The sequence below is a fragment of the Arachis ipaensis genome, chromosome B9 (genome assembly GCF_059453495.1).
Source record: "Arachis ipaensis isolate K30076 ecotype BB chromosome B9, ASM5945349v1, whole genome shotgun sequence".
Lineage (NCBI taxonomy): Eukaryota > Viridiplantae > Streptophyta > Magnoliopsida > Fabales > Fabaceae > Arachis > Arachis ipaensis.
This window is the reverse complement of record NC_142444.1, coordinates 3,897,733-4,163,855: the sequence shown is the minus strand read 5'-3', so window position 1 is coordinate 4,163,855 and position 266,123 is coordinate 3,897,733. Positions and strand designations below refer to the sequence as shown.

Below are 266,123 nucleotides of genomic sequence, written 5' to 3'. Positions count from 1 at the left end.
ACATTTTACTTGATCACAGTCAACTCTTTTGTCTATCAAAACCTTCTATTGATCAACATTTTTCATACGTAACCATCTACCAACTATCAATAAAAGCACCATTTGTTACACGTATAAAACCTCAAAAGAACCAGAATTCAAAAGCTAGCTATTGAAACAGAAGAGTCTAAAACTTTTATCCTAAGTTGCCTCTCTATTGTGGGGCTGGATATGGAAAAGTTAAATGAGAGCAATTTCTATAATTATTGAAAGGTACACATTTACCCTTAAGTTTAGATTGATCAATAGTAGGTGAGATTGGAGTTTATGTTCAAGAGAAAATATTGTTTGTTCTTCTTTTTTGTTTATTCTTAGTTTCTTACTGAGGTACCAGTGGTCATGTTGACAAAAGATATTCAACATTAAGCAATGCCACATAACCATATAAATACTTGGAGAATATATACATTTATTAAATATTATTCGTTATTCATGAAGATTAAAACAACAATTTTTCATAGGCATATCACATAACTAAAAGTTTTTTTTTTTTTTTTTTGGTGTCCTCATAACTGAAGAGCTTAAAAGAAAGAAAAAGGTAAGAGTTTAAACAAGATTATTAAAAATAAGTCACTGTGTAGATTAAGACTCAAATAACAAAATTCTTATATGCCTTAATTATCCGGATAATAGTTAATTTTTCTAATATAAGTTAAATTCCTTGTATAAATTTTATAGTTTTCTTATAAAAAAAAGTGGGTGGATAATTTGGAGCTCAAAATTCCAATAGGGAAACACACTACCGATTTCAAAACCTAATTCTCATTTCTTAAATAGATAGAGTTTTGTTTCTTTTAAATACAGACATTAATTCACTATGTGTTTCCAAAAAAAAAAATAGTGAGATTAATTGTTAAATTGTTGAATTTTGAATTTTATTTTATTCAACTCTTTTTTTGAAAGGCACACTCATGTCACGGCCTTGGACACACTCCAACGCTACCGTGCCGGCACTCGGACTTACTCAACCTCTTGAGCTAAGACCAAGTCAGCCTAACCCTCAATACTTAGCAAGAAAGCTAAGAATATAAGAGAACACAAGAGAAAGGAAGCTTTGGTGAAAGAACACTTTATTGCTCAAGTGTGGTTACAAATGATTCACACACACCCAAACTCTAACTCTCATCCCTATTTATAGCCATCCACCTCCTCAATGGATGGTTAGGATTAAATCTAATCAACGGTCCAGATTAATCATCCAGAACCTTCTTTACAAATATCTATCCTACCACAACTCTCTAAATGTTTCTAGATTATTCCATATCACTCTTTATACTTCTATATACATCTACACTCTTCTAGAATACTCTATGACCTTCCAGAGTCTTCTAGAACCTTCTAGGGTATTCCGGGACCTTCTAGGATATTCTAGAACGTTCCGGAACCATCTAGAGTATTCTCAAACACTCCAGAAAACTATTCAAACACTGTTAAATCTAACCTTCTAAAATTTTCTGTGACATTCTCCCCCACCTAATGCGCAGACGTCCTCGTCGCGTTCTGTTCATGATAGCGCTCTAGGTGTTCTTGGAATTGCCACAGATCTTCGCGAGTTTCCCAGCTAGCTTCAGTTATCGGGAGCCCTTTCCACTTGATCAAGTATTGGATACTTGGTGGTACTCCTCTTCGTCGCACGACGCGATTAGCTAGGATCTCTTCAATTTCTTTGTCAAAGGATCTAATCACCACAGGCGGAGCACGACTCGAGTTACCTCTACTCGGTTCGTCTTGGTCCTCATGATATGGTTTAAGCATACTCACATGGAAGACCGGGTGGATCTTCATAGAGGGAGGGAGTTGTACTTTGTAAGCAACCTCCCCAACACGTCCAATGATCTCAAATGGTCCTTCGTATTTGCGGATTAAACCCTTATGAACCTTGCGAAAGGCTTTGAATTGTTGTGGCAGAAGTTTAATCATTACCTTATCTCCCACTTGATAGCTTGCATGCCTCCTCTTCTTATCTGCCCATTTCTTCATCCTCTTTGCAGCTTTGTCGAGGTAAGAACGAGTGACATCTGCTTGTTCTTCCCATGACTTAATCATATGATAAGCTCCAGGGCTCTTTCCTGAGTAAGAGGAAGAAAGAGAGTGAGGTGTAAGCGGCTGTTGTCCAGTCACAATCTCAAATGGGCTCTTCCCTGTAGACTCGCTCCTTTGCAGATTGTATGAGAATTGAGCAATGTCTAGGAGTTTTGTCCAATCCTTCTGATTAGCGCTTACAAAATGCCTTAAGTAACACTCAAGTAAGGCATTCACTCTCTCAGTCTGCCCATCGGTTTGAGGATGGAAGCTTGTTGAGAAATGAAGCTCCGACCCAAGGAGTTTGAACAGCTCTGTCCATAGTCGTCCTGTGAAGCGTGGATCTCGATCACTAATGATGCTCTTAGGCAATCCCCAGTACTTCACCACATTCTTGAAGAATAGTCGTGCTGCTTCCTCTGCAGTGCAGTCAGTAGGGGCAGGTATAAAGGTAGCATACTTCGAAAATCGATCCACTACTACGAGAATAGATCCAAACCCCTCGGACTTCGGTAAGGCAGAGATGAAATCTAGAGAGACACTTTCCCACGGTCGCTCTGATGGAGGCAGAGGTTCCAACAACCCACTTGGTGTCTTGTTTTCAATCTTATCTTGTTGGCACACAAGACAAGTCTTCACATAGCTCTCCACTTCAGCTCTCATTTGAGGCCAATAATAAGAAGATTCAATGAGTGCTAAGGTCCTTCGCTGACCTTGGTGACCAGCCCACTTGGTGTCGTGGCATTCTCTTACCAACTTCCTTCTCAGATTGTCCCATTTAGGAACGTATAGTCTTCTCCCTTTTGTGTAGAGAAGGTCGTTTTCTAACCAAAATCTTTTGGTCTTACCTTCTCTAGCCAACTCCACCAACTTCTTGGCTAATGGATCGTGATGCAACCCTTCCTTGATGATATGCATAATATCTCCTTCCACCATAGAAATGGCCGCTAACTCAGCCTTGCGACTCAGCGCATCTGCTACGACATTAGTCTTGCCTGACTTGTATTCGAATTCGAAATCAAACTCAGCCAAGAAGTCTTGCCACCTAGCTTGTTTGGGGCTTAACTTCTTTTGAGTTTGGAAGTAGCTTGTAGCCACATTGTCTGTCTTGACGATGAAGTGTGAACCAAGCAAGTAGTGACGCCAAGTTCTCAGACAATGCACCACCGCGGTCATCTCCTTCTCTTGGACAGTGTATCGCCTCTCTGTATCATTCAACTTGCGACTCTCAAAGGCAATAGGATGTCCTTCTTGCATCAGAACTCCTCCAATAGCGTAGTCAGAAGCATCAGTGTGGACTTCAAATACCTTTGAGTAGTCGGGTAGTGCTAGTACTGGTCCTTCTGTGATAGCAGCCTTCAACTCATCAAAGGCCTTTTGACACTCCTTTGACCATTCCCAAGAGTGATTCTTCTTGAGAAGATCAGTTAATGGTGCAGCCTTAGCGGAGTATCCCTTGATAAACCTCCGATAGTAATTAGCCAACCCAAGGAATGACCTCAATTCAGATACCTTGTTTGGCGGCTCCCATTCTTTGATAGCCTTCACCTTTCCTTGATCCATGCAGAGAGTTCCACCCTTAATGATGTGTCCCAAGAAGTGGACTTCGTCCCTTGCAAAGGAACACTTTTCCTTCTTCACATATAGGTTATTCTCTCGCAAGATCTTGAACACGGTTCGTAAGTGTTCTACATGTTCCTCCAAAGTATTGCTATAGACAACAATGTCATCCAAGTAGACCACTACAAACCGATCAAGGTAAGGTCGAAAGATCTCATTCATCAAGGTACAGAAGGTCGCAGGAGCGTTGGTCAAGCCAAAAGGCATCACCAACCACTCATACGATCCATACCTCGTGACACACGTGGTCTTAGGCTCATCACCATCGGCAATTCTCACTTGGTGATATCCTGACCTCAAATCTAGCTTTGAGAACCACTTGGCTCTACCAAGTTGATCAAACAAATCGGCTATCAAAGGAATAGGGTATTTGTTCTTGATGGTTACCTTGTTAAGTGCTCGATAGTCGATGCATAGCCTCAATGAACCATCATGCTTCTTTTGGAATAAGACTGGTGCGCCATAAGGTGCCTTCGATGGACGGATGAACCCAGCATCTAGCAAATCCTTGAGTTGCTTCTTCAACTCCTCGAGTTCTGGCGGTGCCATTCTATACGGTGTTGAGGCGGGCAGCTTTGCTCCTAACTCCAATTCAATCTTGTGGTCCACCTTCCTCCTAGGTGGTAGTTGTTTTGGCAACTCGGGAGGCATCACATCCTTATTTTCTTCAAGGACTTCCTTGATTTTGGGAGGAGCGTCTTCTCTTTCAAGTGTTGACTCCTCTTGTAGTAGAGCCAAATATGTAATCTCTCCCTTCTTGAACCCTTTCTTGAGTTGCATAGCGGAGAGTATCGGTGGTCCTCCAACTTTAGAGACTATAGGGACCATGCATGGAGACCCTTTCTCCATGACGCATACTACGTCGTAGTATGACATAGGTATTATATTTGCCTTCCTTTGCAAATCGAGCCCGATGACTATTTTAAAATCGTCCATGGGTGCTACTGAGAAATCCACAAGGCCCTTCCAAGAACCAAGAGTCATCTCAACCCCTTTTGCTACTCCCTTAAGGGGTTCACCCTTGGTATTCACGGGTTTGAACCAACCATTTTTTTCGGTGATCTTCAACCCAAGCCTCCTTGCTTCATCAGGCGTGATGAAGTTGTGTGTAGCACCAGTGTCGATCATAGCCATGACAGGTTTTTCATTGATAAAGGTTTTGACATACATCAAGCCTTTCTTTTCTATAGTGCTTGCCTCTTTGCTCTTCACAGCATTTATGTGTTGGATAGATCCAACACACTCAGTTACTTGAGTTTGAGCTTCTCGTTCCTCGGCGATAGATGCCAAAGTCCCTAGCTTGGGACAATCCTTCATTTGGTGTGGTCCCTTACACACGAAGCATCCTCCTTTGGGCATGAAAGCCTTTTTCTTTTCTTCATACTCTTTTTTTGAAGAGTATTTTCCTTCCTTCTTGGTTGAGAAACTCTTTCCCTTGTCTCCCCCACCTTTAGTAGAACTAGGCTTGGAGGATGACTTGGGTTTAGAGTCTCCCCTATGATACTCAATGAGTGATTCGGCCACCACGATGGCCTCATCGACATCCTTAACATTCCTTCTTTGTAGTTCTTGCTTTGCCCAAGGTTGGAGTCCATCAATGAAGAAGAACAATGCATCATCTGATGCTAAGTTGGGGATTTGAAGCGTGAGAGTAGTGAACTCCTTTACGTAGTCGCTAATCGTACTCTTGTGCTTCAACTCCCTCAACTTCTTCCTTGCTTCATAAACCACATTCTCAGGGAAGAATTGTCTTTTCAATTCCCTTTTGAATTCTTCCCATGTGGCTATGTTGCAAGTGTCCTTTTCCATATCTACGCACTTTCTCCTCCACCACAAAGTAGCATTATCAGAAAGGTAGAGAGCTGCAGTGCGTACCTTTATTGCTTCTTCGACCACCCCTTGGCCTTCGAAGTACCTCTCCATTTGCCATAGGAAGTTCTCCACCTCGCGAGCGTCCCTTACGCCCTTGAACTCCTTTGGCTTGGGGAGATCAATCCTTGTCGTCTCCCTTATAATGGTTGGTCGAGATTTTGCCTCCTCGAACCAAACTCGAACTTCCTCAAATAGCTTCAAGGAATTCTCAAGCTTCTCTTCGATTTGGAGCATGCTTTCTTTGAAAGCATCTAGTTCTCCTAACACGTGAGCCTCGAGGGTCTCCTTATCATGTTCTATCCTTTGGAACCGCTCATCCATAGAGGATAGAACCTTCTCCAACACAGAAACTCTCTCTTCTAAGAAGTTAGAGTCCTTACCTCTAGGCTCACTTGAAGAACGGACCTTCTTGCCTCCCCATTGAGAAGGAATAGCATTCCTTCCCCTTTGAGACTCAACATGCTCCATGGTGATACTAGAAGCCATACCCACAAGCGACTTGTGCTCCCTCTCGAACCTTGCTCGGATACCAAATTGTCACGACCTTGGACACACTCCAACGCTACCGTGCCGGCACTCGGACTTACTCAACCTCTTGAGCTAAGACCAAGTCAGCCTAACCCTCAATACTTAGCAAGAAAGCTAAGAATATAAGAGAACACAAGAGAAAGGAAGCTTTGGTGAAAGAACACTTTATTGCTCAAGTGTGGTTACAAATGATTCACACACACCCAAACTCTAACTCTCATCCCTATTTATAGCCATCCACCTCCTCAATGGATGGTTAGGATTAAATCTAATCAACGGTCCAGATTAATCATCCAGAACCTTCTTTACAAATATCTATCCTACCACAACTCTCTAAATGTTTCTAGATTATTCCATATCACTCTTTATACTTCTATATACATCTACACTCTTCTAGAATACTCTATGACCTTCCAGAGTCTTCTAGAACCTTCTAGGGTATTCCGGGACCTTCTAGGACATTCTAGAACGTTCCGGAACCATCTAGAGTATTCTCAAACACTCCAGAAAACTATTCAAACACTGTTAAATCTAACCTTCTAAAATTTTCTGTGACACTCAGCCCACGGAATAAATAGTGCTGAGCCTTCGGAGGTGAAAAGTTTGTGTCCCTCGGTAGTCACTCTCCCTTGAAGTTATGACGAACAAGAAGCCTTTGAGAGTCATCAGAAATGGCAGGAAACGGCTGCTGTCTTCAGCGGTAACGTCATCGCGGCCACTGCCAGTCCTTCCAGATGAACTCATCAGAGAAATCTTGCTGAGGCTTCCGGCGAGGTCGCTTCTTCGGTTACAGAGTGTGTGCAGTTCATGGAGAACCCTAATTTCCAGCTCCCAATTCGCCAACGATCATGTTCGACGTTCAATTGCCGCGGATCCATGTATGAGCGGGCTACGAGCTTTTTATCACTATCCTCAGCTCTTCCCCTACAAAAAGATTGGAAGATTTCTATGTACGATCCTTGTTGGAGAATCCTTCCAAGCCTACGGAAGCGGTTCAATTCGAGGGAAAAAGTAGATACAGAATTACTGGCTCTTGCAATGGATTGCTGTGGTTGCATGAGGCTTCCGGCGACATGAGAAACCATGCCTATACTGGATTGGCATCCTAATCGCTGGGAATTGGGGCTTCTTAATAGCTAGCGGCTTCGGCTATGATCATGTGAATGACAAGTACAAGCTTGTTGAGATTCTACATGAGATAACGAAATGTGCAATCAGAATTTATACATTTTGTCGGAACCCTTGCAAGAGTGCCATTCAAGATATTCCAATTGGCAGCATAAAGGGTGATGGTAGAGGGGTATTTGTGCCTGGCACCGCCACTCTTAACTGGATTCGTTCTCATAGCACTATAGATTTCTTGGTTCTTTCCCTTAACTTGGTGAACGAGATTTTTACTGAGTTTTCCATGCCCCTCAATAATCAGTATAATAAAACCATCTTCCCACAGTTATGTTTGTTGAGGAACTGCCTTGCATGTTTTAATCATGAGAAAATTCATTGGTCTGTATGGGTAATGAAGGAGTATGGAGTGTCTCAATCTTGGACTAAATTCGTCATCATCCCCTGTCACCCGCGTCTTTCTTCGCGTCTATCTGGTGATCATTTACGCCCATTGTATATCTGGAAAAATGTTATTATGGCAGTTACATCGTCTTCAAAGATAGTTCTTTATAACTTTGATAATGGCAGCTTTAAATTTCCTGTATTGGAACCTACTTCTGCGTCTCCCTCAGTTGGATTGTATGTCCATATTTATCACGAAAGCTTAGTTTCACCATCATATCGTGGCCTTCAAGTAGCTCATCTCAAATCAGGTTGATCAAACCTTAGTGTATAAGCTCTCTTCTAAATGGTTTGTTTCTAGCCAACTCCTTATAGTTTTTGTTTTTTTTTTTTTGGTCATTAATTTAATTTTTTTTATTTAATAGTTTAATAACATATTTTTAGTTTACACTTTTAAATGTTAATAATTAATTAATGATTAAAAATAATAAATTTTAATTACCGTTTTACATTTTTCTTTTTAAATTAGTGATTTATTTATCTAGTTTTTAAAAAACTATACTTTCGGTGATGATTATTTTCTATTTCATATTTCGTATTCACAATTTCACATCCTCATGCTGGACTTGTAGGAATGACCATCATTTATTAGTATTTCTTCGTATTTACATTATAATTTAAGTGAATTCTATGGTGCTTATAATTTAGTGTTTAGTTTTTGTTTAATTTATTTTTATGATAAATTTTAAATATTTAATAATTATTTTTTATATTTTTAAAATTAAATATTAAATTTTAACTATTTTTAATAAGTTAGACAAAAACTTTTAAATATTATAGCAATCACCTCTAATTTAACTCTGACCAAATAAAAATAAAGATGATGTAAATTGTCAGAAATTATTTTACATATGGAGAAATGAATGGTACTTTATTTAAATATGGATGTTTGAGGTATTTTACAGAATTATGGATCTGTCAGAAAAGAGTTCTAACACGCAGGTAATCTGTTGTTGACGTGTCTACCAAAGACACAAACGCAACATGTCAATGCCAACTCAGCACGTATGCTGCGTGTAAACCTAGTCCAGTCACGTGTCCAATATCTGTGTAGCACGCAAGCTGCATGTTGGTCTCGACCGTCCACGTGTCAGCATCCTGCATAGAACGCAAGCTGCGTATTTCTCTCGGCCGTCCACGTGTCGCACATGCATCAGCATGCTACATGCGTGTTGCCACGTGTCGCGTCGCAAGAGGGAGGCCCCGCACCGGGAACAACAGCCATTAATGTGGGATATTGGGGGTTGGCAGCGGATATATAAAATGGTAGTGGGACTGTGATAGTTTTCATTATTTTTTTTTTAGAGTGACAAAGGAGTGGTTGGGTTTGGGATTTAGAAATGTTTTGAATTTGTTTTAAAGTTGAGTGAGATTAATATATTTATAATGGTACGTGATTATCCGTCTCTTGAAGATCATGTTATCAATTATTTGGGGCATCCTAATTATGTAAATTTATTATTTTTTATTAATTTATTAGTATTTACTTGATTAATATTAGTTTAATAGTTTGTATGATTATGATGTAGTTTTGTTTTCATATTTTTTGATAGAATATATAACTGATTAAATAATAAAATATTAAATCTTGTTCTGTCCTATTTTCTGATATTCATGAGATAAAATAAAATTGTCTCATAAAATTTTCACTGCTAAATTCAAACAGACTCAGACTGCAAGATTATTTTAAAAGGGTATGTTCAGTAACTTAAAAGAAAGCCATAGATTCAACCCCTCTTTTCTAAACCTTCTACAACCTTCGATTGATTGTAAATTCTTCAAACACTTAGAAACTTTATAAGTTCTAACAATATATGAGCATAAAATAAAGTCAATAGATTTTACTTTTTTCTTGTATGCATCTAAATATGAAGACTATCACTTCAAATATGATCAGAACTCCTACCCTAATTAGAGTTCTCTTCAAAAATTAAGCTAATAACTCGTATCAAAGTTTACTAGTTTGGCTCTCCCAATGAATCAACTCTTTAGTAATATTGTTGTTTTTATTCTTTTTTTTTTACCTACACTATCACCGTAGTCAACCCATTCTTTTTTTCTGCAACCTTTACATCCAATTCAACCTCTTCCTGTCATCATATTTTATATTAGAAATTTTAAAGAAAAATGAAATTAGATTTATGGAGAATACATGAATCAATTTAACTCAAATGAGTCAAATCCATTAATAAAAAACTAAAGATATTGAAACATGTAAAATAAAGAGAAAAACATATTTGAAAAATGATTTAGTTGTTGAGTAATACGATAGGTGAAATCAAGAGATATGATCAAACGAATTATAAGAGAGTAACAGAGTTTAGATCTATTAAAAATATATAAATATTCATGTTACCTCTTTCTATTCATGTAAATTTTTAAAAATGATTTAATGACATGATATTAGAATTTTGTGTCCAAAAAGTATAGAATTTTATCTTTGGTGAATTATAAATAAAAAAAATAGCATAAAACAAAAAGATAAAAACATGATGACATAAGTTATTTGTTATTCATGAATATTAAAGTGACATCTTTTCATGAATATATCACATAATTGAAGATTTAAAAGAAATAAAGAAAAATGGTAAGAATTTATACCAGATTATTAATAATAAGTCATTTTATAGATTAAGTCACAAACAAAACTCTTATGATGCATTTGAAAGAGAGATAAAGAGATAAAATTGAGAGCCTAAATTAAATTTGTGTATTATGTTTGATTTAAGATAAATATAAAAGTTGAAAGATAGATTTAGAATTTAAAAAGTTAAATGAGAGTATTTTTTTAAAAAAAATATTATAAAAATTTTAGTCTCAATTTCTAAAAATTTCTGTTTTTTTTTTGTGTCCCTATTTTTTAAAAATACTAAAATTTTTATTCCGACACTAAAATTTTAGTTTAAATTTTTAATCACCAAATATAATACCCAACTTAGTCTTCGAATGTCAGTCTCATTTGTCCCAAAAACCAAACTCAGTCTTATATACCTTAGTTACCTGGATAATCCTTTATTTTTTTAATTTGTTTTTAAGTAAAATATATTAATTTGTTTTTAATATGCATGTCAATAAACTATTAGGGAAAATAATTAAAGAGCAACAAAAGTAATGGTAAAAAAAATGCCCGGAGAAAAGATTATTACTATAAGTACTAAGAACATTGAGTGTAAAAAAAAGGCACTAAATTTGATCTACTAAAAGCTTTAATAATATAAGAAAAAACTTAATTATATTTTCTAAGAACATTCTGATATTCAAAACTCAAAAGCTGCTCCTTCAATAAGACACACAACACCTCATGAGCAATGCCAATAAAATTCTTTATGTGTAGAAAAGAATCATGTTTTTCACCCTAGTATTCACCTTTGATCTATTGAAAGGTTTAATAATAAAAAAAAGTATTGGGGAAGTGGGGAACAACATTCAATTAGCGAAGTTTTAACAACTATAATTAATATTTTTTATTTTTTTTAAAAAATAAAATCTAAATAATTAACATTAAAAAATTATAATATTAAAAATATATGTTTCTTAAGTTCATTGTCGATTTTTATAATCGTGGTATTAAAAAAATAATCATATTATGTCTACATTAAAAATAAAAATCATTCATTGTATAAATAATGTATTTATATTTAATATCTAATTTTAATGTGTAAATAATATTTTTATTTTTAAATAGATAGACTTTTGTTTCTTTGATTAATTCACTTTGAGCTTATTTGAATGACACCAAATTTATAAAAAAAAAAGGTTTTATCAATAAAAAGTATTTTTTAGTGAGTTTATAAAATTTTAATAATAAAAATAAAAATACTAAAAAAATAAAAAATATTTTTTTAAAAACTAAAATTTACATTTTTTTTATTTTTTTACTTAAGAAACAAATATTTTTAAAAGAATAAATAGTCAAATTAGTTTTTAAAAGATCACTCATTCTTCATTTCTTCAAATCGGTTTTCAAAGGTTTTTTTAAATCAAATTCCTTCTGTAAAGATTTTAAATTAGTCATGTTAGTCTTTCCGTCACTTTCATTGCTAACGACGTTAGAGTTTGTTGATGTGGTACGTTAAATAACATCACAATACACACCTAGTAGTCCTAATTGAGTATTAACATGATTAGTTTATGAAATTAAATCACATCAAACTCAAATTGAGTGATTCCAATACCTCAAAATTTTTTCTCAATTAGATTTTAATTTAATCTAATTTTATAAATTTATTATCTTAATAGTCAATTAAGATTTTTAGGTGTGTTATGATGTCACTTAAGGTGTCATATTAGCAAATTTTGACACCATTAATAAAGAAAGTGACCTAAAGAGTAACATGACTAAATTAAAATTTTTAAAGAACAAATTTAATTAAAAAAATCCGTCAAAAATCAATTTGAAAAATGTGTGATCTTTCAATGACTAATTTAACCATTTACTTATTTTTAAAATTATAATAAATAAAAAATATTATAGGAATCGGAAATAGTCAAATAGATACTATACTATATATAGTGCAGTGCCGAGCCTTTGCAGTCCGCAAGTTTCAAGTTTGTGAAGTTAAACCTGTTTGCCGCTGTGGCTGCGGCTAACCTCCGTTCAAGTTGTTATGGAGCAGCCTCATGATTATGACGAGAGGAAGCCTTTAAGAGTCACCAGCAACACCCCGAAACTGCTTGTCGTTCCGGATGAAATCCTCACAGAAATCTTGACGAGGCTTCCGGCAAGGTTACTTCTTCGTTTAAGGAGTGTGTGCCGTTCATGGAGAACTCTAATTTCCAGCTCCCAATTCGCCAACTACCATGTTCAACGTTCAATCGCCGCGGATCCAAGTTTGAGTGGGCCACGAGTTGCTTTTCATCATAGTTTTAAATTCAAATGCATCAAATTCGGAGATTTCTCCTTACGATCCTTGGTCGAGAACCCTTCCGAACCTACAGAAGTCGTTCTCTTCGAGGAGAGACCACATTGCCACGGAATTAATAGCTCTTGCAATGGATTGCTGTGCATGCATGGGGGTGCTGACAGCCTCAACAACAGTGTCATGTTGTGGAATCCCTATACTGGATTGACATCCCAATCGCTGAAAATTTGGGGTTTCATATGGAATTCCGGTTTCGGCTATGATCCTGTGAATGACAAGTACAAACTTGTTGCGGTTGTAAAGCAGATACAGGAGCGGAAACCCCAAACCAGAATTTATACATTTTGTCGGAACTCTTCTTCCATGAGAACAATTCAAGATATGCCGGGTGGCGTAGTTGGTGATAGAAAGGGGGTATTTGTGCCTGGCACCGCCACTCTTAATTGGGTTTGTCAGCATATGGAGTACTTGGTTATTTCCTTTGACTTGGTGAAGGAGACTTTTAGCGAGTTTTCTCTGTCTCTCAAGGATCCGGACAATAAAACCTTCGACTTCCCACAGTTATGTGTGCTGAGGAACTGCCTTGCAGCTTGTGTCAGCCATGATGAGAAGACTCATTGGTCTGTGTGGCTGATGGAAGAGTATGGAGTGCCTCAATCTTGGACTAAATTGGCCAGCATCTCCTGCCACCCGAGTCTATCTGGTCATCATTTACGCCCATTGTATATCTGGGAAAATTATGTTCTTATGGCGGCTGCAGCATATTCAAAGCTAGTTCTGTATAACTTAGATCATGACGGCTTTGAATTTCCTGTATTGGAACATACTCCTCCGTCTAACAAACTGGGATTGTACTTCTGTATTTATCACGAAAGCTTAGTTTCACCACCATATCGTAGCCTTCCAAGTACATCATCCCAGATCCAGTTAATCAAACCCTAACGGACAAGCTGTCTTCTGGATGGTTTGATTCTAGTAAACTCCTATGCCTTCTTTATGACTTTTGACTTTGAGAATTTATCTGTTCTTATTGCTTTTCTAATTTAGTGATTATTTATCTAGTTTTTTACAAAATTATACTACCTGTTATGATTATTGCCAATTTCATATTCACATGCCCAGACTGGGTTTGTAGGATTAACCATCATTTACTAGTGTTCCTTTGCACTTACAGTAAATTTATGCTTGTGATGAAGATCTGATCTTAGATTCAAACCTATTATTTTAGGGTAAAATTAAGGGGAGAGAATGTAATATGTAATTTAATGCGTACCATTTCCTTTTAATTTTGTTGTTTTTGGATCCAAAACTGGATGCTTTACCCGTTGAGCCAGATGAAATATACTGATAATTGGTACATGAATGATCCATACCATAGTATTGGCATCTTCAAATTATGGATTCATGGTCATAAATGATTCTTTTATGACTAAACAAAATCGAAATTAATATATTTTTATTTTTTTATTTTTTATTTCTTGTGATAAATAAATGATTACCAGCTTTCAGTGATCAACATACTAGGTAGTGGGAGAAAATGATGTATTGATACATTTGTTTTCTCTCTTGGTGGTCAAAGAAATAATATGAACTTCTGAGTTCTGAGGTACCAACCTGGTGATATAAGTTATCTGTTCTTGCTGAGTATTAAAGAATTGGAGCTTAAAACAAATGGAAGAGTTGAAACGAGATTTTAACAAACAAAACGATAAGCCATGTCACAAAGAAAAAGAGCTTTTATATTCTTAATTATCTAGATATCCCTTGTAGTTCTAGACCCTATTTTATGACGAACAGTCGCATTTGTCATGTTTTTTGCCAACTCTCACTTTTTTTTATATTAGCCCTCTAGCACTCCTCGGGAATAATTATTTACAAACTTTCATCGATTAACAAACTTAACCAACTCGTCTTGTCAAAGAATAATATGAACTTCTAAGGAATTAACCTGATGACATAAGTTATTTATTGTTCATGAATATTAAAGCGATATATTTTTTATGAATATATCACATAGTTGAATATTTAAAAGAAAAGGGGAAAATGGTAAGAATTTAAAGAGAGGCTTGTTAACTGCATCCAATGGTGAGGTGAGTGAGATTGATGTCACTGATATTGGAACAGTTGAAAGAAAGAAAGTGTTGCAAATGTTGGTAGGTACTGCTGAAAAGGATAATGAGAAGTTTCTGTTGAAGCTGAGGGAAAGAATTGATAGGTATATATAATATCCATTGTTAAAGCTTGTCTTCTCTTTTATTTTCTTCAACAGTTTTAAATTGCAAAACTTTCCTTTGAATATTTTCTAGAGTTGGAATCAATATTCCAACAATTGAAGCCAGGTTTGAGCATCTAAATGTTGAGGCAGAAGCTCATGTTGGCAGCAGAGCCTTACCCACGTTTTTTAACTTCATTGTTAATATAGTTGAGGTAAACCACGTGTGATTTCTAAATCTCTCTTTCCTTTGATGCTTCAATCAAGATTGTTGTTGGTTTTAGTTTGTGTAGGATTTGTACTTATTCTGAAATTTTTAATCTTCCAGAGTTATTTGAATTATCTTCATATCCTTTCAAGCCAAAAGAAGCAAGTGACCATTCTTAAATATACTAGTGGAATTGTAAGACCTTGTAGGTAAGAAGATAGGATTAGTTGGAATCCTGAAGCTCAAACTTTATTCATCTTCCTATTCACCACTACATTTTGTTTTCATTTTCAGGATGACATTGCTTTTAGGCCCTCCAAGTTCTGGAAAAACCACACTTCTTTTGGCTCTGGCAGGAAAGCTTGGTCTGGATCTTAAGGTTAAAGTGCTTCTTTCATGTTTTTCTTCATGTATGCATCAATCAGATAATCTAACCAAACCATGATTATTGCTCACCTTATATCCATTTTTTGCTGAAAAATATGTTGCAGGTTAGTGGCAGAGTTACCTATAATGGCCATGAAATGAATGAGTTTGTACCTCAAAGAACTGCAATATACATCAGCCAGAATGATGTTCATATTGGAGAAATGACTGTGAGGGAAACCTTGGCTTTCTCAGCAAGGTGTCAAGGGGTTGGTTCAAGATTCGGTTAGTCGAATTTTACCTTAATTGCCATGCCAAATATTTTCAAAATGCTGTATGGATATAAAAAATCAACCACTATATATATATATATATATATATATATAATATATATTTTTGTTAATGTTTTTGGGGGAACTTAGACCATGGTCATTTTTATTATTACCTTAGATTTCATGTTGAAGCATATTTCTAGGGACCATGCCAAATATTTCGTTGGTATTGCCATAGCCATATTTAAGTCATCATTATATTGTATTCCGATTTGTCCATGATTATTTTTGAACAAGCTAAGCGTTCTTATCAAGATCAGATCCTAGGCAACTCCGATGGCTATTAGCTATGCACGCACTTCTTTATTTTGTGATCATTCAAGATATGATATGTTGAAAACCTCACTGATGATAATGACTTTGGTTATGATGTTGGATTAATATTTTACCTCACTGATAATCCATTCCCCTGTTCTCTAGTTGTTTCTCCTTCTTGTCCATCAATCTGAAAGCACAAATTTCTCTCCTGAAAGCGCAGAAAGTTACTCTCTCTCTCTCTCTCTCTCTCTCTCTCTCTCTCTCTCTCTCTCTCTCTCTCTCTCTATATATATATATATATATATATATATATATATATATTAAGATTTTCTTCTCTCTGTTTTACATTAAAACAGTTTTTGACTAATGAAATTTCTTAGGATCCTCTATTCGCTGTATGCCTGATTGCGAATCAAAATAATTTAACTAACAAAGTAAGCAATAAGTTCTTCTTTTTCTGGCTAGGTTTATATTCCCAGGCTCCCTTCGTTCTTTGTCTCAATGTTTCGGCAATAATAATTAGAACTAGATATTTAGCATTAGAAGAGGGATATAGAGCTAGCGTTAATTTTTTTTATTGCCTTTACATTATTATTGAGGAACCTTCAACATGGGATAGTAGTAGTTTAATTACTTTGATAGTAGTTGTTATTGTCTATTCGTAATATATATATCAAAAGCTAATTAAAAAAGCAATGATGGCTGTGAAAGATTTGGAGAATATATTATTAAGATTTCATTCCTATGAAAATATGTTGAGGTATCTGATTTGTTTGATAAACTGAATTTGGCAGATTACAAAAATTTAGGCTAGAGTGGTTATCCTTGTTTGTCTATATTCTTAGCAACGGGAGCCAGATTGAGTCAAGACCAACTTTGGAACAGGTAATAATTATTAGCATTTTAAGATTTGTGCTACTTGTTGATGAAAATTGTAAGGGAAAGTTAGGGAAGTTAGCAAAATTGTAAGGGAATATGAGTGAAATCTCTGAACCTTTTAAGAAGCTACAACTTGAAAGCCATTTAATAAGTTTGACATAACACTAAATGCTACTACTTGGACTTCAACTCAGAAAGAGCACATATAATGGTGAATTGGTGATTCTAACACTTTCTGAGTCCACTTTCTTTACTTTTACTACTATCTTTCATCCATTTTGTGCATTTGATTTTTCTTATTCTGACTCTGATTTATTTTTGTTCAAGTTGGTTTTTTTTACGGCAAATGAAGTAATTGTTTGAATGATTTAGTTTACTTTCTTTGAAAAATAAAAATAAATTACTTGTTTTTAGCATTTTATTCTATGGCCGCCAAGGCTTTTTTTTTTTGGCAGGAACATTTTTCTTGTTCAGAAAAATAAGGTCCTAAACAAATACTTGTATCATAAGGGAAATATGTTGATTATTGTTCATTAGAAAAACTATCTCATTACTCTGCTGATACAGTTTAAAGTATAAACTTGTGGATGTTATTAGTATGTGCTAAGTTATTGCCTAAGAGTGAGTTTATTTCAGGCTTTTGATAGTTCTTTGTAGTTGTAAATGACTTGAAATTGATATGTTAAAATTAATTAGTCTAGGTTATTTTTTATTTTTTGATGTCATTATTCTGATTCTTCTTGTTTGTTGGTGTTGTGATATTAATTTTGATTTTGTGGAACGGATTTGATACTGTTTTGAGTCTTTGATAATTGGTTACTAAGTTTTTGTAGAGGTTGAAGGTTATTAATTCAAGTTCTTTTTACACAAGAAAAAAGCAGGTTCATTTCTTTTCTTTTCTTTGCTTTATATGAACTTTGGTTGTTGCTTCGGTACCAAGGTTGTCTTGCCATGTAATGTACTCTCTTGCTGCTAACCTTCATTCCTTGAGTCATGGAAATTGATGAATTATTGCTGCTATATAGGCCATGTAATTGCAGTGCCAGTGAGGGAGAACCATCAAGCAGTGTTGCAAAGGCAAGCATTTCCTTTTGCTTTGTAACTTGGATCCTTGAGATTCTATTGTCCCTGGATACCTTTTTTGGGTGGCTGGATAGTGGCAGTGAAGTAATTGCAAGGACTTAAAAGTTCTGGATCTAAATAAACCATTGCTAATTGCAAGGACTTAAAAGCTCTGGATCTAAATAAACCATTGCACCTCACTTCGATGCTTATATCATTTAAGAGAGATAAGCCTAATCTGCCATTCGTCTCTTGTATTCCTTGTGTAGTTTAGCCTCCCGAAATTCTAAACTTGAATAGGTTAATATTAATAGTGGAATATTTTGATCATTTGAAGACGGTAATAACACTAGTTTATAATTTTGTGGAGATAGAGTACAATAATAAATAATAATATTTTATAGCTTATAAAAAAATTTTATAAGTAAAAATAAGGGCAAATCACTATATTAAACTAAGAGAAGAAAAAATTTACACAAATAAGTCAAATGAAAAACTGCTTCATGAATCTACCAATAGCCATTTTTATATAGTTCGAATCTACTCAATTCGACTCCATTTACATATAATTCGAATTATACACACATGCACACACACTAATTCGAATTAACCTGATTCGAATTACACATACAGTAATTCGAATTAGGGTGATTCGAATTACACCCTGATTTATTAAAAAATTTAATAATTTATTAAAAAAATAATTAAAAAATTAAAAAATATATATTTTATTTCATGTATTAAAAAAAAACTAACAAAATATTTAATTACGAGACTTCTTTAAAATATTAATGAGTTATCAATTCAAATTCCATACAATACACTTTTGTCCATTTTTAATAGTTCATAAATATTTTTTAATAAATTTTTTTAATGAATTTATTTAAATTATACTACAAAAAATATTTTATTCTATGCAAAACAATTTTAAAAAAAATGGCTTAAAAAATGTTAGGAGTACTATAAAAATTTGTAATGTTCTAATGACTTAGGTAAATACATGCATGTACTAAATAAAGTACTCTACATAGTCAATAATAATTTAGAAATTAAAGAAAATATTTTATTCCATACAAAACAATTAAAAAATATATTTTATTTATTTTTCCACACATATTTCCTGTCATTATATTGCCATTAGAATCCTCATATATTTCTAATTTCTCAACCTAACCTTCACAAATTCTAACACAATCTTCATATAATTTTACTTGAGATATGTATCTATTTTTTGTGATTTGTATAAGTGAGTCAATATATATAAATGGGTAATAGACGTATCAGTACAAGTTTTATTATTGACTAATGATAACTCTATTTATATTAATATAGAGAGTAAATCAAATAAATATTTAAATTATTGGTCTCTAAAATTTGAAAAAAAATATTATTCTTCGTTATAAATATGTTTATTATAATTTTTTTTAATTTTTAAAAGTTGTTTTACCAAAACACAATTATAGTACTTGTACTTATTAAAAGCTATTTTTAATGTGATTATACAATACTCTTCTGCCCATTCTTAATAGCTCATGAATATTTTTTAATAAATTTATTTAAATTATACCACAAAAAAATATTTTATTGTATGCAAAATAATTTAAAAAAATATTTTTTAAGCTATTTTTTTAAAATTATTTTGCATAGAATAAAATATTTTTTTAGTATAATTTAAATAAATTCATTAAAAAAATTTATTAGAATTTGTTTTTTGTAGTATAATTTAAATAAATTCATTAAAAAAAATTATTAGAATTTATTACGAAAAGGGAGTAATAATGAGATTTTTGTTTGGCTGATTTGCGTAATATCAAGGGAGTAATAATGAGATTTTTGTGTAATAATGAGATTTTTGTTATCAAGGGAGTAATAATGAGATTTTTGTTTGGCTGATTTGCGTAATATCAATCTCCCCTTGGCATATATGTGATTTTTTACCCTAAAAACTTACTAACAAAAACAATAACAAAAGTAACAAGAATTATATGTAGCATTTACCTCATAAAAACTTACTAACAAAAACAATAACAAAAGTAATAAGAATTAAACTTAATTGTGGATCAATTTCCTAACAAAGGAAAAGACCCTCTAAAAATTGGCGTATGCCACTTTATGCAACGTGCACACGGTATTCTTTAGTAAAAGGCGAAAGAATAGTTCGCTCTGTGCACAATGCGTGGCTGCGTGCTCTAAGATGGATGTATTTAGTGGATTTTATATTGGTCCTCTTATCCAAAACATAGGTAATATCTCCGATGTAGGACTTCAAATGACAAAGATATTCATTTGTTCATGGTTGTACACGTTATTTGTGACATAAAATGTCTCACTCTGACTTTCTACAATAATTAGAAGTTGAACTTCAATGCTTCTCTCATAACATCAACATTGTGCACCGTTTTGAAACTAAAACACTATGTTCAAGATTTAGAGAACTGGCCAATCATCTGAAAATTTTTTTGCTTTGAAATTTAACATATTGTATATCAATAGGCTGCAATTGTACGTGAAATGAAGACAAAATCACAACTTTCCTGTGTAAAGTGAAGTTCTGTTGTATCTAATTAGTGCAAAATGTAAACCAACTGAATGAAACAGGAATTTAATTGAGAAGGGGCTCCAAGTACAACTGTACAAGCACATATCTTACATACATAAGATGTTCGTTTATGACTGTGTGTGCACTTATTTATCTGTGCAATATCATAAGAATTTAGCTAATATCATATTAAGAGTATAATAACAAAGAATTTGAAATTTTTAATAGTATAATAATAAAAAAAATTAAATTTTTAATGTAGTCAATTTGGTATTTTTAACTTGGTTAACAAAACCTATATCATAAATCACTGTATTACTCAATTTAATTACTTTAAAATAATTTTTTTATAACAAAAAAAATCCCTATTAGCAGAGGTGAAATAATAGGCCAAAAGAGATTATTCAAGCAATAACAAAATCAAAGAATGAAAAAGTATTTTGACTAGTTTAGTTCTGCTAAAAAGTAAACTAATTAGGGAATTGAATTTAGATATTGAAAAAACAGACAAACTGTAACACATAAAACAAGAATTTTACTTACATGGAGAGGCTCTTTAAAAAATTGGGATAGACTACTCTAAGCAATGTGTGTACGGTATTCTTAGTAAATGACGAAAGAATAATTCGCTCTGTGCCCACTGTGTAGCGTGATTTGTGATTCAAGCCTATCCTAACTCTTATATGAGCAGTCATGTCAAAACCAAAGCTAAACTCTTTGGTGTGGCACCTTAACAGACAAAGATATTTAAGGTGTGTTTGGAAAATGTGTTAAAAAAAAGGGCAAAAAACGTATATGTGCCAAGTTGGGTTGAAAATTACCAATTCTGATACATCAATCCACCAAAGGATAAATTAATGTAATTCGAATCAATACATTTTGAATTAGATATCAATGTAATTCGAATTGATATAATTCGAATTATTCCCAAGTAACGTGCCTAAGTAATTCGAATCAATATGCATCGATTTAAGTTAGAGTAGTTCGAATTTAGTCAATTCGAATTACTAGCATCAGCTGCATAAAGAGGAAGTTCGAATCAAGTAGTTTCGAATTACTATTGTTTTCTAAGCAAGAGTAATTCGAATTGATATGATTCGAATTATATATATATATAGTGCGAATGAACTTGATTCGAATTACTAAGAAGGAAAGCTCTATATATACGATGTGTACGTGAGTTGCTCTCAATAGAGGGGTAAGATGGCTAGTGAGGATAGTTTTCTAGTGCTGGTTCACCACAGAGGATCGATTAAGAGAAAAACTCGATCTGGTGTGAAGTTCACCGATAAGGATCCTCTCTGTATTATCGTGAGGTCAACGACGAGCTATGATGACCTTGTTAGCTCTGTACTGCTGAAACTTGGTCTGGAGGGTCTGAAAATGGTTAAGAAGTTTTTCTATCGCATTCCAACGACGGTCCTCCAAGATACCGTGAAGTATGACTGTTTCACGATCGGAAGTGATGAGGACTTGCAGGTCATGTATCATTGTCGCCGGCAGTTTCCCGAGGTGAGGACACCAGAGCTGTTGGCAAAGTTGGTTGATGTGGTATCCAGCTCGGGGGGTTCGAACCGGAACACGAACACTTTAGCCACGGTGGCTAGTTCTAGCTCGAGACCTGCCATTGCTTCTTCCTCCGTCCCTGTGTACGAGCCACCGACCCAGCCTGTCGCCTCCCCTTCGTTCGCTGTTGATCTCAGTGGCAATATCGGCGACGAGGTTGGTACAGGGGAACATCTTCCGACCTCAGTACATTGTGCTACACCAGCTGGTGTTGGAGACGGATTGTTTGATGATCCAGATGACGATGATGTTGAGCCGGATCTGATTGCTGACGATAGTGGCGATGATCTCGCAGCGAGTGACTCGAGAGGGGCTGCAGGTGGATCTAGTTCTGGCACACAGCAGTACCCATCCCATTTTTCATCATTGGACCTGGATGCCATGGGGCAGAACGGGCTTCCTGGGCAGGCTGCTGGCTTTGGCGCTAGAGATGTGGATGGGTCTGCTGGTATGACAGAGTTCCAGGTTGGTCAACAGTTTCAGGATAAAGATGAGGCCCTGTTGAGTGTGAAGACTTACAGCATCCGCCGAGGGGTACAGTACATGGTGGTTGAGTCTGACTATCGCCGGTATGTGGAAAAGTGTTCTGAGTTTGGGAATGGGTGCACATGGTTGATTCGGTTGAGTCTTCGGCAGCGCAAGGGCATCTGGGAAGTGAAACGGTACAACGGACCGCATACGTGTCTCGCCACCTCTATCTCCAGCGACCATAGGAGTTTGGATTATCATGTGATAGCGACATTCATTATGCCAATGGTGAGGGCTGATGCATCCGTCAACATCAAGGTGCTCATAAATGCCACGGCCGCAAATTTTGGATTCAGGCCGACGTACAGGAGGGTCTGGATGGCGAAGCAGAAGGCTGTTGCCATCATCTATGGTGACTGGGATGAGTCGTACAACAAGCCCCCTAGGTGGGTGTTAGGAGACCATGCCTGGTTCAGTAGCAGTCCTTCGGACATGCCCAGTTCGAGTTGGGGGCCAGTTGGACGAGTCTCATGCTTATTTTCATAGGTTGTTCTGGACGTTCCCACCTTGTATTGAGACATTCCGTCATTGCAAGCCGTTGGTGAGTATTGACGGCACCCATATATATGGTAAGTATGGCAGAACGTTGCTAGTCGCAATTGCACAGGACGGGAACTCCAACATACTCCCTGTGGCATTTGCACTAGTTGAGGGTGAGAATGCTGATTCGTGGTCCTTCTTTCTCTCTCACCTCCGTCAGCACGTCACACCGTAGCCAGGTCTTCTAGTTATTTCGGACAGCCATAACGGCATCAAGGCCGCGCTTGAGGCTCCTGATGGGGGATGGCTACCTCCAGCTGCATACCGGGCATTCTGCATTCGACACGTAGCAGCAAATTTCGCCCTCACCTTCAAGGGCAAAGACGCTCAGAGGCTTCTTGTGAATGCCGCATATGCGAAGACCGAAGTGGAGTTTGATTACTGGTTTGACATTCTGCGGTCTGAGAATCCGGCCATGTGTGACTGGGCGAACAGGATTGAGTATTCGTTGTGGACACAGTATTGTGATAAGGGGCGCAGATTCGGGCACATGACAACCAATATCTCTGAGTGTGTGAACTCAATCCTTAAGGGTGTGAGGAACCTCCCTGTGTGCTCGCTGGTGAAGGCCACATACGGCAGGTTGGTTGAACTATTTGTCCGCAAGGGGAGGGAGGCCGAGGCCCAGCTAGGTATCGGACAACAATTCAGTCAATACCTGGTAAAGTGTATCGCGGCCAATCTGAAGACGGCTAGGTGCTTCACGGTGACTGTATATGACAGGGATAACTCGGAGTACACCGTGGCAGAGACGACTCCGACTGGTTCGTTCTCACTGGGTAGCTACAGGGTCTCACTAGCTTCGCAGACATGTGATTGTGGCTACTTCTAGGCACTTCATTTTCCATGTCCGCACGCATTGGCATGCTGTGCCTACTCACGTGTTACTTGGCAGCCATACGTCCACCAGGTTTATCGACTTAGTTCGATTTTCAGTGTATATCGGATGTGATTCACACCTCCCATCCCGGAGGGTTTCTGGCCACCTTATGACGGGCCAACCGTTATACCGGACCCGAATATGAGGCGTGCAAGGGAGGGTCGTCCGCGGTCCACTCGGATACGGACCAATATGGATGAGGCAGATCCGAACCAGCCCAAGAGATGTGGCCTCTGTAGGCAACCCGGACACACTCGCCGGAGTTGGCCACAAGCCGGAGGAACCAGTCATGCAGGGTGAAATGAATAGTTATGTCTGGATTTGTGTTCTATTTTGTATTAGTTTGACCATCTGTACTTGTTTTCTAGAAAAAAGATGTACTTTGTTTGCTAAATAGTAAGTTTTCAGTGTTGAAATATCCGTCTCGTAGAAGACATGTATGTTAAATGTGTTAACTATTATGGAAATAAAATACATAAGATCAGGAAATAACATATACCAAATTAAAATACAAATTAAAATACATAAGATCAGGAAATAAAATACATAACATCTGATGGACTAACAAATTAAAATACAACACCGATAACAAAACGATATAACATACAACAAAGATCAGGAAATAACATATACCACGATACACAAATCATCTAAAGAGGTGCGACCCCGTGCCACAACGGCGTGGAACTCGTGTCCGGTGACCTCGCCGGATAAGGGGCTCCTCATCCTCGATCTCGTCCTCCTCGTCCTCCGGGGGTGGCTGGGCAGGCACCCTAGACTGGACATGTATGGGTCTGAACGAGGATGGTCTGGCGACTGAATGTGACGCACCAGTATGTGCGGATGCTGGGGTCCCACCCAAGGCGAAAGGCTGAACTGGGCCCACAGAGGGAGGCTCATTCAGATCGACATCTAACGCTGTCTGTGTCCCCGACGTCTGTCCCCGTCGACGGGATGCCTCATCCTCCTGCATGATGGTGGTGATATCATCTAGGAAATGTGATCCACCAAAATCCACGTCAATCCCATCACCGGCAAGAAACTTTGAAAACATGGATCCGGGAATCACCCATGGCGTATTCTCCTGATGTGGCTGGTCATCAGTCGGAACACCAACGAAGTAATCTCCGAGAGGACCCTCTCCCAGCCCGGTGTCAGCATGGCTCGATGGATCTCCCATATCGGATCCATACCACTATCCACCTAGTCCACCATGAGAGGGCCTAACACCACCCACTGCAGCCCCCCCTCCATCGGCATGATCACCACGATCAGGCATATCCTGCCCAGGAGCAGCCCCCCTCCTCCTGCCTCCACGCCCTCGTCGTCGACCACCGCCCCTCCCGGCTTCCTCACCCTCCTCCATAGCCTGGTCCAGCCATCTCCACTCACGATGGCTACGACGTGTCCCGACTCGAGCTCTCCTCTCAACCCGATGCTTGTCAGGAACGTCGTCAACTCGGTCCATATCTGGAACTCGGCCGGCACCCCTCTGCGTCGCCTCAACCGGAATAGGAATACCTCTCGGATCCCCCAAGTACATCTCAGGTGACAAGAACCTCTTTCCATGCTGATGCCACCAAACCAATAACTCATGTGAAGGTCCCGGGTCAGCAACAACATCGAACCGCAACACGTGCTCCGCACGTGTCTCCCAATAAAAGTGCCAGTGCTGTAAATGGGACGGGAACCAACGGTCACCACCTCTCCCGTCCTTTGACATCAAGAAGTCGATGTTCAGGGCGGGATGCAGGGGAGGCTGTACGCCGCCGAACTGCGGCCACACTCTATCAACCTGATGCCACTCAACCACCGCAAAATATATCAGGGACGTCACACACCGCCATAACATCGTATGCCTAGGCTCCAAGACCTCCGGATGAACCACCTGGAGGACATCGGGTGTGCTATAGGGCATCCATATAAACTGAAAAAAGCAAATCAAATCCATTTGACGAATTCGTTAAACCGTATAAACTGAAAGAAGCATTAACTATACATATGAGATTAGCGTACTTACATCCCGAGCCTGTAACAAGTCGATCTTCAATCGAGCCATCTGCACCCGAGGTCCCTTCTCGCTAATCTCAGGATTGTAACCTGACCACCTGCATAAGAAATTAAAGATGCTACTGCATTAAATGAGTGATTCTAAAAGGCATAAAATTGCATGAGAAATTGACAATAAATAAAATAAAGAAAAATAGTTCAATACGATAGTGGTACCTCGAGGCAAGGGGCCAGCTAAAGGCATCATACCCAGCAGGCCTAAAACCAGAAAAACGCCAAAAGATCAAAGACTGAAGTAACTGTAACGGCCCAGCTAACTTCACTACATGTCTGTTGGCCACTCGGCACATGCACCGGTACAACCATGCTAGTGCCGCCGACCCCCAGCTATAGCCACCCATCTCCTCAAGCCTAGCCACAAACAATAACCATTTGATGTGAATACGATTGCCGGACTTGTCGGAAAACAGCTGGGTGCCCAACAACATCATGATATAGGCACGGGCAAAGCGCCTGACCGTCTCCTCATCTGCCCCCTCGGGGCACTCTGCAAAAGTCTCCTGGAACCAGGTACAGTTCACTGCGAACTTTTGTATTTGGTTCGCGGGAGGTAACACACCAAGCAACTCATGGAACCACTGCCAAGCTGGCCTGCCACCCTCTATGTATACGTGAAAGTCTGTCAGGCAACCACTGACGTAATGTCCGTCTACTAGCAATCCCAACTGGTACGCGACGTCCTGAAGTGTGATGGTGCACTCGCCGAACGGCATGTGAAACGTGTGCGTCTCCGGACGCCACCGCTCTACGAATGCACTGACAAGGGGCTCGTCCAATCGGAACCATATGTCGTTCAGTCTCGCAAGATGGTATAGTCCGGCCATCTGCAAGTACGGAACGTACCTCTCATCAAGTCGCATCCCCTGCTGCCGCCGCATGCTCGATATGCAACGCCGGGGCTGCGCATTACATGGATCGCATAATTAGAACGATTTACAATACCACTAACGGATAAAATTCACGACGCTAACAAGTAACAAATTAGAAAAATACCACTAAATTCCACATGCAAAAGCAAACTCTACTAAACTGCTAGCAAAACCCTAAGCAAATCCGCATACTCAAACCGCATCCAAAAAATTAGAAAAATAAACCACATGCAAATCCACTTACGAAAACTACGGGCAAAACCAATCATCAAACCACTCATTAAACCACGGACAAATCCACTTACAAAAATCATGGGCAAATCCACTTACATAAACCGCATGCACTACAACTAACCCAAACCACTGACATAAACCGCCAATAAAACCGCATTTAAAACCGCTATCATAAACCACTTGAAATACCGCTTTCATAAACCACTAACATATACAAATATAATAAACCACCATCATAAACCACTAACCTCGTCGTTGATCACCCCGGCTATATGAGCGACTCCATCCAGTCGATACAGCCTTCCCGGATCGTCCCCCATCGCCTAAGTTTGCCGCTCCAAACTTTCTCGGGCCGGTTTTGGGTCGTTTTCTCTGGGATTTTGTGGGGTATGAGATTGAAAAACTGATTTGAATGAACTAGGTTCGAACTCCTTATATAGGGCATTCACTTGTAATTCGAATCAACTAGTCTCGAATTACCTTTTGTTGCGAAATGCGAGTAATTCGAATCAACTCGTTTCGAATTACAACTTGTTGCGATTTGTACGTAATTCGAATCAATTCGATTCGAACTTCCTAAAAATAACGTCTACCTACTAATTCGAATTGATTTAATTCGAACCATGCATCCTTAATTCGATGCTTATTGATTCGAACTACATTCGAATAATGGTTGGTTATAATTCGAAATATATCAATTCGAATTATGTGGGATTGTAATTCGAATTGTATTGATTCGAATTACATTATTTTGTCCTTTGGTGGATTGATGTATCAGAATTTCGTTTGGCTGATTTGGGTAAATTTCACCTGCCCTTGGCGCATTTTAGTGTTTTGCCCTAAAAATAATGTATCAAAAGAGAAAAAATATTACAGAATGAAAAAGTAATTGGTGAAAAAAATAAGATTCGATTCTAGAATATATGATTTTTTTACCGTGAATATGTATGAAATACAAAAATAGTTAAAATAAAAAAAATAAGATTGTATTTTTTAATAAATTGAAGTAATATTCACGATTATATAATTGATGGTGTGCATATAACTATTAAATAATAAATTGTAAGAAAATATTAATAGAAGTATTAAATTTGATATTAAAATAAAAATAGAAATAATAAATAAAATTTTGAGATTTAAAATAAAAATATTTAAGATTAAGAAAAAAATGAAGAGAAAATTTTGATAAACAACTATTCAAATGGTAACATACTAACATGACAATAAATTGAATCAAATGACGTATATTTAAATTAATTGAATTAAATAATTGATATAACAAATTAATTATAATTGTTTGTCTCAATAAAATAAGTTAAATAAATAAAAATATCATATGAATATCTCATATAAAAATTATAATATTTTTAAAAATTATTAATCAAAATACATAAGACGAAAAATATTAATACAAATTAAACAAAATCAATTTATTTAAATAAATAATTAATATAATTAATTAATTATAATTAATGTAATTAAAAAATATTAAATTATTTAATATTTATCTCAATCAAATTAAATAAAGAATTAATTATAATATTTTTAAAAATTATTAACAAAAAAATATAAAATAAAAAAATTAATATAAATTAAAATAAAATTAATTCATTTATTTCAATTAAATTAAATAATTAATATAATTAATTAGTTATAATTAATGTAGTCAAATAAAATATTAAATAATTTAATATTTGTTTTAATTAAATTAAATAAATAATTAATTATAATATTTTTAAGAATTATTAATCAAAATAAATAAGACGATAAGATTAATGTAAATTAAAATCAAATTAATTCATTTATTTCAATTAAATCAAATAATTAATATAATTAATTAGTTATACGTAATATAGTCGAATTAAATATTAAATCATTTAATATTTATTTTAATTAAATCAATCAATTAATTAATTAATATATTTAAATGAATCAAATAAAACAAATAAAAAAATATATTCATAAATATGTTACGTGGGTCGTGGGCTATGTTATTCAAAAATGAAATAATCAGTATTAAGTACCATTTTAAATTATAAGGATTAGTAAAACAATCCACCCATCTATATAATCCCGTTATTCTCCTCATCCGCGAGAGTGCCGTCGTCCCATCGGCGCAGCCCTCCTCCCCCACCACCGCCGCAAACTCGAGCAGTAACACTCTCCCTTCAAGTTGTTATGGAGCAGCCTCATGATTATGACGAGATGAATAGGAATCCTTTGAGAGTCACCATAAACGCCCCGAAACGGCTGCTGTCTTCGACGGTAACGCCATCGCAGCCGCCGTCAGTCCTTCCGGATGAACTCCTCACGGAAATCTTGCTGAGACTTCCGGCAAAGTTACTTCTCCGTTTACGGGGTGTGTGCCGTTCATGGAGAACCCTAATTTCCACCTCCAATTTTGCGAAAGAACATGTTCAACGTTCAATCGCCGCGGATCCAAGTTTGAGTGGGCCACGAGTTGCTTATCATCATAGTTGGAAATACAAACACAACACATTCGGAGATTTCTCCTTACGATCCTTGTTTGAGAATCCTTCCAAATCTACAGAAGTCGTTCTCTTCGAGGAGAGACGTAGTCACAGAATTCTTGGATCTTGCAATGGATTGCTGTGCTTGCATGAGGGTGTTGACACCCTCAACAACCATGTCAAGTTGTGGAATCCCTGTACTGGATTAACATCCCAATCGCTGAAAATTTGGGGTTTCATGTGGATTTCCGGCTTCGGCCACGATCATGTGAATGACGAGTACAAACTTGTTACCACTGTATATCAGAAACAGACAAAACCTCATACATCTGCCACCATAATTTATACATTTTGCCGGAACCATTCCATGAGAAAAATTCAAGATATCCCGTTTCGTAGCATATATGGTGATGGTAAAGGCGTATTTGTGCCTGGCACTGCCACTCTTAACTGGATTCGTCAGCATGGCGCTCGGGATTTCATGGTTCTTTCCCTTGACTTGGTGAATGAGACTTTTAGTGAGTTTTCTCTGCCCCCTAAGGATCCAGATAATAAAACCTTCTTCTTCTGTGCTGAGGAACTGCCTTGCAGTTTGTTTTAAGCATGAGAAAACTCATTGGTCTGTGTGGCTAATGGAGGAGTATGGAGTGCCTCAATCTTGGACTAAATTGGTTACCATCCCCTGCCACCAGCGTCTAGCTGGTGATCATTTATGCCCATTGTATATCTGGGGAAATAATGTTCTTGTGACGGTTGCATCATCTAAAGAAAGAGTTCTGTATAACTTGGATAATGAAAGCTTTGAATTTCCTGTATTGAAACCTACTACTGCTACTTTGTCTCTCTCAAAGGGATTGGAGTTCCATATTTATCATGAAAGCTTAGTTTCACCGTCGTTTGGTGGCCTTCGAGGTAGCTCATCCCGAATCCGGTTGATCAAAGACTAGTGTAGAAGCTCTCTTCTAAATGGTCTGATTGTTTTCAACTCCTTATGCATTCCTTTTGAGTTTTGAGAGTTCATCTGTTCTTGCTTTTCTAGTTTAGTGATTTATTTATCTAGTTTTTTACAAAACTATACTACCTGTTATGACTATTGCCCATTTAATATTTACATGCCCAGGCTGAATTTGTAGGAATGACCATCATTTACTAGTGTCCCTTTGCACTTAAAAGTATAATTTATGCATGATGAAGCTTTGATCTTAGATACAAACCTATTATTTTAGGGTAAAATTAAGGGGAGACAATGGAATATGTAATTTAATGCCTACCATTTCCTTTTAATTTTGTTGTTTTTGGATCCAAAACTGGATGCTTTACCAGTTGAACCAGAGGAAATATGCTGATAATTGGTGTATGAATGATCCGTACCATAGTATTAGGATCTTCAAATTATGGATTCAAGGTCATGAATTATTCTTTTATGACTAAACAAAAATCAAAATTAATACATTTTTATTTTTTATTTTTTATTTCTTGTGATAAATAAATGATTACCAGCTTTCAGTGATCAACATACTAGGTACTTGCCTACTAGGTAGTGGGAAAAATGATGTATGGATACATTTTTTTCTCTCTTGGTCAAAGAAATAATATGATATGAACTTCTGAGTTACCAACTTGGTGACAAAAGTCATCTGTTATTGATGAATGATGAGTAATTGAGTATTAAAGAATTGGAGCTTAAAACAAATGGAAGAGTTTAAACGAGGTTTTAACAGGCAAAACGATAAGCCATGTCACAAAGAAAAAAAGTAGTTGTAGACCCTATTAAAATCAAAATTAAATCCACTTCTGCTATTGATACATTTTTTTTCGTCTTAGGTCAAAGAAATGATATAAACTTGAGGTACCAACCTGGTGACATAAGTTATCTGTTATGAGTATTAAAGAATTGGAGCTTAAAAGAAATGGAAGAGTTTAAACGAGATTTTAACAAACAAAACCATAAACCATGTCACGGAGAAAAAAACTTTCATATTCTTAATTATCTTGATATCCCTTGTAGTTGTTCCATGCAAATTGAAATTCAAACTCTCAATACTTACTTAAAAAGATGAGTGAATTGACTGTTGACTAACTCCACTTGATTCTATTTATTGACCAACCCTCGTGTTTGTCATGTTTTTGCCCAACTCTCACTTTTTTTTCTTTTTTGGACCAATATTAGTCCTCTAGAATTTCTAGTATATATATATATTAGCACTCCTCGTAAATAATTATTGAGAAAGTCTAGAGGGCCAGCAGTTTTATTAAAAGTTGGTCAGCAATTAACCATCAAATGAGTAATCCTATACCATTGGATGTCATCTCCCACCATTAAAAACATATATGATGGCTAATTGATGGCTACGTATCACAAATTATGCTGCCTCTAGCACTCCTCATAATTATTTATAATTTTCAGCTACTATTGGGAGATGACAAAAACAATGCGGGGAGAAAAGATAATTATTAATTACTATATTTTTTTGGTGACTAATTATTAATTACTATAAGTACTAAGAACGTGGGATGTGAAAAAAGAAATAGCCACTAAATTTGATTTTGATCTACTAAAAAATTTAGGATTTATTTAAGTGAGTTTTTTAAAATATTTTTTAAGTTTTTTTTATGAAGGATTTTTTTATAAAAATAAAAATAATTTTATATTTAGATATCTCATAAAAAAATCTTTTATCTATTAATTATATTTAGATACAATAATATAAAAGTATTTTTTTATTTATTATGTGTAAATTTTTTTTTAAAAAAATCTTTTAAAAAAATATAAATTATAATATTTTAAAAAAGATTATTTTTTATTTTTTTAGTATTTTTACTTTTATTACTAAGGACTTATTTGGACGTCATTTTTAGAAAAAAAAAATTTTAATATCTTTTTTAAAAGATATTTTACAAAAAATAAAAGTGATTTATATTTGGATATCTCATATAAAAAAATCTTTTTATCCATCAAATATATTTGGATAAAATAAGATAAAAATATTTTTTTATTCATTTATTATGTAAAAAATATCTTTTTAAAAGAAAAAAGATCTTTAAAAAAATATAAATTGTAGCTTTTTAAAAAGATAATTTTTTTTATTTTTAGTACTTTTATTTTCATTATTAAAGATTTACTAAACACACTAAAAAATAAAAAAAAATCTTTTTTATTGAAAAAAGATTTTTTATCGATTTAATAACGTACAAACAAACACTAAAAATTTATTAAACATACTAAAAAGTAAAAAAATAAGATCTTTTTATATCAACTTAACAACATCCAATAAACATTTAATAATACAAATTAAGTTCATTGTATAAATTTTAAAGTCGTCTTAAAAAAAAGTGGATGCATAATTTGGAATTCAAAATTCATATAGAGCACAAACAACCAATTTTAAAATTTGATTCTCAAATAGATAGATTTTTGTTTCAGATATTAAAAAGATAATAAGATATATTTTTGAATCTCTATTTTATTTCATTCTTTTTTTCAAAACTCAAAACACAGGCGTTGGCGTTATATCGCGGGAAAGGAACTGGAAGAAATAAATAGCGCCGAGCTGCCAAGTTCGTGAGGCAACGTTTTCGCCATCGCCGCCATCGCCATTCTCCACCAACCTCCGCCGAAATCCAAATAGCGTTAATCTCCCCTTCAAGCAGTTATGACGCAGCCTAGGGATTATGAGAAGAGGAACAGGAAGCGTTTAAGAGTCACCAGAAACGGCCTGAAACGGCTGCTGCCTTCAACGGGAACCTCATTGGGGCCGCTTTCAGTCCTTCCGGATGAACTCATCAGAGAAATATTGCTGAGGCTTCCGGCGAGGTCGCTGCTTAGGTTTCAGAGTGTGTGCAGTTCATGGAGAACTTTAATTTCCAGCTCCCAATTCGCCAACGACCATGTTCGTTTAATCGCCGCTGATCCAAGTCTTAGCCATCCACGAGTTGTTTATCATGGTTGTTGGTTCTACAGATACAAAAAATTCGGAGATTTCTCCACACGGTGCTTGTTCGAGAACCCTTCCCAACCTACTGAAGTTGTTCGCTTCGCGGGAAAAAGTAGCCACGAAATTATTGGCTCTTGCAACGGATTGTTGTGCTTGCAAGACATTACTGTCATGGATAACTTAATCATGCTATGGAATCCCTGTACTGGATTGACATCCCAACCGCTGGAAATTCGGGGTATCATAGGAGTTTGCGGCTTTGGATATGATCATGTGAATGACGAGTACAAGTTTGTTGCGGTTTTAGAACAGGAACCGCTTAGAATTGAAACCAGAATTTATACATTTTGTCCAAACCCTTCTAGGAGAATCATTCAAGATACAGCGTTTAAAAGGATAATTGGTAATGGTAAAGGGGTATTTGTGCCTGGCACCGCCACTCTTAATTGGATTCATTGGCATGGCTTGGTTCTTTCCCTTGACTTGGTGAAGGAGACTTGTAGTGAGTTTTCTCTGCCTCTCAACCTCAAGGCTCCGGAAAATAAATCCTTCGTCTTTCCACACTTATGTATGCTGAAGAACTGCCTTGCATTTTGTTGCAGCCATGAGAAAACTCAGTGGTCTGTGTGGCTGCTGAAGGAATATGGAATGCCTCAATCTTGGACTAGATTAGCCACCATCCACTGTCACCACTCACTGCTTACTGGTGCTGAGTTACACCCATTATATATCCGGAGAAATACTCTTCTTATGGCGGTGGCATCAACTTCAAAGATAGTTTTGTATAACTTGGATGATGGCAGTTTAGAATTTCCTCTACTGAAACCTACTCCTGCAGATGTCCCAATGGGATTGTGGTTCTATATTTATCATGAGAGCTTAGTTTCACCATCATATCGTTGTCTTCGAAGTAGCTCATCCCAAATCTGGTTGATCAAACCTTAGTGTACAATCTCTCTTCTAAATGCTTTCATTCTTGTCAACTGATTCTTGTGATTATTCAAATGACATAACTCTGCCAAACTATGCCCTTTCTCAGATTTCACAATGTATACACTTAATGTTCTCAATTCACACAGTTTGTGAATGTCTAGACATAGTGAATCACAACCACCAAGGATAAGATGCCGGAGATTTTGTAAGCGAGTCAAGTTTTTCGGCAGACTATAAAGCTTCCCACAATTCATTAGTTTCAAGATTTCCAATTTATGCAAACTGTAAATAGAATCAGGAATGGTCTTAATATCTAGAACACAAAGCCCAAGATATCTCAAGTGGCTGAGTGAAGGAAATTTGGAAAATCTGTAACACAAAACTCGAAGAGAACTGTTTCTTGGAAGCCAATCATAGTTGTTTTGAAAATAACCATCCCATTTCAACTGATATAATGTCCTCAAGGAGTCAATTTTCTCACATGCTCCCTTTTCTATTGGTGTTTCAGTTTGGCCACCACACTCAAAACCTATATGATGTGTGTTTCTTGGCAAGTCAATCAGGTTTGATTTCTCTAGAAACATACATTCTTGCTCAGCAATTCATTGAGCAAGATCATGGACTAGACCATGCATTTTGAAATAAATTTTACCTGACTCATCATTGATCTTGACATCTTGAAAGAATGATTTATTATATAATTCATTCCAAATCATGTTACCAACCTCTTCTATGTCCAAGTTTGCCCGAGAAGAAATAAAGTCACTAGCCATCCAAAGATGAATCAAATCTTGCTTTAGGATTTCTGTATCTTTGGGAAATATGGCACAGAAAGCAAAACACTGCTTCAATGTTGGCTTTGCTTTGACGAGTGGAGATGGCTTTGGTAAACAAATGAATTGTGGAGATTACATGTGCTTACGCGTTATGTCTTAATCAGTCATAACTCTTGACTCCTCAGTCAATGATGCAAAAACAGTGCCATCTTCAATGGAATATCCAAACTGATTTCAGCCACAGAATAATCCTTTTGGTATTTGGTTTGTAATTCTCGTAGATATTACTTTTAAATCAAAATTTCCTTGAAAAAATTGGCAAGAAGCTATGGTGCTAAAACCATTACATTATTGAACACCGGAGACATGCAATTGAAAAATCCTTATGAGCTTTTGTTTGATTTGTATTTGCAAATTATATTAATATTTGAATTATGTATGAAGTGCAAATTAGATGAGTGAATTATAAGTAACAAATTTTAAGAGCAAATCAATATAATTATATTCACAAATAAATAGATTGAATGACTCATTGAAAATTGTATTTTTGAAGGACTTTGAACCTAGGTAAGAAAAACAAGCGCTCTGTTTTTGTTAGCTCGTATATTAGTAAACATGAAAAAATTCTTAAGTTCTGAACTCTTCAAATTTTTGGAGAAAAGCCAACCAAATTCAAATAATTTATTATGTGATCAGTTTTAGAACATAATATTAGAATTGGCAAAACAAAATGTAATCACAACTAGTAAAGTAACCAACATGACTTTATTAAAATTGAAGTTAATCATTAAGCAGATAACTTAATTGAAATCGCTTATCCTCATTTCATTCTTCCTAATAAAAATTAGAAATTGAGCACAAGCACCACTTTTGCATTGAGCTGCTGGTCCACTTAGATTGAAAAATTGTATTTGCTGCATTTGTGTTCTATTGGCTATTAATGAAAGACCTTATAAACCACTTGTAATTCAAAATTTCCATTCTAAAAAGCTAATTATCACGAGAAAACATTCACCAAATTTTTTTCTTAGTAATGGTTATTATCTTTCTTTCTTTCTAGAATCTTGTTGATTGATTCAAAATGTTAGGGACGTAATACATGCACAAATCAAAGAAGGATTTAGAACAGTGACACAGATTGAAACTATTAGCCATATTTGTCAAAGACATGTGAATTTTCAAGTTAAAAATTCTTATGAAAAATTTGTAGTAGCATCAGAACTCGTTCAGCAGATTGGCCAATAAAAACCTTAATAATAAATACAAACATTTCTTAAAAACCTCAAACTAAATCTAGTAATCTACTATTAAATATTAATAGAAAAACAAATTCCATCATATTAATAAGTTTAAGACTCGCTATTAGTCAAAAGGGAGAATAATAATATTTTTCTGGGAATAAATGTACACCCAATTTACTTGAAAAATATTTTCTTTTAACTTTATAGAACTTTTGACATCATAACAAGTTAGTATTAAAATACACTGTAAGCAATAATTAACAGTTTTCGCTTATTGAAATTAGTATATTAATAGGCACAAATATACTTTTTATTTATTAAATATGTTTAATAATAATAGAGTAAATAATCAAATTTATTTCTAAAAAATTATCCGTTCTTCAAATAGTCTTTGAAATATTTTTTTAATCAAATACATCTTTCAAAGATTTTAAGTTAATTATATTAGTCATTTCATTACTCCTGCTGCTTACAGCATCTAAATTTACTGATGTAGAGTGACATTTCTCTAACTACAACACATACTTTACAATCCTAATTGGCTGCTAACACGATAAGTATTGACTATTATGAAAAAGAAGTAAAAATGAAACAATTCCATATTTTAATAATTTTCATTTTCTGCTATTGTGAAATTAAAACATCTTTTACTAGTTGAACTAATTTAGAGGAGTCTGAATGGCCACATATGGCACACTCATCTTGATAAAACTAATACAAGTGTCCCTTTGCACTTACTATTACTGTATAATTTATGCTTTCTGTTATTTCAAAATGACGTATTGATGCATTTTTTTCTCACGTGTTAAAAAAAATAATATGAACTTCTGATATACCAATCTGGTGTCATTTGTTATTGATGAATATTAACACAAGAATTTCCATGGACAAACTGGAGCTTAAAAGAAATAAAGAAACAAATAAATAGAGAGTTTAAACGAGATTATTAACAATAAGTCATATCACCGAGAAAAAAAATTGTATGCCTTAATTATCTGGACACCGCTTGTAGCCATTGTCCTTGTAATCTTTGGATTTGGATCTTCTAAATTTTGAATTTCTCTCTCATCCTTAAATAGTTTCTCTCTCATATTTTCTCTTGATCTCACCTATAAAATAAATGACGAGAGATTACACTTTACCCTCTAAGTGAAAATTTAAAATTTAGAGGAGCTAAATTCATAATCCTTTATATATATTTCTTTGAAATAACACTATTTTTGAACATAAGAATTTAGAAACTCAAACCAACAATGTTTTTTGTAATTTACAAATTAAGCATCGATAATGTGAATGCCAATTTGACATTTACTTCAATAATAAGTCCCCCACTAATAATGTAAACATAATCAAATGTAATTTTAATTGGCATGAATTCTTTGATCTAATAATGTAAACATAATCATTTTTTCCCCTCAATCACGACCAAAGTCATATGACAACCAATTAAACTCAATATCAAGTAAAGAACTTGGAACACTTGTTCATAAAATAAAGAACTATAGCACTGCCAACTACAGTAATGACACATGAAATCGAGTCACAGTTTTTGCATTTCGCTCATTTAATTTCAAAAAATCTTCAAAAGCAACATTAGTTTCGTACCTCACATTGCATATCCCTCTGTTTGTGGCAAAAATTACTATTGGAGAGAGCGAGCTCTCTAAAGCACGATTCAAATAGGAAAAGCATTCCATATCTAGCATGTGCACCTGCTCAGAATTATTAAGAAAAAGATTAACTACAAGCAATAGAAATGAGAGATTAAGAAAGTAATATATCCAACAACTAAGTCACCTCATCAATAAATAGAACTCCAGGGACAAGCTCTGCTACACCTTCATCAATATATCGGTTGACAACCTATCACAAATAGAATAATAACAGTAAACATACAAGTTAACCTCTTGGCATTGAGGCTTTTTGCTTACATTCATAGATATTTTAGTTAGTAGTCACCAATTTCCATTTATGGTTGAAAATAATTGAAAAAATTGCTAATGAAAATATTCCTTTTCATTTTTCATGAAAAATAGCTACATTTATAAGATTGAAATTGCAAGAAGAAAAAGCTTACCTTTATGAACATTCATATAAATAAAAAAGGAAAAAAAAATATAAGCGCAGATGACATGATTTGACAATACATTGTTAATTTCTTATTTCAGTTTGTCAGTGATTTCTGTTTTCCTAGACTTCAATATCTTGCCCATAAGAGACAGAATATCTTACCCACCTTTAAAAAAACTAAAATTTACATTTTTTCTGAAAATATTTTTTATTTAAAAAATATATTTTTAATATTATAAATAAATAAAACATATTTTTATATTATCTTATCTAAATATAATTAGTAAATAATAATATTTTTATATACAATATCCAACATAAAAGGTGAAAACTCAGGTGAAGTCGACTTCACGTGAAGTTGATATTTGAGAGCCGTTAGATGAAAATTTAGTCAAATCAATCAAATTATCTAACGGTTCTCAAGTATCAACTTTACGAAAATCGAGTGCACCTGAGTTTCTACCAACATAAAATTACTCTATTTTAAAAAAAATTCATAAGAACTCACTCAAGTGTCACGGCCTTGGACACACTCCAACGCTACCGTGCCGGCACTCGGACTTACTCAACCTCTTGAGCTAAGACCAAGTCAGCCTAACCCTCAATACTTAGCAAGAAAGCTAAGAACACAAGATAACACAAGAGAAAGGAAGCTTTGGTGGAAAGAACACTTTATTACTCAAGTGTTGGTTACAAATGATTCACACACCCAAACTCTAACTCTCATCCCTATTTATAGCCATCCACCTCCTCAATGGATGGTTAGGATTAAATCTAATCAACGGTCCAGATTAATCATCCAGAACCTTCTTTACAAATATCTATCCTACCACAACTCTCTAAATGTTTCTAGATTATTCCATATCACTCTTTATACTTCTATATACATCTACACTCTTCTAGAATACTCTATGACCTTCCAGAGTCTTCTAGAACCTTCTAGGGTATTCCGGGACCTTCTAAGACATTCTAGAACGTTCCGGAACCATCTAGAGTATTCTCAAACACTCCAGAAAACTATTCAAACACTGTTAAATCTAACCTTCTAAAATTTTCCGTGACATTCTCCCCCACCTAATGCGCAGACGTCCTCGTCGCGTTCTGTTCATGATAGCGCTCTAGGTGTTCTTGAAATTGCCACAGATTTTCGCGAGTTTCCCAGCTAGCTTCAGTTATCGGGAGCCCTTTCCACTTGATCAAGTATTGGATACTTGGTGGTACTCCTCTTCGTCGCACGACGCGATTAGCTAGGATCTCTTCGATTTCTTTGTCAAAAGATCTAATCACCACAGGCGGAGCACGACTCGAGTTACCTCTACTCGGTTCGTCTTGGTCCGCATGATATGGTTTAAGCATACTCACATGGAAGACCGGGTGGATCTTCATAGAGGGAGGGAGTTGTACTTTATAAGCAACCTCCCCAACACGTCCAATGATCTCAAATGGTCCTTCGTATTTGCGGATTAAACCCTTATGAACCTTGCGAAAGGCTTTGAATTGTTGTGGAAGAAGTTTGATCATTACCTTGTCTCCCACTTGATAGCTTGCATGCCTCCTCTTCTTATCTGCCCATTTCTTCATCCTCTTGGCAGCTTTGTCGAGGTAAGAACGAGTGACATCTGCTTGTTCTTCCCATGACTTAATCATATGATAAGCTCCAGGGCTCTTTCCTGAGTAAGAGGAAGAAAGAGAGTGAGGTGTAAGCGGCTGTTGTCCAGTCACAATCTCGAACGGACTCTTCCCTGTAGACTCACTCCTTTGCAAATTGTATGAGAACTGAGCAATGTCGAGGAGTTTTGTCCAATCCTTCTGATTAGCGCTCACAAAATGCCTTAAGTAACACTCGAGTAAGGCATTCACTCTCTCAGTCTGCCCATCGGTTTGAGGATGGAAGCTTGTTGAGAAATGAAGCTCCGACCCAAGGAGTTTGAACAGCTCTGTCCATAGTCGTCCTGTGAAGCGTGGATCTCGATCACTAATGATGCTTTTAGGCAATCCCCAGTACTTCACCACATTCTTGAAGAATAGTCGTGCTGCTTCCTCTGCAGTGCAGTCAGTAGGGGCAGATATAAAGGTAGCATACTTCGAAAATCGATCCACTACCACGAGAATAGATCCAAACCCCTCGGACTTCGGTAAGGCAGAGATGAAATCTAGAGAGACACTTTCCCACGGTCGCTCTGATGGAGGCAGAGGTTCCAACAACCCACTTGGTGTCTTGTTTTCAATCTTATCTTGTTGGCACACAAGACAAGTCTTCACATAGCTCTCCACTTCAGCTCTCATTTGAGGCCAATAATAAGAAGATTCAATGAGTGCTAAGGTCCTTCGCTGACCTTGGTGACCAGCCCACTTGGTGTCGTGGCATTCCCTCACTAATTTTCTTCTTAGATTTTCCCATTTAGGGACGTATAGTCTTCTCCCTTTAGTGTAGAGAAGGTCGTTTTCTAACCAAAATCTTTTGGTCTTACCTTCTCTAGCCAACTCCACCAACTTCTTGGCTAATGGATCGTGATGCAACCCTTCCTTGATGATATGCATAATATCTCCTTCCACCATAGAAATGGCCGACATCCTGTATGGTTTTGAGATAGGCGGTTTCGCTCCTAACTCCAATTCAATGTTGTCATCCATCTTTCTTCTAGGTGGTAACTGCTTTGGCAACTCGGGAGGCATCACATCCTTATTTTCTTCAATGACTTCCTTGATTTTGGGAGGAACGTCTTCTCTTTTGGATATTGACTCCTCTTGTAATAGAGCCAAATATGTAGTCTCTCCCTTCTTGAAACCTTTCTTGAGTTGCATGGTCGAGAGCATTGGAATTCCTCCAGCCTTTGAGATTGTAGGGACCATGCATGGAGACCCTTTCTCCATGACGCATACTATATTGTAGTATGGCATAGGTATTATATTTGCCTTCCTTTGCAAATCGAGCCCGATGACTATTTTAAAATCGTCCATGGGTGCTACTGAGAAATCCACAAGGCCCTTCCAAGAACCAAGAGTCATCTCAACCCTTTTTGCTACTCCCTTAAGGGGTTCACCCTTGGTATTCACGGGTTTGAACCAACCATTCTTTTCGGTGATCTTCAACCCAAGCCTCCTTGCTTCATCAGGCGTGATGAAGTTGTGTGTAGCACCAGTGTCGATCATAGCCATGACAGGTTTTTCATTGATAAAGGCTTTGACATATATCAAGCCTTTCTTTTCTGCAGTACTTGCCTCTTTGGTCTTCACAGCATTTATGTGTTGGATAGATCCAACACACTCAGTTACTTGAGTTTGAGCTTCTCGTTCCTCAGCAATAGATGCCAAAGTCCCTAGCTTGGGACAATCCTTCATTTGGTGCGGCCCCTTGCACACGAAGCATCCTCCTTTGGGCACGAAAGCCTTCTTTTTTTCTTCGTACTCTTTCTTTGAAGAGTATTTTCCTTCTTTCTTGGTTGAGAAGCTCTTCCCCTTGTCTCCCCCACCTTTAGCAGAACTAGACTTGGAGGAAGACTTAGGTTTAGAGTCTCCCCTATGATACTCAGTGAGTGATTCGGCCACCACGATGGCCTCATCGACATCCTTAACATTCCTTCTTTGTAGTTCTTGCTTTGCCCAAGGTTGGAGTCCATCAATGAAGAAGAACAATGCATCCTCTGATGCTAAGTTGGGGATTTGAAGCGTGAGAGTAGTAAACTCCTTTACGTAGTCGCTAATCGTACTCTTGTGCTTCAACTCCCTCAACTTCTTCCTTGCTTCATAAACCACATTCTCAGGGAAGAATTGTCTTTTCAATTCCCTTTTGAAATCTTCCCATGTGGCTATGTTGCAAGTGCCCTTTTCCATATCTACGCACTTTCTCCTCCACCACAAAGTAGCATTATCAGAAAGGTAGAGAGCTGCAGTGCGTACCTTTATTGCTTCTTCGACCACCCCTTGGCCTTCGAAGTACCTCTCCATTTGCCATAGGAAGTTCTCCACCTCGCGAGCGTCCCTTACGCCCTTGAACTCCTTTGGCTTGGGGAGATCAATCTTTGTCGTCTCCCTTATAATGGTTGGTCGAGATTTCGCCTCCTCGAACCAAACTCGAACTTCCTCAAATAGCTTTAAGGAATTCTCAAGCTTCTCTTCAATTTGGAGCATGCTTTCTTTGAAAGCATCTAGTTCTCCTAATACGTGAGCCTCGAGGGTCTCCTTGTCATGTTCTATCCTTTGGAAGCGCTCATCCATAGAGGATAGAACATTTTCCAACATAGAAACTCTTTCTTCTAAGAAGTTAGAGTCCTTACCTCTAGGCTCACTTGAAGAACGGACCTTCTTGCCTCCCCATTGAGAAAGAATAGTATCCCTTCCCCTTTGAGACTCAACATGCTCCATGGTGATACTAGAAGCCATTCCCACAAGCGACTTGTGCTCCCTCTCGAACCTTGCTCTGATACCAAAATTGTCACGGCCTTGGACACACTCCAACGCTACCGTGCCGGCACTCGGACTTACTCAACCTCTTGAGCTAAGACCAAGTCAGCCTAACCCTCAATACTTAGCAAGAAAGCTAAGAACACAAGATAACACAAGAGAAAGGAAGCTTTGGTGGAAAGAACACTTTATTACTCAAGTGTTGGTTACAAATGATTCACACACCCAAACTCTAACTCTCATCCCTATTTATAGCCATCCACCTCCTCAATGGATGGTTAGGATTAAATCTAATCAACGGTCCAGATTAATCATCCAGAACCTTCTTTACAAATATCTATCCTACCACAACTCTCTAAATGTTTCTAGATTATTCCATATCACTCTTTATACTTCTATATACATCTACACTCTTCTAGAATACTCTATGACCTTCCAGAGTCTTCTAGAACCTTCTAGGGTATTCCGGGACCTTCTAAGACATTCTAGAACGTTCCGGAACCATCTAGAGTATTCTCAAACACTCCAGAAAACTATTCAAACACTGTTAAATCTAACCTTCTAAAATTTTCCGTGACACAAGTCTTTCTACAAAAAAAAAAAAAATAGCGGGATTAATTTTTGAATTTTGTTTGGTTATTTAACTCTTTTTAAAGGCACACGTAGTCACGTACTCACGTAGCACGCGAAAAGAAATAGGAATCGGAAATAGTCAAGTTAGTTCCAAGTTTGTGAAGCTAAACCTTTTCGCCGTCGTGGCCGCCGCTAACCTCCCTTTAAGTTGTTATGGAGCAGCCACATGATTATTACGAGAGGAAGAGGATGCCTTTAACAGTCACCATACACGCCTCAAAACGGCTGCTGTCTTCGACGGTAACGCAATCGCAGCCGCTGCCGTTACTTCCGGATGAACTCATCAGAGAAATCTTGCTGAGGCTTCCGGCGAGATCGCTGCTTCGGTTACGGAAAGTATGTAGTTCATGGAAAACCCTAATTTCCATCCCTCAATTCGCCAAAGACCATCTTCAACATTCAACCGCTGCGGATCCAAGTTTGAGTGGGCCACGAGTTGCTTATCATCATAGTTGCCACTACGAATTCGGAGATTTCTCCTTACGCTCCTTGGTCGAGAACCCTTCCAAACCTACCGAAATCGTTCTTTTGGAGGAGAGACTTAACCACGTAGTTATTGGCTCTTGCAATGGATTGCTGTGCTTTTATGATGTTGTTGGCATCAACATCTTTGTCAGGTTGTGGAATCCCTGTACTGGATTATTGACAACCCCATCGGTGGAACGTGGGGATTTCTTAACGGTTTTCGGCTTCGGCTATGATCATGTGAACGACAAGTACAAGCTTTTTGCGATTGTAAATCACATGGGGTATCATACAACCAAAATTCATACATTTTGCCGCAACCCTTCCAAGAGAGCCATTCAAGGTATCCCATTTAGCAGCATAAAGGGTGATCGTAAAGGGGTATTTGTGCCTGGCACCGCTACCCTTAACTGGATCCTGGATTGCTTGGTTTTTTCCCTTGACTTGGTGAAGGAGACTTTTAGTGAGTTTTCCCTTCCCGTCAGTGATCCGAATGATAAAACCTTCAACTTCCCAGGGTTATGTGAGCTGAGGAACTGCCTTGCATATTGTTTTAATCATGAGAAAACTCATTGGTTTGTGTGGATCATGAAGGAGTATGGAGTGCCTAAATCTTGGACTAAATTGGCCATCATCCCCTGCCTTCCGCGTCTAACTGATTATCATTTACGGCCATTGTATATCTGGGGAAACAATATTCTTGTGGCGGTTGCATCAAGTTTAAGGATAGTTCTGTATAATTTGGATAATGGTAGCTTTGAATTTCCTGTATTGAAACCTACTCCTTCAATAGGATTGTTCGTCTTTGTTTATCAAGAAAGCTTAGTTTCACCACCATATCCTGGCCTTCCAAGTAGCTCTTTCAGTTAATCAAACCCTAACGGACAAGCTGTCTTCTGAATAATGGTTTGATTCTAGTCAACTCCTATGCCTTCTTTATGAGTTTTGACTTTTGAGAATTTATCTCTTCTTATTGCTTTGCTAATTTAGTGATTATTTATCTAGTTTTTTACAAAATTATACTACCTGTTATGATTATTGCCAATTTCATATTCACATGCCCAGGCTGGATTTGTAGGATTAACCATCATTTACTAGTGTTCCTTTGCGCTTACAGTAAATTTATGCTTGTGATGAAGATCTGACCTTAGATTCAAATCTATTATTTTAGGGTAAAATTAAGGGGAAGAGAATGTAATATGTAATTTAATGCGTACCATTTCCTTTTAATTTTGTTGTTTTTGGATCCAAAACTGGATGCTTTACCCGTTGAACCAGATGAAATATGCTGATAATTGGTGTATAAATGATTCATACCATAGTATTGGCATCTTCAAATTATGGATTCATGGTCATAGATGATTCTTTTATGACTAAACAAAATCAAAATTGATACATTTTTATTGTTTATTTCTTGTGATAAATAAATGATTACCAGCTTTCAGTGATCAACATACTAGGCAGTGGGAAAAATGATATATTGATATATTTATTTTCTCTCTTGGTGGTCAAAGAAATAATATGAACTTCTGAGGTTCCAACCTGGTGATATAAGTTATCTGTTATTGATGAGTATTAAAAAATTAGAGCTTAAAACAAATGGAAGAGTTGATACGAGATTTTAACAAACAAAACGAAAAGCCATGTCACAAGGAAAAAGAGCTTTTATGTTCTTAATTATCTAGATATCCCTTGTAGTTCTAGACCCTATTTTATGACTAACAGTCGCATTTGTCATGTTTTTTGCCAACACTCATTTTTTTATATTAGCCCTCTAACATTGCTGGGGAATAATTATTTAGAAACTTTCATCGACTAACAAACTTAACCAACTCGTCTTGTCAAAGAATAATATGAACTTCTAAGAAATTAACCTGATGACTTAAGTTATTTATTATTCATGAATATTAAAGCGATATATTTTTATTAATATATCACATAGTTTGTTTTCCCCGCCTAATCATAGAGATATGTATTGTCATTTCAAAATCCTGCAGTTATGTGTGCTGAGGAACTTCTTTGCAATTTGTTGTGAACATAGAACTCATTGCTCTGTGTGGTTGATGAAGGAGTATGGAGTGTTTGAATCTTGGACTAAATTGGCCATGATCCCACAGTACCTTGGCATACACATTATTCCTCTGTATCTTTGGGAAAATGATGTTCTTCATGGGACTGCTGCTCCCTATTCAAGAATAATTAGGAATAACTTAAACTATGGTAACTTTAAGTTCCCTGTCATTGATAGCCACAGGGATGACATGATGAAAGTTTCTCCTTTGTCTAAGCTCTCCATCGCGGCGAAGCGATTCCATATTTATCATGAAAGCTTGGTTTCACCATCACACTGTGGTCTTGTAAGTAGCACATCTGAAATGTGTTGGATCAAAGTCATCAAAAACCCATGTCTACAATTTCTTCCAAGTGAATTCCTCTATTGGTAAAGGCTTTCCCGGGCTATTTAGTTTCTAGCTATTGTAGTTGAATGATTTATTTAGTTTTTTCAAACTTGGTGTAGGGCTGCAAAACTATACTTTCTGTCCATGATTATTTTTGAACAAGCTAAGCATTCTTATCAAGATCAGATCCTAGGCAACTCCGATGGCTATTAGCTATGCACGCACTTCTTTATTTTGTGATCATTCAAGATATGATATGTTGAAAACCTCACTGATGATAATGACTTTGGTTATGATGTTGGATTAATAATTTACCTCACTGATAATCCATTCCCCTGTTCGCTAGTTGTTTCTCCTTCTTGTCCATCAAACTGAAAGCACAAATTTCTCTCCTGAAAGCGCAGAAGGTTACTCTCTCTCTCTATATTAAGATTTTCTTCTCTCTGTTTTTCATCAAACAGTTTTTGACTAATGAAATTTCTTAGGATCCTCTATTCGATGTATGCCTGATTGCGAATCAAAATAATTTAACTAACAAAGTAAGCAATAAGTTCTTCTTTTTCTAGCTAGGTTTATATTCCCAGCCTCCGTTCATTCTTTGTCTCAATGTTTCAGCAATAATAATTAGAAGTAGATATTTAGCATTAGAAGAGGGATATAGAACTAGTGTTAATTTAATTTATTGACTTTACATAATTATTGAGGAACCTTCAACATAATTATTGAGGCTACTATCTTTCATCCATTTTGTTCATTTGATTTTTCTTATTCTAATTCTGACTCTGATTTTATTTTTGTTCAAGTTGGTTTTTTGATGGCAAATGAAGTAAGTGTTTGAATGATTTAGTTTACTTGCTTTGAAAAATAAAAATAAATTACTTGTTTTTAGCATTTTATTCTATGGCCTCCAAGTCTCTTTTTTTTGGCAGGAACATTTTTATTGTTGTTCAGAAAAATAAGGTCCTAAACAAATACTTGTATCATAAGGGAAATATGTTGATCATTGTTCATTAGAAAAACTATCTCATTACTCTGCTGATACAGTTTAAAGTATAAAACTTGTTGATGTTATTAGTATGTGCGAAGTTATTGCCTAAGAGTGAGTTCATTTTAGGCTTTTGATAGTTCTTTGTGGTTGTAATGGACCTGAAAATGATGTGTCCCTGGATATCTTATTGGGTGGCTGGAGCATAACCCTTTATTTATTGAATTGAACAGGCAATAGGCTTGATAGAGGCAGGGAAGGAATTGCAAGGACTTAAAAGCTCTGGATAAACCATTGCACTTCACTTCGATGCTTATATCATTTAAGAGAGATGAAGCCCTGTTCAAATACTTGGTCTCTGGTATTCCTTGTGTAGCCTCCCAAAATTCTAAACTCGAATAGGTTAATATTAATAGTGAATATTTTGATCATTTGAAGACTGTAATAACACTAGTTTGTAATTTTGTAGAGATAGAGTATAATAATAAATAATAATTTTTTATAGCTTATAAAAAATTTTCAAAAGTAAAAATAATGCATCATAGGAAAAAAAAATATTACAGAATGAAAGAATGAAAGAGTAATCAGTGAGTATGCTGTGAAATATAGAAATAGTTAAAATAAAAAAAAGAATAAGATTGTGTTTTTTAATAAATTAAAGTAATATTCACCACTATATAATTGATGGTGTGTATATAATTATTAAATAATAAATTGCAAGCAAATATTAATAAAGTATTATATTTGATATTAAAATAAAATATAAATAATAAATAAAAATTTGAGATTTAAAATAAAAATATTTAAGATCAAGGAAAGAAATGAAGAGAAATTTTTGGTAAACAACGACTGACGTTAACATGACAATAAATTGAATCAAATAACGTATATTTAAATTAATTGAATTAAAATATATATTATTTAATTATAATAAGAGTTATGCTTAATTGCTTATGCATGTTAAATTGCCTTTTATTTTTTTTTATAATAGCCTTATTAACTAAATATATGTATATATAAAATATATTTATTAGCCATTCATATGCATGTCAATGATTCAGTAGGGGAAACTTAGGTGGGGTGTGAAAAAAAAAATAGCCACTAATTTTGATCTACTAAAAAATTTAGGATTTATTTGAGTTTTTTAAAAAAAAAATTTAATTAATTTTTTATGAAAAAAATAATTTTATATTTAGATATCTTATAAAAAAATCTTTTATCTATTAATTTATTTAGGTATAATAATATAAAAATATTTTTGTTTATTTATTATGTGTAAATTTTTTTTAAAAATTTTTTTAAAAAAGATGTAAATTATAATTTTTTTAAAAAGATTTTTTTATTTTTTTAATATTTTTATTTGTATTATTAAAGATTTGTTTGGACGTCATTTTTAAAAAATATTTTTTTTAAAGTCTTTTACAAAAAGTAAAAGAGATTTATATTTAGATATCTCGTATAAAAAAATTTTATTATTTATCAATTATGTTTGAATAAAATAAGATAAAAATATTTTTTTGTTTATTTATTATGTAAAAAATATCTATTTAAAAAAATCTTTAAAAAAAATATAAATTATAGCTTTTTAAAAAGATGACTTTTTGTTTATTTTTAGTGTTTTTATTTTTACTATTAAAAATTTACTAAACACACTAAAAAAAACAGAAATAATCTTCTAAAAAAAGATTTTTTTTATCAATTTAATGACGTCCAAACAAACACTAAAATTTTATTAAACACATTAAAAAAAAAGATCTTTTTATATCAACTTAACATTTAATAAACACTTAATAATACGGGGTTGGAAAAGTTAAGTTCATTGTATAAATTTTAAAATCGTCTTATAAAAAAGTGGATGCATAAATTGGACTTCAAAATTCATATAGAGCATAAACAACCAATTTTAAGATTTGATTCTTAAATAGATAGATTTTTTTTTTCTTTTAAATACAGAGGTTAAAGAGATAGTGAGATATATTTTTGAATCTCTGTTTTCAAAACTCAATACGCACGCGTTGGCGTTATATCGCGGGAAAGGAACCGGAAGAAATAAATAGCACCGAGCTTTCGTGAGGCAACGTTTTTGCGCCATCGCCATTCGCCCCCAACCTCCGCCGATATCCAAATAGCGTTAATCTCCCCTTCAAGTAGTTATGACGCAGCCTACTTATTATGAGAAGAGGAACAGGAAGCGTTTGAGAGTCACCAGAAACCGCCTGAAACGGCTGCTGCCTTCAACGGGAACCTCATTGGGGCCGCTTTCAGTCCTTCCTGATGAACTCATCAGAGAAATATTGCTGAGGCTTCCGGCGAGGTCGCTGCTTAGGTTTCAGAGTGTGTGCAATTCATGGAGAACCTTAATTTCCAGCTCCCAGTTTGCCAAGGACCATGTTCGTTCAATCGCGGCTGATCCAAGTTTTAGCCATCCACGAGTTGTTTATCATGGTTTTTGGTTCTACAGATACAAAAGATTCGGAGATTTCTCGGTACAATCCTTGTTCGAGAACCCTTCCCAACCTACTGAAGTCGTTCGCTTCGCGGGAAAAAGTAGCCACGAAATTATTGGCTCTTGCAACGGATTGTTGTGCTTGCAAGACAATGTCATGGGTAACTGTATCATGCTGTGGAATCCCTGTATTGGATTGACATCCCAACCGCTGGAAATTCGGGGTTTCATAGGAGTTTGTGGCTTCGGATATGATCATGTGAATGACGAGTATAAGTTTGTTGCGGTTGTTGATCAGAAACATAAACAAGAACCGCTTAGATTTGAAACCAGAATTTATACATTTTGTCCAAACTCTTCAAAGAGAATCATTCAAGATACCGCGTTTAAAAGGATAATTGGTGATGGTAAAGGGGTATTTGTGCCTGGCACCGCCACTCTTAATTGGATTCATTGGCATGGCTTGGTTCTTTCCCTTGACTTGGTGAAGGAGACTTGTAGTGAGTTTTCTCTGCCCCTCAACCTCAAGGCTCCGGAAAATAAATCCTTCGTCTTTCCACACTTATGTATGCTGAAGAACTGCCTTGCATTTTGTTGCAGCCATGAGAAAACTCATTGGTCTGTGTGGCTGCTGAAGGAATATGGAATGCCTCAATCTTGGACTAGATTAGCCACCATCCACTGCCACCACTCACTGCTTACTGGTGCTGCGTTACACCCATTATATATCCGGGGAAATACTCTTCTTATGGCAGTGGCATCAACTTCAAAGATAGTTTTGTATAACTTGGATGATGGCCGCTTAGAATTTCCTCTACTGAAACCTACTCCTGCAGATGTCCCAATGGGATTGTGGTTCTATATTTATCATGAAAGCTTAGTTTCACCATCATATCGTTGCCTTCGAAGTAGCTCGTCCCAAATTTGGTTTATCAAACCCTAGTGTACAATCTCTCTTCTAAATGCTTTGATTCTTGCCAACTAATTCTTGTGATTATTCTTTCTGTTATTTCAAATTCATATGCCCAGGCTAGATTTGTAGGAATATAATGTATTGCACTTACTGTTACTGTATAATTATGTTTTTCTGTATTGTGTATGGTATTCTTTTCGGCTATGTGAGGTGGTTTCTGAGTTCTCTTTGTCATCTCATTTATTTTTTTACTATTTATTTGCTATAGTTTAGCAATGTTTGTGTATCTGATTTTAATTTTTTTGTATTATTTTCAGATACAAAAGGAGCTGAGCAACTTCCGGTGAAGTAGGGACGGCTAAGCAAAGATGGGGAATTCTGAAATAACAATGTTGTTACAGAAGATGGGTTTTATACAAATACTTGTATCATAAGGGAAATATGTTGATTATTGTTCATTAGAAAAAACTCTCTCATTACTCTGCTGATACAGTTTAAAGTATAAACTTGTTGATGTTATTAGTATGTGCTAAGTTATTGCCTTAAGAGTGAGTTTATTTCAGGCTTTTGATAGTTCTTTGTAGTTGTAAATGACTTGAAATTGATATGTTAAAATTAATTAGTCTAGGTTATTTTTTTATTTTTTGATGTCATTATTCAGATTCTTCTTGTTTGTTGGTGTTGTGATACTAATTTTGATTTTGTGGAACGGATTTGATACTGTTTTGAGTCTTTGATAATTGGTTACCAAGTTTTTGTAGAGGTTGAAGGTTATTAATTCAAGTTCTTTTGATACAAGAAAAAAGCAGGTTCATTTCTTTTCTTTTCTTTTCTTTGATATGAACTTTGGTTGTTGCTTCGGGATTAAGGTTGTCTTGCCATGTAATGTACTCTCTTGCTGCTAATCTTCATTCCTTGAGTCATGTACTCTCTTGCTTGAAAACCATCAAGCAGTGCTGCGCAGACAAGCATTTCCTTTGTACTTTGTAACTTGGATCCTTGAGATTCTATTGTCCTTGGATACCTTTTTGGGGTGGCTGGAGCATAACCCTTTATTTATTGAATTGAACAGGCAATAGGCTTGATAGAGACAGGGAAGGAATTGCAAGGACTTAACGCTCTAGATCTAAATAAACCATTGCACCTCACTTCGATGCTTATATCATTTAAGAGAGATGAAGCTTTGATCAAATAACACTAGTTTGTAATTTTGTACAGATAGAGTATAATAATAAATAATAACATTTTATAGCTTATAAAAAATTTTCAAAAGTAAAAATAATGCATCATAAGAGAAAAAATATTACAGAATGAAAGAATGAAAGAGTAATTGGTGAGTACGTTATGAAATACAGAAATAGTTAAAATAAAAAAAATAAGATTGTGTTTTTTAATAAATTAAAGTAATATTCTCTACTATATAATTGATGGTGTGTATATAATTATTAAATACTAAATTGCAAATAAATATTAATAGAAGTATTATATTTGATATTAAAATAAATATAAATAATAAATAAAAATTTGAAATTTAAAATAAAAATATTTAAGATCAAGGAAAGAAATGAAGAAAAATTTTTGATAAACAACTACTCACGTTAACATGACAATAAATTGAATCAAATAACGTATATTTAAATTAATTAAATTAAAATATATATTATTTAATTATAGTAAGAGTTATGCTTAATTGCTTATGCATGTTAAATTGCCTTTTATTTTTTTTTATAATAACCTTATTAACTAAATATATGTATATATAAAATATATTTATTAGCCATTCATATGCATGTCAATGATTCCGGCGAAAACAATTAAAGAGCAACAAAAATGATGGCAAAAAACATGCTCGGAGAAAAGATAATTACTATAAGTACTAAGAACGTGGGGTGCGAAAAAAAATAGCCACTAAATTTGATATTTTGATCTACTAAAAAATTTAGGATTTATTTAAGTGAGTTTTTAAAAAAATATTTTTAATTTTTTTTATGAAAAATTTTTTATTAAAATAAAAATAATTTTATATTTAAATATTTTATACAAAAAAAATTTTATCGATTAATTATATTTCGGTATAATAATATAAAAATATTTTTGTTTATTTATTATGTGTAAATTTTTTTTTTAAAATATCTTTTTAAAAAAGATATAAATTATAAATTTTTATAAAAGATTTTTTTTAGTATCTTTACTTTTATTATTAAGGATTTGTTTGGATGTCATTTTTTAAAAATATCTTTTTTTTAATATTTTTTTAAAAAATCTTTTACAAAAAGTAAAAGAGATTTATCCAATGAGTTATAACTCAAATGACATAGTCTCTCTATACTCATTTAAGAGGTTGCGAGTTCCAGTCTCCCCATCTTTGGTAAAAAAAAAGTAAAAGAGATTTATAAGATTTTATTATCTATCAATTATGTTTGGATAAAATAAAATAAAAATATTTTTTTGTTTATTTATTATGTAAAAAATATATATTTTTTTAAAAAAAGATCTTTAAAAAAAATTATAAATTGTAGCTTTCTAAAAAGATGATGTTTTGTTTATTTTTAGTGCTTTTATTTTTAGCATTAAAAATTTACTAAACACATTAAAAAATAGAAAAAAATCTTTAAAAAAAAATCTTTTTATTGATTTAATACCGTCCAAACAAACACTAGAAAATAAAAAAATAAAATCTTTTTATATCAACTTAACAACATCTAATAAATACTTAATAATACAAATTAAGTTCATTGTATAAATTTTAAAATCGTCTAATAAAAAAGTGGATGCATAATTTGGACTTCAAAATTCATATAGAGCACAAACAACCAATTTTAAAATTTGATTCTCAAATAGATAGATTTTTATTTCTTTTAAATTCAGAGATTAAAGAGGTAATGAGATAATTTTTGAATCCCTATTTTATTTCACTCTCTTTTCAAAACTCAAAACGCACGCGTTGGCGTTATATCGCGGGAAAGGAACTGGAAGAAATAAATATCGCCGAGCTGCCAAGTTCGTGAGGCAACGTTTTCGCCACCGCGGCCATCGCCATTCGCCACCAACCTCCGCCGAAATCCAAATAGCGTTAACCTCCCCTTCAAGTAGTAATGACGCAGCCTAGGGATTATGAGAAGAGGAACAGGAAGCGTTTGAGAGTCAGCAGAAACCGTCTGAAACGGCTGCTGCCTTCAACGGTAACGCTATCGGAGCCGCTTTCAGTCCTTCCGGATGAACTCATCAGAGAAATATTGCTGAGGCTTCAATCTTGGACTAGATTAGCCACCATCCACTGCCACTCACTGCTTACTGATACTGAGTTACACCCATTATATATCCGGGGAAATACTCTTCTTATGGCGGCTTAGAATTTCCTCTACTGAAACCTACTCCTTTAGATGTCTCAATGGAATTGTGGTTCTATATTTATCATGAAAGCTTAGTTTCACCATCATATCGTTGCCTTCGAAGTAGCTCATCCCAAATCTGGCTTATCAAACCTTAGTGTATAATCTCTCTTCTAAATGCTTTGACTCTTGTCAACTGATTCTTGTGATTATTCTCTGTTATTTCAAATTCACATGCCCAAACTAGATTTGTAGGAATATAATGTACAAAGTGTCCCATTGCCCTTACTGTATAATTTATGTTTTCTGTTATTTCAAAATGACGTATTGATGCATTTTTTTCTCATGTGTTTAAAAAAATAATGTGAACTTCTGATATACCAATCTGGTGACATTTGTTATTGATGAGTATTAACACAAGAATTTTCATGGACAAAATTGGAGCTTAAAAGAAATAAAGAAACAAATAAATAGAGAGTTTAAACGAGACTATTAACAATAAGTCATGTCATAGCGAAAAAAAAATTGTATGCCTTAATTATCTGAATACCGCTTGTAATCCTTGTCCTTGGAGTCTTTTGTATGTATTTCTTTGAAATAACACTATTGTGTTTTTTGTAATTTAAAATAAGCATCGATAATGTGAATGCCAATTTGACATTTACTTCAATAATATGTCCCCCACTAATAATGTAAACATAATCAAATATAATTTTAATTGGCATAAATTCTTTGAACAAAAATCATCAATTCATGTGCACATTAGAGAAGCGCATAGTCAAACAGAAACACACTTGAGAGAGAAAAGGGGTATTTTGATCAATGTTACCACATACTAAAATATTCCATAAATCATGAAGAATTTGTGAAAGGCATAAGGGGAAGACTATTATAAACAACTAAAAATAAGAAAATGAGGGAAGTTGAGGAACATGCTGCCGCTTCACATTTCCATTTTCTTCAGAATGTGACGAAAAATAATCACACAATTTCATCAATTCAGCAGCACATTACTGCTCCAACATTTCAGGTTCTTGAGCTCAGGTGCCTGCTACCATTATATCTCACAACAAGATACACAAAAGTAATCTCTAAACCAAATTATGCTGGCCATGTCGAATGAACCGGTTTCACTAACTCAAACCCAAGCAACAGCCATTCCAACATTTTGAAATTAAAATTATGAGATGTATTTATCCTGCTGCTCTTGAAGTAGCCTGGCTGATGACTTAGCGTCCAAGTATAGCGAACAAACTTCATCAAGATCCCCCTAGAAAATTTCACAGTGACACATAAAAACCACCAATTAGTCGAAGGGTGTAGAAAACGGACGACTTCGAAGCACTTAATATCTACTTTTATAGTTACCTTGCAGATGCTGTCTCGGCCATTCATTTTTGATACAACGCTGGCAGGTGATAGAAGTTGAACAGCATGCCTAAAAGGCCACAGTTATTAAATAATATACGAAAGAAAAGCACGATTGCCAAAGAGAAAAATGTAGGAAGCGCACCTTAAAGATGTCCGTTGTCCAATTTCCCCGAGGAATGCTAAACTTTCCTCATCAACAACCAGCTCCTCTACTTGAGCACGAATAGCTAGAATCTGAACCAAAGGTAATAAAACCATAGGCTAGAACAATATGTTCAAAATATAATGGCTTCAACATATTGAAAAGCAGAAAAAGACGATTACCTGTATCATTTCAGCAGGACCATACGTTTGTGTTCGAATGATTACCAACCTATCCAAGAGGTCAACAGGTATGCCATGAGGGCTGGTCATGTCGGTCCCTCTGTATAGAGAACAGATAAGTTAACGTCATATTTCACCATAAGAGTGATAAATACAGAACCATTATCTAACTGCTAATCAATATGATCACCAAATATGCAAGGAACTATTATGCCTCAATAGATCATGAATTAAAAGACGAGGTAAATTGAGATACTCAAAATCCAAGAACATCGAGTGTCCTATAACGTACAAAGAGATCCAAAAGCACTAGTTAACATACATCCACAGAAGTTTACATTTCATTTTTCCCCTCCTCAATCACATGTACCAGAGTCATATGGCAACCAATTAAACTCAATATCAAGTAAAGAACTTGGAACACTTGTTCATAAAATAAAGAACTATAACACTGCCAACTACAGTAATGACACGTGAAATCGACTCACAGTTTTTGCATTTCGCTCGTTTAATTTCAAAAAATCTTCAAAAGCAACATTTGTTTCGTACCTCACATTGCATATCCCTCTGTTTGTAGCAAAAATTACTATTGGAGAGAGCGAGCTCTCTAAAGCACGATTCAAATAGGAAAAGCATTCCATATCTAGCATGTGCACCTGGTCAGAAGCATTAAGAAAAAGATTAACTACAAGCAATAGAAATGAGAGATTAAGAAAGTAATATATCCAACAACTAAGTCACCTCATCAATAAATAGAACTCCAGGGACAAGCTCTGCTACACCTTCATCAATATATCGGTTGACAACCTATCACAAATAGAATAATAACAGTAAACATACAAGTTAACCTCTTGGCATTGAGACTTTTTGCTTGCATTCATAGGTATTTTAGTTAGTAGTCACCAATTTCCATTTATGGTTGAAAATAATTGAGAAAATTGCTAAGAAAAATATCCCTTTTCATTTTTCATGAAAAATAACTACATTTATAAGATTGAAATTGCAAGAAGAAAAAGCTTACCTTTTAGAACATTCATATAAATAAAAAAGGAAAAAAAATATAAGCGCAGATGACATGATTTGACAATACCTTGTTAATTTCTTGTCTCAGCTTGTCAGTGATTTCTGTTTTCCTAGGTTTCATCATCTGTCCCATAAGAGACAGAATATCTTGCCCACCTTGAGGTCGTGCATTGGCAGCATCCAGATCATGTAGCGTTACATCCTTTAGGGGGAAACAAAATTCCAAATCACAAGAAACTATTACCATCAAGCCAGTGTATCAAACACAATCTTACTGGGTCTGAGCATCTAGATGTGTTCCTTTGCAAAACTTATCCAAATGATTTTTTTAGTGTTACAAAAACCAATGAGATCAAAGCATTTATGTCATCTGAATTGAAATCTATAAGAGAATTTGTACCCCAAAAATACAAAGGAATTATGCTTATAATCTATCCTTCCATGGACCCATCTTGATAATAATAATGGGAGTTCAAGTACAATGATAAATCACAAAACTAGCAAATCTTGAGAGGAAGGAGTGCGTAAATATAAAATTCAAGTCTTCAAATCCAGTACCTGAACAATCTCTTTTTTCTTGTGAACCTCTCCCTTAGGAAGTGGGACATACTCTTCTGCTTCAAGGTCAAACTCTGTAGCGAAAGCATCACTTCGGCCCACCCTTTTCACAGCTCCACTATTTGCTTCGATGTATATAACATCTCCAACAGCTACCTGTACATTGTGTCACAAATCCCAAATAAACACCTCTAAATTCTGATTGCTTTACACAACTAGTACTGAGACAGATAACAAGAGAAATACCATGGAAATAGAGAACTCACCTTTTCCTTAATCAAGGCATCATATATGGTGGGGTCCAACTTCAGTTGCTTGGTTCCTTTCACAGTTTTCAATCCAATTATTACATGGCTTATACTTTTACCATAACCGCCTGTTACACTCTCAGTTTCTTCAGGGGAGAGCTCGGTTACCTTGTACCAACAACACATCACAACTTGATATTAATGACAATGATATAGGGAGAGAAAAATCGACAACAACCCCTTCATAATTTAAACAAGTCAATCACAAATGAACAATAAACCACACATTGGAGTGGGATAAATATTTAGTGAAAAAATTCATTCTTTTCCTAGATAAAATCTTCTCTCACTAACATTTTGACTGCAAACTATTTTTACTACAACATTAGGAAAATCACAAAAAATATATTCTCACCTCTCCTTCATAAACTTCCTTGTTTTCCTTGATACGCAGACCAATAGCCCGTCGAAAATTCTCCATCAGAACCTCTGTCTTCTTTACCTCGGACGAGTATACTTCTGAGCCAACCATAGGGCAAAATGGAACCTGAAGTGTACAACAAATAAATTTTACTAATATATCAACAATAAGAACAACCACTCACAACACAAAATAAAAAATAAATTATAAAAATATAGTAAGGGAAACCTTGGTTCCAAGCTCTTGACTTATCCCTAGTGCCAATGCAGTCTTGCCGGTACCGGGTGGACCGGCAAGGAGGAGTGCCCTGCCAGCCATCTTCTTCTGCCTTATCATGTCAACCACAAGGCCACATGCTTCTCTTGCCTCTGCTTGTCCCACAAAACCAGAAGCAAAAGGCAATGCTCTTCCACTAGCCTAAACAATATTAATCACTTTAAGTCTCTCAATTAATGCATACATAACTTCAATGTCCAAAAATGCTGGGTTTTAAGTTGTTGGGTAGTGCAATATGCTAAAAAAGGGTTTCAAAATACTAGAACAATCATGCATAAAAATTGAAACCCGTTTAACAAAAGAGCAAAAAGGTTGAAACTTTGCAGTGAGCTGGAAACAAAGTAACAAAGATTAAAACTTGCTAAGAGGAATAAATAGTCACGCGTGTGAATATATATAAGAGACTAAAAGGCGCAGAAGAAAAAGAAGAGGGTGGAAAAGGTAGAAAATGAGAACCTCAAGGCCTAAGCCTTTGATGTGAGTATGAGTAGCAACGCGTTGCTTCTTGGTAGTTGACTGAACCTCTTCTATTCTCATCTTCTCCATGTTCTCTCTGATTCTCTTTTGCAGAAGAAGAGTGTTGCAGGCGAAAGAAAATGGAGACGAAAATTGTACTTTGAAGACGCGGCCACAGGCAAACAGAGAGCATGCATTCCAGGAAATCATAAATGGGCTTTGGACCTTGGGCTTGGTCCTTGGGCCACACTAGGCCTGGACTCTTTATGTGTTCTTTCATTGTTTAGGTTCTTAATTTGGTTCTGTTCTTCATATTTATTCTCAATCCGATCCACAAAGTTAAAATAAATTAAAAATAATATTTTAAATCAATTTTAAAAAAAAATTAGTCAGACAATTTAATTACTAAATCAGACTAAATTTTCAAACTGGTCTTTGAAATTCATGTCGTACACTAAAATTGTCCCTGAGATTCTAATTGCACTAATTATGTCCCTTAGATTGAAAAAATTGCACTATATTAATCTCTGACCCGTTTTTCGTTAACAATGCGCTGACGTGGACTTTTAGCGACACGTGTCACCTCATAGTTTGGCTACGTATAACGGTACGATGACGTGTTGGTCACACATGGCATGCTGACACGGATGGTTATGCCACTTGTCACAATACTATTTTGCCACGTGTTTGATTATGCCACATGTCACAATGTTATTTGTCCACGTGTCATCTACTGTGTCATCGTTATATATGCACCAAATTGGTCCCTTACTTTACACCAAATGACTCATTTTAGTCTCTGAAATTGAATGTCGTGCACCAAATTAGTCTCTTCATTAGTTTTTTTTTTTTTATAAATTCAAAATTTTTAATATCTTTGAATACACCAATTTTAATTTTATCTTTTCACAAATTATTTAAATACAAGTACTTTTATAAAATATTTTAAAAATTTTAGTTTTAATTATACAATTTTTTTACAATATTTTATTAAAAAAATTATATGAGATATTGATATTTAATTTAATAAAGAGTGTAAGTTAAGAGTACAATAATATTTTTTAATACAAACTTTTTAATATTTAACACCTTAATAAATATTTTAAAAATACTTGATAAGGCACTTATTAACTAATATAAATTCATTATTCCCATCCGTTTTAAGAATGTTCGATTCTCCATATAATTGACTTCTCACTAAACTAATAAGATAGATTTATAGTTTCGATTATAATAATTCATTTTATCTATAACTTAGTTAGGCAGCCTTTCCATATATTACACTATTAATTAATATAAGCACTTATTGTAACCATGGGTTGAACAATATTAAAACATATACAAATAAACACAAGAGGCAGTAATAAAATTTTGGATTTAGCTAACATGTGCTCTAATGATACAAGTTAAAATTATTAATTAAAAAATTTATTATAAAAAATTGTATAATAAAAAATATAATTAAAATCAATGTATCAAAAAATATTGAGAATTTTAAATTTAAAAAAAAATGAGAACAAAGTGATAAAAGAACTAATTTAGTGCACGACATTCAATTCCAGGAACTAAAATGAGTCATTTGATGCATATGTAATGAATTAATGATACATAGTGTCACATGTGAACAAACAACATTGTGACCACGTGGTATAACCATCAACGTCAACATGTCACGTGTCGCTAACCGATACGTCATCATACCGTTATACGTGGCAAAACCATGATGTGACACATGTTCCCAAAGGTCCACATCAGCACGTCGTTAACGAAAAACGGATCAGAAACTAATTTGGTACAATTTTTCCAATATTAGGAACGTAATTGGTGCAATTGAAATTTCATGAACAATTTTAGTGCATGACGTCAATCTCATGACCACTTTGAAGATTTAGTCACTAAATCCATTTTTAATCTTTTATTTCATTAGATATATTAATCTTTACATCAAATTTAATAAAAAGTTAGACAAATTAGACTTTGTCATTATTTAATAAAAGATATAACTATCTTTAAAAAATTTTAAATTTCTAAAATCGATCCTTATATATAGACGAGTAATTTGATGTGAAAACTGATTTGTTTAAGAAAATAAAAGTTTGAAAACTGATTTAGTAATTAAAATTTGTTATGAACTAAAATGTTTGACTAAATTTCTTAGAAATTAATTTGGAATATTACTCAAAATAAAATAGAAGCTTGTGATGCTCATATCTTTAAAAAAAATGATCTTCTTTCTGAAACAGTAATGCTCTTTTTAGTGATCATAGTTTCCGAATTGAATACAAAAAAGGATCTATGTTAAATTATTTACAGGTTCCAAGCATAGTAAATGCCAAAATGGAGTAAACCATTTTCCCATCATGAAAAATGTTGTTAAGTATCATAAATCAACAGCAACTGAAAGGCACTTCTCTTTTTTTCCCTCCTCACCATGTACAACACAATGTTGGCAAACGAAAGAACTGCAACAAGGGCATGCCATCTAAAATCACATCTACCTGGGTATGTATGTATGCACACCAAACCAGGCACTTCATTTCAGTCCAACTTTCATGTATGCCAATCAGTACCTACCTACGTTTGTTCCTAGGGGAAAATGGTGCTGCCAGATTTGAATTGAAGCCTCAAACCAACAAAAAATTTCTCGGTAAAAAATTAAATTATCGACAGCGCTCTTCAAATCCAGAAACATGCCGCAGGCTTGCTTGAATCCTCATTCAACAACGTGTAAGCTGCAAAACCTGCCAGTTCACTTTGACCTTTTTTCTATATCATATTATTTATATACCCAAAAATGGCAGGCCTGTTAGATCAATAGATCATGTAAGAACATTCTGTTCCGATTATGTATCCCACCGGAATTTGTGGACTGTCCAAAAACAACCTGCCAGCCTTATGCCAGTCCTTCAATGGCAAGGAGGGGTCATACAGAAATTGCTTTCCAGGCGTGGTTTGACCCTAACCAATGTCGTTAAATTCTGGGAATGATGTGCAATCATCAAGATCTGAGATTAAACCAGCTACATAATCATGCGGGACTGCTCCAAAACTCTCCGTTTCATCAAATGAATTTTCCACGTCGAGGACAAAGGGCAGACTGCTACTAGGCAAATCATCAACTACAATGTCATCCATAGTGGATGCTGCATTGAGATCAAATCTCAGATCTTTAAGTGATGGCATTGAGAGGAATGAAGGATCAGTCTGTTGGTGATTTGTCTCACTAGGATCAGTGAAGGCTCTTTTAGACTTTGACTTAGAAGGCTTAGCAGTGTCAGTGTTAGAAAACTTCTGCTTTCCCAATGATTGTATCCTGGACCCAGGTTTGGATCTTGTATCATTTGTTGGAAATGCTGACGAAGCCCATGCTGAACTGTCTTCCTTACATGCTCTTGCTGCCTCCCTGAAGCAGAAAAAAGAGAAGATATATAAACAGTTATGCAGCAGTAACAGAAAAAAAAACTTGGAAAAAGAAGTCTTATCATTTTGTGACAGCTTGACAAAGACAGAACAAATCACTAACATTGTTTGCAACTATTAGTATTGAGGACAACCATGAACAATAGACAACAACGAAGAAGATTTATTTGATGTATAAGAAAAATATGATTGAAGGCGGCCATATATTCTATGATTGATTTCTATGCATTGAATAGAATTTTGAGATAAATGCCAAATAATAATGAGTAACTATCCTTATGCACCAAAAAAGAGAGGTAAGAAACACAACACTACACATTGCAGTGAAAAGTCAAACCATAAACCAAAAACAAACAAAATCTTTTGTCTTGAGTTACCTGAAACGATTCTCAGCAATAGAAGTAAAGACTCTAAAGTGACCATCTTCTCCTGTTTGCTTATTTACAGATGGCAACAGTTCTGTATCTTGTATTGATAAATTTATAACAGATGGAAATGAAGGCAAGGCATCACTCTCCTCTTTCTGGAACTCCAGTGTTATATCCATCTGATCTGTACTCACTTGCATGGGTTTGTCTTCACTGCAGTTAGAGAGTAAGGTTTGGTCACTCTCTTGCCTACCTCTGGTGTCATCAAGTGCAGAAGCTACTAACTTCTTGCACTGGGCCGAATTACTGAATGTCATCCTTTCAGAGGATTTCTTCAAGGAATTCTGTGAATGCTGGCCAACAGAACTAAAGAAACTCTTATCAAAACAGAGACCATTAGAGGTAGCTGATGGATTTTGCCTTCGGTCAGCATGTGATGAAAGCTTCCAGATACAAGAAAGCAGTGCATAAAAGTGCTTCTGCAGTAGTAATTCCCTATTGGGTTGCACAGAAGCAACATCTAACAACATGCGAATGTTCTCCTGCCAAAGTATATCTTAAGTGAGAAAAAAGTTTTACTTTGCAATATACTCCAAGTAAAGATGAGAATACATAGATGAGGTCCACAAACTGACAAGAAAATATTATAAGAAAATGTGGAGATAAAAATAGGCATGTAAAAGTTATCAGTCCAACCTCTGTAACTTTAAGAAGGGCTTTTCCAGAACCAGCATTGTTTGTCTTCTCATTATTTGTGGCATCCACCGAGTATAAGACATATTTCTGGAATAGTTCTCTAAACCTCTCACAGCAATGGACAGGATGACGATATCTTCCCCGATATGCCCCACCAGCAGTCATGCCATAAAGCGTTTCGCTAACCAAACTCCAGTTAGAACCATATTCATGAACAACTGCACATAATACTGCATCTTCCTGAGGTAACCAAGTATCTGCTGGTGGGATACAATCTTTGGACCAAAGATTTCCCTTTTTCACTTTTTCTGGTTTTATCATCAAGATCCATTTCACTGGCATTGGAGTGATGGATATTTTCCCTCCCATCTTATTTCTGCTTGACGTTTTCTGTTCATTCTCAACCAGAGTCTCTGCATTTTCATCATGCATAACTAATAAGTTGGAATCTAAATCTGAAGCAAAAACATCAGGAAGATCCCTCTTGGATTTTTTTGACTTCTTTGATCTCTTTTCTTCCTCACCATCACTTGTAAATTTAGGTTTCTTCCGTTTTTTCTGCATAGCTGAATTTGGGGATACAAGAGCAAGACTACTGACAACATCATCATCTATAGTCATTGGCTCTGCCTGTGGCTCTTCTTTTACAGGTCTCGTGCCAGAGTTTAGAGATCCTTTCTTCAGAGATTTAAACTTTGCTTTCTTGGGTTTCTTTTTCGGTTTGGGCTTTGAATCACCAGGAGTCCTGATGAAAAATGAAAAGTAAGAGCAATCAGATGTACGTTCATATTTATGGCATTACCTTATTTTTCATGCACACCTCAACTTATATTTTGAAGTTTCACAATTGAAGATAGAAAAAAAGATCAAAATTAAGATAACTTTTCAAACCAGGACAAAACCCACAGCATCCACAGGGAACATAGTTCATAGAATAATGCAATATTTACTAGATGTAGAAACTAGCACAGATCTTTCTTTGAATACCAGTAAGGTGGATAACAAAATATAACGAAAGCCTAGTGCTGCCTTACTTTTTAGAATTTTCTTCCTCAGCTTCCGCTTTCTGTTTAGCTTCATATTCTAGTTCCTCCATCAACTACAAAAACACAAAATCAAACATGTTTATTGATATGCAAAAAGATGACAAGAAAAAGAAATCCAAAATTCGTCCAACCCACCTGATGTTGAGCCAAGGTCTCTACTTGCTGTCGATATGCCTCAGTTGCAAAATCAGCATCCCATTCTAATATAACAGGGAATGTTCAGTCTAGAAACTAAATATCTTCTTAAGTTTCAATATTTGTTATAAGCAATTGATCAATTAATCATCAACCATACTCAACTTCAAATTCAACAAAAATTAATTTTACAAATTAGTAAAAGAGTTCAGGTATGATGCACATACAAAGGAACATGATCTACATGTCATTTATAATATATGTCAACTAAACTCTGCAAGAAATACGTTATTTGGATAAAGTCATGAGTTAAACATATTTTCATGGGGTCTAATCGATGACATTCATTATATTCTAAGGATAATAAACAATGACAATATCAAATTTCAGGAAGCAAAGGGAATAATGGGGCACATACTTTCATATACAAGAGGTTCCTCATCTTCATCAATTTCAGCTTCCATCTCCTCCTTATACCTTTCAATGCGATCCAACTCCCATTCCGTGTCCTCAATCCTGACTTCAGATTCCAAGGCTGTTTTATCTATAACTGGATCCCAAAGCTCCAGAAAACGAATGGCATAACGATCTATAGGACGCAACTTATTCTCAAAGGCAGAGATAGCTTGCCCAGCTGCAGCCATCTGTTTTACATCGGCCAACATGTCAACGTCGTCTTCTTTTAAAGAAACAGTGGCCATTGCATCTTCCTTGGGATCTCCATTTGACATTACTGCATTCTGTTTACTTAAGTTGGACACAGATTCACCAAACTCAGCAGGCTCATCATCCTTCATATCATCTTCATTTCCATACTCATCCTCTTCAAGTCTCCCAATGGCTTCTTCTGTAAACTCCTGGTTGTCAACAGCATCTTCCTCCTCAACTTTCTTTAATGCATTATAATCTGCTTCATCTTCCACACATTTTAATGCAGCCTCTAGGTCTGCATTAGTTACAGACACTTCCCCATTGTTCTGGGATTTCTCCAGCATATTTTTAATCTGAAGTGTTCTATGGCCTGAAAATAGTTCCATAGGATCAAGCTTCTTGAAGAACTCAGTGTTATAACCCCCACTTTGAATTACAAGATTGTCAAGAGCACGCTTCTGATTTGCTTTCTTTAAGATATTTTCCTCAATGGTGCTTTCACTAATCAATCTGTAGATATGAACTTCACGTGTCTGACCAATTCTGTGGCAACGATCCTGAGCCTGTTGATCCATAGCTGGATTCCAGTCACTATCGTAAAAAATAACAGTGTCAGCTCCAACTAGGTTGATACCAACACCCCCACTACGGGTTGACAAGATAAAAAGAAAATATTTGGGGTTAGTGTTAAAGCGCTGCATTAAGGTCTGCCTCTCTTCTGGTTGAGTTGATCCATCTAATCTCATGTAAGTGTAACCATACAAATTAATGAATGCTTCCAGCACATCAAGCATCTTTGTCATCTGGGTAAATATCAGAGCACGGTGACCTTCTGATTTTAATTTCCTCAACAATATTGCGAGTTCTTGCAATTTCCCGCAGTCAAATTGTATCAGACGCCTATCTGGGAAATACACTTGCCTACGAACAACTGCAGGCCTGATTGGTGACAGTAATGGTGACAGAACTTCAGAGCATTTCTGCTTGTAAGATGGATGCAGAAACACAGTTGCCCCACTTCTGCTGCACCAGCAAACTGGAGAGGGTGCTCGTGCTGCTGGAATGGCAAACATGAAACTTTCAACCACATCAGTCATCCTCTGAAATCGTTCGACTGGTGATAGAACAATGTCGGCCAGCTTTGATGAGTACAAATATGAAACAGGGTTTTCCTTAACTTGATGAATATCATATACAGGATGCTTTAGAGTAACAAGATTCCTTAGGCTTGTGGAGTAGATGGGTTTTCTTTTACACCTCAAGGAGTTCCACCATGCAATAGCTGCTGCACGTTCCTTCGCCTCTTTCAACCTCTCTTCCCAAATTGCTTTGCGGATCTCTTCAAAAATGTTTGTTCCTTGTAGCTTTTTTCGACATTTTGACCAAGGCTTAATTACCTCCAGGTCACCCTTATCAGTGCGTTCCATGATTAAACTAGAAGGGGTCTCAATGGCTTGCACTTCATCACTCTCCCAAGAAGTCATGCTATATTCAAGATGAGTAAATAGGAGGCCTAAGCCTTTTAGGTCTACTATTGAAAAGGGATTAGGAAAAAGCATGGAGCAAATAGAAGAACTTAATTGAACATCAATACCCGACATGTCAAAGGAACTGACAATAGGACGACCCTCAAATAGGTCAGGATGATTGCAAACCTTACGAAGTTGCATTATAATACTAATCATCCCAAAAAAGTTGGCACTTGCAAGAGTAGCTTGGGTCTCTGAACTAGCAATGAAGTCTTCATATAAATTACGCTGCCGCTTTGACAGTCTACAGTATATGACATGCTCATGTTTCGATGGAAGTTGCTTTTCCACATCTCGCTTCAACCGGCGGAGTAAGAATGGACGAAGAACATTATGCAGGCGATCAACAACCTCCTTGTTAACTTTCTCCTCTCCCTCTACCATCCCAGATATAGGATTGCAAAACCAATCCTTAAACTCTTGATGAGATTGGAAGACATGTGGCATCAAAAAATGCATGAGAGACCACAGCTCCATGAGATCATTCTGCAATGGTGTGCCAGTCAAGAGAATACGCCGTTTTGAGTTGAAATTCAAGAGTGTTTGCCATCTCTGTGACTTCCAGTTTTTAATGAGATGAGCTTCATCTAAGATCAAGTATTTCCACTTTTTGCGCTTAAAAACTTTGGAATCCTGAATGACTAATCTATAGGTTGTTATGCACACATGAAATGAGTTTGGTTTCAACCATCCTTGTCTTTTATGTTTCCGCTCCTTTGCACTCCCAAAGTAAGTTAAAATTTTGAAAGCAGGACACCATTTCAGAAATTCAGTCTCCCAGTTAAGCATCACACTAGTTGGCACCACGATTAGATGTGGACCCCATATTCCCTTTTCACAAGCAAGATGAGCAAGCAAAGCTATAGTCATAATTGTTTTGCCAAGCCCCATTTCATCGGCCAAAATTCCATTCAGTCTCTTTTCATACATTGTGACAAGCCAATCTAATCCAATGTGTTGGTACTCGCGAAGAGAGTACTTCAGTAGAAAAGGGAACTTTGTACGCACTTTAGTTGTAGAGAAGGTGATTCCAGTTGGTTGAGCTGATCTTGCTGCAGCAGCTGCGTCAGATATATTATACTCGCCTTCTCCTTTTTCTGAAGTTTCATGAGGTACTTCCCATTCTTTTTCCTGAGGTTGAACAGCAGGAAGGTTCTCAGACTTGATATCTTCTTCCATAGGGACAGCAACATCCTTCTGTCCAGAATCTTCATTGCTTGAAGAGTCCTCATGGTGCTCAGATAAAGGAGAAGCATAATCAGATTCATCCCCATGTCCATCATCACTCAGGTCCTAATAAACAGAGAAGAATAGAAATCAATGTTTTTGCACGAATGGGTTAAATCATAAGTAAAAACAAATGATATTACTGCCTACCTTTTTATACCTTGCAAGTAGTTCCTCAATAGGCATGTCACTCTCCTTTTGCAATAATGCAATCTACAACCAATTGCTTCGTCATAAGGACTAGCATAATAAAGACATTTAAAATGAAAAATATGTATAAGGCCCCATAATCTAAACATGCATCTACAAAGCAAATAAACATAGAATGCAAATTTCTGTTCAGCAATAATCTGGGAAGAAAGATAAGCAGTCTAGCTCAAACCTCATCATTGGGATCAATGATATCTACTTTTTCCAATTTTTCCTCCTCGGATAAGGTTGTTTCATCATCCTGATCAGTGAAATCAAGCAAAGACTCAAATTGCCAATCATGAATCAACCAACCAAGAAACGAAAAAGAGCAAATACAAGTACACAATAGTCAACAGTGCCTAAAACTAGAAACTGCCATACCCAACAAAATAGTTGACTTCAAACTGTCAAAACAAGGAGTACATATTGATACAGAACAATACACAGACATAACTTCAAAATTTTGTTTGAAATGAGCTCAGTATATATTAACATATAAAACTGTTTTGAAAAATGATAGCAATATATCTTGATATTTTTACCTGCCTCATTGAGGATCAAAACAAATAGAAACAAATAAGTGGAAATGATACTTTATGGTTATTATATTTGTGTCCTCAAATTTGATTTACCTTGTCCTCTGTTGTTTGCAAGAAGTCACCATCATCCTGCCAATATTTCAGGTAAATCAGGAAGGAACATTGTAAGCTATGAAGTTAACAGCTGAATGTCAATAAATCACAGGAATAGAAGGTGTGAAAAATGGGGAGGCGTGGAGCACATACCAATGATGAATCCAAAGGATTTCATTGATTGCATCCAACATAATACAGGCACATTTGATCAAGGATGATAACAGTAAATTGAAGGCAAAACCACATTGGTCACATTGGTCGAGACAACAAAGCATCACAGATATAAGTAAAGAAGGCCAGATATCTTAATAAAGGAAGTCAAGTTTAAAATTACTAAATGATATTCGTAGATCACAACCACAAAAAATACATTCAATTCAGAAATGGAGGAAATAAAACTTCCAGCACAAGAATTAAAGGTACACGTAAGCAATTTACTTTCATTACCAAAATCATGAAAGATAAAATATAAGTGATACACACAGAAGACCTTTATTGAAAGAAAATTAAATTTAATAGTGAGAATAGAAAGAATACATATGGAGAATAAATCTAAATGCAATCTCACCTCTTCATCAGTAAAGCCATGGGTAGTATCTTCATTAGCCATCTCACTAGAAACCTCCTTAATATTTTCAGATTGATTGTTTATCGGAATAGCAACATCACCATTGTTTACTGGAGTAGCTACGTCACCAACACTTTCTCCCTGTTAATAGAAAAGGAGAATTACGGTAAGTCCATAACTCACTTTGCTGCTGAAAGTGTTAAAACCAAACACATACACAGCGTCGACCAGGGTCCATGCCAGAGTCGCCTGTACCAGTTTCCTTGGTGCATAAAGCATCTCCATTTTCTGCAACATATTAATCATCTTCTGTGTCAGAAACAACAATATCCTGAACAAATTAGCAGTCACAAACACAATGCCAGTGCTTACCATCACTACTTCTAGCTATTTTATCACCATCTTCACTATGCTCTGGACTACTTTCTTGACTTGCAGATTCATCTAATAGATCATGAAAGGAAAGGTGTCATGAATGCTTCAACAGTAATTAAGCAACCTAAGTAGGTAACTTAAGCAGAGTTCACTACCACGATTTTCATTCAGAAAAGGTATATAATGACCATGCAAACCAGCACCTTCTACAACCCTTTCTTTTTATGATCTATGTTGGTCTCCCATATTAACAGATAGCATTTGAGAAGACTAACTGAACTTTCTTGAATAAAAAGACCATGATATAAATAAACAAAAACTTACCATTCCTGCCACCATAACGCTTGAGTAACTCCTCAATTGGAAGATCAATTTCATCATTCAAAGCTGCCAATTCCTCTTGTCTTTCTTCTTTGGTTATATGGGCCTCATCCTCCTCAAGGGTTTGCTCATCATCCTCCTAGAAACAGTACCTCCATTAGCATCAATATTAGTTTGGACCAATCTCATGCATTGAAACACAAGAAATAATTGGATAAAGGACACAGTAATCTTCAATTTCCACAAGAAACACATCATCAAGAAAACTCACAGATAAAAAGAACTGTACAGGACTATAATACATGGGAGAAACGCACTACATAGAAATTCTAAACATGAAGAAGGATTAAAAGTTATCAAGATAAAGATACAAACTGCAACGGTAGCACAAAACAGGGGAGACAAATAATCTTTAGATCATTTCTCTAAAAACAGGAACCTTTTCAGTGAGATGAAGAGAAGAAATTAGATATAAACAGAGATATTCTCTTTACTATTAGAAGGAAATAAGAAAAATGTGACCTAAGACCTTAAACCCTAATATCTTGGCTATTCACTGATTGTTCAACAAAGAAAATGAAATGACACCCCCCTGTACTGGAGTATCACTATCCGCATTATCCTGGAGTTATAGTTTTTTATTTATACACAACTTCCTATGGCAAACAAACAATATGCAGATCAGAGTGTAGATAGAACCAATAGTGCATCCTAATGTCCTACAAGGTATTCCATAACAAAACAATGCAACAAAACAGGTGGAAACTAATAATCTTTGAGTAGGTTCTCCAACAGCAATCACATTTCAAACTATATAATGTGGGTGTGTTTGGTCATGATGAACAAGAGAACAGTTCAAAATAAACATATCAAATCTAATAATCTTTATCTGGGTCAGGATGCAAAATCTCATAAGAATCATAAAACAAAAGAAACCAAAACAAAAGGAAAAAACAAAATACAGAATCTGAGTGCTTGGTGGTTATGGTGAACAGATCAAGAGAATAGCAATTGAAAAAAATAGACATACCGATTCATCATCAGATTGTACATCATATTCTTCATCATCATCAGGTGCATCCAACTGATGCTCTATTACAAATGAATCAAGTTAAGTTAGTAAAATAAGTGACAACCACTTACACCTTAACATACATGTCTTTTACCCACCAACATCAGCTTCCTCGGGTTCATTGATAATGTCTGTATCTATATCCTTGTATTGACTACTCATGTGATGCTCAGCAGAACTTTTCTCAACCGGTTTATAAGGATCCACAAGATTCTTTGCCAGCATTGACGAGTACCTGAAAATGAAACATATTAAAAGGAAAGACCAATGGTGTCAAGCCAACTTCCAATTGCTACCAAAAAAATAAAGAAGTATTTTTTAAACAAAAATAAAATGATAAATGTAGTAAAGTATCCACCTCTCAGTTTGCCCTAAAAGAAACTCAAGCTGTTTGTCAAGTGCCTTTTTCTTCTTCTCGTCAAGCTCCATTTGGTGCTTATAAAGAACCTAGAACAACAATAGATGGAAAGGACATCAAAATTATGAAAACTTATGCAAGTAATTCAGCAAATTTAATTTTAAAAAATGCATTACCAGCTTTTCTATTTTTGTCCAGAACTTCTTAACATCCTTAGAAATATTTAGCGCAACTTTCCGTAAGCGTTGCTCTTCTTCCTGTAAAATATTCCACCCTCATGACGCAGCAATACCAAAACATGAAAGAAAGTAAGAAAGAAAAACACATACAAACACTGATGCTTTCTATAACTGTAACTCTAAATAATACAATCACATCATTGGTAACCGCAGTATGTTATTAATTCCTTAAATTTACAAAAAGAAGAGACCAGAACCTTCATCTTCTTTTCACCTCTGGTAGCCTGATCTAACATGCCTTTGCTGGCTCTCAAAGCAACTTTCTTGGCCTGAGCTAGTTTCCATTTCCTCTCTGATTCAAAGTCCTACAAAACCGAAGTACAATAAGTAAAACCATCAGAACTGAAACAGTGAAACATTACTACATTTAAAAATAAAGAATTACAAAAAGAAGATAGAAGATTTTGAAGGTAAAAACAATAGATACCTTTGACAACCACACCATCTCTTCTAATACATGGTCCCAATGAGTTTTCGGTCGTCGAGGCTCCTTTGGAGCTTCAAGTGCCTGATACAGCAGAAGATGAGAAAAGAAAAATAGGAAAGAATGATTAAACTAAGTTTGAAACTGTTCTCGTCAAGCTGTAGGATGATTTCTTCTTCATCTTTTATACTGTTCTACAATGATTTATTTTCTTTCTTTCTCAAAACTCTTACATACTCTATTTCCTTTTTTGATGGCAGAATAATTTTATTTACATGAAGAGATACAATTACAAAAAGAAAGAAGGATAGGAAATCCTTGCAAACTAAAAAGACAAAACAAGCAACATCAATAACTAAAACGTTGCCTTCACTACGGTGGAGTTCATTACAAGGTTCAGCAGATGTCCTAGTGCCTTGATGTGAATCATGTCCACAAATGCAGAACAAAAAGACACATAAAAAGAATGCAAAAGATCAACCTCACAAAAGTTTCCGCTCAATCTCTCAACATATATAAAGAAACCCGTAAAAGAAGGCCATGAGCTTGGCCCCAAAGCTGACACAAGCTGCCAAATCTCATACCAAATCAAGTAAAGTGTCAAAGGATAGGCTCCGCTTTTTGGTGTCCCATGAAATAAAATACAGAGACATCGAAACAGTAAAGATGGAAAAATCTATCTCCACTCTCCCATATTTTGGTTAAATAAACATACAGAGAAATATGTCCTGTCTCAAGCTATAAACAGGTTAATGTCTCCCTATATCTATCATTTGTGTCCCAGCACCCTGGAGTTTCTGCAAATCGAAGTTCTGAAGAGCCAAAGTGACTTCACTTTTTACACTTCAAGTCATTCTCTTCCCTGAGTTCCCTCCCTCTTCCAAATCCAAAATCTCAAGCATCCCCTTAAGAGAGTTTAGCTCAAACCAAACACACCACAACAGCAGCATGGATTGCATGTTGCAATACAAGTTTATCTTATACACTCACTTGTCTAAGAACCAAAGGAAACATACCCCACCAAAACATGGCTGATGCAACAAATTCATTAGAAATACTTTAATACCAACAACTAAATTATGAGCAAGCACCACACATCCACAAGGGTTTTAAATTGCGGTTGCAGCTGCGTCTGCAGCATAACGGCATTGCAGCCACAACCATAACAGAAGCTATGCCATTCTGGGTTGTTCATCAGAATTTTTTTTTTGGACAAAAATAAAATAAATAAATAATATTTTCTTCTTCCCATACTCATGCAAAAAAATAAAAAAAAAAGCTGCAGTCAATAATATCTAGCATACAATCACACACACTCTCTCACTGACCTGTGCGGTTGGTTTACGGAAGTTGAGAACAGAGGACTTATGTTTCTTCATCTTTTTCTTCTTCTTCCTCAGTTCCTCGAAGACAGAAACAGAAAAAGCAAGCTCCGCCTTTTGCAATTTTCACTTAGATTCGTGGGATGAAGAAGAAGGAGAAGAAAACGTTGGTTGCATCAGAGCATTGCATTTGTCGCTGTTGGGTAATTTGGGGGTATGGTGGTGAAAAAATTTCTCTTTTTTTCTTTTCTTGTTCGGAGTGACAGAATGATCTCGAAGGAGAAAACGGGTAATTCACGTAGAAGACTGAGAGATGTCATATGTGCGGGTTTTGGAACTTTTTTTGTTTATTTTATTTTGGGCTTTTAATGGGCCCTTGTGATTTTTTGTTTAATAAACAATACTAATTTCTACGTTTTTGATTTGCTACAGAAATTATTGGAAAGTGTTGGATACTTATTTTGTGAATTGTTATTTAGATTCATTACCAAGATTTTACTCAGAATCTCGTGTTAATTTGATGGGTTTAGCTAAAGTTTTAAATGTTTTTATTTAATTAATATAAAATAAATATATTAAAAATTTAAATTTTTTATATTTTTAATGAAAGCTTTTTTATTTTGATAGATAAACCCTAATTTTATTTATTAAGTGCTATTTATTTCCAGAGAGTGCAAGTGCTGATTTTATATGACATTATTTAAGTCACCAAAAAAAAATATGACATTATTTGGGGAGCTTTTAGGTTTGTAGCTGAAAATTAAGACAAAACCAGAGATAAAAAGTGACATCATTGTATTTTTAGAAATGATATTTGTACAATGATGATATATCCACTACTCATTATTCTTTCTTTTCTTTGTTCGTAACTACTATTTTCTTTGCAATAAATGGTATGCAGTAGATCATGATTTTTTTGTTAATCCAATTAGACTTTTTTTTTTTTTGTTAATACATACAACATAAGAAGGATACTTATTTAGTAGACTTCTATCAGCTAGAATGTTAATCCAATTTCAAGTTGACACTACTTTGAATTTTAACCCACAATCTCTTATCTCTCTTCTCCCCCTCTATATTCATTAGGTCAAGAGTTAGTTCTAAACTGAGTTACCGAATTTTATTATAGTGTCTTAAAATCATAGTATCTAACATAATGAATTACACTGTCATGAACCTAGTTACCTAGATATGATTAAACCTATTGAATTATAAAGTTGATGATGCTTAAATTTAAACCAACACACTGTAAATGAGAAGCAAGAGATAGACAATGATATAGACAGACAACACAACGGAGGACTTGAAAACATGAGTTTAATTTGGTGGGAGTTAATATAAGGTCTGATACAACATGTTCCTTCTACTCTTGAGGTTTACTAATGTTAATCTTGTGAGAAGTAAAAGTACTAAACAACCAAGATTACACTGGTTTTATGAAATTTCCAAGGAAGAAAATCAGAGAGACTATCATCAGCAATATTATTATTTATTTATGAGCATTTGCCTATGATTTTATCTACTTCTCTTAGTTTGCACAATATCCCTGCTGCTCGGGTAGGTCAAGTAGTTAAGTGCCCAACTTCTTATGAAGTGTCAAATGTAAAAGCTTACATGAATAGATAAACCATAACTAAATGGAAAAGCACATGGTAGAAGAAACTAGTCACAATCAATATGTGATGGTTGGAGGTTGGACAGATAGTATAAACATGCATATACCATGAATTTTCTGGTGTACATGCAAAATTGCAATCTTTAACTTCGCTACTAATTTAAATTTAGATGTACAGTAGCCCAAATAACATAATGAACACCTAAAGCACAATTATGGTCCTTAGTAAGGATAAAATATTATTTTGGTCATCATCTAGACTAATTTTTAATTTGATTTCTAATTTTTAACCCTTCTATTTCAGTCTCAAAAAGTTTCAAACGGTTCAATTGTCCCCAATTAAATTTGACACAAACAATTAGCATATTTAAAAATCAATATAATGTTCAGTTTTGGTATATAAGTAAAATTAACTTACCAATGATCACTAATGTAAAAGCTTCCTATTAATTATTTCAGTCAAATTTAAAACAACATTGAATCCAATTAAAATTGTTAGGAACTAAATTAAAATTTAGCCCCAACATTAAATACCAAAACAGTACTTTGCCCTCTTTAAAAATTTATGTCTACAGTAATTCAACCACACTCTATATGAGTTTATCAATTACCTTCATTCCTTTGCTTAAAACTATAGCTAATTCCAAATTATTAGTTTTTTTATTTTTGTAGTTTTGGTATATCCTTCTCAGTTTTCTAATTTGCCTATTGATATTATCAACCCAAATCACAAAAAAGATATAAATGCTAAAACCATGGAATGACGATTAACTAACCTTTTGTCGTTTAGGTTTAGGTTTATGCTCATGATCAAATTTGTTCTTGGGACCTTTGAATGCCATCATACTCTACATGAAATCAAATTGTGTACCGTACATCCATCTCTGTTTCATGCACGCAGAATTTAAAGATATTAGAAAACACAAATCTTAAGCTTTGTTGAAACAAGAGTTAATAAATGCAGATAACAAAAATACATATATGATAGATTAAGAATAAGAAATATCTCCGTAAAAAAAATTATGTTGCGTATGTGAAGTGTTAGAGTTGAGAAGATTGACAGTGCGGATGAATGGATTGAAAGAATACCTACCATTTATGATGGGGCGTGAAACACAAAGCTATGTTTAAATAACGAGATCCATATAATATACTAGAGTTTGAAGAATAATGAAAAAATAAAAAATTATTTATTTAATACAAGTGACTGATAAAGTGAAAAACTATTTAGTTAATTTGAATTTAGAGTAATTGATTCAAACTTAAAATTTAAAATTATGGAGTCTAAGTTGGAGTTTAAAAGCATGGAAAATATTTTATCAAAGCATATCCATTTTCTACAACATTATCAATTTATCATTGTCATTATAAACACACTAAAAAAAATTGACGAGCTATGCAAGTTCATCTGGTGATATATATATATATATATATATATATATGAGAAAGTATAAGGAACCAATGACCTAAGCGTACAATGTGTACAGTAAAAGTTTACAATGATATATATATAAATTAAGTTAAAAATAATTTTCAATGAATAATAATTATATTTGATAAAACAATTTTTTTTTAAATTTAAAAGGACTAAAAAAACATAAATTACAAATATAAATTTAATATTTATTACATATGAAATTATATTATATATTTAATTTTGATAAATACAAACTCATTTTGAAAAATATTCTTTTTAAGAACATCTAATTCTTAAAAGATGAAAATATAAATATATAATCTTTTTATTTATTAATTTTTTTAGTTTTAATAAATACAAACTGATTCTAAAAATATTTTTTTAACTATTTTCAAAAAGACCTAAACGAAAGTAAAAACACTTTTTTTTTTATTTGGTATTTACCAAACAATAAAATTAGATAATTCTCAAATACCCCTCTGAAAAATTTGACCAAATCAAGTCTAAATTAATCCACTGACATCATATTGCCAATCGAATTACAATAAGAAGAAATTCTTTATTAATTTATTATTATGCACTTAGAACATTGTTTTCTACATTAAATTTAGAATTTGACATGTTTTGGGAAATTACTATTTAGAAATTAGGCATTCCTATTTCCTAAAATATGAATGGCTCACGTTATTTATCTAATATTACATAATAAATAATATAGTTCACAAAAAATAATAATAAGAAACAATATAAAAAAGCATTCATTGATTCTTGAATGAATCTAAAATGCTAAACTAAAATAATCTATCCTACTTAGGCTTTCTCTTTTCATGTCAACAACTCCTTCGGTTTTATTTGAGAATGGCCCCACCTTAAATAATGCTATGGAATTTAGTGTTCCGAAGCTAGCATTTTCTTCAGCTCTTTTTTATTTACCTGAAAATTTATACGAAAAATAATTAATTACCCAACTTTCTTTCTTAATTTACCAAAAAACACATTTCTTATAAGAAAAAGGACTCATGTTAATGAAGGAAAATGATGTGGATTACAAAGTAAACAAAAAGAAAATGTGAATTACCTTCCCCATTGCATTGCGAGGGAGTGAGTCCCAAACAAAAAGTTTTGTTGGTATCTGAGACAATATAAAACAAATAGAATTGAGACACTTAGATATAGGACATACATTTTGATTAAAATTACTGACAAATACGTCCCTCACTTTTTATCTCGAAGACAAATAAGTTCTCGAGAAATTAAATGTCTCGTATTTTAGAACGTCAGAGATGTTTTTATATTTTCAATTAGTCAGAGATTTGTGTGTCTTTGAATTAAAAAGTTAGAGATCTATTGGTCTTTTTCTCAAAATTTTAAGATAACATAATAGACTTGGCTAAAGTCCTAAACTATATACATGAAATATTTCTAAGAAAATATGATGAATCTAATCCATATTCACAAGCATCATCAATCATCCAACAATACCTTGTAAGGTGCAATTTTGGGTTTGGCCCAGCTGGATAACTCTTCCAGGCTTAGAACAGGCTTTGATTCTTCATCTCGCTTTCTCTTGACATCAGCCTCTGGTACAATAATCGCACCGACAACTTCCCCGTAATCTTTGTCAGGTAAACCCAAAACGCAGCATTCCGCGACAGCTTGATGCTGCAAAATGGTTCTGATTGTAAAGATCACATTGTTCCTTATATTTGGCCATTTGGTTCCATTATTATGCAACTATATATAAGTTAATTAGTTAACAATTGCACCATAAGATAGAAAAATGAGCTACTTGCCTCTAGTATAACTGATTCAATTTCTAAGGCAGATAGTTTGTAGCCACCAGCCTTGATTATATCAGCATTAGTACCTGATAATCAAGCGGAGTTTTACAGTTATTCAAGACAGAAATTCAACATACTAGAACTGCATAGAATCCCAAAGAAATGAAAATGGTAATTGTTTGTGCTGATAATAGCTCCATAAAAAAGTTGGCATACATATTATTGAAGTATACAATTACACATAATTCTTCTGTGTATAATCTAGGTTCTATCATTACCTAAGCTAATCAAGACAAAATTGACTTACGAATTCTCAACGTCTCATACATATCTAAATATGTTATCAGTAAAATTTGTCAAAAAATTTAGGTAAAAAACCAAATGTCCTAACCCTAATTATTTGGAATTTAGGAAAGTGGTTTCTTAGGGACTGTTGCAACACTAGCATGGAATTAGCCACCGATACAATTATCATGTTAGGCTGCTTACATTACCCCTTTTGAGTGCTTTCCCAGACCTTATGTTAAGGCAAGATGCTTATGCACCTAGCTGCCCTTTTTTTTTTTTGAGATTCATTTGGAACAATGGAAAGCTCAAGCTGAAAGATAACATCCTAGAATTTTGGAAGTAGGGTACTAGGTATATGAAATTAATGCATGACAGGTGACAATGTGGTGACTGTTACAATTAAGCATATAACAACCACCATATATAGATAGATAAATAGATAGATTTCCTTACGTCCTAGAATGATGTAGTATCCATCTTTATCCGTAGTAACTGCATCCCCAGTCTTAAAGAATCCATCTTCAGTAAATGATTCTTTCGTTATCTGCATTGGAATCATAAAATCTCAGGAGGGAGACATCACATTTCCTTGACCATGCTTTATCTTTGAAATGCAGGACTGTGCAAATCAAATTAAATCTACATTCCTTTCTCCTGTGCTCCATCTTTTAGCATCACACAACTTTCTATTGCTAAAAAACAATCTGTCGTCTTAGGATAGTATGGTACATGCATGGTGGGGGAGCAGGGTATTACATAAGGATGAACAATTGAACATAGTTTATGTGGTGCATTTAACTACTATGTCAGAGAGTACCTCCGGAAGTTTCCAATATTCTTTAAAAGATGAAGGGCTTTTAACACAAAGCTCCCCCACTTTAGTCTCTTCTTTCCCACTGTCCTCATCTGAAAGAATCTTGACCTATCATGCATAGATAGAAAGCAACATTAAAATTCCATGTGATATACCTTACATGTTCACATCAACAATACATGAGGCAACAACACAAGCAGCATAGAAGAATTCAATTCACCCAGGCTTCAGATATGAGTATTTTTTTTAGAACATAGAGCAAGTTTAATTTCCTTAAATATGTGCTTAGAGCCTTAGACTTTTTTTTCTTTTTCCTTTTTGGAATAAATGTGCGTAGACAATTACATAGCCTGATCCTCATAATGTTTTGTTGAGGCTATATTGTCAAACAGATTTTTGCATCAATGGAATGAGAAATCGCAATGTCCATATACTAATCTAAAGTCAATAGTAAATATAAAGTTGCAAGCTAAACTGACCTCTATACCAGGAAATGGTTTGCCAACAGTGCCCGGTTTACGCTCTCCTTTCAAAGGATTTGACAATGCCATGACAAACTATGAACATTAATATAATAACATAAGATGCTTTAAGAATAACCATCACAAAATTATTGAGGGCAATAGTGAAATACATTGTTAGTGATTCTATGCAAAGTTGAAAGCTGAACAACTTAACAGGTAGAGGGTACTTACTTCAGTCATGCCATATCGCTCCAATAAGCGATGCCCGGTGATGGCTTCCCATTCTTGCATAACAGGTTGAGGGAGTGCAGAGGACCCACACATCTGAATGAAAACATGATTCAGATTCGGGCATGAAGGTATTGATCAACAACCAGAAAAAATGCAAGACAACACAACATAAATGGCAAAGCATCATGCATGCTTAGTTACACACTGAGAAAGTCAATCATTAAAATAAAAAATCATAAAAAAAAATAACACTTTATTTTCACAAATTCAATCAATTGTTCATTTATCTTCAAACAATTTGTCACGGTTGCAATTTGTCTCACCATAAGACGCAAGTTCCGTGCAGCAGATGCTGAGGTGGCTTGTAGCTCAGGATCCATTGCATGATAACCTTGTATCAACCGGGTGTACATAGTTGGAACCTTAATTCACAAAAGGATATAATGAGAACAAAATTACTGTTCATAGTTGATACCACATGCAGAATTTAAGCACACAAAATAGTTCAAGTAAAGAAGCATAAAAGAGAATACCATCATATGGCCCATAAATTGTATATTTTATGATTATAGCACCAAATAGAGTTCTGTCTTCAGTTCGGCTTACATTATATTATATAGGATTGTGTAGTGCTAGGCAGAACTATACTTACTCCAGTGAAAACAGTTATAGCATCATCAACCTTAGATCCTTCGGATGGATATGACTCACGCCATCTCTGCCAAATTCCCCTCACACTAAATTTTGGCATAAATTCAACCTTCAACAGGACAAAATGGATTATTAAATACATAATATCATCAATTTAAAAGGGATACAACTAACTTAGAGGTTACTTGCACATGTATTTTCCTTTTTTGTTTGTTTTCTCTAGATTTGTCTTTGGTTTTGTAAGCAAGAGTGAAAAAGAGTATTACCGAGGATCCTGCATAGAGAGGGGCAAATAAAGCATTGAAAAGTCCATGAACATGTATATCACATATGTTAAGGACTGACATCATAAAGATGTCCGAAATCACATCTTCAGCAAATAATCTACTGATGATCATACTTTTTTAATAATAAAATGTAGAATAATATATGCACCAAAAACTTTCAAGGATATGATGCAACGGTAGGCAGTGTAGAAACTTATCAGCAGATGTATACTCCCATGCATTTGCCAAGGTTTGGACCTAAAATCAACACAAAGTTGAGGGGAAAATATTATTGAAAAACAATAAAAATATATAGACGGATTGACATAGTTATATCAACAAGGCTTGAATTGCATTACAATTAAAAATAAGTTATTAAGCAGCACTGCAGCATTACTAGTATTATTTGATATTTGTTAATCACACCCAAAAAATTTGCAAAAACATAGAACTGGTGTTCAGGGAGATCATTTTTATCTCAATAAATGAAACTGATGTACCATTATTCCATGATATTAGACAATCGAGACAAATCATCGACATACCTGGGCAGCAATGCTTCTGTGAGTATGAACCACTCCTTTAGGTTTACCTGTTGTCCCACTTGTGTACAAAATCAGTGCTGGATCTTCACCTATGTCAATGGATGAGGAAAACAAATTATGAGAAACAACCATCAGCTAGGTGCTACCAAAAGGTTTTCTATTTTATCCAAGTGGGAAAAAAAAAATTGAAATTGTTATTTTCTTACTTGGTTTTCCAATATTGTCCCGGAAAATTCTATCAACATCAATTTCCCCATTTTGTGAATCTTCATCACTGCTTTTCTCTGAGGACTTAGTGAGAACAGGTGGGAGATGAAAAAACTGAGAAGAGGTTTTATTGGCAAGGTTTTGCATTAATTCACTATGATCTTCAGTACTCAGTATTGTGGACACATCCTACAGACAAATTATCATCAAATTTCTGTTAAAGGTTGGATCCATAAAGCAGAAGTTGAGCACAAAGGCATGTAGAATAAATAAATGGATCAACTAATTTGTTTCCAACATATAACCAAATCTTGCTTCCATAGGTCCATAACTCGTATAAGAGAGATCATCTTGGCATATTCATACAACCTTTCTGTAAATTGAGAATGAACACACTTGCAGAAGCAACAAACTGGACATAATAATGACAACAGAAGCATGCAAAGAGACTAATCCAGAAGCTACTATGGTTATTGTTGTGAGTTCAGATGAACAACAGAGGCCAGAATAAAATAGTTCAGTCATGTCCCAACATCCAATTAGACTAAATCTATCAAATCAGTAGCGTACTTTCATATGGACAAACATGTACAAATAAATCAGCTATATGAAAGTATAGATAACAGATACCAAAAAATTATAAAGAAATAATTAATTAAACAGTCCTAACAGGAGAAAGTTCACAAGCCTTTTGAACACTAAACAAACAAACAAAAATGGTAGCCATATAAAAAAGGGAGGCTTTCCAAAGCATACCGAATTATTAATCACATGTAAGAGCTCTGGTTCTGGATAGCTTAGTGCAAGTGGAACAGCAACACCTCCACTAAACCAAGTCCCAAGTACTCCAGCTACAAATTCGGCAGAGGGTTTGGCTACAATTCCTATCCGAGCTCCACTAAGGTTTCCCTGCATGTTGGTATTGCCAAAGATTCATAAAATGGTTCTTTTTCCACCTATATGTGGATGCAGCACGGCATTCCCATAGTTCCACATAAGCATAAACATCGAATTATGGAAAATTTGCACCATGCAACAGCAACTTTGTTATTGAATTCAGTTGAAGTGTAACACATGCATGTCTTAGGGTATCTCTTTGCCCTTTTTGTAAAAGGAAACAACTATACTTGTAGCTTACTTTTGTGGTTTGCTTCTGCCCATGTTTATTTCAAAGAAGATGCCATCTCTGACATGCAATGAGATTAAGCATCCTAGCTTCATTTCTACTATACTCTTATTCTTCAATATTTTTTGTTTTAATGTTCGATGTTTTAATGTTCGAAGATACCTTGCCCTCCATTCTTCTTGTACTCTCCTTTTTTTTTTAACGAATAATTTTACTCTTCAAAGAAAAATAACATAATTCTTCATAGTTAAGCCTTATGGCTCTCCTGTTGATCACTCTGATGAAATGCTAAGCAATAGTATTATTTTATCAATCAATAGGCAACAAAAATAAAAACTAAAGGTTTGACTCACTGTCTTTACATCACTGCCACACAATATATTAGATATCTTCTCTGCGGACAAGATTAGTTGCCTGTAACTATAACTCTTCTGGTCAGCTCTGATAGCAACACTTCCATGAGTTGCAAGTTCGTTCTTGGCAACTGCTTTGAACACCTCCATAACTGAAGCAGAATGAGAAGCTGTCTAAAACGAAGGAATCATTCAGTCAATCAAATAAATGGATTCATTAGATATTAACAATATATAAATTCTTTAACCATAGAATTACATTATCTAATTGATATCTGTTAAAGTGATCATTCAAGTTCAATAAACTGATAACTGCTCAGAACCAAGGTGGCCGTTCAACATTTCCAGCACAGGAATATCAGCATCATCATCAAATCATCACAAAAATCAAAGTAAATATCATCTTATTGGATAGAGTCCATCTACTACAAACTGTTACCCTAATACAGCATCTAGATATAAAAGCAGGTACAGTTAGTCCTAATCACAACCGAAGGAACCTTTTACAGTTTTCTTCTTCCTTTTCAAAATACAAACCAATGGTTCAGAAATCAGTAACCAAAGAGTGTAATTTGATCATAAATATTGCACATGCAAAATATCGGTCCAAATAACTCAACTCAGATTTGTACATACTTACAACTTGATCAAAAATCAAAAACGAAAAATGTTAACTTAATTGACCATACATGATCATTAGCTAATAGCTACAAGGGAACAAAGCTCTACAAAAGAAAACTTCCAGGTAAAATTACTTACCCCAAGGCCATTTATTTTCCCATTTTTCTCATCAAATTCAACCTAAAGAGATGATTTTTCTCATCATGATGTAGAAGAAACCAACACAAACCAATTACAGCTGCATTGGGAAAGGTGACACCCCAATAACACACTCTATCAAATTCAACTTCAAAACTGAATTTTTCATATACCCTTTAACCCATATGACACAAAAGAAATCAAAGAAGAAACAACACTAGCAAACAAAAAAAAAGTTTCATGTCAGAAAGCCAAAGAGAAAGAGAGAGAAAACAACAAGGACCTGATGAAAATGGAAACTCACCCAAGTGATGTAGAAGCTGAGAGGAACGCGAGCTCAGAAGCGGTGGAAGAAAGTGAGAAAGTGAAGGTATGAAACCATAAGAGGTGATGCACTTATGGAAGCAGAGGAGTGTGAGGTGTTTGTTGAAAGTCTTAAATGAGCAACTCATTTAGTTGAGCAAATTAGTTATTGATCGGAAAAAGAGTTAGGTGGGTAAAGATAATAAACACACGTAAGTAGCAATTGGATTTTTTCGTTTTCGGTCAATGTTGTTTGTGAGACTATTAATGTTGCTGTGTGCTGTTGTGGGTTTTCACTTGCTATTGAGGTGCCACATTCAATTCTGAAACGGAAACGGTGATTTTGTTCTAAATTGTTCGATTTATTCATAAAGAGGGTATTTGGAAAAGGGGTTTATTATTGGTACTGCATACCTATAACCGAATGAATGAATGAATGTTGTTGCTTCTGTTATAAAGTATGCATTCTTGCACTATTATTGAACGTGTAACATTGAAGATGGGATCTTGTCTTGTGTTTGATTGATATATATTGCAGCCAGAAAAAAAATATATCTACTCAAAAGAAGATATTAAAAACATCTTCTCATAAAATGATAAAAATATGTGTTAAAATTATAATTTTTTTATTTAGCTACACTTTAAATAAAAATAAAACATTTATAATAAATTAAATCTATAATTCATCATCTAATGATAAAAAAATATATATATTTTCATATAAAAACAGCTATAAATCTTTTATTGTAGTATAAAAAAAAGTTAATTAATACGATTATTATTATTATTATTATTATTATTATTATTATTATGTAATGGGGGTGGGGGGTTGGTTAAATGATCAAAATGTCAAAAACTCAAGATAGTGTATATACTATATAGCTCACAAAATTTCTAAACAATAATATTAATTGAAAATAAAAATTATCAACAATTAAGTAAATCCATTTGTATTGACAAAAATGTTGAGTTAACAATTATATGAAAAAAAAGCACAAAGAAATTGTGTAATAACAAAGGAAAAATTAAAACACATAATTTTTTGTTAAAAAAAAGACATGAATTTTAGTTGCATAATACAGAAATTATATGTTCTTTTTTTATTTTATTTTTTTAAAATTGTGTATTACTCTAAAAAAAACTTCTTAATAAATCCTCCTAAAATTTGTGTTTTTTCTTAACAAATTTCTGTGTGTTCTTTCTTAGGTTTCTATTCAAAAAGTTATGTTTATTTTTAAAAAGTTCTTATATTTATAAGCAGAACATTTATGTGTTTATACTCAATAAGTTTTTGTGTTTTTTTTTTGTTTTTTTCAAAAAATTATATTTATCTGCAAAATTATTTTGTATTTATCATCATAAAATTTTAGTATTTATTAATAGATTTATGTATTTTCTTCTTTTATTTCTCTTGAAAAATTTATGTCTATCTTAAAATATATCTGATTTTATTATGGTAAAATTTATATTCTTTTCTCAATAATTTTTTTTAAGATTAAATTCAAAAAATTGTGTTTATCTTTAAAAAAATTTGTGTTTATCGTCACAAAATTTCTATGTTAAATATAAACAATTTTTTTATTTCTTTTTTTATAAAAATTTTAAAATTTCACAGTTCAAACAAACAAATAAATAAAGAAGAGAAAAAACATAGAAAAAGAATGAGGAGACATAGAAGATCCCAAAAATTAACTAGAAGAAGAAAAAAAAAAGAAGAAAATGAAAAAGAAGAAAAAGACAAAGGAGAAGAATTGAAGTTGGAGAAAGAAAATTATGTAGAAGGAGAAAAGAAGGAAAAAGAGAAGACATTGAAAGTTGAGTGTGTGAGTAAGATAAATAAAAAATAAATTTTGAGGTATTTGGTTGAATTTAATTAATTACAAAGATAATTTGTTTATCCAATATATATATATATATATATATATATATATATATATATATATATATATATATATATATATATATATATATATATATACACTTTCATGTTATTAGATAATTAATTTCTTTTATTGTATTGGTGTTTGATTTAGTTACACATGATCAATGTGCAAAGTTTTAGTTAGTATATAAAGTTTAATTTTAATCTACTAACAATATAAAATATTTTATCCAGTGTCTAATTATATCCGTTCTTTTGACTGACTATTCGTGTGATAAATGTAAGAAAAAGTTACTTTTATTGTATAGTGTTATGTAATTAGACGTACATATAAAGTTACTTTATACTAATAGTGCATCAAAATTAAATTCTAGTATATATTGACAAATTTAATAATTCTTTGCTTACAGAAACATCAAAGATTTATGCTTCTGATATTTGAGATTTGACAATTTTATGTTGATATGCATTGTTGAAATATAAAGTTAAAAGGGTAAATACAATCTCCAATTTCTATTTGTTGCATCACTACTACTACTACCTATGAATAACACGACACTAAAAGTAGAATTCACAAATCTACCAAAAATTATTCGGTACACTGAAGAGTTTTTTGTAGAGAGTTCAAATGACAAGCTCAAAAGCTAAACCAGTACTAATGTAGATGGAAAACTATTATCAACATCGTATCAAACACCTGAATGTATCTTTCAAGAGATTTTTACATTCGTAACATACAAAATTACAAGACTGATGCAGTCCTCAAAAGAAGGAAAAGCCTCGCTTCAAAATAATCTGTCCATGAATACACACGGATACAGATGTTTCATTGACAATAGTTAAGACGAAATACAACGGCAATAGTCTTAGAGAAATGTTCAAGTTTTTAAGTATTTTAACTCTGGCATTTCCTACTTTTAATATTAAGTGCCACTTGTCAACAAAGACTAATGTTCTAGGCTGCTTCCACTTTCGCTACGAATTCTACTTTCAGCATTCAATAATGAACTACACATATCAGAGATATGTTTTCGGCCCAAGACAATAAATAAAAGAGTACTTCAAAGACAAAATTACCATTTCCCCTTCTAACATTTTTTTTTGTTCCCACCATATTCTTTAGTCCGGTAGGCCAATGACTAATCCGTCGCAAATCGGAACTTCATTTTAAGGTTTGCCGCTGGCCAATAAGTTACTGCATGTATAAGGCGAGATTCGAACTCTCGACACTTACTTAAGCAAACTAGTGAACTAAGCAGACCAATCCAATTTGATTTTTCCCCCTCCAACATTATTAGTTCGCACTTGCTCATTTATATTCAAGGACAAGACAAGACCGCCAATACTCATTACAGCATATCTAACTCTCACAATGAGGATTTTTTTTTTTTAAATAAATTAAAAAATCAGTATTTCTCAAAACAAATTTAAACAACATTAAATAGAAAAACAATATTTAGAGGACATGTTAGCTAAACTTTTTTCAAATTATAAAGTTTAGACCTACTTTCTATAGTGTATGTTCTATTTTCTATAGTTCATTGAAATGACAAATTACAATGTTGCATGACTTGTAAAGTTTATCCATTGTTTATGTTCCATTGGTCATTAAATGACTTACCTTGCTGTTAAATCAAAGCCCAGAATTTTTTCCTTCTGTCATGATTTATACATTTTGCTCACTGTAACTTATTCATTGCTGAATAATTGAAATGAAATCTGAACAAATGTATCGAGTTATGAAGTCATTATCAGTGAATCCCTATTGCTCTGAAGATGCCAAGGAAGCTATGGAAGCTGTATGGGATTTTTGTTACATACTGAGTCATTTGAAAGTGATCTATAAGAAAAACTCTCTGGTCTATGAGGTGACCACAAGTGTGTTTCAAATTCAAGAATGGAAAAATATTTATATGTAGCAAAAACTTTATAAATAGATTGAAATTCCGAATTATTCTCCAAGGAATTCTCGATTAGACACTTTATTTCTGACAAATTTAATACCTAAAGACATCAACGATTCCTCCCGTCAAACGGATTGCTCCCACGTATGTTGACAACTAACAGAAAAGTGATCCATGGGTTGGTCCCGGCCACTTTGGCCCTGGCCTGAGACTGAGGGAAGTTTTCTTGGTAAGAAGAGCACAATTATAATATGGAAAGCAGTCTTCACCCTTGGAAGCATTTAAATATATACACCAATACACAATCAATTTGCTTTCATACAAAAATACTGCAACTAAACAAACCAACACAATCTAGAGCAGGACTGCCTAGAGACCTTTAACAACTGACGTTATCTTCGCTTCTCCTTAATGCGACTTAACAAACTAGTCAGTTGATAACCTCACCTTCATGACACAGCCAAAACGTGCAGCGAAAACATAACTAGGGAAGATGATTGAACTTTCTACAAGGTACATAAAGAAGGAAGATACGAGGTTTTTGTGCATATTAATTCCAAAATCATAAGTGTGACATCAGTAATGCTCATGAATCTGCAACAGACAGGTTATTCTCATTTTTGTTTCTAAAAAAACACTTGTAAAACTTTACTCTCTAGACAGGGGCAAGGATTCCGGGGGAAGTTCGACAATACTACAGTTCAGGGAAGAAAACAAGGGCTGAAATAGGCACCCGACCACAAAATTAACAGAAAATACACTGTTGAAGGTACACTAAACGGGGTTTTGTAGAGAGTTCAAATCATGATAAGCTCAAAAGCTAAACTAGTATTACCATTTCAGATGAGATCTCAAAGAAAAGTCAGGCCATGGATTTTTTCTTCTCTGCCTCGAGTCTCTGCAGCTCTGCCAGCCTTTGTGCCCACTCTCTTTCTCTTGCAACTGCTGCCATTTTGCGCTCTATCCTCTTCATATTTTTTCTCCGTTTAGCTTCTTTCATCTGAGCTATCCTTTTCTTCCTTTCTGCCTGTAAATGCCAGAGAATTCCACATTGAAAATAATTAATGGAGGTGGAAAACTATTATCATCATAGTATCTAACACAAACTTAAATGTATCTTTCAAGAGATTTTTAAATTTTTAACATACAAATTAACTCATGCATGACATTTTATGTACCATGTTGAGTATCAAGCCAAATATAATCTAATCCCATTGTATTACCAAATTTTCTTTTAACTTATAACTATCACTTGAGGAAGAGTTCCCCAGCTTCTACATTGGACTTATAAGTTATAATACAAATGCTTGCAGGTGTTGGGAGTACCCTGGTCTAGGAGCCAAAAACAAAATGTCAATTTCTTGACAATTATTAAAGTGTCCTCTTCAAAACAAAACAAGATGATGCCCTCACACTTCCCCAAACCACTTCCAGAGAAGAATAGCTATTCATTTTAAAGCTACCATCCAATCCTCACACAACCAACAAACAGAGCAGAAATGAATTTCCTAGCCTGCCTAATTTCTACAATGTTCCTATTACACAAACAAAAAGGAAATATAGTTATTTTTGCTATTAATCATAAACCCTAAATACTATTGCGGACTACAATTTAAAACCATGTCTAAACCCTCTATTGTTCAATGCCTGAATTTCAATTTTCGGGAATTAAAAGAGCGCACCAAAATAAAAGCACGGCGCAGCCTCATGCGTTTCTTCTCGTTCCTCCTCTTGATACTCCCTTCGTTTGGCTTATTCGGAAGAATGGTTTCGCCAGGAGTATGCTCAACCCAAGCATAAGGCCCTGCAAAATACACGCACAGAAAAGAAAAAATCCACAGTTTCATTACGAACAGATTCAAAAGCAAAACCACAAAAAAATTGTTTTTGAAAGAAAAGGCTAGGCTTGTGACGCGCCTTGGGGTTTCAAGGAGGCTCTCTTTCGGCGCGATTTATCAGCGGGACGGCGTTTGGGGAAGCGCGTGTCAGTCAAGCTATGGAGATGGTTCGAAAGGGGAAGATTCCATTGGTGCGTTTTGAAGAAGCAGGGATCTTGCTTCGGAGATGCGAAAAGGAGGCCACGAAACGGCGTCGTTGTGGTGGCGGCGGCGGTTGTTATGCGAGAGGTTAGGGCAGTTGATGATGAGATTGAGAGAGGGCGAATGAGGTTTCTGAGGATTCCGAATCCCATTTCTCTCTCAATTCGATTTGCACATGCAACTCTTTGAATCACTGCACAAGTGTTTTTATTTGGATCAAACTATCAAGCGTTCTAAAACGAGGTTCAGATTCAGAGTCTAATGAGTAGAGCTCGTACTTCATAGTAACAACTAACAAATAACCCTCAAATCTAATGTTTGAAATAATAATTTTTTTAAACTATTTAATATAAGAAAATTATATTTCCGACATTTTTAATAAAATTTTAATAATATTTTTAAGAACTTAATTTTGATATAAATTTACACAAATCATTCAATTAAACTCATATATTTAAATAATTTTTAGGTAATAAATCTAAAAATTAAATAATTTTATTAATATAATAATATATAATTAATTATGTGTATACAATTTTTTTTCTACCGTGCATACAAATTAAATTCTACTTTTAAAATATGTTGTTAAAGCATAGCACATGTTAGCAAGAATTAAGTTTTTCTCTTTGAAGGTTGAACACTTGATTCGTGGGCATGTATAATACACCATTCCTCCATGGAATGTATCAATTCAATGTTCTCTCCAAGTCTTTCCTATTCTATTTAATTATTTACAATAAATAACTTTACCTTTCTTTTCTATAGATGGATGATGGTTTTACATTATTCTCTAAAGGAGCATTTTAATTTGACTATAAGGAGAGTCTCGTTTGTATGTAACTAATGTGTTCATAATTGAATTTGATATTTCGTCAGTTATTCCAGTTCAAAACTCTTTCCTGGAACTAGGATTTTTTTTTCACCGTCGCGTCTTTTCCATCTTCGCGAGCTAGTTCTTTCTGTTTCTCTCTCTCTTTAGCGGCGACGCGACGACCTGCACCTCGCAGCGGAACGAGGCCGAGTGGCGGCCAGACGCGACGCATTCCTCACCTCGATGGCGACGCGTGTGACGGCGGCGATTCCTCCCCCTTGATCACTGGCTCGCGTCCCTCTCTCCCTCTCCTTTGGGTGCGATACGATGGCGACAGCGACGCATGTGACGACGGCGACTCCTCTCCCCTTGGTCACTAACTCGTCGTCACCCCTTCTTCTCTCTTTTCTACTTCTGCTTCTACTTCTTCTGTTTTTTTGGCTTTTGTGTCTTCTGCTTCTACTTCTGTCTTTGTTTCTAATTCTAATTTTGATTTGTTTTTTATTTTATTTTATTGTTGTGTGTTGATTTTGTTGGTGAATTTGATGTTGTTTAATCTGATTTGATGTTCTTGAATCTGATTTAGTGTATTTGGTGGTGGTAAATGTGCTGACGGTGGTGCCCGTAAAAGTACTGGTGGTGGTGGAGGGTATTTTTGTCCATAAAAAATTAAAAGGACGATTTTAATGTGAAATAAAACGTTTAAGACAATTCTAAATAAAAAATTATGTGAAGGATGATTTCAATTCCGACCCCACACGTTAGGACCAAAACAATACTTATCTTTAAAAAATAGGACTATAGAAACAAATGAATAACCGACTTATTTCATGTGTATTTTAAAAAATCTAAAGTTTTTTTTTTAATTTATAATTTAGAATCCAACACATATGATGCTTTATATAATTAATCTTATAAGTTATAATTCATCTCTTTTACTCTGGCTTTTGAAATACCAATATTCATTAATATTTGTTGTCACCATTATTTCAGACTTTAAAAGTTATATTTTAGAAAATATGAGTTGAATAATTAAAAAGATATTTAATATTATTAAGAAAGAACTTTAATTACAAAAATATCTTATTAATTATTGTGAAAATTATTTAAAAATATAGATTAAATATTCAATTAGATTTTTGTCTATTTTTACAAAGAATAACATAATTTTTTGTCTAAAAAAGATGACACTTTGATCTTCAATTTTTTTATTTTAGAACATTGTGATTTTTCTTTTAAAAATTCCATTAAATAGTAACGAAAATTAGTTTTATTAAAATTTTATTTATAATTTATAGGGGTTTTAAACTCACATACAGAGACGGACCTATTTATAATTTATAATTAGTTTTATTTATATATATATATATATATATATGTGTTCCCATTTTAAATTTTAAATGACCCAATTATAAATAAAATTGGTTCAATTATTTAAAGTCTTAAATCCACTTTATCTTTTTATCATTTTGACTATTAGTTTCATATTTTCAACCATCACCACTTTTTTATTCTCTTAAATCATCTTCTTAGTTTCATATTTTCAACCTTTTTTTTTATTTCTTTTTTAGTGGTCATTTTCTCTTCATTGAAATGTAAATTTTAAATTCTCTATTTTCTTTATATAACTCTCTATGACTCTATGTATCTTTCAATTTCATTGTTTCTATTTTTGATACTTTCAATTACAAATTTTAATTCAAACAATTATAGTTTAAGTATTAATCTAATTTTTTATTTTCTTCATGAATATATATATTTTATTTTATTCTCAATTTAGTGATCTTTATTATTTATTTGTTTATCTTTCGTTCTATTTTATTATATGTAATTATGTTGCATATAAATTTCTAAAGTCAATTGATCAATTTACTAATTTAGAATATATATTTTTTTATTTTTAGAAATAGTAATAGAAAAATATTTCAAAAAATATCTTCCGTTCTATTTTATTATATGTAATTTTTTTTGTATTCGAATAATTAATATGCACTTTTATTTTTTTTTAAATTTTGATTAATATATTTTTAATAGTAATGTATATTATTTTTGTTCCCCGATATAAATTTTTTTGGGTCCGTCACTGTTCACATAAACTATTAATAAATTTATTTTTTAAAAATTTTTTTACTTGTAGTGGTTAATTGAAGAAAAATCATTGCTAAAAATGATGTTACTGAAAAAAATAATTGCAGTACAAAGACCTTTTTAAAGAAAAATAGTATCGAACAATAAATGAAATAAGATAACATTACTGTTGATAATATTTATATTGGTGATGATGACAATAAAAGAGATAACAATGGTGATAAAATATGGTTACATAATAAAAATATTAGAGGTAGAAATAATAATGATGAGGATAAAAAAAGTGGTAGTAGTAATAATCATAATTATATTGTTAAAGAAAATATTGTGAATTTAAACCACCATAAATTATAAATAAAATTTTTACAAAATTAATTTTTATTTTTATTTAACGAATTTTTTAATAGAAATTAAAAGTCGTATTATTCTAAATAAAAAAGTTAAAAATTAAAATATCTATTTTTTTTTTTGAATAAGGGGCGTCTTATTCTTCATAAAAATAAATAAAAGCCAAATTGAATTTTTACTCAAAAATATAAATTAAATAATTAAAAAGACATTTGATATTATTAAAAAGAGATTTTAATTGCAAAAATTGTCTTATTACCAATATTATAAAAATCATTAAAAGAAATAACACTGAAATTGAGAGACATATCTATTTAGTTTTATAATAGAATTATATCTACAATAATATGTTGAGATGATAAAGAGAAAAAGAAATGATTAAAAAGTTTTAAACGAGATAAAGAGATAGATTAATATAAAAAAAATTAAAATAAATAATTTTCCACTAATAAATAATTTTTATTTGTTGTTTTTATTTTTATATTGATTTTAATGGATAGATTTAATATTTTTATGTGGTGTTGGTACTTTTTTTTTATTTTTAGTTATTATTAAAATTATTTGTTTGGTCATATGTTTTTGTGAAAACGTATTCTTTTTTTCTGTCATCTCTTTTGTTCCATCTTTGTACAGATATTTTTTATTTAAAGATGTGTCTTGAAATTTTTTTTAGTTAATCTCTTGATTGCTATATCATCTAGATTTTATGATATTAGTTATGGTGAAGTTGATTTCTATAATTAATAAAAAATATAAATGATGTTTTAAATAAATAATATTTTTGTAATATTATCTGTTTTATTTGTTGTAACAGTGGTTGAATTTTAGTATTTTTTGTTGGGATAAATATCTTGGTAATAAAGTATTAATGTGAGCTTTTTTTAAAGTTAAAATTATTTATTTTGACTTCAAATATAAGTGTAATGTTATATAAATTTTTAATTGATATAAGTGTAAAGTTGTATAAAATTTTAATTGAGATTATGCTTTAGTGTTATTACTGTTTTGGAGTGTAATTAGATTTAAGGTAGTTGTGCCTAATATATAATTTTTTTGCTTTTCTATCAAAAAGCATAAAAATTGTAACACTTAGATATGAAATCTTTAATTTAATTTTGAATCTGTAATAATTATTAAGTTAGTAATTTATAAATGAAATTTTTATGATATGTATAATTTGATAGTATTTTTTATAATTTGAATTTGTAATAATTTTTGATATTGTAGCAAAAAAAAATTATTTTTATAATTTTTTTATATTTACTTATTTTTTTCTCGTAATGCATTCAGTATTTTAATGATATCTATAATAATAAGAATAATTTTTTTTAGAACACTTATTTTATATATATATATATATATATATATATATATATATATATATTGAATAAATTATTTTTGATAAAAATCATTTGAATAGCATAAAATAAAAATATATGTTAATATTTGTTTAACCCATTTTATCCACAATGTCTCAAATGATACAAATTTAAAAGAGTATTTAAAAATAATTAAAATTGATTCTTTGATTTACATAGCATATTGAAATAAACATAACTATAAAATTTTAAAATATAATTATATGTAAAATATTACAAAATAATAAAAAAAGTATAAATAATAAAATTATAAAAATATTTTTCATAAATTTATTTTAAAAATATAATAAATATTTTTATTTTGTACCTAATTATTTAATAAAATTATTTCTAAGTAGATAAGTTTCTCTTTATTAATATTATGAATTATGAAATAAAATAATAGTGGTAAGAATTTTATGTATGATATATAAGTATGTCAAAATAGTATAGAATTTGAATATTTTGTAATTTTAAATTTATTATGATAATATTATTATTATGATATTTTTAATATAGATATTTATTATATTTAATTAATGTTTTATATTTCTATGAAATAATAATATGAAATAAATTAATTAATGATGAGAGTTATGTTTTTAATTTTTAATTTTTTTAAATATTTTATTAAAATTTAATTGATTAATTTTTAGATTTTATTAAGTAAGTAAAATTGATGAGGTGGTATCACTAGGAGAATAAATATAACTTAAATCTAATATAAAAAAGTTTTGGCATAAATTTTTATATAATAAAAATAGATAAGTAGATAGAGAGACAGACTAATCTTCAAATTAATAATTTTTAGTGAATTAATCTTGGAATTAATAATTTAATAATTAGAAAAAGTTTAGGGACTTGTAACTTTATTAAATTCTGGCCAGTATGTAACTAGCAAAAAAAAGTGAGTTATTGAATAAAATCTCACACTAATCTCACACCATTAAAATCATCATTAATAATTATTTGATGGCTACAAATCACAAAAATTGTTGGTCTGCATTTCTCAAATAACTATTTACTACTTCCTGTGGAAAATTGCATAGGTTGGTAAAGGCATCACGTGGCATGTGACTCGGCACGTGACTAAAAAAGGACAAAAAACTGAAAGAGAGAGTTCATTTTGTTGTGAAATAAAAGATATATATAATAGAGATGTACAAATAGAAGACTCTAGTATTAAAATAATTAGCCCAATAATAATTTATATATATAATAATATTATATGTTGTAATGTGTATATATATACAAAGATAGAAAGAAGTATTAAAAATAAAGAGAGAGAGAATCGCATCTGTTTATTGTTGCAATTTCAATATAATAAAGATGGTTAATATTGCTATTAATATTATATGTAAAGAGTAATAGAAAATAGAATTTAAAATACTTATAAAATAAAATAGGAGAAAGAATTGTAGTAGAAATATAAGGAGAATAGTATTTGATTGTAGCATAAAGAGGGAATAGATTTCTTGCTTCTGTGTAAGAAAGAAAAGAGAGAGTATTTTTATTTCTTGTTGTGTGTTGTACGTAAAGGCTATGATGCCTTATTTATAGTAGTACAAAATCAACCTTCATTAAAGGTTGGTCTTCAAATTTCTTCCTTGAAAATAAATCTTTGCATGGGAAAGATTATTAACCGCCCAATTGATAAATGGGCATTCATTTCATGTTTATCCCAACACTCCCCCTTGAATGCCCATTAAGGATTATGCCTCGTTAAAACCTTACTAAAGAAAACCCAATGGGAAAAAACCTTAGTGAAGGAAAAAGAGTACAATATCCTTTAGTGATGGGGACTGCCTCATTAAAAACCTTGTCAAGAAAAACCCAATGGGAAAAAACCTGACCAAGGGAAAAAGAGTACAGTCTCCCCCTCTTGCCGACATCATTTAATGTCTCGAAATCGGCGCATTCCAATCTCATGTACCAATCTTTCAAAGGAGGATTTCGGGAGTGACTTTGTGAATAAATCTGCCAGATTGTCACTTGAACGGATCTGTTGGACATCAATTGTCCCTTGATTTTGAAGGTCATGAGTGAAGAAGAATTTGGGAGAAATATGCTTTGTTCTATCACCTTTGATGTATCCACCCTTAAGTTGAGCAATGCATGCTGTATTATCTTCAAACAGGACAGTTGGAGCTATCTTATGATCAATCAGTCCACATGATGACATAATATATTGAATCAAACTCCTCAGCCAAAAACACTCGCGACTAGCTTCATGAATCGCCAGTATTTCAGCATGATTAGAGGAGGTTGCTGCAATCGTTTGTTTCGTGGACCTCCATGAGATAGCTGTACCACCATATGTGAACAGGTATCCTGTTTGAGACCTCCCTTTATGTGGATCAGACAGGTATCCGGCATCTGCATAGCCAACTAGTTGTGACTTGGATCCATAGGGATAAAATAATCCCATATCAACCGTCCCATGAAGATATCGAAAAATTTGCTTGATTCCACTCCAATGTCTTTTGGTTGGAGAGGAACTATACCTTGCTAGTAAATTCACCGCGAATGATATATCGGGTCGCGTATTATTAGCAAGATACATTAGTGCTCCAATGGCACTAAGATATGGTACTTCAGGACCAAGGATATCTTCATTTTCTTCTTTAGGACGGAATTGATCCTTTTTCACATCTAAAGATCTTACAATCATTGGGGTACTTAATGGATGTGACTTATCCATATAAAATCTTTTCAAGATCTTTTCTGTGTATGTTGTTTGATGAATAAAGATCCCACTTTTTATATGCTCGATCTGCAGGCCGAGACAAAATTTAGTTCTTCCAAGATCTTTCATCTCAAACTCTTCTTTTAGAATTTTTATAATTGTTGGAATCTCTTCAGGAGTCCCAATGATATTTAAATCATCAACGTACACAGCAATTATAATGAATCCGGATGCAGATTTCTTTATGAAAACACACGGGCAGATATCATCATTCTTGAATCCGTTTTTGGCCAGATACTCAGTAAGACGATTATACCACATTCGTCCAGATTGCTTTAGACCATATAAAGATCTTTGCAATTTGACTGAGTATAACCCTTGCGAATATTCATTGGATGGTTTAGATATCTTTAGTCCTTCAGGGACTTTCATATAGATATCACGATCTAATGAGCCGTATAAATAGGCTGTTACCACATCCATTAAATGCATATGCAGTTTATGATATGCAGATAAACTGACCAAATAACGCAATGTTATCGCATCCACTACAGGGGAATACGTTTCTTCATAATCTATACCGGGCCTTTGTGAAAAACCTTGTGCCACAAGTCGGGCTTTATAGCGCACAACTTCATTTTTCTCATTTCGTTTTCTCACAAATACCCACTTATATCCAACAGGTTTTACATCTTCAGGTGTACGGACTACAGGTCCAAAGACTTCACGTTTTGCAAGTGAGTCTAATTCAGCCTTCATGGCTGCTTCCCATTTTGGCCAATCATTTCTTTGTCGACATTCTTCAACTGATCTTGGCTCAAGATCCTTACTTTCATGCATGATATCTAATGCCACATTATATGCAAATATTTCATTGACAATTGTCTTATTTCGGTCCCATTTCTCTCCTGTAAAGACATAATTTATCGAGATCTCGTCATTTTCACAATTTTCAGGTACCTGAACGTCTTCTGGCGTTATATCAGAATTTTGGACAACTGCGGGTGTCTCTACTATGTCTTTTTCAACAGGAATCATATTTACCTCTTTTCTCTTTCGAGGATTTTTGTCTTTGGAACCGACAGGCCTGCCACGCTTCTGGCGTGTATTTGCTTCAGTGGCAGTTTGTCCAACTGGGACATCAATTCGAATTGGGGCATTTTCCGCCCTGCCACGCTTCTGGCGTGAATTTGCTTCAGTGGCTACTTGTCCTACTGGGACATCAATTCGAATTGGGGCATTTTCCGCTGGTATATACGACTTGGTTATCCTCTTTGTATCGGAAAATGCATCAGGCAATTCATTTGCTATTCTTTGCAAATGTATAATCTTTTGAACTTCCAGTTCACATTGCCCTGATCGAGGATCTAAATGCATCAATGATGATGCATTCCAATTAAGTTCCTTTTCAGGAAGCTTATTCTCTCCCCCTAATGTTGGAAATTTTGATTCATCAAAATGACAATCCGCAAACCGGGCTTTAAACACATCACCAGTTTGTATCTCAAGATACCTCACTATAGAGGGAGAATCATATCCAACATATATCCCCAATTTTCTTTGAGGTCCCATTTTGGTGCGATTAGGTGGTGCAATGGGAACATATATCGCACACCCAAATATTCTTAAATGGGAAACATTTGGCTGCTGGCCAAAAGCTAATTGTATAGGAGAGAATTGATGATAACTCGTTGGCCTCAAACGAATAAGTGCTGCGGCATGTAAAATAGCATGCCCCCAAACCGAGGTTGGGAGATTTGTTCTCATAAGCAAGGGTCTAGCAATTAATTGGAGGCGCTTAATAAGTGATTCTGCTAACCCATTTTGTGTGTGAACATAAGCTACTGGATGTTCAACACTTATTCCATTAGCCATACAATAAGCATCAAAAGCTTGGGAAGTAAATTCACCAGCATTATCAAGACGAATTGCTTTAATTGGATTTTCTGGAAATTGTGCTTTTAATCGAATAATTTGAGCCAGTAATCTCGCAAACGCCAGGTTGCGAGAAGATAATAAGCACACATGTGACCATCTCGAAGATGCGTCTATCAGGACCATAAAATATCTAAAGGATCCACATGGTGGATGAATAGGTCCACATATATCACCTTGAATCCTTTCTAGGAATTCAGGGGACTCAAATCCAATCTTTACTGGTGATGGCCTTAAAATTAATTTCCCTTGAGAACATGCAGCACAACAAAATTCACTAGATTTAAGAATCTTCTGGTTCTTTAGTGAATGTCCATGAGAGTTTTCAATAATTCTTCTCATCATGGTTGTTCCCGGATGACCCAATCGGTCGTGCCAAGTTATGAACTCATTTGAGTTAGTAAACTTCTGGTTTACAGTGGCATGTGATTCAATTGCACTAATATTGGTATAATACAACCCAGATGAAAGTGAGGGTAATTTTTCTAATATAACTTTCTTATTTGAATCATGAGTTGTTATACATAAATACTCATGATTTCCCTCATTCATCGTCTCAACATGATATCCATTTCGGTGAATATCTTTGAAACTCAACAAGTTTCTCAGAGACTTGGTAGATAATAGTGCATTATTTATTATAAATTTTGTTCCTCCAGGAAACAAAATTATAGCTCTTTCGGAGCCTTCTATCACATTGCCTGAGCCAATAATAGTGTTAACATATTCCTCTTTTGGCACAAGATGGGTAAAATATATATCACTTTTGAGAATAGTGTGTGAACTTGCACTATCCGCAAGTCATACATCTTCATTACATATCCTTGCCATTCTTCAAAAACAAATAATAATTAAATGAGTAGTATGCACAGTTAAATTGAATACTTGATCAGAATTATTTTTCTAAGAAACACTGTACATAAAATAATGTCATATACTGAAATTTTATTTTAAAATTTGACACAATTAATAATTTCAAAATTCATAAATATTAATATTTCATTATTTATGTACATCACATTTGAAACTTAAATACATAGAAAATAAAACTTAACAATAAGTTCTTTACATTATTTATATACTTCACAATCCCATAGATTAAACTATTCCATCATTGATCAAATGACCAATATTTCCTTCAGGATCCTCAAAGAAATCAGATACATCATAATGAGTGGTGGAGTTCTCAGCATCATTTGAAACAAAATTTGCTTCCTTTCCTTTGTCGTTCTTTTTCAAAGATGCCTGGTAAAGATCGACTAGGTGCCTTGGGGTACGACAGGTACGAGACCAATGGCCCTTTCCACCACAGCGGAAACACTTCTCCTCGGTTGATTTATTCTGCCCGATATTCTTTTCTTTGTCCCACTTCTGGTGAGATCCTCTCTTTTGAACATAATTCTTTTTCCTTCCATAATTTTTCTTGTTATTAAAAGCTTGCCATTTACCTCTTCTGGGGTAATGATTTGCCGCATTTACTTCAGGAAATGGGGCGGCGCCAGCTGGACGCGCTTCATGATTTTTCAATAACAACTCATTGTTGCGTTCGGCAACAAGAAGGCAAGAAATTAACTCAGAATATTTCTTAAACCCTTTCTCTCGATACTGCTGCTGCAGGAGCACATTCGAGGCATGGAAGGTTGAGAAAGTTTTCTCCAACATATCATGATCAGTTATTTTTTCCCCACACAATTTCATTCGTGAGGTGATTCGAAACATTGCAGAATTATATTCATTTATAGATTTAAAATCTTGTAAACGCAAATGCGTCCATTCATATCGGGCCTGAGGAAGTATCACCGTTTTCTGATGATTATACCTTTCTTCAAGGTCTTTCCAAAGATCTGCAGGATCTTTTAATGTAAGATACTCATTTTTCAATCCTTCGTCAAGATGACGACGGAGAAAAATCATGGCTTTAGCTTTATCCTTCTGGGATGCATTATTTTCAGCCTTAATGGTATCTCCAAGATCCATTGAATCAAGATGGATTTCAGCATCTAGTATCCATGATAAATAATTGTTTCCAGATATATCGAGAGCATTGAATTCAAGATGAGAGAGTTTCGACATAATGAAAATTTGTTACCTGAGTCTTCCTAAAGATTTGATCAGAGTCTCGTGCTGATAACGTGTTGTGAAATAAAAGATATATATAATAGAGATGTACAAATAGAAGACTCTAGTATTAAAATAATTAGCCCAATAATAATTTATATATATAATAATATTATATGTTGTAATGTGTATATATATACAAAGATAGAAAGAAGTATTAAAAATAAAGAGAGAGAGAATCGCATCTGTTTATTGTTGCAATTTCAATATAATAAAGATGGTTAATATTGCTATTAATATTATATGTAAAGAGTAATAGAAAATAGAATTTAAAATACTTATAAAATAAAATAGGAGAAAGAATTGTAGTAGAAATATAAGGAGAATAGTATTTGATTGTAGCATAAAGAGGGAATAGATTTCTTGCTTCTGTGTAAGAAAGAAAAGAGAGAGTATTTTTATTTCTTGTTGTGTGTTGTACGTAAAGGCTATGATGCCTTATTTATAGTAGTACAAAATCAACCTTCATTAAAGGTTGGTCTTCAAATTTCTTCCTTGAAAATAAATCTTTGCATGGGAAAGATTATTAACCGCCCAATTGATAAATGGGCATTCATTTCATGTTATCCCAACACATTTTAGTATTTTATATGGACTAACGAGTTACTAAGAATGCATTTTGACTTTTGAGGCACTTTTCATTACTTGCACAACCAATCTCTGATCTTTGTCTTCCTTTCTTTCTTTCTTTTTCCCCCTTCATTTGTTGTATTTCTGAAAATGGCGGAGGCCTTGCTTGGAATTGTGCTGGATAACTTGATCCCTTTGGTCCAGAGTGAATTTGCAGCCTTTTTTGGAATCAAGGAAAAGGCTGAAGAGCTGTCACGCACTTTAGAACTCATCAAAGCTGTTCTTGATGATGCCGAGCAGAAACAATGGTCTAATCGTCCTCTGAAGGTGTGGCTGCAGCAGCTTAAAGATGCAATGTATGTGCTGGATGATATCCTTGATCAGTTGCCTACTCAATCCTCTCAACTTGGGTGCTTAACTTCTTTGAACCCAAAGAAGGTGATGCATCGTCGTGAACTTGGACAGAAGTTGAATGAGATAATAGGGAGGTTGGATCGAATTGCTCAAGCTAGGACCAACTTTGATCTTAGACAAGGTGTGAGGGAGAGGCCAAGTGAAGTAGTTGAATGGCGCCAAACTAGCTCAACTATCGCCGTTCCTCAAGTGTACGGACGAGATGAAGATAAAGGGAGAGTTGTGGAGTTTCTTCTTAGCCCATCACGAAGCTCCGAGTTCCTTTCCGTCTATCCCATTGTTGGCTTTGGTGGTCTCGGGAAAACAACACTTGTTCAGCTGGTCTACAACGATCCAGAAGTAGGTAACAATTTTGATTTGAAGATTTGGGTGTGTGTTTCTGAGAATTTCACTGTCAAGAGTATTTTGTGTTCCATTGTAGAAGCTATCACAAATGTTAAGTCTGAGGGTATGGCTTTAGATGTAATGGAGAAAAAAGTGAAAGAATTGCTACAAAGTAAAAAGTATTTACTGGTTTTGGATGATGTATGGAAAAGAAGCCAAGAAATGGAATTGGGATTAACCCAAGACAAATGGGATAAATTAAGATCCGTGTTGTCTTGTGGATCTAAAGGCTCCTCCATTTTAGTATCCACTCGTGATAAGCATGTTGCAACAATTATGGGAACATGCCAAGCTCATTATTTGGACCGTCTATCCGATGATGATTGTTGGTCCTTGTTTAAACTGCGCGCATTTGGAGCTGACAGAGAAGAGCGTGCAGAGCTTGTAGCAATAGGGAAGGAGATAGTCAGGAAATGTGGAGGATCACCTCTTGCAGCACTGGCATTAGGAGGTTTGATGCAATCCAGAAGCACGGAAAAGGAATGGGTTGAAGTTCAGAAAAGTGAGATTTGGAGTTTACCAGATGAGAATGATATTATGCGTGTCTTGAGATTAAGCTACTCTTGTTTAGCGCCAACTCTAAAGCAGTGTTTTGCTTTCTGTGCCATATTTCCAAAAGATATGGAAATGGTGAAGCAAGAATTGATTTATCTTTGGATGGGTAATGGATTTATTTCATCCCGGCCAAACTTGGAGGTGGAGGATGTTGGCAACATGGTTTGGAATGAATTATATGGAAAGTCATTCTTCCAAGATGTCAGGGTTGATGACTTTTCTGGCAAGATTTATTTCAAGATGCATGATTTAGTCCATGATCTTGCTCAATCAATTTCAGAGCAAGAGTGTATATGCTTGGAGAAACAAAACCTTAATGATTCTTCAAGAAACCCCCATCATATTGTTTTTCACGACATTGATAAAAGGCAATTCAAGAAGAGATCCGTTGAGAAAGCTGAATCCTTGCGGACATTGTATCAATTGAATTCATATGGATTTCCTTTCAGTTCTAGATTGATTCGAACAAATAATTCTCTTCGGGTTTTGTGCATATATGGTAGAAAGATACCATCTTTTGGGAGTTTAACTTGCTTGAGGTATTTGGAACTTAGTGATTTGAATATAAAGTGCTTGCCTGCTAGTATTTGCAATTTGGGTAGATTGGAAATCTTGAAACTAAGACAATTGTGGAGGCTTCGCTGTCTACCGAAACACTTGACGAGGATGCAAAATCTCCGACATCTTATCATTGATCATTGTGAGTCACTATCTGAAATGTGTCCAAACATTCACAAACTGTGTGAATTGAGAATGCTAAGTGCATACATTGTGAAATCAGAGAAAGGGTATAGTTTGGCAGAATTACGTCATTTGAATCTGGGAGGAAAGCTAAGCATCAAAGGCCTGGGAAATGTCAGCAGTGTATCTGAAGCTGAAGATGCCAATTTGAAGGGTAAACGAGACCTCACAGAATTGAGCTTGTCATGGTTCAGCATTAATAAGACGAAGTCGGTTGTCGGAGAAGAAGAAGTACTTGAAGCGCTTCAACCTCACTCCACACTCAAGCTGTTGACGATAAGTGAGTATGAGGGATTACAATGGCCAACTTGGATGCAAAACAATTCTGCTACCCACAATTTAGTTTCTCTTCGACTTATGGATTGTGGAAAGTGCGGGCATCTTCCTCCAGTGGGAAAACTTCCATTTCTGAAGGAGCTTCTGGTAAGATGCATGGATGAACTGCAGTACATTGAGGAAGATGAAAGTTATGATGGTGTTGAAGCAATGCCATTCCCATCTTTGGAGGAATTGGGTTTGTCCTACTTGCCAAACGTGGAGAGGTTGATGAAACGGGAAACAACACACATGTTCCCCTCTCTTTCTAAACTGTATATCTGTAAATGCCCTAAACTGCAATTGCCGTGTCTTCCACATGTTAAAATACTCGATGTTATGGAATGTAGCAATGAGCAACTGAAGTCAATCTCTAATCTCAACAGTCTTAATGAACTATATCTTAATCTAAATGATGAAGTGTCGTGCTTCCCAGAAGGAATGCTGAACAACATGACCTCTCTTGCAACTCTGGAAATAAAATATTTCAGTGAATTGAAGGAACTGCCATCTGACATCACAAAACTCACTGCTTTGTCTGATCTAACCATCAGTAAATGTGGTAAGCTGGAGTGTTTACCAGAACAGGGTTTGGAAGGCTTATCTTCACTTCGAAAACTGTCAATTCATTACTGTAAGAGTTTGGGATCCTTGCCTCATGGTGTCCGGCACTTAACTTCACTTCAATCTTTGAGTATTCGTGGCTGCCCAATGTTGAAAGAGCGGTGTAAGCAAGGAACAGGGGAGGATTGGCACAAGATAGCACATGTTCCTGATTTAGATATCTAGTAATCATTGTATGTATTTATTGTATTCTTAGTTTATACACTGCTTATTGATTCTTTTTTCTTTTTGTTGTGTATTTGCATTATCATGGTTTCAATATTTTGTGATGTAGTTTATCTTTATTTGTAGTGCTCTTTCAAATTACAGAACCCCCAAAACAAGAAAAAATATATTGTATCTGATTTTCAATTTTAAGGATATGAAATGAAACTCATTGTAAGTTCTGTGTTGGCCAGGTGAGTATTCAATAATCATGCATATGAATTGCTGGATCTTTTACCTCATTTGTTTAAAATACGCACGGAAAGGAACATGTATAGAATTCTTTTGCTTCTCCCTCAGTTTTTTGTTTGGCATGAACGATTTTAATTTTTCTTAATATGACAGTAGATTTTAAATTGGATGATGGGCTATTATCCAATTTATTGTCAATGCTTTTCTTTGGCCAAAGCATCAAATAACGAATTCTTATATATATGTATATATATATATAGTTTGTCTTCGGGAAGAATTCTAAAGCAATGGTGTGTTAATCTGAAACATTTTCTGCTATAAGACTGATTTTCCAAAACAAATTATTCTTATTGCCTCATATCACAATGCAATTGGCTTCAAATAGTTTCTGTCTATCCGTTCAAATGAGACTTCTATTGTGTATTGAGGCCAATAAGAAAGAAACTCAGAGCTTAGATGATTATGGTCAGTTGGTCACAGTCACTATCACTATACAGGCTTCAAAACATACATCATGGAATTGGCCGAGGCATTAGTTGCATCATCATGGTTTCAATGTGCCTTGCTAAATTGTCAAGGCTTTACTTTGGCCAAACCATCGAAAGAATTTTGACTCCCAAAAATTGTTCTCTTTAATAACTGCTAAAACTTTTAACTTCTACAAATGGTTATTTTTTCATTTTTTAAATTTGCTAGAATGGACAAAAATTCACACGCGCCGAATCATTTAATGAGTTATGTGTACACACGAATATAATGCTCCGATAGTCACTTCCATCACTTCGCAATAGGACAGTGTCTTCATTAGTAAAAATACACACATATCGAGTAAAAATACACACATATATATAACGATCTCATACAACTTGACACACTTGAAAAAATATATAAATCACTAATAAAATGATGAAATCATTACACATGTGCATTTTTATTAAGGGAGATATATTTTTTTGGCGGAATAGTGGATATGACTACCAAAATATTATATTCGTATGTACATGTGACTCATTAAATAATTAAAGCATTTTTCTGTGTAAACTTTTATATTTGTGTAGAGATAAAATTAAACTATGCTAGTATAGACATATTGGACTAATTAACTCATTTTATTGCGATAATAATTCATTCCAACCTCTATACATAGAGATATTTTCATTACAAACACATTCTGAAAATAATATAAAATATCTAATATCTAATAATCTTCAAAATCCTCCTCCTTTTTCATTTTAAACTGCAAACGATCGGAACTTCTTTATTGATTAGTAACTTTGACTATGTTTTGATTTTAAACTAGTCTTATGTATTATATATTGAATTCCAACCTCTTGTATTATTATTAATTATGTTCAGGTTTTCCTTTTCCTTTTCCCTTTATTAAGTTTCGAAAAAAGGAAGGTTTTTCTCTACAGAAATACGTGCATCTACAAACATGTGATACCGCATATTTTCTCATGCAATCTGCAAGAATCAACTTGCTATTATATTTCGCAAAGCATTTCCCGACACATCGATTAGGGTAGTCGTTTTTGCAATCTTGGTCAAACATAAAATCATCTCGGCATAAAGTAGTGTCTTCAGTAATGAACTGACTACTACTAGTAGCACCGTCTGAACTTATCCACATAACTACAAAATAAAATATATATTATATATAATATTAAAAACCAAGCTTATAAATAATTAATCTGGTAATAAAACGTTATATTTTAGTATGTAAGGATGCATTTGTTTGCCAACAAGCTATAGTTCAAATGGCATAGTCTCTCCATACTTACTTAAAGGTTGCAGATTCGAATCTTTCTATCTTTAAAAAAAAAAAAATGCATTTGTTTATATGCACATAACACTAAGATAAAGATACGAGACACTAAATCGTGTTTACCAAATAAGTCGTAAGCAAAAAATTGTGTTCAAAGATACTGAATTAGTATATTTTGTTTTGTTTCTATCTTGATAGAAAGGATACAGTGACACAATTTTTTTTATTTTTTTATTATTCTTATTAATTTTTCATAATTATATTTTTTATTTGGTTTAATTACTCTATTGGTCCCTATAGTTTCGTGAAATTTTTAATTAGGTCTCTATACTTTTTTTCTTTTTGATTGGGTCCCTGCACCAAATTTTTTTTTCAATTAAGTCCCTCTTAATAGTAATTGGCTTAATTTTATAGGGACCCAACTAAAAAAAAAAAAGAATTGGTATAGGAACCTAAATAAAAGGAAAAAAAAGTGTAGGAAGTAGGGACTCAATTAAAAAAATTTTGGTGCAAGGACTCAATTAAAAGAAAAAAAAGTACAGGGACCTAATTGAAAATTTTGCGAAACTATAGGGACCAGTAGAGTAATTAAACCTTTTTATTATTATATTTTTCTTTATTTAAAAAAAAATAAATTAGACTTTTATAATTTGTTTTAATTTATCACCAAACAAAATATAAGAAGAACACTAATTTTTCTATTTTTGTTATTTATGTCTTATTTTCAGTATCTTATCTTATTCTAATCTAATATACTATAGAATATAAAAATGAAAATATACTCTTTAATTTAAATGTGTTTGAATTAATTGGAATCAAATGTACTGAATTGAGATATGGAAAAAAAAGATCTAGCATTTCAAAGGCATACACTCATAAGAGGGGGAATAAATAATTGAGATATGGAAAATAATGAACCTGATGAAACCAGAAGCGAGAGTAAGAAAATGTTTCCCAAAGATAACTTGGCCATCTTTCTATTTTCTAACAAGTTAGCGTGAATTTCTTATTCTTGATATCTTTTTTGCTTGCAAGTCCAAGAGTTGAGATATCTACTACTGTATATATAAGTGGAGAGTCATTCATTTTAGTCTAAATTAAAAGAATTTGAAATTAGTGAAACCCCACAACACGCAACATTTTAAAGAGTATTAATTTGTCTTATAATAATAATTTTTTAAAAATTTAATTATCTAATAATAAAATTTATGAGAAATTTATTTATTCACTATATGGATATTAAAAGTTTTATAGAAATTTTAAAGTTTGAAGAATGTTGTTAGTAATGCAATTGAGCATACGACACTACAACAAAAAATATTTTTGGTGATACATTTTTTAGTAACAATAATATAATGGTTATTATATGTCTTATTTAACTTTTGTTTTTGAAACAATTATATATTCATTGTTATTATTAAATATTATGATGACAATTATATATTTTTTAAAATTTTGCAACTATTTAAAAGGTCTCTACTAATTGTATAATTGCTGTTAAAACATTTTAACGACAAATAAAACATAATACCGCTAATGTCTAATTATTAAATAAATAATTAACGGCTATTTTATTGGCACTAAAAACAAATTAGCCGCTAATAATAATTTTTTTAGTAATGATATAGCCGTCCTTTCTTTTCGTGAATGTGGTGATATTCTTCCGTTAAAAAATGATTTTTTTGTTAAATATATTTAATATTAATTTCAAATTTTTACTTTTTTTTAATAATAGGAAATATTCTAACAGTGAAATAGTTACAGAAATTGTTATTTAAACAAATTCTCCAACATTAATGTCACTCTTCTTGATTTTATAGGAATGTTGATGTAAATAATTCATTAACATTGTTTAAACTTTCTTCAACAACACTTATTTGAGACCAAAAGTAGCAATGTGGTATCTTCATATATTTAAATAGCTACCCACTTGCACAAAGTGGGATTTGTCTCTGCAGATAATAAAATTTTGCTAACAAATGTTCTAAATATACTTATGAAAAGTTATCAAAGTATGTAAAATTATTATTTATAAAAGGTTAATCAACGAAGTATTGTCATGTTCAACAACTACAATTATAATGCATCCTAGTAATTATGAAAGGTTATAATTATGAAGTTGTCACGCTTGGTATTTATAAAAGGTTAATAATGGTAGAAATTGTTGTTGCTCCTTTAAAATATCTATTATTAAGATTTGTCTTTTTAATATTTGCTAGTCTACTGCATAGTTAAAAAAATTGCTAATATAGTTTTTAAGAGTACTTTTTAAAAAATATTAAAATAAAAGTTATTATTAAAAAGGTAAGATTTTAAAACTTTCAATGTTAACAAAATTCTAAAATAAAAAAATAAAACTATATAGTTTGTTAACATTTAACCGTTTCATATCTTCTAAACAACTCTTTAAAAATAGTCTTTGAAATATATTGAGATGTCAAATGAACTAACTCGTCGTGTTACATTATGAATTCATCTCTAAATAAATTAGTCCGTACTACTTCACCCCGTCTTACTTAAAAATAGAGCCTCTCAATTTTCTTTTAACAAAGAATAAAATATTATCTTTAATTTTTTAATATATTTTTTTAATTCTACTTATAAAATTAATACTAAGAAATCAAATTTTATTCTTTCAATTATTAAAAAAATGGAGAGAATCTATTTCCCGCTATTAATAAAAGAATGGAAAAAGCTTTTACTGTGTCACTTAAGTTATATAGAAATTCTCGAACCCATGAGTTAAGAATAAGAAGTTCTTGATTACCCAGACTGGAATAACCACTTAGAATAACAAAATTAAGTATGTTTGTCGAAAAATGCAAAATTACATGGATACGATACTCGTTTTTCCAATTATGTAGCATGGCTAAGTGATCCAACTCACATTAGACCTAGTGCCCAAGTGGTTTGGCCAATAGTAGGCCAAGAAATATTAAATGGTGATGTTGGCGGGAGTTTTCAAGGAATACAAATAACCTCCGATTTTTTCCTGCTCAAACATTCTGAAAATACAAATCCATTGGCATCTTACTTAATGACGAACTGACAGACTTGACCCGTCATGTTTTTCTAAAAAATTAATTTTTAAATTTTATTAACATTAAAAAACCTATTGTATGTTTTACTCAATACTGGAACTTTAAGGAAGCACTTTGAACCGTCTAAGAAATTAAGTCCTCAATTATTATGTCCTCTACTATTTGTGGACATATTTTTTGTCATAATTATTGGCATCAAGTTCTGCTTCCAATAATGTTGTGTTGATAGTGTCAATAAAAGAATAAAAAGCCGCCGTCGCCTGTGAGCCAAGTGATGCAAGTTAGACAGACATATTTTTTGGCGAGAAAAAAATCTAGATCAACTCGTTTTTTTTGGCGAGTTAAACAAACCTATCCGCTTACCACTCCTAATGTATAGAAGAAGAGATGATGAAACATCAACTTATTAATTCCAAAATACTTTTACATGCATTGTAAAATGAATATCTACTTAGAAAGATTACGACAAATTGAAGTTTGGCAAACATTTTCTCGGTTGTTCTTTTGCTTTTACGTTGTTAAATAAAGTATCTCAGAGCAAGTGTAGTGAATAGTTGCAGCAAGAACATAGAATGAAGAATCAGAATCTTGCACAAGAAGAAAACACATTGATTTGAGTTTTGGTACAAATTAAAATTAAAGTTACATTTCATCAATTCTTAACCAGTATCTCAATGTATATTACTACACCTACTCAGAGTGAAATAGATGTCATATCCTAACAAACTATCTGTCACTAACATAATTGTAACCAACTAGTAAATAGAATTCAATAACTCATCTCAATCCTTTCCTTTGTGATTAGTGTTGATCCGGCCGTTACAAATATCAAGTCATAATTTGGTATTATGAGTCATAACTCGGCAGAACACAGAATAGTTCGGCGTTACGTTATTAATCAGCAATCAACATCATTAATCGGCAAGTTACGTTACAACCTGACCCAACGGATTATATCCTAAAACGTCTAATATAACGTCATCACCCATCAAAGCCTAATCATTGCTCCTCAATTCCGAAGACCATCAGAAAAGTAATCGACCTTACTTCACCTATAAAGGTATAGTATTCTATCTTATAGAGACATATTGAATTCTCAATACTAACTTAAGTTTCGGAGTGCCTTTGTAGGTTCACCCCCCTTGTTTCTTGCTCATGCTCTACGCAATTGGACATCCCCTCAAAATGAAGCTCGGACTTCCTCAAAGCTCAAAGATCGGCATCGAATACAACAACTCGGCGCTGACTCCCAAGAGCCGAGCTCCCCCTTCAGGTATCCATACAGGAACAATTGGCGCCCACTAACTCTTTTCGTGTATCATCGGCCTCGACGTTCTCGCTTGGAGCCATGGCTGAACAACTTCCACCCACACCATCTGAACTCCTTCAGATGGTGACCGAGTTACGGCAAGCCAACCAGCACATGGCCGAAGAAAACCAAAGAATGGCAAATCAGATTGCCAATTTGAATAACACCCGAATCGAAAATAACAACGATCAACAAGAACGGACAGAAGAAGCCGAGCATCAGTCAAGGCCGACGCATGTCTCTGAAATTGCTCGACACGAAGAAGAGCAACCCGAGCATAATGAGGAAGCTCAGCCGGACGACGAGGAAGACAACTTAGAAGACTCCCCTGGGCCGTTCATGGCCGAAGTGATGAATTTCGTGCTGCCCAGGAGGTTCACTCTGCTGACCACACTAACCCCCTATGATGGGCTAGGTGATCCGAAGAAATACATAAAAAGTTCACCTCCATAATGATAGTAAACGGTGCATCTGATAAAGTTTTATGTCGTTATTTTCCATCTTACTTAGACGGTCCTGCACTTGATTGGTTCTGTTCTTTGCCTGCAGGTTCTATTTCTCGCTTTCGAGACCTATCAAAGCCCTTTGAGGAGCACTTTGCTGGATCGGCCATCTACCTACACGACTCCGATTACCTAAACACAATCAAACAGGGCCAGCACGAAAGCCTTAGAGACTACATGATGCGCTTCACAAAGATAGCCATGAGTATACCCGATCTCTATCCCAAAGTGGAACTACATGCAATAAAAAAGCGAACTACAACCAGAAAAATTCCAAGAGACCATTGCTGTAGCAAAACCTAAAACTATGGCCGAGTTCCATGAAAAGGAAAAAGATCAGATTGACATCGAAGAACTCCGACAAGCTTGGAAAACAGACAAGCCACAATATAGAGACGACGACAAAACTTGAGACCACAAGAAGAACTTCAAACTAACTCCGCGATATGACTCTTACACTCAGTTCAACACCAAACGCGACGACATCATTAAGGAGATCTTAAATTCAAAGTTAATTAAGCCGCCAAGAAAAGCCGGTAGCTACCCAAATTCAAAAAGCGTAGACAGATCAAAATACTGCTCTTTCCACCAAAAGCACGGACACACTATTGACAAATGTGTCATCGTCAAAGACCTTCTGGAGCGGTTAGCTCGGCATGGTCACCTTGATAAGTATATCGGCGGCCACATACAACGACGAGCACCCCCTCTGGTGACCAAAACTCGGCAACACAGCATGGCCGAGATAAAGATCGACCGAACACCAATCATACCGAATAACCAAGACGTATTATTAACTGTATTTTTGGAGGTTTTGCAGGTGGAGGAGCCACAAGCTCGGTGAGAAAGCGATCTTACCGAGCTATGTTTTCCATAGAGGCCGACCAAACTCAACAACAGACACCCCCACAGCTCCCTCAGATAACATTCCAGACAGCTGACCATAACACCAACGTCACAAATCTAGACGACCCGATCATAATTTCCTTACAGCTTGGAATTCTCCTAGTCAAGAAGGTCTTACTGGACCCCGGGAGCAGCGCCGATGTTCTCTTTTATTCCACATTTCAGAAGATGAAACTAAGCAGCAACATCCTTCAACCTTTCACTGGAGACCTGGTTGGTTTCTCAGGTGAGAGAGTCCCGGTTATGGGCTCTGTGTGGTTACAAACCACACTTGGTGAGTTTTCCTTATCAAAAACTTCAGATATCCAATACTTAGTTGTTGACTGCTTTAGTCCTTACAATTTGATACTTGGCCGACCTTTCTTAAATAGGTTCGGTGCCATAGTTTCTACAATTCATCTTTGTGTTAAGTTTCCTTTGCAGGATAACACAATTGCAACCATTCACAGTGATGCCCGAGAGGCCAGAGAATGCTACAACAACAGTTTTAAAAGACCTAACTAAAACACATAGGCTCATGTGAACAACATCGTCAACTAAGAGGACCTACCCGCCCTGGCCGACCTTGATCCCAGGGCAGGAACCCTTGAACGACCAACCCCGACAGAGGACTTGCACAAAATATATTTCGCAGATAGCTCGGACAAGTTCACTTACATCGGTTCCACACTAAGCTCAGAAGAGAAGGCCTCATTCCGAGCATTCTTACAACAAAATGCCGACCTGTTTGCTTGGACCCTAGCTGATATGCCAGGCATTGATCCATCCATCATATCCTACAAATTGATATTAGATTCGTCTGTCCGACCTATAGCACAGAAAAAGCGAAACCTCGGCCATGACCGCAAACAAGCCTCTTTGGAGGAAACCAAGAAGCTCATCCAGGAAATCAGATTCACAACATGGCTGGCAAATGTTGTCATGGTAAAAAAATATAACGGTAAATGGCGCATGTGTATTGATTTCACCGATGTCAACAAAGCATTCCCCAAAGATTCCTATCCTTTGCCATCTATTGATTGCTTTGTTGATAATGCCTCTGGTTACGAAAATCTTAGCTTTATGGATGCATACTCTGGCTATAACCAGATCCAAATGCATCCATCCGATCAAAATAAGACAGCTTTTATTACTGAATATGGAAACTACTGTTATAAAGTCATGCCCTTTGGTCTTAAGAATGCAGGTGCAACTTATCAACGACTATTGGATAAAGTGTTCGCCAAACAGATCGGCAGGAACATCGAGGTCTATGTTGACGACATGGTTGCCAAAATAAAGATCGGTAACAACCACCTTGATGACCTCGCAGAAATCTTCGGACAAATCAGAAAATATAACATGCGACTAAACCCCAAAAAATGTGCATTTGGCGTGCAAAGTGGCAAATTCCTCGGTTTCATGCTTACTAGCCAAGGCATTGAGGCAAATCCAGAAAAATGCCGAGCTATTTTGGATATGACCAGCCCTCAAACTATCAAAAAAGTCCAACGGTTAACAGGGAGACTTGCTGCACTCTCTAGAGAAGGGGGGGGGGGAGGGGTTAAATCTTAGCCCCTTTTTCTGAATATTACTTTCTCCCTTTTTAAGATAGCTTCAGGAGATATTTTTGATTTTTGTCTCATAACAAGTCAAGAGACATTTTCTTTTTATCTCGTAACCGATTAGGAGATATTTTTCAATTTTGTCTCCTATGCAACAGAAACATAATAGAAGTAGAAGAGAAAGAGAGAATCATACCCAGAAGTATCCTGGTTCAGCTGCTAAGTGCAATGCAGCCTACATCCAGTCTCCATCACAACAGTGACAGAATTTTACTATAATCATCATATTACAGACACCAATTCTTCCCTAGAAACTACCCATTCCTATGGGACAAGTCCAGATTCTATCCCCAAAACTGAACTTGACTTAGACACCTTCTAAGCTTTCAACCGCAAAGTGCTAACACAACTTGAAAGGGAATCCCTACAGGATCATGAAATACAACACACATAGGTACAAAGAAACTCTTAGACATCTATAGCTTTTTCTTTAATTTTGCTCTCTCTGTCTTTTTTTTCTTATTGGCTTTTTCTTACAAACCTCACTCTATTTGCCTTTTACCATGAGACTCAAACAGATAAAACTAAAGAAAAGAAAACAAATTAAAACTCATTGAAGGAGAAGAACTTCTGTTAGCTTAGGGTAGCTATGAGAACTCTGTGCTTACTCTCCTTGCCTCAACCTTTGGTCGTTCACCTTTATTATAGAAAGGGAAGCTTCCAAGGTTGAAACCGGTTCAACCAAGCCACCAACATCTTCTTCAACACATAGTCGGTTCGGACAGAGAAGAGAGAGAGGGAAAACGAAAGCCAAAAAAATATGCATGTACCTCTCTCAACTCTTCTCATCAAACTTCTTCAATCTGAGCCTTCCATCTTGACTTTGGCCCCAAGAATGAATTTCAACCCTTGATGATTCTCTGATCCTTGACAGCTCCAACCTTTCCATATTTGCTTCTTCCACTTCGTAACTCCAGTAGCTACCTTCTCTCTTGGATGAACAAAAATGGAAGAGAGATTTTAGTCACTAAGATCTTTCTTCTCTGACCGAGGCGGATCTTTCCTATTCTTGGTATCAAGATCTTGAAGCCATCTTCAAAAATCTTTCTTTCAATGGCAAAGATCTTCCATGCCTTGCTTTAGATCTTCCTTTCTTCATAGCTTTTCTTTCTCCTAGCCTTTTCTTCCATTTGGCTTCTTTTATGACTTCACTTTTCTGATAGCTTGCTCTTACTTCTATCTTCTTCTCTGACAATTGATATAACCGAAAGCAAAGAGAGAGAGGGAAGAGAAGAGACAAAGCTTTCAAAGGAAGCATTCAAAGCACATTAAACTCAATTGAAATCTCACTTCCATTCCCCTATGCATAAAGTAACGTGTAAAGCATTTAATATAATTAAATCAAATTTAATTTTCACTTCCTGTTACCAATACATGGAGTCACGTATGGCTTTTGGTTACTTAAGTATGAGCTTAATTGAGTTATAATATGAAGTCCATTAACCATGAGAGTTTCGGTTACCAAGGAATATAATTAATTAATTTGGAATTTGGACTCCAGTAGGTAACCGAAGCATGCCTTGATCCACTTCTTTCTTCTTCTAGTTTGGATCAATAAGGGGTGAGCACGGGTAGCGGGTACCCGATTACCCGTCCGAACCCGATCTGAACCAATTAAATTGGTTCTGGAACTAACAGGTAATCGAGTCCAACCCGAACCAAACCGATGATCTTTGTTAGTTATTGGTTCAGGTATTGGTTTTGGGGATGCGGAATCCGAACCAACCCGCGAACTCGATCATATATTAATTAAATAAAAAATAAAATATATATATGACTTTTCCATTAGACAAAATTATTCACTATTAATATGTTTGGATTTTAATGAGTTTAATTTTTAATGTATTTGGTATTTAACATGTTTGGATTATTTCTATTGATGTTACATGTTTATTGTACTTGTTGAATTTTTAAAATAAAAAATTAGTTTTTTTTTTATGAATTTCAAAGTCATCGGGTACCCAATTACCCGAACCGAACCAATCCGTTCTTAATCGATTTGGTTTGGTTCGGGTACATGTACAAAAAAACACAAATCCGAACCAAACCAAATCAATTACATTTTGATCGCTTCGATTCTAATTTTACCATAAACCTGAACCAAACCGACCCGTGCTCACCTCTATCAATAATGATGTTGGACCAAGAGAAGAGTTTATTTGGGCTTTTTATTAGTTTCTTGGACCAACTTTGGATTTCTTTCGTTTTCAATATTCAACCACTAATATTTAAATTAATTTTGTCCAAAGCTGAATTTTCTTCAATGATCCATTTGGGCTTATGGTTTGGGCCAATTTGGTTTTCTTTTATTTCAAAGCACACCCACTTATATTAATTTTGCACATGGCTTGATTAATAACAAGTTTGACTCATATTGCCTTTTGACCCAATATGAAATTTGCACACTAACAAACACATTAAATAACCTATTGGAAGTAAATAATAATTTAATAATGTTTGATCATCAAATTAGATATTAGTTTTCCAAACTCGACACTCAATTTGCTGCATGAAAATAGAATTTAGTAGGAGAAGTCATGAATTGGCTAAGCTGCTGCATAGCTTATGTAATGTCAGGCCGAGTAGTAGTAAGGTAGAGGAGGCGGCTAATAAGATGACGATAAATTAAGGGATCAGGAAGCAAAGGGCTACTACCCTGATACATCTTTGTAGAACTGTCTTTGGGAATAGATGCTAGTTTAGCACCCAACAAACCAAAGTTTTTCAATAAATCAACACAGTACTTTCTTTGAGATAAAAAAAAAAATCTTTAAGCAGAATGAGCAACTTCAATATCCAAAAAATATTTAAGAATACCCAAATCTTTGATTTTAAAATACTGATTTAAAATAGATTTAATAGCAACTATCTTAGAAATAGAATTGCCAGTGAGAACAATATCATCAACATACACCAATAAATTTGGCAAAAAGACGGTAATAAGAGAGTCTGCTGGTACCCACAAGAAATTAAAAGTTTGGATAATTTTTCATATCGCATACGATTTGATTGTCGCAAACCATGCAGTAATTTCAACCGTTTACAATATTGATTTAGATGACTAGAACTGATCCCAGAAGGCAAGTTCATGTATACATATTCAGATAAATCTCCGTGCGAAAAAGCATTATTAACATCTAGTTGATGGATAGGCCACCTCTCATAGAATCCAAAGCTAATATAAGTCAAATGGTAGCTGATTTTTCCAGGGAGAAAGACCTACCCCTTCTATTTGAGTGAATCTTTTTGCTACGAGACGAGTCTGGTAGCGTTCTATAGAACCATCAGGATGACGCTTGATCCAATTCACCCATCTTCAGCTAATGGGTTTGACACCATAAGGATAATCCACAACAGACCAAGTTTGGTTCAAATCTAGAGCAACAAGTTCATCTTTCATAGCACTGCGCCAATGAGAATATTTATTGGCGTTCTGAAAAGATTTTGGCTCAATTTCAGAATGCAAGGATAAAATAAATTTATGATAAATAGTGATAGAATTAAAGAAAATGATAAATATGTATTGAAGTTGTTGTTACATGATACAAGAGTCACCTTTTTTTATAAGGATATTACCAACTATTCTCATAAATATTCATCTACTAACTATTAGTAATTACTAACTTAACTCCTAACTACTAACAATTCTACTAATATTTTAATATGCCCCCACAAGCTGGTGGATAGAAGATGTCACTAATTCCCAGCTTGAATAAGTTTCGATGAAATGGTTGAGAAAGAGGCGTGCGTAACGTAGAGGAAGAGGCGTGGCGCGAAATGCAAAGGAAGACAAAGAAAGAGAGAGGTGCGGCATGAGCGGCGATTCTGGTCATGACGAAAAGGAGAAACAGGGCTTCTGCTCTGACTAAGAAAAGACGTAAGCGGTCGTGCGATGACGCAGAGGAGACTATGTGTGCGGTGCGGTGACACAGAGGAAGAAGGAAGACACGTGTGTTGCGAGCGGGCAATTCTGTTCATGACGGAAAGGAGGAACAAGGCTACTACTCTGATTCTGTGTTTGAGAGTGAGACAGGAGTAAGATAACCAGGGAGGAGTAGGAAAAAAAGAAAGAGAAGAAGAAAGGGAATGTCGGAAACGCCGCGACGGCACAAAGTGGCCGGCGGTGGGTGAACATAGAGATAAAGAGAGAAAGAAAAAGTGCTAATAGGGGGTGGTTCTTGAAAGAGGAAGAAGGAGAAAAGAAACGAAGAAGAAGGGAAAAAGAAGAAGTGAGGGTGACAGCAAACTTTGAGAGGGGCGTGAAAAGCATTTCAGCTTTGGGTCGGTTGGACTCAGAAAGACAAGATGAAAATGATGGATTATTTGCTGAGGTGAGAAAGTATCAAAGCAGTAACAAGAACAAAGAAAAAATTATGAATGAAAAATATTTGGGTAAAAAAGAAATATGATAATTTTTCATTAAAAAACTAATGACTTATCCTCTTCAAGAAAAATATCATGGCTATGTTACCATAACAAAAAAGGGGAATGTTAGGGGGATAATGACTTTGTTGAACAATATGAACAACCACCAATCAAATAAAAACACACTACACTTCCAAATTAACCTTCTAAATTTTAATATTAAAATAACTATCCGTACACTAGTAAAATAAACATCCGATATATCTATTGTTTACATTGTTTAATATTTTCATTGTTTACCTATACTTTTTCACACAAAAAATAGTGATAAAATAAAATTAAAGGAAATGATAAATATGTATTGAAGTTGTTGTTATATGATATAAGAGTCAATGAGTCACCTTTATCCATCTACTAACTGCTAGCCAATTACTAACTTAACTTCAAATTACTAACAACTCTACTAATATCTTAATAATTACCAAAAGTGGAATATATATACTCTCTATAAAAAAAAGACAAAGAAAGAAAAAGAAAAAAAAGCTATCATTTCATAGAGAAAAATGATTTCCACTGAAACTACCAAGCTTAATAGTTTCCACTAAAATTAGTTACGTATAAATTAACTTTGTCTAATTTTACACTTCTTATCTAAGTATGAATAAAAAATGGAACTAGATTCAATTCTAATTCAGCATAAAAACTTCAATTCTTATCGTTTTCTGGCAATAATTGAAATTTTCTTATCGCTATAGAACTAGAAGGGACCTCCAAAAGAAAAAAAAAAGGCATCACAACTGTGGAAATTATTGATTTGAGATAAATTAAAGTAACACAAGAAGGCCATCAAAAAGACAATAATTTCTTTCTCTTGTCTGGGCACGAGGACAATAATTTGTAGGCAAACGTGAAAATATCTCTTTTAATAAAGTACACGATTAAGAATAGACGGTAGAAATTAAAAGATGATCCACTAACTTTTGTTGGAGTTTTCTTTCAAAACTGACTGCATTTTGCATTACAAGAGAGTTCCTATTCACAATTCATTTCTTTCCTACAGCCATTTGCACTCATCAAAGCAAAACCAATCTCTCATCTTTGTCTTCCTTCCTTTCTTTCTTTTTCCATTTGTTGCATCTCTGAAAAATGGCTGAGGCCTTGCTTGGAATTCTGCTGGAGAACGTGATCCCTTTGGTCCAGAGAGAATTTGCAGCCTTCTCTGGAATCAAGGAAAAGACTGAAGACCTATCACACACTTTAGCATTCATCAAAAAAGTTCTTGATGATGCTAAGGAGAAACAATGGTCTAACCCCCCTATCAAGATTTGGCTCCAACGACTTAAAGATGCAACGTACGTGCTGGATGATGTCCTTGATCAGTTGCCTACTGAATCCTCTCAACATGGGTGGTTATCATCTTTCAAACCGAACAACATCATGCTTCGCGGCAAGGTTGGACATGAGCTGAATGAGATCGTACGGAGATTGGATCGAATTGCTGAAGATAAGAACAAGTTTCTTCTAAGGGAAGGAGTCAGGGAGAGGCCAACTGAAGTAGCTGAATGGCGCCAAACCAGCCCAACTATTATTAGTCCTCAAGTACTTGGACGAGATGCAGATAAAGAGAAGGTTGTGGAGTTTCTTCTTAGCCCGGCACGAAACTCTGAGTTCCTTTCTGTCTATCCCATGGTTGGCTTAGGTGGTCTTGGGAAAACAACACTTGCTCAGTTGGTCTACCATGATGAACGAGTAAGTAGCCATTTTAACCTGAAGATTTGGCTTTGTATTTCTGAGACTTTCAATGTCAGAAGGATTTTGTGTTCCATTGTACAATCTATCACAAAGAATGAGTGCAAAGTTTTGGAGCTACCTGTGATGGAAGAAAAAGTGAAAGGATTGCTTCAGGGTAAAAAGTTCTTATTGGTTTTAGATGATGTGTGGGTTAAAAACCAACAATTGGAGTTCGGATTAAACGAAGACAAATGGGATCAGTTGAAATCTGTTTTGTGTTGCGGATCCAAAGGTGCCTCTATTTTGGTGTCCACTCGTGATAAAGATGTTGCAACAATCATGGGTGCATACCAAACTCATGATTTGTCAGGCCTATCTGAAGATGATTGTTGGTCATTGTTCAGACAACGTGCATTTAGACCTGACAAAGCGGAGGATGAAGAGCTTGTAAAAATCGGCAAGGAGATAGTGAGCAAGTGTGGGGGATCGCCTCTCGCAGCAAAAGCATTAGGAGGTCTGATGCGCTCCAGAAATACCAGAAATGAATGGCTTGAGGTTAAGGAAAGTAGCCTATGGACTTTACCAAATGAGAATCATATTCTACCTGCATTGAGGTTGAGCTATTTTCATCTACCTCCAACATTGAAGCAGTGCTTTGCTTTCTGTGCTATATTTCCCAAAGATGAAAGTATCAAGAAACAAGAATTGATTCATCTTTGGATGGCCAACGGGTTTATATCATCTCGGGCAAACTTGGATGTAGAGGAGGTTGGCAACATGATATGGAATGAGTTGTTCCAAAAGTCATTTTTTCAAGATGTCGAGATCAATGATTATTCAGGTGATGTTTCTTTCAAAATGCATGATCTAGTCCATGATCTTGCTCAGTCAATCACAGAAAAAGAGTGTATGTGTTTGGAGGAAGCAAACCATACTGACTTGCCGAAAAACACACATCATATTGGTTTCAAGTGTGATGAAGTAACTGAAACACCATTCAGAAAGGGAGCATGTGAGAAAACTGAATCTTTGCGAACGTTATATGATTTGAATTGGTATGCTCCGCGGAATGCAAGTTATTTTTGTCCAACAAACATTTCTCTTCGAGTGTTATGCACATACACTTCCAAATTTCCCTCAGTCGAGAATTTCAGCCACTTGAGATATTTAGGGCTTTGTGATCTAGAAATAAAGACCATTCCGGATTCTATCTACAGTTTACACAAATTAGAAATCTTGAAACTAATGCAATGTAATGAACTTTTTAGTCTGCCAAAACACTTGACTCGCTTGCATAATCTCCGTCATCTTGCCATTGATGGCTGTGATGCACTATCTGAAATGTGTCCAGACATTCACAAACTGTATGAATTGAAAACACTTGAGTGTATACATTGTGAATTCAGCAAAAGGACATAGTTTGGCAGAGTTACGTGATTTGAATCTGGGAAGAGAACTATGCATTAATGGCCTAGGAAATGTCAGCAGTGTATCTGAAGCTGAAGATGCCAATTTGAAGGGTAAACAAGACCTTCGGGTGTTATATTTGCCCTGGGAAAACAGTGGTGAAACGAAGTCAGTTGCTGTGGAAGAGATACTTGAAGCGCTCCAACCTCACTCAAATCTCAAGCGGTTGGACATAGCTGGCTATGGCGGATTACATTTGCCAACTTGGATGGGAAACAGTTCAGCTCTCAATAGTTTAGTTTCTTTGAAACTTATAGAATGTAGAAACTGCAGACAACTTCATGGATGAAGTGCGGTACATTGAGGAAGATGAAAGTTATGAAGGTATTGAAGCAAAGCCATTCCCGGCTTTGGAGCAACTCACAATGTCCGACTTGCCAAAGGTGGAGCGGTTGTTGAAACGGGAAACAACACACATGTTCCCCTCTCTTTCTACCTTAGAAATCACCTATTGCTCTAAACTGCAATTGCCGTGCCTTCCACGTGCTAGAAGCCTCTTTGTTTCGGGATGCAAGAATAAGTCAGTGAGGTCAATCTCTAATCTCAATGGTCTTAACAAACTTGAGGTTTGGAATTGTGAAGATGTATCGTACTTTCCAGAGGGAATGATGAGCAACATGACCTCTCTTGCAACTCTGGAGATAGTTTCTTGCCGTGAATTAAAGGAATTGCCATCTGACATCACGAAACTCACTGCTTTGTCTGATCTAATCATCGAAGACTGTCGTAAGCTGGAGTGTTTACCAGAACAGGGTTGGAAAGGCTTATCTTCACTTCGAAAACTGTCAATTTTTGGCTGTCATAGTTTGGCATCCTTGCCTGAAGGTGTACGGCATCTTACTTCACTTCAATCTTTGACTATTGGAGGCTGCCCAGCATTGAGGGAGCGGTGCAAGGAAGGAACAGGGGAGGACTGGCACAAGATTGCTCATATTCCCAAAGTATACTTGGGAGACTCAGACTCAGACTTGTAATATTTTTAGTTCATACACTGCTTATATTTTATCGTATCTTTTTTGTCTAACTAAATCTCCAAACTGGTCCTCAAATTTACTCTGTTCAATTTTACCATTTTAGTCTCTCAATTTCAAATCTCGAAATCCAACTCCTAACCCTTTATAGCACTGAGTTAGCAAACAAAGTGCTGAGTTGGCTCTAACTTGCCACACTAAACACAAGACTAAAAGGCGTTGTTTCGTTTTGGTAGTTATATAAGGCAAAAATGAAAAGACGAAGAAGAGTTTATATGACGTGCAAACCGTTTTATCTCTCCTTATTCTCCAAAATAATTTGGTTTTTATCTTGTTTAAGTGCCAAAACAAAAAACGTCATTTAGTCATATGTCTAACGTGGCAAGTCAGAGCTAGTTTAGCATTCCGTTAGTTGACTCAATACCAAAAAGAATCCAGGAACCAATATGGTGCTTAAAATTGGATTCAAGGACCAGAATAGTGATTTTGAATTTGAGATACTAAAATGGCGAAAACCGTAAATCTCAAAAACCATTATGGGGATTTAGTTGGTCAAGACTTGGAACTAGCCGAGACATTAGTGGCATAATCATGGATTCAGTATTTCCTAATCTATTTTATCTTCACCACAGCTTGTTTCTAAATTGGCCGAGGCATTGATGGCATAATCATGGTTTCAATTTGCATTGCTAACAAGTTAGATTTGTCAAGGCTTTTCTTTGGCCAAACCATCGAATGGATTCTTCTAAAACTTTTAACATCTGTAAATGGTTATTTATTTTATTTTATCTTTATGTTTGTATGTCCTAAGTAATGTTTTTGCCTCTGTTATTCTCTTGACCTTTTGATTGATCAATATGAATGTAAAAATGAATGGTGCTGGCCATTATTAGTTTCAGTTTTATCAAGATGAGTGTGCCATATGTGGCCTTTCAGACTCCTCTAAATTAGTTCAACTAGTATAAGATGTTTTAATTTCACAATAGCAGAAAATGAAAATGATTAAAATATGGAATTGTTCCATTTTTAGTTATTTTTCATGATAATCAATACTTATCATGTTAGCGGCCAATTAGTATTATCAAGTGTGCGTTGTGGTTAGGAAGGTGTCACTTAACGTGCTACATCAATAAATTTTGATGTCGTAAGCAGTGAAAATGATGAAATGACTAACTTAAAACTTTTGAAAGACGTATTTAATTAAAAAAATATTTTAAGAATCATTCGGAGAACGGATAATCTTTTAAGAATAAATTTGACCATTTATTTTATTACTATTAACATATTTAATAAAAAAAAGTACATTTATGCCTATTAATAAGCTAGTTTCAATAAGTGAAAACTGTTAAAGTAATGCTGATAATGCATGTTAATACTAACTTGTTATGATGCCATAAGTTCTATAAAGTTAAAAGAAAATATTTTTCAAGTAAATTTGTGTACATTTATTCCCAGAAAAATATTATTATTCTCCCTTTTAACTAATAGCGAGTCTTAAACTTATTAATATGATGAAATTTGTTTTTCTATTAATACTTAATAGTAGATTACTAGATTTGGCTTGAGGTTTAATAAATGTTATGTATTTATTATTAAGGCTTTTATTGGCCAATCTGCTGAACGAGTTCTGATGCTGCTACAAATTTTTCATAAGAACTTCTAACTTGAAAATTCACATGTCGTTGACAAATATGGCTAATAGTTTCAATCTGTGTTTCTTTGATTTGTGCATGTATTAGGTCCGTAACATTTTGAATTAATCAACAAGATTCTAGAAAGAAAGAAAGAAAGAAACAAAGAAAGAAAGAAAGAAAGATAATAACCATTACTAAGAAAAAAAATTTGGTGAATGTTTTCTCGTGCTAATTAGCTTTTTAGAATGAAAATTTTGAATTACAAGTGGTTTATAAGGTCTTTCATTAATAGTCAATAGGACACAAATGCTGCAAAAGTGGTGCTTGTGCTCAATTTCTAATTTTTATTAGGAAGAATAGAACGAGGATAACTGATTTCGATTAACTTATTTGCTTAATGATTAACTTCAATTTTAATAAAGTCATGTTGGTTACTTTGCTAGTTGTGATTACATTTTGTTCTGCCCATTTTAATATTATGTTCTAAAACTGATAACATAATAGATTATTTGAATATGGTTGGCTTTTCTCCAAAAATTTGAGTTGTTCATAACTTAAGAATTTTTATCATGTTAACTAATATACAAGCTAACAAAAACAGAGCGCTTTTTTTCTTGGGGATGCTTCGATAAAGGCGCTTAAAACGTATATTGGACGTATTAATGAAACGGTTATTTTAAATTTCTTAACAAATTAGAATAAAACCGATTTTTTTTATAATAATAACAATAAATCCAATTTTTTTAGACATTTAATTGTATTTTAAAATTTTTAGGGATCTAAATGTCCACAAAACAAAAATCCAGGATATATTTGTCTTTTTATCAAAAAGTTTAAAGATATTCGGTTTAGATTGCCTAATTCGATCGGATCAAATCGGGTCTAATAATTATAATGCAAACAATTAGGTTTATTATTATTGCTATAATAAACCGATTTTGTTCTGATTTATTAACAAATAAATTATTAACCAATTTAATAAAAATGTCCAATAATAACATGACACATATAAATGTTTAAAAAAAAAAAAGACATTTTTAGTGTCTTTATTAAAGTGGTCTCCTTTTTTCTTACCCAGGTTCAAAGTCCTTCAAAAATGCAATTTTCAATGAGTCATTCGATCTATTTATTTGTGTATATAATTATACTGATTTGGTCTTAAAATTTGTTACTTATAATTCAAGTATTAATATAATTTGCAACTGAAATTCAATTCAAAATCATTTCTGGTTAATACAAATCAAAGAAAAGCTCATGAGGATTTTTCAATTGCATGTCCCCAGTGTTCAATAATGTAATGGTTTTAGCACCATAGGTTCTTGCCAATTTTTCATGGAAATCTTCATGAAAAAGTGTTATCTGCGAGAATTACAAACCAAATACCAAAAGGATTATTCTGTGGCTGAAATCAGTTTGGATATTCCATTGAAGATGGCACTGTTTTTGCATCATTGACTCAGGAGTCAAGAGTCATGACTGATTAAGACATAACGCATAAGCACATGTAATCTCCACAATTCATTTGTTTACTAAAGCCATCTCCACTCGTCAAAGCAAAGCCAACATTGAAGCAGTGTTTTGCTTTCTGTGCCATATTTCCCAAAGATACAGAAATCCTAAAGCAAGATTTGATTCGTCTTTGGATGGCTAATGACTTTATTTCTTCTCGGGCAAACTTGGATATAGAAGAGGTTGGTAACATGATTTGGAATGAATTATATAATAAATCATTCTTTCAAGATTTCAAGATCAATGATGAGTCAGGTAAAATTTATTTCAAAATGCATGATCTAGTCCATGATCTTGCTCAATCAATTGCAGAGCAAGAATGTATGTTTCTAGAGAAATCAAACCTGATTGACTTGCCAAGAAACACACATCATATAGGTTTTGAGTGTGGTGGCCAAACTGAAACACCAATAGAAAAGGGAGCATGTGAGAAACTTGACTCCTTGAGGACATTATATCAGTTGAAATGGGATGGTTATTTTCAAAACAACTATGATTGGCTTCCAAGAACAGTTCTCTTCGAGTTTTGTGTTACAGATTTTCCAAATTTCCTTCGCTCATGAATTTTAGCCACTTGAGATATCTTGGGCTTTGTGGTCTAGATATTAAGACCATTCCTGATTCTATTTACAGTTTGCGTAAATTGGAAATCTTAAAACTAATGAATTGTGGGAAGCTTTATAGTCTACCGAAAAACTTGACTCGCTTACAAAATCTCCGACATCTTGTCCTTAGTGGTTGTGATTCACTATCTCATATGTGTCCAGACATTCACAAACTGTGTGAATTGAGAACATTAAGTGTATACATTGTGAAATCTGAAAAAGGGCATAGTTTGGCAGAGTTATGTCATTTGAATCTGGGAGGAAAGCTAAGCATCAAAGGCCTAGAAAATGTTGGCGGTGTATGTGAAGCTCAAGATGCCAACTTGAAGGGTAAAGATGATCTTCGAGAGTTAAGCTTGTCATGGGACAATTGTGGTGAAACCAATTCAGTCGCTGGGGAAGAAGTACTTGAAGCTCTACAACCTCACTCAAATCTCAAGCGGTTGGACATAATTGGCTATGGCGGATCACATTTGCCAACTTGGATGGGAAACAGTTCAGCTCTCAATAGTTTAGTTTCTTTGCAACTTCTACTATGCAAAAACTGCAGACAACTTCCCTCACTTGGGAGACTCCCGTTTCTTAGAAAACTTGAGATAAGGTCCATGGATTATGTTCGGTACATTGATGAATATGAAAGTTATGACGGTGTTGAAGCAAAGCCATTCCCATCTTTGGAGGAACTCAGAGTTTTGTTCTTACCAAACATGGAGCGGTTGTTGAAACGGGAAACAACAGGCATGTTCCCCTCTCTTTCCATGTTGATGATCAACAAGTGCCCGAAACTGCAATTGCCGTGCCTTCCACGTCTTACATACCTCTTTGTTTTGGAATGCAAGAATGAGTTATTGAGGTCAATCTCTAATCTCAATGGTCTTAACCAACTTCATCTTCGTGGAAGTGAAGTTTCGTACTTCCCGGAGGGAACGATGAACAGCATGACTTCTCTTGCATCTCTGCAGATATCATATTTCAGTGAATTGAAGGAACTGCCATCTGACATCACAAAACTCACTGCTTTGTCTCATCTAAGCATTGATCACTGTGGTAAGCTGGAGTGTTTACCAGAGCAGGGTTTCGAAGGCTTGTCTTCCCTTCGACATTTGACAATTAGTAGGTGTGAGAGTTTGAGATCCTTGCCTGAAGGTGTAAGCCAACTTACTTCACTTCAATCCTTGACTATGGAATTCTGCCCAGCATTGATGAAGCGATGTTCTGAAGGAACAGGGGAGGACTGGCACAAGATTGCACACATTCCCAGTGTAATCCTGAAAGGTTCAGACTAGGGGTGCACAGACCCGGCCCGGCCCGAAGGTCCGGCCCGGTCCCGAACACTTTAGGGGTTAATTTGGTGTGATTTCATCGGATTTAGGACCGGGTAAGGGTCTCAAAAATAGACCCGGTCATTATTTCGGGTCAGGTCCGGGCCATAGCTCGGGTCACCCGAAGTCGGCCCAGTAGCCCGGTCATCATACACAATTAATATTTTGTGTTATTAGTGATGGACCATGACTATTCTTATGTGGAATTTAAGTATTGTAAACCTTAATATTTTTTGTTATTAGTCATTATAAGACTATAAGTTAATATTTTATGTTTAGAATGCATAAGACTTTAGACTAATGCATAATATTATGTTATTTGTATTGATTTAAATATTTGGTATTATTAGACAATATTAGTATTGATTGTGGTTTTGCTTTAGTATTGATTGTGGTTATGCTTTAATTTTAAAGAAGGGTTGGTTCTTGTTATATTTTTCTAAGTGAATTTTACTATGTTAAATAATGGTTGGAGTCTTGAAAATTTAGATATTTTTACATGCTAGCTTACAAGAAGGTATCAACGTAATGTAATGTTAACGGCCCGGTTTTCACCCGATATAATTGTGGCCCGAAAGTGTATTGGTTTCATCGGGTCTAGGGTCGGGTTCGAGTCTAATAAATAGACCCGGTGTATATTTTGGGTCGGGTCTGGATCACATCAAACCCGGCTTCACCCGGCCCATGTGCACCCCTAGTTCAGACTCAGACTGATCCTGTAAGATTGTTTATTTGTATTTTTACCGTATACTTAGTGCATGTTTGGGCGCCATTATTTTGTTAAAAAAGATCTTTTTTCAATGAAAAAAGATCTTTTTTTATTTTTTAACGTGTTTGGCAAATTTCTAGTAGTAAAAGTAAAAGCACTAATAAAATAAAAAAAAGATCTTTTTTGAGAAGCTGTAATTTACATCTTTTTTTAAAAGATCTTTTTTTCTTAAAAAAAGATGTTTTTCGTGTAATAAATGAACAAAAAAGTACTTTTATATTGTTATACCCAAACATAATTGATACATAAAAAGACCTTTTTATATGAGATATCCAAACATAAAATTACTTTTACTTTTCTATAAGATCTTTTAAAAAAAGATAACTCAAAAAAAGAACTTTTCTCAAAAGCTCACCCAAACAAGTCCTTAGTTATAGACTGCCAATTAATTTTTGTCAAAAAGATTTTCTACTAATACCTTCATCATGGAATCGACCAAACTATTAGCAGCATGGTTTCAATATTTTGTAGTAAATGTTATTCTTAATAATGTGGGGATAGGAACATGTAGAGATCGGATTTCTTTTGTTTGACAGGTCGATCACCTCTACTGGAAGTTTTTTTCTTGTGTGAAGATGAGATGTGGATTATTTTGGCAATTCTGGCCCTTTTAAATTGGTTCAACTAGTATGAGATATTTTGATTTCACAATGGCAGAAAATGAAAATGACTAAAACATAGGATTGTCGCATTTATTCCTTTCCATGACTGTTAGAATATTGAAATGGGAAAGTTTTAATTACAAGTAAATCTATTGTATTGCCCTTGATTGATCTGTCACTAAATGGTTTTTTTATTATCAGAAACTATTACTCCTATGTGCTTATTTGATGATTTGGTGTTTCAATTTGTTAAAAATCTGTGTTGGTGGTAGCATAAGTTGTAGAAGATTGTACAGAATTATGTCAGCTGGATATATACCAAACACAAAGTGTTAGATAATTTTAACTGATAGGATCAAATGCAAATCATTTTCTCAATTTCCAAGTCAATCAGCTCAATGTTGAGTCTTCCAGTTCTCTAAAACAATGATTTTTAATTTCAATTTTTCTATTATAAGTCGCTAATTATCCATACTATTCTTGATGCTTCATATATAGTTCAATCTATTCTTAATATATAAAAGTAGGTACATAAGGTTTACCCACATTCCTTTGAAGCTATTTCTCTTCTTCTACTAAAGCCATGTTAGCAATATTGCTTACTTGGCAAAATGTTAGAATCAACCACTCAAATCTTGCCAAATCAACTATTATTTCCAAATCAACAAAAAATAAAATATACAAAAAAGAAAACTAAAAAATACAATACAATAAATTTGTAACGTACAAATACATTGAATCCATATTCCTATATTTATTATATCTTACCGTTATAAACAATTATAATCCCAACAATTAATTTATTAATTTTTATAAATAAGTTACTAAAGGTAATAAATATCCATATTACAAATGTCATAATAATATTATCAATTATAATAAATTTTACGTTACAAGTATTCAAATTCTATACTATTTGAACTACTTATATAAGTCTCTTACCACTATTCTTTCAAATAACATCAAATTTAACACAAAAAATTTATTTCTGAATTAGACATCTCAAACTTATTCAATAGAGCATCATTCTTTCAAGGCAAAATGATTAAAAATCGAATAACTATCCAAGATCTAATAGCCATGCAACGAGAATATGATGATCAGGTATGAAAAAATAAAAACTCACAACATGCATCATACATTCATACTTACTCAAATACCGTATACCTAATGAATTCATAAATTGAATATTGGAATAGGAAAATATCTTAACAATTTTAGCAACTATAAACGAAATTGATGACAAATTTGTATGAAACTATGTTGAATGTAAAAAGTGTCCGAAAAAAGCATATAAAAAAAACAACTACATTTGTGGCACATGTAATCAAACACCACAATATCCAGTGACGGATCCAAAAAATTTTGATAGTGGGACAAAATAATATAACATGAAAATAATTTCTATAATTAAAATAATATATGTATATAAAAAATTAAATATTAAATTATCTATTAACCACTATATATCTATGTATAAATACATATATTGTTTAACTTATTTTCAATGTGTATTTTATATTTTAATATTTATTATATACAGATAATTATTTTTTATGTACATATAGCATGATTATTGTTATGATTATATTTTGTTATTGTAAAATATGATTAATCTTCAAAATATCTAATATACAAATTAAAACACTAAAATAGTAATTTAAATAATAATATATAATTTAAAATTCTATTATTTTAGGTTTTATATTTTTAAAAAATTAAGTAATTTTTCTCTTAACACTACTATCAAACTTTCTCTCTTTCCATATATATTACTAAACAATTATTTAAAAATTCACTTTCCAATATAATTAGAAGCCGATTCTTATTGATATTCATAGTTAAAAAAGTTCTTTCAATTAATATAATTGCTACGCAAAAATTAAAGCTAATTTGAAAAGAAGATAAATAATATTCTTTTAAGTTGATTTTTAAAAAAGAACACTAATTTCGTTTAAATCTGAGAATTGATCATTCTAACGAATATCTAATATAAAATTTTTAAATTGACAATTAAGTACCAAAAGTTGAATAAAAAATTATTGTGGGGTCAAATTTATAATCTAACGGGGCAAATAAATATTATTATCATATACTACTCAAAAGAATTCCAAATTTTAGTGAGGCGCTTGCCCCCACACCAATATACTTGGAACCGTGACAATATCCAACAATAGAGTAACTCTATATACTTTTCATAATTCTATCTATCAAATTATTAGTTACTAATTCAATACTTATTTTAGATTTAGAATTCAATTAAAGGTTTCAGATTAAAGTGCTACAATAACTTTTGTACTATTTGATGGCGAAGCAAAAAAATTATTGGACACAATTGCTTCAAATCTAATGACACTCTAGAAAAGTAATGACATTGAAGTACCACTCCATCAAGAGATTAAGAAAAAAAAAAACCATACAAATTCAAGGCATATCTTCGGAAGAAGAACATATATATATGCAAATATGGAACAAACAACACAATAGAAAAGTGCATCCAACTCAACAATTCATAAAGAACATGCCTTCACAAGAATCTACGACAGAAAGAAGAAAGTAACAACTCCAACAACAACCAATAAAGTAAAAGGAAGATGAGCGCTACATAAAAAGACTAAGTCCATCAACTAAAATAAATGTAAAAATCAAACCACCAAATAAAAATGTCACTTTGTACAACTCCTAACATTTAAATCTTTTGTACTATAAATTATTTTAAATAAAACACCTTTTAAATTTAATTTTAATTTACACATATTTAATTTATTTCTACAAAATATAATAATTTTTAATATTTATTATATACTATCATTAATTTACCGTTTCGCGCAATGCGCGGGTCTCATTCTAGTTCATTCTTTAAGTCAGTAACAAATCAAGCCAATTCTTAGCATGTACATGGAGTTAACAAGTGTAGCCTTGGAAATTAGTCATCCCCGACGAGAAATCTTCTATAAAATTTCAAACAATACAAAAAAAGCATGAAAACATAAAACTATATCAATAACTTAGAAAGAACAATGCATAACTGCATATAGGTTGAAGTGTTGTAATAAAGTTGTGTTCTTAAGCTTGCATGAAAATAAATTTATATTCTCCTTACACACAAATGGATGCCACTCCTAAAGATTCATGTTCTGTTTTCTCAATCATTTCAAGCCAGGATAACATTAGAAGTTCCTAACAAATTGTTCAGACAATAAAGAAGAACATCCAAATTGGACTAAATGATTAAACTTTCTAGTCTCAAGCCATCTTGTTATTTGTGAGTGTTATTCACTATTTCGTATGTGCCTTGAAATTCACAAATTATCACAACTGAGAACATTAAAGGTATGTTATGTCCAAGTTGGGTGGCAACAAATTCAGTTTTCAACTACTTAGTTTCTCTTAAAATTTGTAATAGCAAAAACTTGGTAAACTCCCATGTCTAAGGAAACCTGAAATAGTTTCAGCTAATTATGTGCAGTACATGGATGATGATGAATGTTACCATGATGTTCAAACTGGAAACAATCAAGCTTAACAATATTAGTTGCGCCAAACTGCAGTTGCCATTCCTTTCATGCATTAAACAGCTCAATGGCGTGGAATGTAACATGGTGTGATCCTTCAATTTTTATTAGGAAGAATAGAACGATTGAATTTTATTATTGAACGTATTTAGTAAATAAAAAAGTACATTTATACCTATGAATACACTAGTTCGATAAGTGAAAAAAGTAATGCTGATAATGCATGTTAATACTAACTTGTTATGCTGTCAAAAGTTCTATAAAAGGAAAAGAAAATATTTTTCAAGTAAATTTGTTTACACTTAGTCCCAGCAAACTATTATTATTCTCCCTCCCTTTTAACTAATATCGAGTCTTTAACTTATTAATATGATGGAATTTGTTTTTCTGTTAATAGTAGATTACTAAATTACTAGATTTAACTTGAGCTTTAAGAAATGTTATGTATTTATTATTAACACTTTTATTGGCCACCCTGTTGCACGAGTTCTGATGCAGCTACAAATATTTCATAAGACTCTTAACTTGAAAATTCATTAGAAGACTAATATGTTCATTATTCTAGTAGTGAGGAACAAACTTATACGGCAAACAAATCCAGGGTTTACTCATTTTATGGTTAATGGACAAAAGTACTCCTAATTAAGTGTAACTATGCATAGTTGATCTTGATTCAATAATAAATTAAAAGTAATATAATTTTGTCAATCAACTATAAAACATGTGTCCCTAATCATATAAGATGTGTATTTACTATTTAGTATCACCCTTAATATTACCAAAAGTGGAATATTCTATAAAAAAAAAAAGAAAGAAAGAAAGAAAAAGAAAAAAAGCTATCATTTCATAGAGAAAAATTATTTCCATTGAAACTACCAAACTTAATAATTTCCACCAAAATTAGTTACCTATAAATTAACTTGATCTAATTTTACACTTCTTACACATCAGAAAAAAATCCAAGGTGTACAGCACCTTACTTCCCTGGAATGTTTTGACTATTAGATACTGCCCAGCATTAGAAGAGTGGTGTAAGGAAGAAACAGGGGATGATTGGCACAAGATTACACATACTCCCAAACTAGATTTGTATCCTCCACCCAATGAAGACTTGTAGGATTTTTGGTTCGTACACTGCTTATTATTGATCTTTTGGTCAAGACTCTTGAAGATATTCGTGTCTTCAGCAATGGCAGAAAATGAAATTGACTAATTAGGAAGGAATATTTCTTAACAATCCCTGTTGTTATAGAGTTAACTATGAAAGGAACAGTAGAACGGTGATGAGAGAAAACTCAATTATATATATCTAATGGTGGTGCTGTATGCACTCATTATATATATATACCAGTTAACCAATTGATAATTACCTGTGTTCTCTAGGAATATTTAGTTGATTTCCAGAAATAAGTCTATGATTTTCCAAAAGAATTATTCTTATTGCCTCATATCACAATGCAATTGCCTTCCATTAGTTTCTATCAATCAATTCAAATGAGACTTCTATTGTGTATTGAGGCCAATAAGAAAGAAATTCAGAGTTTAAATGATTATGGTCAATTGGTCACAGTCACAATCACAATACAGGTTTCAAAAGAGGATATCTTCGCCATGAAATTGGCCGAGGCATGATTTTAATGTGCATTGCTAATAAGTAAGATTGTCAAGGCTTTTTTTTGGCCAAACCATCAAATGAATTTTGATTCCCAAAATTGTTCTCTTGAATAACTGCTAAAACTTTTAACTCTAAAAATGGTTATCTTTTTTATTTTTGTGTGTCCTAAGTAATGATTTTGCTCTATGCCCTTGACCTTTTGATTGATCAACAAGAATGTATGCCCATTATTAGCAGTTTTAACAAGATGAGTGTGCCATATGTGAATTGTTTTGGCAATTCAGACTCTTTCGAATTAGTTCAACTAGTATAAGATGAAAACGATTAAAATATGGGATTGTTCCATTTAGTTCTTTTAAATGATAGTCAATATTGTAAAAGGACCAATTTGAACATTAACCCATAATGCAATCTCTAGCAACATTAATTAAGTCAATTAAACAAGGTCATAAATAAAAACAATTTCACATGCTAGAATATTTGGAGGAATAAATGCTCTAACTTGGTGGATTATTCTTGATTCTAGGAGGCGTGGCTAATGTGAGAAAACTACGTACTTTAACTTTTGTGGCGGATTTATCGAATTTTGATTTTGATTCTATTCTTTGAAGCAGTAAACCACACTGGTTCTTGTCACTTGTTTGTTAGGGACACATTTGTTCGAGATAAGTTGATGTATTCTACTTACCAAAAAAAAAATTTGATGTCTTCTAGCTTTTTATCAAATTCATAAACCTGTTTTTAGCAAAATTCATCTCCCAAATGTATTTATTCTCACCTTTCAGCCATGTGATCAACAAAGGATTAGAGGTGAAATTTTTCACTAGATTCCAGGATACACTTTAAACTGTTAGGGACACATTTTTTATGGTTAATGGACAAAAGTACTCCTAATTGAGTGTAACCATGCATAGTTGATCTTAATTCAATAATAAATTAAAAGTAATTTTGTCAATCAATATAAAAATTTGTCCCTAATCATATAAGACGTGTATTTAGTATCACCCTTGAATATTACCAAAAGTGGAATATATATACTCTTTATAAAAAAAAGAAACAAAGAAAGAAAAAGAAAAAAAAGCTATCATTTCATAGAGAGAAAATGATTTCCAATGAAACTACCAAATGTAATAGTTTCCACTAAAATTAGTTACGTATAAATTAACTTTGTCTAATTTTACACTTCTTACATAAGTATTAACATAAAATGGAACTAAGATTCAATTCTAATTCAGCCTAAAAGGTTCAATTCTTATCGTTTTCTAGTAATGATTGAAATGTTCTTATCCCTATAGAACTAGAAGGGACCTCCAAAAGAAAAAAAAAAAGGCAACAATACTGTGGAAATTATTGATTTGAGACAAATTAAGGTAACACAAAAAGGCCATCACAAAGACAATAATTTCTTTCTCTTGTCTGGGCACGAGGACAATAATTGTAGGCAAAGTATTGTGAAAATATCTCTTTTGATAAATGATGGTTCTAGTTGAACTTGAGAAGGGGGTTGAATCAAGTTTCCTTTAAACTTAAAATTGCAAGCTCTGTTTAAGCTGTTGTACGAGTTGCAGAAGATTATTTAAAATAGTCTCATACACAGAACATTAAAAGAGCAGAGAAGAGGAGAAAGAGGCCAGCATGTATCCTGGTTCGGATTCTTGGTGCCATGAATCCTACGTCCAGTCTCCACCACAAACCATGGTAGAATTTTCACTATAATTCTCAGGTTACATACACCAATACTATTGAATTTTTTCCTAATTCAACTAGTATCAACCCCTAAGCTTTCTTAACCAAAGCTTAGCTACCCCAAAGTGCTATCCCAACTTGGAAGGGGAATCTTCATAGATTCAATTCTCACCAAGTGCTAACCCAACTTGGCAAGGGGAACTAATCCTAGTTCAGATACCCAAATTACATAAAGAAAACAGTGGCTATTTTGCATCACTCTTGCCTTTTCTCTCTTGGCTTTTGAACCTCACATAATTGCCTTTTCAAAATAGAAAATAACACAAGACAGCCATAACAAAAAATCAGAATTAAGCTTGAGTAGAAGAAAGAGATTTCAGCTCTGTTTTAGAGATGATGCTCTGAATGTGTGTGCTCTCTTCCTTGACTTCAAATGGTGGAGTGAGGCTTCCTTTATAGAATCAGCTTGCTCTACCACTTTGTTCTTCCTTGCCTCTTCCAATTTCTTCGTACCATCAACCCGTTGGAGTTGTCTCCTATGGCATGCATTCCTTTTTTCCATCCTGCTCCACTAACGCTGCTTGTTGGAGGGTCTGATCCACCAACCTCTGTTGTCCTTGGAGTTGTTGTCTTCCTTGGCATGCAAAGTATTTCCATATTTGAGCCATTCCAACTGCTGTCCATAGCTCTGAGTTTTTGTTTTGCTCTTCCAAACTTTACTTGTGATCTTCTGCATTTTTGATTTGCTGATGTCCTTATGTTTTGTTGCTTTGCTAGAGCCACAGCTGTCCTTGTTGTGTTTTTCTTTTTGTTCCAGCTGTCCTCCTTTCTCCATGATGAAGACAGATGCCCATTTTTCACTTTAGCAAATACATAGCCTTCTAGTTTTTGCTGAACGGTCTTATTAAGTGCCTTGGGCTTGTGCATTGATTTGAAGCACTCAATGAATACTTAAGCAACATTGTTGGGCTGAGAAAAGGATAATGGGCCTGCATCACTAAAACACACAATTAAACACATTTGGGCTTTATCCCAATAAATGTTTGTCATCATTTGTATAACCCAAAATCAACTTAAACTTAACAATCTCCCCCTTGATGACAAACATGATAAAAGGATGGAAATTAAAATTTAACATAGATTTAAATGAGTTGAGAGCACTTCCCTTTGATGACCATCCAAGGTGTATAGTACTCCCCCTCAATGTTAGCAGTTCTCTCCCCCTTAATCATGGCTTTACATCTTAACCTGGGCAAAACTTAAAAACAGCCAAGACCAATATTTCCAAACAATATATCACAGTAATGAAAGCACAGAACAATTAACACTAAGCACAACACAGGATAAATCAAAATATTGTTCTTAACTATTACTACTAATCCCTAAGCCAAAACTAACATTCCTTTTCTTTTCTCTCCCTTTTGTCATCAAGGGATGAAAAGAAAAACCTGCACAAAATTTGTTAGTGGCTAGTGCATATAGTTCAAGTAGCAGAGTGGTTTAAGTCTGTTACAGTCATCCAAAAGAAAGTAAAATAAACAAGTGCAAAACGAAAACAGGTCATATCCGCATATGAGATAACAAGAGCTAGGCATCAGAGTTGGATTCATCAGAGGTTCTATCGTCCTCCCCCTCATTGTCAGATGTGATGAGGCCAACCTCAACATCCTCCACAAAATCCCTCAGAATCCGAATTCTCCCCTTGGTCTTCTTTAAAGCATTTTCCTCCATAACCTGGTTCCTTTTGCGCTCGGCACCATGAGTGAGAAGAAGGTCAGTCAGATTGATGAACTCCTTAAGTACGTTCTTCAGAGTGCATATCATGACCTTGATTGGGGTGGAGGTGGAAAGGAGAATCAGAGGATCCTCATCAACAGAGGGAACATCGGTGCTGTCATCAGTTCGGCGATGCCTGGAAGTTGTTTTCTTTACTGCACCACCCCCTTAAATATATGAGTTACAATCTTTTGCAATTTCAGCCCCAAAATCAATGTTGTAATATTGAAAAATTTTTGTAAGAAGCATGGCATAAGGTAAAGCATTTTTGGTACTAACACAAGCATGCATATGTCTCACAAGCAAGTAAGCAAAAGAAATAGGAGTTTTAGAGAGAAGAGTAAAGGCTGCATCTTGGAAGTAGGTAAAAATGAAAACTTTAAAATGTTTTGAAAATCATTGAAAGTTACAGCTGTAACCTTTGTACATTGATACCAGGAGAGAGAAACAAAAAAAATCAAAAGATGCCTAAAGAAAGTAGAACAGACAAAAATTGAAAACCTATTTGAAGAAATGATGTGAAAAAAATTTGAAGGGGCCCAATTTAAAAAATGAAATGCAGTTGGTAAAACATTAAGAGAGCAAGGCTGAAATGGGCCAAATGGTTTCAATAAAGAAAGCCCAGATGTCGTGAACTGCTCCAGCACTTGAGGTCCATCATTTATTATGGTCAGGTGTGAATCCAGTAACTTCATAGTGACTTAATGAAGTTAACTCATCATCTGCCAAAAAATCTCACCGCGATTCAAGAGATAAAACACAAAAGATCTCATTATCAGAAATATTAAGAAAACAGATATGAAGTTAGAATGCCCAGTTCAGTTCTTAACTTGCAGAACCTCTCCTCTATCAATGGTTTGGTGAATATATCAGCTAGCTGACCCTCAGAATTAACAAACTGAATATCTAAATTTCCATTTTGCACATGTTCTCTTATAGAATGAAAACGAACTTCAATGTGCTTTGTTCTAGAGTGAAAAATAGGGTTTTTGGAAATATTGATAGCACTCATGTTGTCACAAAATAATGGAATATTTGAGACATTCAATTTATAGTCAGCTAGTTGAGTTTTCAGCCATAATAATTGAGAACAACAAGAGGAGGCTGCAATATACTCAGCTTCGGCTGTTGACAGTGCTACCGTAGCTTGCTTTTTGCTAGACCAAACAATGAGAGATTTCCCAAGAAAGCAGCACATGCCACTTGTGCTTCTTCTATCAGTCCTATCCCCAACAAAATCTGCATCACAGAAACCCACTAATTGAAAAGAATCAGTCTTAGGAAACCATAACCCATAATTAGTGGTACCAAGTACATATCGAATGATTCTCTTGACAGCAGAGAGATGTGACTCCTTAGGCTTTGATTGAAACCTTGAGCAGACTCCAACACTTTGGATGATATCAGGCCTTGAGGAGGTTAGATACATTAGGGATCCAATCATCCCTCTGTAACGTGTCTCATCAACATCTCTACCATGTTCATCCTTATCAAGCTTGATGTTAGGATGCATGGGGGTTCCCATAGGCTTAGCACAGTCCAGCCCAAACTTCTTGACAAGTTCTTTTGCATATTTTTCTTGATGGATGAATATGCCTTCTGCAGTTTGCTTGATTTGCAAGCCTAGGAAGAAATTGAGTTCTCCCATCATGCTCATATCAAATTCATTGGTCATAAGCTTAGCAAAATCTCCACACAAATCCTCATTAGCCGAACCAAATATAATATCATCAACATAAACTTGCACAAGAATAAAATGATCATGATAGTTCCTAATAAATAAAGTGGTGTCAGTGGCTCCTCTTTGAAAATTATTTTTCAACAAAAATGAGCTAAGCCTCTCATACCAAGCTCTAGGAGCTTGTCTCAAACCATATAAGGCCTTAGCTAGTTTGAAAACATGGTCAGGAAAAGATTTGTTTTCAAACCTAGGTGGTTGAGCCACATAAACCTCTCTATCTATTATGCCATTGAGAAAAGCACACTTTACGTCCATTTGGAACAACTTGAAGCCACAATGAGCAGCATATGCAAGGAGCAATCTGATGGCTTCCATTCGAGCTATAGGTGCAAAGGATTCATCGAAATCAATCCCTTCCTCTTGATCATATCCTTGAGCGACCAATCTAGCTTTGTTTCGGACTATGGATCCATCTTCACCCAGTTTGTTTCTGAAAATCCACTTAGTGCCAGTGACTTTCTTTCCATTTGGATAAGGCACTAATGACCAGACCTGGTTCTTCTCAAATTGCAGCAATTCTTCCTTCATAGCTAGCACCCATGAAGGATCAGCAAGAGCTTCTTGGATGTTTTGTGGTTCAATCTTTGATAAGAGAGCAATGTTGTTGGATTCGGCTCTTTTCAAAGATGAACGGGTAGTCCTGCCAGTGGATGGATTTCCTATTATGAACTCTTCAGGATAGTTTTTCAGAAACCTCCATTCTCTTGGTCTTTTTGACTGGTGTGAGGATTCAGGTTCCTCTTGATCAACAATGGCCTCTGCATCAGTATTTTCTGCAGCAACAGGGGATAATTCCAAATTGTCTCTTGCAGAATTAGAATTTTCGTTGCTAGTAGGTGCAGCTTCCTGAGAACTTGAATTTTGTTGAACTGGCTCATCATTCTTGGGTAGTTCAGCTTCGAAACCTGGACTATCATCTATGCAAACACTAGGAACAATGTTAGTCTCACAGAAAGTGACATGCATGGTTTCCTCAACAGTTTTGGAGTTCTTGTTATAAACTCTATAGGCCTTGCTATTTGTGGAGTAACCAAGAAAAATCCTTTCATGTGTTTTAGGATCAAATTTTCCTAAATTTTCTTTGATATTTAGAATGAAACACTTACAGCCAAACACATGAAAATAACTAAGATTGGGAGGATGCCCTTTCCAAAGTTCATATGGGGTTTTCTTCAAAAACTTCCTAATGATGGTTCTATTTAGAACATAGCAAGCTGTATTCACAGCTTCAGCCCACAAGAACTTGGGAATTTCATATTCACATAACATAGCTCTAGCCATTTCTTGTAAACTTCTATTTCTTCTTTCCACAATACCATTTTGTTGAGGTGTTCTTGGACAAGAGAAGTTATGTGATATGCCTTGTTCATCACAAAAAGATCCAAAAAATTGATTTTCAAATTCTTTACCATGGTCACTTCTAATTGAAACAATTTTTAAACCTTTTTCATTTTGAACCTTTTTGCTGAATTTCTCAAAAACTGAAAAAGCCTCATGTTTATGAGCAAGAAAGAACACCCAGCCAAATCTAGTATAGTCATCCACAATTACCATGCCATAACTCTTTCCTCCAAGACTTTGAGTCCTAGTTGGTCCAAACAGATCAAGATGTAACAACTCCAATGGTTTCTTAGTAGAGACATCTTCCTTGGGTTTGAAAGAGGTTTTAATTTGTTTACCCATTTGACAAGCATCACAAGTGATATCCTTGTCAAATTTTATATTAGGAAGACCTCTAACTAAGCTTCTCTTTACAAGCTTAGAGATTTGGAACATGCTAGCATGTCCTAACCTCTTATGCCACATCCATTTTTCAGATTCCATTGAAGAGAAACAAGTTACATTTTGAACTTTTAGATCATCTAGAGTGATACCATAAACATTGTTACTTCTTTTGGCAACAAATAAAACAGCCCCTGTTTTCTCATTTATGACTCTACAATCAGATTTTCTAAAGGTTACAGCATATCCAAGATCACACAATTGACTTATGCTCAATAGATTATGCTTTAACCCATCAACTAAAAAGACACTATCAATGCAAGTTGAAAAATCTTTGCCAACCTTACCAATGGCAATAATTTTACCTTTACTATTATCTCCAAAAGTGACAAATCCTCCATTATACTTGTTGAGTTTAATGAAGAAAGTATCCCTTCCGGTCATATGCCTTGAACATCCACTATCAAGATACCACATGTCCATTTTCTTCTTGGATGCAAGGCAAACCTGCATGTTCTTCAACTAACCTTAGGTATCCAAATCCATTTGGATCCTTTGATGTGAAATCTTCTTGGTTGCCCAAGAGCATTATAATCATGAATAACTTTATATAATTTACTATCATTACCAAAAGACTTAAGAAAGATGAAACATTGAGGAGGATCATGACCATTTCTGTTGCACTTGTAGCAATGATTCTTGCTTACTGATTTTTGAGGTTTGTTGAATCCTTTTGGTTTGAAAAGCTTGGAAGAGGAGGCTTCAGATTTTTTAAAGTTTTGTTTGAAAACAGCCTTGTTTTCCTCTATGAATCCAAGTCCAGATTTTTCAGATCCAAACCTTTGACTAGCAAGTAGTTTGTTCAGATTTTGAGAACCTTGAACAAACTTTGCTAAGTCTTCATTCAAATTTTTTATTTGTTCATTCAGCTTTTTGTTTTCAGAAATCAAATCAGTGGAAGCAGTAACTTCATGCTTGAGTTTGTATTTTTCTAATTCAGCTTGCAAGGCAATGTTTTCTTCTTTTAAAAACTTTTCATTACTAGTTTCATTTGCCTTAACCTTTTTCAAAAGAAGATCATTTTCTGTCCTCAAAGCTTCATTTTCTTTCTTACATTTAGCATACTTATCCAAGAGTTTCTTAGAGTTCACAGAAATGTCTTTGATAATGTAGTGCAGTTCATCAATAGATAAGTCAGAGAGATCTACCTCATCTTCATCATTATGATCTGCCATCAGACATAGTTGAGCTTCTTGATCTGAGCTCTCTGAGCTGGTGTCGTTCTCCAAGTCCTCCCATGTTGCCATCATCACCTTCTTTTTGTCTTTCTTTGATTTTTCGCCCTTTTTAAGTTGAGGGCAATCTGACTTGAAGTGACCAGGTTCCTTGCAGTGATGGCATGTGAACTTGACTTGATCTTTCTTGACATCTTTGGATGAAGAGCTTCCTTTGCCTTTGTTTTTGTATCTCAGTAGTCTTCTCATTTTTCTTGCAAAGAGCACCATTTCTTCATCTGAGAAACTGTCATCAGATTCTTCTCCTTGGGCTGTCATTCTAGATTTTAGTGCTATACTTTTCTTTTTGTCATCTTTGTCTTGGAACATGTGAGTGGTTTCGTAAGCCAGCAGCTTGCCTCTCAGCTCATCATAGGTGATTTTGATCAAATCATTCTTTTCAGAGATGGCTGTGCTTTTCACTTCCCATTTCTTGGTAAGACTCCTCAGAATCTTCCTTACCAAGGTTTCTTCAGAGTAGTTTCTTCCCATAGCGTCCAGATTGTTGATGATTATTGAGAACCTTTCGAACATTTGATCGATGCTCTCATCTTCCTTCATACTGAACATTTCATACTCCTTCATCAGCATGTCAATTCTGGTCTCCCTCACTTGCTTAGTGCCTTCATGAGTGAGTCTGAGCTTATCCCAGATTTCTTTAGCCGTTTTGCACCTTGACACTTTTCTGAACTCTTCAAAGCTGATTGCACAGTGCATCAGGTTGATTGCCTTGGCATTGAGTTCAACCTTCTTCTTTTCTTCATCTGTCCATTCGCTGTCCTCCTTTGCCACAACTCCTTCATCAGCATTCTGTTTGGTGGGAACGTCTGGACCATTGAGAATGATCTTCCAGATGTTGTAGTCGATCGACTGCACGAAGATTCTCATTCTCTCTTTCCAGTAAGAGTAGTTGCTGCCATTGAAGTAGGGAGGTCTGTTGTTGGACTGCCCTTCAGTGAGAGTGAAAGTCACGATGTTGGGATTCATGTTATTGGCCATGGATCTTTACTCCAAGCTGTGAAGCTTGCCTTCTTGAGACCTTGCTCTGGATACCAATTGATGGTTCTGGTTGAACTTGAGAAGGGGGGTTGAATCAAGTTTCCTTTAAACTTAAAATTTCAAGCTCTGTTTAAGCTGTTGCACGAGTTGCAGGAGATTATTTAAAATAGTCTCATACACAGAACATTAAAAGAGCAGAGAAGAGGAGAAAGAGGCCAGCATGTATCTTGGTTCGGATTCTTGGTGCCATGAATCCTACGTCCAGTCTCCACCATAAACCATGGTGGAATTTTCACTATAATTCTCAGGTTACATACACCAATACTATTGAATTTTTCCCTAATTCAACTAGTATCAACCCCTAAACTTTCTTAACCAAAGCTTAGCTACCCCAAAGTGCTATCCCAACTTGGAAGGGGAATCTTCACAGATTCAGTTCTCACCAAGTGCTAACCCAACTTGGCAAGGGGAACTAATCCTAGTTCAGATACCCAAATTACATAAAGAAAATAGTGGCTATTTTGCATCACTCTTTCCTTTTCTCTCTTGGCTTTTGAACCTCACATAATTGCCTTTTCAAAACAGAAAATAACACAAGACAGCCATAACAAAAAATCAGAATTAAGCTTGAGTAGAAGAAAGAGATTTCAGCTCTGTGTTAGAGATGATGCTCTGAATGTGTGTGCTCTCTTCCTTGACTTCAAATGGTAGAGTGAGGCTTCCTTTATAGAATCAGCTTGCTCTACCACTTTGTTCTTCCTTGCCTCTTCCAATTTCTTTGTACCATCAACCCGTTGGAGTTGTCTCCTATGGCATGCATTCCTTTTTTCCATCCTGCTCCACTAACGCTGCTTGTTGGAGGGTCTGATCCACCAACCTCTGTTGTCCTTGGAGTTGTTGTCTTCCTTGGCATGCAAAGTATTTCCATATTTGAGCCATTCCAACTGCTGTCCATAGCTCTGAGTTTTTGTTTTGCTCTTCCAAACTTTACTTGTGATCTTCTGCATTTTTGATTTGCTGATGTCCTTATGTTTTGTTGCTTTGCTAGAGCCACAGCTGTCCTTGTTGTGTTTTTCTTTTTGTTCCAGATGTCCTCCTTTCTCCATGATGAAGACAGATGCCCATTTTTCACTTTAGCAAATGCATAGCCTTCTAGTTTTTGCTGAACGGTGCTTATTAAGTGCCTTGGGCTTGTGCATTGATTTGAAGCACTCAATGAATACTTAAGCAACATTGTTGGGCTGAGAAAAGGATAATGGGCCTGCATCACTAAAACACACAATTAAACACATTTGGGCTTTATCCCAATAAATGTTTGTCATCATTTGTATAACCCAAAATCAACTTAAACTTAACAATAAAGTACACGAGTAAGAATAGCTGGTAGAAATTAAAAGATGATCCACTAACTTTTGTTGGAGTTTTCTTTCAACACTGACTGTATTTTGCATTACAAGACAGTTTCTATTCACAATTAATTCATTTCTTTCCTACAGCCATTTGCACTCATCAAAGCAAAACCATTCTTTCTTTCTTTTTTCATTTGTTGCATTTCTGAAAATGGCTGAGTCCTTGCTTGGGATTGTGCTGGAGAAAGTGATCCCTTTGGTCCAGAGAGAATTCGCAGCCTTCTCTGAGATCAAGCAAAAGACTGAAGACCTGTCACGAACTTTGGCACTCATCAAAAGTTGTTCTTGATGATGCTGAGGAGAAACAATGGTCTAACCCCCTATCAAGATTTGGCTCCAACAACTTAAAGATGCTGTGTACCTGCTGGATGACGTCCTTGATCAGTTGCCTACGAAATCCTCTCAACATGGGTGGTTATCATCTTTCAAACCGAACAACATCATGCTTCGCCGCAAGGTTGGACATGAGCTGAATGAGATCGTACGGAGATTGGATCAAATTGCTGAAGATAAGAACAAGTTTCTTCTAAGGGAAGGAGTCAGGGAGAGGCCAACTGAAGTAGCTGAATGGCGCCAAACAAGCCCAACTATTGTTAGTCCTCAAGTACTTGGACGAGATGCAGCTAAAGAGAAGGTTGTGGAGTTTCTTCTTAGCCGGACACGAAACTCTGAGTTCCTTTCTGTCTATCCCATCGTTGGCTTAGGTGGTCTTGGGAAAACAACACTTGCTCAGTTGGTCTACCATGATGAACGAGTAAGTAGCCATTTTAACCTGAAGATTTGGCTTTGTATTTCTGAGACTTTCAATGTCAGAAGGATTTTGTGTTCCATTGTACAATCTATCACAAAGAATGAGTGCAAAGTTTTGGAGCTACCTGTGATGGAAGAAAAAGTGAAAGGATTGCTTCAGGGTAAAAAGTTCTTATTGGTTTTAGATGATGTGTGGGTTAAAAACCAACAATTGGAGTTCGGACTAAACGAAGACAAATAGGATCAATTGAAATCTGTTTTTGTTGCGGATCCAAAGGTGCCTCTGTTTTGGTGTCCAGTTGTGATAAAGATGTTGCAACAATCATGGGTGCATACCAAACTCATGATTTGTCAGGCCTATCTGAAGATGATTGTTGGTCATTGTTCAAACAGCGTGCATTTAGAGATGACAAAGAGGAGGATGAAGAGCTTGTGAAAATCGGCAAGGAGATAGTGAGCAAGTGTGGGGGATCGCCTCTTGCAGCAAAAGCATTAGGAGGTCTGAGGCGCTCCAAAAATACCAGAAATGAATGGCTTGAGGTTAAGGAAAGTAGCCTATGGACTTTACCGAATGAAAATCATATTTTGCCTGCATTGAGGTTGAGCTACTTACACCTGACACCAACATTGAAGCAGTGCTTTGCTTTCTGTGCCATATTTCCCAAAGATACAAGAATCAGTGAACAAGAGTTGATTCATCTTTGGATGGCCAACAGTCTTATTTCACCTCGGGCAAACTTGGATGCAGAGGAGGTTGGCAACATAAATTGGAACGAATTGTGCCAAAAATAATTTTTTCAAGATGTTGAGATCGATGACTGTTTAGGAGAGGTTTATTTCAAAATGCATGATCTAGTCCATGATCTTGCTCTGTCAATTACAGATAAAAGTATGTGTTTGGAGGAAGCAAACCTTACTAATTTGCCAAGCACACATCATATTGGTTTCAAATATGATAGTAAAACACTATCAAAAGGTGAAGAAAATTTCATGTCCTAAACTGCTGAAACTGTAATGTTGATGGTTTGATGAACTAGAAGGTAGCATTTGGTAGAGACAGAGACGGAAAGACAGAGACCGAGAGACAGAGACTAAGAGACAGAGATTGAAATAAATCTCTGTTTGGTGAAAAGTGGGAGACAGAAATTGAAATAAGAATGAAATTCTAATTTAATTTATACAAAGGGTAAAATTGGAATTAATTAATTGAAATGAAGGTATTTTAGGTATAAAATGTTATCAAAGTTTCAGTCTCTATCTCTAAAAACTTTAGTCCCCTGTGTCCCCACTTGTTAGAGGTACTGAAATACTGAAATTTTAGGGACTGAGACAAAAATTTTAGTACCAGTCTCTAAACCAACGAACATGATACTGAGTCTCAGTCTCCCCATCTCTGTCTCAGTATCTCAAAACAAACACTACCGAAGGGATTAAGAGAGGGAGAAAAATAATTTTTTCTCATTATTAAAGAGAATGAAAAATTCCTTAAAAAATATCTATTGTGTTATTACACTTTATATAATGTACTTCTTATGTCCCACTAAAAAAAATTATAACAAATAAGTCTATATCTACTATTGATAAAAAATGATCTAGGTAACATCCCCTGCAAGCTAGAATTGTATAAATCTAACAATCCTAACTTAGAAACATTAGTAAGAAAAGGACCTGGTAGCAGAGCTTTTGGTAAAAAAAATTAGCTAGTCTTTGGAACGAACTGGCATAAGATGAATGAGACTAGACAAATACTTTTCACGAACAATGTGGCAGTCCACTTCAATGTGTTTGATTCTTTCATGAAAGATGGGATTATTGGCAATGTGAATGGCTGACTAGTTGTCACAGAATAGAGTGATAAACTTTTGAAGCAGCAAACCAATGAAATCTATTAAGAAAGATAACCAACTAGTTTCACAAGTGGCAACAGCAAGAAGAGACCTATATTTAACTTCTACAGAGGAGAGGCCTTATTTTTGAAGCAGTCGAGATGCTTTTCATGGGCCTTGTATTCTTTTATTGTATTCGCTTTAATCGCTCCTGAATCGGCAGATCAAATATCGAAATACTTTCCTTTAACTACTAGAGGTGGATGAGAGGCCGCTATTTATTTGCTTGCTTCTCCGGTTCGCTCTAGTTCACTTGGTTTACAACGGTCTATTTGCTAGGTTTTAGACAGGGGCTAAGGGCGAATCATCCCTCTTAGCAGCTCTTTCCTAATCAATACTGTGGTTTGCTTCTTACTCTTCCAGCTAACGAGAGAGTTTCTAAGCATGAAGCAATAACCAAAAACAGAACGATCAGTATCGGCATAGGTAGCCCAGTCAGCATTGACAAATCCGGTGAGATGCAGATTAGAAGTAGAGGAGAAGAATAGACTAGTTGCAGGCCTGCCCTTTAAATATTAGGTACGCTTAAAATAGCTTCTAAGCGAGAAGTGGTTGCACAGTTCAAAAACTGGCTCAAACGTCCCACAGCATAAGAGATGGGGTCTAGTGTTTGTGAGGTAAAGGAGTTGGCCGATGAGTTATCTGTAAGTAGTGTTGTCCGTTAAAATGGTACCGGATTCCTTCAAGAGTTTATGATTATAATCAAAAGGAGTGGAGAGAGGGTTGCAATCTAGATAACCAAAATTCTTGAGAAGGTCCATGACATACTTCCGTAGTAGTTCTGCTGATAAATGTGAATTTCAGAGTTAGAGCGTGCTACTTCCATTCCCAAGAAGTACTTGAGATCATCAAGATCCTTTATTTTGAATTTGTCAGCCAAAATTTGCTTGATGCAATTGATTTTGCCAATGTCATTCCTAGTTAAAACTAAGTCATCAACATATACTAGAATGACAGTGAAGCTTTTGGATTATTTCTTGATGAAGAGGGAATGATCATAAAAAAACTGCTTATAACTAGCATCAAGAGTCTGAGTGAGCTTAATGTTTCATTGTCTGCTTGCTTGCTTAAGCCCATATAGAGATTTTTACAATTTACAAACCAAACCTGGTTGTGATACAGTCAAACCGGATGGTATCTTCATATAAACTTTTTTGTCCAAATCTCCATGAAGGAAGGCAGTATTGATGTCCAACTGTTTCAAATGTCATTTCTTTGTCGCTGCTAACGCTAACATTACTCGTAGGGTAGTCATTTTGACAACTGGACTAAAAGTATCACCATAATCCACTCCTTGCACTTAAGTGAATCCTTTTGCAATCAGTCTCGCTTTGTGTCTTTCTATGGTACCATCGGGATTGAATTTTACTCGAAAAATCCATTTGCAACCCACAGCCTTCTTGCCTTTTGGGAGTTCAGTGAGACACCATATTCTGTTTTGATCTAGAGCTGCCAATTCAGCATGTATTGTATTTTTCCAACATTCATGTGCAGCTGTTTCCTCATAAGTGCTAGGTTTTGGATTTGAGGTGATGAATAGAGAAAGAGACTTATATTTTGGGGTTAGTTTATCATATGATAAGTATTGTGAGATAAGATATAAAGTGTTAGAGTTGGCAAAGTTGCTAGAGTGAGTTACGTATGGTAGTCCTTCAAATAAGCAGTCAATTTCTTGACTCTTTCAGATTTTCTAGTGATGCATTCATGTGTGATGTCGAAGTTTTATGATGCAGGTGCATTGTTAGTGTGTGGTGTGGTAATTGGTATAATGGTGTGTGAGGAAATTGGTGAGTGCATTGAACTTGAGAAATGTTCATTTGAATCTATGAATGTGATAGGTGTGGGTGATTGCAAATGATGTGTGGATGGTGTATCATATTGAAAATGGAAAATGAGTTTCGTAGAAAGTTACATTTCTATATATGAAAATTTCTTTTGATTTTAAATCAATAAGTCGAAAACCCTTTGTTCCTAATTTAAAACTTAGAAAATTTGTTTTCCTGCTCTTGGTTCTAATTTTGTTCTTGAATTTGTTAATGTGGAGGTATATGCAAGAGAACCAAATACTTTTAAATATGAAAAGTTAGGTAAATTACTATACAAAAACTTATAAGGACTAGCATTATCCAGTTTAGTGCTGGGCAACCTATTAATTAGGTGAATAGCGTGAGCAATTGCGTACAATGTGGAATTCCTGATTGAAATAGCAACACCTAAAATGTGATGGTATTTTCGCTCTACAATCCCGTTTTGCTCTGGTGTTTCTACACAAGAGATTTAGTGTAAAATGCTAGTTGATACAAAAAAAGGATTTTAGAGTAAATTCTGACCCATTGTCAGTCCTTATATACTTGTTTTTGAAATTGTACTTGGACAAAATTCACAAAATTAATAACCAATTGTGATTGGTTTTCATAAAAAAAATCCAAGTGAATCTGCTTTTGTCATCCACCACAGTCAAAAAATACCTATGTCCTTCATTGGAAGAGACAGAAATAGGACCCCCGATATTCATATGAACTAAGTCAAAACAATTTTTTATTTGAGTTGTACTAAAATCAAAAAATAATTTCTTTTGTTTTGTAAAATGACATGAGTCACAAGGAAGTTTTAAAGCAATACAATCTATAAAATAAAAGGATAATACTTCTTCAGTAAAATTAATTTATGTATGGGTATGTGTCCTAATCTAAGATGCCAAATGTTGTTGTACTCAATGCGTAAAAGAGTTGTGGGATGAGTAGTAGTAGTCGTGTTGCCACCAATGAAGTTTGCTTTGTTGGAAAGGGGGAAAGTGAGATAATTATGATTCTTTACTCATTGTATATAACCAATACACTCAGCAAAAATAAGTTCTTCTCATTGTTGAAGAGAATGAAAAATCCTTTAAAAATATCTGTTGAGTTATTACACTGTATATACTAATGTACTCCTTATGTACTCTTTATGTACTTTTTATGTACTCTCACTAAAAAAATTACAACAAATAAACCTACATCTACTATTGATAAAAAAATAATTTAAGTAACAAAAAAATCATGTGAGAAATTTGAATCTTTGCGAACGTTATATAATTTAGATGGTACACTCAATACAATTGGTAGAATACTAATATATTTTTGTCCAACAAACATTTTTGAGTATTATGCACGAGAACTTTCAAATTTTCCATCTGTCGAGAATTTAAGCCACTTTAGATACCTAGGGCTCTGTGGTTTGGATATAAAGAGCATTCTTGATTCTATTTACAGTTTACATAAATTGAAAATCTTAAAACTAATGCGTTGTCATGAGCTTTAGTTTATTGAAACACTTGACTCGCTTGCATAATCTCCGACATCTTGTGATTGAAGTTGTTGCTTCCTATCTAACACTAAATGTATACATTGTCAATTCAGAGAAATGGCATAGTTGGGCAGAGTTACGTCATTTGAATATGAGAGGAAAGGAAAGTTAATTATCTCATGTTGCTATAATAATATCAAACAATAGTAAAGAGAGAAAAGAGTTAATGAATCAATCAATGCAAAATTAGTAAGAATTGAATGATACAAAAGGAGTACATAAGAGTACATCCAAATGGCCCCTTTTCGAGTAAAGATAAAAACTCCTTTACAAATACAATTCAATTCATACTTGTCATTCACTAAATTATACAGCATCTTTTATTCTCTCACACTACGCATGATTTTCATACGAAAAAGTATATGGAACCAAGAGGTGATTAGCCAAAAAAAAAAAATTTAACTAATTTATAATTATATTTAATTAATTTTATTTGTTTTTAATTTATAATATTTGATATTAATTGCTTCTCACCCTAAATTAAAATTCTAAATGATACGTTAGAGAAATAGGGGCGGAAATCACAGAACTTCCAACAATTCCGATTCTTAGTATATAAAAAAATTTATAAAATATATAAAAGAACATCCATTTAATATGAAAAAGAAACATTCTGATAATTAGTAGAAGAAACATCCTAATGCCTAGCATAAACACCAGCCACGTAGAAATTTTGGATTTACCCAAAAGTATTTAGCTGATTTTATTGGCTGATACCCTCTTGATTTCTAGCATTGTTGTTCCCATACCCATCATTCTCATTCTATTACATAACCAACTTTGCCAACTCAGCATAGGATAACTTTAACATGCTCTTCTCCCTTTAGGTGTAGTAGTCCTTCGTCCACTTAGAGAACTTCCTCACTCTGTCTCTTCCTTCTCTTTCATTTGGCTCCATTCTTATTTTTTTCATTCCCATTACTTGATTCCTCATCAGGTCCATCATCACCTTGAGACCCCACTTCATTTTTGCATTATGAACCTGGGTTGGATTATTCATCGCATTATGTCAGCAATGTATGTGAAGCTGAAGATGCCAATTTGAAGGGTAAATAAGACCTTCGGGTGTTATATTTGTGGTGGGAAAACAGTGGTGAAACTAAGTCAGTTGGTGTGGAAGAAGTACTTGAAGCACTCCAACCTCACTCAAATCTCAAGCGGTTGCAAATAGGTGGCTATGGCGGATTACATTTGCCAACTTGGATGGGAAATAGTTCAGCTCTCAATAGTTTAGTTTCTTTGCAACTTATACGATGTAAAACCTGCAGATAACTTCCGTCACTTGGGAGACTCCCGTCTCTTAGAGAGCTTGAGATAAGCTCCATGGATGAAGTGCGGTACATTGAGGAAGATGAAAGTTATGAGGGTGTTGAAGCAAAGCCATTCCCATCTTTGGAGTACTTGCTGGTGGAGAGATTGCCAAACGTGGAGCAGTTGATGAAACGGGAAACAACACACATGTTCCCCTCTCTTTCTATCCATCGAGAATTGCCCTAAACTGCAATTGCAGTGCCTTCCACATGTTAAAAAACTCAGTGTTTTGTATTGTAGCAATGAGTAACTGAAGTCAATCTATAATCTCAACGGCCTTAACCAACTTCATCTTTATGAATGTGATGAAGTGTCGTGCTTCCCAGAAGGAATGATGGACAACATGATCTCTCTTGCAACTCTCAAGATATCAAATTTCAGAGAATTGAAGAAACTGCCATCTGACATCACAAAACTCACTACTTTGTCTGATCTACGCATCCAAAGCTGTGGTAAGCTAGAGTGTTTACCAGAACAGGATTTGGAAAACTTATGTTCCCTTGAACGTTTGTCAATTGATGAATGTGAGGGTTTGAGATGCTTGCCTGAAGGTGTACGGCATCTTACGTCACTTCAAACTTTGATTATTGGAGGCTGCCCAGCATTGAGGGAGCGGTGCAAGGAAGGAACAGGGGAGGACTGGCACAAGATTGCTCGTATTCCCAAACTAATTTTTGAAAGTTGAGACTCACATTGATGTATGTAAGATTGTTGGGTTATGCTAGTTGTACACTAAAATTAGCCACTAAAGTTAGCCATCAATATAAAATACATGTTGAAATACAAATATATATTAAAAATAAATTAAATCACACATATATTTATACACAAATATATTAGTGATTGATTTTAGTGTACAAATAATATTTTTTAAGATTGTTTATTTGTCTTTTTTTGTTTTTTTAATTTATAGACTGCCAATTAATTTTCGTCAAAAAAATGTTGTACTGTTATCTTCATCGTGGAATCAACGTTAATGACTAATCTTGGTTTCAATGTTTTGTAGTACTCATTATTCAATAACTATAATGAGACCCGCGCGATGCGCGGGACGGTAAATTAATAATAGTATATAATAAATATTAAAAATTGTTATGTTTTGTGGAAATAAATTAAATATGTGTAAATTGAAGTTAAATTTAAAAGATATTTTATTTTAAATAATTTGTAGTACAAAAGATTTGGATGGAAGTTGTAAATATTTTTAAACATTTTTATTTGGTGGTTTGATTTTTGCATTTGTTTTAGTTTATGGACTTAGTCATCTTATGTGGCGCTCGTCCTCCTTTTTTTATTGGTTGTTAGAGTTTGTACTTTCTTCTTTTTGTCGTAGGTTCTTGTGAAGATATGTTCTTTATGAATTGTTGAATTTGATGCACTTTCTATTGTGTTATTTGGTTCTATCTTTGTATGTATGTTCTTCTTCCGAAGATGTGTCTTGAATTTGTATGGTTTTCTTTCTCCTTAATCTCTTGATGGGGTGGTGCTTCAATGTCATTATTTTTCTGAAATGTCATTAGATTTAAAGCAGTTGTGCCCAATAAATTTTTTGCGTCGCCATCAAATAGTACAAAAGTTGTTGTAATACTTTGATCTAAAATCTTTAATTGAATTCTGAACCTAAAATAAGTATTGGGCTAACAACTAATAATTTGATAGATGAGATTATGAAAAGTATATAGAGTTACCTTATTGTTGGATATTGTGGTGTTTGATTACATGTGCCATAAACGTAGTTGTTTCTTTTTTTATATATGCTTTCTTCTGACACTTTTACATTTAACACAGTTCCATCCTAATTTGTTATCAATTTTGTTTACAGATGCTAAAATTGTGAAGATCTTTTCCTATTCCAATATTCAATTTATGTTATCATTGAGTATATGATATTTGAGGAAGTATGAATGTATGATGCATGTTGTGATTTTTTTTTGTCATACCTGATCATTAGATTCTCATTGCATGGTCATTAGATCTAATCGTTCTGCTCTGAAAGAATGATGCTCTATTGAGTAAGTTTGAGATATGCAGTTCGAAAATAAATTTTTTGTGCTAAATTTGATGTTATGTGAAGGAATAGTGATAAGAGACTTATATATGTAGTTTAAATGGTATAAAATTTAAATACTTATAATGTAAAATTTATTATGATTAATAATATTATTATGACATTTATAATATGGATGTTTATTACCTTTGGTGAGTTATTTATAAAAATTAATAAATTAATTGTTACGGTTATAAATTTATTGTATTGTTTATAACGGTAAGATATAATAAATATAGGAAATGAATTCAATATATTTGGAGGTTACAAATTTATTGGATTCTATTTTTTAGTTTTTTATTTGTATATTTTATTTTTTTGCTGATTTAAAAATAATAGTTGATTTGGCAAGAATTGAGTGGTTGATTCTAAAGTTGTGCCAAATAATAATTATTCTAAAGTTGGCAATGCAATTAACGTAGTCAATGGCCTAAACTTATAGAGTTGCGGTCAACATAATTATTGTAATAATTATATATTTATATTTGTATCCATGCATGACGCATCTTATATGTACAAATATGCGCAATAAAAGCTAAAAGTTAAACATTTTTAGTAAAAAAAAAAGAAAATAGTTAATTAGTGTTTTCAGGTAAACATGTATGCATGATGCATCTTATATACTATAAATGTATCTAATATGAAAATGTATGTCTAATATCATATATTTTTTGGTTTCATTTTGATACTCTTTTAATAAATTTGTTTTTTTTTTTTTTAATTTTCAAATATTCTTTTCAAAATTTATATTGGTAAAATAAAATAGAATTTGTTTTTAATAATAAGTAAAAACTACAATAATAGTTCTTTGTACCTAGTGTTATTTCTAAAAATTAAAATGATTATTTTTTTTTACCAAAGATACAGAGACTTGAACTCGCGACCAATATGGGAGACTATGCTATTTGAGGTATAACTCATTGGCAAAAATTAAAATGATTATAATAAACATAATTATAATAATAAAATATAATTTTTATTTTTTAAACTTTTAATTTATAAATTAATTGTTACGGTTATAAATTTATTGTATTGTTTATAACGGTAAGATATAATAAATATAGGAATATGAATTCAATGTATTTGGAGGTTACAAATTTATTGGATTCTATTTTTTAGTTTTTTATTTGTATATATATATATATTTTTTTTTTTGCTGATTTGGAAATAGTAGTTGATTTGGCAAGAATTGAGTGGTTGATTCTAAAATTGTGCCAAGTAAGTAATATTGTTGACATGACATTAGTAGGAGGAAAGAAATGTCTCAAAAGTAATGTGGTGCATGTTTATGTATCTACTTTTATATATTAAGAATAGATGTGGGGATAGAAATAGGAACATGTATGAATAAATTTTTTTGTTTTGACACTTAGTTTATCTTTACTGAAAGTTTTTTTCTTGTATCAAGATGAGTGTGGCTTTCTTGGATTATTAGTTCAACTTGCATGAGATATTTTGATTTGGCAATGGCAAAAAATGAAAAGGGCTAAAACATAGTATTATCTCATTTGGTACTTTTTCATCATTCTTAGATATTGAAATGAGAAATTTTTAATTATAAGTATTCCTATTTTATTATTGAATTTGTGTCTTTGATTCATGTTATTAAATGGTTTTTTTAAATTGGATATGGGTGTTTATGCAGTTTGATGTCAATTCAAGTGAGAATATGAGCGACATTGAATTGTCGCCAGTTCCTCTTTTGAATGAATCAACAAGCATCAGATCTCCGACTGAATTGAAAAAGTTGGAATTAGGTATAATTAAGTTTCGATTTATAATTTTTTTTATTTTAATATAGTTTTTATTTATATATATTAGTTATTATGATTGTTTCTTGTTTTATATATTTTGTAGAAGTTACACACTTGCACCTACTCATGATCCTAATGAAGAAGATTCTGGTGTTCAGTTTCATTGAGTATATCTTGTTATGGTATGAATTGTTCTCTTTATTATTAGAATGTATAACTAGATTAGAATATTTTTCTACTAGTGTTATATTATTATTATTATTATTATTATTATTATGTAACTGCTTTTTTATTTCAGGTTGGTTTGCATTAAGAAATTTAGCTATTTTGTTGGAGAAGACACCATAATTTGTCTATCTTTTAATGAAAATTTATTTTTATTTTCAGTTGTGTTGAGTGTTGACTATTGAACTTTTAAACTTCCTTAATTGTCCTATTTGAATTCATTTTATCGTTAAATTTCATTGAATCAAAACTTTATTAGTTATTGTATATTTGTGTTTGTCGATTTCAATGTTATGACTTTGTGAAATAGTACGATAGTATTTTTCTTTAATTGATTGAAAAAACCGAACCAAATCAAACCTATATTTAATTAAACGATCAAATCAGATGACTTTTCTCTAAAAAAACCAAAACACACTACAAACAACCCTATAATTAGATATATACCAAACGCAAAGTGTTAGATAATTTTAATTAATAAGGATCAGATGCAAAACATTTTCTCAAATTCCAAGTGAATCAGCTCAATGTTAAATCTTCCATTTTTATTGTCATCAGGAATAATACTAGAATGTCACCATGGCCTGTTTGATGTTGTTATTAGTGATAATTTTAATGTTTTGCAATTTTTTTTTTCTTTATCTGCTTAGTGCTTAATGTTTTCAGTTGTAGTTTCTGCCCATGTTATATCCTTGACTTTTCGATTGAGTAACATGATATTTTCATATTGAGTAATACCCCAAATAGGTCCCCAAGAAATTCACGGTCAGATAGATTTATTCCCAACAAAATTTAACTAAAATTTTGACCCTTACGTTTTTAGTTATACACCAGATACGTCCCCATGGCAGTTTGACCCGGTCAGGACGCCCTACGTGGAGGTTAACGGGCTGACGTGTCAGGTTAACTGCCACGTGTCACCTCCAGGACAATTTAGTCCCCATCCAAGTTGGACAAAACGACGTCGTATTGGATCATGAGACGAACGACGTCGTTTCGTGGAGGACAAATTCGCCCCACCATGGAAGGCAGAGTTGCGAAACAGCAACGTTTTAAATGGAGAACTTATCTGTCTGTTCGAGGGGACCTATTTGCTTTATGATTATGCTTCTATAGGGACCTATTTGTCTGATAACTTAATGTTTGGGGACCTATATGACCTATTATTGGTGACATTACCCTCAAATATATTTATTGCCCTTTTTGGTTTCATTAAAAGCACAGGCTGATGTATTGTATCTGGACCTAGTCGCTTGCAAAATTCTAATCCTCCCTCTCATGACATTCAAATTGAAGATTCTCCTTCACATGTCACAAAAAAATGTCTCAGGCAATCCCAAAGTATGCTAATTTTGAATGACTTAATGCATATGTTAAACGATGGCTTGGAGGAGAGAGTGAAGCAGTTGGAGGATCTGTTGTTGAAGAAGAATAAGGATAGCCAAGTTGTGAAGAAGCATACTGTTGTTGGAGTTAAACCCCAAAGTGGTCCCTGAGATTCACAAAATGCACTGATTTAGTCCCTAACTTCTCAATTGCACTAATTACGTCCTCCAGATTGCAAAAAATGCATCAACGTGGTCCCTCTCGAATTTTCCGTTCATATTTCTTGCCGGCGGGAGTGACGTGGCGAATGATTGCCACGCTGGAGTGTCTAATGGTTGCATGATGTGGCAAATGAAAGTTTATGATCCAATTTGGTTCCTGATCCCTTTTTAAACCCTAACTCAGAAGTAGCGCACCACTTCTTCGTCTTCATCATCTTCTTCATCTTCTTCTTCTTTTTCTTCTTCTTCTTCTTCCCTGTTCATTCTCGTAGCCGTGCTTTGCTGGTTGGATGATGGTTGGATGTGCCGATGAAGTTCTATGCGATCAACCACAAGGAGGCCAAGTTAGAGCAGAGGCTCGCGAGTACCAGATCGGTGTGGGTGTGAGAAACGTCCTGTGAAGAGCCCATAGAAAATCATGTCAAAATCAAACTATTAAAATCTAAATCTTTTTAAATGTTTGCCAATAGTTTTCTCTTGGACTCAATTTAACTCTAAATCTTCGGATACCCTCCATCTAATTAAGCCAAACAAGAATTCATTCCCATGCCTTGCACTGGAGAAACGCAATGCCTAAAGGAAAGCTTTAAACATTTTCCTTGTTCTCAAGAAGGAAATATAGAATGGATGATGCATCTAAACCCTTCTAAAAGATTCAAATTTCAAGAAGCCAACATCATAAATCAATAATTGAGCATTAAATCTGAAAAACTCCAATTTGATAACTGATGCATCAGAAGTTGAGAACACAGAATGAACACCAGAGTTTGGTAAGGAATTAAGATTGCATCAAGTCTCCCAAGAGTGATAAATGAGGGTGCTACAAACGAAAGGTAATGCAAGCTTTAAAATATTGGCTATCAACATCACAGGTCAGCAAGAAGCATTAGGTTTCTGATAGTACAAAAACTCAAGCATAACTTATTCACAACATCCAGGAAAAATAAAAACCAAGTACAACATTGCATATGGGAACAGTTAGAATGGCATGTGCATTGTGCATGTCTGTTGCAAAAGATTCTCTCCGCCAAACATATCAAGCAAAAACTATTACTTCAAATTTTAGCCGAATTAATTGTTTCCTAACCTGTGAAAGGTCGTGTGAGCCACAACTGCATCACCATCAAAGACAACCAGCAAAGTGTCCGCTAGATGCAAGCAGTACGATTCGCACTTTGACCTGATTGAAGACCAACAAATAGATTTTGTTTAAGAATTTTTCTTGATTTATCACGCACTTCATTGCGATTTTGAAACTCATTTTCACAATTGCATTTCTAGGACCTCAATATTTAATTATTAAATAGTTTAGTTCTTTCACTGACAAGAGAACAAATTCCGAACAGTACAACAAGAATATAACACAATTGCAATTTCAGGTACCCCAATCAAAAAATGTTTGAACATTACTTTTGTTGTATGGTAAATTTGACCCATATTTAGTGCGAGGATAAAATTGTGAGTGAATTTTGAAACTGAAAATTCTAAAGAAATTATTGAATCTCACATTGATTTGTCATCTGGCATTTCATTTAAGGTATCTTCAGGGGTGTTCTTGTTGTTTACACTTCCAGGCTCTTCTTGTGGAACATAATCTAGACACAGAACAGTTTCTTTCCCCTCTATCAGTTTAGGTGTCGAAACTCCATGTTCGAAATAAACCAATCTTCCATCAACATTCTTCTTAAACGTTCCACCATGATGGAACCTGATATCCAGCAACTTTTTCATCTGTAATGAAAAAAAAAACATTTTATCTAACATATGGAATCAGCAAACAACAACAGATCATATTCCAAAATTGCTTGCTAACAACTACTTCAGTGACTATGCCATTATAGAAATGCCCATATTTTCGATTTGAAAACAGAGCATTCCGATTACCCCTACCCACACCACCAGGTGCAAAAAACCCTAGCTACTAACATAGCATCCATGATTTTTCATCAATCTACACCAAATTCCCAAGTAAAATCCATAATGATGGATACCTTACCACTATGAAAAACAAAACAACAGTATCTAATATACTGCATGCCTACCTCTGTCACAGGGAATTTCACGCAGAATCTTTGCTCATTTCTTCAGCGATCTTGAGCCAACGATGACCAGGTTCCTTTGAACTCCAAATTGTTTCACTCCGAAAAGCCTCGCTAGGGCTCTCGAATGCCAGGGTTTGGCACTTTCAGTTCACAGAAGATGAGGAAGACAAAGTGATCTCTTTGAATATGGGGGGGGAGTGGGGGAGGGGGAGGGTTGGTTGAACGTTTTGTTAATACTTCCTACTTGAAACGGCGTCGTCTAGTTATGGGTTTAGCGCCAAAACTCAATACGACGACGTTTTCCATCCTCCAGCGTGGCAATCATTCGCCACGTCACTCCCGTCGGCAAGAAATATGAACGGAAAATTCGAGAGGGACCATGTTGATGCATTTTTTGCAATCTGGAGGACGTAATTAGTGCAATCAGGAAGTTAGGGACTAAATCGGTGCATTTTGTGAATCTCAGGGACCAATTTGGGGTTTAACTCACTGTTTTTGCTTTATTTAGGGGTATAATAATTGGGGGCATTGGTAGCTGTAGTTGTGTTTTGTATGTATGTGGTGGCTGTTTAGGCAAGTTTTAATCTGTGTTGATGATCAAATTGTTAGATTGAAATATCTCATTATATTTAAATGGATATGCATGAAATCAATTGTGGTGAAATAGTATAAAAGAAACACATTGCTTTTGGTTTGTTTCATCCATTTATCAAAATGAATTCTGCTATATGTACACCAAAATCAGCCACCAAAGTCAGCCACTAGTATAAAATACATTATGAAATACAAATACACATTGAAAATAAATTAAACCACACATGTATTTATACACAAATATACCATGTCATGAAACCACTCATCACAAAAGCTTAACCTGATAGGAAAAAGATAACACTAATAGTTATATCTCTAAGAGTAAAGTATCGTTTTTGTCCCCAACGTTTGGGGTAAGTCCTATTTGTGTCCCTAACGTTTAAATCGTCCTATTTGTATCCTTAACGTTTATAAAAGTGATTCAATGTTATCCTACTATCAATTATACTAACAAATCAGATTATATTTTTCAATTATTCTCACTTGGATGTATTCATTCTCAATTAGGTCTCACTTGAATGTGTTCGATTTTAATATTATACCCACTATTTGTGTTTAGATTCAATTATATCCCTAGAAAAGTGAATTATGTAAATGTTGTATGAATCAGTTTCAACATTTGATGAGCTATTTTTCAAAGTAGATCATCGATTCTATCCTAGACATTTCTATTCTAACTTCAAGAAGAGATTTTTAAAACTCAAACTAAAGCGTTCATGATGTGTAATTGACAGCAGGATAACATTGAATTACTTTTACAAACGTTAGGAATACAAATAGGACGATTTAAACGTTAGGGACACAAATAGGATTTACCCCAAATGTTGGGGACAAAAATGATACTTTACTCTATCTCGAATACCGAATCGGACATCCCTAAACCTCCATTGTACACATTGTACAGATATTCCATTGGCTCCCTATACTTCCTCAACAAAATATGGTGTTGGAATCCTTAAAAGGATCATTTTTTCGTAGACTACTTCAATCCCGGTGTTGGAATAAATTTGAACAATCTAGATGCTGTGCCACTGGTTGCAGTTGCCATGGCCTCAGGACTAACACTCTTCTGAGCCTTGGGCCTGATTACTGTTTGCTTTGGACGTCTAAAAAATTGCTGAGCTTAGAATTAACAAAATTATTATGAGGATGTTTCATACAGATTTCAACATACGCATTAAGTCATTCAAAATTAGCATACTTTGGGATTGTCTAAGACATTTTTTTGTGACATGTGAAAGGAGAATCTTCAATTTGAGTGTCATGAGAGGGAGGATTAGAATTTTACAAACTACCAGATCTAGATACATCAGCTTATGTTTTCAATGAAACAAAAAAAAGACAATGAATATATTTGAGGGTAGTGTCACCAATTATAGGCCAGATATGTCCCTAAATATTAGGTTATCAGACAAATAGATTCCTATCGAAACATAATCATCGGGCAGATAGGTCCCCTTGAACAGGCAGATAGGTCCCCCATTTAAAACGTTGCCGTTTCGCAACTCTGCCTTCCATGGTAGGGACGAATTTGTCCTCTAAGAAACAACGTCATTCGCCTCATGGTCCAATACGACGTCATTTTGTCCAGCTTGGATGGGGACCAAATTGTCCTGGAAGTGACACGTGGCAATCAACCTGACACGTCAGCCCGTTAACCTCCACATATGACGTCCTGACCGGGTCAAACTGCTATGAGAACGTATCTGGTGTATAACTAAAAATATCAGGGTCAAAATTTTAGTTAAATTTTGTTGGGAACAAATCTGTCCGACCGTGAATTCTTTGGAGACCTATTTGGGGTATTAGTTGGGACTTGGGAGTATACGAGAGAGAAATTTTACCTAAAGAGTTTCACGCATAACACAGAGAAAAAGGGTATCGTCCCATTTAGCCCTTTTCATCATAGTTAGATACTGACAAAAAAGAAAGAAATTATTTTTTATGGAAAAAAAATATTTTTAGTCCCACGCAACCATTCAGTTTAAGCCTAGTCTCCACATAAAAAGAAAAACTAAAAAATTTACAGATCCCTTCCGTTGAGCACTTGATGCATGGGTCTAACTTCAGCATGGGATGATAAACCCCGCCAAAAAAAAAAAATGCCCTTGATGCACCATGCAGAGAATTTCCTGCAAATGGTTAACATAAAGAAGTATGGATGAATTAATATTGAAAATATTGAAATTGCTCAAAATTTAGCAAAAGTGCAATGATAATTATTTCCTGAACTGTTGTTATCTTTTGTTTTATTGGATCACTGAAGTTCTCTAAATTTAGCTAATGTTACACCTGACGCTTTTCTGTTTATAAAAATATACACTAATGGCTTCTCTGACATCTAGGTGATAATATTACATCTGATAACCTTATTGAGTGAGATGTCACTCATGAATCATGAGTGAACAACCTTTTGTATAATCAAATCGAAAATAGTGTATATTATTAGTTTATTACCTCAACACAAGAGAAGTCAACATTTTAGTGCATTTATGATGCTTCTTGAGCAAGAAGTGCTATCTCAATTTCCTGTAGTGACTTCCCTTTTGTTTCAAGAATATACTTCTTCACAAAAGCCACTGCTATCAGACAGAATGAACCAAAAATACTATACAAGAGTTGTGCCCCAATTTGCTCCAGCAAGCGCAAAAACAGTAGACCCACAAAGAAGTTTATCACCTGTTACAAAAACAATACTAAGAGAAAGGAGCCAAACAAGTAGAGCATATTCAACAAGCATCTGCCTAAATACTTTAATTTTTCTATGAGAATTTTCGAAATTACCCAGTGCGCAGCCAAGCAAATTGCCATCGCCTTTGCTCTGATCTTGCCGGGTAGCATTTCAGACATAACGAGACAAGGAACCGGACCGGCCCCAAGTGCAAATGATAGCACAAACCTGCATTTTCCATTTCACAATAGAGATGTATTCAGTAATTTGGCAGTACAAAAAAAAATAAGGTAAGGTATTTCAATCCATATGTTGTATCTAACTTAACAGAATAAGACAGATATTTAATTGAATTCAAGCTTTAAGCATTTCTGAAAACTTACAGCAACATGCCACCAACGGATAGATACATTGCTCCAGATCCTGCTGCAAATGAACTTGCAGCAAGAACTTGTAGACCCATTGCTACTGCCTATGCGAGAAAAACAATAAAGTTTGGATCATATATTTCTCATTAACTATCTAATTAAATTTATAAAATGAAAAATTTGGTGCTAGATATATTATCAGCAACTTCAAATCCAGCTAGTCTAAGGTTTGATCCTTGTTAGACATCTGAATACAAAGTGAGTTGGGTCTGTAGTTCCTTGCAGTTCAAGACCGATTATCTGTAGTATGAATTTTATAAGAATTTTATGAAAATATGTCCAACAAAATTTTATGTAAGTAATGCTCGAGTCTTTTTCTTTTCTAACCTAGCTCAGCAAAGTTATTATTTTCATTCTTTTCTCTTTCTTCCTTACCATGCCGAAAAAGCTACCCATGAGAAGCACTTTTCTTCCAAGTTTATCCATCAGAATCATTGCTACAATTGATCCTGCAGTACCGTAAACAAAAAGGTTGAGTGAAATACACAGTAAGTATTTATCCAAAAAAACATTATTTACAAAATCAAGACACTTTTTTTAATAAAAGAATAAAAAGAGCTGAGCCAGAATACCCAATAAATTGCAAACTCCCACGCTCATATTTGCAAGATCAGATGGTACACCAAAGCTTTCAAAGACAGTCGATGAGAAATAGAACACAGCATTTATGCCAGATAGCTGCTGTAAAGCAAAAAGCACAGAACCAATGAACATCACTGCAAAATGCAGAAACAAGCAATATTTCAAGATTAGATAAAATAAAGTGGTCATGTAGATGATACAACTATTCTACAAACAGTATTCAAAAATAGAAAAAATATGGTAATTTACCTCTAGCATGGCAGCCACAGAGTAATTCCGATAGTTTTACAGAACTAGACTCATCACCTCTATCAGACTTTGACAGGTCAGCCATTGCGGATTTCACATTTACTCCTCCCAAGAGCTTCTCAAATTCAGCCTCAGCTTCAATGGTTCTTCCTCTCTTTTTTTTTTTTAAAAAAAAAAAAGAAGAATCAAATAAGTATAGGTTCCAGTGTAGGAAAATGACTCACGGTCTTGCTCTTATAAGTAAACTGTGCAGTAATGCTTAAAAGATATAAATAAAGAAACGATTTATTTTACTTTACTATTTAAATAAGAGAATTGATCATAGTAAGATGGCAAATAAAAATATGGAGAATGAGATATAACCGTTTTAAGTATCAGTCTTACGTGCTCTTAACACATGTTAGTTTCCAATACTTATCTGTCTCTCTTAAGCCTAATCATAATCCAATAAAAATACCAAGTTCACACTTAAATAACCAATAAACCACGGTCAGGATCAACATTTTTCTAACAATTGGATCTGAGACAGTTGAAAACAAAAGGTTAGCAGTATGTACTTGGAACTTGGAAGTTATTCATAATTTACGCAAAGACAACCTTGAAGAGCCAGTGTGGACTCTCTGCACTGATCTCCATGCAAAGGGCAAGCACTCCAGCAGGAATGATGGATACCCAGAAACAAATCCGCCACCTGAACATTAATTTCCACATGAAATGCAACTGTGAAATTGGGTGATAGATAACACTACCATAAATATATGTTTTGCTAAATCAAACTATAATATCATTTCATACCAACCCACTATTTCCTTGGCTGGGATTCCTATAAAGAAAGAACCCATAAGTCCAAGACATGTTGCAATCTGAGTTAAAGCCCCAAAAGTACCCCGCACAGCTGGAGGTGATACCTACAAATGCAAATGGATTTTAAATTTGTTTTTATAAGATAAGCAAAGAGACATCCATTGAGTAATATTGCGATATCATAACATACACAACACTATCAAACAATATACCTCAGCCACATAAAGAGCAGCAACAGGTGGGCCAAGTCCCATTCCGGTACCAACAAATAACCTTCCCAAAAGCATGCCCCACAGGCTATTTGCTGTTGCACTGCATAAATTGTGAATAATAATAAGTTTATCATTTTGTCATCAAAATTAGAAAACAGTTTACAAGATAACATATGTCTAACTATAAAACAAAGAAAGCACGAGAAAGTGGCAAAAACTAATTTGCACTTATGCTGCAGATACCTCATTCCTGCTCCAATTATCATAGGCAATGCACACAACTGGAAACTTCTTTTACGCCCAACCCCATCTGCGATCCAACCACTAAACAGAGACCCAACAAAAGCACCTCCTAAACAGGTACTTACTACAAGACCTTCATCAACATAAAAAGCAAAGAAAATAGAGAAATATTTAGATTCAGAACATGAGAGTGAGCATTAATATTAATCAGACAAATACAAGGAAGTACCTTCAGCCATTGTATTGCCACTAAAGTCAAGATCTTCAGAAATGCTCTCTAAGGTTTCATTGACTACTCTGCATAACCAATATAGCAAAAAGGTAATTAAATAATTTCACACACATCAGAGAAATAAAGCTTATTCAAGCTTCAATATAGAAGAGCATACCCAATATGGTAGCCATATAAGAATGAAGATAGAGAAGCCACTACAACATGCCGCAAAGATCGCCGCCAAGGTTTTGCGTTCGGTAAACGCACTGAAGCTTGAAATAAAACTTTTTATGTTAGTGATATCATTAGAAGCCAATTTCTCCACAGGAGCTATAATGATTTCAAATGGAAAATACATGAAGAAAATGAGATAGAAGCTAACTGTTTTCTGACCTTTTAACTTTATTAAGTACCTAAAGCCATGATTATAATATCTTCCGATGTTAATTACTGTATGTATATGCACAACAATCTTTCCGTCTCAAATTAAAAATTTGCAAGCTTCTAAACGGAATGGATCATCAAAATATGAGCACAATTTCTAAACACATGCTACTAAAAAAATAGACATACGTAGTAGACATAAATAATCATCACTATATATACTCAAAAAAGAAGGGAGTAATGTTCCATCAAGGACGTCATGAGCACACATATATAGACATAATATGAGGTTATGAAGTTAGTTTACTGGAATTTCTGAATAATAAATACTATCCATTTTAAAGTACCCATTTCCATTTTTACAGTCTGTGCTTAAATCATATATTATATGGAAATATCTTTCTCTCTGATAATTTGTGGGAGCATTTAAGTATAAAATCAATAAACCCAAGTTTTCTAAATGAACAGGGTGATTGGAATGCTCAGAAATTCAACAAAGTATGAATACATGAAGAAGATAACAAAAGCAGCAAGGTACCTGAATTTTCTTCTTTTCCATGCCCAATTATGTAATCTCTGGATGCAACTCGCTGCCGTCCCCGCATAGCGAAACAATTAAAATCTTTTCCAGAAACCTAGCAAAGGGAGTAAACTCTACACAGGCTTCTGCATCACCGGATTAAGAAACATCAATAAAAAAAACTCATCATTGCAATAGCAGCATGGCAACATCAACTACCTCAAGGGATCAATCAAAACAACAAAGTTACATAAATTTTTCTAAGGCTTCAGCAATGATCAGTATCACAAGAACAAGAAACAGCAATCAAAGAGACTCTCTAGTAGTTAACAAAAACAACACAGCAACATTAACTAAAAAAAGTTGCAAAGTTTTTCTCAGATCTAACAACTCCAGAACTTCATTTTTTCTGTTCACACGGGGCTCTTTAAGATTTATTCTCGATCCACATTGTTACTTCCAAGAAAATAGGAAGGAACTGAAACTCCACTATCGATGATTCAGTTCAAAACGGTTCTTCTTTTTTTTTTACTTTCTTTTTTTATAAAATAAAATCGCATAAAAGATAAGAAGCTTCTTCTCTCACCGCGATCACAGAGAACACTGGAAGTTGAAAAGCACATAAAGAAATGCACTAATCACATGCTTCACGTAAAGAAAGAGACTTGAAAAGTGGTTACCTTAATTTGTTGTGTGGCGAAAGAATGTGGAAAATGGCGTGTTGAAATGCAGAGAGAGAGAGAGAGAGATGTAATGGAATTGAACCAGAAAATGTGAGAGTGAAGTGTTTTGTGGTGTTGTTATGGCTGTTGAAGGCGAAGACACGTGGCAGTAAGGGACGAAGTCTTGGTGCATATTATGGGAAAAGCTCCCATTGATTCTGCACTAAGCAAAATAAATAACTTAATAAAATAAATAAATAAATATAAAATGTCGATGATTTCCACATGATTTTACTTTTGTCTCCTTAAGGAACGTTATATACTTATATTATATTCATATGTTTATTTACTTATTTATTTTGATATTCTAAGTTTGTTTATATTTATATCATTGTCTAAGGTGTGATGTTACTCGCTGGCTATATCGCTATCTGATAGTCATATACTCATATATATGGGTTTTAGATTGATTTATTGGTATTTAGGAATTTGAATCTTCTAAAGAAAGTTGTACAGTGCAAAAATGAAGAATTGTTTCATTTAAATGAGTAATTATTAGTTTATTACTATGTGTAGTTCAATTAAAATAATTGTTTTCAAATTCATTCTCCAATAGCTAATGTAATAAATCTACCAATATTTTTAGCTTTGTATATATATCTGTGTGGTCCAACATGATGTATATATATTATTTAGACGTGTGGCAGCACTTGAGGTATGGTATCTAATTCTAAGAGGCAGAGGCATGGAAATTTGGCCGAGATTTGCATGTGCTTGCTTACATTTGCACATGCATCTTCATTTTGTTGCATGAAATGGGTATTGTCTATTGTGTGCAGCATAGTTAAGATAACTAATATGTAACCCAAAAAAATTCTTTATCTTCTGATTATTGTAAGAAAATAGATCTAATAAAAAGATAACTACCAACAAACATAATCAATATGACATGATTTATTTAATGACTACAACCAAGGAATTATATAATCTATTTATCAGGCACAAGTGAAAAAGAATATAATATCATCAAATATTCAAAGGATTGTATATGTACATGTATAATCATATTCAAAATTTTCCAATCACACAATTCCCACAAAAAAATAGTAATTATCTATTTATCTCAACCAGAAGATACATGTTTAAATTTGATAATAGATTAGCTATACAAAATTCTGCAAATAAAAAAAATACAAAATTACATTTATTTTTATTCCCCATTTCTTTTCTTGTAAGAATACAAGTTACACTTTTGACAAGGGTGACTTTGAATAACTATTGCCAAGAGAGAATCAAGATATAGAGCATGCATTAATCTTCAATTTACTATAACTGTGCAATTCAGATCACAAGTTCTACTACATGCTAAGCTTTCTTACAGCTCAGTTAGCCACTATTTATGAACTCATCCTTTGAATCTGTAAACATGAATAGCAAGGGTAAGAATTCCAGAATGGCACAATAAAAGAAGTGATATTTTGTACTAAAGTATTCCATCCATTCCATACTAAGAATCATTTTGACTTTTCTGTTACATTCATAAATCTACTAATCTAGATATATTGTATCAAGTGTATCAATATATGAATGTACTAAAAAGTCAGAACAACCATCAATATAAATATGGAAGGAGTATTTTACAACATCTATTAGACTTATAAGAATCAATGAAGCGTTAAATGAGGATTTCAGCTACATTTCTGATGAATGTTATATACCTTACTAACAAGTAAGTTGACTTGTTCTCTGTACATTTCCTTCAAGTCCACGATATCTGCGCGAAGTTCCTCCAGCTACATACATTAAACTTTTTAGATAAAAAGTAGTAATTCTTTTCTTTGTCAAAATACAAGCAGATACAACAGCTAAGATATAGAAAACTAAGTATGAAACTTCTCTTCCTTTTCTTTTTCTTATAATTTTTTTTTATTTGCATCATTTTCCTTCAGGGCATATGTTAATTAATTTTCCTAGTTCTGTTGTGTAAATCAGTGAGAACAAAGAGGTCACCAATTATTGTATCCAATCTTGACCATCAGTGCATGGTTATAGTTATACAGTCCAGATTTCATGTTCTCATCTCTCATTGTAGGCATTGCTCTCATGTGACACACTCCCTTTAAACAGAAGAGGATTTAAAAGGAAAAATAGAGAAGTTGCTATACAACCATAACATTGGCCGTAGTTAAAAAAGCAAAAGCCGAAATTTGTCTAACAATTTTGTTTCAACGAAAAGCAGAAGCCGTAGTTAAAAAGTACCTCTTCATCACGTTCGCCCATCAACTCCAACGCAGCAGAGTGCCTCCTCCTCAGTGCATCTAGCTCTGCTCTTACACTAGGTAACATGGATGCCTCCGCGCGCAACTTTTCACACTGCAGTGAGTGTGCACAAATCATGCTTAACAACAACAGTACCAGTAAATTCTAAAAAATAAGCTCAGTGCCAGTAGATTCTAAAAAATAAGCTCAAACCAAACCCACCTGCTCCGTCATTTTGACCAATTCCTCAGACAAAGAATCACAAATAGATTCCATTGATGCCTGAAAGTTTTTAGATTGAAAAAATGCCATCAGGATTACTTGTTGGATTTAACAGCTTAATCTATAACAGGCATTATGACAAGTTCACGACAAAAAGGGAAAATAAAGTGGGGTGGAAGCTTTAGTTTCAAATATTAATTCAAGGAACAAAGGCAATGAATATTACCAATCGTGACATGTATGAAGCAAGTTCGTTCTCTTTCTGACGAAGTGCTGACTCAAAAGCACTGGGTGTCATGCTCCTCATATAGTAAGGACTCATGCCCTCTCCAGAGTTTCTCCTCTCGGAGAAACTCCCAGATGAGTCCAATGATGCTTGCAGAAAGTAGCTTTCTCCCATGCTTGCCAGCGAGCTTGACCTAGAGACTTTCCGAGACAGGTTGCCTACATAATAAACTGTATCATAGAAAAACACCACAGACCAGCAATGTAAACAAGGGTAGAGTAAACAAACCATTCTCAAAGGCAGAATTTTGCTTTGTTGTCATTCTTTGATCGGATAATTGAGCAGAATGAAGACGAGAAGTCCTCTCCAGATCCAACCGAGCTGCCTTTTCTTTCTCTATCTCCTGCTGCAGATATTCTCTTTCCACCAATGCATCCTGTAACTCTTTCTTGTGTTTCTGCCTGAGTTCCCTGATCTCTAGCTCAAGCCTTCTTACACGACCTTCTTGGGTGTCGGCATCCTCCTTTGAAGCAAGGTACTCCTGCCTACTTTCTGCCGCTCTTTGTCTCTCCTTTTCAAGTGTCCTATTTAACTGAGTCTGTTCGGCTCTAAGACATGAAATCTGTAGTTCATTGCAGAAGTAAGTCACATTTATGTAAGATCACCATTATAGACATAATTTCACTCAATAAGTGAGAGAACCTGAGCATCAAGAACATTGATTCGGGACAAGGTTTGAGATAAGCGTTCATTCACCGAACGCTCACGTTCCTCGGCGGCGGCAGCTTTAGCTTCTGCTTCCTGTGGAGTAAATAGGAAAAGATAAAATAATAAAGTAATAAACAATAATATCAAAGGGGATAATTCCACATTTAACTCAAGAAAGTATTTTAAGGACCTCAAGTCTAGAACTGAGATTTCTTTCAACAGCAGCCCAAGCTTCTGCCTTTCTGGAGTTTGCTTCCTGTTATCATGGTGAATTCTAGTCAAATACAGATTGCATGCAAATGAACCAAATGATGAATAACAAGAAATCTTGAATCACATATGTAACTGTTTATTTACCTGCATGGCTTCAATTTGCCTCAAAAGTGGCCTTGTGGATTCTGGAACTTGCATAATCAGTTCCTCGCACCGTCTTTCACTTGCCTAGATAAAACAATAAGCAAATTACGCATACTGCAAAGGTAGCAGTTAAGATGCTACACCATAAAGAAAACCGGGAAAAGCAGCAATCAAAGTTAAACAATTTAAGCACATTAAGAAAGCAAGGGAGCACACCTGGTAGCGCTTTTTAAGATCCTCAATGTCTTTGCGGAGCATATCTTCTTTGAAGATTGCCTAAAAATGGATTAAGATGCTAAAAACCTTAAATCGAGATCCTGGATAGATATCAACTTGGTATTAAAAAAAAAAAACACCAAACAAGCAAACCTGTTGATCCTTTCTAGTTAAGGTTTGCCTTAATTCTTCAAGAGCCTGGACCAGAGCAGATTCACGATCCTCAGCCTCTCTTAGACGATTCTCTAGTTCAGTTCTTGCTTCATTGTTGGCACGTGCCTCTGCTAATGCTTCAGCCTCCTTAGCAGCTGCCAAAGCATTACTGTAATATTCTTTCTGTGTTGCAAGCTCTGCTTGATGCTTCTCCATTGTTTCTTGTAACAAATTCTCAGTAGCCATCTTGTCCCTTTTGATACTTTCTACTTTATTCTCTTCTGCCTGGATTAACAGCAATTAAAGAACCGGTAGACATTAGCATTGTCACAATTTTTGCTAAAAAAAGGTTAAGGAACTGGTATCACCCCATAAATCATAAATATCTTTTATAAAAGTTATGGCTGTTCAAAAACTACATGGAGTAAGACAGGACTTCATTTAGATTAATTATATCATAGAGGAAACATTTGGCAAGGGGACGAAAAAACCAGAAGAACTAAGCTCAAATAGTAAAGTTCAAGGAATCAGTTCTATACTATAGATATAATGCATGAAATTTGTATCTCTAAAATTGCTTGCTTATTGAAGATACTTAAACCTATTCAGATCATTACAAAAGTAATAAAAATTTCAAGAAAATTTTTCATCGTCCAATTACCTGAAGTTTAGTAGCCAAACCTTTCTTCTCCTCCTCAAGTTCTCTAATCTATATTTTTAAAAATAAATAAATGAAACATTGATTAGTTGATGTAGGAGCAACAAAATATGAATAAACAAATGCAGCAAGTAGGCTGCATACCTGAGCCCTTAATTTCCTAATTGTCGATTCTTGAATAGCCTGCTTTCTGGAAAGCTCTTCACCTGAGATGAGATACATTCTAACATAAAAAGGGACCTCTAAGATATCCAATTGTAACTACAATAGAAATGTCCCTCAAATATATTATTCATTTGTCAACACAAGATAAGAAAATTTAATACATTGCATATGGAAATTTTAATTGGATTTTTTTTTATTTATATATTACAGTGGAGGGCACTAGGCCCAAAAGGAAAAGAAGACTGAACAGATCAAATTTTAATTGGATTTAATTTGATCTTGATCAAATTTACAAACGCCATCAAACAAGACAGTGCCACTTATTTCAAAAATGAACTCAAAGCAGGGAAGAATTCCAAATATTAAATTCAAGTTGAAAATGTCCAACTGCCCTACCTTCTGCCATAACTTGAGTAATTATTTCATCTTTTTCCTTCAAGAGAGCAGCAGCATCACTTCTTTTATTCTGCTCCCGTCGAAGCGTATCCCTTTCCTTCGTGAGAGCATACACCTGTGATTATTCATATACAATCAATAAAAGCTTTGATAAATCATAACCAGTCATTTGCAGCATATCTTATTGATAGCTATGGCTAAAAGGTAAATTATAACTTTGATAAATTTAAAGTCATACAAATTATTACCCAGTTACCTTTCTCTCAAGAGTTCCAACCTTCTGATGGTATTCCTCTCGCAAATGCTCCATCTCTGCATCATTGGATTTTTTCTGTTCCACGATCATCAACAATTGAATATAAACAGATCAAACTTCAAAGGGAATCAGAAGCAAAAAAAAAAAGATGGGGGGGGGGGAAGAAAGAAGATATCCAAAAGATTAAAACAAAATACTTCATCAGATCTGATAATGATATAACAAATAACACATGTAGAAAAATTTGAATGGCTTTTACCAATTATCTCCATTGAAGGTTTTTTTTTTCGTTTCCCACAACATCCCTAAACCCGGCAAGCCAAGGACTAATTTGTCACAGATCTGAACTACATTTTAAAGTTTGCCGCTGACCAATGAATTGCTGCATGCACAAGGCGAGATTCGAACTCCCAACACTTGCTTAAGCGGACTAGTGAGCTAACTACTAGACCGACCCAAGTTGGTTTTTTATGCAACTATAACCGAGTGGTCAAAAGCACTTTTATACTTACAATTTACAAAAATAAAAGAAACAAACAAAATGTGTAACAACTTTAGAGAGATCAGGCATATGAGAAGCACAAAAAAACATGAGATAGAGTATTTCACAGCAGATTAGACAATTAGCATGCGTATTAGACAATCGCATGAAAAAACAGTTAAATGCACAAATAAATGTAAGGACTAGCAAACCATATGGAATGGATGTATCAATGAGAAGATTGAGCATTAAAAATCATAATATCATGCCAGGAGTTAGGTGCCATAAAAAGGAACTATACCTTTAAATCCTGAATCACGCCTTTTAAGTGTTCATTTTCATTCATTAATTTTGCAATTTCGTCCGCTTTAGCCTGAAAGAGAATTAACAAAAATTTCAAGATTGCAGAATTGTAATAAAATGTGAAAACACAATAATGTCTGCAAAAGATTCACATAGGAGTTTGAAATGTTGAGTAAACAGACCACCCATGCAGCTCCAATAACAGATGGAGAGATCCAATAAAAAGGCAAAATCAAATCATTTTAGTGATTCATGGAAACTCCACCTTGCTAGTGCTAGTAAGATAATTGTATCATCTATTCTTTTCTTTTATTCTTTTTTTTATTTCTGTTGTAAACATTGCAACATCTTTAGCTAGCTGAAATCAGATGTTATCCCTTGATAGGCTACGTCAAGGGTACACATCCATGTTTGGTAGGCTAGCCAGTCCATTAAGAGGTTAAAAAAATTCAAGAATAAGTGAGAGGGGGTTTAAATTCAAGTTTTTTTTTTTTTTCTATACCGAAAATTTTAAAAATTTCAATTCTAATGTGTATCACATAACATGTGGAAAAATAAAATATTGAATTTGTCCATTTTCAATCTTGATTAAAACTTAACTATCTGACTACCATTTTAATAATCTTCATCATCATGTGTAATACAATGTATATTCAGAAAATTAAAATGAAATGTGCATCAGAAAATCCTTTTGCACTATCATGATTATGAGCAGCAAATGAAATACCTGAGCTTGCCTGGCAGCACCCTGAAGTGCAGCTTCCATCATTTTCATATCCCTCTTCAGCCTCTCCACTTCAAGCATAGAATCTGAGACAGACATATTTGTAACAGACTGCAAATGCTGCTCTCTAGTGTCAGTTTTGACATCATTGACTTTATGATATACTTCCTTTGCTTCATGAGTTGCTTCATTTTCATGCAAACTTAATTCAGATACCACCTCAGAAGATTCATTTGATGGACTAAAGCTGGACAAAATTTCAATATGTGAATGCCTGGCAGCATCATTTTCCTCAACAGCCATAGCATGTGCAACAGAAGTATCAGCCTTGTCTTTTTTGTCGCTATCACCTGATATCTCAGGTTGAATGGAAGAAACTCTCTCCACACTTTCTTCTGCTTGCACCCTCTCTTCTTTACTTTCCTCATTCGCCTCCACTTGATTTTTTTGTTGCACATCACTCATACCTTGTGACTCACCAGGATCACTCGTACTACCCTCAACTTGATCCTCTCCAAGATTAACAGGCATGGGTTGCATTGACAATAAACTCTCGGTAGTTCTCGCTTCGGCAATCTCATTTTCTTGATTAATGACAACAGGATCAGGATCCAAACTCTTAGCATGCTGGATGTTGAGTTCAGACAAATCAACAGGCATCTCAGGTAGTTGGTGTTCTTCACTTCCATGGTCCAAATTCTGAATAGTTGTTCCATCTGCTAATTCTTTCCGCTCACCATCTTCTACTTCTACATTAAGCACTTCATTCTTTTCCAAGACAGTTGTTTCATCAGCTGTGGCATGGGTTGTGTTTTCATCTGCAGACTCCATCTGTTCACCACCTTCTTCTTCTACCTTCTCTGCTTCATTCACTTCTTGAACAGCGGTTTCTTCAGTATTGACAACGGCTGTGCTATCATTTTCAAATCCTTCAGTTTTCTCAGCAATAGTGGTGTCTTTTTTCTTATCGGTGATTTCTTCAGTAGTAACAACGGCTGCTTTATCATTTTCCAATCCTTCCTTTTCCTCAGCGACGGTGGTTTCTTTTTCCACACCAGTGGTTTCTTCAGCAGTATCAAGGGCTGCATTATCATTTTGGAATCCTTCTTTTTTCTTGGAAATAGTGGTTTCTTCAGTAGTAACAATGGCTGCATTATCTTCTTGGAATCCTTCTTTTTTCTCACCAAGGGTTTCTTCAGTAGTAACAAGGTCTGCATTCTCGCCTTGCAATCCTTTTTTTTTCTCAGCAGCAGTAGTTTCTTCAGTAGTAACAACTGCTGCACTATCATTTTGGAATCCTTCTTTTTCCTCAGCAACAGTGGTTTCTTTTTTCTCAGCAACAGGTACATCATCTGGAGACACCGGTTTATCCAATGATTTCTTAGGTTCAGATTCTTGTTGAGGGGATTCTAGTAGTTCTGATTTTTCATCAGTGTTTTCCTCACCATTATTCCCCATAAATGCCATAACAGGATTAAACAATGCTTTTGGATCTCGGCGTAAAGTCCATGACCCTGAAGCTGAAAGACAAATACAATTTCCAGAAGTAGAATCAGTGCAAAAGATTCCTACCAAAAGCAAGCACATTGCATTTCAAAATTCAATAATTTCATTGATCTTAGCATTACTACCAACACTAACCAGCAAACTCTGCATCTACTTATTATCTCAATTATGAAACTCCCATGTCATCATAGGAACCCCATTCGGACAGAACACATAGAGCAGTGCTTGGAACTTGAACAATGCAAATAAATTACCTTCATTGCTGGATTCAGAATTCTCCTCAAGCCCGAGAGCACTATCGAAATTCTTCTCGATATTCTTCACACTCTCCTGAAGCTTATTCACCGCTCCCGCCAAATCCGGGAAGCTACGCCATGTGTTGTTCGTACTAAACCACGCCATCTCTGCCGCTGAAAACCAAAACAAAGCCTACACATTATGCACATTGCCAATTACAAACACAGACACTTCTCCAATTGCAATTTCAGATTAAATTCCAATCCAGTTATGCACATTACCATTCAAAGAACAACCACTTCCACAATTTCAATTTCAGATAAAACCCTCCCCATAATGCACATTACCAATTCAAAAACGCACCACGTTCTTCAAATTTCAGATACCAGAAAATGGAGAACATCAACATAATACAAACAAATTTAAAAAAAAAAATTGGAATCTAAATCATGTAACTCATTGTATAGCCATGAAAATTGGTAAAAGAAAGACATTGATGAATGCTGAGAAATTGAATTCATAAAAAAGAAACAAACCTTAATGAAGCGAGTGCGTTGGATCCAGGGAATCAAAACATAGTATCAAAAATTGAACTTGTTCAGCTTCAATGCATTATTGATCAGCACTTTCATTTACAAAAGAAAAATTTAATATCTGTACATAACATCTATGTAACCTTTGGTATTTTCTGGAAAAAAAAAAAGAAAAACATAAATTGTGGGGTGAAAAACTGAAAACGAAGCAAAATAAAGCGCAATTTTTTTTTTTTTTTGGAGGGTGTGTAATTGGAGAACGCGGGTTCGATTTTTGTTTGTTTGATGAACTCTGCAAAATAAAAAACTATGGCGTTATGCGCTTTTTTTCGGTTCTTTCTGTTGTTATCGCTTTGCAAAGCAATCAATTATTATTTTTTTTTCATTTCTCAATTTAAAAAATTAAAATATTTGGTGGGTGAAATTGTTAGGGAAAAAAAAAAGTTACACAACCTCTCATTTTTTATATATATAATTGTTGGCTTAAATATATTTTTTGATATATAAATGATGAACTTTGATTTTGGCTTTTGTAAATAAAAAATATTTTAGTCCAACCATTTTTAAGATAGTATTTGGCTTTAATCCTAGAAAATTATGATAAATTAGTTTCAGGAGTTCAGACTATTATATATAGAAGGATTTGAAATAAATTGTCTTAATTTGAATATGTTTGAGATAAACATATTATTTGAAATATTTGAACCAAATTTAGTTATCAATTATTTTTATATGTTTCAAAATAAAAGTTCACAATATTTTTTAGAAATTAAAACATATTTAAGTACTTTATTTTTTATGAAGTGATATTATAATTTTATATTGTCATCTTCTGAAAAGTATTAAATTTAGAGTTTAATATTGATGCATATGAAATCTCGAATGTTGTCGTTTAAAGGATAAAACAACGGAGTTTTAAGAGATCAATCCGGTGTAACTACCAAACATTATATTCCTTATATAGAATTTTAATAAAATATTACTTACACAACCAAAAGATGATTATAAAAGCATGAATTTCTCATAGAAAAATATGGGTTGATTAGTTAATGAATAAACATTTGGAATAATACTACTAGCATGGAGTAACTTTATTTAAATGCATTCTAACTTCTAAGTATCTTTCTTTCACAGGGACAGCTTGATTTGAAAATCACATGCAATTATCTATGACAAAGTTGGACTTAAATTTGTGAGTGCATATATACATGTTACATTAGTTCACACTTCACCATATTTTTTGGATTATTTTAGGGGGTGAGATGGGAAAGGTCGAAAGGATAGTAAGATACAACATGTTAATGAATTATCTATCAACATAATTTATGATAAAAACATTATTTATTTTATCTATGTAGAAAGGTGATCCCACCCTTCCTATTTAAGTGTTTCCGGTGAAAAAGAAGCTAAGCAAATAGATGCAAGCTTTAATTCATTGATGTGTAACAAATTGATCATTCACCCTACAAACAAGACCCTTTCTACAATTCTTGCTGCATCTTTTCATCCAATCCTCCAACAGAAGAACTTTTACAGCAACTCGTAATCTACACTTAAAATTACAATCTACAGGAACATTTTGGAAGCACAAATTACTGGCCCAAAATATCTGATACTGACTTGTTCAGGATTCTAAAGAGCTCTTCCCTGTGTAAGTAAAAAACATTCAAATGGAATTGCTTGCAAATTAGGTACAATACTAGCCAATTTATTGAGATCTCTGTCACAAAGGACAAGCAAAAAAGATCCGATTTAAGAAAGTATTGTAGGAAAAAAATCATTAACCACTATAATTGAGACAGGTTAGTCTCTTTACAAGGTAGCTTTAATCATCAACCAATTTTGCAATTTGCATGGTTATAATTAGTCCTTTGACGTAGATTTCGACCAATGCTATTAATATTATGATGTAGTCAATATCAAGATGAAGGTGAGCAATAATACTTACCGGTCGGGCTTGAACAAGAGATATCGATATGTAAACCACTGAAATAAAAAGAGAAGGTTATGTTACTATACAACATTAAGCACATTAAGAATATAAATAGAAGATTTAATCTGTATTCATTTACCGCAGTAAATAGTATCCCAATTAATTCTAGTGCAGTAGGGATAATTGGTAATTTGTCAACAGCCTATGTACAAAATTCACAAAGGCAAAAACAATATTAGAATGCTGCAAATGAATATTCAATAGACAATCTCCCTATATTTGAAAACAAATGTCACTCTGACTAATTTGATACCCAAAATCAACATATCTAGATACCATTTGTGTTAAGATACTTTGACAAAAGAATATATTGTGAACTGGCTCAAGAGATGTTTGTCTGGATCATGATATCTCAATGATCAAGTTAAATACTTAAATTACCGTGATCAAATTTGCTGATGCCCAAACTGCTACTACAGCTGAAAAGCCTAAACCAATTAGTCCCAACCGGTCCTCAGGTTTATCCCACTGTTTTTAAATGAAAAGGGGAAAAAAGACAGTCATCAACTTATTTGTATAGTCCACTTTTCTATCCTTTGAACGAGAGATAAGAGTGAAAGGAGAAACTCACAACATTCTGAACCGTCTTGAAAACAGTAAGAGTAGTAGAAGATTCAGAACTATCTCCAGAGGCCTTCACAACAAAAGCAGTATGGTTTCGTCTCTCTACGAAATAAAAATAGGCAAATAAAATCGAATCCGGAATACAAAGACAGTGATAAAATGCATCAGCAGAAGTTATAGGTAATCAAATAAAAGATGTGGAACGATGATGACAAGGACATAGTTACAATTGATCCGTAGACACAAAAGTTCAAATGCAATCTTAATGTGCATTAAAATCACACTTTAAAATCACAAATACAATAATAATCTTTTAAACTGAATCCAATCCAGTACAACATCTTTGATGAATTGTACATATAAAAATTACAGTAAAGTGACAAATAAACCCGTGAGGATTTCCACTTCAGGCAGTTTAGGGTCTAGAGTTTAGGATAAAAAATCTTAATTTGAACTAACTTATCGATGTTTGTTATCCTAGAGAACTTTATTGGTACTTTTTTTTTCTTTAGGACTAATCTGTCTGAAATATAAATCCTCGTGTTTATTTGTCATTTTACTTTAGAATCTACTTCAACCAAATTTTATGATGGAAATATTCTAATGGTACATTGTGTTATTACTTATTAGACAATTTAATTTCTTCAAAAAAAAAAGTGATTCAATTGGACTTGTACTAACTACACTTTAAATAAAATCAAAAATTAAAAAATTAGAAGGAAAGAAAAAACCTTAAATCAAAGCCTAAAATTGAAGAATTGACAATCACAGAAGAAATCAAACTTTGCAGACGCACAGTGCATGTGGGGAAAAATTCAACTTAGAAATTAAAAATAAAATAAATACAAACAAGTAAAAAGGGTTACCAAAAAGAGGAGGAGAAAGGGGGAAACTATGCATGGTCACAGCATGTGATTGTCTGCCATGAACCAGCAACGGCGGTAGCAAGCTTGCAACAGTGGAAGCCATTTCCAACTCCAAAGTGCGACCACAAACCTGAATCATCATTATTAAGAAAAAATAAATAAATCAGATAGTTAGTTCATCTTTTAGTCAAACAAAATTTGAGGAACATCAAAAGAAAGTTAGATTCCAAAAGCAAAATTGTTTACTTTTGGAAGAGTACACTGCTGCAAGATGAGTGCCACTGAGTTCAGAGTTCGGAGACAGGGACTGAGAAGTGAGAACCACAATATTCAAAGCCAAGCAATGTGAACCACAAAAAAGATATCGAAATCAAATAAAATTACTTTTCTGAAAATAAAAATTCTCAATTTTGTTGACTTTTCTGTGTTTTTGGGTCGGACTTCTGTTTTTTGGCCAAGTACTTTATGGGCCTTAGGCCTGTTTTCATATAAAAACTACATGGACCAACCTCGGCTCACTCGTCCAAGTATCGGATATTCAAATCATGCCTTATGCCCGTCCAAAAAAAAAAAATCATGCCTTATGTATACAGTAATTTATTGGCCAGTGGCAAAACTTTAAATAAAGTTTAGATTCGCGACGAATTAGTCCTTTAGGCTGCATTTATTTACAGGGATAGGATACCAAAATAAGGACACAAAAACACAAAATCGTGTTTGACATATAAGATATGAATAGAGATATTGTGTCCATAGACATTGAATTAGTGTATTTTGTGTCCATCCACATGAAGAACACAGAGACACTAACAAGGAACACAACTTATTTTTTATTTTTTTTTATTATTCTTGTTAATTTTTCGTAATTATATTTTTTATGATTATATATTTCTTCTCAAATTTTTTGGATAAAAAAATGAGAATAAATTAAATTTTCATAATTTGTTCTAATTTATCACCAAATAGAATACAAGAATACAAAATTTTGTATCTCTATCTTTTGTGTCTTGTTCTCAATATCTTATCTTATCCTATTCTTAAAAACAAACACAGTTTTACACTCTTACACTATGAAGCACGGACACTTCGCTTAGTTGTCGTGTCCGCGTGTCGGACGCATTTCGGACACGACACTCACCGACACTCGTCCGACACGCGTGTCTGCTGTGTCCAAACCGTGTCTCAATAAAAAATAAAAAAATTCTTCTCCGGACACACCTGCATTTCCAGTCTTATTCTTAACTATATTTTTAAAATAAATTTAGATATAGTGTATATTATTATTTATTAAAACAAAAAAAATATTTTAAATACTTGATATAATTAAAATAAGATACTAAAAATAATTAAAAATTTTAATTTATATTTTAATATCAATAAAATATCAAAATATCATTACGATTTATCTAAAAACTACTTTATATTTTATATGTATACATGTCCCCGTGTCAGGTAAGATTTTAAAATTCGCATGTCGGCGTGTCCTATGTCGTGTCGTGTCCCGTGTCCGTGTCATAGCTCTTACATATCAAACACAGTCTTATAAAATATCGTGAACAATAAAAAAATCTTCTAACAGAAATCTAAAAGATGACTCCAAAAAAATAAAATTTGTATGACTAATTTTTTTTTCTTGCCAAAGGTTAAAAATAAAAAATTGAACCAATTTATATTGATCAAATAATTAATTTACTTATTTATTTAAATAAATATTAAATATTTAAATTTTATTTTATATGCAATAACTTATTTAAAGATAAATCTTTAAATGAAAGCTAAATTCGTTTGGAATTAATCATTGTTAAACAAAAATCCTAAACTTGAATGTGAAAGAGATTTTATCATTAATAAATGAGAGACTCAGCTGCTGTCATATAATAACATGATTATTTCATTAATTATGGACATGATTTTTTAATATAAAGTTAACACTTACGTAGAAAACTACTTTTCTAAAATTCTTGTTGGGTCTTTTTCTCTAATTATGAAATGGATTCTTTCTAATTGTCAATCGTACTCCTGCCAATATTATTTATTGTGGTATAATTAATTTATCTTTTTAAATCATTTAATAATAAATGATATTGCACCATTAATAAAAATATCTCACTCTTATAATAAATATATTGTAAATTGTGTCAAAATAAATAAAAAATAATCTGATAACACCATGAATAGTTCCTTTATTAATAATAAATTAAATTAACTTTAAATGTTACATATTAAGGAGAATACATAAAGCTGTCTTAATATTAGTGTTTTTACTTTTTATTCATAATATATTTGAATTTTATTACACGAGAGTGTTCAGAATGTTTAATGTAAGGGTAAAATATACTTTGAAAATTAAAATAATTATGAATATAAAAAATTTGAACTTTTTAAATTTTGGATTTTTTTTAGAAGATAAAGTATAATCTTTTATTTTTAAATATTTTCTCTTAATTCATAAATGATGAAAAATTATATTTAGCATTTTAAAATAAAATCTAAATTTAGAGGATTTAAATCCATATAAAAAAACTTGACTAAGTACTCAAATTCATATAAAAAATACTTGAGTGAATACTTATTTGAATTCCTGATAAATTTTTTGAAGAATTAGAAAATCTTTAATTAAAACAAATACCCATTTTGATTTTTGATATTTAACTTAGTGAGGTTAGTTAGTTTTTTATCAATGATTTTTTTTTAAAATATATTTATATGACACGTTAATTATTAATATATCTTTTATTTAATTTTTATAAGTAAAAATAACTTAAAAATTATTAATATTTTTTAGTTTTACACAATTAATTAGGTAATGTATTTGAAAAAGAAAAAAAACTAAATAGTTGTGATAATTACCTTCTAAAAGATAACGAAATTCTTAAAAAAAATTTGTCAATTCTAATCAAGTCTTTCGGATAATCAACAGTTTAACTTTAATATATTATGTAAGCTTATTTTATTAATATAGAGAGAAAATATTGACAAAAACTAACTAGTCTGATAAAAATAAAAATTTATAATAAAAAATATTTTTTATTAATAATTTCATTATCTTTTAAAATAATTATTAGAAACTATTTAATTTATTTTTTTTCAAAATACTTTATCTCCTACATGACTACATACATACATTATCAAAATAAAAAAATAAGATGAAAAATAAAATAAATATAAAAAAACAAGATAGCGAGTTCCCCTCTTGTTTTTATATTCTTAAATATTGAGAGTAGTCCTTACGTTTCTCAAGAGTCAAGAGTCTCAACTCTCAACCTCTTTTCACTCTCTTAACTCTTTCTCTCTCTTTCTCTCTATGAAGAAGACACCAATCTCTCCCACCATTTTTGCTTCTTAGGAAATCATCAAATTAAACGTTATTCAGAGAGTGTGTGTTATTCTTGTAGCTAATGGAAATGGACATGTCTTCAAACACCAATAAGGACTTGTTCTCCTCTCCAACTCTCTCCCTCACCCTTGTAAGTACAATAATAACATATCTTATATAATATAACTCCCTCTAGAATCACTACTAGCTACTATAACATAGTTAACTAGATAGATATATATATATATATATATATATATATATATATATATATATATATATAAATCTATTTAATTAATCCAATACATATATATGATCTTCTTTGCAACAAATTATTAGACCTACTCTGTTTCACATATGTGTGTATGCATATATAAGTAATTAATTAATAAAAAAATTATTTTCTAATTTAAATATTTTGATTTTGATTTTGATTTTGATAGCTATAATTAATTATTTATGATTAAATTAAGAGAGTTGATTTGTTATTTTTTTTTATGGTATTGAAGGCTGGGATTTTTAATAACCAAATAGAGGAAATAGGGGATGAGGGAAGTAGAGAGTGTTCAAGGAAAGAGGACACCACCACCACTGTAAGCAGTGAGAATTCTGGGCCGTTGAGATCAAGATCAGATAATGATGATGATGGTGGTGGTGATGACGATGGGAGCAAGAAGAAGAAAAGAAAGAAGTATCATAGGCACACCGCTGGGCAGATCAGAGAAATGGAAGCGTACGTAAATAATGTTTTCAATTTTTTTTGCATTTCTAATTTTACAATAAATGATAAAATTTTGGCCCATATATGCTTAGGTATTATAACTGACACATTTTTATTTTTAATATTGGGTTACCAATGGTGTTTTTTTGAATTATGATCTATTGTGTTATTTTTTTTAAAATGTAAGATGATTTAATTTATGGAGTACAAATCGGACCTATTTTTAAGAGATACAGAAATCGGAACCGTCCGATTTTTAGATACAAAAATCGAACCATTTTATTTTTCTACTTGAACAGTCCGATTTGTATTTAAAAAATTTTAAAAATTTGGAGTACACAAGTCGAACGGTCTGATTTGTGTACTCCAAATTTTTTAATTTTTTAAACACAAATCGGAGAGTTCGATTTGTGTACCACACATTTTAAAAAATTTTTAAACACGATTTATGTATTTCCCACAGTTTTAAAAAACACTAAAAATTACCATATTAAAATATAACTCTCATCTTATTTTTATATCTAAATTTTTTAGCTTTATAATTGATGCTTTTAATTATTATAATAACAAGTGAAAAAAGATAAAGAATTGCTTAGCTTGTACTTACAACATAAATGGAAGATTGCGGCGGTCATTTAGCATCGGTTTACGTAATCATTGCTAAATAAAAAGATATTGCGGCAGTTCAATTTGCGGTTTTTTGGATTGGCACATTGTATATTTCTACTATTGATGACTATTCTAATATGGATTTTATATTAAATTCTATAATGAATTAATCAGTAATATTCATACCAGTGATTAATGATAAAAACTAAAAAAAATAATTTTAAAAATATTAAATATATATAAAAAATTAACAACTAAATTAATTATTATATATTTATGGATAAATATATATTGTTTAATTTATTTTTAGTATATTTTATATTTTAATATATATTCTATATTTAATAATTAATATGCTAATATATTTTTTGTGTAACATGGTTATTAATTTTTTTACCAAAAAAAAGTACTACTAAGAAATATATAATTTAAAATGTTTCCCCCAATGATGTAATAATTATATTTTCTTTAGTAGTTACTTTTGTTGTTATCGATATATAATTAAATGTATACATAAAAATGTTTATAGGAATAAATAATGTATCAAAATTAAATTTAAAATATATTTTTCATTGTCTATATATATACCTTTTACTAAGTTGTATTATTTCTTTATTAGAATCTAATTTTGACATATTAATAGTATAAAATATTTATATAATTTTTTAATTAGATTTATGTATTTAATTTATTTTTTAAATAATAAATTTAAAAATTATTTATTTTGGCTAATATAATAATACACAATTAATTATTTAGATAAGATTTTTATATTGGGAGTGCATAAAAAATTAAATTCTTATATTACGTAGAATATGTTTTTTTTTTTTTTCTAAATTAGCATGGTGCTTCATACATTTACATGGACATGTTATTTTTCAATTTACAAATGTACTGTCACCACTCACCACCCCAGTAAAGAATCAAGTAATAATAATAGTTAACTTTTATTTATATATATTGTGTAATTTTTGTTATAAATAAGGTAAAAAGTCACATACAATTTATCTTAATATGAATTTAATAGTTACAATTTATTAAGTAATAATTTAATTAAATGTATTAAATTATCTAATAATTTTCAATTAATAACATCACATAAAAATAATTATACGTAAATTTTTATTTATAAACAATCTAATATTAAAATATCAAGATTTCACCTAATTAAAGACAATTTGGTTTTAATTAAGAAGTGTACTTTAATAAAAGAGCAAGCTAAGCTACCGATCTAGCTATATAGCCTATGGGACAGAATAATTAAAATTCAATAAATTTGATATATAAAATATATAAGTGATTACTATAATATCTAAAAAGTAATATCTAACTTGTTAAAAGAAATTAAAAATTAACATTTAATTTAAAAATATAAAAATAAATTATTTTTAAATATTTAAAATTTATTATAAAAAAATAAATTAAACAACAATTTAACACTAAATAATAGTCTTAGCTCTTTATTTTTATTTTTTTTACTAAATATAGGAGACTCGAACCCGCAACCTCTTAATTGAGTATGGGGAAACTATGCTATTTGAGCTATTACTCATTGCCCGTTAGCTCTTTATTGATTTGCTCTCTATATAAGAATTTCATTTTCATTTGTGTATATATATATGTATATGTATATGTATGTATGTATGCATTTGGTATGAGTAGTGGGGACAATAACAGTGAATCATGGTTGCAAATAACAAGCATTATTGCTGTTCTCTTACACTTTTATTCTTTTTAGGGTGTATTGGATCTTTATTTGTTAGAAAAGAGCAACATGCAATTCTAATTAATTAACCAAGACGACAAAGATTCAAACTTTACATATTTTAATTTATGAATATGCGGCATGTTGGGTGTTATTAACTAATTTATAATAACGTACGTATTAATTTGTGGTTATTATTATGGATGAATTAATTAATTATTTCATAGTTTCTTGGCAAGTCAAAGATAGAGTAGTAGTTTGCTATGATGAGAAGAGTTTGCCATATATGAGGGTCATAATAAAAGGAAGATCAATGATTAAAAGCTAAAGCTTACTAGCTTAAAAATTTTAACAGCTTTTGCTTTTTAGATTTGCTACTCTATGTATTTGTCATCATAATTATGTCAATATATATATATAACCTTTAATTTCCTTTTGAAAGCCAAACCCTTTCTTTCAATCTATGTGTTGGTAATAATCAAAGATATATTGTTGAGACACATTCAATAAGAAATCAGGTCAAAAATTAAGGAAAATGTTTGATAACAAAAAAAATTTAGTCAAAATCAGTCAAAACTTATTTTATACCGTATTTATTAATTGATGTGATAATTAATAAATACTAAATAAAGTAAGTTTTAAGTTTTTTTTTTTTTTTGACTCTCTAATATCATCGTAAGAAAAAATTTGAATTTGGATCATGATTATATTCCAATTTCCAAGTAGGATTATCAATATCAATTTTACCTTAATTTCTTTTCAAAAATAAAATAAAAATGTGAAACAGTGATTATAAGGCTATTTTAATTTAAATAAAAAAATTTATTATTTTCTGACTTTGTTAAAAATAAAACAAATTATGTTTTTATCATTATTTCTCAATTTCACATGCATTGTTTTCGCATGCAGGGACTACAAAATTTGGTTCGTACTCTAATTTTGCAGTAATTGGACTACCAATGAAATTGAAAAATAATTCCTTTTATTTTTACATACAACCATAAATGAGTAAAAGTGAAATAATTATTTCATTTAAATAACAACGTGAAACTATAAAACAAGTACTACTTTTTCTCTAAGGGCCTTTTAATTTTTATAGTTTGTGTCATTACTTAAATAGATGCATACAAACATGTATATATGTACGAATTATTATTGAAGCTTGATGATAGATAATTAAATCAGCTAATAATTAAAAAGCTGAGATGAGTATTTATTACTATTAATTAGGGTTTTCAAAGAATCCCCCCATCCAGATGAAAGCCAAAGGAAACAACTCAGCAAGCAATTAGGCCTTGCTCCAAGTCAAGTCAAGTTTTGGTTCCAAAATCGTCGAACCCAAATCAAGGTACCTAATTAATTGTATATTAATTTTGTTTAAATTCATATATTTATCATTATTAGATATAACTATTCATGTGTTTTTATTAAAGAATTTGATTTTGATATATCTTCAATGTAAAACTATTTTACATGTACATCCAATTTCATATAACGTCATATTAGTAAAAATAATTACTTTTTATATTTATTATGTGTCCGTACAGTGTGAATAATTTGCCAAGAGAACAATTATGATTGCACGACTGTGTTTCATCAATATTAAACACTTTTATTAAATACTTTAAATGTTTTGGACAAACAAATTTATGACAGCGATATTTTTTATATTATTTAATTATTTTTAATTTTTAATTTTAACTAATTCATTATAATTATTAACTCGTCATGCAATTATTATTTTTTTCAATTTGGCCAGGCAATACAAGAGCGTCATGAAAGTTCGTTGTTGAAGAAAGAAATAGAGAAATTAATGGAGGAAAATAAGGCCATGAGAGAGGCCATAAGCAAATCTTGCTGCCCTAACTGTGGCATGGCCATGGCCACCACTTCTACTATCACTGATGATAGTTCCACCATCTCCATTGAAGAACAACAACTTCGTTTAGAAAATGCCAAACTCAAAGCTGAGGTATTTATATATATAACTATCAACTTTTTTGTGAAATGAATGAAATAATTAGGGTTAGGTATATATATACACTACATATGTTCATATAATATTTTGACGGTAAATTCTATGGTGCCTATAATTTTGGTACCGAAATTGTCGAATTTATTTTTTATGGTAAATTTTAAATATTAAAAATTTATTTATTTTTATATTTTTTAATTTAAATATTAACATTTATCTCTTTTTAGTAAGTTAGGTAAGTATATATAGATACCATAGTATACAATATATTTTGACTTTATTTAGTAGAAACTTACATACAGTTATATATCTTCGTGAGAAGTTGATAATTGAAAACATAATAACTTAGTTAAATTTTTTAAATTATTTAATGGTTCTCAATTATCAATTTTACATGAAAATAAGTGTATTTGATTCTTGACTGTGACTCCATTTTTATAAATACATTAATCTATGTCTATTATTATTGTAGAGTATGCAAATTTTGAATAAGTCCTTATATTATATTATTATTGAATAAAATTGTATATATGTAAAATTATATAATATTTCAATAAATCTTTTGAATTCTTATATATAGATAGAGAAGCTACGAGAAGTTTCAGGGAAATACCCATCAGCTGGAACAATAACGTACCCTTCATGTTCAACTAGCCATGAGCAAGTAGATAATAATAGAATAAGCTCATCAATGGATTTTTACAATGGAATTTTTGGGGTTGAAAAATCAAGGATAATGGAGATAGTGAACCAAGCAATAGAGGAACTCATAAAGATGGCTACTATTGGAGAACCTTTATGGGTTCGTAGTGTTGAAACTGGTAGAGAAATACTCAACTATGATGAATATGAGAAGGTTTTTGAGGTTCACAATAATTCAAGAATTATTGGAAGAAGGTCAAACATGTCCATTGAAGCATCAAGAGAAAATGGAATGGTTTTTATGGACCTATCAAGTCTTGTCCAAAGTTTTCTAGATGTGGTAAGTATATATATCAGTGATTTTTAACCGTTGATCTTAATTATAAAAAATATATATAATATATATAATTAAAATCAACGGTTAAAAATTACTGAAATACTGGTGTACCTGTATATTTAAAAACTTTTCTATATATTATACTATTAGTCAAATATTATTTGAGTTATTATTCATATATTATTACTTTAAAAATAATGAATGATTGAGCCAACTACTTTTGTTAATTATTAGTTGAATACTTAAAATGTTTTTTTTTTTTTAAAGCTAACATAATATGCACAAATTAAATTATTCATTTTTTAGTATGTAATATTTTTTTTTACAATATTGTTCTTGCAGAATCAATGGAAGGAGATGTTTCCATGCTTAATATCAAAGGCTGCAAATGTTGATGTTATATGCAATGGAGAAGGATCTAATAGCAATGGTGTTGTTCAACTGGTAAACATAATAACTACCTCTGATAATAATAATAATAATCTTATATATTAAAATCAAATAATCTTCATTATTTATGAATCAGAAATTAAACGAGTTGAATTGTTAAGTTGTATTTGAAAAAGAAATTGAAACCAAAAATAGAAACTAAAAGATAAAAACTGAAAAAAAATATTAAATAAATAATTATATTATGTTTAGTGTAAAGTGTATAAGAGTAAATTATATATTTCATATCCTCACCAAAAAAAAAATTATATATTTCATATCCTGTTCAAAAAGAGTATATAAAATTATATTTAAAATTTAAAAAATTGAATAAAAATAATTAAAAATAAATATTACTAAAATTTTAGTTTATATTTCTAAAAATTTTAATATTATATGTCTTTACTTTTTAAAAATATTGAAAATACCAAAATTTTAATTTTAGCTATCAAATCTTAATTTGAACTTCCAAACACTACCTTACATGTTAGAAATTTTTGCCACAGGTGGTCCAACGACCACGAGTCCGCGAGGAACACGAGAAAAAGATGGATCTTCCTTTTAAAATATAATAAAGTACTCTAGATTCTACTATATATGATTAGTAGTTAACTTTTTGCAAAAAAAATATAAATAAATACTTAAAAAATTATATTTTAGATAGATTACTTTAAATATATATATATATAAATAAAATTTTTCATAATAAAAAGGATAAAGTATATTTTTTGTTTCTTTGACAAAAATTTTAAAAAAAATTTTAATTTTTTTTTGTTTTAATTTTGTCCCAAAAATTTTTTATTTTGCATCAAATATACTCTTAACGACTAATTTTTCAAAAAATTTAAGATCAATTTAATAATAATTTTATAAGAACAACCATCAACACAAGCAAATCAAGCATAATTTTCATGCATTATTGTTAGATTGGTATTAAATTTTTTGAAAATTTAGCTGTCGAGAGCATATTTGATGCAAATTGAAAGTTTCTGAGATAAAATTGAAACAAAATAAAACTTAGGGATATTTTTAAAACTTTTGCTAAACTTCAAGAACAAAAAGTATACTTTACCCTAATAAAAAATATAGATAAGTTAATTAAAATTAAATTTTTTTACTCTAATCATAAAAATTTATTTAAAAATAATATATTCATATTTATTATCGTAAAAGACTTAATATTTTTTTTAAAAGATAATCTTTTCAAAATATAAATCTTTAAAAAAGTTATTTGTCACTTTCCTTTTTTCCTTTTCCATATAAATAGAACAGAAAGGGGCACTGCTAGACTAAAAATGTTTCATGTAAATTAAAATTCAACTATTAAATAAATCTATCGATATATATTTATGTATATTTATATATATTTATATATTAATTTATATTTTTAATTAAATAATTAGTTGATCATTGAAATTATTAAATACATCTTAATAAAATAATTAAATTTATAATAATATTTTTTAATTATAAAATAGATATATATTTATGTATGTCTGTATATATTTATATATTAATTTATATTTTTAATTAAATAATTAGTTGATCATTGAAATTATTAAATACATCTTAATAAAATAATTAAATTTATAATAATATTTTTTAATTATAAAATATATATTTTTATATATCATAACTGATTGCAATACAAAAAAATAAATTTTCTGTCACGCTTTAAAAGCGTGTCGAAAAGTACAAAAAAGCGTATCAATAGCTTATTTAATGTAAGATATTTAATGTAAGACGAACTTAATTATGTCTTCTTAAAACAAATGAATAATAAATAACCTTGCATGCATTATTAAACATTTTGGGAAATGTAAGTGGTGATAATCTTTTAAGTATGCCTTTAAAAGATAGGCTTTATATTATCATCATCAGCATCTCATAAAGTATTGATGAGGACCCAAAAAGCTTAAAAAGAACAAATGCAAAAGATCGAACATCATTCTTGGCACTTTCCTTCCATTTCCCCATATCCGATCCAACATAACATGCTGGAATCTATCCATCTCCATCTATCTCTTTATCTCTTCATTTATTATCACTATTATTATTTGATTTCCTCTCCAAGGCATATATCTAATGAGAGCGAAATTATTATTAAAATTGGATGCTGAAAAAATATCCTACCAAATGTTAAAGAGATAAAAAAATTATTTATTTAGTATTTATTAATTATTACAATAATTAATGAATATTAAATAAGATAAATTTTAATTATTTTTTATTAGTTTCTTTTGATTATTAAATATTTTTGAATTGAAAAATGCTTTATAATATTATGAATAATACTATAAAATCAGTATAATTTATTAATTTTAGTTAATAGTTAGTTAATAATATTTTAAAATATAAACTAAAAATACGATACTAAATTGTTAGACTAAAGTCTAAATATATTGGACTACTAACTAAAATATCGACAAATATAAATTAAAATTGCTGACTCTTGAGTTTTAAATTATATTGATAATATAATAAAATTTAAATTTAAAATTTAATTTAATTGAATAGTCAATTTTTCCGGTCAATATCAACCAAAATTTTTTAAATTATTTTTTATTTTAAATTTTAAATCATAAATTTTTTAAAAAAATCCAGAGTTCAAAAATAAGTTTATAATAAAAATTGATTAATATTTATTAATTAAAAGTTAGTTTTATACACTTATTCTTTACAATATTATTCATTAAATATATAACTATTCATACAACACTTAAATAAAAAAAAGTAGATTTATGACAATATTGGTTAAACAATTTTAAATTAAAGATAGTATTTAATAAAATGGCAAGAAGTATTTTTTTTCATCAAATTAATAAATGAACTTATTGTTAAGAGTAGTTTTTATGATACTACATAGCTAGAAATATGAAAAATCTATTGATCTTTAATATATAATATGATAAAATAATTATATGCATGGGTTTGAAGATGTTTGCTGAGTTGCAAATGCTGACACCAATGGTGGCAACAAGAGAAGTGTATTTCGTGAGATGCTGCAGAAAGTTAAGTGATGAAAAGTGGGGAATTGTTGATGTTTCCATAGACAAAGTAGAAGACAACATCGATGCTTCCCTTCTTAAATGCAGAAAACGCCCTTCTGGTTGCATTATTGAAGATAAGTCCCATGGTCATTGCAAGGTACCTAATTATTCTATCATATAACTTATTAGGAAACAAATATTCTCACTTTTATTTTAATAATATAAATTCTTTTTTATAGTAAGTGACAATATAAACTGAATTCTATATATCAATTTTCCTTTTTTATATTCCATAGATTAAAACCACTTTCTATCTTTAATTTATGTATGTATTCATATTTTAAACTAAATATTTGTTTCAAATTGGATATAGTACGTATGCCATGACATCAATTTTAAATTGTTATCGTCATGATTCACGCACAAGAATATATATAACTTTTATGTTACTAAGAATGTAAAAGAATTTTATATAAATAATTAATGAACAATGCTAGAGACCAGTAATTTTTGTGATTGGTAGCCATCAAATAGCCATTAATAATGATTTAATGGTGTGAGATTGGTGTGAAATTTCATCTAATGACTCATCTTTCTCTGCTGGTTACATGCTTGCCAAAATTCAATAAAATTGCTGGTCTCTAAACTTTTTCTTAATTAATAATGTATTATCAAAAAAGTATCAATTTTAAATTAATTATTTAAAAAATTATGTAAATACATAAATATGATAAGATGATCGTGTAAAATTATTTTACAATAAAATTAAACTCATATATAAGTGAGGGGCTATATGCTATGTGTACACCAAAATCAGTCACTAATAAAATTAGCTACCAGTATAAAATACATGTTGAAATATAAATACATATTGAAAATAAATTAAACTACACATATATTTATACACAAATACTAGTGACTGATTTTAATGTATAAATAACATTTTTGATAAAGGAAAGATAGTTTTTATTAGGATCTCCATGACCTGTGTATAAAACATAGTTTTCGTAATTATTATAATTCGTAAAAACCCTAATGGAATTTAAATTCAGCTAAATAAGCACATTGTTGTTAATTTTGGATTTAGGTAAGTTGGGTGGAACACTGGGAATGCGAGAAAAGCAGTGTGCACAGAATGTATAGAAGCATTGTGAATAACGGTACAGCGTTTGGGGCAAGGCACTGGATATCAACACTGCAGCTTCAATGTCAACGCCTTGTTTTCTTCATGGCAACTAATGTTCCCATCAAGGATTCAACTGGTCAGTTTGTAATAATTTCTTTATTAATTAGTTTTATTATTTTTCTACTCATGAATTATATTAACTTTTATAGAATAATAGTGAAATTAGTTCTTGAAAGTTTATTGGTCGCTTTTTGAATTTGTTTATGAGAGATTTTATCAATTAAATTGATTTTTTAAATATTATAAATTAATTATTTTTGTGCTTCCATCATTCCATAACAATTTTTGTCAACGACTGATGATATAAAATGTTGACCGACAATATACACGACATCTAATATGCCTAATTAAATGTTGTGTTTATAAAAATTTATCAATTTAATCGATAAATTATATTGGAGTTAGAGTTAGAGTTGATGTAATTGAAAAAATAGACTAAACTGATAGAATTTCATAAACATATTTGGTTAGCACCTTTAATTAGACATATCAGGAATCATATATGTTATCAATTAATATTTCATATCATCAATCATTCATGAAAATTATTAATGAGGTGACAGAATAACAAAAATGATTAATTTGTAATTTTTGAAAGACTAATTCGATCTATTGATAAAATTTTTCACCAAACTTGACCGTACCATTTACAATTTGATGATGATATTGTTAGGTGTTGCCACATCAGCTGGAAGAAAGAGCATATTGAAGTTAGGAGAAAGAATGAGATGGAGTTTTTGCCATGCAATTGGAGCCTCAAGCTTCCATACATGGACAAAGGTGACAAGTAAAAATGGAGAAGACATTAGGATCAGTTCTAGGAAGAACTTGAATGATCCTGGTCAACCTCTTGGTGTCATCCTATCAGCTGTTTCTTCTGTGTGGCTTCCTCTCCCTCCAAATGTTCTTTTTCATTTCTTGAGGGATGAAAATCATAGGTCTCAGGTACAAATTTTCATAATGCACTGCTCTCTACTTAGTTAATATATACATGTTCTTATATTAGAGTTTAGAATGTAACTACTTTATCTTATTTTGAGGAGGAATGGTAGGGGCAGCAATTTTGGTGTTTTGTAACCATAAATTGGTTATCAATAGTGTTTTTAATGGTGTGAGATTACATTTAATGGTGAGAGATCACTCACTTTTGTTTTGATGGTTAAGTGTATGTTTGTGTGCCATTATTTTGTTAAAAAAAGATATTTTTTCATTGAAAAAAGATATTTTTTTATTTTTTAATGTGTTTGGCAAATTTCTAGTAGTAAAAGTAAAAGCACTAGTAAAATCAAAAAAAGATCTTTTTTGAGAAGCTGTAATTTACATCTTTTTTTAAAAGATCTTTTTTCCTTAAAAAAAATATGTTTTTCATGTAATAAATAAACAAAAAAGTACTTTTATATTGTTATACCCAAACATAATTGATAGATAAAAAGACTTTTTTACATGAGATATCCAAACATAAAATTACTTTTACTTCTCTATAAGATCTTTTAGAAAAAGATAACTCAAAAAAAGATCTTTCTTTAAAAGCTCACCCAAACAAGCCCTAAGTGCTGGCCAGAAAACACAAAAGTTGCTGGCCCCCTAGACTTTTCCTATTTTGAGTTATTAATTAGAATAGGTAGAGTAATTTAATTAGGGAGTCACTTAAATAAAGATGTTAAAAACGTCTTTTTTTAAAGATGTTTTTTAAAAATTAAAATTTAACACATAAAATAAATTAAATTATATTATTTTTATTAAAATTAGACCGGACAAATCAATTTAGCAAAAAATTAATAAATTAAATTTTGAACCGGTATAAATTAATATTTTTTTATAAAAAATTACTACAATATTCCTATTATAAAAACTACTAAAATATTCCTATTATATATATATATATATTGAAAACTTTAAATTCTAACCCTATAACGATAGAGAAGAAAAGGGCTAGAATTTAAGATTCTCAAAATTAATATATATAATAAGAGTATTTTAGTCATTTTATATAATAGAGATATTGTAGTCATTTTTTATAAAAAATAATATTAATTTAGACGGATTCAAAATTTGATTCACTATTTTTCGATCAAATTAATTTGTCTGACCTAATTTTGATAAAAATAATATAATTTAAGTGATTATATATGTTAAATTTTAATTATTAAAAAATATTTTTAGAAAAAGATATTTTCTGCGTTTTTACGGGAGCATCTCCCAATTAATTAATAAGTGAAGTCAAGATTAAAAGTGAGTTAACTACTTTTTAATATTACTATTTTTTTTTGTGAAAAAAAAGAAAATTAATAATTTATAGGATCAAACATAAAAGAATAAAAATAGAGGTAAAAAGTTTGTATCTATATATAAAAATTGACTAGTTGAACAAATTATTGTTGTGTGTACCTCACAATAATTTAAGATCATAAATGCAATGAAAATGAGAGAAAACTATATATATATATAGACCCAGAAAATTGACATGTTAAATGGTAAATGTAAGAATTTCTTAGCATAGATCATAGGGTAAATTATTTCACACAAGTGGTGGGTCACTTGTGCCTCCTAGAGACACAAATGATAGCCACTAGTAGTCCCTAAATAATCTTTAATTACAGGCTGTTTAAATGAATTCAATTCCTTATGTTGGTATCAAAATTTTACTATGATTTCAACTCTTATGAAAATTGAATTATTGAGTTTTGATTGTTAATTATATATATATATATATATATATATATAATCATTCATATATTTTTTTATTATCTAAGTTTTTAAACAAATAATATCATAATATAATATTAAAATTTTTATATATGATTTAAAAATTTAGAATTTAATCTTTGTTAAATTCTAAAATAAAAAGAAATTAGCATAAAATAAATTAAAAAAATAATATAAAATTTAAATAAATTTAAAATATTGCTTGAAAAGACATATTAAAAATATAATTATTCATGTATATTTTTTTATCATTGACATGAAAAATCTATTACACTAAGAATATCCTCACTCAAAATACAATATACCAAAAGTGTCATTCAATATGTAATTTTCTGTGATTACTTTGTTACAAAATATTAAAACAAAAATATAAAAATATAAAATTATGTTTGATAAATAAAATATAAAAATAGATATTATATCACTATAAAACATTAAATTAGTTTATTTTATATTTTTTAAAAATACAAATAAGATGCAAATTTTTTTTCATTGTATCTATTACTCTTTTTCATAATAATTATAGTTTCTATATTTATAATTTTTTTTCAATATTTTTTGTACAAAAAATAGAATAAATTAATCTTTCATATTTTAATTTTTCTTATACTTATTTTATTATCACGAAATAAAATATTTTATTACTAAATTTTATAGTTTTATTATTTATATCTTATTCTTATATCGTATCTTATTCTGTCCTCAAATATAAACAGCCTTGCTCCTGTATAGACTCCCATCGCAACCTCATCATCGTTACAAAACTGAACTTCTCCTTTTCCAAAATGAAGAATTATTCTGCGTACTCAGAATTGATTTTGATTTTGATTCATTTGCATCCAACAAAAAAAATCCAAAGAGGGTGTTACGTTAGCTAGCCAAGTTGGTGATGAATTATATAGCAATTGGACCATTGAGTTTCTATTATTGTCTTTGTCTATAATTATTTTTGTTTGCATACAGTGGGATATCATGGTCACTGGTGGGTCATCGGTGCAGTCCATAGCAACATTAGCCAAAGGCCAAGATCGGGGCAATGCTGTAAATATCCATGTGAGTTCTTATAATAAGCTTCCTTTTATTTTGTGGAGAAAATATAACACACTGAATTAGTTGAATTCAATTCTAAATGCATTGTTTAAAGGTGGCTACTCCAATGAAAATTTTATAATTGTCATCATGTGAAGATATTTCATTTTGATCATTGGATGATAGATTGTAGAGTTTGATTTTTATTTAAAGTAAAAGTGTTACCTTTATTCAAAGTGTTACTAAACAAATAAGTTACACTTTTTAAACAAGAATATCATAAAAAGATGTTTTTGCCATCTTCATGGGAATAGTTATCTTATTTAAAACATGTACGATTTCTTACATTTAAGAAATTCTTAGATATCCGTGTGTGTATATATTGAAAATAGGATCCATTTAGTTTGCATTTGTATCTTTAGTATATTTTTTTTAGAATTTTATGACAAAAATATAAGATAAAAATAAAAAATAATATTTTATGTTTTTACTTTTTTTTAGGAAATAAAAATAGAAAATAAAATTTTTATTATTTTTACTGTTTTTTTGTACAAATTCTAAAAAATAAAAAATATTAAAAAAAAAATACAGATCAAACACACTCTAATTGTTTATTCTTCCAAACACAATTTTATTGTAGCTATTTTTAAGGATTTTGCGACAATTTCAAACTGCTGTTATATTTATCTTTCACTATGTTAATATTAAAAAGGTTGATTTAATTTATTAAAACTTTAAAAGGTAGTTTGATCATAAATGAAAACCGTTAAATAAACATGTAGTTTGATCAAATTGTCGTCATTTGATAATTTTTAACAATTATATATATCTTCACGTGAAGATGATTTTAAGCGAGTAGTCAAATAATTTTAGAAATATTTCTCATTAATTATACTTTCTTGATATAGTTACCACAAGAATAATAATATATTTGGCTAATTTTACGATAAAAAAATTATATAATTAAAATTAGCTATTAAAATTAGTCATCATGTATGTATATATAATTATATGTGTTGTAATTAATTTATAATATATATTTTAACATATATTTTATGTTAATAACTAATTTTAGTGGTTAATTTTAATGTGCATTTAATACTATTGTTTTACTATAGATATAATTATAAATTTATAATCCATCATGTCAGATAACTTAAAACTTTTATCTTAGATAAAATTGTTCATCCTTATTAGCTTTGAGTATAAAATTTTCTCCTTCCTTATTATTATTATTATTATTATTATGGTGGAAACTCAGGTGCAGTCGACTTCACGTGAAGTTGATACTAAAAATCGTTAAATGATTTGACTGATTTGACTAAATTTTCATCTAACGACTCTTAAGTATCAACTTCCCGTGAAGTCGACTGCATCTGAATTTTTACCTATTATTATATATGCTTCTCATAATTTGCAGGAGATTACATCAAAAGAAAACATCAAGTGGTGGATATTACAAGATAGCTCCACAAATGCTTATGAATCAATGGTAGTGTATGCTCCTGTGGACATTCCTAGCATGAAGAATGTGATGAATGGATGTGATTCAACCAACATTCCAATATTACCCTCAGGGTTCTCAATTCTCCCTGATGGGGTTGATTCAAGGCCATTGATTACTACTTCTACTACTATGATGCAGCAACAACAACAAGAAAATATGAATACTGTAGAAGGAGGGTCTTTGTTAACAATGGCATTCCAAGTAATTACTAATAATAATAGTAATGGTTCTCCATCATCAGCAAAATTGACTTTGGAGTCTGTGGAATCAGTCAAGAGTTTAGTTTCTTGTACATTAAGGAATATCAAATCATGTTTACAATGTGAAGAAGATTGATAGTGAACATGTAAGATTATTAATTAGATAAATGGTCTTTTTCATTAGCTGCTATATTCATAGAGTATGAAATTTATGTCATATGATTTTAAATTTAATTTAATGATAGAGAAATTATTTATTGATTTGATGTTGGAGATGAGAATGATTACACATAATACTTTTCTACTAGGGTGAAGACCCGCGCAAATGCACGGGATTAAAGTTTTGTTAACATTTTGAAAAATGAAATTATTCAATATATTCAATATATTTTAGAGAAACCTCTCATATCTAATATTAATATTATAGTTTTAAAAAAAATAACCATACTAATTTAATTGTTAATACAAGAGAAGAAAAAAAAAGTCAAATACTTAGTATTCATTTACAACAACTATTCATACCATATAGTAAAAAATTACATAGATTAAGTAACAAGTTCACATACTATATATATTTTAAATTTTAGAACATAAAAAATCTAGGTTCCAAAATGTAATACATATCCAAAAGTAACACCAGAAAGTTTCAAACCACCTAAATAATTACTTTCCATTAATAAGAAAACAAAATATGTCCAACACAGTTCAACATATAGTTAAAAATATGTGTCACACAGAGTAATACATAGGATGCCTTTTTTTATAAGCTCTAAGATCTTTGAATCAACAACTCTATCTAGCGGTTAAGTAGGGAGTACAGCTTCAAGGTAATCTTGTCCCCTTTCTTTAAATTGTATACTTTACAACACTCTTTCCATTCAACCCCAAACTTCCATTCTCAATCTCTTCCTCCACTTTTCAGTAGGTGGAAAAAGAATATATTCTTGCCTACACTAGAAGGTGGACCAGTGATCTTCCAAATCGAACTATCTCCAGAGAATTTAATATATGCAGCAAATTTTCAGGACAGATACTACAATGAATGATTTATAGTTAGGATAAAGAGAGTATTTTTCTATATAATGAATAACAGATACAGAACCAATATTTAATAAGTTTGGAAGGAAAAAAAAAAGAAATAACTCTTTTAAGATCAACTTGTCAGTCTAGATTGACTCAAATCCGAATTTGTAATTGTCTTCTAATAATAAGCATCTGGAGTGTATCTGATTCAGGATATTTAAACTTGTTAGTCACCACATTAAAAGATATCTATATGTACCACGATATTAAAATGCAAAACATAAAAAAAAAGTTGCATTTAGTATTACCCGTTGTCAGACGATTCTGTTGTTTCATTACTTTCTTCGATGACCTCCGTTGATGAATTCGTTGCACGAGACAAATATATGGGATTATGAGGATCATCCCCTTCCAGTGTGTCATCTTCATCATCATTTTCATCACCGTCTGATGAGAACTCATCATCAGATGATTCAGACCCAGACAACACTATCACATCAGGTGATGAAGGCTCACCATTCTTATTATATTTTATATGGAACACTCTATATATGTTATTAAGTGTTTCTTGATCCATATGGTCAGTCACATAAGAGTTACGATCGGGGTGAATCTGAATCTGTTGGTTCATGTGATTTCATAGTGAAATAAAAAAGATTCCGAAACCGACATATCTGAATTGCACAGTTGCTCCTCTATTGACAAAATAGAAAACTCTAATTTGTTTAAAGGAGCTGAGTTATAAGCAGCTGATCATTGTTTCTTTTTAGTTGTAGCACCAAGCAATAATCCATTTGAATTGTTTGTTATATTGTTTAATTTTATTTTTGTATTTTTTTAATAAAAACTATTTTATATTTCATCTCTTGCATTTCATAGACATAAAGTTGTTTGTGTTGAATTTAATAGCTTCATTGAGAAAGGAATGGGTGTTGTGACACCAAGATGGCATCACGATCTTGTGTTATCTTCCCTTAAAAATGTCTTCTGCACACGTAATGATGTTCTGCCATATTTTCTTCACTGAAAATGTGGAAATCCTTATCAACGTATGGGGTTTCTATATAATTTATTTCATGAGTGGTGATGTGATTGACAGGAATTGATTGATAGTTTTTTGGTCATTTATTTGCATTTTGATTAAACTTTTGGTTAGTCAACTCAAATGCATTTCATTTTTTTATTAGTTATGAATCCAATTTTTTTTTTCATATTAAAAAAATCCCTTAACTTCACATAAAGTGAATTGCTGGTTGCATGTGGCTTATGTGAATCATTATTAAAGTATCGGGTTTGTACCTAATCTATTGTCTGAGAGGTGATGTGATTGAAAGAAATTGATTGATAGTTTCTTGGTCATTTATTTATATTTTCATTTGATGAAATCTTTGGTTATTCACTCAATTGCATTTCATTTTTTATATTTCAGCTGTTGCATAGACATAAAGTTATTTGTCCTGCATTTAATAGCTTCATTGAGAAAAGAATGGGCTTTGTGACACTAAGATGGCATCACGGTACTGTTTGTGTAACTAGCAAATCCCCTCCTTCAAAGAGAAATCCATGGAGCTGATTATCTTCCCTTGAAAATGTCTTCTGCACACCTAATCATGTTCTGCTATATATTCTTCATTGAAAATGTGAGAATCCTTATTAAGGTATGGAGTTTCTATCTAATCTATTTTATGAGTGATGATGTGATTGACAGGAATTGATTGATAGGTTTTTGGTCATTTCTTTGCATTTTGATGAAACCTTTGGTTAATCAACTCAATTGCATTTCATTTTTTAATTGGTTATGCAAAAACTATTGTATATTTCACCTCTTGCATAGAACTACAGCTGTTTGGCCTAAATTTAAGAGCTTCATTGAGAAAGGAACGGGCTTGTGCCACTAAAATGGCATCACGGTACTGTTTGTCTAACTAGCAAATTCCTTCTTCCTAAGAGAAATCCATCCAGCAGGTTATCTTCCCTTGAAAATGTCCTCTGGACACATAATTATGTTGTGCCATATATTCTTCATTGTAAATGTGGGATCATTATCAAGGTATGGGGTTTCTATCTAATCTATTTCATGAGTGTTGATGTGATTGACAGGATTTTATTGATGTGTGCCTATAATTTTTTTTCACATTCATTTGCTGTTTGGAACCTATATTTACCTTATACATTTACCAACTCTCATTTCCATGAGTAGAATCAGTATTTGGGGTAGTTGATGACCGCCTTCTCTATGGTCTAATGATATATAGGTGTACTGTATTAGACATTGTGTGATATCTTCTTTTTTGGTCCCTATTCCTTAAATTCTTCAAACTTTGACTATTTTTTTTTTGTTTTTTATTAGATTTTCATCGTGTGATTAGTTATCCCTATGCCATTGAATGGAGATGCATAAGGATTTGGGTTTTCTTTTCCCTCCATTTCCATGTTTAATTTGTATTAAAAAAGGTGAGTCTTGTGCCCTGAATTTTTTCTATAAAAGGATGGTTGGTGAACCACATTCAATGCACATGCATTCTGTTGTCTTCTATTTTTTTCTAGACTATGTTTATTCCACATTTTCTGTGTTTATATCTTCATCTATTTGATATGATTTCTAAGATGCATCCTCCTAGAGAGACTTGGAGGGTGAAAGTTAGGGTTCTAAGGTTTTGGGTTGTGCCCTCTTTTGGTAACCATGAGGTTCCTAACTCAATGGAGATGATTCTCCTTGATGAGCATGTTAGTCCCTATTAGCTACTGTTTTAAATATGGTGTTAGTTGTTCTTTTTAAATTTTCAACTTAAAATTATGTTTTTCACTAATCTGATTTTGTTTTTTTTGTCGCATTTCCAGTGTGAAAAAATTCAAGCTACAGTTAAGAAACAACTTCTTAATAGGTTTAGGGATCATATAGTTGAAGGTCAAGTTTATAGAATGGCATACTTTACTGTTGTGTCAAATCATGGTAGTTATAGAGCAACTTCTCATAAATTCAAATTGGTTTTCCTTCATCGAACCACTGTTGTAGCTGTTGATGAAGATGTTATCCTAAAGACTTGTTTCAACTTGTTTCCTTTTTCTGACCTGCTGAACATGACCTAAGATTATGATTTTTTGATTGATATGTATATCATTGTGTTATTCTTTTATTCAAGTGTTTTTAACAAATTATTTTAATATTTAATAGGTTGTGTTTATTTGGAATAGATACCATTGGTCTTTTAACTGCAGTGGGAGAAGAGAAAGAATATGCAAAAAAGGGGAAAATCGTGAAAACGATTGTGTTGGAATTAATTTCAAAAGAGTATGTTGATTCAATCATTTATGGTGGTTTCTTTTTGTCTTTGAATTATCTTTTTTTCTTATTTTCTATGTCATTCTTTTTCATCTTTTGAGTTTCAGTCTTACAATGCGTTGTGCATTGTTTGGGGACTATGCTAATCAAGTAAATCATTTCCTAGCCTCTGGCTATGTGGAGCTGTTTTTGTCATTCAACTTGCAAAAGTCAAGTTCTTTAGGGGTACATTGTTTAATTTCTGTACATTTTCTTATTGCTACTCTAAGTGTTGTCTCCCATGAACTTTGCTAGACTCTTTCGGTATTGCTGTGTAGGTCAAGTAGGTCTCCAAAATGTGATGTATGCCAATCAAATGTTATTTAATCCTGATCTTTCTGAGGTTGTTGAATGGTTAGAATGGTTTATTTCGCTATTTTTGTTTCTATTCTTGGGATACAGCCAATCTAGAGTAATAAGTACATGTATTTGCATCATTTTTTTTGTTAGTATGATTGAGTAAGGTGTCAAAGGTACCCAGCCACTGTTTATGGCAAATGAGGGTAAAGTTGTTTTTTTGGAAGATGATTTCATGCGCTTAACTAGAAGATGCACTATTGAAGAGCTCCAAGATAACAATGAGGTTGGAATTTATTGAGTGAGTTGTGTTTATTTTATACACCAATGAATAGAAAAAAAAATAATTTTTAGATTTGTTCTTTTATGCATATTGTTGATAAATTTTAAAATGTCCCTTGCCTAGGAGGGTTCTTTTATCATTTTCGGTACAATCAGAGGTATTGTTGAAGATGGAAGTTAGTGGTATTCTGCTTGTGTATGTGGAAAGGGTATCTATCCTCAAAATGGTGCATACTACTATGATTTCTGTGTGAAACATATAACTAATGTCACTCCGAGGTAAAAAAATTGTTCAAAATGTTTTTTCATTTTGTGTTGTGGATCTTTTATAAGAATAATGTTTCATGTTATTATTCATTTTGAAACATTGTTTTTTTTTCGATTATGCAGATTTAAAATTAAAATAACACTTGAAGATCATAGTGGGGAGGGCATTTTCGTTTTCTTTAATCGTGAAGCATCTTATTTGTTTAAGAAATCATGCGCTGATCTGTTTACTGAGGTTCAAAAAGATGCAAGTGTATGTTCTTAATTTTCTTTTGTGTGTTGTTCACTTTATGTGGTTCATTTTTTTATAGCTATATTCTTTATTTTGGTTGATATGTGTTACTCAATTTGGGTATTTCTTATCTATTACCTTGAAAATAGCTTATATGTGGGGATACTTATCCTCCCATATTCCAAGGGCTCATTGGAAAAAAGTTGCTGCTGAAGGTTGATACCAAAGGAGTCAGACTTGATAAATTTTTTGGCACTTTCCGAGTTAGGAGAGTATGTGATGATCCCACCATTATTGCTATGTTTGAACTTCCTGATTATGATGCTAATGATGAGTCTACTCCAAAAAAGGTTACATATACATATAAGTATTTTTAGATTGTGTAAATTCATGTTTTTTTTGGTATTGTGCTGTGGTCAACTTTTCTTATGTTCTTTTTTATTTTTAAACTCTTATGATATATAAATAGGAGCCTGAACTAAAAAAACCTGTGTCATGTGAAAAAGGAGATACTGATATTAAGAAGGAGTCATCAAGCACTTCTATCAAAAGTGACAATGTTGTTGCTGAGTCTTTTGGGATTTTATCTAAATCCCCAGTTTTTATAGATTTTCTGGCTGAAAAATAGCCTAATCTGGAGGGATTGAGGTTGCTGCTTTAATTAATGATGAAAATAGAAATGTTGAGAAAACAATCAAGAATGATACCCTTAGTGATGACTTTTCTTCTGAACTGGATATATTGCTTAGCTCACCAGTGAAAGAAACTCAGGTGCAATTATATAATACTTTTTTTCCTTTCTTATGTGTGCCGTTTCTAAATGGATTTTTCATTGATTGAGTCATTTTCATACCTTCTGTTAATTCCTGTGTCATAGGAGGTGTTCTCCCAAGTTCTAAAAGCATGTTCCCACTATGGAGAAAAAGTTATTCATGAAGATCATGTTGTCACTTCCAAGGGCAAGAGGAATTTGAATCCTCAATTTGATGAGGAGGCTAATGATGCAAATGGGCGTGGGTCCAAGATTGCCAAGGTTGATAGAGTTTGATTTAAGTTGTGGAGTTGAGCTGCTGTGTCTAGGTGTAGGTATGTTATATAATATATCTATAAATATTTAAAAAGGCTTATGATTCCAAGTGGATCTAAACTAGCGTGAAGACCCGTGCAAATGCACGGAATTAAAATTTTGTTAACATTTTGAAAAATGAAATTATTCAATATAATCAGTATATTTTAGAGAAAACTCTCATATCTAATATTAATATTATAATTTAAAAAAATAACCATACTAATTTAATATGGTTATTTTTTTTAAAAGGTATGATTATTTTTTTAGTATACAATTAAATTAGTATGGTTATTTTTTTTAAATATTAATATTAGATATGAGAGTTTTCTCTAAAATATACTGATTATATTGAATAATTTCATTTTTCAAAATGTTAACAAAACTTTAATCCCGCGCATTTACACGGGTCTTCACGCTAGTTTAGATCCACTTGAAATCATAAGCCTTTCTAAACACTTATAGATATATTATATAACATACCTACACCTAGACACAGCAGCTCAACTCCACAACTTAAATCAAATTCCATCAACCTTGGTAATCTTGGACCCACGCCCATTTGCATCATTAGCTGCCTCATCAAATTGAGGATTCAAATTCCTCTTGCCCTTGGAAGTGACAACATGATCTTCATGAATAACCTTTTCTCTATAGTGGGAACATGCTTTTAGAACTTGGAAGAACACCTCCTATGACATAGGAATTAACAAAAGGTATGAAAATGACTCGATGAAAAATCCATTTAGAAACGGCACACATAAGAAAGGAAAAAAAGTATTATATAATCGCACCTGAGTTTCTTTCACGGGTGAGCTAAGCAATATATCCCGTTCAGAAAAAAAGTCATCACTAAGGGTATCATTCTTGGTTGTTTTTTCAACATTTCCATTTTCATCATTAATTAAAGCAGCAACCTCAATCCCTCCAGAAACATTAGGCTATTTTTCAACCAGGAAATCTATAAGAACTGGGGATTTAGATAAAATCGCAGAAGACTCGGCAACAACATTGTCACTTTTAATAGAAGTGCTTGGTGACTCTTTCTTAATATCAGTATCTCCTTTTTCACATGACACGGGTTTTTTTAGTTCAGGCTCCTATTCATATAACATAAGAGTTAAAAAATAAAAAAGAACATAAGAAAAGTTGACCACAGCACAATACCAAAAAAAATGAATTTACACAATCTAAAAATACTTATATGTATATGTAACCTTTTTTGGAGTAGACTCATCATCAGCATCATAATCAGGAAGTTCAAACATAGCAATAATGGTGGGATCATCACATGCTCTCCTAAGTCAGAAAGTGCCAAAAAATTTATCAAGTCCGACACCTTTGGTATCAACTTTCAGCAGCAACTTTTTCCCAATGAGCCCTTGGAATATGGGAGGATAAGTATCCCCACATATAAGCTATTTTCAAGGTAATAGATAAGAAATACCCAGATTGAGTAACACATATCAACCAAAATAAAGAATATAGTTATAAAAAAATGAACCACAAAGTGAACAACACACAAAAGAAAACTAAGAACATACACTTGCATCTTTTTGAACCTCAGTAAACAGGTCAGCGCATGATTTCTTAAACAAATAAGATGCTCACGATCAAACAGAACGAAAATACCCTCCCCACTATGATCTTCAAGTGTTATTTTAATTTTAAATCTGCATAATCGAAAAAAAAACAATGTTTCAAAATGAATAATAACATGAAATATTATTCTTATAAAAGATCCGCAAAACAAAAATGAAAAAACATTTTGAACAAATTTTTGTTTTTACTTCGGAGTGACATTAGTTATATGTTTCACACAGAAATCACAGTAGTATGCACCATTTTGAGGATAGATACCCTTTCCACACACACAAGCAGAATACCACCAATTTTCATCTTCAACAATACCTCTGATTGTATCAAAAATGATAAAAGAACCCTCCTAGGCAAGGGACATTTTAAAAATTTATTAACAATATGCATAAAAGAATAGATCTGAAAATTGTTTTTTTTTTTTCGTTCATTGGTGTATAAAATAAACACAACTAACTCAATAAATGCCAACCTCATTGTTATCTTGGAGCTCTTCAATAGTGCATCTTCTAGTTAAGCGCATGAAATCATATTTCAAGAAAATAATTTTACCCTCATTTGCAATAAATAGTGGCTGGGTACCTTTGACATCTTGCTCAATCATACTAACAAAAAAAATGATGCAAATACATGTACTTATTACTCTAGATTGGTTGTATCCTAAGAATAGAAACAAAAACAGCGAAATAAACCATGCTAACCTCTGTCTGAATTCAACAACTTCAAAAAGATCAGGATTAAATAACATTTGATTGACATACATCACATTTTGGAGACCTACTTGACCTACACAGCAATACCGAAAGAGTCTAGCAAAGTTTATGGGAGACAACACTCAGAGTAGCAATAAGAAAATGTACAGAAATTAAACAATGTACCCCTAATTAAAGAACTTGACTTTCGCAAGTTGAATGACTAAAACAAGCTGCTCCACATAGCCAGAGGCTAAAAAATGATTTACTTGATTAACATAGTCCCTAAACAATGCACAACGCATTGTAGGACTGAAACTCAAAAGATGAAAAAGAATGAAACAGAAAATAAAAAAAATGATAATTCAAAGATAAAAAGAAACCACCATAAATGACTGAATCAACATACTCTTTTAAAATTAATTCCAGCACAATTATTTTCACGATTTTCCCCTCTTTTACATATTATTTCTCTTCTCCCACCGAAGTTAAAAGACCAATGGTATCTATTCCAAATAAACACAACTTCTTAAATATTTAAATAATTTGTTTAAAAACTTGAATAAAAGAATAGCACAATGATGCACATACCAATCAAAAAATTATAATCTTGGGTCATGTTCAGCAGGTCAGAAAAAGGAAACATGTTAAAACAAGTCTTTGGGATAACATCTTCATCAACAGCTACAACAGTGGTTCGATGAAGAAAAATCAATTTAAATTCATGAGAAGTTGCTCTATAACTACCATGATTTGACACAATAGTAAAGTATGCCATTCTATAAACTTGACCTTCAACTATATGATCCCTAAACCTATTAAGAAGTTATTTCTTAACTGTAGCTTGAATTTTTTCACACTGGAAATGCAACAAAAAAACAAAATCAGATTAGTGAAAAACATAATTTTAAGTTGAAAACTTAAAAAGAACAACTAACACCATATTTAAAACAGTAGCTAATAGGGACTAACATGTTCATCAAGGAGAATCATCTCCATTGAGTTGGGAACCTCATGGTTACCAAAAGAGGGCACAACCCAAAGCCTTAGAACCCTAACTTTCAACCTCTAAGCCTCTCTAGGAGGATGCATCTTATAAATCATATCAAATAGATGAAGATATAAACACAGAAAATGTGGAATAAACACAGCCTAGGAGAAAATAGAAGACAACCTGTGCATTGAATGTGGTTCACCAACCACCCTTTTATAGAAAAAATTCAGGGCACAAGACTCACCTTTTTGAATTCAAATTGAACATGAAAATGGAGGAAAAAGAAAACCCGAGTGCATATGCATCTCCATTCAATGGCATAGGGAGAACTAATCACACGATGAAAATCTGATAAAAAAATAAAAAAACAAAAAAACCAGTCAAAGTTTGAAGAATTCAAGGAATAGGTACCAAAAAAGAAGATATCACACAATGCCTAATATAGTGCTCCTACATATCATTAGACCATAGGGAAGGCAGTCATCAACTGCCTCAAATACTGATTCTACTCATGACAATGAGAGTTAGTAAATGTATTAGGTAAACATATGTTCCAAACTGCAAATGAATGTGAAAAAAATTATAGGCACACATCAATAAAATCCTATCAATCACATCAACACTCATGAAATAGATTAGATAGAAACCTCATACCTTGATGATGATTCCCACATTTACAATGAAGAATATATGGCACAACATGATTATGTGTCCAGAGGACATTTTCAAAGGAAGATAACCTGCTGGATGGATTTCTCTTAGGAAGAAGGAATTTGCTAGTTAGACAAACAGTACCGTGATGCCATTTTAGTGGCACAAGCCCGTTCCTTTCTCAATGAAGCTCTTAAATTTTGGCCAAACAGCTGTAGTTCTATGCAAGAGGTGAAATATACAATAGTTTTTGCATAACTAATTAAAAAATGAAATGCAATTGAGTTGATTAACCAAAGGTTTTATCAAAATACAAAGAAATGACCAAGAACCTATCAATCAATTCATGTCAATCACATCACCACTCATGAAATAGATTAGATAGAAACTCCATACTTTGATAAGGATTCCCACATTTTCAATGAAGAATATATGGCAGAACATGATTAGGTGTGCAGAAGACTTTTTCAAGGGAAGATAACCAGCTCCATGGATTTCTCTTTGAAGGAGGGGATTTGCTAGTTACACAAACAGTACCGTGATGCCATCTTAGTGTCACAAAGCCCATTCTTTTCTCAATGAAGCTATTAAATGCAGGGCAAACAACTTTATGTCTATGAAACAGCTAAAATATAAAAAAATGAAATGCAATTGAGTAAATAACCGAAGATTTCATCAAATGAAAATATAAATAAATGATCAAGAAACTATCAATCAATTTCTTTCAATCACAGCACCACTCATACAATAGATTAGGTGCAAATTCCATACTTTGATAATGAATCACATAAGCCACATGCAACCAGCAATTCACTTTATGTGAAGTTAAGGGATTTCTTGAATATGAACAAAAAAAAATTGGATTCATAACCAATAAAAAAATGAAATGCAATTGAGTTGACTAACCAAAGGTTTCATCAAAATGCAAATAAATGACCAAGAAACTATCAATCAATTCCTGTCAATCACATCACCACTCATGAAATAAATTAGATAGAAACCCCATACGTTGATAAGAATTTCCACATTTTCAGTGAAAAATATATGGCAGATCATCATTATGTGTGCAGAAGACACTTTCAAGGGAAGATAACACAGGACCGTGATGCCATCTTGGTGTCACAACACCCATTCCTTTCTCAATTAAGCTATTAAATTCAGCGCAAACAATTTTGTGTCTATGAAATGCAAGAGATAAAATATAAAATAATTTTTATTAAAAAAATACAAAAATAAAATTAAACAACATAACAAACAATTCAAATGGATTATTGAATGAGAATGGAAACGAGAATGCAAAACTCGAATAGGAGAGGATGGATCTATAAACTCACTTGGCTGAAAAAATTCTACCAATCACATCACCACTGAAAAAGTAGATTAGGTAGAAACCTCATACCTAGACAATGATTCACAAAACCAAACCCATGATCCATAAATATAAGAAAACATAAGTAGAAATTTCATCTTTGTAATCATTATAAAATCCAAAAAATTGATAAAATAGACAAACCACATGCAACAAAAAATTCAACAGCTAGCAAAAGGAAAAATGATAATCAAATTAACACCAAATTGCAAACAACAAAATGAAGAAGATGAATCCAATTCGTAGACCATATTCAAATTAACAGCAACTTCCAAAGAATATAAAAAAGAATATGAACCCAGAAACTTACGAAATCAGATAGACAATTCGCAAATTAGCAGATTCACAAACCCTAGATAGTAAAACCTAGATTAACAGCGTAAGAGATACGAAATTTGATCACAAGGATATACACAATGAAGGAAAAAAAAATGATGAAGAGGAAAACAAGTTTGGAACTAAAGAGACCAGAAGAGTATACCTGATTAATTGATTGCAGATCTTCAATTTGAGATTCTATGGAAAAATTCCTAACCTGCGATGAACGACGGAGAAGCAAAGTTCTAAAAAACAGAGGCTGTAGACGTTTGGTAGGGCAGAGGAAAGAAAATTAGGAGATGAAGACAAAAGGGCTAGGGTTCGATTTGATGATTACCTGATCAACCAAATCCACGACAAAGGCAGCTTGCGTGAAGGAATCACCAGAAAAGACAGCTGACGGCGAGAGCAGACAGGAGCACATGGAGGAGAACGTCCACCTTAGATGTGTGCAAGCCTGAAACGCGAAGAGCTCTCCACATTGGAGATGAAACCCCGCGTATGCTATTGTTAATGATTTCATCTTTACTCGCTTGAAATTTTTTGTGACACCAATGGCATTTCATTTCATTTGTGTTGAATATTAATCATTGAATCACACAAGAATAGTCATTTCCCAGCATGAAACTTAAATAAATTGAGTAATTGACAAACTCCTTTTTTTTTTAATCCGGAATTGACAAACTCTTATCCCCTTTCGGTTGGTCATCGGGCAAGCCCTTTCTTGGTCATCCGGGTATAGCATATTTAGAATTTTTGGCTTAAAGGTTAAATGAAAGCCCAAGTATATGAGTTCACATAAAACCTTTTAAAAGACAAGCCCATGATATGGAAGTGGTTCTCAATTATTTTTTTTTTAATTTCAAACGATGATAGAGTAAAATTCAACAATAATTCCTACCAAAAAAAAAAAGAAATTCAACAATAATAAAAAAATTAAGTATTGTATCACCTGAATAAAAAAATTAAACAATTTGACTTGGTCCAGCATACTCTTCTACTTAACAAGTATTAGGAATTTGAATTTTATCCCATGCAATGCATCAATTTGTTAATAAATTTTAAGTAAAATTATTTGATATTATTTATAGATACATTAAAGAATTAAGCATAAATAAGTGCTAAAATGTGATAATATTTTCTAATTTTTCACTTATAAAATTAAAATTAAGCCAAATAATTTTAATAGTAAACTTAAATTGTGTGAGAAAAAAAAAAACATGAAGAGTGGCAAAAGGGAGGGGGGAAAACTAAACTAACATAGGCAACTATTATTAGACAAAATTGTTGTAAGCTATACATAAAATTCCTCCAAAGATCCTATGTTGGAATCAGCCAAATGTTACTGTGGACCACAAGAGTTTTCATAAAACTGGATAACCTTATCTATCTTCAAGCCACATGTCACCTCATAAATGAGCATCCCAAATATGCACAAGTAAATGTAGCTTGCCACGTGGCAATATTAGATCCAATCAACAGATCAAAAACCAAAACATCTATGAACAATCTTGCTACCTGACACAGAAAATCTAAGTGAAGTTAGTTACAGAGTGAAACAGAACACATATTCATGGCTTCCCTTGCAACCTTAGCTGCTGTTCAACCAGCTGCAGTCAATGGACTTGCTGGAAGTTCCCTTAATGGAACTAAGCTCTCTTTCAAATCCTCTCACCAAACTTTAAAATCCAAGAAATTCAGGTAACTACCATACTTTTTTTATAAAAAAAAATGATATATTATTGCACATGTTGAAATTTGACTTGATGAGTATATAAGTATCAACAATTCAACATGGACTCATTTTCTTTTCTTTCTAGAAGAGAAAGAAGAATGACCCTTAAGGATGATTAGTTTTTAATTAGTATAATTGAGACTAACAAGTATTTATGGTTGGTTAGCTACATAGTTTCTGCCACTAGTGTATATACACTAGTATTCTACTTATGGTGGGTTTTTTCCCCCTTATAATTCAACTATTTTATATAGTCAAAAACTGAAAACTGGTTTTTTTTTTCCTCCTTAAATTTTCTTTCAATTTCTTGGCTCTTTCATTTTCTCTTTTCAACATTGAATGAATGCTAATAGAGTATGACATTAACATTAACAGGAGTGGTGCTGTGGTAGCAAAGTATGGTGACAAGAGTGTGTACTTTGATTTGGAGGACATTGGCAACACTACAGGGCAGTGGGATTTGTATGGTTCAGATGCACCTTCACCTTACAACCCTCTTCAGGTTCATCTCATCATCTGTGTCATCTCCATCTTTTCTAGCTACATTAAAAATTATCTACTTGTTAACACAAAAAGTTAGCTATCAAACCGGTTATCCGTATAGAATACATTTTGAAATATGAAATAATATATAACAAAAATGTGCAAAACAACACATGGTCTCAAATTTCTATCTTTCTTGTGGCACAAGTATATATACAACTAATTACATCATTGAAAATGGATTTGCAGAGCAAGTTCTTTGAGACATTTGCTGCTCCATTCACAAAGAGGGGATTGTTGCTCAAGTTCTTGATCTTGGGAGGTGGTTCAACACTTGCATACTTCAGTGCCACTGCTTCAGGTGACATTCTCCCAATCAAGAAGGGCCCACAACTCCCACCAAAGCTTGGTCCACGTGGCAAGATCTAATTTGCTACCACATTTTCCATGTTTCTTGCTTTTTCATAATGTGTAAAGTGTGATGACTGATGACTACTACATCCTACTATTATTATTCAAACATGTTTAATTTTTACTTTCATCAGCCTTATGCATTGCTTTGGTTTTCTAATTAAGACCTAAATATCCACATACCAATATCAGAGAAACAATGGAATCAAATATATTTAGAACAATGCTTTTCATTCCACAATTTTTGGAAGCTATTTAGTTAATAAATAACATGTTTTTTTTTTTTTTGTAATAGTACATATACAATGAGAATTCTTTGAATTCATCTTTGCAGCTGCATGACTACAAATCCTTCCTACACTGAGGATACAATATGTTACAAACATTCAGCTTTTGTATATATTCACTTCTATGTACAAATTGAAAGATAAAATTAATAGTTATCAAATAATAATCAATCAAGTCTTTGAAGAACACCCTCAATGGAGGCCTAATTGTTCTTCTTGAAGACTTTATATATTTATAAATATATATAGATAGATATACTCTTCTACCTTGCTTTCCCTGCTTCCCTATTTCGGAACCAGTTTCATCAGTTGTCATACTATTAGTCCTCCATTTCGCGGCATTAATGGCGCGAAGTTGGACTTCTCATACCTCCCAAGGAATCAAGATAGGAAACCTTCTTATCAGTCGTTACATTTGGAAGCTTCTGGCCTTTTCCATTGTCAATATCCTTGTAGAAGTCGTCTGTAGCCGCGAAAGGATCCTTATTACTGTGATCACCACCATTCCAACCCATGAAATCCGAGAGGGTCATCGAACCACTGTCTACATCATCTTTAGGAGTTGTTGGAGGCCTTGGAATTGAGCTCTTTGCAGCATTACTCTTCCTAGGATTTTGAGTTTGTTGATCTGCATATTGTACATCTTCTATTCTTGAAAGCACTGTATAGGCCAAACTTTCCAAGATTCTTGAATAGCTTTCGAGACAAGCTTGCCCCACATCCTGCCATGGCAAAAGAGATCCCCCTCCATGAATTTAGTCTTATCATAAGGCCAAAAGGCTAATTAGAAATTTAGATTGTGGGTGCAATTCTTTTAGATTCTTTTAGAAATTGTAAATAGTAAAGTTGTTCTTAGTTAGGCCTTACCCTGTTGAATTGGATTTTGCTTATATCCAATGCAGATTGAGGAGCTCCGGGGAAACGATGCTTAATGAGAAGCAAGATGGTTTCTGCTCTGTCTTCAAATTGTTCTCTTTTCTCCAGACTCACAGCAGAACTCCAAGATGATTTTGAGTCCTTTTGGTTCATCTTCCTCCTCCAAATTACCATTGAAGCCTCAATTCTGTTCTTCAGATCAAGGATCTTGTGTTCTGATGACAAGTCCACAGTTGATAGGAACTGGTCCGGATCAAAAAACTCAACTGTAATGCTCCGGTAGATCGATTCGCCTAGACTTGATCTTCCATTCTAAACAAGAAGAAAAGAAAGGATTGAGAAGAAGCTATAACATCACTATTTCAATGCACTATTTTGTCTAAATGAAAGTAATATCTAAATACTTTTTAATATTTATGTCAAACTTACCTTGGGTAGGGAATCAATGTAGCTTTCAGGGATCTCCATTTCTGATAGAGTTTGAGCATTTATGGCCATGGCTGCTTTGAGGACTTGGTTGACACTATCTTTTTGGTACTGCAGAAACCTTCTTGATGCCTCAGATAAACCATCTACTGGAACCTTAGGTGTAGGCAACCACCACTTGTCATCATTCTTCCCTCCATCTTTCTCCGAATCATCCGAAGCATCCTTCTTTACATAATAGAACTCTTGCTTCTCTTGGAAGCCATCTAAACATTCCTGCTCAGCCATTGAATGTTAGTTGTCTGAGTTAACCAACAATCAAATTATGTCAAATTGAAACTACTTACAAGAAGCATTGTATCAAGCTTTTTTAAGGCAGGGATATTCATGTGGAGATCAGTTCTTTGTCGCGTCGTCATGATCTATTCAAATCAAATATGAGTTTCAATCATAAGAGGGAACATAGGACTAATCAGCTTTAATTTAATCCAATTCAATTTAATTAACCTCCATGGTTGTGCCATCCTTGTTCTTTTGTTGTTGAGGAACCATCTCAACAATGTATTCAGTAACTGATAGAAGCCAATCAATTTCTTTTTTCCACTTTGCTTTCCTCTCTGGAGGCATCGGCTCTAGGCGTCGTTGCTCTCCGAAAATCGAAGCTGCATTCGAAATAAGAAAAAAAATGAGAAAATTTTTCAAACATTTCTATCATCATCTTAAGAAGAAAAAGGGAAGAACACAAATCTTTTGTCCTCATAATTCAAACAATGTCAAAATTAAAAGTACCTGCAAGATTTGTGAACGCATTTGACAAGGCCAATGCAGATGAAACACCTTTTCCACCACCAGACATATCTTCACCCAATAGCAACTTTGCAAATCTCTCCTTCATTTGTTCCATTTCTGAAAATGCATAATACCCAACATTTTTTAAATGACATATTATCAATCATATATCATATGAAAGCAAACATATTACAATATGATGAAAAGTGCTTCTAAATCAAAATGCTGTAAATCATATCATAGCAAATTAAAGCATAGCATATGTTATGTTTTTCTTACCCTGCAGTAGCTTATCTTTTTGTTCTTTGAGTTCAATTTCTTCCTTGCTCATAACCCTTGGCTTAGCTGGAGCAGCAGCAGGACTCTTATTATTATTGTTTTTGTTTTTATCTAATTCATTGAGCTTTGAACCTTGACTCTTTGATGAAACTATATCTTCTTCAGCCACATCCAATTTGCTAGCACTCTCAATGCTCAAACTCTTTGTATGCCTACCTGTGTTCTCAAACATTCCTTTGAAATGGAATAGTTTGGATTTATAACTTTCATTTTCTTGTTCCAATGCCTTCACCATCTTTTCTTTCTTTCTTTCCTTCTTTCTTCTTTTGAATAATATACAAATATATCTCCTAATGATGTCTAACACAGAATTCTTTGTATCTATGGCTTTCTTCCAAGGAGTAATGGTTATATTTTCAAGCAAGAACAAAACATGGAGGGTGAAGAAAGAAACCAGAAAGAACTTTGTTCCTTCATGAAATAGGAGTTATTGTAAAAGAAATGGTGCATTTTGTTCTTTTAGAAGTTTTGAGAGTTTGAAGAGAGAAAAAAAGGGTTGGAGGTGATTATTTGATGGGGTTTGAGTTGGTTTTATTTTCTTTTTTTGTGCTGAGTTCATTGAACGTGGGGTGCATGTTGAATTGTTGATAGATAAAGAAAAAAAATATGAGATAAGATTATGTGGGTTTAAGATTTGTGGAAGAAACAATTTTTTAATGATTATATTAGTATAATCTTATTTTATTATGTTATGTTATGTTATTAGATGTGAGGGTTTAATTGGATGGTTAATTACTTAATTTAAGGTTCTAATTTGAGGGTCAAAGTTTGCTAAAGACAGGGGAGGCAGACATGCATGCTTAGCCAATTAATTAATTAACATTGACACAAATTAAACTCACTCTATCTTCCATCACTGGACGGTGTTGATGCCTCACTTTAGAATAATTAATTAAGGTTAAGTTGCTTCAAGAGTATTTAAAAAATAGAAAATTTCTGATCAACATTTAGTAAATTATTTCTTCTTTTCTCTCTCTCTCTCTTCTTTTTGGGGTTAAAAAAAAAAACATTGGTTCTCAAATTAGACCATAACAAATAATAATTTTAGTTTGTATGGTGCAATTGATATTCAACTATCTGAATAATAAAAGTTTTGCTAATACATGTATATGATAGATGATAATAATGTTAAATTTTAGCATGATTCAAATAAATTTTAAAAAGAGAAAAAATGTTTTTCAGATTTCTAAGTAAAACTAGTAGGCAATACTGCTTTTGAAGAACAAATATATGTATCAATTTCTAGGTTCATTTTTTTTCTTTCTCTTCTTTTATACATGATGATGCCATATGCCCAATCCTTCAATATAAAATAGATTTATTATTAATTTAATGACACCAATATAGGATCACTAGGATGTCATAATAATCCACCCTGTCATTGCTGCAACTTTTGATCTGGGTATTCTACACCATCTATTGGTTAAGCAGCTCATAACCTCAGAATACATATATCTTTTGATAAACAAAAAAAAAATTAATTTCATACTTTAATCTAATAGCAAAAGCACGTGCAACTGTGCAACATTTTAAAAGATCAAGTGTTATATTAACTAAACATATTTTATTCGCAAAGAAACATATTTTTGGCCTTGATGTTCTAAACAGAGAGGATGCTCGGAGAACTTTTTAATTTTAATATAGAGGCAGGGTTGGTGTATAGTAGAATTATGAAGGTATATGGTGTTTTACCAGAGTATGAAGAGGTACTGAAAATCCTGAGTTCAATTTGTGTACTGGCAGAAAATTTTGGGTCCGATTTGTGTAAATTTTGGGTCCGATTTGTATACTGGTAGAAAATCCTGGGTCCGATTTGTATAAATCCTGGGTTTGATTTGTGTATTGACAAAAAACCCTAAGTCCGATTTGTATACTAACAGAAAATCCTAGGTCCAATTTCTTCTCACTAAAGCAAAAAATTGAAAGTCGTCACAATCGTGTATATCTTTCCAATACTCCATAACTCAACATAACTCACCTATCAATCTCATATAAAAAAAATAGTATTAAGATTCAGTTAGATTTGTGATTTCCTGTAAGGCTGTAACTATGCCACTGTCACATGCAAACTGGGAACAATCTATTTCGAGTTAAATCCTAGTGATTTATGAGATTAGCATGATACATTAAATTTGTTAATGAGATATTATTTGTATCAATTATATTTTTAAAATTAATATACTAATTAATAATATGTTGATATAGACTATTAGTGATATGTCTCACTTTATAATTTAATTACGTATCACAATATTATTTGATCGCACGTTACAATATTATTTGTCTATGTATTATTTATTATGTCATTATCACAAAATACACCAAATTAATCTTTTTAATAATTTTAAAAAATAACATATATATTTAAATTTTTTATTCTTTTAAATATTAAATAAATAATTAAAAAAATAAATTAAAATTCTCAATCACTGCTCATCGTTTATTATTTCTTATCCAAACATTTTTATAGTGGTACCGACTACCGAGGCTTCTATAATTAATTAATTATAACTTCTATAATTACTAATAATTAGCCAATAGCCATGCTACTGGAAAAGAAAAGGAAAAAAAAAATTAGAAACACTTGTATAATTTTCTTATTTTGTCAGTAAAATGAAATTTAAAATCGGAAAATAAAACAACAATAATTTTATTGTTAGTGATGGTACGAATGGTACCTGTTGTCTCTGCCACTATAACTTTATCTATCTCCATGGAGCTTCAGTGCCTCACAGTTCAGGACAACCATCGCCGCCCTGAAACCCTAACCCTAAAACAATATGGGATCAATCAGCGTCCTCCTCGTCGGAAAAGTCCTTCCATATCTCGAACAAGAGCTCGACAAGCGCTACAACCTCTTCCGCGGTATCGATCCATCGCAGAGGGCCGCCGTCCTCCGCGACCATGCCGCCTCCATACGCGCCGTCGTAGCCAGCTCCAGCGGCGGACCCGATGCGGCGCTCATCGAGGCGCTTCCCAAGCTGGAGATTGTTTCGAGCTTCAGCGTCGGCGTGGATAGGATAGATCTCCAGAAGTGCAAGGAGAAAGGGGTTAGGGTTACGAACACTCCCGATGTTTTGACCGATGAGGTTGCGGATTTGACGATCGGGTTGATTCTTGCGGTACTGAGGCGGATCTGCGAGTGCGATCGATACGTGAGGAGCGGGAATTGGAAAAAAGGTGACTACAAGTTGACTACTAAGGTAAACGAAGAACACTTAACACTGTGCTTCATTTCCCTTTTTTTGCATTTACCATTGATGAAATGTGATTGTTCTTTTGCATTTAACTTGAAACTTGAGTAAACCACTAGGTTAGCTCGAAAATATTGAATCAGACAATTTAGATCCGGCGAGTGAAATATGAAAAATACGGTGAAATTGTCCATAAAAACGTGGATTGAGTTTTTTATTGAATTATTAGGTAGAGACTTAAGCTTATAGTGCTGTATTTTAAAGGACACTAGCTCCCATGGTTCAGAGTTCAAACTTCAAACACCAGGCTCTTCATCCTGGTTTGCGGCTTTAGTAACTGCTGTTTCAATTCATCAAGCTGCTTAGCCCTTTCAATCAGGATCTGATTTACCTCTTCCACTGCTGATGGAAGCAAATACCCCTTCTGTAAAGTAGGAGGCTTTATAATTTTAGAGCTGAAATTCAGCCCACTTAGGCTTAGTTTGGTAAAGCTTTTATTTTTCAAAAGTAGCTTATAAAAGCTAACTTTTAAAAGATGGTTTTTTAAAAGTTGTAGCATTTATGTTTGGTAAATCAAATTAAAAATTGCTTTTAATAATCACATGCAACAACAATTGCATTTGGTAAAATAACTTTTAAAATTTAAAAATACTATAATAGACATAAATGCAAGCATTAAATTTGAAAATTAGTTAACATATGAGGTTATATTAGACTTTTAAATTTTGAAAAGCACAAGTCAACTTTGAAAAGCTCTATCTTAGGTGCTTTCAAAAGTACCCCGATCTTTTAAAAGCTGTAAGCACAAGCACATGATATTTTTTATTTACCAAACACAAAACGAGGAGCTTGAGCTTTTAAAAAGCACAAGCACCTCTTCGAAAAGCTTTACCAAACCAAGCCTTAATCACTTGGGTCATTGTTTAGGCTTCCCATTAGTGAAGCACCCAATAAGCTTCCAAAAACTTGTTCGCCTCTTTGGTGTGGCAATCCATTTGAGGATTATAGGCTGTGCTGTGCTTCAAAGTAGTCTTAGCCACAACCTAGACAGCTTTGAAATGATAGATTTGGGGAACTCATGAAATGATACTACATCCTTGGCACTGAAAGGGTGAGACAGGGCTATGAAATGTTCATATTTTGCGAGCCTATCCTCTACCTGATATCAAACCCCCCATCGCATGCGGGTAATCTTCAGTTGAAGTCCATAGAGATATTAGTCCAACTTGACACGGAATGGAGAGGGGCTGCTAGAGGCCTCCAGGTGAAAGTGTATCGATACTTTTGATACTTGTTTCTTTGACAAGTATCACAGCCCCGGGCATATTACTGACTTGTCCTCTTAATGCCTTCCCTAAACAACCCTCCAGAGATTTGTTTGTGGCTTTGTGCTACTAGTCTTTCATACTTGGAATTTGGAAATAAAAGTATTTACCTAATGGAATAAGTTTAGTCTCACAAAAGGGTCTACAATTCTTCATTCTTTGAAACAGTTGCTGTTTGTTGTCCTACATGGTTTTCAGTTTCTTTCTCTTGGTATGTCTCAAAGTATTTGCATATGGCCGAAAGGCAAAAGACAAAAGTTCGAGTGAAGTTTAGCCTTGGAAATTTGGGAATACTAAGAATGTAATTTTATTTTTTTTGTAAGCAAACGGGGTTAACTCCCAGAAAGAGAAAGCAAAAGAATTACACATATCGGTGTAAGGTAGCCCCACTAAAATCATCCCCTAAAATTTTTTTTTTGGTAGTCAAAGGGGGCTGAAAGCCCCAAAAAGAAACAAACAGTTATAAATCAATAACACAACGGGTAAGGAGACCCCTCTCATGTCAGCATCTAAGATGGATCTCAAATCCATAAAAGGGGAGTCAATGAAGCTGTACCCTGCACCTCTCTCCTCCACACTTTTTTTTGCCAGCCAGTCTGCAGCCTGGTTACCTTCCCTATAGGTATGTCTGAGCACTACAGGGGTGGTGTTGTCAACAAAGTGAAACCCTGGGTGCATAGTGCCTTCCAATCTCCTTAATGATAGACCCAATAAAGGAAGAAGCCCAATAAAGAATTTTGAGGGGGAGGGGTGTAAAAACCTTAATCCACATCATTATCTGTTAGCCCAAAAGTTTACTCCAATTATAAAAGAATTCCTCTCAAGACAAAAAAAAAAAAACAGAATTTCTGACCCAAAGAAAAAGAGAGCCATAAAACGAACAAGGATAAAAAACCCTAAATCTTCAAGCTGCAGCGCCGCCTAACACGAGCTATGGTTCGTGGCATGGGCTATTAAACGTGTAACTTTAAAGTGTTCTGTTGTTACAAGTTTATAACTAAGTTTATAACCCCTTCATTAATCATTATCGTCATCTCTGTTAAAGATGCAGTTCGCCTATGCTAGCAATGACGACACCGAATGAAGAATATATAAGAAACCAATTTGCTTCTCTCTCTCTCTCTCTCTCTCTCACAAACACACACACACCTGTATATGACAATATGTAAACATTTAAACGTTACTAGTGTGTTTGTTTTCCATTTTGAAGTGAAATAGTGAATAGAAGGTGCTGTGATGATGATATGAAATAATCTCGTTAATCTGAGATTTCTTTTGCTATGAGGAAACAATTCTATCCATTCATTCTTCTGAGCACCTTTCATTCTATTATTCTTCATATATTGTTATCTCCGTCTCCATTAATCTCATCATTCTCATGTATATGTAAACAGTTATATCTTACTTGTTTGTTATTTACTTATTTTCATTTTTGAATTGAAACTATAAATAGGAGAAGGTGCTGTGATGATGAGATAAAATAATCTCGTTAATCTGAGATTTCTTTTGCCATGAGGATAACTTTTCTCATCCATTCATTTTTTTGTCTGAGCACCATAAACAGACTGCCTAACAATTTGTACTATTCATAGCGGTCTTAGAAAACAAGACCCGAACGATCAATCATCATCACATCATAATTTGTTTTATACGTGCACACATACTTTTTTGGGATCCCATTTGCTTTTGCAATGCCAAATTTATATTTATTTGTATAATATTACCCTTGCAGTTCTCTGGCAAAACCCTCGGCATTCTTGGGTTGGGAAGGATTGGCGCAGCAGTTGCCAAGAGAGCTGAAGGATTCGACTGTTCAATATGTTATTACTCCAGAAATGAAAAACCAGATTCGAAGTACAAGTACTATCCAAGTGTTGTTGAGTTAGCCTCCAACTGTGATGTACTGGTTGTTGCCTGCCCTCTTACGTCGGAAACTCATCACATAATCAACCGGGAGGTGATAAATGCTCTCGGTCCAAAGGGTGTTCTGATCAACATTGGGCGAGGCAAGCATGTTGATGAGCCGGAGCTGGTCTCTGCACTGCTTGAAGGTCGCCTAGGAGGAGCTGGGCTAGATGTGTTCGAGAAAGAGCCTCATGTCCCCGAAGAGCTGTTTGGGCTTGAAAATGTTGTTTTGCTGCCTCATGTTGGAAGCGCCACAGTTGAAACTCGGACTGCAATGGCTGACCTTGTCCTTGACAATCTGGAGGCTCACTTCCTCGGAAAGCCCCTCTTAACCCCATTGGTTTAATTTGATGCCATCTATTGAACTATCAAAATAACTTTGATGCGCCTTCATTTGTCTACAATAATTTTTTCAGACGTTAAACATTGATGATTGTGGGAGCATTGTTGAGCGTATTGCTTGTTACTTCGGGCTGTATGCTCGAGTTTGTTAAGATCATAGCAATAGAATTCGGAATTCCACTTAGGACCCACTGGTATCTTTTTTATCTTTTATTACCCGGCTGTTACATACCTTTTTTCTGGTCCAATTATGGGAAAATATTAAATGCCTTTGAATTTAATTCCATTGTTTGAAACAGAAGTAATTAAATTAGTTTTTCTATTTTTTTTTCAAAATCAATTCTAATTTAAATAAATCTGACTTAAAATTTTATTTTATTGGAATTTCATTTGAAATTTAAACCGTCTAAAATACTTTTATAATTTAATTACTTTTTCTTAAATTTTCTTTAAATGTCTTCTATTTTTTAACACATACTCTCTTTTTTCACCACTTTTGTTTCCTTTTTTTTTTCTTTTAATTCACTCAATATAATATATATTTTTTTGGAAGGTCTACTATCTTAAAAAAAATGCATAGATTTTGTGTGTGTAACCATTATTTTTGAACAAGTATAATTTTATTAATTTATTCCAAAACACTAAAATTTAATTCTATACCATTAAAAAGTTTTTAAACAAGCTGTGAAAGTTGAAACATATATCTATCTATATAACACATTTAATAGGGCCTAAATTAGAGGCAACCATTTTCAGCTCTAAACGTCTCATCGGGGGACTTATTATTGGATACAAATAAAACCTTATGATCTTATCAAAGGTGTCACCGTACATATTGTTTCTAACATGAATTTGCAAATGTGGTTACAAATTGGGCGTTGATTCTGATATCAACAATGACTTTAATACAACTAGACTGAATTTATTGAAAATCAAAGGGATATACCCTTTCAAACAAAGATCTCAAGGAAAGAAAATCAACATCAAGATTTGAAGAAAGAAATACATTGACATTGCAGCTACAGTTTACAAAACACCTTAACTACGCAGATTTCTTAGTAACGGAGAATTAACAGAAACTGGCCATAATGAAAACAAAAAAAAAAAACAGGGCTACCCAGAACAAAAACCGAAGGAAATTTCAACTTTTTCCGCGTTTCATACATAGCCTTCAGTTAAAGTAGGTTTCTTCTCTTCTTCACAGTTTTTCTTCTTTGCATCATCTTCAATTCCCAAACCTTGCAATTCATCAATGCAAGGTTCTTCTTCACCTTCCCCCAATTTAGCTCCTTCTCCAACCACAATTTCTTCCACAACCTCCTCCACTTCGCCGCCGCTACCACCAGAGACCTTCACCTCATCGCCGCCTTCTTCGCATCCTTTCTCGACGGCACATGCTCCGGGCGGCTCGTTCTCCGGCTCGATCCCAATCACGGCATCGGAGGTTCCCTCGGCTGCGGCTGGCCACGGGTCGTTGACGCAATCTCCGGCAGTCTCGTCATCGTCATCGGAGAAAATCGCGGCGGCGGACTTCACGGCAGCGGCTGCTTTGAGGAATGCTTGGTGGATGGATTCAGGCGGAAGAGCACAATCTTCGAGGCCTGCATCTTCGAGGCGCGGGGGTAGGATCTGGTGCAGTAACCCGTGTTGTTCTTTGGTTGACTCCATTGGAAAATCAGGTTCCAATTCCAAATTAGATTTTTTGTGATTTTTTAATTTTGGAAATGAAACCCTATTTGCTAAATCTCAGAGAGGAAGCGGTTGCTATATTAGGCTCCAGAATGTGGCGGTGAATGGCGATGCTGCTTCTGTGACCATCGAGAAACTTCCATGGCCTTCGTGAATTTGAGCTTTCTGCTGATTTTTTATTTGATTTTTGTTGTGCATATCAGGTGGCCTACAATTCACCACCAATAAAACACTGCTAAAAACAATGAGGAGTAAATATTTTTTTATTAATATTAGTTAACACTCTTAAGTTAATATTTTATTTTTATATTATTAAAATTTAATATAAAAATATTTTTATTGGTCAAATACTGAAAAAAAAAAAGTTGTTGGTTAAATATGACTAAAAAAGACAATTGCTCCAAAGCTTATCAAATTTTTAGAGGATAAATGCATACTGTAAAATGTTAATTGTGTTGTGTTAGTGTTGTGAAGCATGTGATTATTGCTATTGGTGTGGGAATGGATCCTCTCAATTGTTAAAAAAAATTGAGAATGTAAAATGTGATTTTTAATTATTCATTGCTCTCTTTCGTATTTATTTTTGGTTCTATTTATAAAACTAATTGTAAGAGATCATACTTCACTATCTCAATTGTTAAGAAAAAATTGAGAGGATCTATTCTCGATTAGTGCCACTATCAAAAAGGAATTATGAAACAAAAAGTCTCATAATAGAATCCATTAGGACACTGTTGTAATCTTCGGAGGAAGGAATATCCTGCACAATTTGGAATCTTCCATTTGAATATCAAATGAGGGAACCTTGAAAATTGGAGGAGCGTAAGACAAAAAATAACATGTAGTAATGTACAATGCACAATATGATGATTACTTAGAAGATTAAACGTGCCATAGAATTATATTATTTTACTAATCATATCATAAAACCAACAAAGAACTAAATAGTGGTAGAGACACTATTGGAGGACTAACTTGAATATTATACCAATAAATAATTCATGTAAAACATTCCTTATTTTGTTTATAAGTTAATATATATGTTCAGATTTCTCCAATTATTCTTCAACCACCCTTCATCATTTTCTTATCTAATTACAGCCAAATTAACCTTGCATTGAGAAGTTCTCTATTCTGAGTTGTAAATTTGTAATGCAACTAGATACTCAATTTGAATTCGAAACCTATTGTTAATAGCTCAGCCAACATTTTCCCAAGTTTGAATGAAAGAGAATGATTGTGCTAGGCTATTTAAGCTCAATAACCAAACAGAAAACTTGTCAAATGCAAGACACTTACATCAAAATTAAAATATTTCACTTCAATATGATAACTCAACAATACACAAATAATATTCAGTATACATGACAGAGAATTTGTTCCTGGTTTTACATAGCTAATGTTGTTTTAGCTGACTAATAATGAATTTGTCAATGTCTTGTACTATGGCACCAAGCAAAGCTGATCCAGATTGAACACTCTACTCTTAACATTCACAGCCTGTGGATCTCTGCTGTCGACCACCACCACCAACATCGATCGAGTCAGGGAGGTACCTGATATAATCAACACAATACACAATACTTAAGTCTTATGATGATTAAAGTAAATTGTTTATCTTAAAGGGAAGTGGAATCATAAATCATTTCACATTCAAATGTACAAGACCCTATAAATCATTAACTGGTAAATATTGAATTTGACAGTGCGACATAGCTCTCTTGAATTTTAGGAGGGTTATAACCTTAATGACAAAGATTAGTTTCGAGAAAGCACGGGAGAAGTTCCCGAGGGTGGATATCCAGCCCAATAGGAAATGAAAACAGAAAAATGAATCAATGAACACTCACATTTCTTCTTCAGGTTCGTTCTTGAGTGCATTCTTGGCTATACACTGGAAAGCAGCTTCAACATTAAATCCTTCTTTTGCAGAGGTCTCGAAGTACGGAATGTTTCCCTTGGAAGCACACCATGCCTTTGCTTTCTTCTCAGAGATCTGAAACGAGAAAGACATCATAATAGAGGAACTTACAAATGGGAAGTTTTTGGGAAAATTGCACAGAACTTTTCATAAGGCAATAAGTGACAATAATGACAGGAGTAACTTACAACTCGGCTGTTTCCACCGTCGACATCTATTTTGTTCCCCAAGACAACAAATGGGAAGTTTTCAGGATCAGATGGACTAGCCTGAAAATGAAACCATTTACTTGAGCTTCTCAATGTTCTTTTAACAAACGGAAGGGCACAACATCAGAGAATGATAAAAGGTCACCTGAATAAGAAACTCTTCTCGCCAGTGATTAAGGTTCTCAAAAGATTTCATGACATTTACATCATATACAAGGACACAACAGTCTGCACCCCGATAGAAAGCCACACCGAGACTCTGAAAGCGCTCTTGACCAGCAGTGTCCCAAATCTATAAGTAAAACGAGATCATCTCAATCTTAAATGATTATATTTATACCTTACCATATTCTTCAAACAAACAGAGGAACTCAGAACTATTCAATGAACAACATATAAAAAAAACAGAGGCAGAAATTGAACTTATATCCCTTAGAAAGTACCAGGCACTTACCAAATTACTATCATAAACCATTCACAATGGTCATCATTTCTTATATCATAGAGATTAACCTCACCACAAGAAACAAAGAATTGCAAGAAAACAGAATATTTCGTCTGTTTTCTATTATTTTCTTTAGAATGAGACTGTAAAGATCATCCATCAAAACTCTAATGAACAGAATGGTCAATAACAAGAACAGTTTAAAACATGCTCTAGCTATGTTCAGCAAGATATTACAGAGATATTTCAAAATAAAGCGATGATCAGTGTGAAAACTAATTCAGATAATAAACAATCCGATAGTGAAATAGATCAATATAAGAATTGTTTTTCATCTGAAGGGATTCTTCACCTGCAATGTGAACAACCTATCTTCAAACTGAACTTCCTTGGTTAGAAAATCCGCACCAATGGTAGCCTTATACTGATTACTAAACTTTCGATTCACATACCTACATGCAGAGATGAGAAACGAAAATCATGATCTTGATAATGCAAATCAAATAAACCAGCATTCATCAAGCCATTGCTAAATGTACTATAACAAAAATGCTTATGAAAGAAAATGAGTCTCGGGCATACTGATTCATCAATGATGTTTTGCCAACCCTGCCAAAATGAAGGGGAAAAAACAAAACAAAAACCAAATAAATTATCATCAGCAAACAGAGATTGGATGAATAACACAACAAACAATTGCATCTGATGATATAGTAACCTTTCAAGCATTTGCACGCAAAGACATAATATTAAACTAAGCCCTCTCAGAATATTGCAAAACTATTGAATCATAACAGATTTTTGCTTTCATGTAACACACGTTTTGTAAGAAAGTTCTATGTTTTCAAGAATTCAAGAATAATCATCAATTCAAGTCTCATTTCTTCCTCCTCCAATCTTCAGCATCTCATAAACTATATCTTTCATAGTTTTTGCTAACAAACCAAGAAGAAAAAAATAAACTTTTTCTTAAAAATATACACTCCAAAGAAAAATGCACCACCCCTTTTCAGTTTTTCCTTTCTGGGTATGATATAAAACAAACCAATTTTTAATTAATTCAAAAAAAATTCAAATTTAATATATACACACAAAAGAAAAAAAGAACATGCATTTACCCGCTATCTCCAAGGATTATGACCTTTAACAACATGCGCCGTCTTGATGCCATGGATCGAAATACAATCTGTGGAACTTTGTTTTCAGCTGGAAAAAAAAATGAGAATTTGGAACACAGAGATTGAGATGTGTTTTGTGTTTGTGGAACAAGAGTTTTTGAAAGACAGGTGGAAGAGAGGAACAGGAATAGAAATTTCAATTTCAATTATAATTACAATTACAATTACTGAATGAAGATGAATAAATAAACTAAACAAAGGGTGACAGCTAAGATAAGAAATAAGAAGAATGCTCTGAGATTGTTTATTGACTCTCTTCTTTTACCAAAATGCCCAAACTTTCCTAATTTAACCTTTTTTTATGATTTTTCTGATATCTCTTAACTCATCAGGTCAAAAGCTAATTTGTCATTTAACTGTAAATGTAATCACATTTGTACTCTCTATTTATACTAATCACATGGCAGGATATCTTGTTCTTAATAATAAAGGAATTAATTAATTAAATGTTCATAGAAGGGCCAACAAAGCATCAAAGGGTGTACCTTTTTTTTAAGATTGGGATGAAATAAGATCAAATGTTCCATTAATAGCTTTAATAAATGACTGTAAAACTATAACATAACACTATAAACTACATCATATAACATTAATGAAATCAAGTATATAGACCAAGTGACATTATCATACTAACTATTCAACCCAAAGTTTAGTAGTTCAATTTTCTATCTCCATTATGCGAATGACATCGTATATTCTATGGTTTATTCTTATACGTTCTTTATTACATAAAGGGTATTATATTCTTTGTAAATTAAACAATAATTTTATTTTTCTATTTATTATATTTTATATCAATAATTCAAATTTAAAATTTACAATTTAGTATTTAAAATTTACCTTTAGAATTTATAGTTTAAAGTGCCTTATTTTTTACCTTTAGTAACAATTTAGTTTTCAAAAATGGTTGTGGTCCTTACTTTTTTTCGAAGTATATTAGCATTTAACGTATTTTATTGTTTTTCTTTTGCAATAATAATAATAATAATAATAATAATAATAATAATAATAAAAAAGTTAAATTAGTCTAGTAGTTAGTTCATTAGACTATTTAAGTGAATGTAGAAAGTTCAAATCCCACCTTGTACATAAAAATTCATTAGCCAGTAACAAATCTTTAAATAGAATCTCAATCCGCCACAGATTAATCCTTAACCTACTCGATCAGGAATAATATTGATAACGATGACGCTGTTTAAATTATTTAAATCTGCTTAATTGCGCTCAGTGTTATTGAAAGCCACACAACCATTACTCTTCGGCCAATAACCCAATACCAAAAAGCACGAAAAGTTACATTCAAATATCGTTCTCCTTGCTATCATGAATCAATAATTCTTCCTGTCATAAACTGGAGATATCATACAATATCATGCTCTCTATATAATTACAGAAAGACCGTGCAATAATTGCCTTAATCAACAATCCTTAATACTCTCCAAGTCTAATATGATGCATAATCACAAAGTTAACCAAATAAATACAGAATCGTCCCTACATATCCTTGGTTCTTTTGAATCACAATGTTAGCCTTCCCAGTTAAGTAAATGTTAGTAGCATAAAAGTGTGAATCAAATTAAAGCTTACAAAATAATTCAGCATTCATACTTGAGAAACAAGTTAGACAGCAAAATCATTAAAGAAAAAGAATGAAGAAACATTGGCTACTGCATATTATGAGCACAAGCAAGCCATTGCATACTTCTCTACCTGCAAAATCTACCAACACATATGTACCAACAATGCTCGTCAATGCGAGCTGGACATAATATCTGGGATTAAATCCTTTCCGTCTCTTGTGTGTTTTGCAGGCCTGAACTGGTTGAGGCAGATGGATGTTGACCGTATTCACTGCTCGGTCCACTGTACTCACTAGTGCCATGTTCTTGGCTTTCAAGTGCCAGCTTCCTGAACTTCTTTAGGTCTTCATTGTATTGACCGGCGTCATAGTTTAAACTCTCAAAGGAACCAAAAACTCTGCTGTGCCCCGGTGTGCCCCCCTCGTATAGATCCTCTAGAGAAATATGTCCTTCTAGAGCTCGAACAACCTGCTTAACACAATTTTATCATTGTTATGCCAAACAATTAGAAGTCAGCTTCAAAATCGTTTAAGAATGATAGATCACAATTTTCTTATAAACACATCTTTTGACTAGGTAAACTCACCTGGCTCATTCGAGGCCGGCGCCTGGCTGAATGGCGCACACATGTTGCGGCACATGCAGTCATTCGAGTCAGCTCTTCACGATCATAATTTGTCTGCAACCTTGGATCTAGAAGTCCACTAAAATTTCCAATTTCCAAAGCTTGGGAAAGTAAGGGCCTTGCCTATAATATACACAATAATTTAGTACATAGTTACAATTGGACAGTTTCTCTCATTCTTCACACACAAGTTCAATACAACATTTGGTATTGGAAACCAGTTATCTGGGACCAAGTTAGAAAGCTAATATGAACTAGATAACCAATAGATAAGAACCAATCCGATTTTTATTATGCAAGATACTTTCAACTTCAAAATTGGACTCAAGTGCAAGCATAGGGTGCGTTTGGTTTGCATTTTTATTTTCTATTTTCATTATTAATGTTGTTTTCAGGATTTTGTGAAGAAAAAAGAGAAAACAAGACACTGAAAATGAAAATACAAATCAAATGCACCCTAGTTTTCCAAGTTCCTAACCACCCTCAATTAATATGGTTTTTATCAAGATTGCCAATGTGACTGAGAAAAGGGGCAAAAAAGCATCCAAAATGAACAGATAAAAGGCTCAAGAGATGCATATAAAACACTGGAGACCCAGATATAGCAATCAACTTCACTCCTCTCACAAAGAGGATCGGACACAGGAAAGTTAGACACCTATATAAATACTATGTTTTCAAGTCTAAAGCTATGCAAATTATAATACTAACATATAAACATTCATGCAGTACAGTACACTACACACCCATTCAACCATGCTGTCATCTGTGAAAGATTCAGTTTTATCAACAGGTTTTCGACCGGTAATCAACTCCAAAAGCACAACACCATAGGAGAAAACATCTGACTTCTCTGTGAGTTTCCCACTAGCAGCATATTCAGGAGCCAGGTATCTGTTGAATGAATTTGGAAATTCACTGAGATAATTCTAGAACAGCAAATATAAAATGTAAAAGTAAAATCAACCTAACTTACGTCCAAATTAAGAAATATAAATATATAATACATAAATTAAAAACCCTCCTAACCAGATTCAAGAGAAAAGAATACAAATGGTGATGAATCATACCCAAAGGTTCCCATCACTCGAGTAGAGACATGGGTATCTGTGTCTGTTGAAAATTTGGCTAGTCCAAAATCTGCAACCTGAAGGGACGATAAGGGAATATCATATTATTACATACAAGATATGCTTGGATATGGAAGTGCCAAATGAGATGATGAACAAATTTGTAGTTCATTTAACTATTCAATTATTCATTATACTCCATTTTAAGTCCCTTCTACTTAGGGAAATTTTGAGGTCTAAGGAAGACGGAAGCTTCCATCTTTTCCTATTGCAGAAACCATTTTAAAGAGGGAGTGGGATATAGTTTCCAGTTAATCCGCCTGCTCCTCTTGTTCACCATTAAAAGGAGAGGACCTTTGATCCATTGGCTTTGTTTGCATCCTATATCATACATAGCTTTATAAATCATAAATATGTTATGTTGTCATTAGAAGAACAAGTATAGCATGCCTCAATGGCACAGGCAAATGAACAAGAAAACAAGGTTTCTTTAATTTTAAAACATTAATTAAGAATTTGAATTTCCATTTATATGTCAAGGAATGCAGTTCAAAGGTTATAAAGTTTACCTTTGCCTCAAAACTATCATCAATAAGGATGTTAGATGCTTTAATGTCCCGATGTATGATTTTAGGGTGACCTAAAAAGATATTAGAATGATAGAAGTAAATTTTGAAGTTAGTATCACGAACAAATAATTTTTGCCAGATTTTAAGCAGAAACTTATTTTCCAAGTAAGGTAAACTCACAATCCTCATGCAGGTATGCCAATCCCTTTGCAGCTCCAACTGCAATCTTCATCCTCGTTGACCAGTCCATAGTCGGTCTGTCCTTTGCTGGAATGATATTCATATAATACCAAAAATTATTAATAGTGACGTGCGAGTAAGTTTATCACACTTTAAACAAGACAGTGTAGTCCTAAACCTCAATTACCAATCCAATCTATTTAAACTCAACTCCACAATTTTTTAACCACAATTCTGCATACGAAAACAATTTTATTACACACAGAAGCTATACTACTCAAAATATGCGTACACTTGAAGTTCATCACATTTATTAGAGAATGATTGGAGTAAATCCTATCTATAGGAAGAAAAGGGAAATTGCATACCATATAGGTGAAAATTAAATTTTGTCCTTCATTCTACATTATCTATGTATGCATCATGCATCATTCTTCATAAATCAAAAGTGCTAATATATGTGGGGGGAAGAGGAGATAAAGATTTAACTTTGGAGCAATGAATGGAAAATATCTTACCATGCAAATGAAACTCAAGTGTTTTATTTGGCACAAACTCATAAACAAGCATCCTTTGGCCACCTGAGACGCAATATCCAACTAGGGAAACAAGATGCCTGTGATGGACACGGCTAATGACATCGACTTCTGCATGAAACTCACGCTCCCCCTGTTTACTCTCGGATTTCAGCTGCTTAACAGCAACAGTTTTTCCATTTGGAAGAACTCCTTTGTGGACATAGCCAAAACCACCTTGACCAAGAAGATTTGAGCCGGAGAACCCTTCTGTTGCCATTGCTAACTCATCATATGTAAAAGTACTCTGAGATAGAGACAAGGACATGCCAGAAGACTGAGACATGTATGGCCGCTCAGACCCAATACCACTGCTGGTAGCTGAAGAATATGTGGGAAGACTACCAGCAGATGACGACTTTTGGTGATTTGCCACAACCCCAGGGGGTTTCGGAGGCAACCCTCCTTTACCATCTGTAGAAGGAGAAGGAGTACTTTGCCATTGCTGAGGTAAGCCACTACCCTGGTCAACTGAAGTAAATTCGCATCAATAATTAGTTCTACTGTGCTAATCAATAATCAATAATTCTATACAAACACAAAACCACATTTCATGCAAACTTTTTCTTTTGAATCTAAACTGTGAAAAACTAAACCTAAGTTACCCTACTATAAAGTTGAAGTTATCACAATACTACTCCCACCAGTTTCAAATAACTGTCCATTTAAACAAACCAGTACAATAAAAGTTCAATGTAGGTTTGATGTATCTGGATACAACAATAGTTTCTCAATCTAAGATGATATATTTGAGGAGCACAGATGTCAATCCACTTGAACTAACTATACATTCGGTCATTCAGTGAAAATTTAGGTCATCCAAACCATAAACTAGCAAAGAAAAGTAACAAGTAACCAATGCTGTATACGAGAAAATCACCAAACTTTCTGAATGCACCAGAACCAGCACAATTGACTAGGATTTTTCAGATTATTTATCATAATCAACAAATCTAAGTTACTCTTCTCTGATGCACTAAGGAAAACGACAATTGAAGTTGACACAAACTAGTGTATATTATTTTGACTAATATTTTTGGTTAAGAGAGAGAAAAAGGCCTCACCTTTTGGTTGAGGAGGAGCACCATAGTAGTTGCTCTTCTCAAAACCCTGATTCCTCTTCCTCTTCGCCCTCCTGTAGAAAAAGACGAAAATGCCCCCAATGATAAGCATCGCCGTCGAACCCAAAACCGCCCCTATTATGATTCCGGTCAATGTCCCCTTCGCCAACCCACCGGAATCCGCCGGAGTCAATGGCATAAACGGAGTAGAGTTCAACGAGGTAGGAGCGGAGGATACGAGCGCCGGCGACGGCGGGGAGGCGGTGACATTGGTCGTCGGGGTGGATGCAACCGGAGACGGCGGAGATGCGGCAGACGGAGAAGGAGGAGATGCGGCGGTGGAGTTAGTTCCCGGAGGAGTCTCCGGCGCCGGAGACGACATTTCCGACGAAGCTTCCGGCGAGAACAATAAGATGAAGTAAACCAAAAAAAAAAAGATTTTGAAAGTGTTCAAAAAGAAAAAGAAGAAACAGTAGGGATAAAAAGAAAGTGTGAGAAAGTGAAAGGAAGAAAAAAAAGGGTAAGAAAGAGATTGGGAATTGGGATTCAGGAGAATGGAGAAAAAAGGAAACAAATTTTAGTTCACGAAATTATGATAATCACATCACATGGGAATGGGGATTGGATTTGAGAGAGAGAGAGGTTTTGGAAGGTGGTGAATGATGATGGTGTTGGGTGGACCCTATTATGAATGTGATGTTTCGTTCTTACTACTACGTTGTTGTTACTGAGTCACTGACTCGGCGTTGAGTGAGTGATTGACTCGGTCGCTGCAATTTAAGGACAGTGGGAACACCGGAGCAATGTTCTGCGTACGGAAGATTCTTCTGCGGCTTCAACTGTTTCGAGGATTCAATCTTGTCTTGTAAGAAAAATAAAAATAAAACTTTTTTTTAATTCAAATAGAATTTGTGACTTATTTTCTTTCACATGTATGATATTCTGTTGAGTTATTGTGTTTACGTACACATTTTAAACATAATATTTATTTATTGTGTTTACGTATCGAACACATTTTAAACACAATATTTATTGACATTTTTTTAACATGTGTATTTATTATATCTAATCGTATTTTAATAAAAAAAAAATTTCTTTAAATATGTTTGAAATACTTAAATATCATCACGTGTCAACATATCCAATCTTATTCTTAATATGTATTTTTAAAATAAATTTAAAAATAGTATATATTATTATTTATTAAAATATTATTATAATTTATCAAAAAAATATTTTATATATATATATATATATATATATATATATATATATATATTCTTTGTGTCTTATAAAATTTTAAAATTTGTGTATGTATATCCCATATGCATGCATCATAGTGTCTTTCTCAATTGGCATATTTATAGACTCAATAGCTAATTAAGAATGTAATTGTCATTATCCTAAGAATTTAATTATATCCCTTTTATAGTTATTCACTTATCATAAAAATTAATTAATTTTAGAATTTAACATTTAAAATTGTTAATTAAAAAAAATATAGTTCTTAGTTTTTGAGAATTAGAATGAGATTTGATTTAGTAACATTTTTATTTTTTAAAAATAATTTATAAAAAATTATTTTAAAATAATAAGTTTTTAAATATTATAATATTTTATTTGGTAAATCAAATTAAAAATAATTTTAAATGAATACAAGCAAAAATAATTGTATTTGGTAAAAAAATTTTAAAGTTTAAATTTTTTATAATAGACATAAATATAAAAATTAAATTTAAAAATTAATTAATATATAAAAGTATATTAAATTTTTTAATTGTGATAAGTATAAATTAATTTTAAAAAATTTACTTTTTAAATACTTTAAAAAAAATTATTTTTAAAAAATTTGTAAATAGAATTACATATATAATTTTTTAATTTATTAAATACAAAATAAAATTTTTTTTGTAACTTCAAGTAATGTTATCAAACTAAGTTTGAATCGATTTATTCAATTAAGTTAACTTAAAATCACACATTTAATTAGTCTAATTTAGACAAAAGAAATAATAATGATAAAAAACCAATTAATAATATAATATATTATTTTTTCATATTTGATTTAATTCGGTGATTGAAATTTGAAAACAGATAGTAAATTGTAACAATTTGTATTTTGTAGTACTAGTAGCATAAATACGGCGTCAAATTGATGTCATTATGGTTGAGGAGGAGTTAAATCGCAAAAATGATTATTGCATCAGCATTAATATAGGGTCAACTCTCCATGTAATTGGTAATAGCGGATTAGTCCTTCGTACTTTTATTTTTTTATATGACTATATACTAAAATGGGGTTTTTTACTTAAATAAATTGTATGGGAGTTAAAATTACCTGATTCTCCTGAAACGGATTCTGCAACGTGAATCCCCTCTTGGTATTATTATATAAATCGTCCTAGGCTGCATAGGGTTATATAAAACGTGAATCATCTTAGCCTAGGACGATTTATGCATGAACATGTTAAGCAAATCAATTGTAAATCGTGGCAGGGTCTCCAGGATTGGAAGAAGAGCATAAATCGTCCCAGGGTGGTAGGTTTTACGTGTTAATGGGCTAACTCTCACTGGGTTGCCACGATTTATGCATTATTGGGACCCTATTCAGCCTGGCACGATTTATGTTTGTGTTCGTAACACTAACTGGGTTGGGACGATTTATGCCCAAGTTGTAAGAACCATAGAAGTCAAAACCGAATCGGTGATCGAACCGTTCACGTAACCGGGTTAATGGTTCAACCGGCAGGTAACCAGTTGAACCGATTGACTCGATCCTATGTAATTAAAAAATAAAATATATAAAAAATTTTAAAATTAAAATTTAAAATACATATTTTCACTATTAACCCAGCTTCAACATTTTTAAAAAAATTTGAAACTCAAGCGGTTCGATCGAACCGGTCTCACCGAGTGATATCGATTTAAACCAATTCACTCCGGTCCAGTCCGATCCTGCTAACAATAGTAACAACAGCGAATTTTTGGGGATTCGGCCATCAGAACCATCCCCCTATCATGAGCGAATTCCATAATCTATTAAGAACCCTGATTTCTAACGTCTTATACTAAACCAAAAACTAACTAAATCACTAACATGGTATCAGGCAACGTCTTAATTAAAAAATATTCTAAGATGCATATTCACCCTATACAATATCATCCAACATACTATATCATCCAACATATAAATGTACTTAACATACTCATGGCCTTGACTCAACAACATTACAAAATTCAAAAACATACCTTTTGATCAATAAATCCGGCAACATGCGCAATGCCGTTCAGGCGGTACATATCTCCTTGGTTTGCGGCCATTATCACCACCGGACAGATTACTTCCTCCACCAGCCGGTCACCGGCGGCCCACTGCCACCACCACCTGCGCCACTCAGGCGCCTCTGCCCACCAGCAGTTGCACCTCCGCCGCGGGCTGGTCCCCACACCCGAAACACTTCTCTCCCCAAACTTCCTCTCCGGTCAAAATGGTGAGTGAATTGGTTTAAATCAATATCACTCGGTGAGACCGGTTCGACCGAACCGCTTGAGTTTCAATTTTTTTTTTTAAATGTTGAAGTTGGGTTAATAGTGAAAATATGTATTTTAAATTTTAATTTTAAATTTTTTTATATATTTTATTTTTTAATTACATAGGATCGGGTCAATCGGTTCAACTGGTTACCTGCCGGTTGAACCATTAATCCAGTTACGTGAACGGTTCGATCACCGGTTCGGTTCTGACTTCTATGGTTCTTACAACTTGGGCATAAATCGTCCCAGCCCAGTTAGTGTTACGAACACAAACATAAATCGTACCAGGCTGAATAGGGTTCCAATAATGCATAAATCATGGCAGGCCAGTGAGAGTTAGCCCATTAACACGTGAAATCTACCACCCTGGGACGATTTATGCTCTTCTTCTAACCCTGGAGACCCTGCCACGATTTATGTTTGATTTGCCTAACATGTTCATGCATAAATCGTCCTAGGCTGAGATGATTCACGTTTTATGTAACCCTATGCAGCCTAGGACGATTTATATAATAATACCAAGAGGAGATTCACGTTGCAGAATTCGTTTCAGGGGAATCAGGTAATTTTGACTCCCATACAATTTATTTAAGTAAAAAACCCTACTAAAATGTAAGTTTATTTTATATAATTAACTAATTTAATAGTTAGAGTAGAGTATCGTTTTTGTCTCTAATGTTTGGGGTAAATTTTATTTGTGTCCCTAACGTTTAAATCGTCCTATTTGTATCCTTAATGTTTGTAAAAGTGATTCAATGTTATCCTGCCCGTCAATTACATATCATGAGCGCTTTAGTTTGAGTTTTAAAAATATCTTCTTGAAATTATAATACAAATGTTTTGGATAGAATTGATGATCTACTCCAAAAAATAGCTCATTAAATGTTGAAACTAATTCTTATAACATTTATATAATTCACTTTTCTAGGGACATAAATGAATCTAAACACAAATAGTGGGTATAATATTAAAATCGAACACATCTAAGTGAGACCTAATTGAGAATGAAAAATATAATATAATTTGTTAGTATAATTGATAGTAGGATAACATTGAATCACTTTTATAAACGTTAAGGATACAAATAGGACGATTTAAACGTTAGGGATACAAATAAAATTTACCCCAAATATTAGGAACAAAAATAATATTTTACTCTAATAGTTAATTTTTAATATACATATAGTATAATTATCTAGAAAATGGCATTTTGGTTAGTCGGTTAATCTATCATTTTAAAATAATTGCACTTTGAATTTTTATATTAAAAATTAATCTATTTATATATAAAAATAAGTCTAAATATGTTAGTTGTTTAATATATTAAAAAGTTTAAAATAAGTTATTTAAAATAGAGAAATACTATTTAAAATTTTTTATAATAAAATAAAATTACGTGATTTACTAAAATACAAAAATTTCACGCATAAAAAGAATTAGTCTTTTAATAATACTATTAATTAATAGAGATATTACTCATGATTTTTTACCAAACACAGTGCATCAGATAAGTTCTTAAACATCTGGTGTCGTTTCAATCGCTTCTTCTTGCGTTTTGGTTTTCCTTTCCGAGCGCATGCATGCTGTAGGAATCCTCTTTTAGCGGGAAGATATATATAAATATTAAATATAAAAATGAAAAGTAACGAAAAAGAAGGAAAGTGTGCAAAGGAAAAGAGAGAGTGCAAGACAACGTTGACAGCACGTGCTCCGTGTATATGCATCTTAGAATCTTAGAACTTATATAGAAGATTCGCTTTATTTTTTAATTTTATTTTGTCTCCCTTCTTCTATTTATTTATTATTTTTTATAAAAGAACAAACAGGTTTGGGACCTTTTCATCCCGGAACATTTTTATTTTGATATAAGTGCTACATAATATTTATTGAATTTTTTTTGTTTTCTACGGTATCTCTCACCCCGACAGGCCAAGAACTCATCTACCATCAATAAATTACTGCATGTACAAAGTGAGATTCGAACCCCTAACACTTGCTTAAATGAACTAGTGAACTAACCATTAGACAAATCAAACTTGGTTATATTGAATTTATTCTCTAACTTAAAAACTTTTTTATTTTACAAAATATAATTTCCAAACAGCATACATTGTTTTTGGACCTGCACAGCAAACTTATTTAAGCATTGGATTGATTTGATTGAGCCCAAAAACTTTTTGAATTATCATGGGCCAGGTTTAGGTTCACCCCAAAATATTGGATCCAATTCCAAAAGTCAGGCCTAGTTTATAGATAGGGGAAAATATACTGACAAGTGACAATAATGTTTTTTTATTTTTATACATAAAAGAATTAAATATTATATCAGTTGTTATATATTTATATATAAATATATATTATTTAATTTATTTTTAATATATATTTTTTATTATAGTATATATTTTATATAAATAACTGATTTAATAACTGATTTTTTTATATAAAAAATATATTTGTAATATGATTGATGCATGTGAAGAGTATACTTGGAGATTTAACTAGTAGAAATAGCATAACTATTTTTTTTTTAAATTATAAAAAATGATAAAATTATAAGAGAGTCATCGAATGAAATTGAAAGTTTTTCCATCTTATAGTATATTTTACTTTTCATTTCATTTGAAGAATGATTCTTCTTCTTTTTCAATCACATTGAAATTTTCATACCTTCAACATTTATTATTATTTCTGGTTTTCAAAAAATATAGAAAAAAGAAAATGACTATCCTGGTTTTAAAATAATAATTAAAGAAGAAGAAGGCCATGGTTGAAATCAATTTGTGGACTAACCCAAACAAAAAAAGAGGGGAAAAAAAAAAAAGAAATCAATTTGTCGTGTGTCCAAAAGTTAATGGTGGAAAAGTATGATTGAAAGATATTGAATTTAATAATGAAATGGATAGCTCAGCTACTACTAAACTAATGATGAGTGATGACCTAGCATGTTAAAAATATAATCATTAGAAGCAATTAGATTGGTTTCTAGGGGACTCTTAATCATTTTGTTAAAATATTGATTAGTAGAAATTAACCTAGACAAAAGTGTTTATACCAACCTGCTGCTTTATTTGTTGACCAATGCTACACAATTAGAATCATGTGATGGCAGTTAGACTCAGGGTGTTTAACCATTTGAAAAAAGAAAAAAAAAAAACTTAATTATCTATGTGATTGAATTAAAAAATATTAACTATTTTTAGTATATGTAAATTGCAGCAGCTCATTTTGATTTATTTTTAACATGTAAGAGTTGCAATAATACATGATTTTACGTTGAGTTTAAAAAATGATTATAGAAAATTATATCATTAAAACTAATATTAGTTAAAACAGCTCTAACTAAAATCATTACGTTTTGATAAATTATTTGAGATAATTTACAATTTCTTCATTTAACTCTTCAACCCTATTGGTACTGGGTAATTGCATAATGTTATTTATTATAACTTTAATTATACTTTTCAAGTGTTTTTAAAATTTTATAACTACCATAAATACCTTAATCATAAACAATTAAACATTATAGAAGCCACATAATAATATTGTTATAAGAAAGATTTAACAAAAGATTCGTAAGTAGTTATTTTGATTTTTTAATTATCGAATTTTAGTTAATAAAAAATGTTCACCCAATACTTTTATAATTTTTGTAGAATTTCAAGTAAACCGGATCAAATTAATTGACTTGAAAACTTATAGCTTCTTTACAAGACTTCAGCTACAAGAGATCTAGTTAATTTAACCCAACCCTAAAAGTTTTAAAAAACAAAACTACACTACGTTGTTAATTTTAAAGAGTATAATAAGACCAAAAACTAAATTCTTTAAAAGAAAATGTCTTTTACATTAATTTTGTAGAGTTTGATCTCACATTATATAAAACCTTTCTTAAAATATTCGTTTTAATTTCACTTATTTATATATATATATATATATATATATATATATATATATATATAATATAATATAATATAATATAATATAAAACTATGGATTATAATATTTTTACAATATTTTCAAATTCAGTAAATCAAAGATTAATTTGTCTCAAATTTAGATTTTATCTAAAAATTTACTATTAAATAATAGATTACTATATATATAAATTGAAATTCAAATTTCAAACACTTGGTTAAGCGAAATTAACAAAGCACTCGACCACTAGAGCATCTCAATTTTAATTCTCAAATATTAATATAAGAGTAATTATCAAAATCAGTCCTCGAATATTTTAAAAACAGATATTTTAGTCACTAAAAAAGTTAATATACACATCAATCTCCCACGTTTTTTTCTGTTGGCTAAAACAGTCTCTATATCAATTTTGGGTGTGACTTACTAATAAAAAATACTGAGTTGGCACGTTAACTTTCATACGTGGTTGTTAAGTATCTCTGTGTACGAGGAGGACAAAATAATCCCTAAAAAGGCGTAGGGTTTCTCTATGAGGTCTTTAATTTGGGAGTACACATCTTGCGGACAGTGGCTTCTTTGGTAAGGAGACGGTTGTCAGAGATGAAGAAAACCAGCCTGATGATTTGTGCTTTGACATCTCATTGATGGCAATATAGATCAGGGTCTTACCAGATTTTAAGTTTACGACGACAACTTTAAACAATACAGACTGTAAATCTATGTTGAACACCGCAGATTAAGCAGGAGATGAGAGAATCAATACCAAATTACCAGTTTTGAAAAAAAACGATACCATTTCTTTTTATCCTTTTTGAATTGCCTTACGCGGCTGAAAAAGTTGAGAATTTAACAACTAGTCAGTTCGATTTCAAGGCTTAAGAAAGAACATACTTGAAAGAGAATGTGTTTTGGAGAGCAGAAGAAGAAAAAAAGCTATGGTTGAATAAGCAGATCACATTTCTTTCAATGTGACATTGCTAGAAATATTTAGTTGCCAAAAAAGTTAGATAATAAATTGTAAAAAGTGTGCGAAAGAAGATATATCTCTATAGACGAATTTTCTTTGACGTCAATATTTTAATTACCTCTAAGTAACATGTTAATTCAATATTTTTTGTTAGTGAATCACGCCAAAAATTAATTAAAAAATTATTTTAGCCGACGAAAAAACGATGAGAATTATATGTATATTATTATTTTTTTAAAAAAATTAAAATATCAACTTATGAAAATTTTGAAGACTAATTTAAATAATTACTTTTAATATAATTAAGTTTTGTATGGTATGACTAAAGCACCTGCAATGGTCCAAGGATATATATTTATACTTCAAATCAAAAAGCCCCCAGCAAAGATTAAAAAAAACAGAAGAATCACACGTCAAATCTTGAGTGTGTGTGTGATTAGAAACTAGAAACTGCAGAGAGCCAAAGAGAAAAACTGACTCTCAGACACAATGAGAAAAATGAGAGAAAATTAAACGCACGCAATCACCACCTTCATAACCGTCAGCGTAACCATTTTCAAGCACAAGCAAAACCAATTTACCTAACGGTCATACCCATACCCTTACCATTACCCTTCTTTCTATTCATTCAAATCCCAATCCAATCCCCTTTTTTTCTATTCCCAAATTGTTTCCTTTATTGAGCTCCAATTCCTCATAAATCTTTTCTTTTTCATTTCATCGCGATCCCCAATAATTCATCTTACGGGAGCGCGAAATTCTTCGAAGAAGAAAAAAAATGAAGCTCCTTTGGTTCCTATTGATCTGAATTGGGGCTTTTCTTCTTCTTCTTTCTCTTTAACCCAGTTTTGTGGCGCGTTTGGGTATTGAGAAATTCGAGGAATGGCGAACCAGGTGACAGTGAGGGACCTCGCAGAAGAAGCCAAGAAGAGGATTGTCATCTTGCTCGTCTCTGTCGTTGGACTCTCCTATCTCATGTCCCGTGAGTTTTTTCACACTTCAATTTTTATCTCATCGCAAAAAATAAAAGAAAAAAATCGATTTTTATGTTGTTATAGTTCGTTTGGGTCCTCAATTGGTGTAGGGTGTGTTATATCAATTCGATTTTTTTAAATATATATCATTTATTTGAGCTGAAGTTAAACATTGAGATTGTTCATTTATTTGTGTATGCTTTTTGGATTATGTTGAATGGTTAGATTAGCCCCTCATTTAAGTTCAACAGCTTTCTTGATTGTTCCGCTAATGAAGTATTTTCATGCATATTATCACTACAATGCTGCCAGCTTTGCGAGAATGGTGGGTTCAAGGTGATATTGTTATGATACGACAGTTAGCATGTATTGCATTTTCATTTGGATTTAATTTCGATACATAGTAAGTCGGTTGATCATGTATTGCCATGTTATTAGAAATCTTTTACGTTTGCAATAACTACCCTCTAGTCACTTATACAATGGATTGCAATTGGTTGGTAGTGTCAGCTATATTAGCTGAAAATGTATCGAAATTAAGGGGGTATATAAGGTGACGCGGTTTGGGAAATATTTAATGGGAGTGGATTTGGAAGATTTGCAGTGGGTAAACTTCTGTTTGACTCCACTTCTCTAGGGTTGAGTTGATATTGTACTAGTATGGATATAGAGGTGGTATGACAAAATATTTTAAGAACAGAGGTATGTGTATGGCCTTATGGAATATTAAAGTAACGGCATGATAATATTATAAAGATTCTCATATTGTTCTACATCCACTGATTATGATGCTAATAAATGTTCTAACTCCAATAAATATGATGTTTATAAATGACGTAACTCCAGTTTATTCACTATAAGTCTATAACATAGTGTTTTGCTTTGCATAAACCGTTGAAATCCTCTGTCAGTTTTGCTGGTAGTATGATACCATACAAATTGACATAGGAATATAGTATTGAAGTCTGAAAAGTTGAAAGCAATTAGGATTAGCTCTCACTGTAGCAGTGAACCTAGAATGCAGTAAGTAGAAACTCAAGAATTTACCTAGTCACAACCTTATGCGTTAACATGGGAGACCCGAGACCCTTTATATATATATATATAAAATAGTTGGGTCAAACTGAAAAACCTTATAAACTTTTGAAATCCATATCATGCTACAACAGAATATAATTCTACCATTATTACCTTGAAAGTACCTTAAATAATGAACTGCCTAAAATATGTACTATGAAGATCTCACCAGTCTCATTAAATCCAGTATAATTTTACAAAATAAAATTCTTTCACCCTACCCCCATTCTAGACCCTGGATACCTTTACAATTTGATTTGTGCTGAAATTTATGGTTTGTTTCTTTGTGACATTTCCACATTATGCGTCTCTCGGTGCTTGATTCTGCTTAGGAGAGACAAGACAACGGATATATTGTGTTAAAATATTTAACACAAGCGGAAGCAGAATAAATTATAGTGCTGAGACTACATCATGCTTAATATGGGGATATGTGATGAATCTAGAAAGAAGTTGGGGTTGCACAAGGATTTCGCATTTCGTAAAACTGTAAAAGGGAGAGGCAACAATGCTAGTTTGATTTAGTTTTATTCAAAAGCTTTACATTTTTCTAAACTATGAATGAAAGCCTAAGGCAAAATGTTATAGCTCATTTAATGTCCCCAAATTATTTGATCATTTAGTGAAACCAAACCAGCCCTACAAGTTGAAAACTCCTGCTTGTGTTCATCTGTGGCTAGAAAATATTGTTGCTATCTACTTATGTCACACAACTTTATGTCCTTGCAGTTAGTTTAATTTTTTTTGCCTTTATTTCAGTGACAAGCTCCACAGTTTGGGTCAACTTGCCAGTTGCAGCCTCCTTGATCATCTTTCTCAGGTATTTATCATTAGATTTTGAAATGAAGAGAAAAACAGCAGCATACAACAATAAAGCAGGCTCCACCAATGTTCAGTCTTCAAAGAAGCCCGTTGAAAGTTCTAAAGTTGTTGCAAAATTTGAGTGGAGAAAAAAGGTGAATTCTCCAGTTGTTGAAGATGCAATTGATCACTTTACCCGGCATCTAGTTTCTGAGTGGGTGACGGATCTGTGGTACTCTCGCATAACACCAGACAAAGAGGCTCCCGAGGAGTTAGTACAACTAATAAATGGTGTTCTTGGGGAAATTTCAGGACGCATGAGAAATATAAATCTAATTGATCTCTTGATAAGGTTCTTAGTTTAAGTTTTTGCCTATGATTTTTTTTTTTTAAATTTGTTTAGGATTGCAGATTGATGGGTTGGGGAATTAATTTTTCTTTTGGGTTCAGGGATCTGATAAATCTCATTTGCACACACTTGGAGCTGTTTCGTGCTGCCAACTCAAAGATTCAAAAAATGCATAAAGGTCCATTGACAATTGAAAGTCGAGATATGGAACTAAAAATTGTATTGGCTTCTGAGAATAAATTGCATCCTGCTCTATTTTCTGCTGAAGCTGAGCATAAGGTTTTTTTTTTCCATGTTGATTTATGCACATTTACTGAATAATAATAATGATGATGAGAATATAGTTGTCATCCTTGGTCCATTATTTAGTTCTTGTATTTTCTAATTTGGGTTATATAATGCTGCATGTGTTTCCTAATGTGCAGGTTTTGCAGCATCTGATGAATGGCCTCATGTCTGTCACTTTCAAGTCCGAGGATCTGCAGTGTTCTTTCTTTCGATGTACTGTCAGGGAACTCCTTTCATGCACTGTCATGCGGCCTGTCCTAAACTTAGCCAATCCAAGGTTGATATATTTCTTCTTCTTCTTTACTTCATTTGTGACTTATGTTGTTCTCATTTATCCTGCTATCTGCTGGCAGATTTATTAATGAAAGAATTGAAAATGTAGTAATCAATAAGACCAAGATTAATCCGGGGGTTGCTGTAGCTCAAGATGCATCTCAGGCTAATGCAGATGAATTACAGACTTCGTCTGACCATTTCTCTGACTGTTTAGATCCTTCTGTTAGTGGTGTGGAGCTTGTGCAGTTGAAAAATGGTCCTCCCAAGAATGCAGGGTCATCTGCAAAAAATAAAGCATACGATAATACTAAAGATCCATTGCTTTCAGTTGATGCTCGGTCTTCTCGTTCATGGAGCTCATTGCCTGGAAATGCCCAAATTAATTTGGAACAAGGTATTCAACGCCATCGTTCTGGTGGAGAGTGGGGAGATATCTTAGATGTTATCTCTCGAAGAAAGACCGAAGCCCTTGCTCCAGAACATTTTGAAAACATGTGGACGAAAGGGAAAAATTACAACCAAAAGGATGATGAGAACCAGCCAATTGGCCGTCCACAGCTTCCTGTAGCAGGACAATCACGAAGGGTAGATCATATAAAGGCAAAATCTGGAACCCAAGGAAAAGGCACTAATTCAAAGATGATTCCACCTAAAGGAAGCCAAATTAATTCTGGATACAGCAGTCAGTTGACTGGTGAACATACACCCTTTCATTCAGGCAAGGATGGATCAGCTTCTTCTACAGTCCCTTCATATAAAGATGATGAGCATGAGCGCATCCATATGCAAGTTGGTGACTCCGGGAGCACTTCTTCTTATACTTCTGAAGATGATGATCCTAACACTGTCACTGGTCTTGATTCCCCTGTAACTAAGGTTTGGGATGGAAAGACTAATAGAAACCAGGCAGTTTCCTATGTTCATCACCCACTTGAAAATTTTGATAATCATGGTACCAAGAAGAGGAATAAAAGCCATTCTCGCTATCCTAAATTACGTAGAACCCGGTCTGGAAGTAAAAGGTCTAGATCAAGTGATCATGACCCAAATACATGGGAGGAAGTTGAGAGGACAAGCTTTTTGTCTGGAGATGGTCAAGATATACTTAGTGTTTCAAAACACACTAATTCTGATGATTCCAGTGATGATGCTGATACTGAAAGTTTGGGTAGAATTTATAGTGGAGCAGCAGCTTCATCTTCTGCATCCTCTATTTCAAAAGCAGAATCTTGTAGTTTGGTTGTTAATCCCCGTAAAAGCTCCTCAGCCATAGGTTCCTTTTTCAAGTTGAGATGTGAGGTACTTGTGGTGGTGCTTTGTGATTCCTTAAAAAAATAATTGATAAAGTTCATATATTATTATGCTTGTATCTGAAAATGAATGCTAATTTACTCCTGAAGGTCTTAGGTGCAAATATTGTGAAGAGTGGCTCAAAATCATTTGCTGTTTATTGCATATTGGTTACAGATGTAAATAACAACAGTTGGTCAATTAAAAGAAGGTGCAAAAGCTTCTACTGTCTTTCATTCAAGTTTTTAATACTATTTTCAATCTAATAGTCTTCACAGTATCTAGTTTTACTTATTTATTTCTTTCTTTAATTTGGCTGATGTTATTTCTTACTTTTAAGGTTTCGGCATTTTGAGGAGCTACATCGACGCCTGAAAGAGTTTCCTGAGTATAATCTTCATTTGCCTCCAAAACATTTTCTGTCAACAGGTTTAGATGTACCAGTCATTCTAGAGCGGTGTGAATGGCTGGATAAATATTTGAAGGTCATTTTTCCTCACCTTTGTTGTTATGTGTTTAATACTCACATTTCTTCGGTTTCTTCCACTATGCAATACTGTGCCATTAATTAATGAAAAAATTAGAGAAATTGTGGCCCTAGTGTCTGAATTAAATTAATACATTTTTTTGTGTAAATAATTATTTCTTTGGCAAATTAGTAGGTTTGCGTTATTAGTGAATTGGCTATTTTGTTAATTTATCAACTTCAATCCCGATTGTTACAAACCATATATGCTATTAAGTACTATTAAGTAAAGGCATCCATAGGACTTCATAAGATGCACACCTAACACGAGCATATTAGGCTTGAAGTACATATAATGTGCACAAGTGTATTTTTATTTCAACCTTGTTTACGAGAATAAGATTATCAAAGATCAAACTTTAGAGCACCAAGTCATAAATGCTTCGTAACCAGGTCATATCATCTCACATAAGGATAGGCTATTTGATAAAGGCATTCCTGACCTATATTAATGAACTTGCTTTTCCTAACGAATAATTATCTGGCTTTTTTACGTGATTCAACTGGAACTATGAACAATTTTGTTATAAGCTGGATATATGTACTTCTCTGTTATGTGAGGTACTACCTTTTGCATCTTTAGCTTTATTATGATGTTATTTTTTGTCATTGTTTAAAATTTTCATCAACTATGCCAATATTTTGCTGACTCTTGGATTTTGCCCTTCAGGAACTCGTGCAGCTACCAACAGTTTCTGAATCAATTGAAGTATGGGACTTTCTGAGTGTTGACTCTCAGGTCTGGTTTCCAGCAGTTCTTTCTCTTCAGCAGGATTTTGTTTTTTCAATTATCTAACTTATCTCTTAATATATATATAATACCGCAGACATACATATTCACAAATTCATTTTCAATCACAGAAACGTTACCAGGTGATTCATGGTTGATGAAAATTATTAATATATATGATTTTTTTTACTCCTTCCTGTTGACATGTATTGCATTACTGTGTTTATGGAACTGTTCTAGTTGGACTCCATGCTAAGCCATCTGAGAAGACTAAAAGCTCTTCCAACTTCGCTGCACCTGCAAGTGACGTTTTTGCCACTCGAAGAGAAAATTATAGTGCTGACAGCAAAGAGGCTATTCTGCAAACAAGAAATAATGCTCCGGTTGATGGATTGAAATCAAAAGCAAATGGTGTGCCTCTTTCTCTACCAAAAAGGAATGCTCAGGAACCTATAAAGCCAGTTGACAAGTCTGGAAGCAATGCAGATATTATTCCATCAAAGACCATTTCTTCTCTCAATAACGTGCAGAAGACGGTGAAAAGAGATGGTTCAGAGGTGTCTGATGTGCAGCATGATACTTCTGATGGTTTTCCAACAGAGGTTATGTAAACAAAATCTGAATCTTTGGTTCTAGATTTACTTTTATTGCCTAATTTTAGGTGTAGATGAGCAATATAATATTTTGTTTTTCTTCTCATTGTATTAGTTAAAAGGGACATTCTTGTATTGGGTTGTTAATGTTGTTCTTAGATTATCATATGAATGTTGGCTTCTTCATTCTGAATCAATATACTTTTTACATGCAGTGGGTACCACCAAATTTGAGTGTACCAATATTGGATCTGGTTGATGTTATCTTCCAGCTTCAAGATGGCGGATGGATTAGGTAATTCGCAAAATCTTAGCTATTTTACCTTGAACATGTGATGTTTGATTTAAGTTCCGTTTGTTATGCTCATATATGCTTAAACATTTTCTGTGTGTACATTACAGGCGGAAGGCATTTTGGGTTGCTAAGCAAGTCTTACAACTAGGAATGGGTGATGCCTTTGATGATTGGTTGATAGAGAAAATCCAGCTTCTCCGAAAGGGATCAGTGGTTGCTTCTGGAGTCAGCCGAGTTGAACAGGTAATCTTCCAACCAGTTTGTTTTTCCCAACATATGTGAGGTTCTGCAAGCTATCCTAGTCATTTACATTTCTTTCAGTTTGTTGAAATACATGTTTCTGTTATGCATGATATAACCCTGATAGTCTTTCCGGAAATAAGAATTCAAATTTGTATGACGGGTAAATACTATGTGTCTCTGTACAACAATTAGAATAGTGTATGTACTGATGAGGTATTTTGGTTTCAACTGTAATAGATACTTTGGCCTGATGGAATATTCTTAACCAAGCACCCAAATAGACGACCACCACCATCTCCTGCTAAAACATCTGAGAGTTCACCTCCTGGCCAAAAACCTGCAGAAGTATCTCCGAGGATTACTGATGAGCAGCAAAAGGAGGCAGATCGACGTGCAAAGTTTGTATATGAGCTTATGATTGGTAATACCCGCTATACCATTCTCATTTGTCTTCATCATAGATATAATAATACTTCTGTCCATAATTCTATCAAAAAATGAAAGTCTTACTCCTGCCTTTTCTCTGCAGATCATGCACCACCAGCAATTGTAGGTCTTGTAGGTCGGAAGGAGTATGTACAGTGTGTTAGGGATCTATATTTTTTTCTTCAGGTAATGTCTGTCTAATATGTTAACGTTGTTCAAAGAAGCTTAATTGTGTTCACCTATTGATCATCCGGTGTGATGTGTCTACGCGATAATTGTTAGACCCTGTGCAAGAATCTGTGCAATATTTTGCTGTTTTGGGTGCATGACACATTATTTTGTGCAGTCATCTGTGTGCTTGAAGCAGCTGGCTTTTGACCTCCTTGAGCTGCTCCTGTTGCAAGCATTTCCAGAACTAGATGATGTATTCAAGAAAGTGCATGAAGAAAAGCATAGATTTGGGGAATTCATATCACCAAAGTGAATAGTATAATTTGGCATGAGGTCCGGAGACACAATTGTACATGGAGATATTATGCTTGTGCCTTGTTCTTTTCTTTTATTCTCCTGAAAAAAAGAAAAAAAAAAGGGTGAATTTTCTGGTGACCCTATTTGTCTTTGCAACCCCATCATCTATCTTTTTCTGCAAGTTGATGAGTTGAAGGCAATTTTCCCGTTCATAACTTCGGTTTTGTAATTAGTATTGGCGTCTTGAGGAAACAAAACTGTAAATTTTGAGAATAATGCAATCATTGTAAGGCTTTTTTTTCTTTCGGGCTTGAAATTTCTCAACGCAAGCTGCTGTCTGGTGACCGATGACAGGTATAAAGCACTTACACAGAAGATATAGCAGCATAGTTTAGTTATTATCTTCCCTCTCTATTGGTCACTCAGCTAAATACAATTATCTCTAATTCTCTATATTTATTACTTTTATAATAGGTGACCTGTTTAATTAGGGGTTTCCATGGCCCGTACTGAACAGGATTTAGTTAGTTCGGTTAATTCTAATACTTTATCAGGCCAATTTTAAAGATTCATTGCGACCCTAAACCAATCTGACTAATCTGATTTGTAAGTAGTTATAGAATTTCATAAGTTTTATATAACATCATTAAAATGTTACTTTTAAAGATTAAAATTTAATAAATATTATATAACGTTTATATCAAAATAAATTATTTTAAAATAAAAATAAAGTTATATAATATAAAAATATAACATTTTACTATTAAAAAACATAACTTCACCCAACCTAAAAATAATTTGAGTCAATTCGACAAAATCTTTTGGTTCCAGACTCTTGAATGCCCTATATTCAATACTGTAATTAAAAAAAAATTTCTTTAAAAATAGAGTAAACTACATTTACTTGGTAATATTACATACAACAGTTTATTGTTTGGGACTAAAATCTAAGTATATCTACCAAGAACATACCAAAGCCTAAACTCATTTATCAGTCCTTTTTTCTCTATGTAATACGATTGGATTTCATATATTAACTTGGTTGCTGTGCATTTGGACTTAAGTTTCTAACTTTCTATGCCTAGTGGCCTGAGCTTGTTACAACGAGGTTCTCATTTCTTATATTAATGCCTATGTTGGCTGCTTTAACTAGAGAAAAAACAAGTCAAGCAAAGTAACTAGTGCAGAGGAAAAATATTAGCAGCATAATAAAACTTCGAGACACATAGCTCCACCTGAAATAATTCAATTACACAAATATGCAAAGACATAACTACAAAATCTAATTATAGATTAGCCACATTCAACATCATTAGAGAATTTACATTATATGAATCCGCATTGAATCAATCAGTAAACTGATCAACACAGTGGAAAAGCGAGGCCTGTGGGAGAAACTACAATGCATGTGTAAGATCAAAGCAGATAAATCAACACAGCTTCACCATACTTCAGAGCAAAAATTTAGATGTAAAAAACTCTCATTAAACAAACAAAAAGTCTTACAGTATTGATATGTTGAAGAATTATAAAGGTAGAAGGAAATCAAAATTGATAAGTAATGTCTCAATGAACTTTGCCTCAATATATAAAATTATTGCAATCCTATAAATTGAGTAAAAGAAACAATCTTTGAAAGCCTTAGGCAGTAGCAGCAGCTCCCCTCTTCCTTGGTGCAGCTTCTGTGCCTGATCATAAGTAATAACAATAACCTTTAGAGTCACACATAAAATACAGTTTAATAAATACTAATAGCATGTCATAATTCCTCCCAAACTAATAATCATAATCATCAATGACAATAATAATGAACTGTTTAATGGAACAATAAAAATGGGAATTTAACAAACAAAAGAAAATGAGTACCTTCTCTGAAGCCACTCTTGAACCTGCGAGGGACGTGGCGCAAGTACCTCATCCTACCGGTTCCGGTGGTCTTTCTCCTAATGGCCTTCACACTCCAGTTATCTAAATCCCAAAATTTTAATTATTACAATTACAATATAAGTTGCAGACAAAAAAATTGAATTTTTATTTTAAAAAAAAAAAGTTGATACATTTTCTCTTGCGGGCAGCAGGGAAGGCGCAAGCGGAGCAGCGACTCTTCTGGAGATGGAAGCTGCGGCGGCCGCACCTCACACAGAGCGTGTGAGTCTTGTTCCTTCTCTTTCCGAAGCTCCCTGTTCCCTTCCCCTGCACTCACTCATTCAATTTTCCATTCAGATCCAAATTCACATATAGAGAGAGAGAGAGAGAAAGAGAGAGAGAGAAGAGAGTTACCATTGAAGCAGATGCAGAAGAAACCCTAACCCTAGAATGTGGCTGGAAGAGAAACGGCGAAAAGAAAGGTTGTTTCTTATATTAATATATGCGAGTTGACGATGACGACAATGAAGTGAATACTGCGAAATACAGTGTCAGTGTTGGTTAGTTTGGCATCAATTTTAGGGTTGAGGGTATTATGGTAACTATACACATGGTTCATATTGTCCATGGGCTTTTCTATGGGCTGGCGCTTCATCTGGCCCAACTCATTAAAAAAACTATAAAAAAATAAATATAAAAAGAAAAAAAGATAAGAATGCAAACAATAAAAAAAAAAAATATAATAAAAATAAAAAATAAATATAAAAAAAAGAAATAAGAAAAATAATAAGAAAAATAAAAAAAAAATAAGTGAAAAAATGATAAAAGAAAAATGAATAAAATATAATAATAAAATGAATAAAAAAATAAATAAAAAAAATAAAATAAAAAAATAAACTGAAAAAATATATAAATGAAAATAAAATTAAAATGAATTAAAAACTTAAAAAAAAAATATAAAAAAAATAATGAATATAAAAATAATAAAATTATAAAATAAATAAATGATGAAAAATAAAAAATTAAAAATTAATAAAATATAAAATGAAAAATAACTAATAAATGAAATATGAATAAAAAATGAAATGAATAAAATGAAAAAAAAAAATGAATAAATAAAAATGAATAAAATGAAATAAAAATATAAAATAATTAAATACAAATGAAAAAAAATGAATAAAAATAAAAAATGAAAAAAATGAATAAAAATTAAAATGAAATGTAAATAAAAAAATAAAATAAATATAAAAAATAATAAAAAAAAATGAAAAATACAAAAATAAATAAAATGAAATAATAAAATAAAATGAATAAAATAAAAATAAATAAATAAAAAAATAAAAAATAAAATGAAAAAATAAAAAAAAAATAATAGGAAAAAAAATAAAAAAATGAAAAATAAAATAATGAAAAAATAAAAATTAAATAAAAAATATAAAATAATAAAAATAAAATAATAAAAAATAGAAATAAAAATAAATAATAAAAAAATAAGAAACTTAACTCAACTGCTATTTGGTAAAAAAATTGCTAACTACACTATTATTGAAAAAAATAACAATTAACAATAATACCTATATCTATAAATAATATGATAAAAGACTTATAGAAATGAGCTTAGATATAGACATTACAAGTATTATCAGTTATCATCGAGAGTAAATTATTATTTTGTCTCCTAAAAAATTTAAATTTTAATAAAATATTCTTAAAAAAAGGGTAAAGTATACTTTTTGTTCCTGAAGTTTGACAAAAGTTTTAAAAATATCTCTAAGTTTTATTTTGTTTCAATTTTGTCCAAAAGTTTTCGATTTGCATCAAATATACTCCTGACAGCTAATTTTTCAAAAAATTTAAGATCAATTCAACAACAATATCATAAGAACAACCCTCAACACAAGCAAATCAAGCATAATTTTCATGTATTATTGTTAGATTAGTCTTAAATTTTTTGAAAATTTAGCCGTTTAGGATATATTTGATGCAAATCGAAAACTTTTGGGACAAAATTGAAACAAAATAAAACTTAAAGATATTTTTAAAATTTTTGCCAAATTTCAGGGACAAAAAATATACTTTACCCTTAAAAAAATTATATTTTGACTCTCTAATGATAATCTCAGGTTGACAGAGTACACATTTTTTTCATAAATAGCAACTGATTTATATATTTGATTCAACTTTTTGTATGATTGAGAAAACACACACAAAAAATCAAGTAAAAGGTTAATCTTTAGAACTTTTTTCAATTTGTTTTTTAAATTTTCGCTATTCAAGTAAAAGAATTACCAAAAATTTCACTTACTGTAAAATCATTAAATTTAAAACATAAAAAAAAGATTTTTTTTTTTTACGCAGATTTGCAAAATATATATCTCATCAAAATCTGATTATTTATAATAATGATAAAATCACAAAATCTTTTGAGCTTGAAATCATTTTATCAAAAATTGAATCTTTTGAGCTCAAAATGGTAGTTTACTCTCTCGTTAAAATTCGTATCATAAAAACCTATATAGTGAAAGATGTCATACAAACCCAATGATGGAAAATGTTGTATTTATAATTAATTATTCTATATTCAATTTTTTTGTTTTGAGTTTAACTATCATAGATAAAATATTTCTAAAAGGAGAGAGAAATAAATTATGGTATTATGAGAGGTTATGAAAGTATGTAACACTTAATATTTATGAAAAGTTAACAAAACTATATATTAGTGAGTTTAATAACTACTATAACAAAATAACAATTAAATATTTAAATTAGTGAAACCTAATAGTATATATGGAAGGTCATAACATGAAGTTTGGAACCGCATGGCATGTATGAAAAGTTAGCGATGGTACACACCCGAATAAGAATAAGAACAATTTACATCTTCATTTACTTTTCATAAATATTAAATCATCCCTAGCTTTTATTTATTTAATTCTTATTGTTATCAAATTAAATAACTTTACTTTTGCATATATTTTATATAATGTGATAACATAATATAGAAAGAATCAAGTAAAAAAATGTCTAGTTAATTTTCTTAACAAAACCACCTTTTAAAGTCGCATACATAGAGATCAAGAATTATTCCCACTTTGCTTATTAAAAAGATGGCTAAGTCAATAACTCTAGCAAAGATTTCCTTACTTTTCCTTTCGATTTCTGGTTCATCATCCTTCATATCTCATACCTTTTTTTTTCTGTGGAGTATATATTCATGTTTTTGTTCTATTATTCATTGAAAACTTAATATATTATTCTAATTAAATCTAGCATATTGATCTTCTTTAACACTATGTTACGTTGTTGCATTATTTTGCAGTTGTTTCAAGGAGAAATGAAGTGGCTGAAGCAAAGACGTGTGTAGAAGTGTTGATTGAATCACATTGCATAATATCCAATGAACCTTGCATAAAGATATGCTTGGATCAATTTGGCCCCAAATCCTCTGGTCATTGTAGTTTCCCTCTTTGTGTATGCTCCTATGAATGTACTGAATATGATTAATTACTAGAATATACCTTAATTATGCCTACAACTATGCATTTGCAATTATGAATGGAGATGATAAGATATTTTCAAATAATTTTGATTGAAAGTGTTTGGGAGTAATGAAATTCTATCGAAGAAATTAAATAATAATTGCAAGTGGAATCTGAGTGGTTTTCTTTTCGTGTGTATCTGTGTGTACTTTGCATAATTCTTAGATATTATTTATAAACATTAGAGTACATATAAGAACTATTTAACATAAATACTAAATTTAGCATAATTTTTTTTGAAAGGTAAATAATAATAGAATAAATGAATAAAAATACACATAAAATTTTTTTGAGATTATAAAAAAACACACAACATAATTGAAATTTTGTGAATTATATGGTAAAGATGTAAGTTTAAATATCTTTCTTTTTATACGATGAAAGAGAGATTGAAAATATTAGGACCCACATTTTGAACATTAATAAAATAATAAAAAATAAGGTTTGGACAACTCCCAATCCTAGGTTACACACCTACACACATGATATCCTCCTTTTTTTGCTCAAATTTGCACTACATAAGGTTTGAACCCAAGACCTCTTTATAAAAAGGAGGAACTAATGCCACTTGAGCTAAGGCTCGTTGGCGGTGGAGTGTTTTTAATGTGCCTTAAATTGATCAAACTCTAATTTTACAATATTCTTTAGAAGTGCCAATAAAGATGAGAGATTAAAGTCATGTCTAAGTTTAAAGTTGGAAGAAAGTACTTTTATGGGAGAACAGCTTAAGTGACACTGGTGAATCATCAGCTGGAGCTACGTCAAAGAGAAAGAAGAAGAAGAAAAAAAAAAAAACTCTTTCAATGATAGCAAATGCTACCATAATATTGAGGTGCTCTTGTTAAAGTCGCAAATAGTGAGGAATTCAGAAAGATTATTTTTTTCGATTTCCTTTGTAAAAGGTATGTGTAAACTGAATTTGGTTTCAAACTATATATCTATTAGTAATCTTCTTTAATACTCTTGTCATGTTTTGTTCATCATCATCGAAGCAGAAACTTAAGCTAAGATGCTAGTATTTTGTCTATGTTGATGAAGTAAAAAATGAGTATAGAGACAAAAGCTATTTTGAATGCTAACTTATAATAGGACACAATACTATTTCAAGCGAGGGAATAGACTCATATGATGCAAGTATAAAAGTGATATTGGACCTGAATATACGCTAGGGTGAGAGTTGAAATTAGCAAGCTTAGAAAGTCGATAATTAAGATTGTATGGATAATTTTCACATCAAATACTCTTAATAATGATAAAGAGTGTCACTCTTTATTGGCCATATACACTAAACTAACGGAAACATTAGTTTTGTACTTTTGTTCATGATTAGTCATCTTTAATGTATACATTAACTTTAGATTCTGTTTATTTTTATTTTTAGTATAAGAAATTATTAGAATACCGACCAATTTTAATGATCACTAAAATTGATTGCTAAATTGATTAGTATTTTGTGTCTAAAAATTTTTCAGGAGTAATTTATCTATTTACTCATGATGATATGCCTAATTGTTAGAGAAATCCAAAGACACTAAAATGAATCAAATTACAAATGAAATAAATTATCGTTTATACTTATAAAATAAATTTATTTATAAAAACATAATTTTAATGTGATAACAGTAAAAAATAAGCTCCAATACATAATACTATTCCAATAATAATAAAATTATTCAAATTTTTTTAATTATTCTCTTTATTCAGTCTAATCTAACATAAAAATGTACCAAGTCTTAAATGTCAAAATACTATAAAAGATTTTAGAATAAACATTATAAGTCTTATAAATTATCATCAAGAGTAAACTAAATTGTGTGAAGGAAGTTGCTACGGGGATAATAGGGTGAAGAATGAAAAGAGTGAATTCTTTTAAGTGAAGGATGTGGTAATGTTGAACTGTGTGAATGGAGAGGATGTGGACACGATAAATGATGTGATGGTGGTTGGTGGAGTAGGTCACCAAGCTAAATAGTGTGAAGGTTGAGTTTTAATTTGATCAAATAGGTAATGAATCAAAGTTATAAGGAAGAGAAATATTATGTGTGTGTGGGTTAAGGTTACTGATTGGGTTAAAATTTTTGTGAAGGAGAAGGACATTTTATTGAAGACAATATTTTTGAAAATTGAAAATATTTTTGGCAACCAAAAGAAAAATATTTGATGCAAAAAATAAATAATGTATTGATAGGTGTTATGTTAATTTTGAGAATAAATTAAAATGAAAAAAAAAAAAATATATATATATATATATAATAACAATAATAATGATTAATAGATATATATTAAGTATAAAAAAATAGATAAAAGTACATAAAGAGTATAGATAATAAAAATTTATATTTTATAATATAAAAAAATTAAAAATTTATATTTTATAATATTTTTTTTTCTTTCTCACTATTTTTACTTTTTTTTTTTTTTTCATTAATCAGTGTCTCTTCATGATTATGGGTCTCTTTATAAGTGGAGTTGCTCATGCGTCAAGCAAATAGAATCTATTATTTCTGTTATTATATAACTGTGCAGGAGATTTTGGTTTTGATAAGATGTTAAGTGATTTGGAAGTAATAATATGAGGATGAGATGTAAGGTGAGAAGGATCAAGAAAGACGGAAAGAGTTAAATCAAGACAGGGAAGAGTTAATGTCCGATTTCTACTTTCTAGTTTTAGCCAAGTGGTATTAATGATTTTTTAATGGTTCTGATTTTATATCTTTTTATTTTTAAATTGATAATTATGTTATTTTCTTTTATATATATAAAATTTAATTATTCTTAATAATTTTAATGTTAAAAAGATCTTTTAATATAATTAAATTTACCAAATAACTTTTTAGAGTAATTTTTTTAAATAAAATAATTTTTTATATTAATTTAAAATATATTTTATTTTCATTTTGTGCAAGCAACCAACTTCGAAGGGTATTACCCCTTATATACTATGTACTCCTTATGTACTCCTATTATATAAAAAATATTTGTTAAGTTATTATTCATATATATTCCTTATGTATTTCCACTGTATAAAAAAAATTACAAATAAAAAAATAATCTAGGTAATAAGGGGCTCTTCTGAAGAAAAAGAGTTCTATCCGGAATCCTCTTCCAACGAACAGGATAACGAGCAAGACGATAAGTCATATGAGGATCCAAAAAGACGGAGAGAGTTATTAAATCAAGACAGGAAAGAGCTTGATCTCCAACTTCCAGACCTGTTAATGTCTGATTCATTATTTCTGATTTTAGCCAAGTGGAGTAACCCCACTGTTGTTGATAGTGAGATTTTGATTCCGGAAAGAAATTGACAGATGTTCCGGTTCCATTTATTGGAATCAATGTCCATGACTTTCCAGATTTTGAGACACACTCTTACAGCATCATCTGATTGCACCTCCGTGCAGAGTGCTCTTACGAGGATCGCGTTGTGTTGAACATTATGACTATATTGATATTTCTCTGCTGTTGACTGTTATCATGATACAAAGAGTTTAGAAAAGAAACGAAGAATTATTTAGAAAAATATTATTTTTGTTATTCATATTTTTCATTTGTGATTACAAAGTTTTTACTTATATATAGATCAAGAGTACGCTAAGAGTACACTCGTTATAAAATAATATCCTAATAAATTACATTGATTTTTACAGATTTAAGCAAAGTGATTATGCTGATGCCAAATTAATTGTCACACTTCAAACTATGACAAGGTAATTGTTTTAAATATAACTATGTAATTCCTTTTTTTGTTAAACAAAATTTTGGCTGTTGTCCATGATTTTTTTTTAAACTTCAATTTCTGTAGAAACTTTTTTTTCTTTTGGTTTAAAAATATTTCAAGAGTTTAGCTAAAAAGTATATTAAGGGTAGTTGTTACATTTTCAAGTACTAAAACTTAATTTTATTTTAATAAATGTATTACAAACTTTAACGCTCTATTTGTCCATAAAGATTATTTTTTTCTGTCATCACCTTAACATTTAATATAACAAATTAATTGTGGGATCAGAATCAATCTTCTTGAGTTGTTTTTGTATTAAAATCTGAATAAATATGATAAATTACATGAACTATATACAAATGACATGAGATCCACAAAATTTATTAAATATTTTTTGTATTTTGGTTAACTTCAATAAATAAGTTAAACCATATAATTTGAAACTTCTTGAATTTGAAATTTGATCTTAGTAAGCTATTATGACTGGAGCTGCTGCAGTAGCACTAGAAGTCTTTTTTTTTTAAGGTGGTTATTAATGTGTTGATGTCCAAGAGGTAAATACATGATTTTTGTTCTACAATGTTGCTAATTTATTAAGGTTGTTATTATTTTGAAAATCTAAAAGTTTCTCCAATAATTTCTCTTGTACTAATCTAAAAATTCTTATTTTTTTTAAATTATAAAAAAACAATAACGAACTTGCATATCAAGTTAAAGAGAAAAAACAATAAAACCATGACACTACTGAATAAAACAAATAAATAAATAAAAAGGGAAAAAGAATCAAGTCAATCAATAAGAGCATGAATGGGCATACCTTAAATTCCACAGCTCAAAATGAACCTTCACCCGTAATTTGAAACGTTGGGGTTCTGGACCTAGTAATTGAATCTGTGAGCAACTTCAAGTAATTGGCCATGAGCCTCTTCCAATGCCCTTGCTGATCAAACTTGCACCTTCATTTTTCAGTTCATTCTCAAATCATTAAATTGCACAATCTTCTTGGAGTTTAATTTAAAAGTATTGAAACTTGTTTTGGTGCAATGATACTTGTTCCGTGTCTAAATAAGTATAGATCAAAAGCAAGAAGAACAGAGTTTACTCCAATAATCAATGTCACAAAATTGTTTTCCTATGTCCACAGGGAAAGGTTTAAATTAAAGCGAATTAAAAAAATATATCCATCTCATGACAGAGATTATATGAGAGAAGCAAAACAGTACATTTATTATTTGTATAAAAAAAATAAAAATACATAAAAGAGTGATATTTTAGCACTCATATTACAATTAAAAAAAAAAATAGTTAGTCACTTGTATAGTTGTATAGGAACCAAGTGAGAGAATGTACCACACCAACTTAAAAATCTTAAGGCACTAAATACATGAATATCTCATCCCATAAACTCTTATACCTTATTTCATCCAATATAAGACTAAATATCCCTCAGACTTGCTACTTAACAATACTCATCCAATAAAGAAAGCAAAACTGAATGGTGAATTATATTTTGAGACGAAATTGAAGAATACTACAAACTAAATCAAGAAGTTATAATTATTTGTTAAAAAGATAGTTGAAGACTACCCTTTTCCTGATAAAGCTTTGATGCAAATATTTCGTGAGTCGACTTAGGAAATATATTGCAAGCAAACAATATTGAATATAATGCATGGCACAATTAAGATAAATCTAGTGCCTTGTAAGATCTCAATAAAATGGCTATTTCTTGCAATTGCAACCATGAAACTCAGAACAATAAACAATTGTGAATGATAAATAATTAACCCAGAGAGAGAGAGAGAGAGAGTGAATGAAGAAACTTCTTCATATCAAGCTCCATCAATCACCAAACCCAACAGCAACACAGATTACAATTTAACTAAGCCAGTTAATACCCCTTTTTTTTCAATTTCAAAACAGCAACCTTATGGTGCAACCTTTGGGACAACACCCCAACCTTCCTGCACGATACAAAGAAAGCATTCGACATCACATGTAATCACCAATAACAACAACATAATACTGTGATAACAGCATATAACATTAAAGTTGTAGAGCCTTCAAAAAGTAAAAACACCTAATGAAAACAACCCAAAGCATATGAAAGCAAGGCAGCAAAACAAATCCCCTTGCAACAATAAGATCAGAACAGAATTCAAGTCAAAATACCTTTTTTCAACAACACCTGATTTGAAAAGAGGGGCAGAACGCATATGAAGAAATTGAAAATATCAGAAGAAAAGTGTTGAGAAGCAATGAATAAAAAATACAGAAGTAAAGGATAGAATGCCACATCAGCATTCCAATACTGGATTTTAAGATACTATAGATAGAAGATAGATATAGATATAGATATAGACAGACTATATATATATATATATATATATGAAGATAAGAGAGAATGAATGATTTTGAATTTAAAATTCAAAAATTCCTGTCTAATATCCGATATAATATGTACATCAAATCCAGTAATAGTCAAATATAACACTTGTCCACAGAATACATAATCTCAATTTGCAGCCTCTCGATTTGCAGCCTCAATCTTTCTGTTGGTCAATCTGACAATGTCAGCAGCAGAAGTATCAACATAATCATAACATTCAACAAAGCGTGATCCTTGGAAGAGCACCGTGCTTGGAAGAACACTCGGAAGTGCAATCCGGTAATCATTAGTGATTTTCTTGATGGCTGACTGACCTTTACTCCCAAAAATGGAACATCTACTAATTTCTTGGTCATCTTAGACTTGGTTTGGTTAAACTTTTATTTTTTAAAAATAGCTTGTGAAAACTGTCTTTTAAAAGACTAACTTTTTAGCTGCAGCACTTGTATTTGGTAAAATTAAATTAAAAATGACTTTTAATAAATACAAATACCACAATTGTATTTGGTAAAACAACTTTTAAAACTTATAAATATTATAATAAACATGTTATAAATAACATATTTATAACGAACAATAATTTATTTTTTTAAATTCTTTAAAATTTTATATAATATTTTAAAATAAAATAATTTTAAAATAAAAAATTCATAATAAACATAAATATAATAAATAAACTCTTATTTTTTAAATTTAAAATTTTATATAAGTATCATAAAAATTTATTTTATCCTAACATCATCACTAAAAATACTAAATTACTTAACTCAAATTTTAGAGACTAATAGTTTAAATATTTATTTGATTGTACTAATATAAATAGAGTTATCATTAGTGAATAATAAAATTTGTATGTAATTCAATGTTAGTATTGTATACGTCCATTACCCACCTATATATATTGGCTTACCTTTACAAATCACAAAAAATAGGACATATATTTCAAATAAACTACTCTTATGATTATATATCTATATTTACATATGTATATACATGTTATTATAATTTTGACTAATGTTCCTACAAAAAAAATTTTATGATTGGTTTTCAAAAACTAAGTCAACCTCTTCACATTTCAAAAAAAAGATAAAAAACAAATAAACATAATAGATCTACTAAAAAATACAAAAACAACGCACAAAAAAATAATATAAATAGATAGAAGTTCATACATAATATGTGATAGAGATGTATTTGTGTTGAAATTTGTGAAGATTAGGTTAAAAAATAAAAAATATATGAAGACCTTGTTAGAATTTGTGAAGGTTGTTGAAATTTGTGAAGATTAGGTTGAAAAATAAAAAATATATGAAGACCTGGTTAGAATTTGTGAAGGTTAGGATGAGAAGTTAGAAACATATGAAGATTTCAATGGCAATATGATGAGGAGTGTTAGGGGCCATTAACTTTTGTGATTTGTAGCCATCAAATAGCCATCAATGATAATTTTAATGGTGTTAAATTGGTGTGAAATTTCATCCAATGGCTCACTTTTTTTTGCTGGTTACATGCTGGCCAAAATTTAATAAAATTGCTCACCCCTAAACTTTTCCCAATATAATAACAAAAAAATATATGCGGGAAAAATAATTACAAAAGATTAAACATGATTCAATCGCCAGAGCTACTGTTAGCTAGGGTCTTTTTTAGGGGGAAAAGCTTTCTTTGAGCCCGAGCTTCATTTTTCTGTTCACACGGGGCTCTTTTAGATTTATTCTCGTTTGTCTTGAGGTATTGAGACAGAGAGACTGAGACTCAGTATTATGTTTGTTGGTTTAGAGACTGGTACTAAAATTTCTGTCTCTATCCTTAGAATTTCAATATTTCAGTACCTCCAAAAAAGTAGGGACACAAGGGATTAAAATTTTTTAAAGATGGAGACTGAAACTTTAATAACATTCTATATCTAAAATATCCTCATTTCAATTAATTAATTCCAGTTTTATCTTTTATACAAATTAAATTAGAATTTCATTCTTATTTTAATTTCTGTCTCCTACTTTATACCAAACAGATTACTGAGATTTATTTTAATCCCTATGTGTTAGTATTTGTCTTTCGGTCTCTGTTTCTCCACTGTCATGATTCAGTTCAAAACGGTTTTTTTTTTTTTACTTTCTTTTTTTATAAAATAAAATCGCATAAAAGATCAAGAAGCTTCTTGATCACCACGATCACAGAGAACACTAGAAGTTGAAAAACACAAAGAAATGCACTGATCACATGCTACACGTAAGGAAAGAGACTTGAAAAGTCGTTACCTTAATTTGTTGTGTGGCAAAAGAATGTGTTGAAATGCAGTGACAGAGAGACCAGAAAATGTGAAAGTGAAGTGTTAATAAAATAAATAAATCTTCTATCTATCCGTCTATCTATCATCTATTCTATCTTATTTTTATTATATAAAAATTGATAGGAATTTCTTATACAATAAATTTAAGTCATGTATTTATCTTTTAATAATATCACATCAATAACTTTAATAATTTGACAAAATTTAAAAATCAACCAATTATTTTTTAGCAAAATTTTTTGAAAAAATTCTTATTTATTATTAAATATATTTAAATATATCATAATTAAAAAATTAATATATTATATTTTCAGTGTTTCTTATTTTTATTCATTTTTTTAATTTTTTTAATTATTTACAAGACAAAAAATATCATAGAAAGATAAAATATGATAATTAAAGCAAACAGAAACAACAAATAAAAATATAATTTTATACAATTTTAATATAAAAGGTCTGT

General features: G+C 32.9%; 23 protein-coding genes, 1 long non-coding RNA gene, 3 other non-coding genes and 6 pseudogenes across 35 annotated transcripts; 14 read left to right on the top strand and 19 right to left on the bottom strand.

Annotated features, from left to right (window-relative positions):
- The first annotated feature begins 6,718 nt into the window (after nucleotides 1-6,718).
- On the top strand, nucleotides 6,719-7,914 carry LOC107614836 (F-box/kelch-repeat protein At3g23880-like; annotated as a pseudogene).
- Nucleotides 7,915-19,889: 11,975 nt separating this feature from the next.
- Nucleotides 19,890-20,008, bottom strand: LOC148543557 (U5 spliceosomal RNA). The gene has a single exon (XR_015900603.1). It is a non-coding gene; the product is annotated as a U5 spliceosomal RNA (small nuclear RNA).
- A 904-nt stretch (nucleotides 20,009-20,912) lies between these two features.
- LOC148543556 (U5 spliceosomal RNA) lies at nucleotides 20,913-21,015 on the bottom strand (annotated as a pseudogene).
- Nucleotides 21,016-24,525: 3,510 nt separating this feature from the next.
- Nucleotides 24,526-25,422, bottom strand: LOC148543555 (uncharacterized; annotated as a pseudogene).
- Nucleotides 25,423-29,095: 3,673 nt separating this feature from the next.
- LOC107614839 (F-box/kelch-repeat protein At3g23880-like) lies at nucleotides 29,096-30,659 on the top strand (annotated as a pseudogene).
- Nucleotides 30,660-33,176: 2,517 nt separating this feature from the next.
- Nucleotides 33,177-35,209, top strand: LOC107614840 (F-box/kelch-repeat protein At3g23880-like). Its single transcript, XM_016316970.2, has one exon. The coding sequence runs from the start codon at nucleotides 33,177-33,179 to the stop codon at nucleotides 34,401-34,403; it is 1,227 nt and encodes a 408-aa protein (XP_016172456.1). The 3' UTR covers nucleotides 34,404-35,209.
- A 2,099-nt stretch (nucleotides 35,210-37,308) lies between these two features.
- LOC110267130 (uncharacterized) lies at nucleotides 37,309-43,432 on the bottom strand. The gene is made up of 4 exons (XM_088500528.1): nucleotides 38,987-43,432; nucleotides 38,206-38,271; nucleotides 38,014-38,120; nucleotides 37,309-37,517 (listed from the first exon to the last, which is right to left on the bottom strand). The coding sequence occupies exon 1, from the start codon at nucleotides 42,859-42,861 to the stop codon at nucleotides 39,553-39,555; it is 3,309 nt and encodes a 1,102-aa protein (XP_088356654.1). The 5' UTR covers nucleotides 42,862-43,432; the 3' UTR covers nucleotides 37,309-37,517; nucleotides 38,014-38,120; nucleotides 38,206-38,271; nucleotides 38,987-39,552.
- A 128-nt stretch (nucleotides 43,433-43,560) lies between these two features.
- On the top strand, nucleotides 43,561-47,880 carry LOC107616528 (F-box/kelch-repeat protein At3g23880-like). 3 transcript variants are annotated; one of them, XR_015899126.1, is made up of 4 exons: nucleotides 43,569-44,886; nucleotides 45,978-46,420; nucleotides 46,499-46,786; nucleotides 47,598-47,880. XR_015899126.1 is itself a non-coding variant. In XM_088497915.1 (2 exons), exon 1 carries the CDS (start codon nucleotides 43,669-43,671, stop codon nucleotides 44,848-44,850), a length of 1,182 nt encoding a protein of 393 aa, XP_088354041.1. In that variant the 5' UTR covers nucleotides 43,561-43,668; the 3' UTR covers nucleotides 44,851-44,886; nucleotides 47,598-47,880. The 3 variants fall into 3 exon arrangements, 1 of the variants encoding a protein (XP_088354041.1); XR_015899125.1 differs by having other exon boundaries at nucleotides 43,561-44,886; nucleotides 45,978-46,786; XM_088497915.1 differs by lacking the exons at nucleotides 45,978-46,420; nucleotides 46,499-46,786 and having other exon boundaries at nucleotides 43,561-44,886.
- A 1,637-nt stretch (nucleotides 47,881-49,517) lies between these two features.
- Nucleotides 49,518-50,753, top strand: LOC107614841 (F-box/kelch-repeat protein At3g23880-like). The gene has a single exon (XM_021112276.2). It carries the CDS (start codon nucleotides 49,518-49,520, stop codon nucleotides 50,751-50,753), a length of 1,236 nt encoding a protein of 411 aa, XP_020967935.1.
- Nucleotides 50,754-54,754: 4,001 nt separating this feature from the next.
- On the bottom strand, nucleotides 54,755-58,942 carry RIN1 (P-loop containing nucleoside triphosphate hydrolases superfamily protein). The gene is made up of 12 exons (XM_088500529.1): nucleotides 58,733-58,942; nucleotides 58,229-58,417; nucleotides 57,995-58,126; nucleotides 57,598-57,747; nucleotides 57,332-57,487; nucleotides 56,841-56,975; nucleotides 56,492-56,557; nucleotides 56,300-56,406; nucleotides 55,751-55,850; nucleotides 55,569-55,660; nucleotides 55,424-55,493; nucleotides 54,755-55,325 (listed from the first exon to the last, which is right to left on the bottom strand). The coding sequence occupies exons 1-12, from the start codon at nucleotides 58,940-58,942 to the stop codon at nucleotides 55,236-55,238; spliced, it is 1,497 nt and encodes a 498-aa protein (XP_088356655.1). The 3' UTR covers nucleotides 54,755-55,235.
- A 2,129-nt stretch (nucleotides 58,943-61,071) lies between these two features.
- On the bottom strand, nucleotides 61,072-75,989 carry PIE1 (SNF2 domain-containing protein / helicase domain-containing protein). Of its 2 annotated transcripts, none has more exons than XM_016319601.3 (20): nucleotides 75,702-75,989; nucleotides 71,992-72,072; nucleotides 71,762-71,869; nucleotides 71,502-71,582; nucleotides 71,326-71,414; nucleotides 71,066-71,202; nucleotides 70,926-70,987; nucleotides 69,899-70,034; nucleotides 69,572-69,643; nucleotides 69,417-69,487; nucleotides 69,200-69,340; nucleotides 68,629-68,664; nucleotides 68,187-68,255; nucleotides 67,955-68,017; nucleotides 64,816-67,870; nucleotides 64,398-64,462; nucleotides 64,251-64,315; nucleotides 63,217-63,961; nucleotides 62,530-63,062; nucleotides 61,072-62,135 (listed from the first exon to the last, which is right to left on the bottom strand). In XM_016319601.3, the coding sequence occupies exons 1-20, from the start codon at nucleotides 75,768-75,770 to the stop codon at nucleotides 61,691-61,693; spliced, it is 6,123 nt and encodes a 2,040-aa protein (XP_016175087.1). In that variant the 5' UTR covers nucleotides 75,771-75,989; the 3' UTR covers nucleotides 61,072-61,690. The 2 variants fall into 2 exon arrangements, with proteins under 2 accessions (XP_016175087.1, XP_016175088.1); XM_016319602.3 differs by lacking the exon at nucleotides 75,702-75,989 and adding an exon at nucleotides 73,317-73,601.
- Nucleotides 75,990-76,881: 892 nt separating this feature from the next.
- AAE13 (AMP-dependent synthetase and ligase family protein) lies at nucleotides 76,882-84,630 on the bottom strand. 2 transcript variants are annotated; one of them, XM_016320580.3, is made up of 17 exons: nucleotides 84,132-84,630; nucleotides 83,069-83,238; nucleotides 82,346-82,498; nucleotides 81,589-81,778; nucleotides 81,383-81,471; nucleotides 81,026-81,095; nucleotides 80,838-80,890; nucleotides 80,573-80,680; nucleotides 80,244-80,342; nucleotides 79,921-80,013; nucleotides 79,705-79,782; nucleotides 79,229-79,333; nucleotides 78,865-78,955; nucleotides 78,136-78,209; nucleotides 77,825-78,004; nucleotides 77,421-77,474; nucleotides 76,882-77,275 (listed from the first exon to the last, which is right to left on the bottom strand). In XM_016320580.3, the coding sequence occupies exons 1-17, from the start codon at nucleotides 84,277-84,279 to the stop codon at nucleotides 77,231-77,233; spliced, it is 1,800 nt and encodes a 599-aa protein (XP_016176066.1). In that variant the 5' UTR covers nucleotides 84,280-84,630; the 3' UTR covers nucleotides 76,882-77,230. The 2 variants fall into 2 exon arrangements, with proteins under 2 accessions (XP_016176066.1, XP_088356652.1); XM_088500526.1 differs by having other exon boundaries at nucleotides 80,838-80,891; nucleotides 81,027-81,095; nucleotides 83,069-83,242; nucleotides 84,132-84,552.
- A 3,533-nt stretch (nucleotides 84,631-88,163) lies between these two features.
- Nucleotides 88,164-90,275, bottom strand: LOC107619031 (protein translocase subunit). Its single transcript, XM_016321237.3, has 3 exons — nucleotides 89,834-90,275; nucleotides 89,599-89,720; nucleotides 88,164-88,943 (listed from the first exon to the last, which is right to left on the bottom strand). Exons 1-3 carry the CDS (start codon nucleotides 90,105-90,107, stop codon nucleotides 88,779-88,781), a joined length of 561 nt encoding a protein of 186 aa, XP_016176723.1. The 5' UTR covers nucleotides 90,108-90,275; the 3' UTR covers nucleotides 88,164-88,778.
- Nucleotides 90,276-101,936: 11,661 nt separating this feature from the next.
- LOC107618136 (putative disease resistance protein RGA4) lies at nucleotides 101,937-105,294 on the top strand. The gene has a single exon (XM_016320092.3). The coding sequence runs from the start codon at nucleotides 102,020-102,022 to the stop codon at nucleotides 105,065-105,067; it is 3,048 nt and encodes a 1,015-aa protein (XP_016175578.1). The 5' UTR covers nucleotides 101,937-102,019; the 3' UTR covers nucleotides 105,068-105,294.
- A 14,521-nt stretch (nucleotides 105,295-119,815) lies between these two features.
- On the top strand, nucleotides 119,816-128,051 carry LOC107614843 (disease resistance protein RGA2 pseudogene; annotated as a pseudogene).
- Nucleotides 128,052-141,974: 13,923 nt separating this feature from the next.
- On the bottom strand, nucleotides 141,975-143,729 carry LOC148543554 (uncharacterized). Its single transcript, XM_088498567.1, has one exon. It carries the CDS (start codon nucleotides 143,727-143,729, stop codon nucleotides 141,975-141,977), a length of 1,755 nt encoding a protein of 584 aa, XP_088354693.1.
- A 1,560-nt stretch (nucleotides 143,730-145,289) lies between these two features.
- LOC107614844 (putative disease resistance protein RGA1 pseudogene) lies at nucleotides 145,290-153,115 on the top strand (annotated as a pseudogene).
- Nucleotides 153,116-162,561: 9,446 nt separating this feature from the next.
- Nucleotides 162,562-167,755, bottom strand: LOC107614845 (putative plastidic glucose transporter 3). 3 transcript variants are annotated; one of them, XM_088500659.1, is made up of 15 exons: nucleotides 167,627-167,755; nucleotides 166,965-167,092; nucleotides 166,218-166,314; nucleotides 166,058-166,125; nucleotides 165,829-165,961; nucleotides 165,586-165,685; nucleotides 165,365-165,477; nucleotides 165,167-165,260; nucleotides 164,570-164,723; nucleotides 164,311-164,454; nucleotides 164,114-164,187; nucleotides 163,694-163,782; nucleotides 163,424-163,538; nucleotides 163,097-163,318; nucleotides 162,562-162,771 (listed from the first exon to the last, which is right to left on the bottom strand). In XM_088500659.1, exons 2-14 carry the CDS (start codon nucleotides 167,029-167,031, stop codon nucleotides 163,130-163,132), a joined length of 1,437 nt encoding a protein of 478 aa, XP_088356785.1. In that variant the 5' UTR covers nucleotides 167,032-167,092; nucleotides 167,627-167,755; the 3' UTR covers nucleotides 162,562-162,771; nucleotides 163,097-163,129. The 3 variants fall into 3 exon arrangements, with proteins under 3 accessions (XP_088356785.1, XP_088356787.1, XP_088356786.1); XM_088500661.1 differs by having other exon boundaries at nucleotides 166,218-166,308; XM_088500660.1 differs by having other exon boundaries at nucleotides 166,965-167,089; nucleotides 167,627-167,718.
- A 943-nt stretch (nucleotides 167,756-168,698) lies between these two features.
- On the bottom strand, nucleotides 168,699-177,370 carry LOC107618572 (golgin candidate 5). Of its 2 annotated transcripts, none has more exons than XM_016320674.3 (19): nucleotides 177,012-177,370; nucleotides 176,493-176,648; nucleotides 174,736-176,252; nucleotides 174,007-174,078; nucleotides 173,225-173,299; nucleotides 172,969-173,083; nucleotides 172,552-172,613; nucleotides 172,411-172,458; nucleotides 171,750-172,034; nucleotides 171,597-171,656; nucleotides 171,381-171,464; nucleotides 171,214-171,279; nucleotides 171,018-171,116; nucleotides 170,604-170,937; nucleotides 170,316-170,533; nucleotides 170,090-170,149; nucleotides 169,868-169,981; nucleotides 169,327-169,401; nucleotides 168,699-169,026 (listed from the first exon to the last, which is right to left on the bottom strand). In XM_016320674.3, exons 2-19 carry the CDS (start codon nucleotides 176,638-176,640, stop codon nucleotides 169,006-169,008), a joined length of 3,453 nt encoding a protein of 1,150 aa, XP_016176160.1. In that variant the 5' UTR covers nucleotides 176,641-176,648; nucleotides 177,012-177,370; the 3' UTR covers nucleotides 168,699-169,005. The 2 variants fall into 2 exon arrangements, with proteins under 2 accessions (XP_016176160.1, XP_020966020.1); XM_021110361.2 differs by having other exon boundaries at nucleotides 170,316-170,515.
- Nucleotides 177,371-178,330: 960 nt separating this feature from the next.
- Nucleotides 178,331-180,837, bottom strand: LOC107619091 (CURVATURE THYLAKOID protein). The gene is made up of 7 exons (XM_016321307.3): nucleotides 180,678-180,837; nucleotides 180,432-180,561; nucleotides 179,573-179,667; nucleotides 179,383-179,469; nucleotides 179,081-179,143; nucleotides 178,957-178,994; nucleotides 178,331-178,655 (listed from the first exon to the last, which is right to left on the bottom strand). The coding sequence occupies exons 2-7, from the start codon at nucleotides 180,532-180,534 to the stop codon at nucleotides 178,601-178,603; spliced, it is 441 nt and encodes a 146-aa protein (XP_016176793.1). The 5' UTR covers nucleotides 180,535-180,561; nucleotides 180,678-180,837; the 3' UTR covers nucleotides 178,331-178,600.
- A 2,823-nt stretch (nucleotides 180,838-183,660) lies between these two features.
- On the top strand, nucleotides 183,661-200,046 carry LOC107619254 (homeobox-leucine zipper protein GLABRA 2). The gene is made up of 11 exons (XM_016321513.3): nucleotides 183,661-183,898; nucleotides 184,257-184,480; nucleotides 188,013-188,130; nucleotides 188,542-188,754; nucleotides 189,338-189,739; nucleotides 190,079-190,180; nucleotides 193,103-193,312; nucleotides 194,243-194,417; nucleotides 195,015-195,286; nucleotides 198,011-198,100; nucleotides 199,497-200,046. Exons 1-11 carry the CDS (start codon nucleotides 183,830-183,832, stop codon nucleotides 199,917-199,919), a joined length of 2,298 nt encoding a protein of 765 aa, XP_016176999.1. The 5' UTR covers nucleotides 183,661-183,829; the 3' UTR covers nucleotides 199,920-200,046.
- A 381-nt stretch (nucleotides 200,047-200,427) lies between these two features.
- LOC107618406 (uncharacterized) lies at nucleotides 200,428-212,553 on the bottom strand. 2 transcript variants are annotated; one of them, XM_088498112.1, is made up of 5 exons: nucleotides 212,230-212,553; nucleotides 212,056-212,109; nucleotides 201,115-201,253; nucleotides 200,927-201,009; nucleotides 200,428-200,816 (listed from the first exon to the last, which is right to left on the bottom strand). In XM_088498112.1, exons 1-4 carry the CDS (start codon nucleotides 212,413-212,415, stop codon nucleotides 200,960-200,962), a joined length of 429 nt encoding a protein of 142 aa, XP_088354238.1. In that variant the 5' UTR covers nucleotides 212,416-212,553; the 3' UTR covers nucleotides 200,428-200,816; nucleotides 200,927-200,959. The 2 variants fall into 2 exon arrangements, with proteins under 2 accessions (XP_088354238.1, XP_088354237.1); XM_088498111.1 differs by having other exon boundaries at nucleotides 200,428-201,009.
- Nucleotides 212,554-213,162: 609 nt separating this feature from the next.
- Nucleotides 213,163-214,651, top strand: PSAH2 (photosystem I subunit H2). Its single transcript, XM_016319003.3, has 3 exons — nucleotides 213,163-213,593; nucleotides 214,003-214,129; nucleotides 214,360-214,651. Exons 1-3 carry the CDS (start codon nucleotides 213,466-213,468, stop codon nucleotides 214,537-214,539), a joined length of 435 nt encoding a protein of 144 aa, XP_016174489.1. The 5' UTR covers nucleotides 213,163-213,465; the 3' UTR covers nucleotides 214,540-214,651.
- A 156-nt stretch (nucleotides 214,652-214,807) lies between these two features.
- LOC107617261 (rop guanine nucleotide exchange factor 12) lies at nucleotides 214,808-218,151 on the bottom strand. Its single transcript, XM_088499772.1, has 7 exons — nucleotides 217,179-218,151; nucleotides 216,900-217,016; nucleotides 216,618-216,772; nucleotides 216,458-216,532; nucleotides 216,114-216,386; nucleotides 215,676-215,996; nucleotides 214,808-215,530 (listed from the first exon to the last, which is right to left on the bottom strand). Exons 1-7 carry the CDS (start codon nucleotides 217,471-217,473, stop codon nucleotides 215,150-215,152), a joined length of 1,617 nt encoding a protein of 538 aa, XP_088355898.1. The 5' UTR covers nucleotides 217,474-218,151; the 3' UTR covers nucleotides 214,808-215,149.
- Nucleotides 218,152-219,866: 1,715 nt separating this feature from the next.
- LOC107617257 (glyoxylate/hydroxypyruvate/pyruvate reductase 2KGR) lies at nucleotides 219,867-224,192 on the top strand. The gene is made up of 2 exons (XM_088497938.1): nucleotides 219,867-220,441; nucleotides 223,490-224,192. The coding sequence occupies exons 1-2, from the start codon at nucleotides 220,019-220,021 to the stop codon at nucleotides 224,006-224,008; spliced, it is 942 nt and encodes a 313-aa protein (XP_088354064.1). The 5' UTR covers nucleotides 219,867-220,018; the 3' UTR covers nucleotides 224,009-224,192.
- On the top strand, nucleotides 222,987-223,073 carry LOC148543553 (small nucleolar RNA U30). Its single transcript, XR_015901801.1, has one exon. It is a non-coding gene; the product is annotated as a small nucleolar RNA U30 (small nucleolar RNA).
- Nucleotides 223,218-223,310, top strand: LOC148543552 (small nucleolar RNA U30). Its single transcript, XR_015901800.1, has one exon. It is a non-coding gene; the product is annotated as a small nucleolar RNA U30 (small nucleolar RNA).
- Nucleotides 224,193-224,789: 597 nt separating the features above from the next.
- On the bottom strand, nucleotides 224,790-225,955 carry LOC107617259 (uncharacterized). Its single transcript, XM_016319002.3, has one exon. The coding sequence runs from the start codon at nucleotides 225,670-225,672 to the stop codon at nucleotides 225,163-225,165; it is 510 nt and encodes a 169-aa protein (XP_016174488.1). The 5' UTR covers nucleotides 225,673-225,955; the 3' UTR covers nucleotides 224,790-225,162.
- A 1,024-nt stretch (nucleotides 225,956-226,979) lies between these two features.
- Nucleotides 226,980-229,615, bottom strand: RABG3D (RAB GTPase homolog G3D). The gene is made up of 7 exons (XM_016319001.3): nucleotides 229,387-229,615; nucleotides 228,851-228,877; nucleotides 228,621-228,720; nucleotides 227,969-228,115; nucleotides 227,803-227,883; nucleotides 227,544-227,689; nucleotides 226,980-227,249 (listed from the first exon to the last, which is right to left on the bottom strand). The coding sequence occupies exons 1-7, from the start codon at nucleotides 229,437-229,439 to the stop codon at nucleotides 227,180-227,182; spliced, it is 624 nt and encodes a 207-aa protein (XP_016174487.1). The 5' UTR covers nucleotides 229,440-229,615; the 3' UTR covers nucleotides 226,980-227,179.
- Nucleotides 229,616-230,855: 1,240 nt separating this feature from the next.
- Nucleotides 230,856-236,035, bottom strand: PERK15 (Protein kinase superfamily protein). Its single transcript, XM_016321436.3, has 8 exons — nucleotides 235,110-236,035; nucleotides 233,989-234,516; nucleotides 233,471-233,557; nucleotides 233,291-233,361; nucleotides 232,722-232,798; nucleotides 232,398-232,545; nucleotides 231,613-231,774; nucleotides 230,856-231,494 (listed from the first exon to the last, which is right to left on the bottom strand). The coding sequence occupies exons 1-8, from the start codon at nucleotides 235,486-235,488 to the stop codon at nucleotides 231,225-231,227; spliced, it is 1,722 nt and encodes a 573-aa protein (XP_016176922.2). The 5' UTR covers nucleotides 235,489-236,035; the 3' UTR covers nucleotides 230,856-231,224.
- A 7,886-nt stretch (nucleotides 236,036-243,921) lies between these two features.
- LOC107617742 (phox (PX) domain-containing protein) lies at nucleotides 243,922-252,160 on the top strand. The gene is made up of 15 exons (XM_088499470.1): nucleotides 243,922-244,504; nucleotides 246,333-246,726; nucleotides 246,825-247,002; nucleotides 247,149-247,288; nucleotides 247,365-248,586; nucleotides 248,688-248,788; nucleotides 248,918-249,062; nucleotides 249,774-249,842; nucleotides 249,931-249,976; nucleotides 250,074-250,435; nucleotides 250,642-250,721; nucleotides 250,829-250,964; nucleotides 251,202-251,385; nucleotides 251,494-251,576; nucleotides 251,737-252,160. The coding sequence occupies exons 1-15, from the start codon at nucleotides 244,405-244,407 to the stop codon at nucleotides 251,872-251,874; spliced, it is 3,378 nt and encodes a 1,125-aa protein (XP_088355596.1). The 5' UTR covers nucleotides 243,922-244,404; the 3' UTR covers nucleotides 251,875-252,160.
- Nucleotides 252,161-253,321: 1,161 nt separating this feature from the next.
- On the bottom strand, nucleotides 253,322-254,260 carry LOC107617743 (large ribosomal subunit protein eL37x). Its single transcript, XM_016319586.3, has 4 exons — nucleotides 254,139-254,260; nucleotides 253,916-254,051; nucleotides 253,725-253,826; nucleotides 253,322-253,546 (listed from the first exon to the last, which is right to left on the bottom strand). The coding sequence occupies exons 1-4, from the start codon at nucleotides 254,139-254,141 to the stop codon at nucleotides 253,500-253,502; spliced, it is 288 nt and encodes a 95-aa protein (XP_016175072.1). The 5' UTR covers nucleotides 254,142-254,260; the 3' UTR covers nucleotides 253,322-253,499.
- A 5,961-nt stretch (nucleotides 254,261-260,221) lies between these two features.
- On the bottom strand, nucleotides 260,222-263,667 carry LOC107616876 (uncharacterized). The gene is made up of 3 exons (XR_002354114.2): nucleotides 263,154-263,667; nucleotides 261,799-262,945; nucleotides 260,222-260,729 (listed from the first exon to the last, which is right to left on the bottom strand). It is a non-coding gene; the product is annotated as an uncharacterized LOC107616876 (long non-coding RNA).
- Between the last annotated feature and the right edge of the window lie 2,456 nt (nucleotides 263,668-266,123).

What these genes read in the sequence shown, in the direction of transcription:
- LOC107617257 (XM_088497938.1), top strand. Translation starts at nt 220,019, where the DNA reads ATGGGATCAATCAGCGTCCTCCTCGTCGGAAAAGTCCTTCCATATCTC. An exon ending in ACTACAAGTTGACTACTAAG is followed by an intron (nt 220,442 to 223,489) that starts GTAAACGAAGAA and finishes TTACCCTTGCAG; the next exon opens with TTCTCTGGCAAAACCCTCGG.
- LOC107616528 (XM_088497915.1), top strand. Translation starts at nt 43,669, where the DNA reads ATGGAGCAGCCACATGATTATTACGAGAGGAAGAGGATGCCTTTAACA.
- LOC148543554 (XM_088498567.1), bottom strand. Translation starts at nt 143,729, where the DNA reads ATGGCCAATAACATGAATCCCAACATCGTGACTTTCACTCTCACTGAA.
- LOC107617259 (XM_016319002.3), bottom strand. Translation starts at nt 225,672, where the DNA reads ATGGAGTCAACCAAAGAACAACACGGGTTACTGCACCAGATCCTACCC.
- PIE1 (XM_016319601.3), bottom strand. Translation starts at nt 75,770, where the DNA reads ATGATGGCATTCAAAGGTCCCAAGAACAAATTTGATCATGAGCATAAA. An exon ending in CCCTTCTTAAAGTTACAGAG is followed by an intron (nt 63,063 to 63,216) that starts GTTGGACTGATA and finishes ATACTTTGGCAG; the next exon opens with GAGAACATTCGCATGTTGTT. An exon ending in ATTGCTGAGAATCGTTTCAG is followed by an intron (nt 62,136 to 62,529) that starts GTAACTCAAGAC and finishes TTTCTGCTTCAG; the next exon opens with GGAGGCAGCAAGAGCATGTA.
- LOC107618406 (XM_088498111.1), bottom strand. Translation starts at nt 212,415, where the DNA reads ATGAAATCATTAACAATAGCATACGCGGGGTTTCATCTCCAATGTGGA. An exon ending in TCGTGGATTTGGTTGATCAG is followed by an intron (nt 212,110 to 212,229) that starts GTAATCATCAAA and finishes CGTTCATCGCAG; the next exon opens with GTTAGGAATTTTTCCATAGA. An exon ending in ATCTGCAATCAATTAATCAG is followed by an intron (nt 201,254 to 212,055) that starts GTATACTCTTCT and finishes AGTTCTCATCAG; the next exon opens with ACGGTGATGAAAATGATGAT.
- LOC107614840 (XM_016316970.2), top strand. Translation starts at nt 33,177, where the DNA reads ATGACGCAGCCTAGGGATTATGAGAAGAGGAACAGGAAGCGTTTAAGA.
- LOC107618572 (XM_016320674.3), bottom strand. Translation starts at nt 176,640, where the DNA reads ATGGCGTGGTTTAGTACGAACAACACATGGCGTAGCTTCCCGGATTTG. An exon ending in GTGCTGCCAGGCAAGCTCAG is followed by an intron (nt 174,079 to 174,735) that starts GTATTTCATTTG and finishes ATTCTCTTTCAG; the next exon opens with GCTAAAGCGGACGAAATTGC. An exon ending in TTGGAACTCTTGAGAGAAAG is followed by an intron (nt 173,084 to 173,224) that starts GTAACTGGGTAA and finishes GAATAATCACAG; the next exon opens with GTGTATGCTCTCACGAAGGA.
- LOC107614841 (XM_021112276.2), top strand. Translation starts at nt 49,518, where the DNA reads ATGACGCAGCCTACTTATTATGAGAAGAGGAACAGGAAGCGTTTGAGA.
- AAE13 (XM_016320580.3), bottom strand. Translation starts at nt 84,279, where the DNA reads ATGAGTTGCTCATTTAAGACTTTCAACAAACACCTCACACTCCTCTGC. An exon ending in GTGGCAGTGATGTAAAGACA is followed by an intron (nt 82,499 to 83,068) that starts GTGAGTCAAACC and finishes ACCAACATGCAG; the next exon opens with GGAAACCTTAGTGGAGCTCG. An exon ending in GGACAATATTGGAAAACCAA is followed by an intron (nt 81,472 to 81,588) that starts GTAAGAAAATAA and finishes CCATTGACATAG; the next exon opens with GTGAAGATCCAGCACTGATT.
- LOC107618136 (XM_016320092.3), top strand. Translation starts at nt 102,020, where the DNA reads ATGGCGGAGGCCTTGCTTGGAATTGTGCTGGATAACTTGATCCCTTTG.
- LOC107617261 (XM_088499772.1), bottom strand. Translation starts at nt 217,473, where the DNA reads ATGGTGAAGGCATTGGAACAAGAAAATGAAAGTTATAAATCCAAACTA. An exon ending in AGCTTGATACAATGCTTCTT is followed by an intron (nt 216,387 to 216,457) that starts GTAAGTAGTTTC and finishes ATGGCTGAGCAG; the next exon opens with GAATGTTTAGATGGCTTCCA. An exon ending in ACATTGATTCCCTACCCAAG is followed by an intron (nt 215,997 to 216,113) that starts GTAAGTTTGACA and finishes CTTCTTGTTTAG; the next exon opens with AATGGAAGATCAAGTCTAGG.
- PERK15 (XM_016321436.3), bottom strand. Translation starts at nt 235,488, where the DNA reads ATGTCGTCTCCGGCGCCGGAGACTCCTCCGGGAACTAACTCCACCGCC. An exon ending in TGCTCCTCCTCAACCAAAAG is followed by an intron (nt 234,517 to 235,109) that starts GTGAGGCCTTTT and finishes AATTTACTTCAG; the next exon opens with TTGACCAGGGTAGTGGCTTA. An exon ending in ACTTGAGTTTCATTTGCATG is followed by an intron (nt 233,558 to 233,988) that starts GTAAGATATTTT and finishes ATATCATTCCAG; the next exon opens with CAAAGGACAGACCGACTATG.
- PSAH2 (XM_016319003.3), top strand. Translation starts at nt 213,466, where the DNA reads ATGGCTTCCCTTGCAACCTTAGCTGCTGTTCAACCAGCTGCAGTCAAT. An exon ending in TTAAAATCCAAGAAATTCAG is followed by an intron (nt 213,594 to 214,002) that starts GTAACTACCATA and finishes TAACATTAACAG; the next exon opens with GAGTGGTGCTGTGGTAGCAA. An exon ending in CACCTTACAACCCTCTTCAG is followed by an intron (nt 214,130 to 214,359) that starts GTTCATCTCATC and finishes ATGGATTTGCAG; the next exon opens with AGCAAGTTCTTTGAGACATT.
- LOC107614845 (XM_088500659.1), bottom strand. Translation starts at nt 167,031, where the DNA reads ATGCGGGGACGGCAGCGAGTTGCATCCAGAGATTACATAATTGGGCAT. An exon ending in TGGAAAAGAAGAAAATTCAG is followed by an intron (nt 166,315 to 166,964) that starts GTACCTTGCTGC and finishes TTTTATTTCAAG; the next exon opens with CTTCAGTGCGTTTACCGAAC. An exon ending in CTGCTCTTTATGTGGCTGAG is followed by an intron (nt 165,478 to 165,585) that starts GTATATTGTTTG and finishes TTGCATTTGTAG; the next exon opens with GTATCACCTCCAGCTGTGCG.
- RABG3D (XM_016319001.3), bottom strand. Translation starts at nt 229,439, where the DNA reads ATGGCATCAAGACGGCGCATGTTGTTAAAGGTCATAATCCTTGGAGAT. An exon ending in ATAATCCTTGGAGATAGCGG is followed by an intron (nt 228,878 to 229,386) that starts GTAAATGCATGT and finishes TCATTTTGGCAG; the next exon opens with GGTTGGCAAAACATCATTGA. An exon ending in GAGAAGAGTTTCTTATTCAG is followed by an intron (nt 227,884 to 227,968) that starts GTGACCTTTTAT and finishes TTTCATTTTCAG; the next exon opens with GCTAGTCCATCTGATCCTGA.
- LOC107617743 (XM_016319586.3), bottom strand. An exon ending in TGCTGCCCGCAAGAGAAAAT is followed by an intron (nt 253,827 to 253,915) that starts GTATCAACTTTT and finishes TTTGGGATTTAG; the next exon opens with ATAACTGGAGTGTGAAGGCC. An exon ending in CAAGAGTGGCTTCAGAGAAG is followed by an intron (nt 253,547 to 253,724) that starts GTACTCATTTTC and finishes ACTTATGATCAG; the next exon opens with GCACAGAAGCTGCACCAAGG.
- LOC107617742 (XM_088499470.1), top strand. Translation starts at nt 244,405, where the DNA reads ATGGCGAACCAGGTGACAGTGAGGGACCTCGCAGAAGAAGCCAAGAAG. An exon ending in CTGCTGAAGCTGAGCATAAG is followed by an intron (nt 247,003 to 247,148) that starts GTTTTTTTTTTC and finishes CCTAATGTGCAG; the next exon opens with GTTTTGCAGCATCTGATGAA. An exon ending in CTGATGGTTTTCCAACAGAG is followed by an intron (nt 250,436 to 250,641) that starts GTTATGTAAACA and finishes TTTTACATGCAG; the next exon opens with TGGGTACCACCAAATTTGAG.
- LOC107619031 (XM_016321237.3), bottom strand. Translation starts at nt 90,107, where the DNA reads ATGGGATTCGGAATCCTCAGAAACCTCATTCGCCCTCTCTCAATCTCA. An exon ending in AGCCTCCTTGAAACCCCAAG is followed by an intron (nt 89,721 to 89,833) that starts GCGCGTCACAAG and finishes TGTATTTTGCAG; the next exon opens with GGCCTTATGCTTGGGTTGAG. An exon ending in TGCGCCGTGCTTTTATTTTG is followed by an intron (nt 88,944 to 89,598) that starts GTGCGCTCTTTT and finishes TGGCATTTACAG; the next exon opens with GCAGAAAGGAAGAAAAGGAT.
- LOC107619254 (XM_016321513.3), top strand. Translation starts at nt 183,830, where the DNA reads ATGGAAATGGACATGTCTTCAAACACCAATAAGGACTTGTTCTCCTCT. An exon ending in ATGCCAAACTCAAAGCTGAG is followed by an intron (nt 188,755 to 189,337) that starts GTATTTATATAT and finishes TCTTATATATAG; the next exon opens with ATAGAGAAGCTACGAGAAGT. An exon ending in GCAATGGTGTTGTTCAACTG is followed by an intron (nt 190,181 to 193,102) that starts GTAAACATAATA and finishes ATGGGTTTGAAG; the next exon opens with ATGTTTGCTGAGTTGCAAAT.
- RIN1 (XM_088500529.1), bottom strand. Translation starts at nt 58,942, where the DNA reads ATGATTTCCTGGAATGCATGCTCTCTGTTTGCCTGTGGCCGCGTCTTC. An exon ending in AGGAAGTTTATGAAGGAGAG is followed by an intron (nt 57,748 to 57,994) that starts GTGAGAATATAT and finishes TGTTGGTACAAG; the next exon opens with GTAACCGAGCTCTCCCCTGA. An exon ending in AGAAAAAAGAGATTGTTCAG is followed by an intron (nt 56,976 to 57,331) that starts GTACTGGATTTG and finishes TTCCCCCTAAAG; the next exon opens with GATGTAACGCTACATGATCT.
- LOC107619091 (XM_016321307.3), bottom strand. Translation starts at nt 180,534, where the DNA reads ATGGCTTCCACTGTTGCAAGCTTGCTACCGCCGTTGCTGGTTCATGGC. An exon ending in TCAAGACGGTTCAGAATGTT is followed by an intron (nt 179,470 to 179,572) that starts GTGAGTTTCTCC and finishes ATTTAAAAACAG; the next exon opens with TGGGATAAACCTGAGGACCG. An exon ending in TTGGGATACTATTTACTGCG is followed by an intron (nt 178,995 to 179,080) that starts GTAAATGAATAC and finishes TTTTTATTTCAG; the next exon opens with TGGTTTACATATCGATATCT.
- LOC110267130 (XM_088500528.1), bottom strand. Translation starts at nt 42,861, where the DNA reads ATGGCTTCTAGTATCACCATGGAGCATGTTGAGTCTCAAAGGGGAAGG.